The 288358-nt window shown below is 35.7% G+C and overlaps 1 protein-coding gene across 2 annotated transcripts; it reads left to right on the top strand.

Moving 5' to 3' along the window:
* Window positions 1-45819: 45819 nt before the first annotated feature.
* LOC149556961 (putative ATP-dependent DNA helicase CHR12) lies at window positions 45820-281156 on the top strand. 2 transcript variants are annotated; one of them, XM_089831603.1, is made up of 14 exons: window positions 45820-46224; window positions 55355-55409; window positions 100180-100244; window positions 104709-104865; window positions 166072-166136; window positions 177458-177652; window positions 177780-177929; window positions 178157-178519; window positions 187025-187284; window positions 221719-221937; window positions 265533-265740; window positions 265919-266072; window positions 279565-280167; window positions 280257-281156. In XM_089831603.1, exons 1-14 carry the CDS (start codon window positions 45955-45957, stop codon window positions 281051-281053), a joined length of 3561 nt encoding a protein of 1186 aa, XP_089687729.1. In that variant the 5' UTR covers window positions 45820-45954; the 3' UTR covers window positions 281054-281156. The 2 variants fall into 2 exon arrangements, with proteins under 2 accessions (XP_089687729.1, XP_089687730.1); XM_089831604.1 differs by lacking the exon at window positions 221719-221937 and having other exon boundaries at window positions 45829-46224.
* The last annotated feature ends 7202 nt before the right edge of the window (window positions 281157-288358 follow it).

The raw sequence follows: 288358 nt of genomic DNA, 5'->3' as shown, positions 1-288358 counted from the left end.
CTCTCCACATTGTGTGCATTGGTAAGTCATTTTCTAGGAAATAATCCCATGGACAATATCCATTGCCATGTGGGATAATGCATTGTCCATTGAGATAAATTTAGAGGCCATAATTGGAAGATTGACTGCATTCGAGTGAGACAACTATGATAATTATGTTCCAGCTGCCAAGAACATTGAATCAGCATTTGAAGCTAAGCTTTCACTCAAGGAAAAAGGAAAAAAGATAAAGGATCCTCATCCAGATAGTGATGAAGAATTAGAACAAAGTTCAGACAGTGATCTTGAGGTGGTTGAAGCTCTGCTAGCAAGGAAATATTCAAGAAGCAAAGGGAAATACAAAGGTAAGGTTCCTCTAATCTAATTTTCTTGTGAAGAAATTGGACATATTGTTGCTAGGTGCCCAAATAAGAAGAACAAGGATGAGAAGAAAGGTCACAAGTGCAATGGCAAGAAAGACTTCAAATCATTCAAGGATAAAGGAAAGAAAACATGTTTCATGGCTAAAGATTCCAATGATTCTGATGATGAAGAAGAAGATGAAATTGTTTACATTGTTGTAAAGGATGAATCTAATAATGATGAAGAAATGACACTCATTTCTTATGTAAGAAAAAATGATACATGGACTATAGATAGTGGTTGTTCTCATCACATGACTGGTGATAAAACTAAGTTTGAACATTTTGAAGACTATGATGGTGGCAGTGTGAGATTTGGTAATAATGAACATTGTTGCATAAAAGGAAAAGGAAGAATCTCACTAACCAAAGAACTTGTATGTGATAATGCATATTGGGTAGAAGTACTAAAACACAATCTGTTGACTGTGGCGTAGCTACTTAATAATGGATTCAAAGTGGAATTCATGCATGGAAAAGCAAGACTGTTGGATGGCAAAGGAAAGTTGATTGGATCAGGCACTCAAACAAAAGGTAATTTGTTTTATCTTGAACTTAGTGAATGTTCATATTTTATTACTCAAGTTGAAAAAAGTTGGTTATGACATAGAAGGTTGTGTCATGTGAACTTTGATAACTTGGTAAAAGTAAGTAAATTTAGGAAAGTAAGAGGCATTCTTAACATAAAGAAACCTGAGGTTGGTCTATGCAAGAATTGTTAGATTGGCAAGATGGGAAAGACTAGCTTTAAAAGCAAGAACTATCAGTCTGAAGAAATTTTAGAAATTGTGCATACTGATTTGTGTGGACCTATTAGCATTGAAAGATATACTAATGAAAAGTTCTTCATTCTTTTTGTTGATGATTACTCAAGAATGATGATTGTCATGTACCTAAGAGAGAAATCAGAAGCATTTGAAAAGTTCAATGGTATTTGGCCAGAGTAGAGAAGGAAATAGGTAAAAGACTAAAATGTTTGAAGTTAGATAGAGGTGGTGAATTCATTTCACATGAGTTTAATAACTTTTGCATTGAAAGGGGAATCAAAAGATAGGTATCAGCACCTAAAACTCTTGAACAAAATGGAATAGCTGAAAGAAGGAACAAATCTATCATGGACTATGCAAGAACCTTAATGATTGAAAAGAGCATTGCTATCAAATACTAGAAGGAAGCTATCAGCACTATAGTTCATACCTTGAACCGAGTACAGTTGAAGAAGGACTCGTGCAAAACCCCCTATGAGTTATGGTATGGCTACAAACCCAATGTAAGTTACCTAAAAGTATTTGGAAGCAAATGTTACATTTTGAAAGAATCTGGAAAAGGTAAATTTGATGTGAAGGGTGATGAAGGAATATTTTTGGGATATTCTTGCAAAAGTAAAGCATATGGATGTTTGAATTTGTCTACTCACAAAGTCATAGAAAGTGCACATGTAAAAGTTGATGAGTTTGCAGAAAGAACTGAAGAAGAAAGCAAAAGAGAACCTGAAGACTATAGGAGATTCATTTTAATTGAACTTGATACAGTGCCAAGCACATCTATCAATTAGAAATCTTCTACTCCAAAGTCTTCTGTAACTGAGTTGCAGGAAGTTCAAACCGAGCTAATGCCTACCGAGTTGCAAGGACCCGAGCTACAAACAAAAGCTACCAAATTAACAACTACCAAGCTTGAGCAACCAAAACCAAAAGTTGAAGGAAAAGATTGAACATCTCAAATCCAAGCCTGAATCTACTAAATCTAAAACTAATGATGATGACTATTGAAAGTTAAAGATAGAATACAAGATCTTGAAGCACAAATTGAAGATTAAAAGTCTAAATTTGACTTTGAGAATTGATCCTAGCAAAGTTGGGCTTGATTTAAAGACTAAAAATGCAGATATGAGAGCAAGTCTAGCAAAGAAGACATCTGAATTTGAAACATTGAAAGAAGATCATGAAGAACTTCATAAATGCAATACTATTATAAAAGGTGAATTAACTCAATGTAAGCAACAACTTGAGAAGCTTTATTCTAGTAGAGAAAAGCTTGATGATTCGATGTCAATGCAGAGACCTACTTATGATAAGATTGGTCTTGGTTATCTATTTAACATATCTAAAACCTGAGAGTAGATCAGATCTAAAAGAAAAGGGTAAATCTGATGATAAAATTGAATCTATTCAATCTTCTGATAAACTTAAAGAAGTTGGACAAGACAAGGAAGTTGAAATTTTGGATGAACCAAAGCAAGTGGAATAACCAAGTATGAAATTAGAGGTAAGTGTTTTTCATGTAATGAAATAGGTCATATGAAAAGAGATTGTACAAATAAGCCATTTAATCATGTTAAGGATTTTTATTGTCTTAATTGTCATGGTATGGGTTATAAAGCAATTGATTGTAGGAAACCTAAATATGATAATGATAGAAAAAATAGTAGAATGTCTAGAAATACTAACTCTATAGATAAAAGAAGATCTAATGAAAGAACATTGAGAGAAGGAAGACCTTATGAAGATAGAAGATAGATCATGTGTTATAAGTGTAGCAACTTTGGACACATAGCTCAGAATTGTCATGCACCTAATGATTAGAAGAATCCTAGAAGTAGAACACCAATATGTCAGTTATGCAACTACTTCAGACATATAGCAAAGTATTACAAAATGGATAGAAACTTTAGAGATAGAAGGAATGATAGACAAAACTTTAGAAACAAAAGGAATGATGGAAGAAACGTTAGAAATGACAAAAGGAACCCTAAAAGGAACTCTAGATCTAACAAAGACAATGAGGAACAAAGGGATGTAGTCAGTGAACTTTGAGAATAACTCAATAAGGCATTTGTAAAATGATTAGACATCTCAAAGGATAAGCTAGATGACTGTGACATAGGAAGATCAAAGTTAGTTATCGAGTTTGATTCAAAAAAGTTGAATTAAGTTTGTTCACGACATCAAAATTTGAAAACTTCATTCAAAGATTGAATTAGAGGTTGCAAAGCTAGGAAAAGGTGTATTGAGATAAGTTTAGATGATATCTAAGATCACTTGGAATTTAGAACTTATCTAAACAAGTTATAAAGGAATTAAGAGTTACTAGTATTATAGAGAAAGTTAATTCTATAGCAGAAGATGAAAACTATGCTTTTACAGAGAATTTCATGAAGCAAAGTCTTGTGGAGCTTTATCATGATGAAAAGAGGCTATGGAAAACCTCGGGTGGCATCTAAAGATCAAGTAGACAATCTTGAGTAGATATTTGATTTCAGATTGTAATTGACATCTTTTTCATGTTTACAAAATACTCAATTATCGAAAGCTCAAGTTGATGGAATAGATGGAGTACAAACTTGATTTTCACTTCATTGTGAATACATTTGAAGTAGAAAGCACTCAGAATCATAGCTTCAATCCAACTTTCATTGTCTAGTGCATATTTGACATTTCTAGGTTCAAAATGCATGTCAGGGTAGTGGGCTCTTCTTGCATACATGTATTTGATCTACCAACTCCAAACAGGGTTGAAACAACTCCTAACAGGGTTGAGGCTTCTAATAAGGCCTAGTCCTCTAACAAGGACTCAAGACACTATATGTACTTCATAAACTCCTAAGAGGGTCAATATCCTTAACAAGATCCTTTTGTTTAGTGAATCATCTTGTGGGTATCATCCCTACCAAGGCTTTCCCTTGGCCAAGATTTCCCTAGTTAAAAAATAATGGTTTTATGATTTCTCTATGTGCATGGTTATATTTGATGTTTAACATTGTTTGTTTACTTTCATTTTCAAGTTATAAAGTAATTAACAATATTCAATTGTGGGAAAAATTTTGTACAATACTGATTTAGGGCGCCCTCCCTGCCCCACTCAGTATTATCTATCTCTAACAATTGGTATTAGAGCCTAGTTACTCTGAAGAAGTTTAATAGCTTGAGTAATATCCCTATGAATATGGAACAATTAAAGAAAAAGCTTGAAGAAGCTCTTGAAGAAATTGACCTTCTTACAGAAGAAAGAGATATCCTGAAAGATAGGTATGAAGATGCAAAAGTCAACAATTGCAAACTGAAAAACAAGACTGATAATTTGAAATATGGAAAGGAATCAACTATGTCAACTAGTGACAATAATGAAGTAGGAAATCTCAATGAAATCTTTAAACATGAATTGAAAATTGTTGAACTTAAGTTGAGTCTTAAGAAAGATGGTAGTAATAGTGAACCTTATCTAAAAACTAAGAATGCAAACCTTAGATACCAGTTGAGTCAAGTAACATATGAGTTAGATACTCTCAAGATTGAGCATGCAAAACTAGAATAGTACAATATCATTGTAAAAAAAGAACTGACACAAGCTGAACAATAGTTAGAGAAACTTTATTCTAGTAGTGAGAATATTGATGAACAAATATTTCACCAAAGACCTTCTTATGACAAGACAAGACTTGGATATCTTATTAGAGAGAAATCAACCAAGAAAGTTAAAATCAGAAGAGAACCAGATCCAGTTATTGAATGCCCTAAAGAATCTTATTGGAGTAAGATAGAATCAAGCACAACTAGTGAAGTATCGAATGAAATTGAATTTGTTGATTTGTCAAGAAAACATAATGAACCTAAGAAAAAAGAGCAAGTTGATAAACCTAAGCAAGATGAACCACCCAAGGAGGTAAGACATGAGTCCAAAGGTAGATGTTTCATATGCAACAAAGTTAGTCATGTGAAAAGAGATTGCACTAGTAAGTATTTTAAACCTATTACTAATTTCTATTGTTATAATTATCATGTTTATGGACAAAAATCAATAGATTGTAAGAAACCTAAGTTTGATGGTAATATTGCAAATAGTTGAATATTTGGGAAAACTAACCATGTAGGTAACAAAAGAGTGAGATCACAAATCAGATCCAATGATGGAGAGAGATCTAATGGAGAAAAGAACCAGTTTGTGTGTTACAAGTGTAACAAATCTAGACACATTGCAAGAAATTGTAGAGAACTTGAAAGTTAGAATGGAACCAATTAGAGAAGAAATGCACTTGTATGTCAGTTATGTAATAACTTCAGACACACAGTGAAATATTGTAGAATGGACATAAGAAACTTTAATAGGAATCCTAACTACAGAAGGAACAACAACAAAAATGATAGAAGGAATGGAAATGGCAGTGATAATAGTCAGAAGGAAACAATTGAGGAACACGTTGACGAATTCAAAGAATCATTTATGAAAGCTAAGGATCCAGAAAGCTCTTATATAGTTTAGGAGGAACAATATTTCGATGCACTTGACAAGACATTAAAGTAAGCAATTATTTGTGACTCATCCTACCTAAATTAAGCATTTTCAGAAAAGACAAAGCATCGGTTGGTTAGAACTTATGTTAGAGAGCAAGTTAGAACTTTTGCAGTTAATAGGAGGTAAATGACATAGAAAGGAAGCTATGGTCAAGTGTGCAAGCTTAGATATGATCATAGTAAGCAAGAATTTAGAAAACAAGTTTACTGGTAAACATAAACAGTATTTGAATTTGTGGTAGATACGTGATGGCCTAATATTTCACTTACTTAAAATTTTGTGAAATCTTGTGAAAATTAGGAAGAAATTTTTTCTCATTTGCTTAGGTTTCTGAAAACTTTTCATTCCTAGGGCAATTGTCTTGTCTTTTATTTCATTGGAATTCATTCAAAATTGAATTGCTAATTATTAAATAGGGATATATGAAAAATCTAACTTATACATTTATATCCTTAAGTTTTTGAATCCATTGCCACGTTATATTTCATGCCCCTATTATTCTTTAAGTTGTTGTGTTGCGAAAGTCTTTCAATCGAAACATCACTCTGTTATGCTTACTTACCTTTTTGAAGGGTGTGGAGGTGCAAAATGATTTATCATCAATTCAGTGTGGCTTTGTAGTTGTTAGTGTTAACTATCAAGTTAAGGGTGTGAAAGAGTGATATAACAGAGATTGCATCATCACAGGTCAATTCAAGTCACGATGATGCGAAAGAAAGGCAACAGTTAGTTTCAAATAGTAATTGCAGTATCATTGGGCTAAAAGACTTGTCAGAGTTTATAGTTGCAAGGATGTGAAAGAGAAATTCAAGTCACAATGGTGCGAAAGAAAGGTAACAGTTAGTTTCAAATAGTAATCGCAATATCATTGGGCTAAAAGACTTGTCAGAGTTTATAGTTGCAAGGATGTGAAAGACAATGTTGGTTATATTTTAAGCTTATCACATGCTCACAAGTGGTTAAGAGAAAACTTAGTTTAAAGTGGCAAGGTTGTGAAATCTTATAATTGCGCCTTCGCAAGGTTAAGAAAAGAGTTAAGTATTACAACTACAATGTTGTGATGACATGAAAAGGTTAATATTAAGAAAATGTCACATTGTCATAGGTTAGTAAGCATTGAATGGATTTCAAGTCGCGATGTTGCGATAAAAGGAAATAGTTAGAAACTCGTATGGTCATCACAAGATTGCAAGAGGCTAAACAGTTAAGAAAGTTTCAAGTTGCGAAGGCACGAAAATGTGACATGTGGCAAGGAGGCCATAATCGTGTCTTATGCCTAAGTGTGAAAGTACAAAATAGTTTTGGAGAAAGTCTCTAAAATGATGACACCTATCCATGTGGGCCCCTCTTTGGTTTCCAAGCAATATAAAATAATGCATGGTCATAGCTATTAGATCTTAGAAGATCGATGCTCATTGTATTCTCTCTTTATAAAGATGCATGAAGATTAGCTAAAGTGAGAAAGAGATGTATCAACACGTGTATCAGTGGGCCTAAAGTTAAAGATAGTAGAAGTCAAGTTCATGACTCTCGCATGGTTTCAAAAATAGTTAGAATGTTAAGTTGCAATATTGCAAAATGAAATAACAATTAGCCAAAAATGCTCAGAGCAACATTGCACAATTGAAGCAAACATTATGTCTGATGTATGTGAAGGAGTGATAAGATTAAGATCAGAAGCATCGTAGCATCGCAAGTGACAAAAATGACAAGTCTGAAGCCATGGCGAAGATGTGAAATAGTGAAAAAGAGCTCATCACCAGATTGCAGTGGTCAGAGAGATAAAGTGTTAGATAGTTGTGAAGCAATGAACAAAGGGAATCGCAATGTCATAGACTAGACTTAGCAGTTAAAGAAAAGAGGAGCAAAGTTGTGAAATGCTAGAAATAACTATTTTCGCATGGTCACATACGGAGACAAGGAAAGAAAGGAAATCATGGCGAAGCAGCGACAAACAGGTCATCACATCATCACAACTTTTGGTTTTAATGCATAAAACAGTTTTTAACGGCCATGTATGAGCTGGAAAAAAGAGTATGAGCTAGAAGTAAGAAATATGAAAAAGTGTAGATTTTGCTAGTTTTTTGAAGATTGATAGGTTTTAAAGTGTGTTGATTTAATTACCATTAATGTCACAATCCTGTTGTAGAGATAGATAAATTCTGAAAGATAGAGATTTTCATTATCAATTGCATAATTGTTTGAGCTTTTAGAGCAGATTTGAGTTACAGAGTGATTTTCAATGATTATCTAGCATATATCATTCATAATTGATTGAATTGCTTGAATAAATGGCTAAGAAAGAGGGTGAATTGATTGCACAAGTACAGATTGAAGAATCTACATCACAAACCAAAATCCCTAGTTTGTTTATTGAAGAATGGATGCATATTCTACCTAGTTCTATGAATGCACAATCTGCAAATGATCGTGCCTTCAAAGATCCATATGCATTTTGTAGAGATGCAGAGGTTCTAGATAGGAATGAATATGAATTATTCTAGTTATTTTACAAGAACAAAACAAAGAAAGTTCCAGTTTTCAACCCTTGGGTTAGAAATTTAAGCAAACTAATTATGGCAAAAGTGTTTGTGGATGTGGACCGAGTAAAGGCATTAATCAAATGAATCTAGTCAACAAATCATTCCATCAAAGAGATAGGAGCATTTTCCTAGCTCTGGTGAAGGAGACATTCATAGAAGCATTTGATCTAGGAGGCCCAATGTCATTGCCTATTGCCATAGACAACTTAAATGAAAATTTCAAAAGCTAGAAGAGCTTTTATATGGGTAGGGCAATGACAAGATACATCCCTATGTCCATAAAAGAAAAGGGAGAGATTTTGAAAAAGAAGGAAGTAGACAAAATTATGCCTCTTGAATTCTTTCAGATGTATTTCCAGAATACTGTCTTTGGCCTCAACAAAGTCTTAGGTTCAGATGGAACCATGAATGCCCTAGGAGGACACTATGTCATGGCATTGAATATTCAAGACCCCAACACCAATTTTGGGTATGATTATGTGACATACATCATTGAAAAGATCCATGAGGAGATCATTGTTGCACAACAAGGACAACTGGAAAATTTTAGGTTCCCTCACTACTCTTTGATCATGCATTTGATCATGTTCATTAAAAATGTCGATTCCTTTGATTAGAGCTTCTTTAAATGCATAGAGGAATGGGGAGAAAGGATACCAGTGCAAAGATGAACAAGGGTATGGAAAAGGGTCTACCCATATTCCAATGTTATTTCCTTTTATAATGATTTTTTGCATCCTATTTTAAAAATGATAGGACTGGTTAATGAAAGAATTCCTAGAAGTGTTAGAAAGGTTGTTAAACCTAAAATGTGTTTTGATGCTGGTAAACAATTAACACATGATTGGAGAAGTGTTTTTCTATTTGAGGAGTATATTGTTATCAGAATATATGGATGCCCACAAACACCTCACATTCTACCCAAGTATGTCCCAAAGACACTAGGGTTTGTAGAAGTCTTTTGGAAACTGATCTCATTAAACAAAGAATATCTAGGTAAACTTGTCAAGAAAGGGACATTATTGTGTAGATGTACTAAGGTAGGAGATTTTGAGATAGGCAAGAATACTATTGAGGAGATTGGTGCCTATTTGAGAGGGTAAAAATTGCCAACTTGACCAACATGAACATATGACCCCTGCAATGTAGTCAGGCATGCCCAAAAGAACATGAGGGGATATAATTTACCTCCAAAAAACCTATGTGTGAAGAGGATTTCATTGCTGATAGGTTAAATGAAGATATATATAGGGAGAGAATGATCAAAGATAGAGATGTTCTTAGGTTTGAGTAGGAGATGAAAAAAGTAAATCCATCCTTTAAGGGATTCTATCTTGAAGAAAACTATTGTTTAAGGTTGGACATGTGTGTGCAGAATTTTGATGAAATATCAGCAAAAGTGCTTGAAGATATAAGGAAGAAAGTTGATCCTAACTATTATGATGAAGATATTGTAGTTGAAGTCAGTGATGATGAAGAGAATCAACTTGAAAGATCGGAGTGGGTAGAATAGAGGAATAAGAAACAAAAGATGGTGGAGATTCCACAACAGGCTTAGAAAAAGGCCTTGCAGATCTTGCCTAGGAGTAGCTAGTATTTTGATGATGTTAGAAGGAGATATCTAATAGTTTAGGCCTCTGAGGATGAGCATAGAGCTAAGAAATTGCAGCTACAAGCCCAAATGATTGATGATAGGATCATAGAAGCAAATGAGATTATGAATGATGATAATTTCATCAAAACATAAGAGTTTAAAAGCTTCATCTTCAAATTGAAATAAAATGAGATGACTCTACAAATGAAGCCAGGTGATTCTAATGAGGTGGTTGTTGAGTTAGTGCAAAAGCTGCAAGAATATGATCTTGCTAGTAAAACCCTCACTATAGAGTAGGCCAGCGATCTGGTAGGAAGAAGTGGGATGATTTTCTTCCCAAGATGGGATATTAGTTCCTCTTTTCTACTAGACCAAATGAGGAGACAAGACAAGTCTATCTTATTTTAAGATGAAAATCATCTTGGAGAACTGAGAGGTTTAGGATACAATATTGATGCTCAAACAATGGCTATATGGAGTCTAGCTCTAGAGCATCAAAAGCCTACCCTTATAGAAATTAAAGAGTCCCCTAGGGGGGAAAGTAAAATTTTGGAATGTGCACTCCATCTCTACCAACTAGATATATGGAATGCAAACTTTAGTGGCACTATTGGGTAAGAACAAAATGGATGTTCTTGAAGCATAGTTGGAGGGAGCCTATGAGTGGTACATTAAAACCAGGAGGCACTATGAGGAAGAAATGAAGAATACTTATGTCTTGGAATAGAACACCCTCAGATTGGAAAATGAGGTAGCAACATTAAGAAATATTGTCAGAATAGCTACAGAGGTTAAAGACCAAGGCATCCAAACAAAGGGTCAAGCATCAGAGATAGAAGGCACATCAAGTCAAGCCATGTAAGTTGATGAAGAGGATTTAGAATAAGGCAAGGAGATTAAAATTAGAAAACTCAAGAACTTATTGATTCACAAAATAAATGCATTAAAACTAGCCTCCCAGAATGTACACAATAATTATCTTGTGTTGCAAGGAGTAAAGTATAGGTGTTAAAAGGCAGTTGCTCTATTATCTCCTCTTTTTAGCACATGGGGCCCTTATACCTAGCTTTTGATAGCCTTGTACCTTTACTAGCATAGAAGAAAGATCTACCTAAGGTAATTGCTATAAATACTAGAAAAATGATCAATAAGGTAAAGGATCTGAATGGTTTCTTTGTTGGTAAGTTGTAGCTAATTCAAAATAAGATGAAAGAAATTGCCACAAGAACACCTAGTTTTGTGCCCACAATTTTGGAAAATGATGGAAGATTTAAGGACTATGTGGAATGGTCAACATCTTTTGATAAAATTCTAAATCATCCTAGAGTCCTAGCATACTATAGCGATGAGGCAGGTGCAATAGTGGTGTATGATTTGATTGACATACTCTACAAATTAGAATCATAAATGTCAAAAATAATTGTAGAGGTTAACGCAATAACAGATGCCAAATGGAAAAAATGCCTTGAGGACTTAGATACATTTAGGGATGCCACTTGGTCTAATATAGAAATAGATATTGTTATTTGGGAAGTGATAGCATTCTTAAAGGCCCTACCATCCAGGGAGAGTGATTAGGCAGTTCAAGGATAAATTAGAGGCAGAAAAGACAAAAAGCTAAAGAAAAGGCAAGGAAAACGACGAGAGCTTGAAAACAATTAACATTATGTTAAAGACACCTGCTGAAAGTGCCACCTACCAGTTTTGTAACTACATCCTAAATTTTGATCAAAGTACAAAGAATGTTTGTAAAGTAATAATATAAAATATCTTTGTATTCATTTTCCAATATAATTTTGACATGCGTCCTCTCATCTAAAGCTTGTTGCAATCCTTCCTATAATAGGATTTCCAAGATGTGGAGTGAGGGTCCTAAGTCTGTACAATTTTAGTGTTTATGTTATGTTGCAGTCGATCCACTAGTTTTGTGTCAATTTTATGTGATGTATTCAATTTTGCAATCTAGGAATACAAAATGAATCTTGAATGACATTTTGTGATGTCTTGAGTTATTCTTGAGTTTATACCAATATTGTATTGTTTTCAAGGAAGGTTCTACAATATTTGTGTCTATAAATTTTGTCTCCATTTCCATGTATCTGTAATTTTGGGATTGGAATGAACAAAGTTCTTTCATTTTAATGCAACTTGGATGGGTTGTATATATTTTCATTGATTGCTTTTAATTCAAGGAGTTAAGTAAATGCTTTCTTTGAACTGATAGGGTTTTTAGGTTCATGGGAGGGATATCATAAGAATGAAATTCAGGGTTAACCGCTGATAAATTCAATTGTAAGGCAATTAAATAGGTCAAGTTTTTCTGGGTAGACTCTATATGGAAATGGATTAGGCATTGATCATCAGCTTAGATGTAAATTGAAGAGTTCATATGGTTGCACAAAGCACAATTTAAAATCAAATCAATATTTACTTTTATGTAACAAAGATTCAAATTGTTGGTTGTTACTTATTTGTGATAGAATTTCTTTGAATTATAGTTAGATGTTGTAATCAAGGAGTCATTACAAATATAAGAAGAATTATTGACCATTATCTACTATAAGGGATAGATTTGAAGAGAAGAGTGTGAATGAATGAAGTGTGAAGAAGAATATCAGATATCTAGTCATTTTCATCCCAAATGTGCACCCGCCTTGGCCTTGCAAAGCCTAAAGTGTAGAGAGTCCTTTGTGATTTTGTTGAAGTTGGTCTATATCAAAAGAAAATTTAGTTGAATATAGGAAATAGCTAACCCTTAGACTAAGTCTTGTCTTCTACATCCTAGAATTGTGTTCTAGACCAACTTGTTAGTTTTAAGACACCAACAATATACATTTAATGCATAGTGTGATTTGAAATGATTTAAGGATCATGAAAAATATTGCAAGTACCATTTATTCATGTGAAGTTTCTTGAGCAAATTGAAGAGTGACTTGACAGTGAATTCAAGTGCGAAAAGAAGTTCTTGAAGCGCAAAGTTGCAGGAGCCCTAAACACGATTCTTAACGTATTTTACGAAGTTTGAATTCTTTAAGTACATTCAGTTATAGTTAAAATGGCTACTTAGACCATTTATGAAAGGATGAGATATGTATTCAAGAAACACCTATTTGTTTCACTTATGGATGACTCATTGGGAACATTTTTGCAAGTTCCACAAAATGTGCTTCATGTTGAAGACATCATAAGCTATATACATTGTAAAATTGAGAGCATGGGTGATTAAAATATACACAAGGACTTAGGGACCATGTGTAACAATGACCTATCTTTGAAGTCCAAGTATGTGCACCTAAGCGGGTTGAATTTAGTAAATTATGTTTTTAATATGGATTTTGACAACAATGGTTGGACCCGAATCATTCTAAGTAGGGTACATGATGAAATGTTTTGGCTAAGTGATGCACAAGTTGAAATTGATAATGACCTAATTCACAAGATCATAGGATTGAGTAATGAGGGATGCAATCTTGTAAATGAGAAGAATGTAAGGAAGATGGTTAAGACAAACCTAAATACAAGATTTGATGGAAGGAACGTGAAGGTAGACTCAATTCAGGACAAAGGAGTAAAATTGTTGAGTAAGATATTAGGGTACAAGTTTAACCATGGTTCGAGGGTTAACTAAATACCAACCAAATTCTTACATGCTACATATGTAATGGCAGTTCAAGGAAGAAAAGTAAATCTATGTGAAATTATAATATTATAATTGTTAGATAACATTGCCAAATTGAAGAAGACAAAGAACGCAGTATTTAGATTTAAGTCCTTATTGACTCATTTATTTTTCTATGCTACAAAGAAGTTCCCAATAATGGAAAATTGGGATAGCAATGAGTGTGAAATGAAATTGGTGACTCAATGTTGCAAATTAAAGCTAGAGAATGTCATAGATGATGACATTAATAAAATTATGAAGAATTTCAAGACTAAACTGAAACAGAGGTACAAAATATCTCCCTCCATGGTAGAGAAATATAAGGATGAAATATGCTTCATGGTGGAAACATATAACACCTGTATGGAAGTTGTGGAACCAAGGTTAAAATTCATAGAACCCACGGGATATGAGATGAGCACAAAACTTATTGAAGGCTATGTGCATATCATGCTTCAATTTGAGAAAGACATTAAGTGCTCTAGATGGGGAACCTATGACAACAAGATGAGAATAGTTCATTTTGAACTACACAACAAAGAGAGTAAGAATAAAGTGGAGAAATTAATTGATTCCATCCTTAAGAAATTAGGTATGACTCATGAAGGATTCAATGAGGTAAAGGGAATTGCATTAGAGATCAACGCAAGTGGACAATCAGAGGTGATAATAGCAACACCTATTGTTGTTGCAAGACATTTAGAAGGAGTAACCATTGCACAACCATGTGCACAAGCCCCTATTGTGCCATATACAAAAGTTACACAAGTGCAATTAGTAAGGACACAAAGTGATCATCCTAGGAGGAAACTAGAGGTGAAAACACCTATTATGCAGAAGAAATCAAAGAAACTGGTTAAGGTAAAATAAGAACTTGTACCATCATCCAAGAAAAAAGTCAAGCAGATCACAGTGGACTAGGTAAGAGAAGAAAGACAATGCAAGTCACCGATTCTAAAGAATCTAAGGATGAAGCTAAAGATAGACTAGTGGAGCAAGCAACATAGGAAGGAAGAACACCAGCTAGAAAGAAAGCATGGAAGCCAAAGGTAGAAAACTTTAACATGCAAATTATCAATGATAACAATTTTGTACAGTTGAACAAGTATTATAGTTTGTACAATAATATGGATAGAAGGCAGTTAGAGAATGCCATAGTAAGGAACATGATACTATGGAATAAGATGTTTGATAGTATACAAAGTAAGATTCTAGAAGATCTACTTAATAGGTTGTTAAATAGAAAGAAAAGAGTGTTGGAAGAAGACAACAAATTGAGAATAAAAATGATCAACAAGTTGTGTGAAACTAACTCCAAGGAGGACTCAGATAGAATTTTAAAGGGTATTGAGCCCTTGCAGAGGAACAAAAGAAGAGAAATTATTGTGATGGGAGGAAACTAGGAGGATGTTAGGAAGGAAACGGAGGAGGAAATTGTAAAATTCATGACCACAATGCCAAAGGTGAGTGTGCAGTCCAAACTTGTGAACCCAATCTATGTGGAAGCAAGCACACCTTCTAGTAATGAAGAAGTAGTAGAGGAGATACAATAGACACCCTTACCACTGCACATTGTTATGGGTATTGAATCCATGCAAGTGGACAATACTCAAAATAATTATGGATGTAAAGGAGAATCCTTTTGTAGCATTTGGCAAATCCATTGTTGGCAATATCATAGCATATACTAGCTCTGATGATGATGAAGAAAAGGAAAAGAAGAAAGAGGCTAAGGAAAAGAGAAAGGAAGAGGTCAAGAGGGAAGAAGAAGAAAAGATGATGGAGGAGAAGAAAAAGCTAGAAGAAGAAGAAGAAAAGAAAAGAAAGTAAGAGGAAGAAGCAAGGAAGAAGCAAGAGGAAGAAGTAAGGAAGAAGAAAGAAGAAGAGGAGAGAAAGAAGGAAGAGGTAAAGAAGAAGAAAGAGGAAGATGAAAGGAAGAAGAAAGAAGATGAAGAGAAAAGGAATAAAATAGAAGAATCAATTGATAAATTGGAAGAAGAAAAGAAGAAGGCCGAGGAAGAAAAGAAGATTATAGTTACATCTACTCCAGTTGTAACTCTTATAGTAGCAACAATAATAGTAGCAATGACATCAATCAATGACACCAAGACTCTTCCAAAGTACCCCAAGAGGATGTTGAGAATTGACCTCAATCAAATAATGCAACAACAAGATGTGCCTAAGGGGACTTGTGCTCTACGGATACCACACATACCTCCTTTGGAGGAAAATTAACAAAGTGCACCCTTGCTCCTAACTCTACCAACTATTATGACATCAAGTGTTATGGAGCCCCCTATGAGTACACCATGTGAAACATCAATTACAAAATCCCCTATTGACACACAAAGGAAGAGTCTTATCGACACTTCACCCATTCCCCAAAGGAATGTGTTCCATTTCCAAATTGATATGATGTCCCAAGGTGAAACATATAATACCCAAATGTATCAAAATGAAGACCCTAACATGATGTTCACCTCCAAAAGGACATAACCAACTTCTAAGATGACAACAACCTCAAGTAGGGCAAGGACCCAACATTGCTAATTTAAAACTGAATCAAAATCCACCTAATGTGTACACAACATATCAACATCAACATGCACAACAACAATAACCTCAATGGTGCAAGGACTTAATGTCCCTAACGCACAAACTAATCTAAATCCACTTGACTTACACACAATATACCAACAACAATCCCAACAACAACAAGTCATTATTGCTAAACAACAAGAGAAACTAAAACATCAATTGGAATACCAAAGTTGCCTAGAGCAACAAACTACCTATCAACAATAGTTGTTGTAACTACAACATGTCTCCCAACAAAATCAACAGAGACCTCCACAACAACAATCACATACATGGCCTCACATTCAACCAATAGAGATATCTCAACAACAACCCCAACAAATGGCACGACAACAACCACAACAAGTCATGCAACAACAACCCATGGTACATCAATCAAAATCAATACCACAACAAGGACCTTTCTATCTCTGAGGTGCCAACGTACCTCCACCACTTAGCGATACATCACCCAAGTCTTTAGATACAAAAATCTCAGAACCGAGTAGACATAGTTCTCACCATAGAAAAGGATCTACTCGTAGACATAAAAGACTCAAAGAATGGCTTAATGCTTAACACCCTAATGAGGATTTACTACAATAGTTCAAATAATTAGCCAAATAAGTTGAGGCATTGGGCGTATAGAAGCAACAATTCCTATACACAGAAAGGGATTTTTGTCCTAATCCCTTTGACAAAAATCCATATATACTTCCATTCCCAAAACCTTTTGAGGCACCAAGATTTGAAAAGTATCGAGGAAAAGGCAACCTGATTGATCGCATCAAGGAATTATATGTCTCTTGTACCAAACTCAATGACAAGCCCACATATCTCTTGAGACTATTTCCTTCTTCTCTTAGTGGGCCCACACTTGAATGGTACTCCAAACTACCTAGTAATATCAAATCTTGGTCAGAACTAGTAGACAAATTCATCTCTCACTTTGCTTTCAACATAAGAAACGAGGTGACACTGTATGATCTATGCTCAACAAAACAAAAGACAGGAGAACCATTCGTAACATTCCTATTGCGTTGGAGAAACCTTGTCCATCAATGCTCACTGAATATTCCTGAAGAACAAGAAGTTAATCTATGCATTGAAAACCTAGCCCTTGATTTAATGTACGAACTCAAGATCAAAAATCTGAGCACCATTTCTAAGTTAACAAAAAAAGGAAAAAGCATTGAAGATTCCCTCATTCACAAAGGTATCCTCAAAAGAAACAAGGAAAACACCAATACAAACTCGTCTAATGACAAGGCAACATTTTTCTCCAAGAACAAAAATGTAACCAATGATGTTATTGTGGATGTATGAATAGTTAGCATGACACAACTCCAAATGACTCTAAAAGGTCCAAACCCTACAAACACACAAACTCCTAACCAAACACCACCTCAACAATAAATTACTGAGGCCTTAACACAAGACAGACTGCAAAAACACCCCAGAAACAAAGATAGAAAATTTACACACTTGGGGATACCACTTGAGACCTCACTTCAACAATTACTTAGCAATAACTTCTTTTAGTTACCTTTGATCAAAGATGAACCATTAAAGCCACTTGGTGGGATGACAAAAAATTCTATGATTACCACTGCACCAAAGGATACAATACCACATCATGTTTTCAACTAAAACATGAAATACAAGACCTTAACAGTGATGGTGTGATCATAGTCGATCCGTCGCTACTAGCTTCCAATTTTGATCATAGTATTTTTAAAGATCCTTTGGGTAATCATAACAAATGGAAGGCTTCTAGTTCAAACTCAAGGTCCCAAGCCAATGTAAATTACACACACACTAGATATGACTACATCATTAACTATTTTAATGAGTCTGACTTTTGTAACATGTCAATCATGATAATAATCTCCACAAGTGTTCTAAAAATTCTTAGGATACTCCCCCAAAGGAATGTCATCATCATTCATGCTAACATACCCTTGTGGTATATTAAACCCTGGTTACTGGAGCTAAGAGACCTTTTGAGGAATTTTATCATCCACTTTATGAATGGAGTGCCTAAACTAAACACCATGTCTTAGTAGCCAATTCCTTTCTATCCACTGGATTAGGGGGTCTCCCATGCCCATAAAGACATCCCATAATCTCATGGTCCTTAGTAGAGGCAACAATCCCTTAGAAAGTGATGTCGCTTGTGAAGAGGATCTTGGTAGCCCTAAGAAGTGAGTGCAATGTAAGGGGGAGCTTGTGGTGCCAAGATTCTAGGTTGTTCACTCTAAATAAGCATGGATAAACTTTGGTTCAAGTGGGAATCCAATGGATAAAGTTGTAAAATCCTAGGTTGTGATGTGTCTTTTAAGTTAAGAACAAATTTTCTTGTTTATTTTGTCTTGTATGTTTATAACATTAATTAAGATAATTTCCAAATTTATAAATTCTCACTAAGTATATTTGAGCCTTTGAAATTTTCAAACATAAACATTTTGAAAACATTGAAAACCCTTTTTTCAAAATCTTGAGAACATTGCAAACATGAAAACTTGTAGCATTAGGATTTATTGGCATGAATTAGAGTTCATCTTTATATAACACACTCTTGCATTATCCATCTTTTAATCCTCACACTTGCATCTTTTAGCCTTTATTTTTCATTCCTTAGTCCTTATAGAATATTCTTTAGGCTTCATATTGTGTCCCTTATTCCTCACCTTGCATATCCTACTCTTCATCTTGCAACCCTTAGTCTTCATCTTGCATCCCCTAACTTGCATTGGTTGCATATCCTAGCCCTCATTTTGCATACCCTAGTCCTCATTTTTCATGTCCTAGCCCTCATTTTTTAGCTTTACATGACCTACATAGTCCTCATTTTGATCATAACATCATCCTCAATCAACCCACTTTCCGGTATAGTAATCTAAAAATCGTTAATCCTTAGATCCCCAAGTTTCCATCTTTTTTACAATTGTACCCATCTAGGCTGCAACAACACCATTGGAGTGGTTGACATCGTATGGGTGCACTTGGTGTTGTTTGTGCCCACTTGTTTGCCATAATAGTGCATTTTGACCTCTAGATTGCATTTTTAGACCCTGGACTTTCTCGTATATGTTTACATAAATCCTCATTTTGATCATGTCCTAACCAACAATTTGCATACTCGCCTCACATAGCCCTCATTTTGATCCCCTTAATTCACCTCATTTTGAACCTAGAACCCTTTGAACTTAGTTACAAATCATAATGAAGTATGAGTCTTTGTGTATCTCCTTATATGAATGGATAAAGGATCTTGACCTTGGTCTTTTTGTTGACTTTTTTATCATTTTTCTTGGGTCAAATTTTATCTATGTCTTGATATATTTGACCTATTCCTTTTTATCAACTTGATCTTTCTAATTTTGTTCTCTTTTGGTCAAGATCCAATGTCTATCCTCATAAGGTTAAACTATTAGATCTATATTTTCTAAAGATTTTCTCCTAAGTCCAAACCTTGCATACACTTGTCATAACCTTAGCACATCCTTAGTCTCCCTAAATGACATTTTTCTTTAACCCTAGTTTTCACTCATCTAGCTTGAATATCCCCTAGTATGCATATCATCCCAAAATCCTAGTTTGCACATCATTTTAAAACCCTAGTTTGCATTTCACAACCCTAGTTTGCACATCATTTCAAAACCCTAGTTGCATAGTCATTTTACCTTGTATAGTCCAAAGAATTTCCTCTAAGTGTGAAAATCCTCCTAAGTAAAACAAACATTTCCAACAATCAACTTGCCCAAGTCCTTAATCATTTGTCAAACCAAACACTTTGCATAACCTCACACTCATATCTTGCATTTCTAAGATGTCTTTATCAACCCTAGCATACTGCTTTGGATAGTCCAATCTTAGTTGCATACATCAACCCTTAGTCTCATTTTCACAATCCAAAGTCCAAGGTGTAGATGCTCAAAAATGGTTCACATCTACTGTTTAGTCAATTTTTCATACTAACTCATCACATTTTCTCATTTCACTAATTCTGATATTTTGACCAACTTGATTATCATTTGATTATATTTCAACAATATCCTCCATCATTTGTATTCCCTTCCAAATCAATTGTAGATCATTTTGGAATCGGTTCCCATTGTATACAATCATCCCAAAGCAACCCAGAATCATTCCAAATCAACCTGGAATCATCCCAAAGTAACCCAGAATCATCCCAAGTCAACCCATAATCATCCCAAATCAGCCCTAATCAACCCAAAACATGTCAAATATCTCAAATTAATCATCATTTGTCAAAACCTAGGCATTGTCATGTCTCTCAATGCCTTGGAAACCTATCAAATCTTATCAAACCTATCAAATCTGACCTTAGTATTGTCATGTCCTTGAACACTAGGTCAAATCTATCATTCTTATCATCCGATCATTGACATTATCAAGTCCCTCAGATCATGGCATTACCCAATCAATTTAATAACATTGACAATGTCCATCGATGTTATAAGATCAACCTTATTAATCTATTTCAATCTTGTGTCACTTACAAGGTTCATTAAATATCATGTGTTCTTAATCCATGTCATGTATCCTTGGCATGTTATTAATCCTAACTAGTCATTCAATTTGATCATGGCTTTGATCTACACAAAAAGCCTCTTCTAGCAATTTCATTAGTGGAGGTGGCCTACATGAAGAACATGTCTATGAGAGTACATCTGTCTATATTGAGAAAGAAAAAGAAGAACAAAAACCCACTTTGATATCTCCTAACAAGTATGGACCCAGGTTTTCTATCATGCATAAACAAGGCTATGATGGATGTAGTGGTCTTGGATCTCAGAAAACAAGGAATTATTGAACATATCATTACAAAAGGATGATCTCCTAGTTTGAGGCTTGGATTTGAATCATTACGAATAGGTCCTCTTAGTACTAAGGCACCCTTGTGTAAATGTCTTGAATGTTTTGAATGATGAAAAGACATCTGAGGATACCCAACCTAAAACCAATAATATTGATAGTCCTTATGCACTTGACCATATCTTTGTTGACCTTAATAGCCTACCCATGGAGAATAAATGTCTTACTATAATTCCACCCATCTCTCAAACCAATCATACTCCTTGGATCGATACATTATAGGATCCAAGTCCTCTAGCTTCTAAGCATGAACCTGATAATATCACTAAATCTAATACCTATATATACTTTCAACCAAAGCCCATTCAACACTGATGATGGCATCCCCTCAAGTTATCCTGAACTATTGGGTTGGGACCAATGTGGACCACCGATCTTTGATCAATTTGACAAAGATGATGCTCTTATAGATATCTTGGAACTCTATGAAGGTAGTATAATTGATGGTTATAAAGAAGAATTTCCTCCTAAATTGATTACATTGGCATATTTTGGGGAGTCAACTCCATCTTCCAGTTAAAAAATAGGAAACAAAGGAAAAAATAACAAGAATAGGTCTCTTGGTGAAAATTGAAAGGCACCATTAGACAGTCAAAAAGAAAAATTTAAGCATCTCCCAAAGATACAAAATGAAAAATATGATGCCATGAATATAAGTGTTTCAGTGTTCAACATGCCATGAAGTATTTTTGATCTCTCTTGATCAACATTCATGTGGAGAGTTGTTGGTCTCAATCCTCCCAGTTCTTCCTTATATCAAGTTGCTAACACCTAAATCTGACCCCTTGACTTATCCAAGAATGAACATCGAGCCTTTATCTTCTAAGCCACTAGATATTTCATCGTCAGTGACACCCTTTACAAGAGATCCTTTGACCAAACTCTTGTTAGATGCCTTGACTCACAAGAAGCTATAACTTCCTTACACAAGGTTCACGAAGGTATATGTGGAGGTCATTTCAATGGTTTCAGCCTAGCAAAAAAACTAGTAAGAGTTGGATATTATTGGCCCGCCATGGAACATGATGCTTATAATTTTGTCAAAATATGTCATAAGTGCCAAATACATAGTAATATGATCATGGACAAGAATATTTGTTGGCTCATGTTGTTTAGTGAGTGATTTATTTTTTCTTTGTTTTTCTTCGATTATGTTCCTGTGCCACTCGATGATATAAATTGATCTATGAGAGTGGTCAGGATGATTCATGGCCATCTTTTATTTTTTGTCTATTAAAATGTACCTTTAAGAGTTTGGGGAATGTATATATGCCTTAGGATGGATAAGATCATTTTCCATTCTTGTTTACGCAAATGGTTTGCATATGCGGTCTAGCCCATTATGCCATGGTGTGATGCATCATGTTTGCCATATCAAAATAAAGCTCCTTTTACATATAGCGCACTTTATGAAAGCAAAATTCCTCACCTCATAATTAACTAGTCATCCTCTCATCTCTTTCATCTTTGCATGTACATCTTGTTCTCCATCACCATGTTCTTGTAATCTGATACACCAAAGTCATCTTCATCTTGCATTCCTACATTCCTACATAATCATTCAATATTTATCAACCTTCTCTAGCTTTCTAGCAAGTTTGACCTTGATTTGACCAAGTTTGACCTATGTTTGACCAATTTTTACCATATTTGACTATACTTGACTAGTTTGACCTATGTTTTGAACTCTTTCTATGGTTTTGAGCATATAGACCAAATTCTAGGTCATTCCCAGTTCATTTGCACTCTTTCTAACCCTTTGCATTGTTCCCTGTCAACTTTCTACCAAGTCTAACCTAGGTTTGACCAAGTTTGACCTTTTTTTGATGAAATTTGACAAGATTTGACCATATTTTGCTAGCTTGACCTATGTTTTGACCTCTTTCTATGGTTTTGGGCATGCACATAGTTTCAAGCCATTATGAGTCCAGTTGGAGTGATTTTGGCCCTCGAAGCCTTCTAGGATGCATTCTACACTGTCAGAGCATAGTTGGGCTTCCTAGGTGCACCCTCTATGCACTTGGGTGCATTTTGGGCATAGTTGGATGCCCAAAACTACTATTAGGGCCCTAATTGACCTCTATTTTGCACTTCAGACCCCATAACTTTTGCATTTGAGCTCTGATTTGCGATCTGTTAGTTGCATTAGATTCATCTTCTTGTTGTCAAAAAATTGACCTATAATTTTCATTTTTAGTCAATTTATTGAGGTATCACCCATGAAACTACTCCCGAAGCCTCCATTGACCCTTGTTTTGCACTCCAAACCCCATAACTGTTGCATTTGAGCTCCAATTTGTGATCTATCAATTGCTATGGCTTATTCTTCTTATTGTTGACAAATTGACCTATCAGTTTCCTTTTTTTCTTAATTTATTAAGGGGGAACCCATATATACCACCCCTACTAGGGCATACTTTTATGGCTTTTTCATCAATGTTCTTTGACACAATTCTCTGAATCACATTGTATTAAAGAGGGGCAAAATGTAGATGCTCAAAAATGGTTCGTGTCTAATGTTTAATCACTTTTTCATACTAACTCATCCCATTTTCTCATTTCACTAATTCTGATATTTTGGCCAACTTGATTATCATTTGATTATATTTCAACAATATCCTTCATCATTCGTATCCCCTTTCAAATCAATTGCAAATTGTTCCATAATCGATTCCCATTGTATCCAATCATCCCAAAGCAACCCAACATCATCCCAAATCAACCCAAAATCATCCCAAGTCAACTCTCAACATGTTAGATATCTCAAATCAATCATCATCTGTCAAACTCTAGGCATTTTCATGTCACTCAGTGCCTTGGAAACCTATCAAATCTTATCAAACACATCAAATCTGACCTTAGTACTGTCATGTCCCTCAGCTCTAGGTCAAATATATCATTCTTATCATTTGATCATTGACATTGTCAAGTCCCTTAGTGATTGATCATGGCATTGCCCAATCAATTTAATAACATTGACAATGTTCATTGATGTTATTAAGATCAAACTTATCAATCAATTTTAATCTTGTGGCACTTACAAGGTCCGTTAAATGTCACATGTTGTTAATCCATGTCATGTTTCCCTGGAATGTTATCAATCCTAACTAGTTATTCAATTAGATCATGGCTTTGATCTACCCATCATTCTCCTAGTCAATCTACATAATTATCACATTTCATCATGGGATAATCTTGTATTTATTTGATGAAATTGGCCAAACATTTACTAATTTATCCTACAGGATTAGACAACTCATAATCTTATCCTATGTCAGTCTAATCAGTTTCATCCCACATTACTAATTATTCTTCCTAACTAACATTCTCAATTAATTAATATTTATTAATTAGTTGATTCATCCTTTGAAACCATGGAAATTCTCAATTTCCTAAGCCCTATTTTCCATCTCAAATTTCCATTTTACTAATTTCCATTTGTGTGGATATATGAATTGTTAATTCAAATATTCCACCTATTCTTGACACATGGACATGACGTGTCATAGATATTATCCCTACACTTGGCTAAAATATATCATATTTTGATATATTTTATTCCTTACACATGTCTATAATAAGCCTCCATCGTCATAGATTCTTGGCTACAAGTGGCTTTCAGGTGTCATATGTACATCATAGATTCTCCTCCACTTTTAGCCATGTTGACTTTCACGCATCATAGAGTCCTACAAGTGCCTTTGAGGTGTTGTATGCACATCATAGAGTCTCCTCCACTTTTAGCCATGTTGAATTTCATGTGTCATAGAATCTCATATTTGGCATATTATGTCATGGTTGTCCTAGATATTCTAAGGGATATCATGCCAAGTTACATATTCCAAGTAACAAGTGTCCATCCTCTCATTCATCTCTCTCCTCCTGCATGTTGGCTATAAATTGAGCCATCTTGCTTTCATTTTCAATCTCTTAGAACCCATTAGGCTTGAAACTACACTTCTAGTACTCTCAATAGCATCATCATAGCATTAGTCTTTGCTTTCAATTGTATAGGCACTACAAGCAATTGGAGCTACATCAAATGGAGAAGAAAGAAGGACAAGGGAGCTACAATTGAAGAGCGAGTTTGATTTGTTTTATTTGCTTTATGCTTCAATTGGTTTTCATGGTAGATTAGAAGGGTTTTAGTGTATGTTTATTGAGTTTTTATGGTTTCTCATAGTATGCTAGGTTCTAACCCATTTTCTAGTCCTACACAAGTTCCAAAATAATCGATTCCTTGCATAACTTAGGATCATCTTCATATCCCTTAGTCAAAGCCCAAAACATCACTTGCATTTGCACTTGTACATCATCCCCTTAGGCCATTTTCACCTTTCATACTGTAACCTTGGGTCCTTTTCTACTTCTATAGCTTGCATAACATACATAAACCTTAAGAATCCAAAATAATATCCTATCTTGTATACACACCCTTCAAGTCTACCAAGCTTCAACATGTTTTACCAAGTTTCCACTTGTTTTACTAACTTGCACACCCTAGGTGTGCATTTGGTATTATAGATGCACACTTGGTAACTAGGGAGTCCATTTTAGGTTCCAGAGTCCCAAATTGCATTTTCACAACATGCATTGCATTGCTAAACCCTAAAAAATACATCGTGCATACATACTTTGTATTTCTGTCACCCAAAAACCTTATCTACCAATTGTGCCCTTCTCAATTCCAAGTTGTACACCCCAGGGTCACATTTGGTGTTGTTTGGAAATAATTGGTTTTGTAGGTGTTCACTTTGTTGACAAAAAGTCCATTTCAGGTCTGCATACTTAGGTATCATGCAAGCTCTCACAAGGACACAATAAACTAAAAGACCAGAAGACTTATATCAACCATTGTTTTCTCAAGAACAAAAACAATTAAGAACTTGTCCAAGATAATGAAAAGCCAAGAAACCTCAACAAATTTTTGACCCAAGTCAAACCAAATTTTCACAATCATTACAAGTGGATGCACTAAGCATGTATCCTCCAAGAAGTGACCCTCTAGACACAAGAAAATAAACCCTTAATGACATGTCCAACATGAAATTCCCTCTTAACACATCACCTACACATGGAATTGTGCATGGAGTCTTGATTTTGTACCTATACCACCTAGATGTGGGAGTGTACCTACAACACCTGAAGACGAACTTACCCATTCATCTAAATTTGGTAAACCTAACACAAGAAACTTTTATCGTTCAAACATACAACAAGGTACCTTTCACTTAAGTGATGATTTTGACATGGACTATGGTATTACCAATGAACAAATGGCTAAAGAATTTGAAAATAAAACCTTTTGAAAGAACTTCAAACTCTTGGCAACCCAAGAAATAGTGAAGTTTAACACCAACTTGGAAGGACCCAAGTCTAAGATTCAAGACAACCCTACATTTAAGAACATACAACCTATGATCAACCTAGACTTAGATAAGGGGAAGAAACCTTTGGAATTCTCAACTACAAAGGTAACACATAAGAGACCTCACCAAGAGTCAAGTATTGAGATTCTCCAAGGTACCTTTGTACATATCAACATCAGTCCCCTATTTGATGCACCTCCATCACTTAATATCAACAAGACTTTTTAAAAGTACCCTAAAAGGACATTAAGGATTGATCTTAACCAAATGATACAACAACAAGAAATACCTAAGGATAATTCCACCATAGGGATGACAAACATACCTCCTTTGGAATAAAATCATCAAAGTTCCCCCTTGTTTTTATTCTTCCAACTACAACAACATCAACTAATATGGGGCCTCCAATGAATTCATTATGTGAAACATAAACTATTGTTGCAAGTGCACCTATTGAACCAGAACTAAAGAGTCTCGTTGACATCTTACCAATCCCATAAACAAATGAAGCCTATTTTAAAGTAAACATCATATCCCAAGGTGAAGCATTAGACCCTCAAAAATATCATGTCAAGGATCCTAAATCAATTCTCACATCTAAGGGACATAGTAAACATCCAAAGCAACAACAACATCTAGTGGTACACAAATCCAACATTCCTAACACACAACATAATCAAATTCCACTTAACGTACATGTGATGTATCAACAATAATTCCAACAACAACAAGCAATCTTTGTGAAGAAACAAGAGAAATTAAGACAATAGATGGAATATCAACAACAATTGGAACAAAATATCGTATACCAACAATAATTGTTATAACAATAGCGTGTGCCACAACAAGCTAAACAAATACCTCTGTAACAACAATCTGACATGGCTATATGATCAACAAATAGAGGTACCTCAACAACAATCACAACCAATGGCACATCAATTACAATAAGAATATTTCCATCTTCGAGGTGCCAACATACCTTCATATCCTAGTTATACATCTCTAGAGTCTTTAGATAAAGATATGTCTGAACCAAGTAGACATAGTTCTCACCGTAGTAAAAGATCTACTCAAAGACACAAAAGACTCAAAAAAAGAACTAATGATCAACAACTTAATGATGATTTGATACACCAATGTAGACAATTGGCTAAGAAATTTGAGGCATTACAATTCCAAAAGAATAAATTTCTATACAAGGAACGAGATTTACATCATAATCCCTTCGAAAAGAATCTATTTATGCCTTTATTTCCAAGACATTATGAGGCACCAAGATTTGAGAAATACTGAGGAAAAGGTAACCCACATGACCATATAAGAGATTTTTGTGCCTCTTTTACTAAGCTTAGTGATTAACCAACATATCTTATTAGATTATTCCCTCATTATCTCGATGGACCAACACTTCAATGGTATTCTAAATTACTTGGCAATATAAAATCATGGACTAAACTAGCAGAAAAGTTCATATCTCAATTTTCTTTTAACATAATAAATGAGATGACATTATCCTATTTGTGCTCAACAAAGTAAAATCCAAGAGAACCCTTCATGAAATTCTTGTTATGTTGGAGAAGCCTTGTTAGTCAATGCTAATTGGATATTCTAGAAGAACAAGTCAACCTATGCATTGAGAACCTAGTACCTGATCTGATGTATAAACTTAAGATCAAGAGTCCTAGCACTATTGCCAAATTAATTAAAAAGGGAGCTAGCATTAAAGATTCCCTCATTTCTAAAGGAATACTAAAAAAAAACAAAGACAATACTAACACAAACTCATCTATTAACAAGGCGAAGTTCTTCTCCAAAAACAAGAATGTAAAAAATGATGGTATTGTTGATGTCCGAACAATCAACATGACATAGCCTAAGATGAACCTTAAAGGTGTAAATCCTACAAGTTTGAAAACTTCTAACCAAGCGCCAACTCAACTCCATATAGTTGATAACTCAATAGAGGAGAGACCTTAAAGATGTCCTAGAAATAATGACAAAAAATTTACACCATTAGGGTACCACTTGAGACTGCACTTCAACAGTTTCTCAAAAATAACTTCTTATAGTTACCCCAAGTTAAGGATGAACTAGTAAACAAACACCCTTGGTGGGATGATAAATAGTTCTTTGACTCCCATCATAAAAAGGGACACAAGACCACTTTATGTTTCCATCTTAAACATGATATCCAAGATATAATCGACGATAGAGTGGTTAACATAGACCCTCCACTTTCTTCCTCCAACTCTGATCATACCATTTTCAAGGATCCTTTGGGAAACCACGATAAAGGGAAAGCCTCCAGCTCAAATTCAAACTTGTAGGCTAATGTCAATTACACTCACACTGGGTATGATTGCACCATCAATTGCTTTAATGAATCTAACTCACACATTTACATTTACCTTAAACAGTGAAGATCCTCATTCAACTATCACCATACCTTACACCAGAATTGCCTTATCTAGCATCCCCACTAGATCTACATCTCCTAGTATACCTTTTTCTCCAATAAGACCTATAACTTATTCCAATTAAAACCTTGTTGATTAGCTTGAAAAGACTTTCGCATAAATATCCATCTTGGATTTTCTATGCTCATCTCCCCAACATCAGAAGATCCTTGACCAAGCCCTGAAAGAGTCGGTAGTACCTAATAACATTGATGTTGCCCAATTCGAGGCCATGGTTGGTAAGTTATCTACATCACAACATGTCAAATTGTTGCCTCAAGACATCCCTAGAGATGGACCTAATCATAATGATCCCCTCCATCTTGAGGTATTCATTCATAAAGCTAAGGTCAAATGTGTCTTGATATATGGTGGAGTAGGACTAAACATATGTACCCTAAAAATTTGTCAAAAGTCTTAGTTACACCAAAGTGGATGTGGATCCTTCCCATAGAATCTTGATAAAATCCTTTGATAATGGTGAACATTTCTCCAAGGGTTTCATTGTATTACCTATTAGAGTTGGTCTCGCAACTAAGAATGCATTGTTTCAATTCCTAGATATTGAAATGAACTGCAATATGATACTAGGATATCATTGGATTCATGCCATGAAAGTAGTACCTTCTACATATCACCAGTGTCTAAAGTTGTCCTATAATGGTGTAGAGGTAATCCAGATCCTTTTTGATTTTTTGCTAGCCTAAGAGGAACCACTACATACCAAGTCCCAGTAATCAATGAAGTGAAACCACTTGATTTCTTTAAATATGTTGATCCTGCTAAGCTCACAAATGCATTCAAAGGAAAGCCCAAGATTGAATACCTAGGTTGTGGTGAGTGTTCTATGTCACTATCTTTTCACATTGGGAAATTACCCATTTCTCCCAAGTCATATTGATGCAGGAGCATCCTAGGTTGCATTGCTATCATGCATGTTTGCCAAGTTCCTTGGTTATTATCGAGTTGCAATGCCTTGCATTGTTGGGTTCTCTTTGGTTGTCAAGTTCACAATTGTTGATGAGGTTTTTTTGGTTGCCAATTTCACAGTTGTTTCTGAGTTCTCTTTGGTTTCCAAGTTCACAGTGTTGTCGAGTTCTCTTTGGTTACTGAGTTCATAGTTGTTGCTGAGTTCTCTTTGGTTGTCGAGTTCATAGTTGATGCAAAATTCTTTGTGGTTACAAAGTTCTCTTTGGTTTCTAAGTCCTCTATAGATTGTAAAGTTCATATATGTACCAAACTTGCCATGTGTCAGTATTGTTTTGGCTCTTCTTAAAGAGTTGTCTGTGTCTGGTTCCAATTTTGGCCGACCATGCTTATTTAATTTCATGATGTGTGTTTGTTGAGAGCCGACTTGTGGCTTGATTTGCATTTAATGTAAGGGTTTATTTATTTGGTATTTGTAATAGGTCAATGTGTGGTCGTGCAAGTATTTAAAGGGGTCTTGGATAGAGTCTTAGGGTAGAAAGGATAGATTAGGAAGATCAGAAGTAAAGTTGGGAATGCAAAATTTATCATTAAAGATTGAAGTCTAAAATGTAATGTTGGTCATAACCCAAAAGGCCTTACATTTGGGCATGTATACTGATGATTTGATGACTCTATAAAGGCATTTTGGCTCTTCTATCTCCTTTTGTTTTTGTTCTTTGTTTTGTTTACTCTCACAGGTGGATTTGATAGCTAGGTGTGCCTTTGGCCCTTGTTATCCAAGTCCTCCCTGTATTAGGTGGTATTGTAGCTTGAGGTTCATCGTTGTGGAGATTGGATTGTGTAGAACGCTAAGTGAATTTGGTTGTAGGTTTGTGGATTTTACCTATAACTTGTAGAGGGTTACTATCTTGCAAGAACTTGATTGTAAAGATGGTTCGAGGTAGGAGAAATGTTGACAATGATGTATTGGATACATTGAGACAAATTGTAGCCATATTAGATGTTGTGGAGACAACCGAGAGGAGAGGAGCACACCTTGATGATGTGAGTGATGATGAAGCAACAACACCAAACCCTAATCTAGAACCTGAAGAAGATCAAGATAAGGCAAGATTGTTGAGAATATTATTTAGGGAAAATTCAAAACCTATTGTAGAAGGTGTTCCTTACGATGGAAAATTGGATACAAATGTTGTGTTGGATTGGATCTCTGAAATGGAGAAGTACTTTTTAGTATGAAAATACTCCTGATAATAGGAAGGCGAAAATTGTAGTTACTAGATTGAAGGGCCATGCTTCTCTGTAGTGGAAGCATTTCCAAATTAATAGAAAAAGGAGAGGAAAGGAGAAGATTAAGACTTGGCCAAAAATGGTGAAAAAGGTAAAGAACAATTCCTTCCTACTGATTACCAAACTATCTCATTACGAAAGATGCAAAATTTGAGACAAAGAGACATGACTATGTGTTGGCTCCTGAATTAATAGCTTTTCAACAACCCAATGATAGGAACAAATACATATAGGGGTAGCTAACATACCTGTTCAACATACTCCTTCTTCTTTAGGATCATCAAAACCTAGGCAAGTGAACCTTAGATTCATTCATATGGTACTAGTTCCAAAACATATTTCTGAATCTGGATAAAGCAAATAAAACCCTTATTTCTCCTATACTTATGCAATGACAAAGGCATACAATAGCAAGTTACAAAACCTATGAAATCCAAAAGCCAAGTGAGGGCATCCTTTCAACTCTTCAACATAAAAGTGAAATGGATAATTGATTTAAGTTTGATATCAACAAAACCCAAATATGCAACAACAAGAACATGTTGATCCAGTAACTGATCAATGCCTTATCTATTGGGCAATTCCAAAAATCACAAACATACATCCATGATATTAGTCACATATCCCATACATCAAGATATCAAATCTATCCAATCATTTTGTGAATCAGGCATCAATGTTCATAAAAACCCTCATACTCATCAAATATCCTTCTCATGAACCTACAACCCTGTCACGATAAGTAAGAAATTACTTGGCTCTTTTTTCCAATAGAAAAACCTAACAAGACATACAACTTTAAGGGCTACGAACGAGTTTAAGTTCTTTATTCCTTAACCACAAAACATTGCAGATAACTAAGATAGGAGACGAGAATCAAAATAAAACTAAAAAGTTTGATGTTTCTTGTATCCATTTCTTTGAAACAATGCACTTAAGATGCATGTAAATAACCCATGAAACAACTAAATAGATTAGAACCATCTACATAACTTCATTATATGTTGTTCGTATACAAAGAGAAAATTTTGTGCATGAGTAGTGGGATCACAGCTAGAGCTTTGTTCAATAGTCTGGACAAACAACTAACCACCAACCCTAGAGAAAGAATGAAGAAAGATATAGGAGAAAAAATAAATCTTGGATCTAATCTGGAAGTGGCACTTTCCACTTGGATCTCCTTCTATTGTTTCTACAAAGCTTCTCTCTTCTCTCTACAACTAAAATCTGAATGGAATCTCACCATTGAGCTTCAACAAACGCAAAAATATCTTCTCCAAGTGATGAGAAACCCCTATATTAATGAAAATATTAGATATGCATCTAAAATGCTGATAAATCCTTTACTAAACTAATTTTAAGGTAAAACGACATCACCAACTACATCTCCACTAAATTTGGCACACACCTAATTCATCATTTCACCAAAAAACAAGTCTGAACCACCATACTAGAATGTAGTTGATAAATAAGCACCCTAGACAAAACCTTGATTATCTCACACATATTCCTTCCTATGCAAAAATAAATGGCAAATCTAGAAAGTTCATTCTAAGAGCTTTCATTAGTATATGATAGACATATACTAGCTTAATAGAAATTCCCAGGATAGCTGTTTGAAACTCCATGTTCATGAGTTATTCTCAACTATGCATTTGTTTCCAAAAATTAACTTTGGATAAAGTTAAAACTTTATAATATAATCCCTTTTAATTTAAATGGTCTTGCACGTTCAAACCTAGAAAATAAATAATTTTTTTCTAAACTTTAGAATTTTCCCTCCAAATTTGTAACCAAGTCAACCCAAGTTTGATTAAGCTTTGACACACATCGCCACCTAGGCACCATGTAGCACACTCTAGTTTGTCCATAAACTGCCACATGTCACCTAACCTAATGCCATGTGGTAGCCTCCCATTAGGTCTCTCATACATAGTCCTCACCACATCATCATCTTACTGGGCACCTCGCCACATCACTGCCACATGGCATCACCTGATTCATCCATTGTCCACTCACAAGCCTTTGTCACAGTGCCACATGCCACCATATGATTTTTCATTGCATTGTCACTTTGGTTAACTAGTGAGCAACTCTATTTTGTGGCAATGTGACGATCGTTGATTTTGTGCCACATGGCACAATCTAGTGTATCTATCTGCTTGGTGCCACATCAACTCCCCTTCCACATGTCAACATGTCACTTTCTCACTTTGGTTATTTTACCTACATCTTTATTTCATGATAGTGCAAGAACCATTGATCTCGTCATGTGTCACAATCATGTGCATTGATCCTACTTGTCACCATGTCATCAGCACCTCAATTTCCATGCCATGTGTCGATCACCTATTCATCCAGCTGGCTACCACTTGTCGATTGTTAATTTTTATTTCTATCCACATCATCTACTATGTCATCTCCTACGTCATTGGTCAAAATTATGTCCTTATCTAGCTCGAGGTAGCTTCGGGTGGGCCCCTCATGTGAGGTCTAACGTCTCTAAAGGTGATGACTTTTAGACAACTATGCTCTGTGCCTTCCAATATAAAATACTTGAAAAGGTCCCAACAGACTTGAGTGGTCCTACCAGAACAAGAGGATTCTATGGAGAAAGGTACTTTATGATTTTTGTTGATGATTTCACTAGAATGATGTGTGTAACACTTCTTAAAGAAAACTCTAAAGCATTTGAAAAGTTCAAGTTGTTCAAGAATAGAGTTGAAAATGTTTTGTGAAGAAAATGGTATTAAGAGACAACTATCAACACCTAAGACATCTAAGCGAAATGAGATCGTTGAAAAAAGAAATAGGTATGTAACTAAAGCAACAAGAGTAATGATGTTTGAGAGTGATGTATCCAAGACATTTTGGAGAGAAGCAATCAACACAGTAGTATACACCATGAGAAGAGTAAAAATTAGAAAGGTACAAACAAGACTCTCAATGGATTATGGTTTGGACATGCACCATCAGTAAAATATTTAAGAATTTTTGGAAGTAAGTCTTAAATAAAGAGAGATGATGATGTTGGTGAATTTGATGCAAGAAGAAATAAAGGCATGTTCATGGGTTATTCATTGAAAATAAAACATTGTAGATGTTTTAATCATAGTACTAAGACAATTATTGATTGTGTGAATGTGAAAGTGGATGAAAAGTTTGGAGTACTAAACCTCTTAGAGAGAATATTAAAGTTTTCTTTGAGACTAACAATGGATTTCATCATCATGATCAAATTATTGAACAAAGAGAAGACCAAATATTAGAACCAAGAGAAGAAGTGAGAGTTGAAATAGTAACTCCTACACTGAACAAGAATTTGACAAAGAATCACCATGGTGATCAGATTATTGGAAGTAAAGACAAAGGAGTGATGACAAGAAAAAAAGTACTTGAGAAATTATGTTTTATTTCTCAAGTTGAACCTAATAACACAGATGAGGCATGCAAGGATGATAATTAGATTCATCCAATGAAGGAAGAACTAGATCGAATTGTAAAGAATGAGACATGGGGATTGATTCCTAGACCTGAAGACTATAATGTTCTAGGAACTAAATCTTAAAATATATAGTCTTCCAATATAATTGGTTAGGGGGGGGAGGGGTGAATCTGTTATCCAACTATTATCACAAATATCAACCTTAAACAAACTTAATCATACAAGCAATATAATAAGAAACCACAACAAGATACGCATGCACAATAACACTAGATATGTTAATTAGGGAAACCCTTTATCAAAGGGAAAACCCTAGTGGGGATGGTACCCACAAGATGATGTACTAATATAAATATTTATTTTTAGAGGATGGACCCTTTTAGGAGTCTATAACAACATTCAGTAGATATTAATCCTTGTTAGGAGACCTTGGATCCCTGTTAGGAGATTCCAACCTTGATAGGAGTTGTGCCAACCTTGTTGGGAGTTATGGAAGACAACTGGACCCACTGCCCAAAAAACTTCAAGTGAAAGATCAATGAACCCACTGTCCAAATGATCTCTATATTACTCCTTGCAGAATAATAGAAATGAATTGTACTTCCTTCCTCTTTCTCTATCCTATCAACCAGACTTTTGCTCCTTCTGATATTATAATCAGATCACAAAACTCACATCCAATAATCCCTTGCATCACATACTCACATTCAGTAAACACACTACTCCTTTTCACACTTCATACTTCATACAATGATGACAACACATTACAAACAAGGAAAACATATTTCCTTTATACCATATCTTCAAAATAATTCCTTGAGTCAACCTTGAGGGTTTCCAAATTAATTATAATAAGATAATTTATTTATTTATAATTACAATAGCACTGTTGGATCACAATCTATACAACTTCTCACATGTGTGACACTAGGGCTTGCACATCCATTGACATCACCATTTGATTGTCCTTTGTCACTAGCTAATTGTGCATCTTCTTATTACACCTCAGATGAAAGATATAATACAAAGATCAGAGATTGTTTTCCAAGCACCTTGTCTCTGTGCTGCTCTTAGTAAATCAAGCATATCTTTCACACATCTTTGACTTAGACTTTGTGCATTGAACCTTAACATTAGGACATGATATAGAACATGTCCTTAGCCATGCATTACTAGAAAATCAAAACATTATCCGTACAACTAAGATTTCAATCTATTACTCTTGCAATCTTTACAGACTTATTACTATGTTGACATCAATGACAAACACAATCATGAATGCAACATGTCAATACTCTCCAATACTTAGGATACTTCTCAAAAGTAGTATCATCAACATTCATACTAACAATCTCCCCCTTTGGTACTGATGACAACATAGATGAAAAATATCTAACCTCCACCAATCAGATCTAAAATCCTCTAGAACACTGCTCTGTTATTATTCTTCTTTAGGATCGACAACAGTTGTCCATAGTAAACAACTCACTATACATTAGAATTCCTTATGATGCATATCTCCCCCATAGAGATGTTCCTCCTTCTTTACATGAATCTTTCTAAATCTCCCTAATAAAATAGAGATTTCCATGCACTCTCCCCATACATACTTAGGAGATTTTTTTCGTGCATATTCACCCCCATTAACATTAATGACAAATGCTTTATTATGTCAATTTACTATTTCAAGTCTTCAACTAGCTCAAGTATCCAAAGACACTATTCAAGACCAAATTTTGAGTCCTTAATTACTTAGCTCAACATGGATACTCCCCCATATAGGAAGCATTAGCATTCAGTCGAGTCTAACAATAGTGCTCTATACCACTGGACTGATGCAATCTCTGCATCATCTACTCAAAAGTAGGCAAAGACATAACCCCAAGCATACCTCTCAAGTACTCAAATGTATCTTTAGGTAAGGACTTCATAAAGATATATGTAATATGATCTTTAGTACTCACATATTCCAATCTAATCTCCTTTTTTGTCACGTTCTCTCTCAAGACATGATACTTAATAGATATATGCTTAGTCATAGAATGCAACTCAAGATTCTTAGACATACACATTGTACTTGTGTTATCACAGTATATGATAATAGGTTTTGCAAACTCAATTCTGATATCCTTCAACATCTGTTTCATCCACATCACTTGATTACAATTGTTTGATGTTATAACATACTCTGCCTTAGCTGTACTTTGTGAAATACAATCTTGTTTCTTGCTCATCCAAGAAACCAATCTTCCTCCAAGAAAAAATGTTCCACCACTAGTTCTTTTTTTGTCTTCCATACTGTCTACCCAATCCGCATCAGTATATGCACATGGAGTGAAATCACTTGATCTATCACCACATTCCATAGTCACATGTTCCTTTCAAATATCTAAATATCCTCTTTACTATTGCATAATGATACTCCTTAGGATTAGCTTGAAATCTAGCTAGAATCCCAATTGTATTTGCTATATTTGGTCTGGTGTGAGTAAGATATTGCTAACCTCTAATCATGGATTTGTACTTCTGCTCAACTATAGGTGTCTCATCCTTACTAGATAACTTGTGACTAGATATCATAGGTGTACCAACAAGATTACAAGTTTTGAATCCAAATCTTTTCAACAAGTCTTTTAAGTACTTACCTTGCAAAATGAAAATACCATCATTGTTTTGCACAATCTGCAATCCTAGGAAAAACTTCATTTCTCCTATCATGCTCATTTCATTCTTCATCTCTTTAGCAAACTTATCACTTGCTTCATCATTTCCTTCAAATATGGTGTCATCAACAAATATTACTATTATCAGCAAACCATTCTCAATTTATTTCAAATATAAGTTACTATATGTCGTACCTTTAGCAAATCCAAGTTTTGCCAAATAGTTGTCCAACCTTGCATACCAGGTTATGGGTGCTTGCTTCATACCATATAGATATTTCTTTAGTCTACATACTATATCTTTTTCTCCTGGTAGAGGAAAATCTTTAGGCTACTCAATATATACCTCTTCTTCAAGTTCTCCATTCAAGAAGACTGATTTAACATCCGTCTGATATACTTTGAACTTCTTTATAAGCCAAGAACATTCTTATTGCTTCCATTTCGACTACAAGGGCATATGTCTCCTCATAGTCTATGCCTTCTTGTTGTGAGTAACCTTTGCATACAAGTTCGGCCTTATTTCTCACAACTTCACCTTGCTCATTCATCTTGCTTCTGAATACCCATTTGGTTCCTATCACATTCTTGTCTTTAGGTCTAGGAATTAACTCCCATGTTTCATTATTCACAATCTAATCTAATTATTCCTTTATTTCGTGAATCCAATGATCATGTTTACATGCTTCATTTTCACTTTTAGGTTCAACTTGAGAAATCAAATATCTCCTCATTAACTTTGTTTCTTTTCATCGCACCTTTGTCTTTGCTTTCAATTTTCTACTCTGGAGGGTGATTCTTTGTTAGATTCTTGTTTGGGGTAGGAGTTGACACCTCAACCCTTAACTTATCTCTAGGTTCAGAACTCTGCTCTCCTCTTCACTCAATAATTTGCACATCACTCTACATATCATTGTTAGTCTCAAAGAAAATTTTTGCATTTTATCTAACAATTCCATAATTATCTTATTCTTCATCTAAATAGCCAAGAAATGTACCTTCATCACTTCTTGGATCAAACTTACCAACAACATTATCCATCTTAATTTAACACTTGCTTCCAAATATTCTAGAATACTTAACTGATGGTGAATGACCAAACCATAGTTCATAAGGTGTCTTGCTTATACCTTTTCTAATTTGTACTCTATTCATATTGTACACTGTAGTATTGACTTCTTCTCTCCAAAATATCTTGGATAGACCATTCTCATACAACATCACCCTTGCTGCCTTTGCTAGTGATATGTTTCTTCTTTCTACAATCCCATTCTATTTAGGTGTCCTAGGTGAAGATAAATGTGTTTTGATTCCATTATCTTCACAAAACATGTTAAAATCTCTAGAGGTAAATTCTCCTCCTCTATCTGATCTCAAACATTTTATCTTAACACCAAATTCATTCTCAACTCTCTTCTTAAATAGCTTAAACTTCTCAAAAGATTTAGACTTCTCTTTAAGAAATGCTACCCACATCATTCTAGTGAAATCATCAACAAAATCATGAAATGCCTTTCACCATAGAATCCTCTTATTTTGAAGGGATCGCTTAGATTTGTGTGAACAATCTCCAGCTTCTTTGTGGTTGTGAACTTCTTGTTGGGAAAAGATACCTTCTTTTGCTTAGCCAAAATACATTCTTTGCAAACCACATTAGTAGGCTTTATTATTTTAGACAAATCTTTGACTGCAAACGTGCTACTAAATTTTATAATATTATCAAAGTTTATATGATAAAATATCCTATGCCATAACCAACTGTTATTTACTTTAGCAACCAAACAAGTCATTTAAGTGGGATTCAACTGAAATACATTACCTCTGGAGCTAGTTCCAGTTCCAATCATCTTACCGTCCTTATCCTTGATAGTAAAAGTCTTTTCTATGAATTACAATTGATACCCTTTGTCCACCAACTATCCAACACTAAACAAATTTTTCTTTAATCCATCAACAAAACAAACATCATTAGTTTTAGTTCTTCCATCTAAAGTAATAGATCCAATCCCTGTAATATGGCATGCTTCATTTTTACCAACTCTAACAATACCTCCACCATAGTTTCTAAATTTAAAAAACTTATTCATATCACCAGTCATGTGATGTGAACAACCACTGTTTATTATCCAAGTAAATTTCTTTTCAACTTGGGAAACTATAGCCTTTTCTTCTCTAATTTCTTTATCGAGATTATCTTCCTTAATAGCTACAAATCCTAGCTCATCATCACTTTCACTCTGAACTTTTTCATTAGAGTCCTATTCTTCATTAGTATACAAACAATTCCCAGGTCTCATAGGATTGAACTTTCCTTTATACTTTTTCTCTCTTTTAGGACATTTAGATTCATAATGACCAAACTCATTACATGTTCAACATTTAAAGACATTCTTACCATCTTTCTCTCTTCTCACAAGAAGTGTTATACCTTCTTCAATCTTCTTGTATTCATTAGATCTAGTTTTGTTGCTACTATAAAAATTTCCATGTGTACTTGTGCTTCTAGACAGACTTGGTCAAACATTCAAGGCACTAAAAGTTCTCTACTCTTGTTAGTTCTCCTAATTGTCTCAGTCCTACTTTTGTTGCTTCCAATCTTCTAGGCAATGTTTCCCTGGTAAACTCCGTAGTACAAGGTATAAGTAATTGAATCATCTAAGCTACTTGTCTAAAAGGAGGTGTCAAGGTTTTCAAGATCTTCCATACAACCTCATCTTCTTCATTTTCCCACCATATGTCTTGATTCCTACAATAATCTCTAATATCTTACCAGCACAACTTCTTACAGATTCATCTTCCATCATGTTAGCATCTTGAAATGCACATATCCAATTCTACAATCTTACTCTTTTCATATTTTTATCTCCTTCAACAATAGATTCTAATGCTTTCCAAATTTTATGAGATGTTTCAAGTGACTTTACCTGACTATATTCATTCTCTAGAAGAGCTTATAGTAAAGATTCTCTAGCTCTCATATTATACATGAATAGATCTCTCTCTGTTTCACTACATTCTTTAATCTTCTCTTCTTCAATAATTGTATTTTCACTCTTTGCCAAGAGCCAGTAAACCGAACCTATACATAGTAGACGAGTCTTCATATTCTCCTTCCAATTGCCATAGTTGGGCCCATCAAATCTAGGACTATCCTTTATGAAAAAGATTCACCATGGATCTCCCAAAGTTGTTAAGCTTATCCTTCAAGGACTTGATGCTCCAATACCAATTGATAGAATATATAGTCGACCAACATAACTAAGAGGGGAGGGGGGTGAATTAGTTATCCAACAATTATCACAAATATCGACCTTAAAAAAACTTAACCATATGAGCAATATAATAAAAAACCACAACAAGATACTCGTGTACAATAACACCAGATATGTTAACCAAGGAAACCCTCGATTAGAGGGAAAACCCCAGTGAGGATGGTACCCACAAGATGATTTACTAATATAAATATTCCTTGTTAGAGGATTGACCCTATTAGGAGTCTATAACAACATTCAATACATACTAGTCCCTATTAGGAGATTCCAACTCTGTTAGGAGTTGTGCTAACCCTATTAGGAGTTGCAGAAGATAGTTGGATCCACTACCCAAACAACTTCAAGAGAAAGATCAATGAACACACTGTCCAAATGATCTCTGTATTATTCCTTGTAGAATAATAGAATGAATTGTACTCCCCTTCTCTTTCTTTTTCCTATCAACCAGACTTCTACTCCTTTTGATCTTGTAACTAGATCATAAAATTCACATCCAATAATCCCTTGGATCACTTACTCACATTCAATAAACACTTTGCTCCTTTTTGTACTTCATATAACAATCACAACACATTACAAACAAGGAAAACATCTTTCCTTTATACCATATCTTCAAGATAATTCCTTGAGTCGGCCTTGAGGCTTTCCCAATTAATTATAATAAGATAATTAATTAATTTACAATTACAATATAATTGTTGGCTCGCAATCTATACAACTTCTCACACGTGTGAAACTAGGGCTTGCACATATGCTAACATCACCATCCGACTATCCTTTATCACTATCTGACCATGCATCTTCTTATTACATCTCATATGGAAGATATATTTCAAACACTAGAAACTACTTTCCAAGCACTCTGTCTTTGTACTGCTCTCAGTAAATCAAGCATAGCTTTCGTACATCTTTGACTTAGACTCTACACATTAAACATTAACATTAGGACACAATATAGAACATGTCCTTAGCCACACATCACCAGATAATTAAATATTATCCATACAACTAAGATTTCAGTCTATTACTTTGGCAATCTTCACAAACTTACTGCTATTTTGACATCAATGACAAACGTAGTCATGAATGCAACATGTCAATACTCTCTAATGTTTAGGATACACCCCCAAAGTAGCATCATTAGCATTCATGCTAACACTAAATGGGTATTTAGAAATAAGATGAATGAACAAGGTGAAGTTGTGAGGAATAAAGAAAGATTGGTATGTAAAGGATATTCACAACAAGAAGGTATGGATTATGAAAATACATTTTCCCATGTTGCCAGAATGGAAGTAGTAAGAATATTCTTGGCTTATGCAACAAGTAAGAAGTTTTAAGTGTATCAGATGGATGTAAAGTCAAAAATTTTGAATGGTGAACTTGAAGAAGAAGTCTACATCAAGAATCTTGAAGGATTTCCTTTAACAGAGGAAAAGGACATGGTATGTAGATTGAAGAAAGTTGTATGGTATAAAAAAAAGCACCTGGAGCTTGATATGCTAGATTGGAAAAATATTTGGCAAAATTGGGATTTGCTAAAGGTGTGACAGATAGTAACTTATGTTTGAGAAAAATCGAGAATGGATTATTGATCATTGTATTATTTGTTGATGACATAATATTTGGAGGTAATGATGAAGTAGGTGATAAATTTGTTGATGAAATGAAGAAAGAGTTCGAGATGAGTATGACTGGTGAGATGAAATTTTGCTTGGGTTTACAGATTGTGCAAAATAGTGATGGTATTTTCCTATCACAAGAAAAGTACTTGAAAGACTTCTTGAAAAGATTTGGCTTAGAAAATCATAAGCCTACTGGTACACCTATGATAACTGGTCACAAGTTATCTAGCAAAGATGAGACACCTACAATGGAGAAGAAGAAGTACAAATCTATGATTGGAAGTTTGCAATATTTCACTCACACCAGATAAGATATAGAAAATGCAGTTGGGATAGTAGAAAGATTTCAAGCTAATCCTAAGGAATCTCATTATGCAACAATAAAGATGATATTCATATTTGTAAAGGGTACACTTGATTTTGGACTATAGTATGATAGATCAAGTGATTTCACTTTGTGTGCTTATACTGACATAGATTGGGCACACAATATGGATGACAGAAAGAGCACTAGTGGTGGAGCATTTTTCCTTGGAGGAAGATTGGTTTCTTAGCTAAACAAGAAACAAGACTGTATTTCACAGAGTATAGCAGAAGCAGAGTGTGTAGCAACAATAAATATTTGTAATCAGATCATGCAGGCGAAGTAGATGTTGAAGGACATTGGGATAGAATTTTCAGAACCTGTTATCATACATTGTGATAACACAAGTACAATGAGTATGTCTAAGAATCCCATGTTGCATTCTAAGACTAAGCATATATCTATTATCATGTTTTGAGAGAGAAAGTTGCAAAGAAAGAGATTAGACTAGAGTATGTAAGTACTAAAGAGAAGATTGCATGTATCTTTACAAAGCCTTTGCCTAAAGATACATTTGAGTACTTGCAAGGTATGCTTAAGGTTATGCTCTTACCTACTTCTTAGTAGATGATGTAAAGAGTGCTCAATCTAGTAGTACAAAGTGCTATTTTTATGTAGACTAAATGCTGGTGCTTCTTGTAAGGGTTAGTAACTGAGATGAGAAGTCATCAAGGAATTTTGGTATTTAGTTTAGAATAGTGTCTTTAGACAGTTGAAATTATTGAATACTTGGAGTAGATTATTGACATAATGAAGCCTTTGGCGTTCATACCAATGGGGGAGAAGTGTCTCCTATGTACGGGGGAGAAGTGTCTTCTATTTACAAGGGAGAAGTGTTATAATGGATAAAAATGATTAACGTCAATAAGGAGAAATATTGAATGGGATAGAAGTGTGAAAATTGATGTCCATCCATAAAAGAATGAGAGTTGTTCCTGAGAGTCAGAGTGTAAACAACTGATGTCAATCCTAAGAAAGAGGAAGCACAAACATAACAATATTCCAATAGATTTTGGATTTGATTGATGAAGAGGATTTGAAAAGAAGAGAACAACATCAACAACAAGAGAGTTTGATTTGGTATAATTGGATCTTAGATGTTTTTCGTCTATTTTTTGATTAATGCCAAAAGGGGAGATTGCTAGCATAACACTGATGATATTCCTTTGGGGGAGTATCCTAAACATTTCTCGAACACATGGAGAGATTGTTAGCATGATTGACATGTTGCATTCATGACTATGTTGGTCATTGATGTGAACGAATTATTATTTTTGTGAAGACTGGGAGAGTAACAAATTGAGAATGAGGTCGTACATATTATATATTGATGATCATGTCAAGCTCAATTAAGGATGCATTCTACACTGTATCCTAATGACATGGATAAGTGCACATACAAATAGTCAAAGATATGAAGAAGATATGTTTGATTTATAGAAAATAGTAAGCATACAAAGTACCAAATAAGTGGTTTATGATGATTGATTTGTATATCTTTATTAAGATAGAATCACGATGAGTGTAGTTAGAGAGTGACAATAGACATCCTAATGATGATGTCAATGAGTGCATAAGGTATGGGGTTGCATATGTGGAAATTTGTAAAGATTATGATCCGACAATAATTTGTAATTACAAAAAGATGCAAATTTTTGTAATATCTTAATGAGGTCCTATTATAATTAATTGAGAAAGCCTCAAGGGCGACTCAAGGAATTATTTTAAGGATACGATATAAAGGAAGGCTATTTTCCTTGTGAAGAAGTTTATGTCATGTCTAAGAAGTGAAGTAAATCTCAAAGTGTCTTAGGAAAATGAAGAAATAAAAACTAGTTAAGTTGGTAAACAAGGGACATTTCCATTACGTGACTAGATTGATCACTTTGGTCACTTGACCTTCATTTTTTTAATAAATGGGGAGGGTTCATAAAGGGATTTAGACATCATAATGCATCACACATCCTCAACAAGAGTACATGTCTATCAACTCGAGTGCCCATGATAGATTTTTTGTGTTAAATCTCGTGTTAACTTAATTTGGGAGTGATTTTTGATGTTCAAAATGTGTTAAACTTGAAGAGTTTTTGTCTTAAATCTGTTGATTCTTCCTCTGCGACTCGTTTGCAATACTCTCTAGTTAAACTTCATAGTAGTTGCCTAGCTAAAAGATGAAAGAGTACCTCTATGATTTTCTATTCATGGTTTAAATCAAATTCTCTAAAAAACAATTCTACAAGTAGTAGCTTTAGAATGAAAGGTAGGTGGGCCAAGGTTATTTAGACCATTACGCAGATGACAAATTGAAGTAGCTTGATTGAAATGGTTCAATGTAAATAAAATGAGATAAATAAGAACCCTATCTATTGAATTTCAATAAAAATCCATTTTTTTTGGAAATAAACCCTCTTTATGCTAGGGTTTTTGAAAATACCATAGAGAATCCAAATGAAAATAAAAAATAAAAAACATAAGTTTTGTCATTGTTTCAAAATTCAGAAATCCAACTTTCCTAAAAACCTAGAAATCGTTTCACCCCTGGAAGCTACAAAATAGAATCCAAATTTGTTCAGAGGTGACAAAATTGTTGCCAATAACAGGGTATTGACTTATATACCACTAACATGGTAAAACCTTCTGCATGTTGGGGTAAGATAGAGTTCTAGTTTCTAACATAATGAGGATGAGCTATTGTCAATTTTCTTGAAATGTTAATCTTGGGGAAAAAAATGAAATAAAATAAACATATGGAGAATGAGAAGTAAACAGAATAACATTTAACTCCTTAAACTTGGTATTATTACAGAAATGGAAACCAAGAAAAATATTTTAATCACACAATATTGTGAGCTAGAAAACACAAATCAAAGTGGAAAGCTCAACAATTACAAAATGAAATTGTAAATATACACAACAAATGCAGTTCTACACTTCTATGCCCTCCTCAATCAATAGAGTTAAAAGATTGAAGAAATTAATTGATCACTGATCTTTTATAATTTTTTTCACTAACAAAATGCAACAGATTAAGGACGCATGGCAAATTTGAAGGAATGCCCAATTTGGCAACAACACAATGCAACCGCCAAGGCATTAAATTAAACGCGTGTCCTCCTTCATTAAGCCATTTTACTTATAATAAATGTCTAATAAATGTCCAAACAAAGATGAAGGAATATTATTTGATTTTTAAAATTTTTTTATAAGAAAACCACTAGCAAAAATTGCCACAACCAATCAAAATATAATATTAAAATATTTTTTAAAACTATTTTTATAATAATTTTGACAAACATTTAACATTCATTATTGTTAATTTTTTAATAGCATAAACTCAGCAAAAACTATACTCTCCTTCTTAATAATAATAATAATAAAAGAAAGAAAGAAATAAATTATATATATATATATATATGAAAAAGGGTCTTTAAGAAGCGTGTTTATTTTTGTGGGCGCGCGAGAGCGAAATTTATCGCCGTTACAAGAATGAGTTTACACGGTAGAATTGAAGAAAGATAAAGCTGAAGTTTGTGTGCGAAGACGGTTTTGAGGCATTTGCAACACAAAATGGTGCTGGAGGAAGGACATCGTCATCATCCGACGGAAATGTCTTCTCCATCTCATATCGAGTACGATGATGAAGAAGAAGCGGATGAAGGTTTCGAACAGGTTGAAAAAATTAAAACGCTGCTGTCGGCCTTGAGTCTTGTTTCCAGGAATGTGCCTCTTCCTCACCATTTACTTCACCATGTCACTTGTATTTTTCACCATTACCCCTCTAGCCGTCGCCAACAGCAGTCTCATCTTGATGATGACGACGAATTTCTTCATAAAAAGGTGAGCTATCGAGGATTTTTCCATTTCTTTTCATTTTTTAATATTTAGTGCCACGGCTTCAGCAATTAGCTTTCTGTAGTAAAAGGCTTCAAGTAGACATCGGGCATTCTGTTTGTTGTATGCAGACCGCTTAAGCTCTTCCGCAGTAGAATGTGGAGGAGAACTGGGCTTTTATCTTATGACAATATAACTTGGTAGTTTGTAAAATCACTTGGCCCGGTTTCGCTTCTCTATATAATATTGTTAACTCAGCCACATCAAATCCCTTTTTTAAATTGACACCGGTTAAATGTTTTTAGTGGAGGAATAGGAAGAGATGGCCCTAATTTTGACAACAATCCAAATCACTGGGGGACAACCCTCAGTCCTGTACATTTTCTATTCAATCCTATCATAGGCAATTTAAAAATTGAAATTTGAACGGTATTATGCTGTAGGAAAGCCAAGAGAACCGCTATAAGCCATCTTCTAAGGCTATTGTGGGCTATTTTCTATGCCCACTAATCGGGGCCATTATTCCTTAGTGATGGGGAGCTAAACTTCTGACATTTCGATAAACCATACTTATACCAATTTCTGAAATTATTCAATATATCACGAATAAGTGAAGAAGGGTGAAATAGAACCCTAGCATATAATCCTCTGGGCTATTGGAGGTCAATCTTCAAAAACTTTTATTAGTCTAATGTCCAATTTGATTGGGTTAGTTCACATGAAATGATGGGAAGCCAGGCTTTGAAGGTGACTGGTTTTTAATCAGCGGGGACCGTATTGAGTTGGGGTTTTTCAGAACTCTTTAAAATAGAGCTTTGGTTTCTTTTTCAGGTAGCAGAAACATTGTGGAAATGAAGTCTGTGCGAAAATAACAATATCAATACTTGTCCTGAGCGGTTGCTATTTTCTTCCAAATTGAAGGCAGCTCTTGTAAAATATGATTTGATGCTCAATTTCAGTCTATTATTTCTGGGTGCATGAGCCTGCTGGATTTTTGAGTAGTCCTTGTTTGCAGAAATTGCTCCACGTTTAAGATGGCAATAGATTGGATAAGATGGAAAGCCAGTTCCTACCAATTGGCTTGCTGAGTCATCTGTCAACCTTTAGTTTTTTTGTCTGCAATCAGCACCTTAATCAATTTATATACTAATGTCCGTTACCCTAGAATAAAACACAACAAAAGGGCTTAGCAAAAGAGTAAGATCAAAGATGAAAGATGTCTTCCAAAATCATACAATTTAAAGAAGAAAGAATATGAAGTTTGACAAAACGGCAGAGAATTGTAATGGCTAATTTAGGTGATAATTGGATCATGTAAACCAGAATTTGGAAAGAAGAATGATGCAGAGGAAGGTGGACCCTTAACCCAAACTCATTAGGAACACTCCATTTTAGTATTTGTTTTGTAACAACACTCTTAAAAACTTCTTTATCAAGAGGGTCATCCTCTAGATCCAACCAAACAACCTTACACTTCCCAAGACCTACTAATGGTCAGACACTTCTATGTCCACTATACCCGCCTCTGATCAACTTTCCAATGTAATGTGACTGTCTGCAACTTTGCCCTTTAACCATTAGAACCTAACTTGGATCATCATTGCCTTGGATTCCCCTATCCTCACCATTTAAGGAGAACCTTCACTCAACACATTAAATGATTAAGACACCAAACACCAACTTGTTCACAAAGCAATATGACAACTCTATACTGTCCTATGACCGTTACCACTATTTGTTATGACAGTCACCTATCAACCCCCATCAATGTATCCCATCCATCATATGCACTGAGACATTTGCCAATCCCTCCTTTTGGACTCTTATTAGGCCCTGTCCACACTCTTTGACACGATTGGTTCATCCACCTAACACATGTATCAAACAAATACAACTTGCCGTATCACTGTTCAGTGATGACAGTCCCAACTAACTCTGCAAAATCCACTTACCTAGCCCTGTCCTTCGGGCTCCTAACTTCCTCAAGAACACATACACCTTAAAGGCACTCTTCTCCTTATTCTCCACATACTTGGAGACAATCTTCATTCACCAAATTTGTGGACAAGCCTTTGCCAAAACTCTGTGACAGTTTTCCCTAACTGTGAAAGTTTAAACAGACCTATCTTCCCTCCAACTTACGTGCAAGTCCCTGCATGATCTTCCGGCAGTATATTAGACAGGTTATATACATCCTCTCCATCATTTCTGCAAATGTGGAGCCTTATTACACATGCAAAATTGAAGGAATCACATTTTGAATAGTCACTATTACCCTAGTTAAGGATTTGTCGGTTTTGATTCAAAACAAAATATCTTAGAGGATTCTTGATCAAATCAAGTGCTTCAAAGTCCAGGATATGGATGATTCAATACACTAACTTGCTAACACAATGAATCTCTAAGAAAGAAGCATCAAAGTCAAAAATACGAGTTACAAACTACTGTGAAAACTGACAGAGCATAGAAGCATGCAAGGAAAATGCCAAATTTTATTGATTACATTGATCACTTTACGCCTTGTGTTGGGCTTCCCAGCCTCTTAAACGCCTTTGCCATTGGTTATTGCCAAAAAACCGACTGTCATTACCCTTAAGCTGCTGACAGGTTACTTAACTGAGGCATATTATGTTGTCAAGTTGACAACCAAGTCGTCAACTCAACAACTATGACTCTTTCATCCCCTTACATCATGGAAATGGTCTTATGACGACCTTACAAACATGTTTAGCACTAAAAACCCCTTATGCTACCTAATAGCCCTCTATTTAGCCCTCGAGGCCATTCTTGCTCATATTGGCAAAATTGTTTACATGGCATGTTTATTGTCCGTATTACATGTGATATCCCTTATTATATCATCAAATGACCTAATAGGCCTTGTTCATCCCTTCAAACCCCTTAAGATTGTTACAAGATTCAAGAAGAGTTGGCAGATTAACGGATTTCCGGATGATTCATTGATTAACAGAGGAACAAATGTGTTCCTTATAAAGAATTACAAGGATGTTGTTTCTAAAAGAAACAACGTAGACTGAAGACGGAATTAGAAACAAAACTAGAGACAGGATAGGAAACATTCCTATCTGGACTGAAGAAAAAAGAGACGGGATAGGAAACATTCCTATCTAGACTTAAAGATGGACTACAGACAAGTAGTTGACTATTATAGAAAGTATAAGATATTATCTTAATACCCTCCCTTAATGGTCAACGTACGGATGTTTGAACATTCTGTGATAATTGAGACCCTCCTTGGATCTATAGAATGCTGAAACCAAGAAGCTTTGCCAGAAGAGTGCTATGACTCAAAATAAGTTGCATTTACAAAACTTCGTTTTTGTGGAAAAAACGGTAAACCCAGAATCTCACACAACCTTGCATATTACAGACAACTTGAAATGATTTTTGAGGAGAAAATCAACAAACCCAAAAAAATAGAAACAGATTTAGAAGGCGAAAAATGTAGCTTCGCCTTGATCAGGAAGCTCGACAACTTGTGCTGTTGTTTCATGTAGCTCCTTCAAATATGTCCAGATTTTTGCAGCTGACTTGCCGGAAGGAATCTGCGGTAGCTGATCATCGATAACAGAGAGCTTGAGAAGCATAATAGCCTCTCGATTGCGATCATCAAACTTGTCCTGTTCTGCTTGGTTGGAGGTCGGAGGAGACTTTGTGCCTAGAACAAGTTCATCCAAACGACGATATTCGAAGATGGCGATGATGCGCTGCTTCCAGGTTCCATAATTGCGACCATTGAATTTGGAATTATGTTCGAGCAGAATATTTGTCAGAGATGCCATGGCACGTTTTTCAATGAAAAACTGTGAAAAACTGTGAAGGCACATTCTTCGAAGCAAAAATACGAAAGACCCAGAAGAATCAGAGAATGACCCAGAAGAGAGCTTGAAAAATCTAGAAGGAATCTGCTGTCATTTTTTGGATCCGTTGGCTCGAAAATCGAGGCACAAAAATTGAGACACCCAGAAAAAAGGATGGCAACCCAGTTGAGCTCTCGAAAAACCCACCAAGAATCTGCAAACAAAATATTTTTTCGACCCCAAAAATTAGGGTTTTGAACAAAATATCAGGCGGCGGCTATGGAGGTCAATAGTTGTAGACAAAATGGCAGATTTGAGAAAAAACATTGCAGAACCAGACCAAGAACTAGTCGGATTTAGGGCTACAGCTGTTGGGTGGAGGTCACAGCAAGATTGAGGCGGAAATAGGAAGCTTTGGCAGATGTTTGCGGCTCCAAACGTGAAGGAGAATTCCTGATGCAAATTTGATGAAAATCGTAGGTTGTAGACTCGATTTCCTTTGCAAATCATGTGGAAAACGCAAGCAAAACTCAGTATTCAGCAGAGTAATCACCGGTTTTTAGCAGTAAAAAAAATGCAGCTTTAGACACCCAAACGAAATCGCATTTTTCAGATGGGCAGAAAAAACAACCTCCAAAAAACTTCCAGAATTTTGATTTTTCAGTCTCTTGAAACCCTAGTCAAGAACAGGCAGCAATGAACTTCAAAAAAAAAGAGAGATAGTTTCGAAAATTTTAGAGCAAATAATTTCCAAAGAAATTATAAAATTCTCGAAAAAAATTGAAGTATTGGCTCTGATACCATGTTACAAGATTCAAGAAGAGTTGGCAGATTAACGGATTTCCGGATGATTCATTGATTAACAGAGGAACAAATGTGTTCCTTATAAAGAATTACAAGGATGTTGTTTCTAAAAGAAACAACGTAGACTGAAGACGGAATTAGAAACAAAACTAGAGATAGGATAGGAAACATTCCTATCTGGACTGAAGAAAAAAGAGACGGGATAGGAAACATTCCTATCTAGACTTAAAGACGGACTACAGACAAGTAGTTGACTATTATAGAAAGTATAAGATATTATCTTAATAAAGACTACAAACCATTACCCTTGTTACATGGTGACCCTACTGGGTCTCTTTGCCTCACATTGGCAACTTTGCATGCATTGACTTGACTCAAATTAAAACTTATTGGCACTAATGATCATGATTAAAATGGTTTAAGACCTTTTAGGTCCTTGTAGTCTTCAAATGCTTTAGGTCATCCAAGTGACCCCTCTAGTGTACCTTCCAAGTCCTGATGCTCCTGCACGAAAGAAACTGGACTATTATCCTATTCTACTTCGAGCCTGAATATCCTAAGGAGATATGGTGTTTAGGAGCCTGGGACAGTAAAGGACATGTTGAAAATTTGGATGAAGAGTTTGTGATTGGGAAGGTCCACACTCATAGAAGTGCTTTTCTATTTTTAATGCAACGTAAAATGTTATATTATTGTGTAAAATGGTATCCTATTGAATAATGAATGTCCTTCATAATTTTTCCTCTACATGAAAAATGACTGGGACAATCTAAAAATTGCTTGAGTCATTGAATTTTTTCTATCATGTATAAACCCATCCAGTTTTTCAATATAGCCCTCTACCTGACATATCTTTTGCATACCATTCCTTATCCAACAGTCCAATAAAAAATATTTGTGTTTGTCTAATACTTTAAGTTTAAGTTGCCGATTCACAAGCAGGTTCGGAAACGGATGTGGGATTTGGATGCGTGATGTGGGATTTTTTTCAGGATGTGGATGCAGGAGGAAGTGTGTATATATGTATTTAAAAATAAAATAAAATAAAATAATATGTTATATATATGCAAAGAAATATAAGAAATATACAAAAAATAAATCATTTGATAGTTTGATACTTTACCATTGGTCAAGATTTAAGATATTTCATATGTGATATTTCAACGTAAAACGGTAAACTTCATAGACATAAATATCTAAATTGAAACTCAGAAATAAGTTTAAGAGACAATTAGTTATAACAAATTGCTCATGTCCAAGATTCCGACAAAATCAAAACTTACTTCATGATTGAAGACTCAATCAATTAATCAGATTTCAAAACATAAGGACTTGAAAGAAAATCCACATTCTGATCATCTCCTCCAAATGTTGCAACTTCAAGATCATTTGAACCATGTACGGTTCCACTTGTGCTAGATGCACTATTTCATGGTATCATCATCATCATTTGGAGTGTAGTAAGATCATAAAGTGTTGCTTCCAAATTTACTCACCCAAACTTGCACACTTAGGGGTTACATTTCAAAGCTTGGCTGCCCCTTCCTTGTATTGATCATTCTTATGTGGCAAAAGATGCAAGTTGGTGTGGATTTAGACCAAGTCCTCAGCTTTCTTGGAGCCCAACCAGTTGTGCTTCATTGAATGGATTTAAGAGTATGCACTCCAATTCCTTTCAGTAGTAGAAGAACTAGCAACCTAGATAGTTCTCACAAAACATACAAATGAAAAGCAAATTAAAGATTGTAAAACACTAAATTCTAGAATGCAAGGGGTAAACATAAAACAAAAAAATAAATAAAAAACTTACTTGTGATAGGATCTTGATTGCAAGAGATTGTAGATTCTTGAAAGGTTGACCATACATGTACCACCATATGATAACTCCCATTTTATTTTGGTCATTTATTGCATATGAAGAATGCTCGAGTCCCAAAGCAAATAGCCCAAATTCTAGCCTCACTTTTTCTTGCATTTCCTCATCTTGGGAGTGTCTTGTAAAAGCTTTATAGCACCCATTAGCAACCTTTTTATGCACATATGGTGCAACTCTATTTGGCATAGGAAGTACTTCCTCGCTAGAGTACCTCAATGATAAGGTATATGTAAGGAGTTGCAATGGTGTAGTCATCTTCTCCCAATGATGACGGATGATTTTTCCGCCTTATTGTATAAGGCTTCACATGTTCCAGGGTCACTCTCATGTTTTTGTATGGACAATTTTGCCTTTTTAACCATGGTGCCCATGCCATCATACAAATACCCCAAGCAAGGTGTATCTGAATCCAATACAAATGCCACACGAGCCCAAAGCCTTGACCTTTTGGTCTCTTTCTAAATTTGAAGCCTTCCTTATGCCTACTAAGTAGAAATGACCATTTGGCTGAATGCATTTTGTAATTTGACAAGTCGTCTCATAATAATAATATGAGATGCAAAGCAGGTCTCAACAACCTAAGAAAGTTAGCAATATGTCAATAAATATTAAACAAAGACAAAGTTATAAACAATTTGATAATTGAATATGAACATAAAATTTATTCAAATTAAATAAACCCATGAAATTCACTAATTACAATTTACCTTCAGCAACTCCAATTTGGAGTATGATCTAAAATAGATTGTGACATGTGGTGGTTCATCACAAACATTTTTATCTCCTCCCCTCTTGTACGGTGGATGGAATCCAAAAAATATTGTCATACTGAACTTCAATCAAAGCACCTGCACCCTTGCAATTTTTCACTTTGTTTGTAACCACCTAAACCACTTGTACCACATTCTCACTACCCACCATCTCGATGGCCTCAATGATAATTCTAGAAATGAATGAAAAATCCTTCACTTCTTGTTCACAATTAATCTCCTTCAAAAACATTGCCCCTTAAGACCATTAATCAATGGCCAGTTTTTTGTATCTTTCCAACCATGAGATGCAATAGTTACACCCAAACTTTTCCAATATTTTTTAATTGGTTGAAGTTCTTTCGCTATGTGTGTCCTCTCCTATTGCAATAGAGTTGTACACACCTTTTCATACCCTGGACTTGTGTAATCAGCTGGTGCTTCTTTGATGGCTGCCACCATTTTCTTCCAATATGGTGATCTCACCAAGTTGAAATGAAGACCATTGGCATAAAGCCATCATGCAATGGTTTTATCAGCACGGTCTCTTGTCTCTGTTTTAAATGCGGTGTGCAATGGGCTTCTTTTTGTGGGCTGTAATTTCCACTTCTTCCTCTTCCTCTCCCGGTATAGGGACCTGCAAGAATGAATGTTGGGAGGACATATTTGGTTCCTTGTGTGCTTGCATCTTGGTCTTTGCGAATGAAGGTTGATGATAACTTTTGTTTGATTTTTTAACCAATGCATCAACAACTTTTTGTTGTTTTACAAAGGAAGCTATTTCTGCATTAGTCATCCCATGCCCAGTTTGTCTTTTCACATTACAAATCCTTTGCCAGCAGGGCCCATAAAATGAAGCTTGTCTTGAGAATATGAGCCATTGAAAGGTTTTCCTTGCCCTCCTTACCCTCCCATTGAACTTTGACTATCGGTGTAGGCCATTCCTGCACAATACAATCTAATTTCTTGCTATAATAAGAAATTAAATAAATTTAAATTAGGAAAACAACTATGAACATCAACTATACAAGTGCAAAAAAATGAAAAAAAAGTACTAAAATATATAGCTAAACTTGTTTGTTTATTTCTTTTATAAAATAAAAAATTGAAAAAAACTTGAAATTTTTTTTCACAAACTTGAAAAAATTCATCAAAATCTCAAAATAGCTCATCAAAATACTCAAGAATGAGATCAAATGCTTATCTTAAATGCTTAAAACTCCTTTGAGGAAGCTATCTCTTGCCCTTTGATCTATTCTCTTCAAAAATAATCAACTTGCCTTCAAAATGCCAAAATAGAGACCAAATGAGAAGAGAGAGTGTAGCTGCAAACAAAAAGAGTTGTGAATGCTTGAATGGCCTTTTCAGGGTCGTTTTTGGGTTTGAGAGCAAAAAAATAAGTTAAAAAAATCATAATAGAGCACGTCTTTTAAAATTTTTAAAGTGAAAGTGCTATTTAAATTTCTTTTTTCTGGTCTTCATGCTCGTGGAAGCTCCTAGATGCTTCTGGAAGCCATCCATAGGCCCTGGATGCGATCAGAACCAACATCAGGCTTCCGACTGCTTACAAGAGCCTTTGAAATGGCTTCCACAAGGCTTTTGGAAGCATCCCACCTCCAGTTGCCTCCACTTCATCATTCAGACCATCCAGGCCCGCACAAGTACCTCGGCTTTAAGTTTAAGTATGCTTGTATTTTTATAAACACGGTTTCATTAATTTTTTATGATCTTATGAATTTGTGCAACATAGTACTCAGAGGAGATTAATCCATTGTATTTTGCTCAAGAAATATAACTACCTGTCATAAGCAGTGTAATCTTAATGCAGTGTCATATTTGTTTCCTACATATTTCTGCTAACTGGTCTTATATTGTTTGTAATGCAGAACTGTTACACTTATAATATTCGGGCAAATGGAACTTCACATGCTGTGTTACCAAGTACATAATCTAGACTTTTTTTATAACTACAATTTTAAAAACTTTGGCTCTTAATATATTGTTCTGTTAGACCTGGCTGCAATATGGTTATAAATTATATATTGAATATTCCTATTAGGGAATCTTGTAGGACATCTCTTATAAAACCTGCACCAGTGAAACCATTCCTTTTTTTTTATACGTACAATTTTAAAATCTTTGGATTTTAATATCATCATTCTTTTAGATCTGACTGCAATATGGTTATAAATTATATATTGAAAGTTTCTATCAGGGAACCTTGTAAGACATCTCTTACAAAACCTGTACCAGTGAAGCAATTCTTTCTTTCCCAATGCAGCTGGAGAATAATACTGATACTGAAGCTATTTGTTCTGGTTACTAGTGCTTGGACATTAGTGTTGATATTATTTAACTCAGTGACATCCAGTTCGGCTTAGGCTTTAGTAAATGTATATATTGTAGATTATTTATCTCCGGGCTTGTAATGAAGTTTTTGTTCTGTTATCACAACTTTGTACTGTAACCTGTATGTTGTTAGTTGTTTAAATTTTACTGAATCATTGGGTTTAGCTGTTCTTTAATGGATTCCCTTCTCTTGCCTGGCTTCTTCTACAGAATCAACTTGCACACCTTAAATGAAGATATATCCTGTTTATAATTGTGTGCCATGTTTATAAACGTGATTTTCTAACTACGTTCTGTAATTTTCTTAGCCTTTTGAATGCTATATCTGGATTTTTTGTGACCTTTTCACACCATCACCCCATTGCAAATGGGGACCCCATCTTTTTGCTTGGCAATAGGGTAGGTGTCTTAGTGAGCTTTAGTTTAGTGGCAATTTTGGAGTCCAATGCAATGAGATGAGTTTGAACAACTTTAGGTGCAAAGTTGTGTCCACCTGAGAGTCAAGGCATTTTAGAAGAGTGTATTTGTGAGTGAGAAATCCAACACTTAGACAAAGCTGAGTTGGAGATGATGGAGGGAAAATCTATCTAAGTTTGAGATCTAGTCATTGAGAGAGAAGGAAGTATAGTGGGAATGAAGAGTTGAAATGAAGATGAAAATGGAGACAACTGTTTGGTGTGAAATCAACACGAGAATGCAAGAAAAGATGCAACCATAAGGCAAAAGTTTGAGCATGCAAGACATGGAGTTTTGAAGTCTTTTGAAGAATTAATGAGAAAGAATAACATGAAAGGAGGGGTGAATTTTTAAAGTTGTATAAGGAAAGCATATATTTTGGAAAGCCAAGACATGAGACAACTTGGAGAGGTTAGAATCTGATCCCCCCAAGTACGGCTAAGAAGATGGTTCAATGGTGAGGCCAAATGAATATGTAAGCCCAAGTTCAAGTTCAAGCTATGAAAATGGAATTCAAAAAACAAGTTGCAAAAAGAGGATGACCAAGTTTACAAGTGAAGAAAATAATCATCAGCTTGAATTTTCTTTGAAAATCCAAGTGTTTTTAGAAAGTTCCAAACTTCCAACATCATGAAGCCCCTTAAATTACTTCTAAAGATTGAGACCAAGGAATCGAGATTTCAAATATAACCAATTTTAAGTCATTTCAATGAGAAGATTTCTAGGAGACAAGGAGAATTCACGAAGATGAAGTAATTTGGGAATATATGCCATGAAAATTTATTGAAGGTTTGATAATGTTGAGTATTGAGAGATATATCTTTATTTCCAAGGAATTAATCAAGTTTATAAGATAAGCATGTTAAGGTGATGTCCACTCATTTGTAACCAATTAGAGGGCCCTAGTTGTACATCTAAGAACATCCAATCAAATCATTCCAAGTGTACTTGTGGAAATCTCTTATCTGACGACTAATGCCCATTAAAGATACAAAAATTAATCAGTATAAAAAGCTTCCAATTAATCAGATAGGGGTCATTATCATTAATCGGATATAAAAATTTTATTGGAAGAAATCTTGAGGGCTAGTTTAATTTGATGTAATAAAAATTTGAACTTCAACAAATTTTGTTTTATAATGTTAAAGATTTTCTTCAAATTCTGTAATAATTATTTTCCGCACTAAATTTAGAATGTCTCTCAGTGCAAATGTATTTGGTTTGCACTTGGTTTGCTGGTTTGACCCTGATTCGTCCTAGGTTCGGCTCAAACAAACTAGACTACTCGACTTCGAACCTTGGGCAAACATAGGCGAAATAGACTAGAACCAATTACCAGTTCGAACCCAACCTCGGGCCGACTTTAAAATAGGTGAACTGGGTAGCTAAGTTGGGCTTCTTTGCACTAGACAACTTGCCTTCAATGTGTATTAACCTTAGGAAAGAGATAAATAATTCTTATCCATCATTCGTTTATATTTTACAAATCAAACTTTAAAATAGTATAATATTATAATATTCTAATATTAGATTTTTAGAATTAATATTCTAATATTAGAATATTATAATACAATGTTTATAATATTATATTATTATAAATTATAATGCAATATTTAAACTTTATATCGTGGTAAAATATAATATAATATTTATTATTTATTTTTTACATTATGTTGAAATAGTTAGTAATATAATTTTACCATTACTAGTTATTTTATATTAAATTATTTTGATCTTTATTATTTCATAGTTATATTTATATTTATTTTACGATATTATATTTATATTAGTTAAGAACTCGTACTTTTAAAGAAATTGTATTTTTTAATTGTTCAATAAAAGTACCGTTTTGCCAATTCTTTCGCTAAGTCCAAGTTTTTCAATTTTTTTGTGTTGGCCAAGTTATTGCCAAGTTCGAGTTTTTCAATTATGGATTCAACTATAGACTCTTTGCTTTTCCCTGCTAAAAAGGTACAGATTGTGGTGGAGTGACTGTGACTGTAATCTCTAGTGATTGTGTTTTTTATTATTCCCAGAAATCCCAGCCCAAGCCAAACTTGATAAATCCTATGCAACCATTGAGGTATCTACAACGAGCGTATACCTTTACTTTTGATCACTGGCTTTTCTATATATAAATTAGTGATTGGACCTATTGAGGAATATTGATTGGATTTCTAACAATATGTTTTAACTATTGGCATGTTTGTTCATGATCCTCTGTACTCTCTTCTTGTCTTATTTTATTGTATATTTATATCCAATGGTTTCCTTCATTTTATATACAATAATTGTTGATTGATTGTTGATTGGGACCAATCTTCACTATTCTAACATTACATTGGGCCTAGCTACCATCTTTTTGTCCAACACCACAACTTACTGCTTGTTATCTCTAGTAATCATCCCACCCTTGCTCTAAGGATTGCCTCACATTTGTTGCCATCCTATTGTTTGAATGCTAGCCACCATTGTCCTTGGAATTTATCTTTGAGTATAATGAGCAAGCCCACAACTACCATGACCAAGGCAATGACTACCATGACCTTTCGTACCATTCTCTTTGGGAATCGACAACCCTTTTTGAACAACAAGGAGCTTCTTGCCTCACGTTAATGCTCCAAATCTTATCCTTTGTGATCACTTGAGTTTAATTCCAAGCAAATGTGAGGTTGGTTCTATTGGCATTCCAAGAATAGAGACAGGGTGACCAACTTTATTAATTACGAAGATGTCTATCCTTAAATTAGGGTTGAAAAAGCTAACAAACAGGAGAAATTACTAACTCACATGCTTTTGAGGCTTGCCAAGCTTCACAGGGTGTTCCTAGAGATCCTTTCATGATGAAACAAACAAAACAAAATAAAACAAATTAACATACAAAGACTACTTTGTATTTATTATAATATTCTCTATTTTCTTTCATGATGAAACAAATAAAAAAGATTAAAACAAATCAACATACAAAGAAGACTTCGTATTTATTAGAATATTCTCTAATTTTGGTTTGCTATTATTAGCATATCTTAATTGCTCTATTAATGGTCATCTACATTGTCACTATCTTCATTCTCGTTGTTTTTAGTGCTTTAGTCTTGCAATCTTTATTTAGGTCTCCTCAGTTTAATACATTAGATTACATTGAATATTTGACAATGGTCTCAAAGTAGTAGGCCATTTGTGTATCCCTCACTGAAGAACCCAATTTCATGTAAAAAATATTGAGGCTTTAAGTTTATCACTATTTTTGCAGTTAGCTACAAACTTTAGCAAGGGTTTACTATGAAACTTAGATTGTGTGTTTTCGAATTGAAAATTGCGGTTTTTTTTTGGAGTTTTTCAGCTCTATTTTCTAAGATGTTCGGTTGCAGTCTTTTAAAAACTGCAATTGTAACCTTTTATGAGGTTTAAAAATCCCTGAGTTTCACTGAAAATTCACATTTATTCGGCCAATTTTCATCCATGCTTTTTTTTTTCCTGCAATTTTCGTGTCTATTGCTGTTAGTGGGTTCTGCACATTTTTGCTTGAGCATTTCTTAAACCCTCCATGGTTTGATTTTTCTCTACCATGTTTATTACATTTTTTTAGAAGAGGGGTAAATGCTTTGACTTGGAGCTATGAACCAATGAGGCCACAAATGGGGGACCTCATCCTCAAAGAGATTTGAACCTTGATTGCTAGAACAATAACACAACTTAACCATCACAACATGTAACCATGTTTTTACATTAGTAGAGACATGGATTTGAGTTTTTTTGAATTGTTAGTAGGAGCAAATTTTGTTTAAATAAATAACCCACAATTTTTCCTACACTTTCAAATTGTGATTTCCAAATTTCTCCTTTGTTCACATTTAGGGTTTTTCTATAACTCATGGGTTTTCATATTTTTCTCCAAAACAAATTATCTTGTTATAATTTTTGTCCTTTAAGAATATTATTTTTGGGTTTTGCAATTTTTTTTTGTTGGATTTATAATTTTGTACCATTAAAAAAAATTATTTTAAGGGTTTTTTATCCTTTAAAGATTATTGTGGGGTTTTTCAAATTTTCCCATAAAATAATTAGGGTGTTAATAATATTTTTCTCCTTAGAAAAAATAATGTAGAGGGTCTATACTTCTTTTCCTCAAAAATTGAGGGTTTGCTCCTCTATGACCTGGTCTTGATTTTTGCACTTTGGGAGGGCTCTCTTCTTTTTTGAAAGGTTTTACCATTTGTGCCCTTAAAAACAATAATTGATATGCTAATCTGTATCTTGGATTTTGTGCCAACTATCTGTTTAGATTTTCAATTTTATTCGAAAAATTGTTTATGCGTTATGTATTTTGCAGAGTTGCTTGTGACTACTTTAGGTTTTCTACCATTTTTGTTTGAAAAACTGATGCTTTGAAAACTTCAGTTCTAGGGTTTTATTGGTTTTTTTCCACAAAAGTTGTGGCTTCTTGTAGCCTTTTTTGAGTTGTAGTGCTCATCTGCAAAAAGTTTTTTGGCAAATCATGCTATCTTGCAATTAGTTTAGGGGCATCGTGCTCATCTGTAGAAGATTTGGAGGGTTTGCGTATTGTTCCTCAAAATCACTGGTGTTGTTCTCAGTGTCTCTAGCTATAGGGAGGACTACTCTATTATCGAACATCAGGTTGGACATTTGTCATGATTTCTTGTCAAAAGTTTTGCAGACTTTGGGAGTGTTAGTGACAAACTATTCTCAATTGTAGTCAGTGGCATGCTCCTGTCTCTTGTTGCAAAGCATTCTAAAGAAGGGGCACCCTTCTCTTCTCTTTCTAGGACGAGTTTTGACTACTTTTGGTCATTGACATTTTGAATGTCTAGGGAGGGTCTCAACAACAATAGAATGTTTTAGAATATTCACTATTTTTAGTTTGCTTTTTCAGTCTACTATTCTTAGCATTTTTTGGTTGCTCTATTAATGGTTATCTTATTTTAAGTAGTTATTTTTAGTTTTGTTATTTTTAACAGTTCAGTTTTGTAATCTTTATTTAAGGAGCCTTACTCTCCTTAGCTTCATATATTGGATAACATTGAATATTTGAATAATATTTAGCTTTGGTAGTTGTTCTTAATGGAGTATTGCTTGTACATACCAACAATGAATGTCTTACCTTTGGTAGTTGGGTTCAATGATGGACCTTAAGATAAAACTTGTTTACAAATCCCCATAGATATATTCATTGCTAGTTGCTTACAACATCATCAACCTAGTCTATGTCACAAAATAGTCCTCTAATGGTTAAATTTGTCCTATGGTCACAATAATTCCATCAAAGATCTACAACAATGGATTGTGCATGATTACAAAAGAAAAAACCTACAAACATTTATTACAAATGTATTACAAAGGTTTAAATAAATTTTCTTGATTTTTAATTAGTCAGTGGTTAGTTTTCATCCATTAGACTAGTGCCTATTGTTGCAACATGGTAAAATCCTACTAAAATCCTAGGGTCAGAGTAAAACCCTGACTATTTGATGAGTCTAATGTGCTTGGCTCTATCTTGTAGAGCTTAAAATCTTTATTGAATGATCTAAAACTATTTCAAGTGTTGGAAATCTAATAGGGAAAGTAAGATTTTGAGAGGGGGGGGATTGAATTAGGATCTATCAAAACTTTAATACTTAAAACATGAATCATATTTGATGTCATCATATAAACCCTTATCTCAATATTACCATAAATCACTTCAACCATTTACTGTGATAAATTATCAGATAGTATCTAATTGCATGAATGAAAACTCGTAAACACATAACACATTAACACATCGATTTGGTTACGAAGAAACCCTCCAAGGTGAAGGTAAAACTGTGATGGGGATGACACCCACAAAATTTTCACTACTGCAGCAATAAAGTTGTGCATGTTAAGGCTTCAAAGTTTTGATCACTTCTGGTGATCTACCCTGTGAGGGGTTTGCCCTGTTAAAAGCTTACAGAACTGCTAGGTTCTACTTTGATTAAAGGATTTTTCGTCACAGCTAAGTGACTACTCTATTAGGAGATTTACAAAAGCCTATTAAAGCTACTCTGTTAAGAGATTTAAACCCTGAAACACCTGTTAAAATGTTTAGTACTTGATCCTTTGGTTAGCACTCCAATGCTTGATAATAGATCTCCTCTATGCAATGTATTATCACCTTACTGTGATTGATCTTTTGTATCTCACTCAATAATGTTCACTTTACTGCTCGATTGCTTTTGTCCATATCACTCTGATTCACCTCCGAACCTTCCCATGCAATCAAACACTCTATCACATCTACTCCATAAACACTTACACACACGAACTAGGTCATAAGACCTCCTTAAATAGCTATTTAGGTGAACCTTCTAGATCCCAATCAACAATCTAGAATGACTCCTTTTTCCACTTAGTCCTTCCATTTTCCTGATTGGTTAATTTCCTTGCATAGGGATTAATGATCCTTCCACAAACGCGTAATTAACTCCTAGAATCTCTCCTCGATTCTCTAAACATACTTCCAACTCGACAAAAATGGTTTACATTAGATTTTGTGCCATTATAAACAATTATACAAAACTCTCTTACTTGTCTTCTATATTGTCCTAGTGCCCAACCTTAACTAAATTCATTTGTTGTCGCTTGGCTTATACTGAGCTTAGCCTTTTCTGGATTGCTCGGCATATACTTCTCTTACTCGACTTCTTCATTACTTGGCTTGAACTGTTTTGCTCCGCAATAACGATGAGTACTCAACATATATTGTTGTTCGGTCTTAGCTAAATAAGTACACCACTTCATTCATATGTTCGGCCTATTAAGATGGCGCAGTCACAATGATAACCGACCAACTTTGCCTAGAAAATGACTAAGTGTTTGACACTTGACACTAATAGACAACTTGTCTTACGGATTCAACATCAAGTGCTCTACATACTAACCTTGAAATATCTTTTCTTTGCCATATATTTGTAAACAGGAAGATACAATTTATAACACCTTTTGGGTATAAACTAACATGATCTTTTTTGAAGTTTGGGATGCCTTAAAACCCTAAGAACTCTTAAATAAAAGTTTAGACCAACTACAACAAAGGAAAAGAAGGAATCCATTGTATTGATTTCATGAGAAATTGAATAGAGCCATGGAAAATGTGAAACAAATCCAAAATTAATTACATACATAAACACAAATTGAAGATTTGCAATTTGATCTGGGTGGGTGAGCTTGCTTGAAAAAATGAACAAAGATTGACTCATAACAAGAGAAACATATGCCCATAAGTGGCTCCACAACAAAGGCACATTGTTTTGAGAAAAGATAATAAGGTTGTTCGACACTCGTATAGAACACTCATGTTGTTGACGTCATGGAGTCCGGAACATGTGCACCAAATTGCTCTCATAGGACTCGAAAATACTTTGTAGTTGTTGCCAAATAGAGCCTCTAGTGTTTTTCCTTCATATCGATCAATTATAAATTCATTCCTCTTGTTAATTCAATTAGAAATGGTCTTGTGAAATGGTGTGATTGCCTGGGCTTTGCAATTTTCAATTGTTGTGATAAATGAAGGCATGGTTGCTACATTGGTTTCTCCTTTGTATTTAGAAATGGTTTTTGTGAACCCTTGTATTTGATTAGCTAGTTTTCACTAAGATAATACTGTAATGTTTCTAATGGTCATCTTTAGTGAGTTTAGTTTTGTCACTTATTTTGTCCTGCATTTTATCACCACAAAATGTAGGTAACAGTACAAAAATTTTCAACTTAGTTTCACATTTCTCTGAGATTAGTTCATTATTTAATTGGTTAACATTGATCAATCAATCAACCCCAATTGGTATAATGAATCCTTTTACTGAAGACTTTCGTCAAGTCCTTTTCGTTTTTCATATTAATAAGCCTAGGCTTGATTTTTGAAGCCTTCAATGTCCTTTTATGTGTTTTTGAGTGTGTGTTTGTTTGCTTTTGGTCTTTTGGTTTTTGGTTTTGTTCAACCCTATGCTTTCAGTTTTCTCTTTGATTCGGTATATCTTAGAGCGTAATTGGACTTGGCAGTCAAAGGATATGACTATTTAAGTGCCCAAAAGGTGGACTCTCCAAATGCAATTGCATAATTAAAATATCATGTTATATTTTAATGTTGACATTCATTTCTTGCACTTCTTGAGTTTCTTTTTAATTTTTCAACTTAACTGACTTTATTAACTATATAGTTTGATTGTATTTCTCCTTCTTTCTTCCCTTTTCTTCTCCTTTCTCCTATGTAGAATTGGGGTAAAACCCAATTGATTCTCTTTAGAGCTCCTATTATTATGGCATAAATCTCAAGGTAGGATGTAACCACCTAGGTTCTCCCTTTCTTTCATCTAATCACTTAGAATCTCTTATTCGCACTGAAATAACTATATCTTGGATTATTAGCTACTCGCGGAAGTAGTAACAATGGTGCTAGGGTTTCTGGCAATGGTGTGGTGGTAACTAGTTCTGGTGGTGTGATTAGGACTGGTGTAATGGCTTCTGAATTTGGCAAGGGCGTTGGTGTTGGTGCTAGGGTTTTTGGAAATGGTGCATTGGGCGTTGGATTTGGTACTGTGGCTTCTGTATTTGGCAAGGGCACTGGTGATGGTGCTAGTGTTTTTGGAAATGGTGCAGTGGTAGTTGGTTTTGGTGCGATTAGGACTAGTGTGATGGCTTCTGAATCTGGCAAGGACGTTGGTTGCAACGTAGTAACAATGGTGCTAGGGTCTTTGGCAATGGTGCGGTGGTAGCTGGTTCTAGTGGTGTGATCAGGATTGGTGTGATGGCTTCTGAATTTGCAAGGGTGCTAGTTGCGGAAGTAGTAATAATGGTGCTAGGGTTTTTGGAAATGGTGCGATGGTAACTGGTTCTGGTGGTGTGATCAGGACTGGTGTGATGGCTTTTGAATTTGGCAAGGGCATTGGTGCTGGTGCTAGGGTTTTTGGAAATGGTGCATTGGGTGTTGGCTCTAGTACTGCGGCTTCTGTATCTGGCAAGGGCGCTGGTGCTGGTGCTAGGGTTTCTGGTAATGGTGCTGGGCTTGCGATTCTAGTTTTGGTGTAGTGTTTGTTGATTTTGGTTTAGAATCTAGCAAGGGTGCTTGTGTTGGTGCTAGGGTTTCTGGCATTGGTGTGTCGGTTGCTGGTTCTAGTCGTGTGATCAAGACTAGTGTGATGGCTTCAAAATTTGGGAAGGGTGCTGTTGTTGGTGCCAAGGTTCCTGGTAATGGTGTGTTGGGCGCTGGCTTTGGTTTTGTGGCTTCTGAATTTGGCAAGGGTGCTGGTGTTGGTGCTAAGGTTTATGGTAATGATGCTGTGGCTACCAGTGCAACAAATATTAAGAAAGGGTTTTCATATGCCTAGTCCTTGTGTAAGGGTGGTGGTTTGGGAAATGCCACTAAACCTTTTTTCTCTCTTCCAATTCCCATTTGCAAGCCAATATCACTTAATCTGGGGGATGAGTCGATTGTAGAGATTGAGGAACGTACTAGGGATCCCTCCAAGGATTCTATTATTTGTCACTTTATGGGTTTTTGGCTCACTCTCTCGGATCTCCATGCATGGATTTTGAAGCATTGGGATCCATATATTACAGCTATTGTTGAGATCTTCCCTTTGGTCAAAGGTTTCTTCATTGTTTCTTTCGTCAATTCTAAGGATAGGAAGGCCATTCTCTGTGATCAGGTCTTTTCTTGGGAGAACCGCTTTCCTTTAATGGTTAAATCATGGCATCCAGATTTTATGAGTCTTTCCTCAAAAACCCCAACTTGGGTAAGGTTTCCTAATCTTCCTCTTCATTTTTAGGTGAATTCTGTTTTTATGGAAATTGGCAAGGCTTTAGGGGATTTCCGTTTGGTTGACTCCCAATCTTTTGAGCATTTCCATTCCACTTATGCTAGGATTCTGGTGGATATTGATGTTTCAAAGGGTCTCCCAACTGAGATTATTTTAAGTTATTTAAAGGGTTCTTGGACTCAATCACTAGATTATGAGGGCCTCCCGTTTAGGTGTAAAAAATGTTTCAATACTGGACATTTGGCTACTAAGTGCCAGAGTGGAAAATCTAGAAATAAACAACCCTGGTCTTGGTGGAAGGGTGCATTGGAGCAACATTATTCAATAGTCAAAATATCTACTCTGGTGGATAAGGTTTTTGGATCTGTAGAGTTGGGGGCTCCATCCTCTACATTGGAAGTTATTCCTTTTGGTCCTTCTCAGATGGTGAATGCTTCTGATTCCAAGATGGATGTCAAGTTTCTTATGTGGTTGGTCCTTTGTCTGCTGGTAGTCTTGGATCCTTTCAAAAGGAGAATGAAACTGTTGTTCCCGGTCAAGGTGTTAAATTTGGTGTTCTTGGTGCAGACTTTGGTCGAGGTAAATCTAGTGTTTTTGGTGTTGAGACCGCTAATTTTGGACAAGGTAAGATGTATTGTGCTACGATTATTGGATTTGGTCATTGTATATCTGCTGGCATTGGTAATGTTTCTTCTTCTAGTTTTGGCATTGACATTTTTGGCTCTGGTGCTTGTACTTTTTCTGCTATTGGAATTGATAATTAGACTGCTGGTATTAGCTCGAGTCTGATGGCAGAAGTGATGACAGCTGGTCCTTCTCAAAAGCTAGACGAGTTTCCCTCTATTTTGGATTCTCAAGTTTGGTAGTCTAAGGCTATGTTGGTGGAGGAGGGGTGGATGCCTGTTACTAGGAAAGGATCTAAAAAGGGCCTTCCTCAATTTGATATGAGTTTACGCTCCCACAAAAAGGGAGTGAAAGGGAATTTGTAATCTTAGTGCTAGTTGGCTGGTTAGGAGTTCCTGTGGGTTCCTTTTCTAGATTTGTTTGTTGGTGCTGCTAGACATATAATGCTTTTCTGTTGCAGCTTGTTTTTGGTTTTTAGATTTTACTTGGGGTAACTGGTCCTTGTATAACCTTTGTTTGGATCCTTTTGGGATGTTTGGGCTTTCTTTGAATATCTTTTGTGTCTATGATGTAAAGGGGTTTAGGGTCCCCTCAAAACTTGTTTTTACTTTAATCTAAAATTATGTAGTTTGATTTATTTTTGAGTTACTTTATGTTTTATTTCAAAACATCTAAGTTAAATATTGCTTTTTGAATAATATTTGCACACAATATATTAACTATATAGTGTAAATGTTATTTTTGATCCATTTAAGTGATATTTTCTAAAAAATCAATTAAATAGGTTCTTAATTATCACTCCTTGAAAAAGTTGTGCAAAATCAACTTTCAACCTATTTACATGTAATTGCCTTGAGAGAATGCAATTTGCACTAGAAAGGCAATTCTAAAAACATTTTAAACAAGTAAAAGCCAAGTTTTTAAAACATGTAATATACCTCCAAGATTGAAATTTGCATGAAAATGGTCTTTTACATGCTAAGTGTCACATATAAATGCATTTAGAGTCCACAATTTTGCCTTCTAAGGCCAAAATTGCCAAATGCATATTACATACTGCATGTTTTTAAAATATGTAATGGAGGATGGAGAGTGTGATTTGCATTGTTTGTCCATATTGCATGTTTTTAAAATATGTAATGGAGGATGGAGAGTGCGATTTGCATTGTTTATCCATATTGCAAGTTTTAAAATATGTAATGAAGCCTGGAGAGTGCGATTTGCATTGGATAACCAAAAGACATGCATTTTAAAACATGCAAAGGGCCTCCAAGAGTGCGATTTGCACTTCTTTTATTTACATGCAAATGAGTTCATGCATTTGGTCTCCAAGAGTGTGTCTTCTAACTCCCCAAATGCATTGATTTTAAGCATTAAAGGCTCCAAGAGAGTGCGATTTGGCATTTCAACACATGTAAATGGTATTGGAGACCACGATTTTACATTCCCAAGCCAAAACTGGCTCAAATACATGCATTTTTAGGGAACACTTTTGGTAAAGACGCCTAGAAAATTGAGGTTTTCATCCACGTTTATGTATTTTGGAGCCACGTTTTTGCATTTGGATCCATGTTTTAGCATTTAGGGAAGATGTTTTTGCATTCACAAGAATAAAATGACCAATATATATGCATTTTTATGGCACGTTTTTGCTACAAACGCCCAGAAAATGGCATTTCCAGCCCATGCATTTGGATCTAGAGGGCACATTTTTGAGTTTTAATGCATACTAATGCATTTTTAATTCATGTTTTTTACCTTTTTATGCAAAAACTGTTAATTTCTAGGATAGCTGCAGATGTACTAACAATTGCCTTTTTATTGATTGTGTTCCAAATGCAAATGAAGGCTTATAAATATGAGAGGAGGAGACATGTCTCATGAAGAGACATGTCTCTACGGTTAAACAACACTAGTTAACATATTAATATAATAGTAATATAGTTAACCATATATGTAACTCATCTTAAGCATATATGTAATATTAATATGTTAAACGTATATGTAATATATTGTTAATGTTATAATTTTGTCGGATAAATTATATTATATATATGAGATATATAATATATGACAAATACTATATATGGTATAATTAACTTATATTAAGAGTGATATATATATATATATATATATATATATATATATATATATATATATATATATATATATATATATATATATATAACAATTATAATATTTTGAGGGTATATTACTTGTGTTATAACTATAACTAATGTAAGTTAATATGTTAAAGAGATATATCTCTTCAAGAGACATGCCTCTTTATCTCACATATATATTCATTCATGTAGTAACTTGAAAAACACATAAAATTTCACAAGTGTTATTACGAGTTAGAATCCTATTTCACTAACATGGTATCAGAACACATTCGATCTTAAGGATTTTTTTCTTTTGATATATATATGGTGAATAGAAGAATACTTTGATGGTGATTCTATATTGAATACAGTCTCACAACATACCGAAAATACGAAAGTGTTGTTACGTTCACAATGGTCCTCAGAAAAACAATATGGTATTATAACAAGTTCTTTACTAGCCCTGTGAGGTTTCAGTATAAGTCTAATAGTCAAAATTGAAGAATAGTTAATGGACAGGGACATAAATATCCAGCATGAAATGGGTAGATAACTGTGAGAGCACAGTAATTAAATATATCGCATAAAATATATCTTGGATGGGTCATATTGAAGAGATTAGAGGCAACGAACATAGCACCATATATAGATTAGTTTATGGAAAGATAAGAAAGGAAAAATGTATCAAACATAATGAGATATCCCTTCTTGCAGTGAACAACATTTGCTACAATTAACATCGATCCGAATGGGGAGAAAAATGGACAGGAGAGCAGTCAACAGTTGATAGTTTAACTCTATTGGAAAACTCTTAGTTGCAGATACGTGGAATTGAATAGAGGAAAAGAAAAGAAAATACATCCCACCGAATATGATTCAGTTATCAAAGCATATTAGTTACTCAAATACCACTCAAGAGAAGTTATTAGTGTCGGTAAAGAAAGAGAGTCTCTTTGGCAATCAGTAGTCCTCCAACAATTCCGGTAAGAAGCTCAATGCTTATTCAGAAATGCAACCTGTTAGCATAAGATTGTTTAGAAGCCGGTTATGGAATACTAGCGTCAAAATATATTGCTGACAAAACACATATGATGCGAAGGAGATGATATTATATTGGACATTGGTATCATGGCATTTTAATAAGACTATACTTACCCTGTGCATAGGCCATATTTGGAGGCATTTAAGTTTGACCTTTGGAAAATTGTAATTACATCTTTACAGTACGTAGCTTTATAAAATATTGTGAAAGGATTTAGTCTGTCTTAGAACTAGATGCCGCTATCGTGGAAATGAATTTTTGCAATTCAAAGTAGGTGGTATATATTATTGCCACTTGAGTTTGAATATAAAACTGCGTAAGGAAGAAATTACTTACCAACGAGATAGTAACATGAAAGAGTTGCGTGATACGTGATCGAGTTGCGTTGAGAATGGAAATGATGATCTTCATCATGTTGGGAAGTCATGGAAGAAAAACATTTCTACAACGATCACAGGGTGGAAATAAACAAATCGATGAGAGCCTTCCTTCTTTTATCTTTCTTTCTTACAGAGAAGGGGAAGGGGATGGGTTTGATCTTGTAAAAAGTTATAACATTTGCAATTTGCAGAAAATGGTGTCGGGATTCTTCAACTGCATCTGTGAAAACAAGAAAAAAAGAAGAAGAAAAAGTTCCCGTCATGAAAAAAAAAAAGCTGGTCAGGGATTACATAGATTATAGTTTGGAGACATCAAAATTCTACTGCAAGCCGAGCGAGTCTCTGGGAATGGAGAAGGTCAGGCAACAGGTATTAAAGAACGAGTTACACAATGAGATGATGCAGAGAGAGGTCAAGGAAAAGTGCGCGGAATTTACAACGGGTGAGGATGTATTCAGGAACTTTAACCTGCGGGTGAAGCCCCTCGTCGAAACTCACGAAAAGAAATGGGTGATACTTGATGCGAAAATCAAGGGATTGGATAGAAAGCGCAGGCCCAACTTCATAGAAAATCTCTTCGTTCCGCTTGTGTCGCTGACAGCGAATACGTATGATAAGTTTTCAGGTTACTCGGCTGCAGGAGCTGTAGAACTTGTTCTTATAGTGGGTTTTGCTTTTGCTTCACATTCTTTCTTCTCAAGAAGAGTGGACAAGAACCGAGTGATGCTTCCTCTTACTGCTACACAAGAACTATATTATCTTCTGATGACTTACACTTGACATTTGCTGATCATGAATGAGTACATGGTAAACTGTTATCAGCTGATACCTTGAAACAAAAGCAAAATGAGGAAAATGCAGGTAACTTGATAGCAGCTGATGCCCAGGAACAAAAGCAAAATGAGGAAAACTAATGGGTACACAGGATACAGACTTTAGCGAATCTATTTTAGTTCAAGAAACTAGTGCAAGTGGGCTTAAGGAAAAAGATGAAGCTGTTGGTTTGTCTGACATAGAAAGTATTGATTCCAATTCAACAAGAACTTCTATGTTTGAACCCCTATCTTCAAAATTTGAACATCCCTTTCCATCTCCTGGCATACCTGCTCCATCTCGTTCAGCCCTGCATGTTGCTTCTGGTAGAGTGGTGGTTCCTCCAGCTGTTGACCATTTACAAGGACAAGCTTTTGCAGCTCTTCAAGCTCTAAAGGGATGATTCCTTGTAAAGAAGAAAAAGAAGAACATAAAGGAGCCTATCATATTTAATGTGAAAATAAGAATAAAATTGTTCGATGGCATAAGAGTGAGAATTTTACATTGTGGGGGAAATATAATAAACAATGTTTCATTCCCACTTGAACCATCCTTAGTGAGGAGCTGATTCAAAAGAGGATCTAAGAAGATATTTTCATATATGGGCCTTCATGTATCAAGGATGCGTAGATATGTATTCATTATCCTCCAGTATTACACTTATCTACTCATTGTAGTCTCTCTCTTGTTTGTACTTCTATATGTGCTATTGAGAGTCATTTGCCTTAATCTTTTCCTTTGTTTTTGAGTATGCCCTTGCAGGAAAGAAGATTGGAACATTAGGCATGATACCAAATATTGTGCAAACTCAATCTTATGATATTAGCTTCAAAGAAGTTGTGATTTAGGATTCATTAATCATCTGACGATCAGGTTGGAAAATTTGAGTCTCTTGAAGTGAATATCCTTGATGATTGACATTATGAGAGGGAGTCTGACTGTTCACTAGAGGCAACCTTGGAGAAAGAGAGGGAGCAGAAAATAAAATGCTTCAATCAAACTTTTGATGATCTTGGTTCAGAAGGAGTAGACCTTGTTGATGGATTCTCCACTAGTCAGAAACTATAAATAGCTATAGGACTATGATTCATGGGATAAAGTCTCATGTTTGTAGGCTGGAAGACCTTATGCTATCAGGATACCTATTGAACTAGGAAAGCATTACATGACTTGCTACCAAGAGGTTAGAAGGATGATAACAGATTCAGAGGAAGTTTGACACTTCATCGGAAAGAACCTTTTGCTAAGAGGTCAGAAAAGGTGATATCAAACTAAGAGAGAGAAACCTTATTCTCTGACATGTATTATGGTGAATGTTGTGACAACACCACATGACAGTATTCATGGAGACTTCATGGGAACTTTTGATGTCTTACATGTATGAGCCTGTCCCCTGTGTACATCATGAAGAAGTGACAACTTCTAAATGATTATCACTTGTATTAGGAGAAGTTGTTGTAAAGTGACATCCTTACAATAACTTGTATCATGATTCATTTTTTGTGAAAGTGTTTCATGTAAGGGCTTTATCTTGTAAATCAACAACTAGGCGGTTGATATCATTAATTTGATTATCTACAAGTTGTTTGTATAGATATATTTTCGGTACTTGGTGTATATCATGCCTTGATATTTTGATAGGCCATTACCACATTGAGTACTTGGTGGATATCATTTAGTTGATGTTCTGATAGGCCATTACTCGGAGTATTTGGTGAATATCATTTGATTGATATTCTGATAGGCCAATGCTCATGTTACCAAATATAATATCAAATAATAATTGGTGAATATCATATGTTGATATTTTGATAGGTCAATACTTACATGATATCATATTCTAGAAATCTTCTGATCAAAGATTTCTTATATGTATTATTTTTGAAATATTACCTATGATGTAATATCTATGTGTTTTATCCTTCTTCATTAAGAGGGAGTGTTAATGTTATAATTCTGTCGGATAAATTATATTATATATATGAGATATATAATATATGACAAATACTATATATAGTATAATTAACTTATATTAAGAGTGATATATATATATATATATATATATATATATATATATATATATATATATATATATATATATATATATATATATATATATATATATATATATATATATATATATATATATATATAACAATTATAATATTTTGAGGGTATATTACTTGTGTTATAACTATAACTAATGTAAGTTAATATGTTAAAGAGACATGTCTCATGCCTCTTTATCTCACATATATATTCATTCATGTAGTAACTTGAAAAACACATAAAATTCCACAAGTGTTATTACAAGTTAGAATCCTATTTCACTAACATATATTATTATATGATAATATATATATATATATATATATATTACACACACACATATATATACGATATTTATCTTAAAGATTATTTATCATCAATATGTATCTCATGTCAAAATCAATTTGATAGAAGCTACAACCTTAACACTTCCTCTTAGCTAGGGAGAATTTATAGAACACATTATATTCTCAATAATATGAAGAGATATCATTTCAATATGATATTCAATTCACTATGAGGCTAAATTTCTCACCTTTCATAACACACAATTGAAGCAATTTCCATAACTTTAAAACACCACCTTAAGTGTGGTTTGTAGTAATAACTGTCATAGTGTCCGGCAAGATTCGGCCCAAAGAACCATAACAAGTTGGTTATCATGGTGTCCGGCAAAATCCGGCCCAAAGAACCATGATAATAGGTCTACTATTTATAAGATCCCCACCTTACAATGGTTACCTTCTGTCTATTTGTTATTATGACTTCCAGCACTCTGGGACAACAACTTATGAAGTTTGTCATGATAACAGGTCTACCATTTATAAGATTGTCACCTTATAATGGTTACCTTCTGTTTATATATGTCAGTGAAAGATCGTCACCTTTCATTACATATCATATGTGAAATAGTAACCACCATGATAGTAACCACCATGAACCAAGTCAAAGGGTGATGCAAAGGCTTTCACCTCAATTCTCTATCATAGAGAAGAATGCATTACAAGGAATTTCACTTAGAACTTTTGCTCATAGAGAAGCTATCATTCACAAAGGATTGCACCTCAGAAATTCTCCCTCTGAACAATGATCCTAGGAAGTCAGGTCCAGTAGTTACTCCCTTAAAGGCTCTCTTCCCCCAAGGATTCTTGTCAAAGTCGCTCTGAATCTGAGATCAATTTCTTGATTTTCTAGTGATAAGTCATCACTTCCTCATGATATACATAAAAGTAGGCCCATCAAAGTCATGTAGTCACACACATGTATTTGTAGACTCCCTTTGAGTATCAATCTTCTAAGCGCCCGCGTTGCCTTAGAAGAAGTGTCATACTCCCTCTTAATGTAGAAGGATCTCATAATCTCAATCATCAAAGATGTTTGCTCTAAGAGCCTCACTTTATCCATCTTGATCATTAGGGTCTTTTGGAGCTACTATTTTAGATTGAGCCTGCACAATATTTGGTAGCATATGTAAAGCACCAACCTTCTTTTTCTTGTAAGATCATCCTAAAACATAAAGGAAAAGATCAAGGCAAATAACCCTTATAGTATGTATAAAATTACAAATAAGATAGATAAATGTAACCGATAAGAATACTTTTCTGCACACGAAGATCCAAAAATTGTCTTCTTAGATTATTTGAGAATGGAATACATCCCCTCTAAAGAAGGTTTAAGTGGGAATGAAACATTGACTATTATTCCCTCCCACAATTTAAAATTCCCACTCATTCTTATATTGCTGAACAATTTTGCATCAGATTAAATATGTATTCCCTTTGGCATCATCTCTCGCGTTGATTTTGCAAAATCTAAGATCTACCCCTTTTGCAAGTAAAAAGCTGATCCAAATATCGTATCTAAATCAATCCATATTCGTGTTCTTACGTTATGTGTTGCCCAATGATTCCTTCCCAACCAAGATACTCTTCAATTTGCGTAGTGGAAGGGTGGTGGGCCCATAACCATCAACATCCTTTTTCCATCCGCAACCAACTGCGCTAGTGGGATTATCTATTCAAGATGATTTTAAGACAATGCTTGATCCACTTATCCAATCTGATTTTGTTGCCTGTGCTGTTCAAAATGAGCTGAAGACCTTGATGAGCTAGTTAGATAGTGGAAACATTGAATATTATTATTCCCCCTTTAATTTCCACTCATTTCATTTTATGGAGTCGAAAAATTTCTACCAATTTGCTTTAGGAGTAAGCTTGTAATCTATTTGTGATCTGCATGTGTATCAATCCTATTGAAGTAAGCTTGTAATCTATTTGTGATCTCAATGTATATCCATCCTATTGAAGTAAGCTTGTAATCTATTTGTGATCTCAATGTATATCCATCCTATTGACAAAATGTTGTTCAACTGAATCACATATTTCCTATCTCAACTACCCTGAGATGACCCCTCTCCTTAGTAAGTTTTCTTTCAAAAGGTGGGCCCACAGTGCCTAGCACTTTTTGTATTAATTGAAATAAAGTTTTCACTCTTGATCTGTTTAAGGTGGTAGTTAATATGAATATCTTATTTTGATAGTAAATGTACATTCTTATTCATTGAACTTACATTCCCATTTCATACTTCCTTCCTTATCACTAAACTTATGCTATCAACACTAGATAATCCATCTCAACATTGTTTACTCCCTCTTAATCAATAAGACCAAGTTCACTGAAGGTTAACTAAATAACATCCTTAGTCTTCTCCCTCTCTTTCAAGGTTGCCTCTAATAACATGTCAGACTCTCTTTAAATCTCAATCTCCCTCTGCTTGCAATAACATTCTCAAAGGAAAACATCAAGGCATATAGCTCTTATAGTATATATTGAAATACAAATAAGAGAGAGACTAATATAATTCTCAAAATAAGCACTTTCCAATAAAATATAGATAAAATTTAGATATAATCTATACTTTGAAGATATATACATATATTACATTCAAATAGATTATTAAAATCACATTTTCAATAATAATTATGAATTTTCGGTTGATTACACTAATTATCCAAAAATAAAGAAAATATAAAAATAAAATAAAAATGGGTAACCATAATGAGAAATGATCTTATTAATTATTAATCATTGATGACATTAAATTAATCCCTGTCTCAAGAGTGTGTGTGTGTTTATAGAAACAAGAATTTTAAATATATATCATACCTTGTTTACCTTACCAATCTCATTGCCTGATATTCTAATCACTCCATAATAAGTGGCTAAATTCAGAATTGATTTCATAATGATATATATTCACGTATATAAACATTTAACATCACATATAGTGCAACATAAATAGAGTTTATATCTATATTCATTATCTCATTAGCATAAAGAAAATTTAGGTGAAATTTTATTATCTCATCTTATTGGTAGGGACCGATGTCACATCGCCGCTCCTTTCATGTTAGTTGATGGCTTCATTGTCCAATCTAGTCATCAAATCTTTATATTTCAAAAGAATGTCTCCCTTTATGACTAGTGCACTTCTATATTGAGTTGGTTGGTGGCGGGTGTGGATGTCGGCTGGATGTCGGCTCATTGATGTTCGTTTTAATTTATTTACTTGTCTGCCTCCTATGTAAGACGTCGAATTTGTAAGGAACACCTTGATTGTGGGTCAAACCAATGGGGTTGCCTTCTTAATTTAACAATCCTTTTGCTCGCTAATTGGTTGCATAATATTGTTTTACTCTGATAATGGGTTGAGCCAACTCAAATGCCGTCCTCTGTTTTTATCTCCTCATGTATATTCATTCCTCTCAGAAATAATGTATTTCCTTGCTTTTTAGTATGCTTTGTTGTTGTTTCCTCCTCTGAAGTCGGGATAGGTCCGTAAGTATCGATTTTAACATGTGAACCCCTAGTCTTCTAGTAGCGTGGCTTTTGAAAATCTTATCATGGCATTCCTTCTGCACTCCCTTTCAATTATTCAGTAACCCTTGACATGCACTATTCTCATTCAATCTGGCTATAGCTTCTTTCCTCCAATTTAGCGGATGTGCGAACTGTTTGTAATTTCCGATGAGAGAATGATTGACCCTTGCACGACGCTGACATGGGCTGCCCATCTTATCGTGAGGCTCATCCTATACTGGGAAGTCTTGCTATGGGGTTATGTATCCTTCCTTATGTGGTCCCGTAGCCATTGGTTCCTTATGTTCTCCTCCTAGTAACTGATGCTGTGTTCCGATTTGGACAAGCAGGTAACAATATTCATGGGTGGGTGACCGCTATGTCTCTGCAGTCAAAGTATGACCTTCATAATTCAATCGTCTTCCACATAGGTTTGCTAATGAAGATGGATTGAGTCAGTAGAAAGTTGCAAGTTTTAATATCCCCATTCACTTCCAACGCTATTCACTATTCAGTGCCTCGCTAATTCTTTGGTGCTTAATGCCTCACTAATTCTTCATTATTCACCAAAATGGCCATTGTGATTGATCTAAGATTTCAAGAAACCAATTTGGAAGCAACGACCACCAAATAAGGGTAGCAACCCTGAGTCGGCAAAGTCAAGGAAAGAAAGATTCATCGATATTTTAAATTCTACGGATATTATAGCACATATGTCATTAGAGTGGGGTTTGACATACCCTAACGTTGCTTCGAAAGTCCCTATTTTGCATATTGTGCTTCCAAATAATCTTCTTGAATTGGTCACCTTGAGGGCATATTTTTACACAAAAATGTCCCAAATACACGAGTTTTCAAAAACGTTTTGCATTTGGAGGTGTAGAGAATCACAATTTTGCATCTACATGTAAAAATACTTCATGCATTGACCAAGGAAGATTGCATTTGCCAGCATTGAAACAGTCAAAGAGTTGTTTGGAAATTCGAATTTGGAGGAAAGGCATTCATTCAAACCTATCAATCTCCCACATTTGGCTCTTTGAGCTCCAAGTAAGTCGAAGTTTTCAAACCTGTGCTATTTTGTTGCATATTTTGGCTTATCATTGTGCAGTTGTTAAAAGACATGCCATGTATTTTGCAAATTTCCTTTAAATAATATGAAAACTTCTATTTTCAAATGCTTGGAATTTCCCCGAATTCCAATTTCAAAATTACATATAGTAGAGAACTTGATAGTTGTCATGTTTGAGTCAATAACCAAAGGTATGTTTTTCGTTTTGTGCATAGTTTTTCTTGTCGTTTGCTTGCTTGTTTGAAAGAAAGTTGAGGATTCTTTTCCAAGATTGCAAGAGCATTTTACACCTTTTCACATTCCACCTTTTCATGCAAGTGCATCACATCTTTTCATATTTCACCAACATATGTCAAAGCATATTACATTCATACACATTTACATGTAATTACATCCTCCAAACCCACTTACATGTTGTTCCATCCTCCATATGCATTTACATGTAATTCCATCCTTCAAACCTAATTACATGTTTTCATCAAGTAACAATTACATCTCTAGAGAACCCAAATTTGGTAAAATTTCACACTTTTAAAACACCAAAGTTGCCATTTGCACACATCCCTATGCACCTAGCTTGCATTCTTGGTCATCCCAACAAAAACCCATCATTACCCACATGCAGTCCGTCTTTTTAAGTCTGAATTTGGCCCTTTTCATTCAAATACATATGCTTTTTGGTTCATTTCCAGCCATCACATGTGTTCCATGAGTATCTCATCAATACTCCGAACACCTTGTTCATTCATAAACCTGTCATCCACACCCAAAATTACAAAGCTTTCATGGACTCAATCCCATTGAAACTTTCATGTTGCAGCAAGTCAAGATATACCAGAATTTCTACAAAGAATGAAGACATCCAATAAACAAGGTGTGCTTTGAATCAAAAGAAGCAATAATTCATTTGGTCTCAATTTTCCCACTGGTTGTCCAAAAACCCGAGTTCATGTGGTAATGCATGAAACACTTATCTTAAAAAAAAGAGAGTTAAAGGTGCCGATGGAATTTTTTTTCGAGTTAACATTCGAACACCATCGAGAAGGTTTTCAAAGTGTCAGACTCTAGAATCTGTCGATCTATAAAGGAGAATTCACAACTTGAACGAGAAAAAGCTTGATCACATCAAATTTTCAAATGACAATGAGCAATTCATCAAAGAAAGTCAGAAGTTATCGAAAGACGCAACACCATTATTATCAAGGTGAATGCAGTTGCACGAAATATAGGAACTCCCAATCTTGTGATCATTTCGGATTGCATCATCAAGTATAAGGCCTTTGCCGACAATCTACAGGATTGTTTTGTTCAGAATCAACGGCCTCAACATTTTCTTCAAGTGTTTTCCATGTTTGTAGTATGAGAAGACGAATTGCATGTAATTTGATTGCATGTTCTGATGACATGTAATCCAATAATTCTTCTCACCTAGTTTGACTGTGTCAAAGTGGTCGAGTTGCTCCCACTCTTTCCTCCTCTTTTTTCTCACTTGTTTTTTCTTTATAAGGAGTGTCCCTCTCATTGTAAAAATCATCTTTTGTTGTATGCAAGAAAGCTTCACCTGTGCAAGCATAACTTTGATTGTGTAGTACCAATTTGGGAGAAAAGTGAATAAAAGAAGCAATTGGATTCGAAGCTTTGACTGGAAGCAATTGTGATAGAGAAAATTAGAAGCTTTGAGTGTAATTTGTGCCTATTGTCTTTGATTCATGTTATTATTGTTTGTTCAATAATAGAGCATAGTGAGTTAAGAAGCAATTTGAGCCGAAGCTTTCACTGGGAGCGATTGTGTAGCTTGTATTATCATCTCAAATTCACAAAAATAGTTAGAATTCCCTACTTTTGGAAGTCTTTGTGCCCTAACGGTAGATGTTATTCTTATAAAATAGATTAAACAACACATAGAGCCAAACTGGTTTGTTTTCAACTAGCCTTTGAGTTAGTGTTGGTTTATTGGTATCACCGTTTCCAGCTATTAGATAGAAATGTAGTTAGAGATTTCATCTTGCCCATTACTCGCTTGTGGGTAAGTTGATTCTTTTCTGAAAGTTAAGAGGAAAGAATATTGGTAACACCCTTTCAAAATCTCTCAAATTCTTGCTTACCTTGAGTTGGTCCAAGGAATGGTGAGGGGGAGACTTCCCTTAAAGGTAGGAGAGACTTTGTCTCATACGCTATAGTTTGTCTACCTATTTTGTGACTAGATATTAACAAAATTGTCGGTTGCAAAAAATCCACCCAACAAATTGTTTTTCATAATTTGTTTTAAGTGAATAGTTGTTTCTATTATAAACATCATCTTGTACTTTTCTATTTGAGCAGACTTCGTTTCCATTGTTTTATATTGAACTATCAAGTTTTATAACATGATATCAAAGTAGAGAATCAAGAATCCTAGAGGACTACTCCGTATGTAGGTTGTATGTACTTGTATGTTGCTTGCACATGTTGTTTTCCATGCAAAGTGTTTTCTTGTTTTTAGCTCGTGATGAAGTTTGGCCATTTTCTAGGGTATTATTCCACGCAAAGTTTGGTGTTTTTCCGCATGAAGATTTCTGTGTCGGGTTGTTATGTTTGTAGTAGTTGCAACTTGTTTTTTTGTAGTGCGAGGATTTTGCATGATTTTGTCCTAAAAGAAATCATGGTGATGGGCTTTTCTAATTTTTGTCCACAAAAAATAAGTTTTGATTTTTCTAATATTACTCCATAAGAATTTAGTGATGGATTTTATAATTTCTTTTGTTCCTTAAAAATAGAATTTTTGTTAGGTTTTATAAATTTTTCCTCAAATAATTATTGTGGGTCTTGTACATTTTTTCCTAAAAAGTGAAGTTTTCTATGCTATTTGTGTCTCGGACTTTTGCTAGCTACTCGTTGAGATTCTTTTTTTGCAGAAGGGTTTTCTCCTTTTCCACAAAAAAATCACAACTGATGTTTCAATGTTCTTGGTTTCGATTGATTTTTCTCCTCAAAAAGTGCGTTTGTCGTTAAAAATTGTGTTTTTTTTTTTTTGAATTTTCTTCTTAGAAACCGTTTCTAGGTAATCAATTTTTTATGATTTAAAATCATGTGTGGTGTTTTCGGTCTAGGAGGGTTTTGTTGATTTTGTCCACAAAATTGTGGTTTCTTGCAGTTAGTTTGTCAGTCTAGTGTTCATTCGAAAAATGAGTTTGACATTTTTTCCTTAAAATTGTGGTTTCAGTTTCAAAAGTTGTTTTTGATGTCTCCAACTCTAGGGAGAGACAATTTTGTTTCCCAAGATCAGGTTGGAGGGTTTGTGTTTAATTTGGTCATATTTAGAGGTTATGCAAAATGAGGGAGGGTCTCAACAATAGACTTATTTTACAGAGCTTTCTTTTATGCATTTGTGACCAAAAGACATGCAGATTATGTCTTTTGTAGGGTAGTTAGAATAATGACCATTAAGGAAGGGTATTAAGATAATATGGTAATGATCTATGTAATTCCCTTCTTTGGGGACATTAGAAATATTAAGAAGGAACACATTTATAATATTAAATTTGACTATATAAGCTGGAGGTTTATTATTAAAGGTCAAATTAATATTCTTTGTGGTCACAAGAGGACGAGGAGAGATAAGACAAAACCCAAAAAGGAAGTCGAAGGGTCATCGTTGCGAAAATAAAAGGATAAGAGGCTCCTTCCTTTTGCATGCTTGATTTATTATTCAGTTCAGTTTCCTCTTTTGTGAGTGTCTCAGAAAGCTTCAACTTTCAGCTAGTTGGAGGACGTAGCCCCTCATGCTAGCAGGCAGTGGATGCAAACCCATTGTCTCGGGGAACATCACTTCAAGTGTTTCATTCGCGCTTACAGGTTCTTATCCTATCATTCCAATCCAGCTGTTCAATCTGTATTTAGGATTGGTTTCTGTGTACTTGTTATTGTATTGTTGTTGTATAATACAATAATGTTTTAGTTGCTGGTTGTTATATTGCTGTTGCATAAGGCAATATCATTGTTTAAGGAATTAAGAGTTTGTTGGTAAATCTCATCAGTTTGTAATTCATGGTTATATGTTTGACATATTGAATGTTATTTTTGAAATAACGAAGTTATCTTGTGGAGAAGTCTTTGGTTTTATTGTTGTCTCGTATTGCATGCTCTTATAATTACATTTGAATATTATATTCATAAAGAGGTTGGATATATGCTGGTTTGTCTTCTACTGTTTTCGATTAGATTCGTGATACATCTGCAATATTCAGTTTTAAATATACTGAAAAAGGGAAAAACGAGATAATATCCGGAAAGGGATATTACAGTGGTATCAGAGCTATGTATCCTGCCAGCCGGCGGGGTTTACATTGTAGAGTCTTGATAATTTCAACTCCGAGAGTATTGAAGTTATGTGGTTTTAAGAATCAATAAATTTCACATAGGAGTTATAATTAGCTGCGGTCCTGGGAACTCTATTGGAAAATAAAGAAATTTATGAAGTTCATATTTTCTGGGAATTGAGGATTCGTGTTCAATCTTGGCATTTTGAATCAGTCCTTTGTTGGTGAATTGTACATCCTATGTCAGCTATATCCAGTAGCTGAGATTGCTTTAAATAGAGGTGAATTGAATGAAGGAAGGACTCGCGTTTTGTTGAGTGATTGCAGGTTGTGGCATGTCTTTAGAAGCCAATGCAATTCCTTTGGCAGGTTGTGTGAGACCCATTTGAGTCTGTCATTGACTGGGGAGACACAACATATACCCAAAACCTTACATTACAAAGTGCGTCAGGGATATTTGGCGATATAAGCCATCAACATTACTTCTCAGCAGCAAACGTTATTTGTTCATTCTTACAGCTGATTGCATAGAGATCTACAGACAGCTTCAGTTGCATATATCTTCCAGTGCAGGTGCATAAACTCCTGTGTGAGGGAAGCGAAGATCAGACGTATACAAGGTAACAACAGATTAATGACAAGTTGTTACAGAATGTGTGACAACTGCAGTTGAAGAATGTTGGGAGTTACATAATCAGATGGGTCTCAGACGACATGGAATAATTGTGGTGTGTGGCAGATACCAGGCGTAATATAGCAGTCAGTGGATACCATGTGTGATGTAGTAGTTCACGTCCATCAAACTCAAGTCTTTTGGTAACTGCATCGAAGGGGAATCCTAACTGTGAGGTGAGCAATCTTGAGAAGCTGATAAGCCCATGTTAATTCTTAACACATCTCGAGTGTCATGGGATTTTGAGGTAAGTCATTGACCGTCTGGATTAGTAGAGAAACTTTCGATGCTATCAGACCAGGAATTGCAAATGAAGGAGTTTAATCTCTCACAGCAACCATAACCGACTGTACCTTCTAGTATCGGAAGAAGAAACTAATAGCTACAACCTGTACGAACCTGCAAAGGAAAGGCAGCAACGATGAAGATATGTGGGTGGAGACCGTAGAACTTATTATGGGAGGATAACCGACAAGGGATTAGCTCTAGCGAAATGTTTCCAGCGACATGAATTAGAAGACTCGCATCTCAGCCTCAATAACAGAACGTAACTAGTTGCTAGCAGTTGAATATTTGGCCAAGGTTGTGATTGAAAATCGGTGCCGGGAAAACTACTAAAGCTGTATTTTGGAAAATAGTTGAAGTCTATCATAACGTGCATGCTAGATGCGTTATTCAATAATGGAAGGAAACATAATGTCTGAATTTAGTGCTTGGCAATTTATTTAAAGAGGCATGCAGTGGGAATGAGGTATTCGGTAATTTAAAACCTTGGCGTTACTTATTGACAGTGGGAGCAAGTAATGAGGCAGAGAATATTCACAGGCTGTTTCTGGAGGATATTGCTGGAAGTAATAATTTCTGCAATTCACTGCCACTAATGTTTATTTGAGGAGCATGGGTTTGGACTATCTTATTCAAACTCATAAGCAATTTAAGAAAACAATAGAAAGATGTGCGATTATGAATAAAGGGGAGTACTTGTGTTCAAACTAAGAAGGGAAAGAACAAAAAGTGATTGACTGTTCAACAACAGTTGGGAGGTATCAGCAGTATAGGAGGAAATTATTCAGTTGTAAATTGGGGAAGATTTAAAACATCAGGGGTCGGGTTGAAAGATAGGTGACAAAGTGGCAAACTTCAGATTTGGATAGGTGGATGTCAGGGATCACAACGACCTTATATTTTTTCTTTTACAAAGGGATTGTAGACTGTGGAATGGCACGTCAACATTTCCAGATCAAAATGCAAGGGAACTTGTAGTAAACAAGGCACACAGTAGTTAGTGGGTAATAGTACAATTGCTATAGGTTCCAGTATAATATCAGCTTCAGCATAGTACTTGTTGCTGCTAGATCTCCAATTGAATTATCTGCAAACATTACCTTGAATTTTTTAGGTTAAAACAAATATACCCCTCAACACAACGCAGATCTGGTGTATCATTGGTCACCTCTCCATTATAGTCTACAATGGGAGTTAACATGGGTTGAAGTTTGATTTGTTGTTTGACAAAATATTGTAGGAAGAAGATTGAAGGCCCAGAAGAACAGGGGTATTGGAATGGTTCTTTGGACACTAGAAGAACATAAGCAAAACTCCAAGTTCAGATTGTCAGGGGAAATTTGCAATAGCTTAAACTCTCAGATTCAGTCCTAAACCAAGCTGAGAGTTGTATTCTTCCATGATGCTGAGTGTTGAATAAATGCATGAGGACTGCTTGACTTTATGACTGAATATTGAATCCTTGTGAAGTTCAACAAAAAGTTGAAAATTGGGTAGAAGTATTGCAGTGTTTTGTGATTTGAGAAGAGTTCATAATCTCAATGAGTTGGGGTTCACTTATGTAATCTAGGAGGCATGCCTTAAAAGTCTCAAGGGAGACTAGGAGTGTGTATCTAATTAAAGTTTTGATGAAGAATCTGATTTTGAAGAGACACTGTTCATGAGAAAGTTGATTTGAAGATTTAGATTGAAGAAGCAAAGAAAGTGGAAGAAGAACTTAGAAATCAGCTTAAGCTCGAGATTTTGAAAGAGCATCCATTTTGACAATTTGGCAAATAAAGGATTTTGGGGTAAAATCTTAAAAGATACTATGAAACTACAAGAATAGTTAGCCTAGAGGTCTAAAACTGACATGAGAGTAGAAATTTTTGACATTTATAGAGAGTACAAAAAATTCCCTAACCGAATTCAGAATGATCTATCATTGAGTGATTATATGGATTTTTATCTTGAGCAACAAAATAGGACCGATATAGCAAAAAGAAGGTATTTGGAGTTGGTCTAGGATCTCTTTGCAAACGAACAACAAACAGGGGTGTACGAAGAATTTTCGATAGACCAAAATTATTATTTGGATGGTCTTGAAATAGAAGAGAAGACAACTACCAGTGATTTGCAGCCTTCTCACAATCACGTAGAAGAGGTTACCCGAGGTGTAGGTTTGTTCGTTGGTGACTTGGAAGTGAGCTTGATCAAGCAGAAAAATGAAGTAGATTTCACACAAGGTAATAATAGTTTGGAACCTTGGCATCATAAAACATATAGTCATGATACTCAGAACATGAATTTAGAGGAACAATCTAAGATGACACTGCAAGACAATGAACAGTTTCAGCTGGGAGATAATGAAATACATGCCTTATAGAATCAACTGAAGGTTAGTAAAGACATGGTGGTGGCATCCTTGGTGCAGTATGATAGCACCCACGAGTTGATTGAGGAGCTCTACAGGAAGGTCCCAAGGGAAGGGGAAGATGACTGGCATATGATTGATTTAAACAAGGTCAAAACAGCCCTCAAGTCTACGAAATCAGGTTACTTATATTTGCTGTCCGACAAGGATTACATTCTCAAGGTTGCTGAGATTTATGCAGCACAGACAAATAGGTGAAAGGATGAGATTGAGGATCTCAGCAGGACACTTAAGTATGTTTAGGAGGCTCTAAGTGAAGCTCAATTTTCTCTACAGGGAGCAGAAAATCAAATCAAGCTTGTGGAACACTCTCAGGAACATGAGAATAGAATGAGGCAAGAGTTCTTCCAAGAAGTCATTAACGAACTTGAGAGCATTCAGCAGATGTATGACTTGGATAATTGCCCCAAATGGTTAATTAGCAAGACTTTAGAACAATTTCAGCTTGTTGACAACCCTTTGTTTGAAATTGTTGTTGACTGGATGTCTGACAATCCTCTTTTTGTGTTAAATGAGGGGTCATCTCTTGTTTGCCATGAAGAGGAAGAGCTTGATTTCAGACTTTGAGATCCTGGCTCAGATTCTAGCAGTGAATCTAGTTCTCAACATGGGAATGATGAACCTACTTTTGTTGCTTATCAATTTATCGGCCCCAACATATATTTTGATTTCACCCCAATTTGGAGCTGGGTGAATTTTCTTCATCAGCCTCTGAACAATTTTTGGTGGAGTATTTATGTGAGGTTTGTGGGTAGTTTCTCAGCATTCTTCATATTCATAACTCCTATGCACTGGGAGATCCTCCAACTTTATGCGGACAATATGAATTCTGATCTCCATGGGATGATGGTTTCAACTTTTGAGCAGTTCATCTCTTACATCATCCACTTAGGCTAGGTCTTCACATTCTTCTGGATTATACATGGACCTTGGATATATTTCTATCTCATCATAGTAGCGATGGAGCATAATAGAGTTTGGGATTTAGGAGTTGGCAAATGGTATCTTTGGTTGGACGAGGATTTTATTGTGGTCTTATTTAGTTTGAGGTTGATTATGGTGATGATTAGTGTTGATCAAGTTACAAGAGCAACATTCCTTCGAAGAGTAATATGGGATCTAGGAATTCGGTTGACAGGTGTTTTGTAGAGTGGTACAGTGCTTCACAGTTTGGCCAGGTTTGTTGTCAGTTTGAGCTACTGGATTAACTATAGATTCATATGGGATCCTAGTGCATATTGCTTGAGGGCAAGCAATCTCAAGGAGAGGAGATTTGCAATGTCCCTTCTTTGGGGACATTAGAAATATTAAGAAGGAACAAATTTATAATATTAAATTTGACTATGTAAGTCGGAGGTTTATTATTAAAAGTCAAATTAATATTCTTTGTGGTCACAAGAGGATGAGGAGAGATAAGATGAAACCCAGAAAGGAAGTCGAAGGGTCATCGTTGTGAGAATAAAAGGAGAAGAGGCTCCTTCCTTTTGCATGCTTGATTTATTATTCAGTTCAGTTTCCTCTCTTGTGAGAGTCTCAGAAAGCTTTAGCTTTCAACTAGTTGGAGGATGTAGCCCCTCGTGCTAGCAAACAGTGGACGCAGACCCATTGTCTCGGGGAACATCACTTCGGGTGTTTCATTCGTGCTTACAGGTTCTTATCCTATCATTTCAATCCGACTATTCAATCTGTATTTAGGATTGGTTTCTGTGTACTAGTTATTGTATTGTTGTTGTATAATACAATAATGTTTTAGTTGCTGGTTGTTATATTGCTGTTGTATAAGGCAATATTGTTGTTTAAGGAATTAAGAGTTTAACGTTTTAGTTGCTGGTTGTTATATTGCTGTTGTATAAGGCAGTATCGTTGTTTAAGGAATTAAGAGTTTGCTGGTTCATCTCATCAGTTTGTAATTCATGGTTATATGTTCGACATCTTGAATGTTATTTTGGAAATAACGAATTGTTATTTTGTGGAGAAGTCTTTGGTTTTATTGTTGTCTCGTATTGCATGTTCTTGTAATTACATCTGAATATTATATTCATAAAGAGGCTGGATATATGCTGGCTGGTCTTCTACTGTTTTTGATTAGATTCATGATACATCTGCAATATTCAGTTTTAACTATACTGAAAAAGGGAAAAATGAGATAATATCCGGAAAGGGATATTACAATCTAACGGTCATCTTTAGTGAGTTCATCTTAATCAGGTAGTTTCTATTTTTGTATTCAATGAACGATTGTTTTGTTTAGAAACATCATTTTGTACTTTTCTATTTAAGGAGACTTCGTTTCCATAGTTTAATATCAAACTATCAAGTTCAATAACAGTTCTAGGGCCACATTGGCTCATTGATGACATACAATGCTGCTTTCTTTTGTATTACTTGAAACTGTGTGCAAATCTACACTCAAATGAGGAAACAATATTTTTTAGGTGAGAAAAACTTGTCTACTAATTGCTGCATCAAATTTGTTGATAAGTGGCATTTTCGTTGTGTAAGGGGGTAGGTAAGATTGTAGAGGAAAAATGTAGGAGATTTAAATCATTGAGGGTAAGAAGAAGTACCTCAAACTATGCTAGTTGTGAAGTTGGAGTTTCAAGGAATTGGAGTTTATTGAGACTTTTGTTGATGGAGGGAAATCTGAACAATAGTCTTGATGGGATAAAAAGATTGTTAGAATCTTGAGATTGGATTTGGGAGATTTTGAAGTGAAGTCCGCATCTCAAAACTCAATAGAAAGTGTAAGGACATTTGTTGAACAATGCCATTTCAAAGAAGCACCAAAATTAATATTGAGGCAAAGGGATGGGCAAAAGTCTGACTTTGAAAAAGTTTATGTAGTAATTGGCGATGCAGGGAGCCATGGAAGTTTGGCATTGTAACAACCCCTTTTTCCAGGTCTTAGCTAACAACTAGCATATCATGGGAGACAATTACTATTTCATATTCATGAGCATGAGAAGGCAGTTATAACAATTATTTTCCATGTTCATATGGAAACAGATCAATGTTCATAACTGAATAATTGAATTAACTTAGCTATCAATTGAAAGAGCATTTAACCAACAAATGCAATATAAGTATACATTGCTGCCATCGTAAGTAACCATTACCTAATGGAAAGAGAGATCATTTTCTGCTAATAAACATATATGTTACTTTTCAAATGAAGACTTTTACAACCTCCTTATATTTCAAATGAAAGTGAACCAAAGGCTATAACCATAGTTGGAAAACTCGCCAAATCCAAAAACTCGCCGAGCCCCCCAAAAGTTTAATCGGGAAAAACTTGGCCATTTAAAAAAAAACTCGGGAAAGCTCGGGAACCTAAAAAAACCGCTAAAATTTAATACAAAATACATTTTTTTGCAAATTTCAATGAGAAGATGCATCTAATGAGTTCATTATAGAGAACACAAAAGAAAGAAGCAGGAGTTTAGATATATATAAATGCATAGTGGGTACAAAATCACATTCTCATGCTGAATGCTGATGGCGGGAAGCATAATAGTAAATAATTTGTGTCAAACTAGAAGTAAAAACATCATTACAATCACATTTTCCTCTTCTTAGCTCTACTAGCATATCGTAACTCTCTATCTTACATAATATATATAGGCTTTTTGTCTTTTGTTTTTAACAAAATTTAAAAAAAAAAAGAAAAAAAAGAGAGTTTTTCTGAAAAACTTGCCGATTTTTTGCAAAAACTCGGCGATTTTTTCTTGCGATTAAATTTGGGAAAAACTTCTCAAAAACTCGGCGATTAGTAGAAACTCGCCGATTATTTGGCGATTATGCCAACTATGGCTATAACAACGTAACTTGGAAGAAATAATCGATCAAAGGATATTAACTATCTATCATATCTTCAACTTGAAATTTCAACTTCATAAAAGTAAAATACCTGTAACTAGAAGATATTTGAATGCAAATCATATCTTTCCTTGTGCAAACCTTGGCATTTGGTGGAGAGAAGAAGCATCGTTAGGTGCTTAACCTTTCAACTGCGGACCCTTAAGTAACCCCACACAATCTCTTCTGAGAAAGACCCTCCCTACCCCGGAATAGACATAGGACACCCTGTCTAGCCACTGAGCATCCTGATATTAGTGTATCAACCCACCGCTCGACTAGACAACAAGATCTAAACAATTGGACTACCATTCGCTGACTCAATTTAATGCTCCTTCATTTACTTGCTTATTTGTTAGTGATTGTTCTTTCTCTTAGCATGTAAGGATATACCCATGGTTCAATGAATATCAATGCACGCCCTTCATCTTGTCCATGGTGGTCTTCTTGAATGAATGTTTGGGGTGATTGCATAACATTATATATTCATAGCTAACGCATACTGCCCGACCTGGGCATATGGCTTCACAAAAGATTCATAATATTGGACTTTCATAAGATTACTGAAACATTATAGATTCACAGTCAATGCATTATAACCTGAGCTTATGACTTAGTAAAAGATTCATAATACATTGTAAATTATTTATCGGTTCTTCTTGAGAGTGTTGTCCCTTGATCTCAAAGACATATGAAGGGATGTCCCCGTATAAGTTGGCATTGGAATGGAATTCTTTATGAAACGCAATTCTGATATAAAATCAATTTAATACTTAAGATATGAAATTAGCATTTTGTTATGAAAACAATATTCGATTATGGTTTCCATGACATAGGATCAGTACTTTGCTATGAATTAGCAGTATGATATGATATTAATATTCGATTATGGAATCAAAGATTAAATATATCTCACTCATTTGGGCCGTCACTTGATCTTCAAGACTTATAATAATGCACAACCATTATGAAAAATAAAGACACGTCTTTTAGACGAATGATTTCCTTTCTCTCTTTCAAATTCAAAGATTGCATAACAATTATTCAAATGGAAGAACAATTAAAAAGATTGCATAACCTAGCAATGGATTTCGCCTCTTGGCTAGCAATTGGTTTCTTTGCACTAGCAAACTTGAACACATTCTCAACAATGGATGCTCACAACACTTGCAATCAATATAGATACTATGGTACAATTGATAGAATTCATAGAGCTGTTGTGGCTAAAAATGGTTGCAAAATATAGATCTATCGTATTTAGAAATGATGGCGAAATACAAGGCTATCGTGGTTGAGTAAAGATAGCAATTCAGAGCTTTGAATGCTTGGAAAACCCTCTTTCCTCTTGGGTGCCTAAAGTCTCCTTAATATAAGTTGCTTCATCGACAACTTAAGAAAGAACAAGAGGAAGGTGGCGGTGAAAGAGTTACAAGAAAATCAAGAACCATCAATACATGTGGCACACATCCAAAATTAAGGTGGTAATCAAATTTCATAAAGGGTCGATAACAATAATTAGCAAGGTGGTCGCTCAAGTTGAAATAAATAAGACTTTGGCCAAGGATGAAATAAATAATAATATTGTCTTAATATATAAGATCATGGTATATATATATATATATATATATATATATATATATATATATATATATATATATATATACATACATGTACATGTGTAAATCCCAACCATATATTTCTACGTATATGTCAAATATCAAGTATGTGTATACATTCTTTAATATATATTTGGTTTATGTATATGTATATAGATATTTAGGTATCATGGTGTCGATATGTTAGGACATGCTTAAAACACTAGGAGGCTCCAACCAAATAACACAATTATAAAGGTACCAACTTGTTCAACTATGCTTAGTGATTTCCTTTTATATATTATATAAATTAACTGGTTAACTCATGGTAGTCCCTTGGTATAATACCCTTGCTTGCCTAGTTGTTTTCCCTTAGGCATGGTGGTCAAGACTCATACTTGTTAGTTCAATGGTAGGTGGTGCCCCTCGTGCCCACTTTCTTCTTTGGCAATGCTTCCCCCCCTTCGCTACGTTACTGGAAGAGAAGTAAAAAATTATTATAGCATATAATCATATTAGCCATCCATTTTCCAATTCATATATCGTCATATCGATTTGACCAATATTCCATTTTCCATAAAATCATACCGGATAACAAACACTTCATTTTTTTTCACATGAAGCCATAACGAATAACTAATTTAACTAATTACTGAACTTCGCATGAAGCCTCAACAACTATAAAGGAACTTTTAAAAATTGAGCCAAAAATTGGGATGTAACATATTGTCCACCTTGTGTTTCATCGTCCTTGATGAACTTTGCAATTTTAAATGCTAGAAGAGTATTTAAAATACAAGATATATAAATCATCTCATTTCAATTGGAATCAAAATTTAAGCCATGATCAAAATCAAGGTCTATCATTCCCTTATCTTAATGCTTCCAGAAAATCAAAAGCAAAACACACATACTTGTGTTTACTTCATCATACCCATGCTTACTTCAGCATCACCTTGAATTGATCATGTTTGAGGATATTCATATTCCTTGTCACACTTATGTAGACACTTACAACATTTATAGTTCAATTCTCATACCAGTAATTCATGTAAGAGAATTTTTTCAATATTCAATAATCAAGAGTAAGATAATCATTCAAAAATTTGCAATTCCTCAACTAACATGCTTAGGTCATAACTTGATTATAGAAGTTAAATCATTCATACATACCATCTGGTATATGGTACTCATTAAATGAGTAGATCATCTTTGTAAGCACATAGATCACCTGAGAAATTTAGTGGATCCATGTTTCCGTTTATGTATTTTGGGCCTTCATGCCCATCTTTTCACAATAATTTTTCATTAGAATAATCATTACATGATAGAAATGTATTTCATCTCTGAATAATAGAAGTTCCACAAGTTCTTCATCTTAATATGATTAGGCATCAACATTTCATTAATGTAATACAAGTGTACTCAATATAAACATAAGCATTCCAACACACCATGGTAACTTATTACCATACGAAATCAATACAATATGTGTATCATTCATCTATAACAATCCACCATGAAGCATAACCATAATACACCACAAAAGATTATAATACATCCAATCAAAATCATTGAGGCCATAATAGACATGACACCACACTATCAGCATCCTAGGCTCCTAAGCCATTGGACTATACGTCTACATGCAAATCCTGAGATGGGAGTGTGGCCCAGAGGCTTGTATGATCTATCCACAATATGCTCCAATTGTGGCTTAGAGCTTGGATCCGATCTATCCACAAAACTTACATTTCCTTGGGATTCTACCTATAGAAATTCCAACCATAGTGTGGTTCCCCTTACTTATCCACAATAAAGTTCATAATAATATACTTTGATAAAACGGGTTTTCATGAAATGTCTCATTTCATAAAAAGGTTCATAGAGATGTATTTTCACAAATTCCATCTTCCCACGGGGGTCCATAAAATGCTTCATAGCATCAACTTATATCATATATCTCGTTTATTTCATACATTGCATTTCCAATCTATGCACCTATGTGCATGCTAATTTAGTTTGATCATTTTGTAATAATTGGGACATGATGCAAGTTACATTAATCAAGTTCCATATTGAAAAACACTACCTTTTTAGCTGAAATTTCTTAACTCAGCTCATCTTTGAATCATAAATTGATCATAAGTATCTGAAATAAGCTAGTCATCTGTGCCATCTAACATAGGGTTCTCAAGTACATAGATCATCTAGGCATGCTTGCCAATCACCTATAAAGATTAGGGAATCCACTTTTCCCATTCATGTGACCTAGGCTCTTAGGCCCATCTTGTCACCACACTGTTTTCAAAGGAAAACTTAAGTCAAACAAAAGTTACGTCTATCATAAATAAGCATTGATGGTTTTAGTTATGCAAGTGTGCTTACTCCATGTAGGAGCACAAAATGTGATGTATGGCCTTATGTTGTAAAATATTTAGTTATGCAAAATAAATATTGTGTCTCATTCAACATTACACTTAAGCAGCTTCCCTGAAATAGTGTTGGGCCCAATGTTCAGTGTCAAACCCAAAGCTTTGATACTATATGTAACAACGCCTTTTTCGGGTCTTAGCTAACAACTACCATATCATGGGGGAGACAATTGCTATTTCATATTCATGAGCATGAGAAGGCAGTTATAACAGTTATTTTCCATGTTCATATGAAAGAGATCAACGTTTATAACTGAATAATTGAATCACCTTAGCTATCAATTGAAAGAGCATTTAAACAACAAATGCAATATAAATATACATTGCTACCATCATGACTAACCATTACCTAATGGAAAGAGAGATCATTTTTTGCTAATACAGATATGTACTCTTCAAATGACGATAGTTTTACAACCTTCTTACATATTCAAATGAAAGAGAACCAATGGCTATAAGAAAATAGCTTGAAAGAAATAACCGATTAAACGATATTAACCATCTATCATATCTTCAAATTGAAATTTCAAATTCATAAAAATAAAATAACTCTTACTAGAAGATATTTGAATGCAGATCATATCTTGCCTTGTGCAAGCCTTGACATCTGGTGGAGAGGAGAAGCATTGTCAAGTGCTTAACCTTTCAACGGGTGACCCTTAATAATCCCACACAATCTCTACTAAGAAAGGCCCTCCCTACCTAGGAATAGATACCCTGTCCAGCTGTTGAGCATCCTGCTATTAGAGTATCAACCCACTGCTCGAGTAGACAACAAGATCTAAAGTTTAAACAATTCGACTACCATGAGCTGACTCAGTTTAAAGCTCCTTTTATTACTTGCTTATTTGTTATGGATTGTTCTTTCTCTTATCATTCATGGATATACCTGTGGTTCAGTGAATATCAATACACACCCTCCATCTCGACATAGGTTCAACATTGAACATCGAATGCCTAAAGTCTCCTCAATATAAGTTGCTTCATGCACAGTTTGAGAAAGAACAAGAGTTACATGAAAACCAAGAACCATCGATACATGTCGCACACATCCAAAATTAAAGAGGTCACCGAATGTTATAAAGGGCCAATAACAATAATTAGCAAGGCGGCCGCTCAAATTGAAATAAATAAGACTTTGGCCAAGGATGAAAGAAATAATAATAGTCTTAATATATAACATCATGGTATCTATAAATACCTATATATCTATGTTTATATATACATGTACATTCGTCAACCCCAATCATATATTTCTTATGTATATGTTAGATATCAAGTATGCATATACGTTCTTATATATATTTGGTTTATGTATATATACATATACACATATGTACATGTATAGATATTTAGGTATCTTGGTGTCGATATGTTAGGACATGCTTAAAACACCAGGAGGCTCCAACCAAATAACACAATTATAAAGGTACCAACTTGTTCAACTATGCTTAGTGATTTACTTTATCGTTAAATGATGTATATATATATATTATAAAAATTAACTGAGAAGCTCATGGTAGTCCTTGGTGTGTGTGTGTGTGTGTGTGTGTGTGTGTGTGTATATATAAATTGGTAAGTTCATGGTAGTCCTTGGTATACCCTTGCTTGCCTAGCCATTTTCCCTTAGCCATAGTGCTCAAGACTCATACCTGTTAGCTCAATGGTAGGTGGTGTCCCCTGTACCCAATTCCTTATCTAGCAATGCTTCCCCCCTTTGTCACGTCACTGCAAGAGAAGTCAAAATTATCATAGCATATAGTTATATTAGCCATCCATTTCCCAATTCATATATTGTCATACCGATTTCATCAATTTTCCATTTTCCATGAAATCATAACGAATAACCAACACTTCATTTTTTTTCACATGAAAGCATAACGAATAACTAATTTAACCAATTACTCAACTTCGCATGAAGCCTGAACGGTTATAAAGGAACTATTTAAAATTGGGCCAGAAATTGGGATGTAACAGGCACATAACAATAAGCTTCAGTGTTTAGAGAGGACTTTTGGGGATTATAAGTTGGTGATGCTATGGAAACAATGATAGGGGAAGTACAAGTCCAGAAGTTTGGCGCTGCAAAGGATTTGGATTTTGTAGCTCAAATGGATGGTTTGCAAGTAAAGGGACAGTTGACAACCTGACAACCACACTTAGATAAATATTACATGTTCAAGGATTGGATTTTCTAGTTCGAGTGAAAAGATATGCCTGGGAGGATGAAATTCAAGAACCTGGCAAGGACAAATTGGAATGCAGAAGTGGATTGAAAGTTTGAAGCTTTGACAACTTACAGAACTTAAGGAAATGATCTGACTTTACACCACACTTGGAATTTGTGGGCTTTTGCAGACTTTGATACACACAAGGGACCACTCAAATAAGACTTTACAAAATTCTGATAAAGGGAAAACTGAGCAATATTTTCATAGCTCAGTATATAAGGTAGGTTTACATAGTCAGTGCAATGCTTGGGCAAACATAGCAAGATCTGCAAATTTGAGACCTGCACAACTAGATTCTAATGTGGCCTCTTGTTGGTGACACAGGCCTCTTGCAGCTACAATGAGATTCCAAATTATCTCTGGGAGGCAAAGCAAGGAGAGACCAAAACGTGGGTAGATCAACCATACTTCATCTTGATTAACAATTGTTAAGTCTGCAAAAACAACACCAAAAAAGTCTTCACCATGAGCCACAAACAGTTATGGCTGCACATAGACAAAATGCAATGATTTATATGGAGAAAAACCGTTGCAAGTAAAACTAGCCCATTGCATCACGAATGAGCAGTTTCACAAGACACCAAGTGAAATCATATTACTTTTATCAATTGCATCTGAACATACCACCCTCCATATTTTCATCCATTCTGAGCCTTTGAACAGCAGCCCATTGCATTAATCAACAAAACTTATAGGGTTGCTCAGCTGGTCCTTGCTGATTCCCCTTTCCACCAAAGTAATACTTCATGTTCACCATTCAAAATAGACCATCTCTGTTACTGGAACATCATTTTAATGATAGAGGTGGATGATATGCATCTCTCAGAACATCTTGAACAAGATATGCATGGGAGGCATTAAGCTGGCTAGCGTGTTAACTTTTCCTTGACGAATTGGCTCAAATGAGTTCTCACCAATTGCCTCTTCAGAATGAGTCCATCTTGAGCACCTCCATTTGTCATTATTTAATGATATGTTGATAAGTGTCATAGGGTGCTCATAACCATCTTCAATGTTTTGGAACATAACAACAACAGTAGCATTACCTCATGCAGGCACTAGTTTCTCCTTTAGCTGCTTGTTATTGACATTTGTATTTACTGAGCCACTGCAATTCATTCTTACCATTGCACACCTCCCACTCTAAGCATTCTTTCTGTCATTCTCAATATCATTAGTACCTATCTGCATATTTTTATAGCAAGACTAATGTCTATAGCTGATTTGTCATCGGAAGGTCTAGTTACAATGACGAGGTTGTTAAACTGCAAACCAGATTGACAAATCCTTGGAAAGTCACATCGTCTTGGACCCTGCTTCGTTTCATAATCTTCAAGGTCACACAAATTCTGATTATTAGTTTAAACAGCTTCATCGATTTGAGCTGAGGAACAATTCAATTTTTTCTCACCTGAGCAAACTTGCACATCAGAGACACCATCATCATCAATAAAATTATAAAACTAAGGAAAAAGAATCATCAATAAAATTATAAAACTAAGGAAAAAGATTTCAGGGAGCACATTATGCATAAAATCATTTTTGAATGTGGAATTCAGGAAGCTTTTATTTGCAGCTATGTAGTTCTTTTATATGAAGACTAAGTTAACATCTTTTACCCTCTTTTCATAGAATAGTTGATAGAGGTGTACCTTTGTAAGTCTACTATTTTTTATGACATCAACCTGAAAATCCACAAGCCGATCCCCTTATTTGAAGCAATACTTGAAGCCTAAGTTGCCGGCTTGGATTCCGTTTCGGATGCAGGTTCGACATTTGGGTTTGAAATTCACTCAATTTTTTTTTGGGCTGGGTTCGGGTTCGTTTTGGGTTCGTCCGTACAAGTTTTTAAAAATTATATATATGTTAAAATATGTTGCAGCAAATAAGTTCATACATCACTATGCAAATATTAAAGCAACTTGGCAAAATACACCACCACATATATTAACGATTTAGTTTGAGCGGCATGACAAAATGTCAAAATACACCACCATATCAATGTTTCAATTCAAAAAAAGTAATGTCAACATTATTAATCAGTCATATGTGATCAAATATCATCAAAAATCATCAAAGAAGTCATCATCATTAGAAAGTACCTGATTAGAAGCACAATCAGTAGTCTCGACTCTCAACTGCCGCTTCAGGATCAGCTTCAACATCATTATGTATCTCATGATCACTGTCCTCAATTTCATGTGCATCAAAGTGGGCTTCCAACTCCGTAAACTCTAGTTCAACATCCCAATTTTTTGCCTCCCCTTTTTTGTAGGTATTCTCTTTGTGAGTTGTGAGCCTCAAGTTTGAATGCACAAAGACCAAGCTATCTGCCTTCTTGGACTTTAGTTGGTTCCGTTTTATTGAGTGGATGAAGGAGTATCTGCTACAATTCTTCTCAGATGATGATGAACTAGCAACCTATCAAGATTTTCAAATTTAATATTATAGAGTGAAGAGTTTTGAATATTTATCAACACGAAATTAGAAATTAGAATCTTAAGTCTTTAAGATTAAAGAACTTACTGTGATAAAATTTTGATGGCAATGGGTTGCAAGTGCTGATACATTTGTCTATGGAAGTACTGCCATTCATGAGCATCAATGTTGTTCTTGTCTTCAAGAGCTTTGAGACCACAATCATTGGTGCTCATGGAACTTATAAGTCCAGACCTCACTACAGGTCATAGTTGCTGGCTAAAAAGTGGGGGTTTCTAATGCCAGAACCACTTGCAGCCATTTCTTGAAAGTTGAATCTACAAATAAACAAAATAAATCATTTTATTTGTCACGACCCTAAAGAAATAATTTTATTTTGTAAAAAACGCAAAATAAAGCTAAAGAAATCATTTTATTTTGAAAAAAATGCCAAAAAACAACTTTCAGTCATACACAGCAGGTCAAAAAGCATCTGCAATCATATTCTTTTGTTACAAATTAATACATATACTCTAAATGCTCATATATCTTGCTGAAATAGACTAAGCATACAATAATAAATTAAACATTAGTCTATAAAAATTACAATCAATAAAAAAACTGTTACAATCAATTAATTTTTTTAAAAACAAATAAAAAACAAACCAAAATACTTTAGCTGCTTTGAATGCCCCACGTTTTTGAGTTGTTTCCTTGTTGACTGCATTTTTGATGCCCTCGTGCTGGAGATATTTGTTTACTGATTGTGTTTTTGTAGCCAAAACTTGTCTTTTTCTTGCCTGTAGCCTGCATCATTTCCTGCCCGCGTATGCCTGTATGTGTTTGTTTCCTGCCTGTAGCCTTTGTTTTGTCCTGCCCGTGTATGCTTGTCATTTTCCAAATTTCCTGCAATGCTTGTTTTCCCGCAAATGCTAATCTCGGGTATTAAAAAGTTAAGAACGAAACAAGCAAAACATAATATTTGGTGACAGTGACTTTAGTCTTTAGGTTTAGCAAACCAAAGACAAACACAATCCATGTCACTACAAATTCCTTCAAACAAGACAAATCCCCGCCAGTTTTGGGTGTTAAAAGTCGCATCAAATTTGGTCAAACAAGACAAATTTGCCCAAACATAGACAAATTTGTCTCCCACTCACCCGACAATTTTAACATTCGGTCAAATTCGTTGGATATTTGACCAGGGTCCCACCCAACATTTTTCCAGTGAATAAGACGGGGAAAAAGTGAATTTGGGTTGAATTCAAACTGAATTCGAATTAGTAGAGAATTGACTTTTGAATTCATTGCCAGACCAGCGTATATGGTAACTTAGCTTGAAGCAAATGGAATAAGAATTGGCTATGAATCTGCTCTCTTTCGTAAGGAGATTCTGTGGCTTCCACAAGTGTCTCACCTTTCATCATATCATTAATAACTATGAGGCAGTACCCCTCCACTTCAATCATTGAGTGTTTCAGGAAACTGGGCAATCAGAGACACTCCATTAAGTCTTAGGCATCTTCTTTGTTATTGTATTGATACCTTATTGTATATGACTTGTGGAAGCGACAATGAAGTTTCTTCCAAAAAGTGGATAATTGACTTCCCATATATTCTTCAAAGGGAGAGGTTATTTCGTACTTGGTCACCCAATGTTCTTTCTCTTACTCCTTTAACAGGGGAAATATTTATTAATATTTTATGAGTAGGATTTTTGACTTGTTTCATTTTTGATGAATTTGACTGATTACTTTATATTTCTACCAAAAGTTTAAGAATGATATGATAAATATTCAAGTTTCAAATATAAATGTATTTTGGATTGTTTGTTGTTACAAGATTAGGGGCATTGAAGAATGAGAATATGTTTTGTACTTTTATGATGTAACATGTGACAACTATTTACGTTGCACCTTTAGTGGGCATTGATTTGCTTTTGCGATTATCTTCATCCCATTTTCAGATGGAAATGCCAATGGTGCAAAGGCTGCAGCAAGAGAAGGTTCCCATGAAACAAGTTTTCCAGAGGTAATCATTTTTCCTGTCACATGGTTGTGGTGTCAGAACAATTTAATTCTGGTTGCAGCTCTAATAATTGGGATTGTACTGCCCTTTTTCGTTTAGGTCTATTTATGCAATTAAGCTTTTTAAAATATTAGGCTTTTTTCTTTTTGTGCATATTTCTCTTCTTTTGCTAATAAATAATCAGATATTAAGTGACTAATTGTAGAACACAAACAAAAACAATATTTCACAGAAGCTAGTAGCAAGAAACCTTAAAATGTCGTTCATGTTTACACTATATTTCTCAGGCAGGCTTAATATTGGTCTTTGTAAATTTCTCAGGATCTTCAGAACACTCTACAGAACAATTCTGATGGCAAAAATGACTGGAATACAATTTTGTAAATTATAGATAAGTCCCAATTAAAATCTAGAATGTTTAGGAACACTGGAGAATACAGACAGAATTAATATTGTAAAATATGAATTAGAGATTAAATGCTTGGATAACCGTCTTGCCTGCTGAATTGAGTGCATCATTGCTAACACCTCTTAAATAGATTATACAGGGCTTGCTGGAAATAACCCCTACCAAGTTAGATTGACCAAACTTCCAATATGATTAGTTTCAGCTGACAGACATTCTAGATTATAACTCCATCATAAGATCTTACAATGGATGTTGGAATTCACTGGGACTATTCGTTTAATAGTTTCACTGCAACTAAAATAGAATACTAGATGCAAACTTGCCAATATATTATGGAATTTTGTTGATGGTTTGGATGGAAACCATCTTTTGTGTGGATTCATCCAGAATTCACCATTGTGCTTCATTATCAGATTGCTGGAGGTTTCAAGTGGAGATCTCTCTGGAGGTTTCAAGGTGGATGCCATGTTTTGTAAGGGTTTTATGTGTTGGTTGGTATCTGTCATCATTCAAATTTGTATTTCAGACCTGGCAAAGTTTATAATAGACTTCAAAATTGAGAGAGATGTGCTTTGCTTGGTGCAGCCATTGATGAGCAATGCTATCTAGGTCTATGACTTCTCCCTGCTGCTCCCCACATGGCTCTTTGTGAACAATGCTTCTTTTTCCACCATTTGTCTTCTCTTCTTCTTGCCTCGCTTGTGTTTGCAAGCATTTTTCGAGCATTCTTCCACCACTTCTTGTCCAGCTCGTGTTGGTTGCGTTCACTGCCTGCATTTTTTGGTTCCATTCCTTCCTCACCTCTGGCTCTGATGTTATTTATTTAGGGCCGCGTTTTTGTCGAGCTCTGGTGTTTTTTTCCGGTTGTTGATCTCTGGTTTCTCGTACAACCTTTCTGTCTGTGTTGGGTCATTCCTTACATGACTGCTTGCCTGTCACGATCTTCTTGGTCACTTCCTGTTGTTGCTTTCCCCCTTAGATTGACACGGGTATGTCTAGTTTTTGTGGACGAACCCTACCATGCCTTCTTACTCCACATCTTTTATAATGGGAATTCATATACAACTTAAGTGCTGCTTAATGATTGAGATATATTCTCCTTAGTCAAACCCTTGATTTATTTACAAACAATGTTTGCACTGTGCTCTTATATATACATTATTACATAGTCATATGTTGGCATTTGTGTTCATGTGATGAATGTACGATTCAAGTCACCCAAGTTACAGATCATATAATTCAAGAAACAATTTATCTGGTAAATCCTAACCTCAATTTGTATTAATTGTGATTTAGGGCAATTTCTAAGGCAACTCAGGAAGGGGACATCACACCCCTACCCATTTGCGGAAATCGTACATCATATTCTTTACAGATCTCGTTAAGTTTGACAGTGTATTTTTATTCAATGTAGTGAAGTGGGAGGCTTTACATATTTATTTACAAAGCTGCTCCCTTATTAATTGTTGAACCTGTTTTTCTCCCACACTTCTCTCTTTCTTTTCTTTTCTTTTTTCTATATTGAGCTAATTCCATAAAATTATTTGGTGAGATCTACAATGCTAGGAGGAACTTTAGAGGATCAAAGAAATCTCTCCTACCAATATCTTGGAGCAAAGTTCTTCTTTGTGAACAGCTTAAATGCCATATATACACTAGGATATTTTTGATAAGAAAATTTTGGTTGCTAAATGAAATGTATTTTATATTAGTGATTGTCGAACACTATTAGTTTTATTATGTTGTTTTCAGCCTTGACAGAAAGTAAATAATGTTATTGTTACATATGAAATGGTAAAAGTGGTAAATTTATTAATGATATTCATGTAATTCTCAAATCAGGTCCAATGTTACGTAGTATGGTATTATAAAGTTTATGATGAATGCCTTATATAGAAATAAGTGAAGTTTTCCAATATTTTTGTCCTGTTTTAAATGTCAACCTAGTACTGCCGACTGCTCACTGCCTCTTGTCCTCCCCATCCTGGAAACGCCATAGAATATAGAGTATTACCTTCTGCTTAGTACCATAAATTTTGTTGTTTATGCTTAGAAATTAATGTCTCTAAGTTGTCTTTAATGAACAGTCATTTGATTGTAATACAGTAATCTTGTATGCTTGATTACCCTTTTGCATGCTCTTACTCTTTTATCTTCATAATTGTACACATTTAATATGAAGGTAGGTGTAGCTGGATTGAATCCACAAACATTTCTTAAGAATCTTATCTTCTGAAGCTTTCCAAGAGTTGGGACTGAAGATGGGCTACAAATAAGAGTAATCAGGCAGCTAGAGGTAGACACATCAAAACATGGGTATGGGTTTTCTCTCAAATGACAAAGTTACATGTTTTAGTACACTAAAAACAAATATCCTTGCTATTATCCTTTTTGATTTAGCGAGATAATTGAAATTACAAAGAACAAATAAATCTTTTTTTAGTCACTTATAGGAAAGTGATAGTTAGGGAAGGAGGATTGTCACCTCTTTGCCCACCCTGGTCCCATGCACTGCATCTTCACGGGCCATCCTCTGTCCACTTCTGTTTGTCTTGCACCTCACTGATATGTTTCCATCTGGATCAGTTATGCGTTTCTCTCCTATTGCCTAATGTTCTACCTGCCTCTCTCTTCATGCTTCACTCTACTTCTGTGGCAACTTATCTGCTAAACAGGCCTTGAGCTGCAGTTGCACATTACCATGACACCTATTTGTATCATTTGTGAGAGTAATGGAAGGGAATCTTACATTTTGCCTTTCTGCCAGAAGTGCTATGCCATAGTCTGTGTATTGACGGTAAGGGTAGTTTTCTGCTTTCCATGTCTCAGATGGCAATATTTTTATTGCCTATGCCACACCATTCAGTACTGACGCTTTCTATGAGACAGGCAATGTGAACAGGTACTGATAGCCTTTTTATTTACCATCATCTTTTAGAAACTTTTCAGGCTTCAGCCCCACTTTGGATTAATGCACAGGTAATTCTTCATAATTAGATATTAGTCTTTCAATAATCAGGCAATAAAATAACAAATTCACTATTGGTGTAACACAATGCACAAATTAGAAATATGAATACGAACTTGGTTTATAAATTTTTCAACCTACCTAGTTTAGGATTCAATGAGCAACTGTTGGTTGATCTAAGCTATCCTATAATTGCTTCAATAAAATCATAATCTGATTCAGAAAATAAAGATATCTAGTGATATGTTCTCAAAATGCACAGACTACTGCATGAGGAACACATTAAAATAATTTTTTTTGAAAGAAAACTTATGGAAGAAAATAATAAAAAAGTTTGATACATATCAAGTCTCTCCAAACATTTAAATATTTGTGCTGTTACAAGCTGTCATAACAGTTAAAGCGTGAGGTTATCTGAAGGGTTGTTTGATTAGTTCAAAACGGCAGCCTCAGTGTGCAAATTGTCTGCAATGATCATTTTTAGGTGTTCAACCCATAGAATGATCAGGGAGAGAGTATAATGGTACAGAAAGAAGAAATATCATGAGGAGATTTTTGGTTAATGGTGTATTTATCAAGAAGCTGTATCACATTTGACCATACCAGCCATTGGCTGCCATTGCTACTACAATTTATCTTGACTGTTTGCTGTTGTCTATTGGGCCTAGGTTTTTCAGGATTTCCACAGAATACAATTACTGATTTAACTAATCTGACTTTAGTTGACAACTGATGCTTCCTAGGTGCAGGAACAGTTGGGCAAATGCTGTTATTTTTTTTGACATGGACATTGGTGCTATTGTGTTCTACGGTTATGGTTTGTTTTGTAATGTAAGGATGCTAGATATTGCTTGTAATTATTATTGCTTTTATTATTGGTTTGTTTTGTAAGCAAGTGTACATATGTTGTGCAGAATATTTCCATAAGACAAGCACACAATTTTGTAAAAATTTCCAATTTTTTGGATCTCAAGTAAATGTGCAGCTTGGAAAATGTATGAATCCAATATTTTCTAGCTGCAGGCTTAATAATATTGCTTTGCTCTATATCATTGATTTTTTATTGGGTTCAAATTCTCTGTCTCTACAGATTGGAATTGAAGCATCCACTTCAGGGGATTTGTTTAGAAATTTTGAGGATGCAATAGCAAATCAGCGAATGAATTTTATGTCAGGAGTGGCACTGAGGAAAGCAAAAGAAGACCGAATGAAAAGTTATTTGAGACATCGTCTGACTGAACTTCAAGGTCAGTACAGACTTCATTGTGATGCTAAAAAAGCTTTTGAGCTTCTTTGAATCCAATTCTGTTGTGCTTGTGACCGTTTTTGACATATGCTACAAGAGGGATTTGAATTTCACGTTAACAGTTTTGCTAGTTATGTTGAAATAACTTTTACCTTTATTGTAAGCTACCTTTAATTCTACACTTACTTCCTAGTCCTACAATTGTTATTACTGCAATCTTATATTGTTGTTTTGAAAGCGCACAGAGTTTTCATGACTAAACTTATGGCAGTAGGAAGATAGTAGGAACCTTTCAGTATGTTTTTGGATGAAAAAATGTATAACATAGATGAAAACATGGAACCAATTGTCTTATGGAGCATCTCAATTAGAAAAATATATCTCTGATGAGAGCATCTCACACGGATGAAAAAATCTCATAGATATGTCTAATCAGTTCATTTTGCTCATGCCCAATTTCTTGAACGTAACAGTAAGAGCTAAAACTGTGAGCCATCAAATAAAATAATCCACGAGCACACAGACATAAACCTGCTTTAACGACACAATAGCTGCTTATGCTTCAGTAACTGCATATCCACTTATCTACAATATCATCGGCAATTTAATAATGTTTTTCATCACTTTCTGAATCAATAAACTGAGCTAGCCACATGTAGAATATGCATAAGTTACAAGAATATGCATAAGTGATCAGCTAACTCAGAATGTATGATCAATTGAACCAGAATATCCATAAATGACCATCAGTGGAAGTCCATAAAATTTGTTTAATGTTAAATGCACCCATGTAATCATTAAGACAAAAGTGCATACCTTGAAAAATGAATCGACCAACATTTTTAATCAGGAAAACATCAATCAGTGAATATGATAAAGAACAAAAACATACATATTATAGGTTCTAATCTACAAGAAGGAAATGAAATATACACCATACACAAGGATTAACCATCAAAGAGCTAAGCACCATAGTCCTTGAGAAGATCAAGAGACTATATATATATATGTTGGTATATGTGTAGCTATACATATATACTATGTGACAAGGTTCGAGTTCGAGTTCGAGCTCGACAACAATATAGTTCGAATGAAATTTGACAAAAAGAATAAATCTTGAAAAAATTCATTATTAAATTCATCTTATCTAATTTTATTTATAGAATATATATCATAGTTCAAAATCTCCTTCTGCCACTTATTGGCAAGGCAAAAAAAAGTGTTTTTAACTTTTATCAGAGATATATCAGTAACTTCTCAGGAAAATATCAGGAATTTAAAAAAATTACATAACTTAAATTTAAAATGCATTTTTTTACAAAATTCAATAAGGAGATGCATCTAATGAGTCAGTAAATGAGTAAACAAACCAAACAAGCTGATCTAGATATTATATAAATGTAATATGTAGCAAAATCTCATCCTCATGTGGAATGTTGATGGTGCAGCTATAGTCAGAGACTCTTAACTCTAAAGAAAACTAAAAATAGCAAATTGTCATTGCAAAAAGATAAACAAATACAATCAAGTACAATATAAAAGTAATCTAGACCGTCCTCTTCCCCTTCCTAGTAGCTCTAGTAAAAACTGTGGCTGCAGTTGTAGTTTTGTCTCAATATCCATCCTAGATGTAGCTAGTGCTGGTGCTAGCAATAACTCTTCATCACCTATATCCTCACTCTTAGTGTCCTAAGTGTCCTCACTCTCACTGGCCTTTGTCCGAATGTCATCCAGTCTTGATGCAAAACCACCCTCTTTCAAATCGGAATTTTCTTGAAAAATCTCTTCAAATCCACTTGCAATCAATCTACAAGGCTTCCAATGACTATTTCTCTTCACCAAACCCTTCTGCTCTCCTCTAAAGGCTGAAAATTTAAAATGGGCCACTAAATGGTATTTCGTTGGGCTGCCCATGGGATTTCTTCAACTTCTCGAGAGAAGTATGCCACTTCTCTGCAATATATTGCCAACTTCTTGTCCGAGATTTTGGTGCGAAAACCTTGTATTATCTTGCCATTCCAAACTTCTCGTGTGAAACTGATATATCGGCCACTTATCGACGTGATTTTGAACTTTGATATATATAATAATAAATTAAAATTATTAAAAATAAAATAAAATAATATTAAATATAAATACTTAAATAAATTATAATAAATTTAAAATAATAGAAAATAAAAAATTTAATTTAAATATTTGACTTTTAGATTTTATATATTAATAATAAATTAAATATTTTAGAATATATTAATTTTTAATATATCAAATGCAAATATTTTTCAAATTATTAAAATAAAACAATGAAATAAAATGATCTAAGCTTTTCATATAATGTTTAACATTTGTAATAAAAATTCACTGTAAATACATTAATTTAAACTCTATTGCTATAATTTCAAAATGCATATCCAAAATTTCTAATTTAATAGAAATATAAAGAAGTAAAACTGTCAAAACAAAATATTCAGCATCAAGACCACGATGTCAGGCAAAGGCATCACAGGGGAATCCACGAGGTAAGACTATTGCTTTGGGGAAAAATATATTGTCCGTGGACTTTTTCAATTGCAACCTCCCAATTAGTAACCGACAAACAAATATCATGGTTTGATACGCAACAATTAAAAAAACTTTTTGAAAACTCTTTATAAAGCATTTTAATCCGTACAAATTTGTGGACGCACGTCTCGAAGAGGGGGATGCACTTGGAACTTGTGGACTCTGTTCCCCCATATCTAGAGGTGCCACCAAATAACAGGAACTCTGTTGAGGATGGGGGGATGTCCCGACATTGACTATTTACTGATTCGACTATTTATGTTCAATGTTTGATGTTCCAATTCAAGGCAATGTTCAAGTATTTTTACTCTTTTACATCTTATATCTTATATCACAATACATCCTTTCATAACTAGCATTTTAACTACCATATGTATAGTATATACAACCCCTCTTGTTCCCTGCAACCGTCCCACTGCCATCCCCATACTGTCCCCAAATTAAGGCCTCTTTGTTTCCTCGTCTTGTAAACTTGTCTCCCTGTTCCACCGTCCCCCCTTCCCCCAGGGCGGTGTAACTATGATACATACATATACATACATACATACATATATATACATATACATATTTATATATATGAGTTTGCCTTGGATTACTGAGTTTTGTTTGCACTTTCAGTCTTTGACCAGCGTGAGGGAATTTGTTTTGATTTCGTATGTATTCTGATTTTTGTGTTTTGTTGATTTTCAATTTTTCTGGATTTTTGACAAATATAATGCAAGAAATGAACTACTACAGGATGAAGCAAATCTGAGACATATGACTGCAATTCTAAAACATAATTCCAGAATCAACACTTAATTGCAGAAAGTTGAAACTGAAACATCAAATGTTTGGAATCATTCCTGGCCAAGAATGTAGTTTTATTTATTTTGGAACCAAATGTTGCTGAATAGATCAATAAACAACTATGTTACCCGGGGATGCGTTTCCACCCCTAAACCCGAAGTTTCGGAAACGGGGACGGTTTCGGGGACGGGGGGACAGCAGGGGACGTTTCCCAGACGTCCCCACCTAGAGAAGAAAATAGGAAACGCGTCCCCGAAACTTCGGAAACGGTCAACGAGTTTCCGAAACACTTTGATTGTTTTGGGGACTGTTTTTCCGTTTCCTAACATCCCGGGGACTGCATAAAAAGTTTCCTATTAAAAATTTATTAAACTCAATAAAACCATTAAAAAAATGATTTTCCAAATTTTCAGTAATTTGCGGGCCCAGACTTGTGGAAGTCAGTTTTTTTATAAAATATATTATAAAATGAATGATTAGGGGCAGCTATCATAGTGTGTGTTTTCATTTTGAGGCTTGGGATGATAGTGATAGTGACTTTGATATGGATGATTAAGGGCAGCTGCCATAGTATCTTTGTTTTCATTTTGACTTTGATGTTTTTGACTTTGGAGTATTTTGTCTTGACATTATATGATCATTGATAGTTGATACATTGATGGAATGATTATATATCAATATGATCATTGATAGACTATAGTTGATTCTTTAAAAGTTTAAAACATTAAAGTTTGAGTCTTTATCTTTTCAATGTTTCCATTTTATTGAGAGTTGATGTTTTTCATTCTCTTATTTGATTCATTTCATTATGTACTAATGATATTTTAAGTACTTAGATGATGATTGAAAATGATGATTCAATTAATGCTGATTGCTATGCTCTATGATCATTGATGAATCATTATTTGATGAATGGAATTGATAATTTTAAACTATGTTGCTGTGATGAATATATTTGAAAAAAATAAAAATAAAAATAAAATTATATATATATATATATATATATATATATATAGCTGTCCCCTGTTCTGGCAAAAAAAAACTATCCCGGAAACCCGGTTCCCCGTCCCCCCGTCCCCTCGTCTCGGAAACTTGGGGTAACATAGATAAACAATGCTTCTACAGCTAACAGTAGGTGATGCCACTTCTGTGCAACTCTCCTTAGTGCTGATGGTATTTGATGGGTTGCATCACCTCCCAAGCTGAACAGATTAGGACTGATTTGCTGCTGATATGGAATCCGGACTGGGATAGTCTGCAATCTGAATTGTTCTAATATTTAGACCAGGAGAGCAAAGGAAGTGACTGCTCAAATGCCAAATAAAAGAGGAGAGTGGACCTAGCAGTGTGAACGTTGGCAATAGTAATTTAAAGGAATCACAGAAAACTCACAAGATAAATCTGATCATGTATTAAACTTCTTCATGCGTTAAATCAAATGTGTGCTCATAACCAAAATACTTGCAACTACACACAATGAAATTAGGAAGTGCAACAATATGTATATATCTGCAGTATAACCAAATGTGAGTCAACGCTATAAAGGAAACTGGACTCTGTCCGTGAGGGGAGTTTGCTGCCTGCGTGGCTCCTTTCTGATGCCTGTGTTCCATCTGCCCTTCCACCAACAGCTGACCCGACCTTCCGGTATGGGCGTGTGGTTTCTGTATACCGTTGCCAAGGCCTATAACTGCACTCTGCGATCAGGTGCCACCCAACCTACGGTTCAGTTACACTGCCGTAGATGACAGTGAGTTAATACCTCCGCAGATGCTATCCCGTGCCTCTCTCAACCAATCTGCATGTTCATGTTGAAGGAGGAGAGCTGTTTTAAGTCGCTGGAGATTATGATCCAAAACGGATTGATATAGCAGATATGTATGCTCCCAAAAGCCTCTGTACTGACCCTGCGATTTCTGCTATCAACTCTGTACTGATACAGCAGTGGTTACGGTCTCCCTTGACATCTTAGTGGATTCAGACTGAAAGCCAACTGATCCTTGGTGTCTAAATGTATTGTGGGAACAAATAGCGTGATTACCTTCCAGTATAATCAAGACTTCCAAATGCTAGAAATGTTAGCAGACTTACTTCGAAAATGGAACCGACAGCCTGATTTCTCTTGCCTGATTCTGAGTGTAACTTTCAATGAGATGCTGGGGCTACATCCACCCTGTCAAACATCTCGAGGGGTTTCGTCCTCAAGAGTAACCAATCACATTTAAGCAGCCTTTTCGTTTGTAAAATAATATATTTCATGGTGTGAATCCCAATGCAGCTCCTTGCTTTTATAACCTCGATATAAGGAGAAATACAAACAATTAGGCAATGTGGGATAAAAGCCAATTTCGTCTTTTAGTCACTTAAGTTACTTTTGTCATAAAGTGACTTAACTACACGAAGCTCCACACTTAAATATGTCCTCAACAAAACCAAATAGAATCCTATGACTGGCTGGTATCCTCAAAATAAATGCCGTTAGCCTATCCGGATGGAAAGATAGACCAACAAGGCGCCATAAGGCCTAGCGCAGAGAAGGGGACATTACAATTGTGGGCCTTGTGACTGCTGAAACTGAGTCGATCTGCTACCAATCTCTCTATATTATCTCTCAACAGCCCTGTCAAAGAACAAATGCATGCAGATTGGACCAACAGGCTGGATGATTTGTCCTAACCTGAAATACCACAAGGGTTTTCATTCTTGATGACCTCAAATGCTGTAATCTCTGATAATTCAGACTCCAACCAGCTGAATGGATAATTGATACCAAACCAGAATACCTCAAAATGACATCACTTTACCTCTTTTATTTGCCTTCTCTCCTAAGCTATTTTCTGCCCGATTTCTTCTAGTTGCATACGGCATTCACTGGAGTAATTTCTCCATTAGTGGCATGAGTTCACGGCGAAAATTAAAGCCTTCTCTATAGTTTTTGGAATCCAAAATTCAACCCCTCCTCCAAGAAAGTCCATTCATGGGATTTTTACTAAGTATTTGCACTCTCCGTATTAAGATAATTTGGCTTTATTTTAAAATCAAAAGGCTTTATATCAACCACCACACCAAAGCTTTATGAGATATATTTTTTATTGTTTTTGGATAATGAAGTAATAGTGGTTAATGGTCCCTTTGTTAATAAAGTGAAATAATTATTCACTTGCCATGATTAGTTAGCAATCATTAATCCTCTCTTTTATGAGGATGAAACCCCTCCTGCCACATAGCACACACAACGACCATCCAACATGGCTATGATAACATGAACTAGCAACAAACACAATATCAACTGAGTAGTCACAACAATGCCAATCCAAAAAGAACACCCCATAACCTGTCTTCACCCACAAGACAAACTTCTCAATGACCCCATACCGCCGAAATGCCGGGGTACCTAGTGCCATCTTACAGAAAAATAGATAATGTTGGCAAGGGTAACCGCTTGCCTGATTGGAGCCAAGAAACATGAAGTCACCCACTAGCAATGCTATCGCTAACCTGTCCAGGAAAACATGTGATATAACCAAGGATGAACCAGGGATATCCTCAACACCTGCAATAGGGAGCCCTTGTGTTGCTGGCCCACCAAGGGTGTTGTCAAGGAAATCATTAGAATGATAATCAACCTCATTGGTAACACCTGCAATTGTACACATCTTGCCCCGTTTCTAAATACATGCCTTAGTTCCTTGAGCACTACCATGAACTCAAGGTGCATCCTTTTGAAATCCTGTACGTATCTCCCCAAGGTCTGCAACCATTGTATGTCCAAGATTTTATTGGTCTCACCAAGTTCTACAACACCAAATGCATCTGTCAATGTATAGTCACCCATCTGTATATTGAGCTGCAGAACTCTCCTATTGCAATGAAAAGTGAATCCACTTGCCACTTTCACACTCAATATTGGGAAACCCTTTGCCTGCAACCCTCATCTGGCAACCAATCCCTTGTCTACAAAGTTATGTGTAGCTCTGCTATCAGCTAAAAAGGTTCACATGCTGTTCCTTGTGTTGGTTCTTAAAACCATAGATCAGAATCCTATCAGCCATGGCAACTCAATGCTGGGATTCCAACTAGTTATGGCCAACTTGACAGGACTGATCAATCTGATTGGTCCTCTGCGCTTCTGGCTTTGCAGGGCCAAGGTGTGTACGCCTATTCCCTAAACCAATTTCTTAGGCCCTAGGAATTTTACAGCAGATTTGTCTAATCTCAATTGCAACAAAGATACCCTTAAAATGGCAAGAATATGAAAGGCCTTTATTTTCCACCACTTCAAATGAATATGTGAAGATGCTGAAAGAATGCTTACTTCAAAATTTTTAATGATTACTTTAATATATAGATGCTTTAGATAAAATTGCTATAGATATCAATGCTCAAAATTAAAATGCTTATGTGTAGTTTATGAGAGAAGTGAATTTATATTGAAGAAATGCGGATGTAAGTTAATAGTTTCAACTGCAAATCATGTGGCAATCTCTTAATAACTTTAGAGATCAGTGCTTTGTTAATTTGGGCCACACAGTCTATTATTTTGCAGATTTTTAGATACATCTTTGTACGACAATATATTTGTTTCTATATCATCAATTGCTCTGGATTTTAAATGCAAAAGTTTAATTCATATATGCAACTCAATGTTCATCTAAATGGATTGAAACTTCTTTGAAAGGAAGACCATTCAGATAAGGGTGAGAAAATATTACATATCTCTCTCAGGATCCTTGGTTGTCAAACAATGAGTGCTGAGAAATAATCTTACTGTGCAAAATAAAATGGAAACAATTCACCAGTTTCTTGTGATGACTACAGAGGATCGATTCTGCCAGCAAATAATCTTCTTGCGTCTACTGAACAATGGCACAATGCTCTTCTATTCAAGAGAAAATATACTTGATGTACTGCAGAACATTAACTCTTTCCCACAGTTCCAATTACAAAAAAAATGTAACAGTAATGCCTTTTTTTAATATCACATGTTTGTTTTTTGGTACCTTTATTTATATACTTATGAAAAATTGCAATGCAACCAACGTGTCCCTTCATAAAATAACTAATTTTGTGCCAGATTTACAAATATTAATTTATTAGTGTATAGTCTTTGGTGTGGATGAAAATTTCGAAGCCATGCTCCGTAAATCCTGTGCTCTAGGCGCTTCCTCTTTGCTCCCGAGCTTCACTTGGCAGCCTCCTAACCTTTGCACCAGGAGAGATGACGACGGTGAATTTATGAAGGACTATGAATTTGAAAGACAATCTCCCCGACTCAGCAATATTCCATTTTCGATATCTAGATGTGCTCAGATATACCTTTCTATTACAATAATAGAGAAAGTCGTCTATTATTAGTTAATGGTTATCTTGTAAATATCTTAAGCTTTAGTTTGCTTTCATTTTTTGTTTTCTCTAGAATAGAATGTTTCTATTCTCTTCATTCATTCTTTTGTATAAATTGACCTCTCGGTCTCTGTTAATAACAAGCAAGTATTTACCAATTACCTCGTAATATGGTATCAAAGCAAAGTTTTTTTTTTGAAAATAATAATTTCTTTTCAGAAATTATCAGTAGCTATTTTTGAAATTAAGTATCCGTGATATTTTGCTTCAAACTAGGTTTTTCCATTCGGAGAAATCTGACTGTAAATCGAGAGTTTTTGAGACCAGCAAAGGGTGTTTTTTCTGCAAATCACGACTTGCAAATCTTGTTTGACATCTTGTGAAAATTGCGATTTCCTCCAACTTGCGACCTGCAAAACGCATCTGAGTTCTTGCTGAAAAATCGCGATTTCTCTGCTGGCGTCTGGTGTACAGCAATCCCACGATTTTTCTGCCCATGTTGCAGATGCTGGAACTCATCGTTTGGTGAAAATTGTGGCTTCCATGGTCGGTCTATATTTGCAAATCTTAGCCCGCGTTTTTGACTCATGTTTTTTGGCGCTGATTGAAGCTTGAACGGAGTTCGATTTACCAAACCTCCTCATTCTCTCTGCTGTCAAAGCCCTAACGCCTATATTCTGATCAAAATCCGCCATTTTTTTGACCTGCAAAACACCATCTTTGCTGTTTTTGACCTCCATGGCCGAAGACTGATATTTTGCTCGAAAACCTAATTTTTGGGGTTGAATTCTTTTTTTGTTTGCAGATTCTTGGTGGGTTTTTTGAGAGCTCAACTGGGTTGTCGTCCGTTTTTTCTAGGTGTCTCGATTTTCGTGCCTCAATTTTTGAGCCAGCGGATCTAGAAAAGGATAGCAGATTCCGTTTGGGTTTTTCGAGCTCTCTTTTGGGTCATTCTCTAATTGTCCTGAGTCTTCATTATTTTTGCCTCGAAGAACGTGCCTTCACAGATTTTTGCAGTTTTTCATTGAAAAACGTGCCATGGCATCTTTGACAAATATTTTGCTTGAGCATATTTCCAAATTCAATGGCCGCAATTATGGAACTTGGAAGCAGTGCATCATTGCAATCTTTGAATATCAAAACACCGATCAACTTGTTTTGGGTGTTACACAGCGTCCGACTTCTTCGGGTCCTGATCAAGATACATGGGATTCGAATAATCGAGAGGCAGTGGTTCTTCTCAAATTATCTGTGGCTGATGATTAGCTTTCTCAGATTCTGAAATCTGGACACATCTGAAAGGTCTTCATGAGACTTCCGACAAGAGTAGGGCCTTCTTTCTGAAAAACACTCTGTTTTCTATTGTCATGGATGAGCGCACCACGCTCTAGGAACACCTGAATTGGATTAAGGAAATCCATGATTAGCTACTTGCCATTGGTCGCAAGATGGAGGAAGAGGATGTTGTGGTAATCACTCTTCGGAGTTTACCAAAATCCTATGAGCATTTTATCGAGATTCTCAACATCACATCTACTGGTGTTGATCTGAAGTTCACTAATCTTTGCACCTTGCTGCTTCAACAAGATCGGTGGAAACAATAGTTTGATAGTAGCTCCAGTTCCACCTCCACTGAACAAGCCTTTGTTGCAAAATCCTTTCAAAAGGATAAGGGCAAGTTTCAACAACCATCTTAGCAGAAGTCTTTGCTCCAGCATTCGATGGTTCCAGAAAGAAGAACATTCAATGCAACTACTACCACAAGTATGGTCATATGAAGGTTGAATGTCAGAAACGCTTAGCTGCCCAGTCTAAGCAATCAGGTTTGCAACCCAAAGCGAACAGTGCAGAGCACACTGACTAGGCAGAATTTGCCTTTTACGCCTTTATGGCTAAAAGATCTGCAGATCATGTGAAGTCATCTGCCTGGTACATTGATTTAGGTGCCTCTCGACATTTCACTCATCGCAGAGACTGGTTTACTGACTACCAGCCTTATTCAGATTCTGTTATTTTTGGTGGTGGAAAAGAGTACATGGTTGTCGGTAAAGGCAACATTCAAATTTAGTCTATTGGGAGGAATCTCAGATTCCTTGATGTGTACTACGTTCCAGGGATGGAACTAAATCTACTCTCAGTCAGTCAGTTGTTGCGACATTCTCCACACTTGGCAGTCACCTTCAGTTCACATCAGTGCACCATCACTGATCGGGCGACTAAGTCTATTGTTGCGATGGGTCTTGAGGATCATGGTCCTTTCAGACTTACTGATTCTGGTGATTCTCAGGACTTAGCTATGGCTGCTCGGCGATCTTCTGTTAGCACACTTTGGCATCAGCGATATGGGCACTTAAATGTGCATTATCTCTCATAGCTTGCTTGGGATGAGCTTGTTCTTGGTTTGCCAGAGATTCAGACTCAACACCTTGGAGTTTGTGATGCATGTCAAGCTGGGAAGCAACATTGCACACCTTTCCCTAGTGGCGAATCTTGGCGAGCTTCTCAGGTACTTCAGCTTGTTCATGCCGATATCTGCGGCCCTATGGCCACTCCTTCTGTTCTTGGGTCCAGGTATTTTCTGTTGTTTGTAGATGATTTCAGTAGAAAAATGTGGGTGTATTTCCTTAAAAAGAAATCAGATGCATTTACTGTATTTTAGAAGTTTAAACCCTTAGTTGAAAAAGAGTTTGGGAAATCTATTATTACTCTTAGATCAGACATTGGGGGGGAATTTTGTTCTAATGTTTTCTCTAGCTTCTTGGATACACATGGCATCCAACACCAGTTCACCACACCCCACACGCCACAACAAAGTAGTGTAGTTGAACGTCGAAACAAGACAATCATTGAGATGGCTCGTTCCATGCTCAAATACAGACATGTTCTGAAGCAGTTTTGGGCAGAAGCAGTCAATACTGCAGTTTATCTGTTGAACCAGTCACCCACAGTGGTGGTCAAAGGTAAAACTCCGGAAGAGGCCTGGTCAGGTCGCAAGCCCAGAATCAGTCACCTGAAGGTTTTTGGCACTGTTGCTTTTGTTTCGATCTCTGATGTTTCGCCCACCAAGTTGGATGCCAAGAGTCAGAAACTGATGCTTGCTGGATATAGCAGTCTTCACAAAGCCTACCGCTTGAGTGGTGTTGAGACATCTTGTCTCATATACAACCATGATGTAGTCTTTGATGAGTACCGAGGACCATTCATGCCCGTTTCTCTTGTTCTTGATCTAGCAGACCAACTTATGCAGGCTCATGATTTGGGTGTTCGGCTTCCATTGGGTTGACCTGATGGGAGGGCTCCAATAGCTCCTGCCGCTCCAGTTATTCCGGTGATACCTGTACAGACACCTCCGGCTTCTCTTGCAGGATCACCTTGCTTTGTCAATGCTTCACTTGAGTTTGATCCAACTTCTGATGAGGATCCTACTGATCAAGCATCTCCTAGTACTATTGTTGGTCCTTCTCCTATCCAGCCTAAGTGGTGGGCTAATACACTTGCTGATCTTCATGATGATGAGCTCATTGATGAGAGAATTGCTCAGAAAAAAGAGCAAGACTACAAATTCTGTTAACTTTGCTTGTACGGCCAACATTCACAATGTGTTTGAACCTTGAACATATTCCGAGGCTAAAGGAATTCCAGAGTGGGAACAGGCCATGATATCTGAACACCAGAGCCTGCTGAAGAACAACACTTGGGTCCTTTCTCATCTTCCACCAGGGAAGAAACCCATTGGTTGCAAATGGGTCTGCAAAATCAAATACAAATTAGATGGTACTTTGGATAAGTACAAAGGTCGTTTAGTGGCAAAGGGCTTTTCTCAGCGTCAGGGCATTGATTATGAGGAGACCTTTGCTCCTACTGCAAAGATGAGCACCATCAGATTAGTCCTAGCCATGGCAGCTTAGTTTGGCTGGAAGGTCCATCAGATGGACGTAAAGAGTGCTTTCCTGAATGGTGATCTCCATGAAGAGGTCTACATGACGGAGCCTCTTGGTTTCAAGGTTGTTAGTAAAGACTATTAGGTTCTCAGATTGGTAAAAGCTCTCTATGGCTTGAAGCAGGCCCCTTGGGCATGGTACATCAAGATTGATAAGTACCTCAGTGATCAAGGCGTCAAGAGGAGTTATTCAGACTCAAATCTGTACATCAAGACTACTGATAGTGTCATCCTTCTTTTGGTTATCTATGTGGATGATCTGATCGTCATTGGCAGTTCGACATCTTTGATTCAGGGAATCAAACAGAACTTATGCTAGTCTTTTGATATGACTGACCTTGGGCTCATGCATTATTGCTTAGGGTTGAAGTTTGGCAACAGTCTTTTGGTATATTCATCTCTCAGTCCAAATATGTCAGGGCTTTGTTAGACAAATTCCGAATGCAAGATTGCAAACCTGCATCTACACCTATGCAAAAAGGTCTCAAGTTATCCACAAAGTCTAATTCTCCTTCCGTTGATGATACTACATACAGGAAACTAGTAGGCAACCTCATCTACCTCTCTGGTACTAGGCCTGATATCAGCTTTGCAGTGAGCTATATTTCACGCTTTATGATAGCTTCTAAGGCTGATAATTGGATGGTAGCAAAGCGTGTGCTTCGTTATGTGAATGGCACTTCAGATTATGGACTTCTGTACTCTCAGAGTTCTAATCCTCAACTCAGTGGGTTCACAGATTCAGATTGGGCAGGCTCTGTTGATGATAAAAAGTCGACATTTATATATCTATTCAGTTTGGGCTCCGGTGCAGTCACATGGACCAGCAAGAAGCAGCAGGCAATTTCTCTCTCTTCTACAGAGGGATTGTTAAGGCAGGATGTGAAGTTGTTTGGCTGGATATGTAGATGTCACCAGCAGGACCGACTACTCTATTTGTTGATAACGAAGACGTTATCAAGTTAGCACAGAATCCAGTCTTCCATGAACGAACCAAGCATGTGGATGTTCATTGTCATTACATACGACAGCTGGTTGAAGACAGGACTATAGATCTGCAGTATGTTCCTACCTTAAATCAGACTGCAGACATTCTCACCAAGCCTCTTGGTCCTGATAAGTTTGTCAAATTTAGAGGACAGCTTGGTGTGCTAGATAGATTAACCATTAAGGGAGGGTATTACAATAATAGATAAAGTCGTCTATTATTAGTTAATGGTTATCTTGTAAATATCTTAAGCTTTAGTTTGCTTTCGTTTTTTGCTTTCTCTAGAATAGAATGTTTCTATTCTCTTCATTCATTCTTTTGTATAAATTGACCTCTCGGTCTCTGTTAATAACAAACAAGTATTTACCAATTACCTCGTAATACTTTCGGCTTCAGAAGAGGCTGTGGTAGTTCAAGGAAATGGACCATGATTCTAATCTTCACACCATCCCAATGTTAATGTGTTCATTGACATTCACCTTTGAAATTGATCTTTTGATGGATAGAGATATCTTAGACAGGGTGGTTACAACTTCAGTTTTAATTGATGAATGTTTTCATAATCCGCTCCATGATGCACAGGCCCTTCCTTTCTCATGTATATTCTTTAAACCGCAACAAATACAGGCCCTCATTAGATGTTATTTGCAGAGTAAGACTTGAATTAATGCTGTAAACTCCTTGTGGTTTCCTCTGAATGAAAAATGGACTATCATGAACCCCTGAATCCAATTCTGATTATTTTTAATATATGATACCCAAATCTAATATCGTTGATGGCATTTCTGACCTCTGATTTGAAATTTATGTTATCTGTGTACAGAAAAATATGGTGAGGCTGTATAAGTTGTATTCCTGAGTAGATGGATGCTGCTTCTGATATTGAGAATATGACCATCATCAAATATTTCTAATCATTTGTTGCAGTATTTATTCATAATTTCATATAAATAAATCAAAACTAGAACATGGTGTGGCGTGGAGTGCCACGTCAAGGCTATCGGCAATGGCATTGTATTTATGTCATTCACTATTATCTCTCCCTCTGTTTGTGAAATTGCACATACAGTTTTCTTATACGATAAATATGTCATTTTTGTATGAAATTTATTGACCTTTTGCTTGACTTGCCATTCCATGTCTATGCTGGATTAATACTCTGCCATGTATCACTGCGAAGTTTAGATTTCTTTTGCACATTCTGTCCAGCCTGATTAATACCCATCATGTCTTATGAAGGCTGGTGTATGTATGTATGATATTTGTATCATTTCTGCTACAAGCCCAGACTCAAACATATTGCTGAGAACTTTACACATATTGCTGAGAACTTTATTTGCTATGTTAACTTCATTTAAATTGTTAAAATGTTCTGCAACAAATTTTCCACTGTCTTTGAAAAATACAGTGTGATTATCAGGCAGGTGCTCATCTACTCAATTATCATGTATTTCTATACTAGATGCAAGATCTCCCTCTAAATTGCTCGTCCAATTTATCCTCACTAACTGTATCATTATCCTCTAGGTCAGACACTTTACTGTCAGGAACTCTGTTAATGAATAGCGTCGGTTAGATCTCCTGAGACTGCAAATTATATATACATGAGTGTATGTTTAGCGTCAGAAGAAGCAAAACATGATTTACTTGGTATACTGAAATTGCTGCTGATTCCGTAAATCACAGAGATATAAGCATACATATATGTATATATATTAATATACGTATACACATACATATGCCTACATCCTTGTAATGCTTCATGGATTATCAGCAGTACTGAGATCATATTTATTGATTAATCGGCAGACTTCATAATGATCGGGCTCCTTATTATCGGGAGGCAATTTCATTATCGTGCCTTGTTATTGTTATCGGGCACGTATATAAAGTTTGTTTATTATTGTTATAAACTAACATGCCTCTGAAGAGGCATGTCTCTACATGGCCCCTGGGCCACATAGAGACATGACTCTTCGGAGTCATGTCCTTTACCCTCATATATATGAGAGCATGCTGCCACAGGGAAAGGATCAATACACATGGCATTCAAGTACCTGCAGTCAGCAACAATATTGTATAAACATTACTTTCTGTTATCATCATTATTTTCATTTGTAATACAGCACGTCAGTGTTACAGTTACTGCTGAAGGAGAAAGATAAGCAAATATATTACTGAGATCGCTGCCATAGAAAAACAAATATATTCTGCATTGTTCAAGTAAGATATTCTCTGCATGCATTTATTTGTAATTGTTTTATCTATCAGAGATCCACAATAATTAACATGGTATCAGAGCTTTACTGATAGGAAAACTTTTACAAAGTATTCATTCTAATCTAAATTTCAAAAGTTATAGAAAGAGGTTTTAAAATCAAAGCATTAAAATGGTGAATCACATAAGAATAGAAGATAGGCTAGACGGAACATCAAACTTCTCATCTTGGAAAATCAGATTATTAATAGTGCTAAGAGAAATGGAATTAGAAAAATACATTGAATCAAATTTACCCACGTGTGAAAATGAATCCGAGAAAGTAACATGGAAAAGACATAATAATAAAGCAATGAAGATCATTATAGACTCAGTAGAGGATCATATGCTTCCATCTATAGCTAATCTTCAAACTACATTTGAAATCAATAATGCAAGTAGATTATTAACTTTGAAACAAGATCTGCTTTATATAAAGATGAAAAGTGGAGAATCCATAACCTCATATTTCTTAAGAATTGCTGAATTAAAAGATCAACTTGCAACTATGAAAAACCAAGTGGATGATAAGGAACTGAGCATGATTGCTCTTAGAGGTCTTCCTCTGTCATGGGAAACCTTCATTCGAAGTTTAAGTTCACGACCCGAAATTCCAAAATTTGATCAACTAAAGAATGAATGCACTCAAGAGGAGTCTAGGCTAGCTTTCAAAGGTTTAAGTTCAAATCAAGAGGGAGACATCCAAGCACTATACATCAAATCAAATAAGAAAAGAAAGTTTAAGAATAACAAGAAGGATTTCAACAAAAATCACAAATCTCACAAGCAACGTGACTGGTCCAAAGTTAGATGTTTTAAATGTGATAAGCTTGGTCACTCTTATTATGTATGTCTAGAAAAGTAGAAAATTCAAGCAGCTTTAGCAGAAGTTAAAGAAGAAAATGTTGAGAAAATGGATAAAGAAAATTATGCATTCTTCGTAGCTCTCTCAAGCGAATTAAACACTAATCACAATACTTGGATCATAGATAGTGGAGCTTCTCGTCACATCACCGAATTTAAGGATAAGTTTGAAACCTCCTCAAAACATGAATCAGAAGAAGTAACATTGGAGATAATTCCTCTCACCCTATTAAAGTAATTGATTCTTGTTCTATACAACTGAATTCTAGAATCACACTTCAACTCAAGAATGTCCTATATGTACCAGGGATCTAAAGAAATCTTGTCTCCATCTCCGGACTTGCTGATCAAGGGTACAAAATTGCATTTCAAGATGATAGAGTTCTATCTTGGCCTAAGAACTCAACTATTAAGAAAGCCATCTCCATTGGAGTCAGAGATGGAAGTCTTTACAAGCTTTGTAATAACCAAAATCCTAATTTAAACTTAACCCTTAGTAATGATAAGTCAAACTTCTCTGAAATTTGGCATAGGAGACTAGGTCATCTTAACTTTCGAGCCTTATCATCTATAGGGAAAGTTGTTAAAGGTCTATCTAATCTAAAAGCAGATCATTCAAGTATTTGTAAAGGGTGTGCATTAGGTAAAAAACACTAAACATTCCTTTCCCAAAAGTGATCATAAATCTAAATCCATTCTTGAATTGATTCATACAAATCTTTGTGGTCCTATGTCAGTCCCCTCTCTTAATGGATGTCTTTTCTATATAATTTTCATTGATGATTACTCTAGGAGAACCTGAATCTATTTTCTGAAACAAAAGGAGTCATCTGAGGTCTTATCCAAGTTTAAAGAATTTAAAGCCTTAGTTGAAAATCAATCAGGTCAAAAGATCAAAACCCTAAGGTTTGATAATGGAGGTGAATACACATCTGATATCTTTAAAAAATTCTATATTTCAATTGGGATTAAGAGAGAGTTTTTTGTACCTTATAATCCTCAATAGAATGGAATAGCTAAAAGGAAAAATAGATTTATTGTTGAATCAGCCAGAGCCATGTTACATGATCAAAATTTTCATTACTCATTTTGGGCTGAAGCATCCAATACTGTTGTCTACATTCAAAATCGATGCCCTCACTCCATATTAGAAAATAACGACCCAGAAGAAGAATTTACAGGCATTAAACCGGATTTAAGCCACTTGAGAATATTCGGATGTCCAATCTGTATTCACATACCAAAAGAGAAAAGAACCAAATTGGAGCCTTTCGGGAAAAAGGGAATATTCATTGGATATAGTGAAACTATAAAAAGATACACGATCTACATTCCTGGGCAAAGGACAATTGAAATTAGCAGAGATGTAATATTTGAAGAAGACACAACCTTTAAAATTTCTAGTAATAGTGATGAATTTATTTCTGAAAAAGATCAACCTACGAAAATTGAGAGGGAGGATGATTTCGACTTCTCTTCCATGTCCAATCATATAGAACCTGAAAACATCAACAATAACAATAAGAAGATACCTCTTTGGGCTAGAAAAATGTTAGAAGAAAATCAAGTTGAACCAGATGAAGTAATTCAAGAAAGCAAAAAGACTAGAAATCAATCTTGTTATGTTGCATTACTATCTGAACTCATAAAATCTGAACCTATTAATGTTGAAGAAGCACTTTCACATCAATCATGGAAGGAAGCAATGATTGAGGAATATAACTCTATAATGAAAAATGATGTATGAGATGTTGTACCAAGACTTAAGAACAAATCAATTGTCTCTTCCAAATGGTTGTTCAAGATTAAACATGCTTCAGATGGTAGTATTGAAAAATACAAGGCAAGATTTGTAGCTTGACGTTTCTCTTAGAAAGAAGGTATTGATTATGAAGAAACTTTTGCCCCTGTTTCCAGGTACACTTCAGTTAGAACAATCCTAGCAATTGTAGCATCCAAAGGATGGAAAGTACATCAGATCGATGTCAAAACAACATTTCTCAATGGTAAGATTGAAGAAGAAGTTTACATTGAACAACTAGAAGGGTTCAATACTTATGACAACAAGACTCATGTTTGTAAATTAAAGAAAGCGTTTTATGGACTCAAACAGGCTCCTAGAGCCTGGTATGAAAGAATAGATAATCACCTGTTGAAATTAGGATATGCCAAAAATGAAACTGACCCAAATCTATACTTCAAAACTGAAGGTGATGATATGATTATTCTTGTATTATATGTTGATGATTTGCTAATTACAGGTGAGGAACATCTCATAAAGAAATGTAAGCAAGAACTCACTGCAGAATTTGAAATGGACTTAGGGTTACTTCACTACTTTCTGGGATTAGAAGTTTGGCAACAAGACAACTGTATTATACTAAACCAGAGAAAATATACAATTTATATCTTAACCAAATTTGGAATGATGGAATATAAACCGGCTGCCCCCCCTATGCAAATAAATCTACACAAACTAAAAAATGATATGAACAAATCTGAGGTTGCAGAGCCTACTAACTACAGACAAATTATTGGATCCTTGATGTATTTGGTCAATACTCGTCCAGATATATGCTATGCAACTCACACCTTGAGTCAGTTTATGTGTGCTCCTAAGAAGATACATTTACATGCAGCTAAATACATATTGAGATATCTGAAGGGTACTATTGGAATGAGAATCAAATATGACAAAGTCAACATTGAACTACTTGTATATTCAGATTCAGATTGGGTTGGAAGCTCTGTTGAGCAAAAGAGTACTGTAGGATATTGTTTTAGTCTTGGATCTAGTATGATTTCTTGGTCTAGTCAGAAACAAACTTCAGAAGCATTGAGTTCCACCAAAGCTGAGTACATTGCGTCTTCTTTGGGTGCTAGAGAAGCAGTATGACTACGAAAGTTGCTATCAGATCTCTTTGTAAAATAACTAACCTTAAAATCCTTGATCAATTGCTTATGTAAACGGAATGCTAATTTCGTCAAACAGTTGGCTGGCCACCTGGAGTAGTCTTAAAATCCTTTGTACTGATATTTGACAAGAGAGTTTTCAGAGGGCTATGAAGAAATGCACCCAAACGTGATGTGGAAACAGTATGGACGCAAGATCATAAAGTAAACAACTAGAGGTGTCTCAAATCTATTCTGAAATTTAGTCTCAGAACTTCCAAATCTCCACAATGTATAACAGTATTTTCCAAACTTTGCATAAAGAGTAAAGATCCAATGCATTCAATATTTTAGAATTGAATGAGCAATATTAATCTGTTCAAATACAGTGCACAGGCTAGATTTAAAGCGAACACAACATTACAGACCTCTTATCAATATGGGTGTGCTGGTGATGACCTTGCTGTATGGAAGTCGACATGTGAAAAAAACCGCCATGAAATGTTGTGAGCCACGTTCCAGTTTAGTCTTTTTCAATCTTATTCCCTGCCACCCTCATCAACAAGAAGCTTGCAAACCCGCAATGATCTCCTTCACGTTTTCAATGGAGATAAAGCGTGAAGAGAGGGTCATGCATAAACTCCCACTACTGGCGTTAAAACTCCACGCAAAAGATTATCCCAACCAACTCGGCACTTCAACGGTAGTGGTACAGTTATAATAACAACTCGACAAACACCATGGATACCACCGTCGCTGCTAACGGCTTTCAATATTATTCAGCACTGCTTGGTTTCGGCTCACGTAAGATTTCTCCTCAACCTGCGAAGAAAGGCCTTCGAAAATACAGTGTACAGGAGACTATCAATGCAAACTCAAACGAAAGTTCAACCCTTCTGTTCAATGCCCAAAAAAAACTCCAACCATCTCACACGCGAGAGTTTACTGCGTGAAACAACTGCAACGCCTGGGAAGAAAATACCTATCTATTTTGCCGACTGATGCCCACTTTCACCATCTAAAGATCCGAAAGAGCTTGGGGTAATGTCCAACTCTTTGAAACTTCCAAACTAGAGGGTTTTTGTCCTCTAAGTCCCAGTCCAGTCACATTCAAGCAACCAGTAATTTATCAGAAAATTAAATTTCGTTCCATGCCAATCCCAATGCAATCTCCTGTATTTATAACTTCAGAATGAGGGAAAAGTACCACGTGCAAGGAATGTGGGATTAAAAGTCATTTTCGTCCTGTAGTCACTTAAAGCTATTTATAAAGTAAATAACTTTAACATTAAAGTGACTTAACTCTGCACCTTTAATAAAGTCCTGTAATATATATATATTAAATTAAATTCCCCTTTTGTGACTAGATGGCATCTTGTCTGGAGACGATATTAATCTATCCGGATGTGGAGATAGATTAATTCTGTCGCTCAGGACTAAAATTGAGAAGGGGACATGACACTCTTCAAAAGACATTTGAAGCCCACATCAAAGTTGTATTAAGCTTTCTTCTAACCTAGTATTTCACAACCGCTCCAAACATATTGAAATTCCATTTCATTACATCAGAGATATGGTGAATAGAGGAGTTATTCAATTGGAATACATATGTACACATGAACAAACTGCTGATATCCTTACCAAGCCTCTTGCTAAAATGAAATTGAAATACTTTAGAGAAAAACTTGGTATGATTAATTGTAATGATAAATTTTTGAAATAAAATGTTTATTTCATTTGAGTTTATGCCTCTATTGGTTAGTAGTATTTGATATGTAATGAAAGGTGAAAGGTGACGATCTTTCATGGACATATTCATTTGAAGAAAATTATTTACAAGGTGACGATCTTGTAAATAATAAACCTATTATGAGCATCTCTAGACATGCTTAAGTGCAAGTAGAGATTATATGGGCATCTCTAGACATTGCTTAAGTGCAAGTAGAGATTATATGTGCATCTCTAGACATTACTTAAGTGCAAGTAGAGATTACGAGTGTATCACGGATATCTCTAGACATTGCTTAAGTGCAAGTAGAGATCATTTACTATTCATAATGCGTTGATTATATGATGATTCTGACTTAATTAATGTTTTACTTCTCCCTAGCTAAAGAGGGAGTGTTAATGTTTAGCATCAGAAGAAGCAAAACATGAATTACTTGATATACTGAAATTACTGCTGATTCCATAAATCACAGAGATACAAGCATACATACATATATATATATATATATATATACATATACACATACATATGCCTACATCCTTGTAATGCTTCATGGATTATCAGCAGTACTGAGATCATATTTATTGATTAATTGGCAGACTTCATAATGATCGGTCTTCTTATTATCGGGAGACAATTTCATTATCGTGCCTTGTTATTGTTATCGGGCACGTATATAAAGTTTGTTTATTATTGTTATAAACTAACATGCCTCCGAAGAGTCATGTCCTTCACCCTCATATATATGAGAGCATGTTGCCACAGGGAAAGGATCAATACACATGACATTCAAGTACCTGCAGTCAACAACAATATTGTATAAACATTACTTCCTGTTATCATCATTATTTCATTTGTTATATATCACGTCAGTGTTACAGTTACTGCTGAAGGAGAAAGATAAGAAAATATATTACTGAGATCGCTGCCATAGAAAAGCAAATATATTCTACATTGTCCAAGTAAGATATTCTCTGCAAGCATTTATTTGTAATTGTTTTATCTATCAAAGGTCCACAATAATTAACATTACGTACACTCACATATATATATTATAATTAGATACTGACCAAGCACAACTGAAATGAAATATGATGCATTTATATATTCAATATCCATCTAATGATATTGCAGTTCGATAAGCTATGTTTCTAAATTTGAATATATAAAACAGTCACAATTAGTTATATTAACTAACTAATCAGATCTTGCATGAGATCGGATTAGTTCATACTAACTAAATCAACAAACAAATCGTGACTCTTGTATTGAAAGATCATGACCGATCTTGAAGGGCATTTGTTGAAGACAATATGTGCATCATTTATTGTGGTATTGACATCGAACTCATTAAATGATCAATACCTACAGCAGATCGATAACAAATATCGTCACTTATTCTCAACAAATTGATATCTAATTTATATTCACATTTGCAGGTGACAATTCAGTGTGTTCTTACAGGTTGAGATTCAGAATTAGCGATTGACATTATTACAGATCGGATTCATACTTTCAGTAGTATCATTGCAGATCGAGTCTAAGACTTGAAGTCTTTATTACCAGCAGATCGTGCTTTTACATACAGTGCAAATTACATATATTGCAGAGATTAAAGATTGGTCAAATCAAATAAAAGAACATACAGTCCGATATAAGTTTAATTCATTTACATGGTATTAGATCTACGGTTATAACAAACCTAAAGTTAAACTTGAGAATTTAGATTGCATACCTTTAATTTATCAAATTCATCTTTCAAAATGACAAGTGCAATAAGACTTGAGGATCGTCTTGAGGGAGCCAATAACTTCACAGCATGGAAGGTACGAATCATGATGGTATTAGATGAAAACAAAGTAGACTTATTTGTTAAAAATAAAAGTACTGAGCCCGAGAATAAGCTAGAAAAATCTCTATGGATTGAAAACAATAATAAAGCTATGAAATTAATGGTGGATTCCGTAAGGAATCACGTTGTGCCTATTCTAGCAAAACAAACAACTGTATACCTCATGCTCAAATCCTTAGAAAACACATATGAGGTAAATAATACCGGAAGAAATCTTGCACTCAAAACAAAACTGAATCACATAAGCATGAACAATGGTGAATCCGTAAATGCCTACTTTATGAGAATTATAGAATTAGGGGATCAATTATCTAATTTTTGGTATGGAATGGACAGTAAGGAATTATCTCTAACAGCACTAAGTGTTCTCCCAAGTTCCATTCAAACAAGGCATCAGTGCAAGATCAAAACTTTCAAAACTAGACCGACTAAGATCTGACTGTCTACAAGAAGAACCTAGGCTGTTACCAAAAGGAGTCAAACAAAAATCCTTAGATGAAGACATACAAGTTCTTAATATAAATATGAAGAAGAAAGGAAAGAAGAAGAACTCCAAAAGAAAGAAGAATTTTCTTGGGAAAGGAAAAATATAGAAAAGATGCTTTACAAGTCCAATGTTTTAGATGTGACCAATATGGGCACTATGTTGTAAACTATCTTGATGGAACAAAGAAACAAGCATCTTATGCCCACACTGGAAAAGTAAACTCACAAGAAGAATTTGAGAAGTTTTTATTTTATTCAGCACTATTAAATCAAGTGTCAAACAAATCAAGCACTTGGGTAATTGATAGTGGATCATCTAGACATATTACATGATTTCAAGAAAATATGGAAACTATGGTAGAAGAAATTGATGAAGAAGTGACCATTGGAGATGATTCTGCACAGCCTGTAAAAGGTGCAGGGACTTGTACCATCAAACTAGAATCAGGTATCGAAATTCAACTAAAGGATGTACTATACGTACTTGAAATCAAAAGAAACTTAATATCTATATCGGCTCTTGATGCTAATGGATACAGAATCACATTCATGAATGGGAGAGTTTTGGCGAGGCATAAATATAGAATATTCATTGCTAGACAAAGGCAAATAGAACTTAGTCGAGATGTAATATTTGAGTAAGATATTGCCTTTATAAGGGCAAAGAATTATGATGAGTTAGAAAATCAAAATCCTATCATAAACAAGGATATATGTTGTACTACTGAAATTCAGTGAGAACCAGTGTAACCTAGGTGCACGCATCCGAGTCAAAAACCTGAAGCACCCGATGCGGGTGCGTCATGCACTTGAGTACCCCTGTTGGCCAAAATTGCGCCATTGCACCTCGGCCACACCGGTCAAGCACCGAGTGGTTTGCGGGTGCGTCACGGGTGCTTGGGTGCAAGGGTGCTCCCAGGGTGGTTGCAGAGTGCTTCCAGGGTGCTGCCGGCTGAATGGCCCAAATAGTTTTAAAAAAATTATTTTTTTCATTTCTATTTTAATTTGTTTTTATGCATGCCTAGAGAGCACTTTGGATGATTCTATTCTCATTATTGACATTTTGTCATTTTGTTGATTGTACTCACTTTGATATGGCTAGGATACATTATTTCATTTCACTGTTTCATGCTACTCAGCTCATTGTCATCATGAGCATCTTTATGATATATCATTTATGATATTCATATTTGAACAATGAATTTTGAATCTTGCATCTCGAACTTAGTTAATTTGTTAAATGGTCATTGGTAATGGTTATGAAGTTTCAAGTTTCAAGTTTGAACTTATGTTTTGTGAATTGCATTTCAATTTTCTCTATTCAACTATATTTGGTATGTATATAACATATTGAAGTATCATTTCATAATTAGCATTTTCAGTCATATATATTATATATTATGCAACCACCTCCCCCTCCTTCCCTCCCCCCCCCTCCGCACCTCGCCGTCGCACTCTCGCTGTCCCTCGGCCGTCCCCAAAATTGAGGCCATTTTTCTCTCGCACCCGAAACTCGTCTCGATGTCCCCCCCGCATCGTCGCGCCCTTGCGTCGGGGTAACACTGTTGAACACATCTTGAAGATGCCTCATTTGAAAGTCCACCTGAAATTGAGATTCAGAACGAGTGTCGTGATGAAAATAAAAATTTCAACAAAAGAAAACAACCACTTTGGGCTAGGAAAATTGTGAAGGAAGTTGAAAACTTTGCAGCACCTAATGGTACATTTAGAGAAAGCAAAAGACCCCACAATCTAACATATAATGCATTAATGAGTGGAATTCTTGACTTTGAACCAGCCAATGTTGATGAAGCCCTCAAACAACAAGCCTGGAAAGATGGTATGACATAAGAATACCACTCCATTTTAAAGAATGATGTTTGGGATATAGTTCCTAGACCAAAGGGAAAATCAATTGTTTCCTTCAAATGGTTGTTCAAAATTAAACATGCTGCGGATGGTAGCATAGAAAAACACAAGGCATGTTTTGTTGCTAGAGGATTCTCTCAAAAGGAAGGCATTGACTACAAGGAAACTTTTGCACCTATAGCTCGATAGACCTCTGTTCGAGCTGTGTTAGCCATTACAGCAGCCAAAGGTTGGAAGGTTCACCAAATGGATGTCAAGATTGCATTTCTAAATGGACCAATAGAAGTAGTCTATCTAGAACAACCTGGAGGATTTATAGTTCATAATACAGAATCTAATGTATGCAAATTAAAGAAGGCTCTATATGGACTTAAACAGGCTCTTTGAGCTTGGTGTGAAAGAATTGACAAATACCTCATGAGATTAAAATTGTCAAAAAATGTTGCTGATCCAAATCTCTATTTTAAATGTATTAATGTTGATATGCTAATTTTAATTCATTATGTTGATGACCTATTGCTCATAGGAGAAGATCATCTTATTGCTCAATGTAAAAGAGATTTGACTTCAGAATTTGAAATGAAAGATTTGGCTATTCTACACTATTTTCTAGGATTGGAATTATGGCAAAAACTTGATGGTATCTTTCTAAATCAAGGGAAATACACTGTTGATATACTTAAGAGATTTGGAATGTTAAACTGTAGACCTATGCTCACTCCCATGGAGATAAACTTGCACAAATTAATAGAATCTACAACAAAATCCAAATTTGTAGATCCTACACTCTATAGACAGATTATTAGGTCACTTATGTATTTGGTTAACACTAGACTTGACATATGCTATGCAGTGAATGCTTTAAGTCAATTCATGTGTGAGCCTCGTGAAATTCATCTTGTTCCTGCTAAACATATTTTGAGATACCTACAGGTTACTATTGGGTATGGCCTTAAATACAACAAGATTGATCTTGATCTATGTTGATTCACAGATCTAGATTGGGCTAGCAATGTGGCAGATCGGAAGAGCACATTTGGGTATTGTTTCAATCTAGGATCCGCTATGATCTTGCAGACAAGCAAAAATAATCCTTCATTGCACAAAGATCTATTGAAGCATAATATATTGCAGCTGCTATGGGAGCCAGAGAAGCTATATGGCTTAGGAAGTTGTTCTTGGGACTATTTGGAAAACCTCTAAAGTCTACTACTATTCTATGTGATAATCAAAGTTGTATCAAGCTGTCAGAAAATCCAGTGTTCCATGATTGATCCAAGCATATTGAAATTCCTTTTCACTATGTCAGAGCTATTGGAGATAGGGAAGCCATTCTTCAGTTAGAGTAAATTAACACTAGTGATCAAATTGCAAACATTCTCACCAAGCCTCTTTCCTGAGTTAAAGTGGAGCACTTCAGAAAGAAACTTGGTATGATTGAAATGTAATTGAGACTAAGTCTCTAAATTTATTTCATTTGTAAAATTTTTATATTAAAGATGTTTAATGTGTAAACTCTTTTTGTCATGTGTGACTCTATGACTTATGGGCCCTCTTCCTGTGTACATTACATTAAGGTGACAATCATTCTGATGATGTACACTTGTATTAAACATTGTGAGGTGATGACTTTACAGTGTTTCCTATCGTGATGGATATCATGTGACATGATATCTTTATGTAGATCATGATAGTATTATCTCTAGAACATTTCGATGGATATCATGAAATGTGATACCTTTATGTATCATCATGTTCTTTATGAGATAGTTATGGTGAGATGCCATGATGAGTTATGTTAGACATCATGTGACGTGATGTCAGTGCACATACCATAATTAGGGTATATGAATGCCATGAGACGTGATACATCTAAAATTCATTCATCTTAGTTATCTTCCCTAGCTAAGAGGGAGTGTTAATGAATAGCGCCGGTCAGATCTCCTGAGACTGCATATTATATATATATATATATATATATATATATATATATATATATGTTTTACATACACTCACATATATATATATTATAATCAGATACCGACCAAACACAACTGAAATGGAATATGATGCATTTATATATATAATATCAATCTAATGATATTGCAATTCGATCAGCTATGCCTATAAATTTGAATATATACAACAGTCACAATTAGTTAGTACTAACTAACTAAATCAATAAACAAATTGTGACTCTTGTATTGAAAGATCATGACCGATCTTGAGAGGCATCTATTGAAGACAATATATATGTGCATCATTTATTGTGGTATTGACATCGAACTCAATAAATGATCAATACCTACAGCAGATCGATATATAATATCATCACTTATTCTCAACAAATTGTTATCCAATTTATATTCACATTTGCAGGTGACAATTCAGTGTGTTCTGACAGGTCAAGATTCAGGATTAGAGATTGACATTATTACAGATTGGATTCATACTTTCAGTAGTATCATTGCAGATCGAGACTAAGACTTGAAGTCTATATTACCAGCAGATCGTGCTTCTACATACAGTGCAAATATCATTAGAGATTGGTCAAATCAAATAAAAGAACATACAGTCTGATATAAGTTTAATTCATTTACAAACTCCATCTCCTGAATATGCAACTCCTTAGGTAGGGACATTTTCATACTTATTTGAAATAGCCCAGTCAACAGCAATTTGTCTCTTGGGAACTTAGATTCCATTATGATTATGAATTGCCTTTTCAGCATCTTTTGCAAGTGTAAATAACAAAAACAAAACCTTTAGATGGTCTGCAATTCGAAACTTGAGGGATGGTAATAATCCACAAAAATCTGCTGTTTGAGAAAAGCTTCGTTGATTCAACTTTATTAGCCTCAAAAGGCAGATATAAACCTCCACTTGTTTGTCTTTGAACCCTTACCACCAAGTTGATGTGCCCAAATTATTGCCCCTTCAATATGTTCTTGATACAATCTGGCTACAGCTTGACATGCTGACTTGACAGAAACATATAGTAAAGCAATAGCCCCTATTTTGCAACCGTCGGTCAATATATCAGGGCTGCATGTGGATTGCAGAATTCCTGGTATAATTATCTATAGGATGGAAACATAGAATAAGTCAAACATGGTAGATGCTGAGTTTAAAGAGACATCGTAATTTTATGAAAAATAATGATTTGTGTAAATTATTTATTATGAAAATATGATCGAATGGTGTGGAAAACCACAAATCAAAATCTTGCTCAAATATAAATATGCAAATAAAAATAAAATATTTGTTGTAGGATAAAAGGATTAGAGATAGTGCACAAATGGAGACCCTAAGTTGCACTTAGGGCACCATCACCTTGATCACACTTGGAAGGTGGAAGGGGTGAATCCTTGGAACAGCTCCATCACCTTGATATATGTGTTGCAGGTGCGACATCGACAACTTCAAGCTCTACCTACTATGTATCTTGCTCACCCTCAACCCCACTATCCTTGACATCTGTATTCATAACCTTCTCATCATCTACATCTGATTGAACCTAAATCAGTTGTTCCATGCTTTTGTTGAGGCTCCTGTGTCTCGACCCCTAGGGTTCCTTACGAGTAATACACAACTTTCTCTTGAACTCATCTCTGGACTGCTGATCTAACTTGGGAGGTGGACGTGGCTGTATGCCAAAAATGTAACACACTTCTATAAACCCTTCAATCTAAGGGATCCCATTGATTTGGAACCTTGAAGGGCAGCTTATAGCTTCCCATCTATGACGTGTAAGGAACAAATAAGCAAAAGTAGTAATGGTGGCTCTCAAATGAACCTTAAATGGAGACTCTTGCAAGGTGCACCATAGAATGGAAGATTCAAAGATAAGAGCAAAAATGCTAGTATCCAAGAACTTCAAGTGACAATGCAAATGCAAACTAGAATGGGAGTGCAAAACTAAGCTAAGATGCAATGCAAAAAAGTAAAGCTAATCCAACAAGATCAAAATTACAATCCTCCTAATTAAGCTAGATTTTCTAAGCTAAATGCCATTGAGTACTAAGCTAGCATGCAAGTAAGCTAGGATGATAATGCAAATAAGAGTGCAAAGTGCTCAAGTGAAAGTGCAGTAGGATAACAATAGCATGAACTCCCAAGATGAAGAGAGAGCCTCATTTTAAAGAGCAATAGACAATTAGAGATTAAGAGGCAAAATCTACGGTGGAGAATGATCCTCATGTTGACTTTGGTGCACAAGATTCTCAAGAGGCAAAATCAGTGGATGTGTTTAATAGGCAAAAGAGGTGTGGAAAGAAGTAGATAGATTCCTCTCACTTTGGAAAGTGTGCATTCAATGTGTAGACAAAAAGTCTTTTTCTTTTATTTTTAAATAAGGGAATTCAAGTGCACACATAGGAATAAATGGGGGTTTTATTTAATTAAAAGGGAGCATGTTCTTTCATTTAAATAAAGACTTAGGATAAGGTGGTCAAACCATAGGTTATAATCAATTAATCAATAGATTATGCAAGACTGATTAAGCATAATGTGGTATAGCAATATAGATTAAAAATGTTGAAAAGGGGGCTTATAGTTTATTAGACCATTTTTGGGTGATTATGGTGGTGTACTCTTGGCCAGTATAGAAGGCCTTTATGATGACTTCATACTCCTAGCAGGTTTCTTATCTGGCTGACAAGAAGATGGGGGTGGTGATATGTCAAGGTGGAGGGTGGTGTCAATAGCCTCATTAAGGATCGTAGGTCAAAATGCATGAATTAACCCCATAAGTCTCTCCTGGAGTTCCTCAATAAAAAGCATAACAACTCATTTTTGCGACATCTCCAAAACCTTAACCGCCACTCTCTAAACACATTAGTATAAGCTTTTATGTGTCCTATCTGTCTAATCAGTGCTAACTTTGTGTAGTAGAGCTCTACATCCTTCCTATCAACCTTGTTGACGAGTCATTTAGTGAAGTCTACATAAACCATGATACCACCAATCATAGGCGTCACCCTCTAGGTGTAGTATTGCAAATTGGATTGCCTCTCTATCTAGCATGGGCTTAAGAGATAGGAAGGTGTCTAATTTGTGCAACCATGCACATGTATTAATACTCCCACTAGAATCAAACTGGCTCAATGCGAGCTTGCTAATAGCTCTATAAAGATCTTTGTTCTAATGTGGTCTAGATCCTCTGCCACCTTTGAATTTCACGCTATCTATGCATTGGACACAATACTGAGGCAATGGGAAAGCTTCTCTAAACTCCGGGGGAAGAGCCCTCCACTCTTTTGTAGCGGCCAGTTTCAAGTCCAACTCATAAGACTGCTACTATGCCCTTGCACCAGAAGGAAAAACATCTCATAAGATATGTGCCTCAAGATGGATCAGTTTGCAACTCACTATCTTCTAAAAGCTGAGCCAAATCTGAAAATATAATGGTAGACTGAACGGAGCAGCCACTATCAATGGGGTTATGCATAAAAATAAAATCACCGTATAGTAAAGAGGCCGCTGCTATATCATAAGGACTTGGTTGCACAACTATAGGTGAGCTGTAGGAACTGTCATCTCCTGGTTCACTATGTATACCATCAACCAAATCACTATCTCCATTAATGAAAAAATCATCGTCAAGTGAAATCTCTGAATTATTTTCACTTAGTTCATCTCTATCCTTATTGTCTTCTTCAACATAATGATCCTCATATAGATAAGGTGAAGTGTAGACATTTTACTCTCCTTCATTCTCACCAAGAATGTTCCGTTAACTTGTGCTGGACTAAGCCAATCATAGAAGGCTGTAAGGCCTAATTCAATAGCCTCGACCCAGACTGATCCACTTTGGATACTTATGCATCCAACTCTTCCAAATTCAAAATAATACTGTCCAAGTATTTTATAGAACCCAATTGCAATCCAATTATACAGAGCCCATTTCCAACTACCTTTTCTTTGTGCAGGTCTCTGAGCTGTTTACCATTAAAAGTTTCATTAAATTTTTCGGAGAAGGTTTTGTTTTTCAGTTTTTCCATTGCTTTTCTTTGGGTTTTTTGAGAAGATCTTTGCGAATTTCACAAATTTGATCCACAACCCCATTGTAGATGCTTAATTTGTTTTTGTCATTCCCTCTTTTCGTTGGCCTAGTTAAATAACCAGAATGTTGGATTAAAATGCTATTTGTATTTTGTCTGGTTACAATAGCATTACCCAATGTTTTGCAGAAGAATGAAAGAAAGCCTACTTATTGACATACAACTTGCTCGATAAAGCGTTTCCTTAGTTAATAATGTGAGGTAAATTTGAAATATTAGTTCTTCACTAAACACATTACAAGTCAACTCTACCATGAACCAACATCTATAGTTGTTGATGCCTTAGTTCGAACATGACTGCCAAATTCCTGTCCTCAGGTGTACCAACATCAATTTGTGAATTTACTGGAAGCGTTTTTGCCTTATGGTGGTGCAACATTATGTTGCTGACAAGAAATGACTACTCCATGCAAAATATTTGGAAATTGTTTTATTGATGCCATTCTTTGAATCTTGGAAGAATTAATTCTGGGTGATTGTGATTTAGCAAGACCATAGTCTAGTGGTTTAAATATGAGAACAAAAATATTTGAGATGTTATACCTCTAGCTTTTCTTGGAAATGTGTGCTTATTCCAGACATCCTATACAGAGGTGGAGATAGTCTACAGTTTTTCTCTACACATGATGTTGGTACCGTAAAAAAACTGTGGGAGCACACTGCCAGATTTTTACTTGCAAGAATAGAGTTTTGTGTTAATTTTATATCATGCAACTCTGATAATATACTGATCTGAACTTCCAGATTAAATAGATCAGTTTATGCATGAAATTCCTTAGGTAAAACAGGCCTTTATAATTGTTATTTCCTTTGATTATAATCAGCGTCTCTTTGAGGCAGTATTGTTAATGACTAAATTAATAGACTAAGTTAGTTTAGTTACTAACCAATAGTCCTCATTGAATAGCCGCCAATTTCTTGAAATGAAATTAAGGCCGACCTAGAGAGGGACATGTCCTTTCAAGGATATGCCCCTTGGTTGTTGTATTTATGTAAGGTGTAAATGTGGATAAAGGACACACAGAAAATACAAGTCTGCTCTTTTAGCATCTACAGCCTTATATGATTTGCAGCAGGTATAAAACATTTGCAGAATAACTATTATACTCCAAATAACAGTTCATATACAGGTCTGATATCCAAGACCATTTTCAGCAAGTCAAGAAAGACATTATATCAGTTTGGTTGTTCAAAATTTGCAGAAACTTTACATGGCATCAGACTTTTGGTAGTCGAACGTAGGGTCTGCAAATTTATAATCAGATTTAAATACCTAGCAAACTCCTTCTACCTTCAATGGCTAGCACAATCAGACCCGAAGATAGGTTTGATGGAAAAGAACACTTCATTGTTTGGAAATTTAGAATTATGATGATTCTTGAAGACAATGATGTAATATAGTTTGTTGATAAGGAATCTAAGCAACCTTATGTTGATCCTCATAAAACTATCTGGAGTTAAGGAAATAGGAAAGCCATGCAAATCATATTAGATGGAGTTAAAGATGAAATAGTACCTTTGGTAATGAAACATCAGACAACATTTAATATGATGAGTGCATTAGTAAATGCATATGAGGTTAACAATGCAACTAAAACCCTTGCACTAAAAAGGTAACTGAATCATATACAGATAAAGAAGGGAGAATCTATGAATTTATACTTTGTAAGGGTGGCTAGTCTAAGAGATGAATTTGCAAGTATAGGGGCCATAATTGAAGACATAGCTAACACTTATGGCTATAGATGGGTTACCGGATTCACGGGAAACATTCTCACAAGGAGTAAGTGCTAGAGACAATCTTCCAGATTTCAATAGACTTAAAGGAGATTGTCTTCAAGAAGAATCTAGTAAACTTAAGAAAGGAGGAAACTTCAAAACTGAAGATCAAGAACTTCATGTTCTCAACACAAATTCCTATAAAGGTAAGAAGAAACACTTCAAGAAGAAGAAGGATAATCAAAGAAATGGCAAACCTAAGAGAGATTTATCCAAAATAAAATGCTTCAAATGTGAAATTTTTTGGACACTATAGATCTAATTGCCTTGAGAATACAAAGCAACAAGTAAACTGTACAAACATTACTAGGAAAGAAGAAAACTATGATCTTGAGAAACCTGTATTGTATTCTGCACTATCTAATGAAGTATTAAACAAAACATGGGTAATTGATAGTGGATCATCCCAACACATTACAAAATACAAAGAAGTACTAGACTCAGTATTAGAAGAAGTTAATGATGAAGTTACCATAGGTGATAATTCCACTCATTTAGTCAAAGGAATTGGGAACTGCACCTTGAAACTGAAGTCGGGTATTTCTCTCCATCTCAAAAGAGTACTCTATGTATCAGGAATAAAGAGGAATTTAATCTCTGTTACAACACTTGAAGATGATGGACATAATGTTGCATTCATGGATGGTAAAGTAATGACCTGGTCTAAAAACTCTTCATTTAAGAAATCAAAGTTGATTGGTCAAAGAAAGGGATACTTGTACGAATTAAACATAGAGCCTATTCAAGTCTTAATTCATGAAGCTGCTGATATAAATGAAATGTGGCATAGAAGGTTAGAACATCTAAACTTCAAGCCTTATTAGCTACGGAGAAGATGGTTATTGGTTTACCTAAGTTGAATAAAGATCATTCAAGCATATGCAAAGGATGCGCTCTGGGTAAGAACACCAAAAATCCATTTCATGATAGCACTAGAAAAACTAACATTGTTTTGGAATTAGTGCACTCAGATTTATGTGGACTTATGTCTGTTTCTTCTCTTGGAGGATTCTGGTATTATATACTTTTTATAGAGGATTTCTCAAGGAAAACATGGATTTACTTCTTAAAATGTAAAGAATCAGAAGAAATCCTTAAGAGATTTAAATAATTCAAAACCTTAATTGAAAACTTATTAGGACACAAAATTAAAACTCTTAGGACTGATAATGGAGGGGAATATACTTCAGATTTGTTTAAAGATTTTTGTAAAGAAGCAAGAATTAAGAGGAAGTATATTGTTTCTTATAACCTACAACAAAATGGGGTAGCAGAAAGGAAAAATAGAACAATTATAGAAGCAGCAAGAGCTATGATATTTGATCAAAATTTAGAAAATTATCTTTGGGCAGAAGCCTCTTGTACTACTATCTATATTCAAAATAGTAGTCCTCACTCCCACCTTAGAGATAAAACTCCTGAAGAAGTCTTTTTTAAGGTTAAACCAAATATAAGCCATCTTAAGATATTTAAGTGTCCAGTATACATGTTCCAAAAGAAAAGAGAACTAAGTTAGAACCCTCTAGGAGGAAAGATATTTTTGTCGAGTATAGTTAAACATCTAAGGTAGATAGAGTTTTCATACTTGGTCAGAAAAACATTAAACTTAGTAGGGATGTAATATTTGAAGAAGATTTAGCATTCAAAAGAGCCCTTAGCTCTGAAGATCCTACACATATACCTAGTTTTGAAGAAAATCATGAATTTTAGTTTCAGAGGAAGAACATTGAAGAAATTGAAGATGAAATTCAAAATCGTAGTCCTGAGGAAACTCAAAATCCTAAGAAAATACCACTTCGGGCTATTAAGACTATAGAGTAAGCACAAGACTTCGCTACACCATCTGGAATCTTTAGAGAAAGCAAAAGACCCAAAAGATTTTCTTGTTGTGCAACAAACATGAGTGATTTATCTAAATCAGAACCAACCAATGTTTTAGATGCTATTAAACATACAACTTGAAAGGATGCTATGACGGAAGAATATCAATCCATTATTAAGAATGATGTTTGAGAAATTGTTCCAAGGCCTGAAGGAAAATATATTGTTTCTTCTAAGTGGATATTTAAAATCAAGCATGCTGCTGACGAAAATATAAAGCCACATTCGTAGCCAGAGGATTCTTTCAGAAGGAGGGAATTGATTATGAAGAAACCTTTGCTCTAGTTCCCATATACACCTCTGTAAGAGCAGTCCTAGCTATCGCAGCATTGAAGGGATGGAAAGTACATCAGATGGATGTGAAAACAACATTTCTGAATGAAAAGATTACATAAGAGGTATATTTGGAACAACTTGAAGGATTTAAAACTCATAACCCTAAAGTCTTTGTTTGTAGGCTCAAGAAAGCTCTCTATGGGCTTAAACATGCTCCAAGGGCATGGTATGAAATAATTGATATTATCTCTCCAGTTTAGGATTCTCCAAGAATGAAGCTGATCCAAATCTCTATTATAAAAAGGATAAAGATGATATGATAATTTTGATACTATATGTTGATGATTTACTAATAAACGGTGATGATCATCTTATAGATCAGTGTAAGAAAGATCTAATCAAAGAATTTGAAATGAAAGATTTAGGACTCCATCACTTCCTAGGATTGGAAGTATGGCAAAACTCTGACAGCATCATACTTAATCAAGAAAAGTATACATTAGACATCTTGAAGAGATTTGGAATGTGGAATTGCAGTCCTATGTCATCTCCTATGGAGACCAATCTACACAAACTTAAGGAAGCAATAGCAGAATCACCCTCTATAGATTCTACTCTTTACAGACAGATGATTGGGTCTCTTTTGTACTTGGTAAATACAAGACCTAATATTTGCTATGTTGTTAATGCTTTAAGTCAGTTTATGTGTGAGCCAAAGGAGATTCACCTAGTTGCAGTCAAACACATCACTGAGATACTTACAAGGCACTCTTAACCTTGGGCTCAAGTATGAGAAAATTGACTTGGACCTACATGGGTACATAGGCTCAGATTGGGCTGGAAGTGTTACTGATGGGAAAAACACATCATGATGTTGTTTAAGTTTAGGCTCGGCGATGATATCTTGGATATGTAGAAAGTAGGCATCAGTAGCACAGAGTTCCATAGAAGCTAAATACATTGCAGCAACAATGGCCTCTTTGGAAGCAATTTGGCTTAGAAAGTTAATTGTAGGATTATTTGGTCAACCCATGAATCTTACTATTATTCACTGTGATAATTAGAGTTCTATCAAGATTTCTGTGAATCCAATTTTTCATGACAAATCCAAGCATATTGAAATTTCTTACCATTATGTAAGAGATATGGTAGACAGGAATACTGTAAAGTTAGAATACATTTGCACTGCAGATATTTTTATCAAACCTTTCTCTCGAGTGAAGATATATCACTTTAGAAAAAGAATTGGTATGGTTGAATTATAATACATTTGTATTCTTTAATTATTAATGAAATAATTTTGAGTTAAAAATTATTGTTGTCAGGCTATTGACTATTATGGGCTTCACCATTTGTATTCATTATCTAAGAGTTGACAATCTCTGAGATAACAAACACTTGTATAAAAAACATTATGAGAGATGACGATCTCTGAGATAATGTATTGAATAGTAGAGAACTACTGTCAGATCTGGATGAGTTCAAGATCACATTGTGATATAGACATTTCTATGCCTATGAATCACAACTTGGATAAAGGAAGAGTTTAATTATTCTCCAGACTTTATCCTGTGAACTGGTAGATCTTAACTTAGGATCATATTGTGATATAGGTTTGTCAATACGTATGAGGCTCAACTTGGATAAAGGGAGAATTTAATCACTCTCCGGGTTTTATCTTGTATATTGCATTTCATAGTATAAGTGATAAGTCTTATCACAGGTATAGTAATATGACATAGTATCACGTGTTCAATGATAGCACATGCTTAGAAGATTCAGATAGATATAGAGTATCAATCTATGCTTATTCATCTTAATTGACTACTCCATGCAAAATATTTGAAAATTGTTTTATCGATGCCATTCTTTGAATTTTGGAAGAATTAATTTTGGGTGATCGTGATTTAGCAAGACCATAGTCTAGTGGTTTAAATATGAGAACGACAATATTTGAGATGTTATACCTCTAGCTTTTCTTGAAAATGTGTGGTCATTCCAGACTTCCTATACAGAGGCAGAGATAGTCTACAATTTTTTCTCTACACATGATGTTGGTACCATAAAAAAAACTGTGGGAGCACACTGCCAGATTTTTACTTGCAAGAATAGAGTTTTTTGTTAATTTTATATCATGTAACTCTGATAATATACTGATCTAAAATTCCAGATCGAAGAGATCAGTTTACGCATGAAATTCCTTAGGTAAAACAGGCCTTTATAATTGTTATTTCCATTGAATATAATCGGTGTCTCTTTGAGGCAGTATTGTTAATGATTAACTTAATAAACTAAGTTAGTTTAGTTACTAAACAATAGTCATCATTGAATAGCCCCCAATTTCTTGAAATGAAATTAAGGCCGACCTAGAGAGGGACATGTGATGTCCTTTCAAGGACATGCCCCTTGGTTGTTGTATTTATGTAAGGTGTAAATTTGAATAAAGGATACACAGAAAATAGAAGTCTGCTCCTTAAGCATCTACAGCCTTGTATGATTTGCAGCAGGTATAAAACATTTGCAGAATAATTATTATACTCCAATACCACTTCATATACAGGTCTGATATATTCAAGATCATTTTCAGCAAGTCAAGAAAGACATTATATGAGTTTGGTTGTTCAAAATTTGCAGAAACTTTACATTTTGCACGCACAATCTCTGTGATATAGATTCATGAAAATCTTCAACCATTTTTCACCTGACAAAGTATTGAAATTCAGAAAAGCCTTGAGAACTTTCCGTTGCTCCTTTGAGACCAAACTTTACACTGATACAATTTGGTGACCACTAAGTTTGCAAACTTTCACAACTTAAATATGATTTTGGGAAAGACTGTAGAATCTACACATGAAGTGTAAAACTACAAAATAGTCATAGCTAACACCATAATCGCCTATGCGTTCCCAACTAATAAGCACGACATGCACCTCTAGGTTGTTTCATAGTTCTGTCTCTCAACGTGAACTCCAATTTCTTCACGATGATTACATAATGTACAAGACAACACCTTTATGCTACATAATTAGCTCCTGCAAATAAAGGCTGTGCTTGATATGATTAATGACGACAACTCTACAACCTAATGCTCTCCATGAGAGTTTTGTTACTCCCCATCGTGGTTAGTCTAATTAAAAACATGAGATTTAGTATGTTTATTTACTTTTTTTTTCTTGTGTTCGCAGTAAGGAGCTCACTGGTCTAGTGCTAAATAAACAAGAACTAACATCTATTTTAATGCATTACTCAAGCTTCCATCCATGTGTTGACACCACTAGCCGTCAGAGAGTTTGGTTTATTGTAACGTCTTTTGGAACATGAAAACATTGTAATGTGATTCTTGCCAAGTCCTTTGTACAAAATCTCCCTTCATATATTCTTTGTTGTTCATAACTACCAACTAGATATCTTTTTGTCTATGTTTAACTACAAAGCTTCTAGTTGCTTTAACTACGTTATTCTTCTTCTGTAAGAATTTCCTCTCTTGTAAGAGGCTAGATGCTCCAAATTCTCCTGTTGACTGCCTTACCACCCTAATACATTTACTCCATTAAAGTGCAAGGAAATATCATAGGCTTCACTACAAAGATTACGCCAAAGATTAAATACTCTCTTTGAAACATAATAGTATTAATTGTGATTACTAGACTTTCTGCACCAAAAATATAAGCCCATGATGTTGTAAGAAACAATCTCATAGTGTTTAAAGTCGAATGATGTCTAGGATGCTACTTTCAATCATGAGAATTGGGTTGAAGAAGAGGCCAATGAAGATTTGTGAAACAGTGGGAAGTTGACTTTCCTCAATCAAGCTTACTTGAAAGATGACACTTCTCTTCAAGTTGATTCTTGGCTCTACAATGAGATTATTATCCTCAAGAAAAAGATGGAGGAGCATCAGAGTAACCTGGATGAAGAGAGAGCAAGAAGAATTCAGCTAGAGAGTTAGGTGGGCAATGCCCTTGAGAAGCTAAAGGGTTATGAAATTGAGCTGCGTCAACTGGTAAAGGATAGTGGTCAAAGGATGGATATGGTTACGTCGAGTTTGTGTGCTACTGCTGCGAGCATTGGTAAAAGGAGCAACCAGGAACTTATTTCCCTTGTTGTAGTTTAGCTGAGTGGTGGCCCTAGTAAGAGAACTAGACAAAGTACAAAGAAAGTTGCTGAAGCTACTCTTGGGTTGGCAGTGGAGGATATCCTTCAAGGGACTGTGACTGCTGGTAAGGAGATAGCTAAAGAGATTAAAGAGCTAGCTTAAATGCTGGTTCTGGTTGTTGGTCCTGGTCCTTTGTGTGTCTGTTTCCTTTTTCCAGCATTTGTTTATCTGTTAAACTATTTTTAGGTTCTAGGTCCTTGTAAAACCTGGGGGACTTTTATCCTTATGCCTATTTTTTGATGCTGTAAGGGGTTTCAGGTTCCCCTCAAAACCTGCTTTTACCGTAATATAAAAACAATCACAGAGTGTAATAAAACAATTATATTCTCAACTTCAAAAGAATTTCACCAATGATTTATCACTAGAAAAATTGGGCTTCTCAATAAATCATTTTTGCCCCATAGGTTGACACTTTGCAAAGAAGAAGATTTGAACAACGCTTTTGGATTTCCTGTGATGCTTTAGAACAGAGCGATTAAATAGAAGAGATATTGTGAATGAGGTTGCTTGATAAAACCAAGAGGCCCGAAATAATCACGTACAACTGGTATCTTAAAGTTCTTAGTATATATAAACTTTGGTCTCCTTCGTTTTGTTTGTGTTCAACATGCTCCTATGAAATACAGTCTTTGCCAACCTTTACAATTATTGGATCTTGGCTCACTTTAGTTTAAGACTCCAGTTTTTGAGCTTAGGCCCACCACAACTAACATGACTCTTCTTATATAGGAAACTAGGTAACCGTGTTTACGCATAATATTATGTTTGCACCTTGAAATCTGTTTTCATAGCCCAACAATATACAATAGATTGCGCAATGACAGTCAAAATAATCCTTTCAATAGTATTTTTGAATCGAACTGGCTTCTAACAATTTAATGTTCTGATGAAACCTAGGACTATACCCGACAGGGTAGTAGGTTCGATGCTCTAATATCACTATAATATCCCGATTGGATATTCTTCAAAATTTATCTCAAATACAAATTTCAAAATACAACCAGCAATTATGCTTATATGAATATCTTCAAAAAATGTTATTGCATTATCCATCAACAATACAATAACCAAATATCTAAAATCCAATCTTAAATACAATTACACAGTCATATTGGAAAACTAAGAAAGAACTTGTAAGCTCAGTGTGAACTCTCTGTCTTGAAATTTTAGTGATGAAACGGCTTGCGTCCAATCCACCAAAAATGGCCTGAAGTTTTTTGTCCTTAAGTCTGAATAGAAAGCTATAAGCTCTCCCAATGTTTCTCCAAGAGAAACTTAAAATTCCAAACCAGAATAATAAACCAAGCATAATCAAATGAATGAAGCTCCCCTTCTTTTAATTCTCAAAGTTGTGACCCTTTAATTCGCATCTCCTGTCTTTTTGTCTTATTCCTCCTTTGTCACTTTTAGCCCCTTTTACAATATTAAATTGACCTTTTATAAAATTACATTATGCTATCATAAATCATTTTTAATATTACATGAGTATGTCTATAAATTTCCTAATGTTCCAAAAAGGGGGCACTATGTCTATAAATTTCCTAATGTTCCAAAAAGGGGGCACTACAGTAATGATGGCTGCTACAACTCTTCTATAGATTTGTCTCTGAGTTCTTATGACATGGCAGCAGTTTACATATTGGTTGGTTATTTTTTCTTCAGTCATACTTCAGTTTTTAGTGGCTGCCCTGCTTGGTCTTCGATTGTATTTTTCAAATTTGGCTTGGTTTACAAGAGTTTTTAAGTTGTATGGGCCCTTGCAGAGACATGACTGTGTGTTAGGTAGTGAACATGAGATGAATTTCCTCCTATACATTGGAACAGTGGCACCTTCAGCACCATTCTCGATGGTAGCAAATCTTATAGTAGCGAGATTCCGTGGGTAAATGGGTGGATCTTCATGCATATTGGAGGTGTTTTTGGCATCTGTTGTGTGGATTGCTTATTCAGATGGCTGTTATAGGAAGATGGTAGAATGATAAACATCTATTTCCACTCCTAAGATCGGATGGACTACTTATTCCGATGGCTGATACCAAAAGTAGGACCCTTGATGGCATGTAGCCCACATAGGCTGTCCACAATCTGTTGTAATACCTTCTTCAATTTGTCATCATTGTAAGGTATAACATGAGCTGTTATTCCGATGATCTTACTAAGGCGAGAGGCAACTGTTAGCTCACATCTTCACTCAGATGCTCCAATATCCCGCATTATACTAAAGCAACCATTGAGGGTTGTCAAGCCCAGTTCAACAACCTCCAAATAGATTGGCTCACTTTGGATAAATATGAATCCAATTCTTCCAACCTTGAGAGAACACCATCCATAATTTTCGTAGACTCTAATTGCATTTCAATGATATCCAACCCATTTCCTATTTCTTCTTTTTTCTTTAAGTCCGACAGCTAATTACGATTGAAGGAATCATTAAATTCCCTTGAGAAAACACTGCCTTTCAGATTTTCTGTTGTTTTAATTTTTGTTTGCTTCCACCAAATTATAAGATGCTACCCACTTACACTGTATCAACTGCACTAAGCTACCCGAATCTTATTATCTTCTTGCACGTACAAGGCAGTTAAGCAACACAATTTGAGAACATTATTTTTATGAATTTTTTTCTTTGTCACCTATAACTTAGGAAGTTAATGGATACAAAGCATATTCTTTCGTAATTCCTAGAAGCAAATTCATCTTAAAATTGAATAATGCAGGAAATAGTTAGGAAGTTAATGGGTACATTAGCCAACAAGTTTCCAATGATATATTTACGATACTTTCAGTTCTGGTATACCTAATACACAAACAACTCTAACACAACAAGGAAAACAAGCACCTGCCTTTGCGAGCTTCCAGTGGTTTTGTTGAACTACCAACATTCTTCCCTTCTTATGCTCAACACAACGATTCTAGAGTCGTTTCCTCCTGGAAGCACTCTAGTGATCTTCAATGGCTCTTCTTCCACCGTGGCTGAGAAATGTTCAACTTATGTTGCATTTGCCAAATGATTGAGATGGGATGACATTCTCACCTTCTAGTGCATCGAATTGACACTACTTCACTTCCATCAATCCCGTGAGTGGTTGAACTATTCTTTTTGTGTTGAACAAGACTGTACAACAATCAGCTTCAATTCTTTGCATCTTCCAGTTATAGTGGTGTCTGCATTATTCATTCCTTGTTATCATGATGACTTCCGATTTAGTGTGTATTCCCTTAACAACACTATTTCATTATTTAATTGACTTTGTAATGTCCCTTGCTAGGACATTAAATTATTTAATATAGATTTCCCAATTCAGAATTTTACCGACCAAATATCTCATTTTTTCCTTCTATATTTCTCCATTTTTCTCCATGATGATTTCTCAAAGTTTTTTAATTTTATATATATACTTTTTCATTCTGAAAGTCATGTGTTTATAATAATAATTATATTATATTGATAATATAATTATATTAATATTAATATTATTGCTTATATGCACAATATATTTACTTCATACATTTTAGATTATTAATCTAAATGTTTTGTTCTATAATTTTAATTCTCATATTAATATTAATAAATTATGCAATGATTATAGTAAATTATCAGTATAACACTATTAATATTTTATTTATTTATTATTTATCTATATATGAATTTTACAGATATCACAATCCTCCCCTCTCAGATTTTGCTTGTCCTCAAGCAAATATCATTTATACAACTTTTTTTGGTTAAAGTTATAGAACCATCATAGAAAGCATATAATTGGATGCAAGAAGATTTTAGTATACATCATAATGCATGAAAACACAAAGCATATACAAAGCAGACACATTTTTGCATGAAAACACGAAGTAGAAACAATGTAGACATATAAATTTATAATGCATGCATTCTTGATTAATGCCTTAGTATTTGAAATAAACTATTGTTGAGGAATAAATTGCAAAATTTTATTCCTTTAATAGAATCCTGCAACCACAAGTGATCATTAATATATGTATGTATGTATAAGTTTCAAGCAAATATGACTCGAGATAATTTATTCCAAGCCAATCCCATGCTTTCACACAAGGTGGCTTACTTATGGGGATGCTTGTTTTGTTTTGCACTTATTATCATTCTCTAGTTGAGAAGAACGCTTAGGATGTAAACAGACTGCTTAGGCACCAAACTCTATGGTCTTCCTTCAAGGTTTCTATGGATCCAAGCCCTTAATCCCATCTTGGAATAACCTCAAGGCAACTTGATCCCATCTTGGTCAATCCTCAAGGCATCGTACAGGGACGCTGATCCTTACCCATGTCGGAATAACTGATTGGTTGGACTAGCCTGAATACACCTTTGCTTTCTTTCCGAGGCTACCTTTATATGTAAGTAATAAACTATATGTGAAAAGATCATGATACTGAATTAAGAAGCATATTGGGATGTAGTAGGGTGTTTCTACCAAGCATCAACAACCTTCCTCAAGGTTTCTGTGGATCCCATCTTGGAGTAACCTCAAGACAACTTGATCCCATCTTGGTTAATCCTCAAGGCATCTTACAGGGACGCTGATCGTTACCCATCTCAGAATGACCTATCAGTTGGAAGAAACAGACCTACACTATATCTTGTTCTTCTAACTCAGCATTATAATGAGTATGATGTTATGCACCAAATTAATATTAATGACAGAGGGCGTGTGGGACACTTACCTCAATATTTCAAGTCAAATAAATGATTTAGAGCATCTGTTATGTATGCTTACGTTTTGATGTTCGTCTGGTTATACCAGATGAGAATAGTTATTGGTATGAATGTTTCCTTAAACCTGTTAACTGCAATCTTATTGATCTGCACCACAGGGAGTTCCTCTTGATTGCTGGGGATTCTACCTACCGAGTAGAATAGTATATGTCGTTCCTTGTTTATGCCTTTTCTCTGCTTATGTTCTGATGCTCATCTGGTTATACCATATGAGAATAGTCATTGGTACGAATATTTCCTTAAACGGAACCTGTTAACTGCAGTCTTATCGATCTGCACCACAGGGAGTTCCTCTTGATTGTTGGGTTCTACCTACTGAGTAGAATAGTATCTTTCGTTCCTTGTTTATGCCTTTTCTCTTCTTTTTCTGTTCGATCTTCTGCAGTGCTCCTATTGGAGCAATCTTATCTTTTAGCGTTGTTGATGATCATCAGCAATACCATTCAGCCCTGTAGTGAAAGAGATTTAACTGCGTATTATGTTTGTTGATGACTCCATTCTTTTCCTTATGTTGCTGCTGACTTAGGTGTTTATAATAATGCTGATTTTACACAACCATAAGCTGTCAGGCTGATAAGAAGTTTGGGTACATGGCAATCATGCAGAAGTGAATAGTATATATCTGCCCCTGAAGTGAGCTTGAGTTCCACATTTAACCCATCAATGGCTGCAGCTGTTACAATTTCCTCCGCAAGACTTATTGTTGGCACACAATTTCCTTTTCACTTTACAATCAATATTGTATATACATTCAATTTTAATATAGGAGACTCTTCAATTTTGTGTGCAAAGGAATTGTATATGGATGATGAAAACTGCACATTTATACAGCACAATTATTTAGATGACAGAGGGCATAGTCAACAGGTGTAAACCTGAGTATTCGCTGTGAAAATTCCTCCAAATTACTGCCAGGTGACTACTAGAGGAACTTGCTTCATACATAATGCTACTAAACTCGTGAAAGTATTCCCAAAACCTTAATCAACGCACCTTCAATCCGCTATAAAATCATTCATTAGAGGATGATAAAATCGTCCTAAGGTCTGCCCGCCAATAGAAATGCTCCTTACTTGAAATGTTTTGCCCAGAACTGTAGTTGGGCTGAAAATTTTATCTGAGAATTTAATACAATATCACAGAGCTTGTTTCCGAAATTTGATAATCAGATAGCACAGAAGATTCATCATTAAAATCTAACATGAAATATGGTCACGGTAATCAGCCAGGCATAAATTTTAGTTTGCACCAATACAAAACCAATGGCCACCAACAAAAAAAATAGCTTGGAGCAGTTTAAAGTTTGGTCCCACAAAAACTATGAATAGAGAATTCCAATAGTCGGGCCAAAATATTATATCTCCTTGGTGAAATTAGAACAGTCGTTAAGCACCAAGAAGAACTCGTGCTGAAAGAGGATCGTAGGCAACAATGGAAAGTGAATTTCCAAAACCCCGAACATCCATTATTAGCATTGATTCAAGAAAATCTTGCTTGGTGTGACTGATTCAAAGAATTAAACCTGAACGACTCCAGAATGTTACTTCTGCTGAAACAAAAACTACCTCCCATAAGTTTTTGCAAATATTCTGGGCCAAAACTATTTATTAATAGACCAAATATTTCTTCCCATGGGTTCAAACCAATAATAAAATTCCTTCCTGTAATAATATTAATCTCAAATATCCAATAAAACAGCATCCAATCCATCTACAATAAAACATGAGCCCACAACTTCAATAAAACAGCATCCAATCCATCTACAATAAAACATGAGCCCACAACTTCTAAAAAATAGTGAAATCTCGAACTTCAATAAAAATATCAATCTGTACTTCTGTTACTTAGTATTTTTCCTGAAATAACTTCACAGGATGGCAGGATTGTTTTTAAGCTCTGATACCATTTGTAATGTCCCTTGCTAGGACATTAAATTATTTAATATAGATTTGCCAATTCAGACTTTTACCAACCAAATATCTCATTTTTTCCTTCTGTATTTCTCCATTTTTCTCCACGATGATTTCTCAAAGTTTTTTTTATTCTCTATATATACTTTTTCATTCTAAGAGTCATGCATTTACAATAATAATTATATTGTATTGATAATATAATTTTATTAATATTAATATTACTACTTATAAGCACAATATATTTATTTTATACATTTTAGATTATTAATCTAAATGTTATAATCTATATATATATATATATATATATATATATATATATATATATATATACATATATATATATATATATATATATATTTGATCGATAAACGGCCAAGGCCTTGGATCATATATTAAAGAAAGGGATAAAAGATACATAGAATTTTTCCGTTCAAACGGACACTGGTAGGAAAGAACGGAGAAGAAAACTTTCAGTCTTGCCCGGGACGCTTGTCCTATCTTATTACATTACCCTAGGGGCATACCACGGTTCTCAAAGTTACATAAGTTAACAAATTACATAAGTTACATATGGGCATTCCCATGGAAATTTGACTCAGTATAACTTCCTTCCAACTAAATGTAAATAATCCGAAATAAGATACCTATCAAGGAATTCTTTCTTCAAGACATAAAATTGTTAGTAGCCTAAAGAATATTTTCCAAATTCCAATCTGCTCTTTCATTCAGAATCCAATAATAAATATGCCTAATAAGGCCAAAACAATAAATAATCTGACTACTAATAACATCTAATATGGACCATAAACCGTTATAAACCTAAAATAAAACCTATACCAAACAAGGCTAGGGAAAAAACAAAAGAGCACATAATATATTAAAAAAACAGAGATAATAAACTATCTGAAAAAAGAAACAGAGAGTCAGCAAATTCTAAAAAGCCTATCCCATAGATCCAGATAATTAATCTAAATTATGATTCATTACCAGGGACTCATAGCTGTAGATGCTGAATTACCCGACCGATAAAAGGATTCCAATAAGTAAACCTGAGAGAAATCTAACTACAAATCCCTTGATTTTTGTGAAAATAGGATAGAACATTGAAAGACCCGGAAAAACAATTCAGACCGAGAAAGAAGCCCAAGAATTTATAATAATAAGATTAAAATTGTAAAACATCCGAATGACTATGAACTTTAGGTATGTATGGGGAAAACAACTAACTCTAGACAGAGGAGGCGTAGACATATAGGAGAAATTCAGAAACAAACCCTCAGATTTTGGTTAATCAATTAACCCCATTTGCAATTTTAAAGAGGAAACAATACCAACATTTGGCAAAATAGTCTCCAACGAAACTAAATAAGTCACAGAAATCTAAAATCGTAACCTAAATCAAACAAGGCATATCTAAATGTCTATCCCATAGATCAGTTAATGCAATCTAAATTGCGAATCGTAATCAAGAAATTATGGATACTACATGCTGAATTTCCGACAGATACAAAGAATTCATTATCCAAACCTAAAAGAGATCTGTGAAATAAGGATTAAACATTTAAGGACCCGGATTATCTATACAGACCGAGAAAGAAGCTCAAGAATTCATAATATTAAGACAAAATTGCAAACCAGCCGAATGACTATGTGCTTAATTTCCGATATGAATGAGGAAACCAGATAAATCTTGACAGAATAAGCTTAGATCTTCTGGAAAAAGTAAAAACACACCCTCAGATTTTTGTTTAATCAATTCAACCCAATCCCATGATTAATTTAAAGGAAACGATACCATCATATGACGAAATAGTCGCCAACAATGCCAAATTTTATTCGACGACCACAAAATTCTAAAATCGCTACCTTAATAAAACAAAAGCATGGCACAAATACTGAATCCATCATAACACCGACCACTTGGAAATATGTTCTATTACCCAATATAACCTTACAAAAATATATAGTCAGAGATATACAAAGCTATACTATGTAAAACTGTAACCAGTATCGACGCAACATTCTGTATAATACTGATGAGGAACCCAAAAAATTACTAGAAGACTTTTAATGCTAGTTCAGTCTAACTGAGTACATAACTGCCTTCTATAGCTAGATATCAAAAACTTAAAACCATATACTATTGTTTCCATGAGACCATAATCACCTCTGGAACAGAGTCTGGATCATCCATGACTACGTTTGGCGGGAGTACGTAATCAACTCTGAGTTTGCTCGATTTTTCAGCATTAAGAATGCAGAATTCCATGTCATTGAGATCATTAAAGACTACACCCAGACTCACATAGGATTTAAAAATGTTGATATATCTGACCACCCAGTCCAGATTGTCTTCTGCCCTAATCCCACGCCAACAGGAGGAAATTAACACTTGCTTCCATTTGAGGCCAAGCCCTAAAAAAGGCCAAATTTTCCCTAACCATAAGGCATTGTCGACGCGGGGCAGTCTTCAACTCTTCCACACCCAGAGGAAGACCCATATATTTTTCAGGGTAAGGGATTCTGCCCTTTTCATCAATGCTATGAACCGCCTTCTCTAACCCTCGCCTCCAAACAGGATTAAAAATATCTTCACAAAGCCTAACAATCTCTTCTTTTCCAGACTTTGCCCTTACCATCACTCCAATGAAAGTCCCAATTATTGAGCTGTTGGTTTTCCAGGTCGCCCTATAATCAAAGATATCTTCCCCTAACACCCTATTAACAACAAAACGCGACATATCATCTACATTTCTCAGAAGACGGTTCCATCTTTCTGGCGTTACCTTTCCGAGAAAGGCCATTGTTCTGTTTTCTGTCATATGATAGACACTCACATTGGTTTCCATCTTAGCAACAAGCTAACACTCAGGAGTAGTAGAAGTCTGCCTCTCTAACTCTATGTGTTCTGCTTAAAAATTCATTCCCATAAAGCAGAAAAAGCCATCATTACCGATCTATCCTACGTACCCTTTATACAAATTTAGAATCTATGTTAGGTAGTGACCTCATCTACTTGAGTTAAATATTGAGTATTAGATCACATTTCCAAAGCCTTTATCACATGAGCCAAGTGGCAAATCCGGGACTCGCGCTCCCCTATTCCAAATCAAATTTACTAATGATAGCTTTCTTGACCCTTAATAAGTAATGATATCTCATGACACGATCTACAACTGGGGGCCAGCTGGAAAACACGCAAAGCAAGATGGAAGTGAATGGAAATCTAGGCCGAGGACAATTGCTAGGAGTTAATATCTCTTAATCATTGTAGCTATGTCAGACGTATTGCTTACAGGGAAAAGTCCCTATATAAATAATCTCAGCGACAGTAAATCAAGAAGATACCTAAGGAGAACTAAAATAAAGGAAGACAGAATAATACCTCGAAATTAACAATGTGAACGTGATCAAAATTAGAGAAAAGGATATTTCTCAGGAGATAACAATAAAGCTATCAACAATAAATATTTGATAATACTAAAACCTCCATAATAACAGACAGTACGGATACAATTGCGAAAATATCAAAAATAGCTAAATAATACTATAATATAGTCTCTTTCATCCTATTAATTGAATATAGAGTTTTAAAGTATATTATTACGGAACATTAATAGGAATTAGTACAAGTATATATCTAATAATCTATAAATCATCTATATATGTTATGATTATATTAGCATATGAATATATATATGCTTTTATATAAGAGTATGCATATTAATATAAAAGGAATAATTGTGAATATTATCTAATTCTTCAAAGGAGGAGAAGACTCTGAGTTATATATCAGGAGCGATTCTCCATCAGCACCCCTATTGGCGAGTCTGTCAGCCATAGTATTACCTTCTCGGTAAGTGTGGTTAATTAATACTTCTTCAAATTTTTCCATTAAAATCAACACTTCTTGGAGTTTAGAGTTTAGGATCGAATTAGGAGTCTTTTTAACCCTAATGCCATTAAGAACAACTTGAGAGTCGCCTTTGATGATGATTTTAGATAGACCTAGATTATGGCATAATTTTAGACCTTTCTCCAGTGCTTCAAATTCTACCATATTGTTAGAAACCGGAGGGAGAGGAGAGGCTAGCTTTGCAATCCACTGCCTCTCTTCATTATTGATGATACAACCTACACCAGCTATACTGGGGTTCCCTCTTGCTGCACCATCGAAGTTCAGTTTATGCCATCCTGGGGGTGGAGGAACCCATTTACAATTAGCCCTTGCCACTTTATTACTGACTGCATATACCATGGGGGGGTTGATCAGATTAGCCCATTGTTTCTTCACTCTACCATCCCAAAAAGAGAAAGAGCCTTCTTCATGGGAGGATTTCCTTAGATAGGCATTCATAACTTCTATTATAGCCACTTCCAATTTTAACAAAAAACTGACTAAGTTCCACTCTTTATTTTTGAAATTCCGATGATTTCTTTCTTTCCAAAGTTCCCATACCACTAGGGATGGACAAATATTCCAAAGTTTGCTGTACACCCCTCGAACCAAATGTGTGGGCCAGGAATTGAGGAACCCCTTAAGTGTATTCTGAAAGGGGGTTGACCACTTAAGTTGGGATTTAATCCATTCCCAGCAATTTTGAGCAAAAGGGCAATTGAGGAAGAGGTGGTCTACATCTTCATTGCTTTGTTTACACATAACACACCAGTTGGGGCCCATAATACCGAATCTAGATAGTCTATCCGCCATCAGCGCTCTGTTCTGAAGGACGATCCATAAAAAGAAACTCGCCTTAGGTAGACAGGCTGCATCCCAACACAATTTTAAAGGGATTTCTACATAATTCCACTTTTGCGAATGAATAATAGATTGATACCCAAGCTTCACATTGTAGATTCCATCGTTTGATCCAACTCAGATAAGACTATCCGACCTTTCAGATTGTTTAATTTTCCTATTCGATATGATCTTATTATAAGCAGTGATTAAATCTGGCGCCAGTTTTAATCAATCGATGGATCGCCAACTCCAACGCAGTTCCCGATCCGACATCTCTTTAACTTTATAATCTTTGATCCTGCAGCCCCATTCTGATTTCAACTTAGTTATAAGGTTCTCTAAATTGGGGGAGGAATAGATGGGAGGAAGTCCATCCCATGAGTCTTCCCAGAACAGAGCTTTGTTCCTGACCTCGACATCCCAAGAAAGAAATTTACTAATAATACCTCGGCAATTTGACATGAAATTCCAACATTCCAACCCTTTTGGAAGCCTCTCCATCCTGAACAATGATTCCGGATCCGATGGATCAAGGTATTTATAATATAGAATTTTGGCCCATTTGTGTTCATTTTCTTGGTATAATCTCCACACAAGTTTAGCTCCCAAAGCCTCGTTCTGCCATTGTGGCTTCTTTATTCCTAAACCCCCACATTCCTTGGGTTTGCATAAGTTATCCCATTTAATAAGAGCAAGTTTCTTGTCATGTTCCTTATCCTTCCATAAGAAATTTCTAAGTTTGGTCTCAAATTTCTTGGACATCCAGTTAGTGAGGGGAAGACATGCCATGGGAAAAATTGGAGTAGCTGAAAGGACTGCTCAGATCTTGGTAATCTTTCCAGCCTTAGAGAGCCAGTTATTTTTCCAACTCTCAATCCTCTTATCCACCTTTTCGATCGTGTCCATCTAAATTTTGGTGAACCTCGATTTCTTTTCTAGGGCGATGCCTAGATATTTGCAGGGGAACTTTCCTTTTTTGTATCCCATAATTCCATATATCCTATTTTCCATTTCAAGAGATGTGTTTAAGAAGAAAAAATCCAATTTTTCTTTATTAACCTTCTGACTTGAGGTATCCATATAATGCTGAATTATGCTTTTAAACCCCTTGGCCTCTTGAATGGAACTTTTACAAGATAGAATCGTATCATCTGCATACTGTTGATGTGTAATATTAGGAAAATTCTTGGTGACAGTAATACCAGAGATCTTTCTTTCTTGATAAGCGCAGGAGACTGCTCTCCCAAAGGCTTCAGCCATTAGAATAAAGAGGGAGGGGGATAGCGGGTCTCCCTGCCTAATACCCTTGGATATTTCAAAAAAACCCTCAAGCGTCCCATTTATGAGAACATAAATCTTCGAAGTAGAAATGAACTTAAATATTAGATTTATCCATTGATGAGAAAAACCAAATGCTTCTAAAACTTTACAGAGAAAACGCCAATCAACCATATCGTAGGCCTTCTGTATGTCTAACTTCATAAACATACATGCTTCTTTATCTATGGTAGCAGAGTGAATGACTTCCTGAATTATGAGTATGCCATCCAAAATCGATCTTCCTGAAACAAAACCTGTCTGCTCTTCTGAGATCAATTTTGGCATAATTACCTTGAGTCTATTAGCTACGACTTTTGAAAATATTTTGTAAATGGTGTTGCATAGAGCAATAGGGTGGAAGTCTCCGGGATGTTCCGGACAATCCTTTTTAGGGATAAGTGTAAAGAAAGAATAGTTGATTTCGGCTAACAGAGATCCACCATTCCTTGAGGCTTCAATTGCTTTCCATAAGTCTTCCCCAAGTATATCCCAACATTTTTGAAAAAAGAACGCTTGAAACCCATCAGGGCTTGGGGATTTATCTGGGCTCATATTAAAGACTACTGATCTAACCTCTTCCAAAGATATTGGTCTATTTAGATTTTTATTGTCATCTGCAGAGACCAGTGTTGGGATAAATTTGAGCATTCGGGATTGTGCCTCCCTATTAGACCCATCATAATTATTTAGTAGATTATTAAAATGAGAAACTATCGTTTCTGCTATTTCTGGTGGGCTTTCTGTATATGTACCCTGCGGCGACAAGATGCTGGTAATTCTCTTGAAAGCTCGGTTCTGGATTGTGGAATTGTGAAAAAACTTAGTATTCCTATCTCCCTCATCCAGCCATTTCTCTCTGGATTTTTGTCTCTAGTAGATTTCTTCTTTGGCTAAAATATCTTCCTGTTTCATGAGGAGTTCTTTTTCTAAAGTATATTTCTCATAATTCATACCAAATTTTATGATTTCCTGATTCAGGTTTTCCAATTTTTCTTCAACTTCTATTTTTTCTTTGAAAATATTGTTGAAGTGTTCTCTATTCCACCTCAAAATATTTTCTTTCAGCAATTTGAGTTTGGAGACGAAAATAAACATTTTTGACCCAACGAAATTTGGTTGAGTCCACCATGTTTTAATCAGTTCAAGAAATCTCAGATCTTGGAACCACATCTTTTTACACTTAAATGGATTTCTAGGAGGTTTAGATGGTTCAGAGATCTCCAAACAAATAGGGAAATGATATGATCCTGCAAAGGGCAGAATGGAGGATTGAAAATCCTTATTATTGGAAAAAAGATTACCTCCCATGAAGAATCTATCTAATTTCTCCGCAATATAATCATTATCCTTTCTTCTATTATTCCAAGTGAATATGCCATTACTTGATGGAATTTCTAGTAAACTAAGCTTGTCTATCCATAATTTGAATTCTATAGACGAAAGCGGCAGATGTTGAATACCTCCTATTTTCTCATCTAAGCTTAGAATCGTGTCAAAATGTCCTCCTAATATGATCGGATTTTCTTTGTGTTCAATAATGACCGAGCTTAATTCATCCCAAACAGTTTTTTTCCCTATAATGCTGTTAGGACCATACACATTTATAAGAATGAATTTTATATCTGATTTTATACCCTGTACATTCACACACAACTAGTTTTTATTATTTGTTAGATAAGTTAAATTTACTTTCCTAGGGTTCCAAATAATTCCTAAGCCTCCTGAGGCACCTATTGCCTCAATCAAGATTGAATCCCATAGCCCCAACATCTTACTAAGTTTAGCGCCTTCACCTTTATTAAGTTTGGTTTCTTGAATTAATATTATATCTGATTTAGAATTTTTAAAATATTGTTTAAATAACCTTTTTTTGCTAGGGGCATTAAGACCCCTAGCATTCCAAGATGTTATTCTCATTTTGCCTTAGGAAGGCTCTTCCCCTTCCTCATGATAAGCAGCTCATCAATTTTCCCCTGTTCTCTGGCTAGACCTTCATTTTCACGTTCAATGATCTCCTACCTCTTTTTCCTTTTGTCTTGCCATAATTTGGAGAAATTAAACCTTCTTGATTCGTTTGTATACCAAGCTCTTGCTGAAATATATCCAGTACTTGATCTGCTGTTGCAGATCCATTCTCTAATCTTACAAACTCCTCCATTTCCAATTCCTTGCAGATTTGATGCCGGAGACTGTCCTCCTCAATTTTTTTATTTTCTATTTCTATCAATTCTTCAATATTTGTCCTGTTACTTTCCTGATAACCTTTTGGTGTATTTCCACTTTGTTTATCCTTTTTCCTTACACTGTCCTCCATCTGGATCCCTATGATATCCCTTTGGAGATCCTCAGCTGTATAATCTTTTCCTCCCAAATTGGTTATTATTTTCTGTACCAACTCCTCTTTTTGAGAGTTAGTACTCTTATCTAGGTTCTCAAAGTCAAAGACCTGAATGAGCTCCTCTGTTAACTGTTCCAAACTGTTATCTTCAATCTCTAACAGATTTGTATCTTGTGTAAATTCTAGATCCTTATTTAAAAAATTCTGAAGGACTTTTACAATTGGGACTTCTGGGCTTTTGCCATCAGTCCAAATTTGTGCCTCTATGGGCTGAAAGGCGAGAGAGGATGCCCATCCGGAGTTTGCCAAAATTTTGAAGCTCCTCTAGTTCCATCAAATATCGGAATGGTTAATTGTACTTCAGGGAGAATATCCGTATTCAAATGTTGAGGTTCCTGTAGTTCTGATCTTGAAACTGCTATTTCCAATCTATCCTTGGGTGAAGAAAAAAGCATGTTATTTTCTGCTTCCTCTATGTCTTGATGATTCACTGAATCTGTAGTTCTGTTTTGTAACTCTCCTTGTCAGGCCTTTTCCTTATTCTCTCCAAGCTCCTTCTAATACCTGTATGCCGAGGACCCCTTTAGAGTTTTTGTTTCCCAATGACTCTCTACTTTTTCATCTATCATAAAACTGCTTCCTTTATGCTCTGCAGGAACCTCATGTGTTTTTGTATCTTGTTTTGGATCTTGATTTATGACTGTTGTTGGCAATGTAACATTCCTTTTAGGGTCATCTTTGTCTCTGTTAAAAAACCGTTTTGATGAGGGACTAGATTTGCAATTCTCATTGACATGTTTCACTGCAATTTTTTTCTTTTTTTTTCTATTCTGTCTTTTAGAACGACTATCATCCAATCCCAGGTCTGTGTCGTTTTGAGGAACAGAAATTATGACTGATTTAAGTCTTCTTTTATTAGGTAAAACCTTGTCTGATGCTTCATCAACTGTTCTTTCTTTATGATTGACCTGACTATGGATTCCTGTTGGAGAGATCTGATCTTCCTGTCTTTTACTCTTCATTGCCTTCAACCAAGAAAATTGACTGCTGATATCCGAGGTAAGGGGTAGAATCTTGGGCATGATTTTATGAAATTCATCAAATCTTAAAATATCAACTATTCTCTTTTTATAAGTTTGATACTTGATATCATAAGAAGCTTTATTGGTTATAAATTTTTGGTTAAATTCCAGAGGGTTATTGATCTTCAAATTGATTAACACCTTGACATTGTTACAGCAGTAGAAAGAAGCATCAATACCTCTGACCTCTCCTACCTCCGACCCTATGGCTTTAATAATATCTTCATGACAAAGCTCCGGAGGTAGGGATGGCAGAACAAACCAGGAAGGCAACTTGCAATCTAAATTTTCTATTCTAAAATTGTGAGACCAATCTATGAATTTAACACAGTGACCATTAAAGAAACATTCAGACCATAATAAAAATTCTTTTTTGATGGACACATCTAAACATAGTAAAAAAAGTACATTGTCTGAGAAAGTGAATATACTTACCTGGGTCTCGCAGGACTCCTCCAACCAATCAAGTAACAAAGGGAAATCATCCTGTGGCCCGTTCCAAATAGCAAAGATACCTCTTTTTATGCATTTGTCCCATGAAGGTTCGATAGCTTCGTTTGAAATTCTGATTGGTTCATCTTTCGCATAGCGCGGAGATGACCTAAGAGATGAACTAGGGTTCACAGAGTGATGTGGATTATGGATTCTCCAATGGGCCGGGATGTATGAACTTGGGGAAACAGAAAAGGGTGATAAACTTCCTTTCAGTGGTAAAACCGATTGATATGTATCCGGAACCCTAGCCTTGCATTTTTCCGTGTGAGCATATTTTGTTAAATTGAAAATTCGGATTTGATTATCCAGTTGATCTATCGTAAAAATTTGGAATTTCGGATTTTGGTGTACCTCAGAACAGATTTGAGAGTTCTGCGGAGGGGGATTTTGAACATACAACTCACGATCTTTATTTCCCTTGCTACATCGCTGGCTGCGAGGTTCCTCTGCATCACAAAAAATGTCAAATCTGTTTGTTGTATTAACTGAGTATCTCTTGTCAAATGCGCTTTGTGGTTTCTTCTGCTGCCACATCGGCCTGAGGCTGCTTGTCTCTATATGTTTTTGCAGGGTTTTTCTTCGAGATTTTGCAGGTCGGAAAAGGTTTGATTTTTTCGCAAGTGCAGAGCAGAGCGCCATATTTTTTAGGAGTTTGAAACAATTTATAATCTATAATTTTGATTCTCATATTAATATAAATATATTATGCAATGATTATAGTAAATTATCACTCTAACACTATTAATATTTTATTTATTTATTGTTTATCTATATATGAATTTTACGGATATCATAGACTTTGACTATCTCAAATAGTTTCAACTCCAAATTTCTGAGAATATTGCATTGACCAACTAGTTATCCTGACTGTGGGGCTTCTTTTATAATATTATATACACAGTCTTCCCAGACCCTTCCATTTTACTTCATGATACTGGATTTATATTTTAGCTTAGTACCATGGATTCCCAATTTCCAAGCAAGTCATTTGTTTTGCTACAGCATTAAGTCTTCAAGATGTATCATTGTATCCTCTATATAAAGTAAGACTCTCTTCGGCCATAGAACTCTCCCTAAAAATAATCTATCCTGGAGTTATCTTGGCACAATATGACATTTGTAATAACCGGTTCTTTCACATTCACTCTGCTAAATGAGAAACGATAGGATTTCTTGATTGATTCTGCATATGGTTTTGAATCAGGACTCTTCGAGTACATTCAGGTATATCTATGATTTCACCAAAAATGTGCTGTGTTATTTCAATCTGAAACTTGCTTCATTAACACTGAAATATAGAAACATACAATTCCCCTGCTATCAATGGACAAATACCCGAGTAACCTGCTAAAAGAATCTCTCCAGAAACTACCCACATGTTGGTCCAGATTGCTATGCATCCTGGCAGTTGTCTTTGTTTGATTCAGGCACAATGGCTACAGATTGCTCATGTTTATGTAAACTGGTTATGTGTAAACTAGTGAATCTCATACATCTTTAGTCGGCCATCATTCGCACTGATGTTCATAGGCATTTTAATTGCAACAACACCATCCCGGACCTGCAAGCCTCGTCGCCTTGGCCTCTCTCCACTCGCCCGTTACTCTTACATATAGAACCTTGTAATAGACAGTTCAGACACAAAATATTAGGGCAAAGATATTAATCTTAACCTTCGATATATGCAAGAGCAAAGATATTAATCTTAACCTTCAATATATGCAACGGCATTAGTACTTGCAAAGCTCAGAAATTAACATTATAGTACATGAAGATGGCAAATAAAAGAATCAGGACCTACTGACTGAACTTCAACAATATGTTTTGTGTTTCCAAAGTCTCTGCTAAAAAAATTAACAAATTCAGTACTAATTGATTAAATACCTGCCGTATATTTAAAGACTCGCACTCCCTGACTATATGCTGCCCATTAATATTCCCATTAGAGAATAGAATTATAAGGTTCCTCTTGTGATTTTTTATCATTAGTTAGCCTTAGTATATTGCCCAAATAACACTCAGGCCCCACTCAACAAATCTCGTCAAACTTCAAAAGAAATGTATATTTCATCTTCAGCCAAATGATGAAGTTGGACAATATTCATTGCTAATATTGAAAAAAGCAGAGTGCACGATACAAACATCAGCAGCAATATAATTCTTTCTAAAATAAATAAACTTTATTCTTCAATATATGCCATTCTATTGTTTGAAGAACATGTTCACATATTAAATCTATTGAAATTAAGGGGTCCCGTTAACTTCAAACAACAAGTTTCCACCAAATAATAAACAACCATGAGAAGTTTCCCCTGAAGTTTCACAACGATTTCAAGAAATATTTCACCTTTCCAAACTCTTGTTTGGTACGTGTGATGCCGTTTAATGGGAGTCAGCCCAGCAATATATTTCTCAACTTAAGCAAATTAACACTCAAAGATTATTTCACTAATCCTGCATAAAACTCATGACACTTAAGTGCCCATAACATACCACTGTAGGAATAAATATTGTTCACTTCGAATATTTCTTTAATCCTTGATTTTGTTTTTCCTTTCCCCACAAAAATATTATCAATAAAGCCAATATCGTTTTAGTACTGTTGCTCATAAAATCTTACATGAACAATCTTTGATAAATCCTTCTTTAAATTTGTGTCTGCTAATGCTTTTCCAAAAATGTCTCTGTTAAAACTTCATAGGCTGGCAGGAAAACCAGCTTTGATACCACTGTAATATCCCCAACCAGATATTACTCCAAAATTTCTCAAAGGTATCACATAAATTTTAAATAATAATTGCATGAAATAGTTTTGCAATTATCAAACAATAAAACCAGTAATTTTTTTAGATAAATATTCAAACTTAACAGCCTTAGGAATGTTATTGCATTATAATAACCAGCAAGACAATAACATATCCCAATCTTAAAAACAACAGTACAGTCAGATTGGAAAACTAGAAAGGAATCTGAAATGCAATTGTGAACTCCATCACAAATCTACCACTGAAAGATGAATTGGGTTTCCGTCCAATCCATGAACAAGCTTGAAGGTTTCTGTGCTCAGGTTCTAAAAATGAGAAATAAAAGCTTCCCAAGTTTCTCCAAGAGAAAACTGAATCCAAGTATGCTGAAAAGAAACAAGTCTTCTTTTAATGCCCAAGCAGTGACTCTTCAGCCTCTTCCTTCCCGTCTTTCGTCCTCTTCCTCTTTACTCACCTTTCCCCCTTTTAATATTAAAAGGCCTTTCTAATAGTTTGCATTCAGTGTCCAATTATGTCACTTTTAATATTTTTATTAATTTGGCTTACAATTTCCTAATGACCCAAAAACAGGACATTACACATCAAGTATTTGGAGCGGCAACCAATGTGGGGAACTATGCTTCTAGGCCTGGTTCACTATCCTTTGAGCTTCAAAACAATTGTATTCTGATTCAAATGTGTAGAAACAGAACCATGGTTAAATCTGAAGGTTAGATACTAAAACAAATATGCATGGGGGAGCAAGTTAATGAATAATAGTGCTTAAACAGATGTAATTAATAGTGTAAAAGAAATAAGACTGGCTTTAAGAAGTCTTCAGTGACATGAGTCGAGTGTTACAGCATGCTGCTCCAGTTTGTCCTAACAATAGGCAATGATTGTATTTTTTTAAGTCACTTTAAACATGTTCGTTTACCATAAACTTGCTAAAGGTTTTAATCATGTAAGATCTTTAGTAAAAGAAAAGATTTGGAAATCAATTTTGACAAGACCGTAATCAACATTGTATGTATAAGCCATCCTTATGTTACCTTATCATTTTGTCTTTGTATTATATGTTCTGTTTAAGTTTTCTATAAGGTTTGTTTTCTTGCATCTCCCTGTCTGCCTTTAGTGTATTCTTGGATGACTAGGGGAAGTAGCACTTGCTTAAGCCATATTAGATTATTTCAAGCGAAGTGAGGACTTGACTATTGACCTTGCCGATTGATTTTTAAAGAATTCCTTTATAAAAGAATCTTGAGTTAGATTATTTCAGGTGATTTGAGGATTTGACTGTTAACCTTTTCAGTTTGACTTTGAAGGCAATCCTTTATACAAAACTATTGAGTTTGATGTTATCAAGTGCATTTCATGCAATATTTTGAGGCCGACCTGAATTGATAACGCCTCTTAAATAGCTTTGGTGACAGCTTATCCTTCCCTCTCCCAGTTCTGGTCTGATAGCCAGGTCTTCAACACCAGTTGTAGGACATTTTCTAAGGAGATCAAGAATGTTAGAAACTAAGAGTATCTGTTGTGTGCTGTTAGCTTGTAGGGCGGTTCCATCCTGTTCTCGGAATAGGAGTCTCACTTTGTTTTAGTTCATCGATATTGTATTCTTATAGCTGTTGCCACTACTTTTCAATTTCTTAGGGTATTTTGATTCAACCGCTTTTTTTTTCAAGTTGATCTAATGTGATTCTGTGTATGATACTATGATAGGAATATGTGGGCAATAGTTTTCTTTTATCCTGTCTATGAAACATCAAAACTATCATATGTATGTATTTAGTTTGTTTGTTCTGTTTACAGGAACTTCGTAATGTATCTTTTTTGTCATGTACGTCTGAGTTTCTGTACACGTCAGTAAATTTTATCATGTAAAGACAATTCCTAGATTTACATCTGTAGTCGAAGTTTTAACTTACAGGACAGTCTATGGGAGGAAATGAGTAATCAGTTTGTAAATCAATAGAACAAATTGTTTGAATCTTCTACTTCCATGCTCATTTTTGTTTCAAAATGATGTACCATAGCTACTATATTTATGTATACTTTTGTTATATTTTGTCGTGATTTGGTTTGTGTGTTTCCAAATACAGAATTGCCATTAAAGATGGGAGACAACTTGCAAATGAAGTGTTTGCTTGAACTATATGGTATTAAGGTATGCTCATATAAATGTAAGGGTCTTGTAAATTGATCATTGCTGTGCAGTAAAACTATGTATCCACGGGCACACACTGGTTTATCAATACATAAATTTCACTATTATCTAGCATAATTCTTTGCATCTGTAATATAGGAAAAATTACTTCTTTAGAGTCTCCTCTACACAGGAGTTAGAGCTAAATATATATAAAGTCATGTAGTTTTCCATTAACTAGTTCATCCAGTTTCTAACCATGATAGGATCTTGAATGGCTTAACTTAGCATCTTGATCAGAATTTTTGAGGAGAAGATAAGGCACGCCAGACATTTTAATTGACAGTTGAGAAATGTTAGAGGATGAAATGTCCTAAAACACACACAATGTATCCTTGACACGTATAGTTGATTAAAAGTATGCATGTTTCCATCAAGGTAGATATGATTTTTTGATGGATAATTTTAAAATTTGTATGCCATCTAAGTCTTCATTGTGAACAGTAATTATTTATAATTGTACTCACAGGACTGGAAACTACAAGTGAATTATGGCAAATCAACCAGTACGCACTCTCTTATCTTAAATGAAAAATAAAGTAAAAACATTTTTTATGGATACAGCAGGAGGCAAAGTGAGTAGTAATAGAACAAATTGAGTATCAGAGGTGCCTAAGAAAACAGACTGTAACATGATTTCTGGGAAATTTGAAAACATAGGATTACACTCCAACTTAAAAGTGAATACATGGATTACATTTCAACTGAAAATATGTATAACCTGTGTTCAGAATAAACAATGTTTTTATGTAATTAAGCATCTGAATTATATTTTGGTTAGTAAGTTCTTGTTCTTGGAATTGTATTGCTCTTAGACAATTATGGATTGAATGTCTTATGGCGAACAGAGTTTTACTATTACTATTTTAAATGTTTATTCCCGTCTAGAAACTTTGTGTTGTAAAACATATAGACATGTCATGATTAATTTGGAGCATGCAAACATACAAAAATAGGAGCAACTGAATCTTTATCATGTAAGAGCCCTACTACCATGCTTATGAGGGGTGAACCAATATGCTGGATATGCTCTCACTATACCTTATGTTTCTCCTGCGCTTCTCCTTAGTCCTAACTAACTTCACCCTGATAACATTTATCAAGGGGCCTTCACTTGGGTGGTTGATGGCAGTTTAACCATTTGTTTGTTTTATATAACTTCTTGGTTGTGCATTGATGTTTTGTGGGAATGATGGATTGAGTGAACTGCCATTAATTGATTTTTCGTTGCCACGACTCCTGCACTTTGTCCACTCTGATCCTGTGAGTCATGTATGTGAATTTGATCATCCAACAGTGGTATCACAGCCGGTTTACAGAGAAAAATGAGAAGTTGAAGATGCTGGTTTGAATTATTATCTTGAATTATGAGATTTTTTGGTTGCTATGTTTCGAGTGGTGAGTGAGGCTTGAGACTAGCCAACTGATTGACGTTGGATAAAATCCTGACAACATATGGTAATTGATGGTAAATGTAGAGAACTGCTATACAGTTGTTTTGAATTGGCAATATATGAAAGGGAAAATGCTACACAAAATTTGTATTCTGTACAGAAGAGGGATGCCGATGTGTTTCACTGCTCTGCACAGTTGTTGAGATCCCTCCACACCTTTTATCAAAGTGTATACTTTTGTTATTGAAAAAACTATAAATAAAGTGGCTGCAGCTGTTGTTGGTAGAGTCATTGTTGTGTGTACAGATGATTTTAAATTTGACATGAGTGAATATCAAGGCAACTAACAGTCTATGATGCATGTGTACTTCCTTTGACTAACAAAGTCTGCCATACCATTCTGCTATTATTTATTTTATACACTATCAGAGGGTTTTTTTTCCACTACCCATCTAGCTGCATGACCAAACCTCATTGTAATGCCCCCATTTGTTGCCAGCATCAGAATTTCAGGGATTAGCCTAATATTGGATCCTCGTACGCTAATGGGGATGGTTAGAGGCTGTTTTGAGGATTGATTCATCTCCAACATCCACGGATTTATGGATCTGGCCTTCGTTCGATATCATTTGGACTCCCTTTGCCATACTATGTATAGTAAGTCAGGAGTAATAGAGATGGAACCTTTCTATTTTTAGAAAGTGTATTTGGGCACATGGGGAATTATGAGTAGAGATTCCTATTTCAGACGGCATGGCAATCAGACAAGTGTTTCAAGAGATATTAAAGTTCAATTGACTTAAGTGATTTATTTAAATATCTTAATGTTATTATAAAGTTATAAAGTAACTTATAATAATAAAGTCACTTTAATATTATAAAGTGCAAATATAAAATTACTTTATGACAAAAGTAACTTAAGTGACTAAAAGACGAAATTGACTTTTTATCCCACATTGCCTAGTTGTTTGTGTCTTCCCTCATATTGAGGTTATAAAAGCGTGGAGCTACATTGGGATCAAGACCAGGAAAATATGATATTGATCAAATACAAATGGTTGCTTAAATGTGACTGGTTATCTTAAGGATGAAACCCCTTAAGAGACTGGATGTAGCCGCAGTCTCTCATTGGAGTTTGTATCAGAGGGAAGAAGGAAATACAGATTAGCAGCTGATTCTAGCAGACCCACGTTGAATAAGAATCAGTATGCATGGACAGGTACGTATGGATTCTTTGACATACTAGCAGATGATCACATTTACCCAGGATTCAGTATTTTGTGAAGGTGTGCTTGTATGTGGCAGCAGTAGTATTTAGCTCCTCATTTACAGAGAGAACTGGTAACTCTTGGAGAGGACTGTGGGCATTGAGACAGTTAACTGTGGATGGCTCTTTTATGCAATTCTGAACACTGATTGCTAAGCTACATGTTTGGGCATCATTCTCTGCAATTCAAGTGCCTGTGTTGGCTGCTAATTGGCATTCATTATTAGTGCTGGTGAGCATTGAAATTCTCTGTGTTGGTTGTGAGTAGTAATTGCAACTGGGCCGCTCATACACCTGCAATTTGGCCCCTTGTTTCAACTGAAATTGGTGTCTCTGTTCAAGTGGTTGTTTGCTAGAAGTTAAGGCCCAAAATTCTGTAAATCATGGGCAATCATATCCCTGTTGACGGCAGTCTGCTAGGGCCTGTGATCAGTTCTGTAAATTGCCAGCTAACTGGGCATAGCAGCTTGTTGAACGTATGAGTCTGCTGCAAGGAATCCCATACCAGGTTTTCTATTTAGTGTTGTATTTTGCTTAGACATTTTGTTCTGTCGTCTGCTGCAAATTGTTCATATGCTAGTGGTTAACAGATGCATGTGTTATAGCTGCTTCAATAATGCTGCACTAGTAACTTGAGAAAGAATTTAAATATATACTATGAGGGAATGTTGTTGGTGCCAAAAGTAGTTGATTAGACTGGAATAATTGTTTATATACTGTTATTGATTTGGCAGCGATAAGTTTAATGATAATCAAATCTTTATCAATATTTGAATATACACTATCAAGTTGAAGGGGTTGCGTAGTAGAAGATTTCTAAAAATCCACATTATTTGCATTGTCATTTAAAGAGCCAATTGGGTTTACCACAGAGATTCCTTGCAAAATGTTTGACGAAATATCTAACAATTGAATTGTGAAGAAATTTGCTGTTTGATAAAGTTATAACTGGCTAGGGGTTATTACAGTCGTCCTGCATTTTCATTTTTTCTTTGATATTTTACTCTTACTGAAATCAGTCATCTTCCAATTGCTTTCCAGTAAAATGCAAATTGCAGTTGGTGAGGTGGTATCTCTTCTTTTTTTGTCTTGACAATTTTGTCAGTGTTTAGTTTTAACTTTGAGGGCAGTACAAAAGGGAACAGTGTTTCAGGCGAACCTTTGTAGTTTCGACTTAATATTATATACCTTTATGTCAAGACTAGTGGCTCCCAAGAAGATTATCTCTCAAGTGCATGCACATTCCACTTAACACCAATTGTATCTCGGTAATGCTCACAAGAGGGAAGCATAAGGAATTCTTGGGAGATTAATATGCCAATACTTCTTTGACTCGAGCATTCTTAACCATTGTGTTTCCTCTGTTAATTCCTTGTAACTTTGACAAGATAAGTGTTCTGAGTTTCAGATCAGTCTGATCTAGATGCATGAGTTCTTAAGTATTGGTCACTAGAACATATCGTCCCCTCTAGATAGATTGGCATCTTCCTTGTGGCTTTTATAAGCCTTCTTATTTACTAATGTGGTTAGTTAGTTACTAAGCATTAGTAACTCTTGGAATGGGCACCAATCTTGAGGAAACAATTATGTTGTTAAATAGGCCAACCTAGAGAGGGACATGTCCATTCAATGAACATGCCCCTTGAGTTAGGTATAAGGGAGGGCTAGATTGCAGATTAGAAGACACACTGAAATCTATGCGTTTGCTCTTCTAGCAATCTGCCCAAATAGAATCATATATAGGAATGTAAACATTTACAAAAGATCCATGAACTTAACATGGTATCAAAGCTTGGTTGCAAATGTATACATAAGAAAGTTAGAATCAAGGATTGGCAAGCGTGTGGACGATCAGAACGAAAAAAGACTTTGTAAGAATTTTGAAGGTTGGATTCATTTACACTTTTCTAGTTAGAATAAGTTTGTTTTGCTTAGTATTTATCCTGCAACTCGCAGCAGCTTCTAGGTTGCATATCAGAGACGACATACATGAATGGAGGGAGAAAAAGGACAGAGTAATAAATTGATAACCTAGATCATCTCAAAGGACAAAATCATTGAGAAAGGGTAAATGGACATATCAAACATTTGAGTAATGTTCACCGTGAATGAGGATTGACCTGATAATGGTTCACAATTCAAGATCTTAATTAGATATTGGAACAATTCCAGCCTCATGGAAATGACATCCCATTGACGCCACAAAAGGGGCCCCACCACCAAGATTAAGAGGATGATTGAAGATAAGTGGTAATGCGAATGATTAATTGACATACCGAGTTGATCGATGAATTCCATTATGTGATCAGTAGTATATGGAATTGTTTGTCAGTTCCTGGAAATTGCTTACATGTTCTTTCAGAAGGGGAGATGGCAACAAGTTAGAAAGTTTTCTTGGTACCCGTCAATGCTCCGAATTAGAGAGAGTCAAATTTTTAAAATCATAGGATATGGAGACATTTGGAGAATTTACAATGAGTAAGCCGAATGCCGCTCTACTGAAAGGAAACTCCCATTTAGAATAAGTTTGATCCACTATAAAAGGGAACTTTGGAATAAGAACAAATGATTCTATCATCTTAGACAAACTTGATTATTTTGTTTGAGAGGGAGTTCATCAATGAAGATAACTCGTGGATAGAATCACTGATGAGATGCACATGGATAAAGATTACATCATGAGTCTACATATCACTTTCATCAAGGCATTTCTGATCTTCCCTCAAGTCCAAGAGGGAGTGTTAATAATTGTGGACTTAGAAAAGATGCATTCTATATAACTTCATGACTATTCAGATTATTAGTATTGGTTCTCTTAGAAAAGGAGGGAATAAAGTGACATCATGCTGTGACACTAAGATCATGGATGTTAGCATGGTATGCCTTACTGACAAAGGAGAAGCTAAATGATCTGCAATGGTCAATCTTGACTCAGAGGGAGTAGACCATGCTTTATTGATTTTTGAGTAATAAAGAATTTGTAGTAGAAAATCATAAGTATCATCTTATAAGAAGGTTATATGTCAGAGAGTACCTAAAAGATCAAATTGACTCCCCAGGATCTAGGTTATACAAACTCAGACTAATTTGTACCATGTCAAGATGGTGTATACTCATAAAGTACGAAAGCTTTCATCAAGGTTATGATGGAAAGATAAGTATCTATTGTACTTGAGCTCTTCATTTACCTTATGTCTATAATATCTTTCATTTGTATTTTTTATAAGAAGAGTATATGCCTTGATTTTGTTTTTTGAAGAATGTTCTTGTAGGAAAGAATTTTGGATTCAGAGGGAGTCTGACATCTCATCAAAGCAACCTTGAATAAGGAGCTCGGAAGATTTGATATCCGGTAGGACTCTGGAAAATCTAAAGTAAGGAAACATCTGATGGGTCTACCTTTATAAACATCATGGTTTTGAAGCGTTTCTCAGCAAATAGTCTTGCAGCATCAGTTTGCAATAATAGAAAACAATCTTCCAGCACGAATTTGCTATGATAGCAAATGATCTTATGGTGTTCTAAATCAGTAGAGGACTACTGGCAAATCTTGAATAGATTCAAGATTGTGTTGTGAAAGAGACATTTCAATGTCTATGAATCACAACTTGGATAAAGAGAGAATTTAATTATTCTCTAGACTTTATCCTTAAGTACTGAAAATTATAAAGTAGGTATTCTTATCAAACCTCTCCGAGAGTGATCATCTCAGGAAAGATCCAGTTATGGTTGAATTGTTTTGCATTCTTATGATAATTTATATTATTGTTAGGATATTGACTATTATGAGGCTTCACCATTTGTGTTTGTTATTTAAGAGGTGATGATCTTTGAAATTATGAACACTTGTATAAAGACATTATAAGAGCTGACGATCTCTAAGATAATGTTCTAATCAGTAGAGAACTATTGGTAGATTTCAATGAATTGAAGATCATGTTGTGATGGAGGCATTTCTATGTCTATGAATCACAACTTGGATAAAGGAAGAATTTAATTATTGTCCAGATTTTATCCAGTGTACTGGCAGATCTTAATTTAGGATCATGTTGTGTGCCTATGAGTCACAACTTGGATAAAAGAAGAATTTAATTATTCTCCGGATTTTATCCTGTGTAAGGCATTCTATTAATGGATTGGTGGTAGAGTTTAGATCTTGGATGAAACCAAGATCATGTTGTGACAATGACATTTCTAAAACTCCAGATGTCACAACTTGGGTAAAGAGAGAATTTAATTATTCTCTAGTCTTTATCTTGAGTATTGCATTCTATGCAATACTGTTATCACAAGTTTAGGTAATACTTCATATACAAGCCTTGTCAAACATCCTGTGTTACAAGCCTAGGTGATTTGACGGTTTGTATTACGAACGATGCTTAGTGATTTGATCACAAGCTCCAGTGAGAGCTTATATTACAAGATTTGTAATATGATCTGTTTTCAGGTATCATTTGTATAATGATACATCATGCTTGAAATTCAGAAAGGTATAGAGTGTATATCTATGCTTAGTCATCTCTATTGATGTTGCTAGATCTGTTTCTACCACTTATCAAGTTAAGAGGGAGTGTTAATTCCTTGTAACTTTGACAAGATAAGTGTTCTGATTTTTAGATCGGTCTGATCTAGATGCATGGGTTCCCTTAAGTATTGGTCACTAGAACATATTGTCCCCTCTAGATAGATTGGCATCTTCTTTGTGGCTTTTATAAGCCTTCTTATTTACTAATGTGGTTAGTTAGTTACTAACCATTAGTAACTCTTGGAATGGGCACCAATCTTGAGGAAACAATTATGTTGTTAAATAGGCCAAGCTAGAGAGGGACATGTCCATTCAATGGACATGTCCATTCAATGAACATGCCCCTTGAGTTAGGTATAAGGGAGGGCTAGATTGTAGATTAGAAGACACACCGAAATCTATAAGTCTGCTCTTCTAGCAATCTGTTCAAATAGAATCATATATAGGAATGTAAACATTTGCAGAAGATCCATGAACTTAACATCCCCCAAGATCAAACCCACTTAGTTTGCTAAACCATTTGCAAAACCTCTGGCAATATTTGATTATCAATTAGCTGGTGTTTCTTGTAAGCAATTATAATGAGGATTTAACTATGTAGTTTGGAGTCGATCTCATTGATTTGTTTTTCATGGGTAGTGGTGAACAAGAAACAATTTCTTATCAGCACAAATGATCCTCTCTGCAGTATTTTTAGTAGGTGTTTTTAATGATTAAATAACTTTTTGCTTGGCTTTTTGCCTTGGGTATGGCATAAGATTGGTACCAAATATTGTCACATAAGGGAGACTTTTAAGACTTTGAGAATGAAGTGACTAACTCTAAGTGCAATCAGAATACCTTTCTACTGGCTAAAGTATAGACTAGCAAGTTGATGTACACATGATTTGAAAAGGAATAACTATTCCAGCAGAAGGCAACACATGATTCAAAGAAATAAATAGCTAAGTTTTATGCAAAGTTACAGCCTAGATGAACAAATAACTCCAATAAAGTGTGATGTTATTATCCATTTCAGTTTAATTAATTAAATAACAAATACAGTAAATGAGAACAGAAGAAAAGTAGATTGAACAATAATTTAAGCACCACAAACGTGTCATCAATTATCATCTAAATTGCTGGTTCAGGCTCAAAGATCCAGTTTGCCAGTACGGCAGAATTTTGAAATGGGGTTTGGGTTTGTTAGCACAAAAATCTCTATACACACAAAATAACAACAAAAAACAAAATTGATTAGATCTATTGTTCTTTACAGCTTTGTGGTATGGGGGCCTTTTCTTTTGGATTCTGATTGGGCTCCTACTGATTGGGTTCGAGTTCTTCGACAGATAATTAGATGCAGGCAATCCATTCCTCATTATATTATCCTTATTGAGTTCAGGGTTCACTCTTTTAAGCTTGGTGCCATAATTGACCTTGCTTGGTTCTTGTATCGCTTGTGCGATGTCACTAACTCTAGTGAGGGGTGTCACAAATACTACTACGTCACTTATTGTTCTTCATATCTTATTGTGACATTTTCTCGTTTGGGGCGGGGGCTTTGACCCTCCTAGGTTCCTTTGGGATTGAAATGGATCGTCTTCCTTCTTTTTAGTACTCTCTTGATGCTCCTCATTATCTTCTTCTGTCTAGATAGGAGTTGAAAATGCATACCAAGACCGACATTTATAGGTGGTTCATTCACACTATCTAGGTTAACCCCCATGGGGGTCTTTACCCGAAGATGGCGTTCTATGTTGAGCACTACTTAAAGTTGGAGGACAAACTCATTAATTGTCCCTCTTATTTCAGCACTGGGTGCATGCCCTCCAGATCCCTCTTGGTTCCTTCAAAGTGGGCTTGCATTGTCTTTGCATTGAGACTGACCATCGTCTGCCTAGGGAGCACAATATTTGCTAGTTATGCAATATGGACAAGGTTGAAATTAAGGAGCTTTTCTTTTTCTGACATCTTATATGTTATGAGATTAGAGGTAGATTCTATTGCCTTTTCAGGGATTTTTAATCCCTCTCCATACTTTTCAGACTCACTGATTAGAGGTGCCTTGCTCTTTACAATTAGGAGGCTACTAGACTTTGGGACCACTCACTGCAATATCAGCATCAACATCGTTGTTATAGTCATGCCGCTAAACAAATCTGTCAGCTTAGCACCTTCTTTGCGGAGGTTGACTTTGGGTGTGGTTCTAAGCATTAGCTAGACCCTTCTAGCGATTCTTGAGCGATGGAGCTCCGAATGAGGTCTATTCTTTAGATGTCCCTTTAGTCTTGCGGCCATATTTGATCTGGTTTGGTTCCTTCATCGTCTGCGTGGTTTTGTGGATTCAATTGGTGAGCGTGATAGATACTCCTACTTGGCGTATTGCTCTCTTTTGTTGCTACTGTGAGTTTTTATACTTGTTCTCGAGCTCGTTGCTGGTATGCACAGGCTTCTTCTCTATTGAGATCGATTGGGATTGTTATGGACCACATCCCTCCTTACCAGTTCTTGTTGAATGCCCCTGCTCATCTCCGCCCCTCATGGCAGGAGTTGAATGAGCGTGTCAGACTAGATATTTACAGACAATACTTTATCTCTACCTGGACTAACCCCCATAGTGGCTTACGTCTGAGGATGACCTTCTATGTAGAGCACTTTTTGGAGATTTGTGATGGAATTATTGTTCGTCCTAGTTACCTATCTCGGCAGTGGTCTAATGCCTTGTGTATCTCCCTAGGGCCCTTTAGAGTTGGTTCTCATTGTCTTTGGGCTCAGACCGACCGTCATATTGATAGTGGAGAGCGGATTTGTAATGTACTTTAAATGAGGTTGAGACAGAGACTCACTTTCTTTTTCGTTGCCCTATCTATTATGAGATCAGAGGGAGATTTTATTGTTTGTTTCAAGATTGTTTTTCACTTTCAGATTTCTTCAGTTTCTGTGACCAGCGGTGTCTTGCACTCTATTTTCAGGAGGGCACTCTGCTTTGTGGTAGTACTGTACAGTCGTTGCTTCCTCACTGACATACATCTACTCAGTTCATTACTACCTTTTTCACACCCTTATCTCTTTTATGTGGTGTAAAAAGGACTAGTTCTACTAGTTCTTTTGGGCATTCCAAGTCTGTTAGACCCCGTACTGGCTTCTTGCCCCAGCGACACTCCTCCATGAGCTCACAGAGACATATCAAAGCTTCTATCCATCCGTAGTCGTATCCTTCTGTGATTGATTTCTTTTTGCCAAGAAAGGACTCCCAGTCCTTGTCTTGGCCTCTCTCTTTGTATCTTTTCTTCTGCTTATTTTTGTTGTATGCTTTTCTCGGACACTGTTTGGTGCTCCTGCTATTGTTAGCTTTGTTGTTGTAATCCTCCAATCCCATAGACCTTTTGGTGGTCTTGGACATTAATATTATTATCTTATCTTATCTCATCTTGGGAAGAGTAGGTAGTTCTCTTTGGGTTATCCTTCTGTTCTATGTTTCTTTTCAGAGACACAATTTATGTAGTGGGGGTTTGGGGTATGGGTTCTCCCTGTTGGAGTCCCCCCTTCACCCCCTCTCTTGTTCTCTCTCTTGTTCCGTCTTTTGTTGTTGTTTGTTTGTTTCTGCTATTCTTTTCTGAATGCCATTTGGTGCTGCTGCTTTGGGCTGGTCCCTTGGATTGTTCTCAGCAGTCCCGTGGACCCGCTTTGTGGTCTTTGGTTGGACAGCAATAGATTTATCTTATCTTATCTTTATCTGCTGGTACAAGAAGATTCCAGTCTCCTCACATTGGAATTCAAGGGCAACAATTCGATTGATAACCCGACAAATGCAAAAGTAGCGAAGCACAAAGAAGATGACCTAGTAATACAGAGCTAAATTTGCCTACTAATTAATTGTAGTTAGGTTGTGAATGTAGCAGTCAAACCAAAGTATGGAACCATACTTAACCAAGAAGTAATTTGTATTGCTTATCATGCCAAATGAGTTCTGAAGGTTTGTTTCACTGTGTTTTATTTATATTAGAGTAATATTGCATTAATCTACCCCTTCCATGTTCTGACTACTGGTATTACAATAAAGGTATCTAATGTTTATTATATTTGTCTTTTGGCCAACTTAATTTTAAAACAGTTGGCAGATTTACAGAAAAAGGTACGCTCCGACGTTAGTGCTGAGTATCATTTACGTGAAGAATGTGCCAATCCTGAGAAACAGCTTTTTGACTGGGGGCACATGCGCCTACGCCGAACACTTCCTCTTTTTGGCATGGGAGATGCACCAACAACTGAAGCTGATGAACGGCTGCGCAGGAGAAGAGATGCAGAGGTTTCTTTTTGTATTTTCTAAACTAATGCTCTGACAATCATTTAGCTCTATTTGATTTTACTGTGCAGCTAAAGTGTATAGCCAAATCTTCTTGCTTGTAAAACTATCTTGTTTTGTGTTTCATCAGAGGCAAACAAGGCTAGAGGAGGAAGAAAGAAATCGTGTTGAGACAAAAAAGAGAAAATTCTTTAATGAACTACTAAATGCAGCTCGTGAATTTCAGTTGCAAGGACAAGCCACTTTAAAACGAAGGAAACAACGCAATGATGGAATCCAGGTTCTTATCACTACCTCTACAATTATTTTTATTCTAATTGCGTAGATATGGCACATGGTGTTATTTTCAATTTAATGTTTCACAGTTATGAACTTATTACTACAGATAGGAATTTTATCACACCATCAGCATTCAAGAAGTTCTTCTCTATGAAAGAAAAAATAATGGGTCTTCCTTGATTTAAAAGTTTAAACACATTTTATTCTAACGTGATATATGTATTTTAGGCATGGCATGCCAGACAGAGGCAACGGGCTACTCGTGCAGAAAAGCTGAGGATTCAAGCACTGAAAGCTGATGACCAAGAAGCTTACATGCGAATGGTGGAGGAGAGCAAGAATGAGCGGCTGACAACTTTGCTTGCAAAAACCAATGAACTTCTTGTTGGGCTTGGTGCTGCTGTACAAAGACAAAAGGATGCAGAGCATGCTGATAATGGCAAGATAATAAAACAAGGGATCATTGAACATATTGAAGAGGAAGATGAGGAAGCACTTGCTGATATTGATGGGGATCATTTGTCAACAAAACCTGATCTGCTAGAAGGGCAGCGACAGTATAATTCTGTTATACATTCCATTCAGGAAAAGGTATGCTACAATCATATTTTATATCTTAATTCTCCTCTTATGCTGTTGTTGAAATGTAAGCAAGAATTTTTAATGAATGTAAAGATTCTAGAGATTTCTTGTATATCATGTTTGTAACTGACACATTCTCAAATTGTAGAGATTTTAGTCATTTCTTTCTGATTTCTTGTTTATCTTTACTTGGAACAGAGTGTTTAGTGTCAAGGATGGTTTCCTAGCTCACAATTTTTGTAAAAAGAATTGGTGGTTTCTGAGTTTTGATTTATTTGAATCGAAGGGACTGTAAACAACAGAATAGGGTAGCCAGGGAGCAGATACGAGAGCATTATCATAGAAAAATGTCAATTGTAATGTGAACATTATTTATTAAGATAGTAGGTGTTTTATTCTTAGAAGAGTTTCAAGAGTAAACCATTGTGTCACCTTTTGGGGTTATATTATTTTCCTTGTGTTATGTTTTAGATATTTTTGGTACAGTTTCTCTTATAACCTTTATCAGCATGTCCCAGAAATGTCACACCCAAGGCCCAGAAGTGGATTCATTTTTCCCCCTTGGCCACATGTGTTCCTTGCCATGCATATGGAGTGGGTTATCTAGTGTTGAGACCTATCACATTTTCCCTCCATCTAGTGAGCGTTACCATGTCTCACCTGATTGAGGTTCCTCTTTTCGTGATAGGAATTGTGAGGGTTCTTCACAACAGGGTGTCTCAAAAGTGTACCCATGGTATTCCTTAGGCACTGTATGGAGTGGTGTGCTTAGAAAGTGATCTCATGTAGTGGTGTGCTTTGAGAGTAACGTCATGGAGTGGTGTGCTTAGAAAGTGACCTCATCACGGCTTCCTCTATTTGGGAATCCTTACTTCCCCATCATGGCTGAATACAACGGTTAGAGATGAAGACACATATCTTATGTAAATCATTTATTCTGTATGTCCACAAATCATAGTTAATGAATCAGCAATGATATGATATGATATGATAGATTTTAATGACGTCCACGAGACTAAAGTAGTCTATGGGACCCATGCAATCACCCTCCCGAGTTAGGAGCAGAACTAGTCAGTTGTAAAGTTTTGGATAACTTGTCTCTCCTTCTCTGAAGTTTGGTAATCAAATCCGCTGCTCTCTTCACTTGATCTTCCTCAAATAAATAGTTGAAGTCCTTGTTCTGCAATATTTTTGTATAACCAGATCTGATGTCATTGTAAGCCAGGCAGTCTTTGACAAAGTGCTGCTTTGTCTCAACTATTCCCATATTACAAAATAAACATGTTCTGTCTGCCCACTCTTCCTTTGGAACTTGCCACCTACCAGTTTCACATCGCAGCTGATGTGAACTAGTTCTAAGTTGTGCCATCAACATTTTTGCTTTCCAATTAATAGGTGCTCTTATATAGGCCTTTTCATCATGACTATAAGTGGGATTAAATTCTTTAATGTAATAGGATTTTTTCCGCCCTATGCGTCTTGTCCACAAAATATTGTGAAATTTTTCATTGACAAACTTTTTTATTTCTGTAATGTTATCCGGGCAAGTTGGGATGTTGATATCCCATTTTCGCATCCATTTGTCATTTTGCTTCATCCATGTGCTTTTCCGCCTCACAAGTTTTTCCTCTATGATCAACTTGGGCCAACGATGTGTTTCCAGACCTTGGGTTTTCTTTAAGTAGCTTATCATTTGGACCAAAGCAACGGCTTCTAATGGATAGGAACCCACCTCCGCCAAAAGGATCTCATACGGAACTGTGGTCTTGACTTTAAGATTGCATGTGATGAAGTGTTTTTGAATTCTTTCTACTTGCTGCCATTTTTGTTCGGACATACTACCTCCCCACACTTCACATCTGTATAAAATAACCGGAGTGACCAGCAAACCAAAAAGAGTTTTCATGGTCGTCCAATCCCATAATTCTGCGTTCCTGCACTTGTTTTGTAAAGAGTATAACGCCTTCCAGCCCCCTTGGATCCTTTTTGATCTGCAAGTATCCCAATTGAGTTTGTTATGAAAATCGATGCCTAAGTATTTGTACTCTTCCACAATCTCAAGTGGGCTATTTTCCAATAGAAACTCGTCTTGTATGCCCCTATTCTTCTTCAGCGAGAAAATCATAATTTTGGTTTTACTAGTGTTAACTTGCATTCCTACTTCATGACAAAAATTTTCGAGTGCTGTCAAGTGCTCTTTCAAACCTTTAGCTGTTCTAGCAAGAATTATGAGATCATCCGCATATAAGAGCAATCTTATCACAAAGTGGGCTAGCTGCACCCCCTCACCATTGGTCTTGTTTATCCACTCTTCTAACTTGTCAATATAGAGCCCGAATAATGTTGGAGATAGCGGACACCCTTGCTTAACCCCGATGTTGCTGTCAAAATTTTCTGATAGCCCTTCTATCGTTCTGATTTTAGCTTTGACCTGCTCATATAATCTGTAAACTGCTGACCTAAGCTCTTTAGGAACTTCCAACTCTTCCATTCTATCCCATAATTTATTACGTGGCACTGTGTCAAATGCTTTTTTAAAGTCCATGAAACAACAAAAAGCCTCGTTCCCCGGAGAGTCCCAAACTTTCTTAATCAAGTATCTAAGAGTGATGCCATGATCTATAGTAGAGTGCTTCGGTCTAAAGCCTGCTTGCCCTATTGCACGTTTGCCTTCTGTTTCAGCCCAGTTGCTGATTTTTTGTTCTACCAAGCTGCCAAATAACTTGCCAAAAAGTGGATTGATCATGATGGTTCGGTAATTAGAAGGATTATTTATATCTCCACTTTTGTGGAGTGGGATCACCACACTTGTTGTCCATTTTACAGGGAAACCTTCTCTATTGACACTGTTGAAAATTTTAGTGATGTGTGGTGTGAGGGTTTCAACACCCCATTTTAAATATTCAGCTTGAAGCCCATCTATATCTTGCGCTTTACTGGCAGCTAACCTCCTTATGCCTTGGATAATATCCTTTTCGCTGAATAACTCCCCTGTAGTCTCTGTTTCCATGGTTCTACGTTCTCCTAGATCACACTTGTAGAGAGTCTTGGCATATTCCAGCCATTTGGTTCCTGTTATGTTGTTCTCTATCTGAGTTTTTCTCTGCTGAAGTTCTTTCCAAAACTTTCTGGGGTTGTTTTTACCAAGATTAATCAACTCGATTCTTCTCTTATTTACATACTCTCCTTTCTTCTTTTTAATCAGCTGATCATACTCCTTTCAACTTTCTTTATTTATGTTCTTTTTCCAATTTCTTTTTGCTGTTTTGCATTCTTCATCAAACCACGGATTAGTCGGAAAAGTGTTCTTGGTTTCTCTTGTGGCCCTAGATCTTTTACACTCCTCCAATGCTTTAATGATAGTAAGAACAAGATTATCCTTGTCCATGAAATGTTGTTTATCAGACTCGGGATGGTTTCCCGGAACTCTAGACAGCCGCAAAAGGGAGTTTTGGAAAGTAGCATGGTTTTCTTATGTCATTAAAACTTTGCCAATCCTCTTCCTCTTCCTCTTTTGTAAAGGTTTTGGGACAATATGTTGATCTTTAAAGTGAGTGGCCACCCTTATCAAAATGGGGTTATGATAAGATTTTAGCTCCATGGGGTAGTCCTCTATCTCAAAGTTAATTATCTTTGCGACATATTCTTGCGAGCATATTACATAGTCAACAACACTTTGTCCATTGTATCTTTTGCATGTGATTCCACCTGATTTAGGCCACTTTTCCAAACCATTACATATGACCATTTTATATAGGCAGCATAAACTTAGTAATTCAGCACCAAAATGATTAATCTTTCCCATGCTATCCTGCGAAGATCTTTCCCATTTTTGTGTCCCTTCTTCTTCAAGCCAAACTGGGTTTCTGCTTTCACTGTAGCTCTCCTTAAGATTGAGAGTTTGGTTGTTTGCTGTTCTAGCATTGAAATCCCCTATTATCATTATTTCCCCTAGAAAGCTAAAGGCTGCTATGTCTTTTTTGAGTGTAGCAAATGGGTCTTCTCTATCCAATCTATGCTTTTTATACATTTTTGAGCCTTTTGGGGCGAAGTAACAGATAGCCACCCTCATAGTAATCTGATTATCTGTTATTTTAATCCAAATATACTACTTGTTTACATTTTTTTTCTCTAAGTTTACAAATCTGCTCCAAGTTTCTTTTATTAGAACGGTGATGCCTCGATGCCCCTTACCATTATCTATCTTCTCATTCCATAGTGATACCTTCTTATACCCTTCAAAATCTGGAACCCTACATCCATCATGCTCATGTGTCTCGGTAAGCATAATGATGTCATTATCTTTAGCTATCGGCCCTAACCCAGGTCCTCTTCTCCAAGGATAACCTCTACAGTTCCAACTAACTATAGTTAAATGTTCCTGGGTGGGCCCGAGTTCCTATTTATTGTTTGTGATTTTGTCGCTAATTTGGGCTTTGCCATTTTGTAGCCACGCCCACTTGCCGTTTTCTCTCGCTGTTTTCATTTTTTCCCATTCCTTCCTCCTTTCTTCTTGCTGAGTTACGGTGAGGTCATCATCAAGATATATGTGTGTGCCTCTAAGAAACTTCCTCTTGCTGAAAATGCTGTTTTTATCTCCTGTATTCCTCATTGTCACTCTAACATGTCTGTCTTTGCCTCCTCTAATCCATTTTTCGATTCTTTGTGCTTGTATGGTTGTTCCATGTCAGTCTAATTGGTCTTTAAAGAAGTCTTTAACTAAATCTGTTGTTTTCTCCTGTTCTCCATAGTCTCGTAGTCCTTTGATGATAATATTTGCTGCTTTCTCATTTCTTTCTTTTTCCTCTCTAATCTGTCTCCGAACTTGCTTTTCTATGTTGTCAGTAGGAGTGTTTGCTGGTCCCTTTACTATGTTAGCCCATGATCTAACTTCTTCAATTTGTTCTCTGAGTTGATTCTCTTTTATTTCCATATTGGCCATGGCATCTTGTATATTTTTCATTTGCGGAGTTTCATCTCTTTCCGTAGCCTCTCCTTCTCCCGTAGTAGTACTTGCTGCTGTCCTCTTTTCTCCTACTTCTTTCTTTAACAATATTAATTCATACTCTCCTTTTTCCATATTAAATTGCAATTTTTGAATTTGTTCTCTAAGTGACTTGACCTCCGTTGTCAATTTCCAGTTATCCTCAGTAACTCTTTTCATTGTGATACTTTCTATATGGCTCCTCTCTTCAAGCGCCCACACCCTCTCCTTCATAGCTACCAAATCGTTTACAAAATGTCTGGATACCACGTCATAGGTGTCCTTGTGGGGCTGTAATTATTTGGCAGCCCATCTTCCACTGTGTCTATCACCTGAGAATTATTTGTCTTCTCTTTACCGTTAATATCTTTGATATTATCAAACTGCTTAATTGTTTCAGAAATTTCAGTCAGCCTCAGATTTATTTCTGCCTCCCTTGAGCCGTCTGAGGTATGTGGAATTGGTTTCGGAAGTAAAGCTGCTAACTTCCCTCTTTTTGCATTTTTCAACTTTTGTATCTTTCTTCGCCTAATTATTCTTTTATATTCCTTGGCATTCACATAGGTGTAGTTTCCTCCTGTGGGTGGTCCACTGGCTTGTGAGAAGCTCAAAGTGTTTGTGGGTAAATTACCATTTGTCCCTCCAAGATTGAATGAACTTGTGTGTTCGGCTGAGGGTCTTGGAAGAATGAGGAAACTCCCTTGATTCCACTTGATGATGCTGTTGTGCATTAAACTATACCCGTATGTCAGGACCAAGCCATTGTTACCAGAGATGTCATTGTGTTTCGTAGTTTCTCCCAGATTAGTTTGTTGTTTTTCTGTTACAGGTGCCTTGACTATCAGATTCTCTGCCACCCTGTTGCTGACAGATCCTGTGTTTTGCAAGGTGGACCCACCTAGTTCTAGCTATGTCTCTATTATCTTTGGTTGATCAATCAATGATACTTGTACAAGTATCTTCTCTGCAGGTGTTTTTGTGATTTCCTCATTTGTTCCTTCCATGAGGACACCCTGATGCCTTGATATATATTCTTTATGTTGTTTTACCATTGTAAATTTACCAAAGCCAGGAGCAATAATAAAGGAAGCCCAAACAGGTGTACACTGAAACGTAAGAGGTAAGAATAAGGGAAAAGGCGTACCTGGGATCTACCTCTGGAAGCCTGCAAATATGGACCCACTAGTAATAACAAAGCCTTTAGCACTGGATGGCTGGGCCCACTGGTTGCCATGACTGCCGACCAAACCAAATCTGCCCCTGCACCGATTGCCGCTGTTGTCGGCCCTACCTTGAGAGAAGAAACCTTTGATATCTGCACTACCTATGTAATGTGATCCTGCCTATTGATATCTACACTACCTGTGTAATGTGTAACTCTCTATTCAGTTATTGAGACGCCTCTCTTTCATCTTTTATCTCTATCCCCCGTTTCAAATTTGTCTAATATGGTTGATCATACAGAGCGTGATATGGTCGAGCATACGTCCACAAGTACTTAACCGAAGCTTCTCATCATATCATATCATTTGGGTGCGGTAATCCTTGTGCGATCCCTCCTCCTATAGAATCGTAGCTGAATACCCACACGAATGTCTACCTAGCTGAATGGTAAGTAGGGAGTGTTAGCTTCATATGAAAGATGTGGAGAGCTGTAGCAAAGAGATGTTGATAAACTTTTGATCTACTATGTTATGGTACATAAATATAAAAAACCATGCATTGTATTGTCAAGTAATATAAGCAGCCATATGCAAGTGTTAACTCTATGCACATAATTTGGTAATGAGCAGTCAGATGGTTTTCTGTATGCCATGTACACATGTATAGAGATTTTCATACTAAAGATTACAGATTATAAGCAGCAGTGATGATTGTGTGAGTGCTGATTTGATGTATTAGTGAGTGATGATAGATAAATGATCCTTGAATACTTGGAATGATTTCTCTTATAAACATTGTTGGTGGACGGGTCACCACCTTTCATTAGAATTGAATCACCATTTTCCGTTGTGTCCATTTGACAATAGTACATCATTCCCAAAATTTATCTCTCTTGGACGCCCCTCTAAAATGAAACCCTCTCCTCTTTATATCTTTCAATATGAGGAAGAGTCACATCTCTTGACTATGTCTGCCCCTTACAATGGTCTCACCATTTTGCAATTACCACCCTTCATTTTGGCTGCCACTTTGCAATTTACTTCCTCCTCCTCTTCCCCTTCCTTTTTCTTCCTCTATGAATGCTTCACTAATTCCTATGCTTCCCTTTATGCAGATCAGAACTATCTTGTCTCTCAGAAGATAACTTACTATGATTACCTTTATGTGATACCTTATTCCATGCCCTTCAACAAATCATTCTCTCTCCTATTCATATCTTTGTGATGGGAGAGTGACAACCTTTTAAGAGAGTCACAACCTTTCATGACTATGACCTTTTTAAAGAGTCACGACCCTCTGCCTTTTGCAGGAGTCACTTCCTTATTCGTCCTTCGAACTATGTCTTGTTTTTATATTTGTTCAATTCTTCATAAACTTTGCTTCCTGATTCTCATCAACATATTCTTTGATGTCTGCAGATTTTCCTCCTCTATATCTGCATGTACTCTTCATGCACTTCTGCTATAAGTTCTTACAATTATGCCTCCAACCTTTCTTTGACGATCTTCCATTTTTATCTTCTCTTTTGCAGATCTGCAAATGTCTGTCTGATATAATTTTCTGCTCTCCCTTACATGCACTATACAACTTCTTAATAGATCTTCCCAAAAGTTGTGTCCTCCATTTCTTAATACTTCTTATTTGCTGCTTTTACTTCTAGTTCAGGATTTTTCCTGAATTCTGCTCCAATTATAACTCAATTATTTCATATTTCATTTTTGAATTTTCTTTTCCCCAACTTTGTCCCCATTCAAATGAAATCTCATGTTGAGGGAGTCACAACTCTTCACTACACGCTCCTTGACTTTTCATTAAACTTAATTAGCTTGTAATTATATTTTATTAATTTTTATATTTATTAATTTTCTTATTATTAATTATTTTTAATTCCTATTTTAGAATGGGAACATTACATATATAGAAAGTTTCTACAAGAACAATACTATTTGACAGAATCTGGAAGCTTTGACTTGGGCTCAGAGGGCTCAAGGGTTTGAGGACTTGCTTAGTACTCAGAGAATGCTCAACGTTTCAATTGAGAAAAAAAAATCTTTATCATCTCAGATCTCTTTTTGTTCCTAGGTTTATATTTACTTATAATTCTTTGTCATTTTATTGCAGTTGCACCTTTTAAGTGCTTGATTTGATTGGACTATGATGCTGCAAATAGCATCCTACCATTATTTGTTGATACTGTTTGTGATTGATATCTCTGAAGTCAATTGAGATGGTTGCTGACTATGAGAATTCATGCATTTATCAACAGTACTTGTGTTCATGGATGTGGCCTTTAGCAAGCAATTGTAATAAAATATGGCTGAGTTTCATTTCTTACAGTAATTCTCCTATGTAAAAAATGCTTGCAGGTCACAGAGCAACCTGCAATGCTTGTAGGTGGAGAACTTCGTCCTTACCAAGTAGAGGGTCTTCAATGGATGCTTTCTTTATTCAACAATAATTTGAATGGAATTCTGGCTGATGAAATGGGTCTAGGAAAGACAATCCAGACAATAGCACTGATTGCCTACTTGATAGAGAATAAGGGAGTGACAGGGCCACATATGATCATTGCACCGAAGGCCGTGTTGCCAAATTGGGCCCATGAATTTTCAACCTGGGCTCCAAGGTAGTTCTGTTCAGTTTGAAACCTTTTTAAAGTGGGATTGGAATGTTTTATTTAAGAAACAAAGTGGGGCTCTAGAGGCGATGCGAATAAAATGCCTTGTCTTTAGGCAGACAATTGTTACCTGTTTATTCTAACACCCCTTAAAAATATGAACGTTATATTGCTCATTGCATTTAAAAGACAGCTGTTAGAATAATTTCTGTAGTTGCTAATGTGTGCTTTTTGGATAATGATTTTGTTTGAATGTCATAAAATGAAATATGTATTTTAGACAGTTTCTTCTAATATCCCTTCAAATTTGAAGGTGATATTGCTCATTGGATTTAAATGGCAGATGTTAGAATATTTTCTGTAGTTTTAATGTGTGCCTTGTAGATAATGATTTGTTTCGTATTTTTTAATTGAAATATGTATTTTTGCTAGCTGATAGTTGCAGCATCATAATTTCACAGCATTACACTTGAAATTGTCCCTCAAGCAGCTGGAGCAGCCTAACACAATTTTTGGCTAACATTGATATACAAGGTTCTTTGATTTTTGTTAACTTCCAGCCACCGTGACTTCAAGTTACCTTAAAATGACATATGCCATAAGTTGTTAGTGTTTTAATTTGCACCTTTCAGTGCGACACAAAACAGAATAGCTGTGTGGTAAAACTGCTCTGTAAATCAAAAGGTGAAGCTCATTGTAAACAAAAACTAACCTAAAACCCCATCCTGAACAATATATGCTTGCAATTTACAATATGTACAATGCTTTTTTGGAGTGGAATACAAAGTAACTTAAAACTGAAACCTATGTTTTTTGTTATCAAGCGAGGGCACAAGGCAATTCAGTTCTTCTGTTCAAGGTGATAGGTTTTTCTGTCTTTTGATTGAAGTAACCTCTATACCAACCACCCCTCTGTGTCTGGCTAAAGGTAGAAACTGAGTAGCACAAATATATGTAAGGTGAAGATTCTTTTAAATTCGAAATAGTCAAATTAGAAGAGGGGAATGGAATGCAGATCTATATGTGAGCTAAACCTGATAATTGCATTTGAAGTTATGACAATCAATTTAGCAGCTGCTGCAATACAAAGTGTCAAGCTTCAAATGATTGTTAAGTCATACTCAACACATAGAAGTGCAATAAGATATACAAAAAAATATTTCATTTACAATTCAAGTAGCAAAACACACATACAACGTTCTATTGAAAGATATTGGTTTGTAATGCAAGTGCCAAAAACAGTTACTAATAAGTTTATGCAGAAATATTGCCTGAAATGTAATTAAAAAGTAACATTCCTGCACTAGGAGTAGATTGCTTGCATGCAAAGCAAGATTATTACATTCACAAATACAAGTCCAGCTCAGGCAATATGCAAAACTATAGCCCTTTAAGAAGTTCATCTAAAATAGCTGGTCTGTAATTAGACACAATTTGATGTCCCCTTCTTAGAATAGAAATTAATAATTAATTAAAAAAAAAATAAAAAATAAAAATAAAAATAAATAATATAATACAAGACAATAAAAAATCTCAAATTTTTGAAGTCCATAAAGAGATAAAATTGCAATGGAATCGATAATGTATATCAGTCATGCTAAATATCATTGAATTGACTATGCAAACAAATATCATGAAATTAACAACCAAGGTGACTACCAAAGGAAATATATTCAAGTGTCTGAATGAATCATAATCCATTCATACAGCAATATTAAACACAAATCTAAATAATGAGCAGAAAGCGTTATTGCCCTAGGGATTGTGAACAGAACCACCCTTGTGTAACGATGATGAATTTTAGACTTGAATTTAATATTAACGGTAGACAAACATCTAGTTTGCATATAAATGGAGGTGTCAGATTCCATTATCACATAGCAATGATTAATACAACCAACATCTGCATCGATGATTCATCTCCGGGAATCCTTTAGACTCTTCACTCGGGTTTTAGTAATATTATCAAGCTCCATTATATTGTTACTGAAATATCCCAAACGGATATTGAACCGATTTCTTTCTCAAGTTAACATTCAGATCATAAATGTATGAAGTTGCATTATAAATAAACCAGTAATATGAACCATAGGAAATATCCTCCAATAGATATTTATCCGATTTCTTCTTGAATATAATATTCAGAGCTCAAACATATAAAACTTCGTTACAAACCAGCAGTATAAAAACTAGTAAACTTTCATAAAATCCCTTAAAACATGTTATTGCATTATACAACAGCAATACAATAAACACCATTGAAAATCCAATCCTAAACACAGTTTTATAGTCAGATTGGAACACTAAGAGAAGAACTTGTAAGCACACACGAGACACTTGATGTGACACCTTTACAGACAATGGGTTTGCGTCCACTGACTACCGGCATGAGGGGCTACGTCCTCACACTGGTTGAAAACTGAAGCTTTTTGAATAATTCTTGCAAGAGAGAACTGAAATCTGAATCATAAATCAAGCATATCAAATGAAAGTCTCTCCTTTTCATCCCCAAAGCCATGACTCTTTGACTCCCTTCCTGGCCTTTCGTCTTATCTCTCCTTGTCATTTTTGGTCCACTTCATAATATTAAATTGACCTTTTATAATTTGAATCCACGCCCTCAAAGTCAATTTTAATATTATATGATGTCCTTAAATGTTCTAATGTCCCAAAACGGGACATTACAAATCCTCCCTCCTTAAGATGGCTTGTCCTCAAGCAATTAGTTTTAGGATCCCATATAGATTTGCAGGTAGCTCTATAGCCCAAACTGAAAACAAATCTTGCCACATTGCGAAGCAAGGCGTCAAACTGCAACCCATCCATTAATTAGATCCCTGAATCCCATGTTAATCTATGAAATATCGCTGCATTTGTAGGTTGTACCACTCTGATTATCATCACATCCAATCTTAAACTGAGTAGAATTACAACAAAATCCTCAACAAGCCATAGATACATATAGTCAATACTTGTATCCCAAACCTTGTTGTCATAACCAGCTGATATGGTGAGGTAGAAATGTATCAATGAGCTATGTATAACCTAGTAGATATTGAGGACCCGACCTAAATAGATGATATAAGAAACAAGCTGCTCAAAAGCTGAAAATAACACCATGGGTGCATCAAATACCATACTGTCATCATCAATATGGAAAACCTCTAGGTACATAGGTACTATTAATAAGAATGAAGTTGAAAACCCATTCCTTCTGGTTGAAACATAATTCTCACCAACTCTCCACCAAGATCTATCTAATGGTTGATGTAGAAAATCCATCCAACTACTGTGTGGGTTGAAATCGGGAACCACATTTGGATTGATCAAATGACAAGCGACAGTAGTCAATTCACTACTCCCATCCTATGACTAGGTTTCACCGCTAGGAACTATAATTGGATCCAAAATCCTCAAGTATGGATCATCCTGTTCATGACAATCAAAAGGAGTGCCCTTGTTTATCTGAAAAAGAGGATTATTGGAAATCCAATCAGCATACACTTCAAACATGGGGTTGTCTATAAGCTGAATGTGATCTTAAAATTTGATACTTGGTCTTTTAGGACAGCTGTCCAAGTCATAAGTCTATTGAATGCTATCAAGTTCTTCAATTACTTCTTGGAAAAACTCTTGCCTCTCTTTACCCTCATATTTCTGAAAATGATTTGTAATCCTAACTTGATCTTCTTCTTCTTGAAGAGAAACCTTAGTATCATCCAATGCCTCATGAGCATACTTAAGCTCCCTGTTGAGCTCCATAATCTCATTCCTTTCTTTATTCAACTGATCAACATATATTCCAGCAACCTTAAGAATATAATCCTTGTGGGAAAGCAAATACAAATAATCTGATTTCATAGTTTCAAGAGCTGTTTTGACTACCTGCAAATCAGCAACAAGCCAATCTCCTTCCAGTTCCCTTTGAGCCTTCTTGTAGAGATCCTCAACCATTTTGTGAGTGCTGTCATAACGTACCAAAGATGCCACAACCATGTCTTAACTAACCTTCAGCTGGTACTTTAAGGTATGCATTTCATTGTTGTCATGTTGAAGCGGTTCATCGTCTTGCAATGTCATCTTGGATTGTTCCTCAGAATTCATGTCATGGGCATAAGAGTTATATGGTTCATCACACATCTCAAAATCATAGGCCTTTTTTCCCCTGTTCTCTTGATTTGTATACAAGGACCAAAGTGTTGCTATGTTATCATTTGTATATAAAGGCTCATCATATAAGGACCCCAACTTGCTATTACCTCATGTGCAACCGACTTCATCAACCTGCTTGTCAAAGCTAACCTCTAAATCACCAACGTAGAAACTTGCACCCTGTGTAATATCTTCTACATGATCACGAGAAGGCTTTAAATTAATGGTAGTTGATTCCTCTTCTTTTTCAAGACCCTCTATTAGATGATTTTGGTTTGCTGGAAATTCTTCATACACATTTTTGCACTGGTCTTCTATAAGGAGATCCTGAACCAATTCCAAATGCTTCCTTTTTTCCATATTAGTCTTATTTTGTTGCTCTAGATGAAAATCCATGTAATCACTGAACGATAAGTCATTTTGAACTCGGTTTAGGAATTTTTTTATACTCTCTATAAATATCAAGTATTTTTGCTCTTATATCAGGTTCAAAATTTTGGGCTAACTATTGTTGTTGCTTTATAATATTTTCATGATTTTATCCTAGCCTCGTATTTTCTCAAATGATCAAGATGGATGCTCCTTCAAAATGTGGAAAACTGATGTGCAGAGATCTTTAACAATGCTGCTGCAGAATTTTGGAGAATGCTTTATCAAAGGAATGTCTTGAGTGTTCGAGTTAAGTTACTCCGATTAACATTGAATGGAATTCTCTACTACTCTGCAACTCCTCGCTCTTAGTAGACGTGACCTAGATGTGAGCACCTATTGTATGATAGAACTCCAGTCAAGACGGTGACGTTGAATGAGTCCCTTGTATGTTTGTTGTTTATCAACAAGAAATTATGACTTGCCATCCCTCTCTAGCACTTTGTCAATATTTTCCACCATTACATTACAAATGGGATCCTCGCTTGTCCTTCCTCAATAATGCCAAGTATTCAAGACCTATTCATGGGCTCCCACAGTAGCATTATGTGTGCTTCCATACGGCATGGTGTTCTTAACGATGCTAGCTATTTCTGGTAGCTTCAAGCATGTTGGTTGGTGATGACTTCATAAGACTATCGATGACTTGTTCTCCCAAATTTGCTCGACTTCCTTGGCCCAACCAATCCTATACTTGCTATTCCATTCGTCTCCATGTTTGCTATTTGGAGTGCTTGCATTGATTCTACGACACTCAGTTACTAATTGTTCCGCCACATTCACCCAATCGCAGTCTTGAAGAACCCACACCACAGTACTAATGCCCCCACAACTCTTCTTCCTTCCTAACAGAGAGGCCGTGAAAGTATACAGTTCAACTCCCAGTTATTGATTATTGCCTGAAATGACCGATCGTTTATTCACCTAAGAAGAAAATGCATTCACGACAATTTGAGATGAAAACCTATATTGTAGGAACTATCACATTTACTCTTTCACAATGCTCCACTCGTACAACCTTTCGAACAGCTCCAAGCACAATTATAGCATCCGAGCATCCATTCATAGATGTATAACTCAAGGGAGATAATATGTATATCACTGAATCATGGCAGTTCAACACTTGCAGTCCTTCTCTTCCCGCGAGCCTGATGGATACTGTCCATGCCCACCTGTTTGTAGTTCCTGCTATTACCCAACAACAATTACTGTCATATTCTAATTTCTTGGATATTCTGGAGATGTCTCTCAGTCCTGGAAATTAGCACAGTTGGTGAATACCACTTCTGTGTTGTCATGAACTTCTGATTCTCTTCATTAAACTTTCACAAATTAAATAATATTCCAAAGTCTTGGAGAACAATATTTGTAAAATATATTGGGGCAATTTAATATAAAATCTTGTGCGCTAACGTCTTTTGGACCCGTAGTTTGTTTTCTAACTTTATTCGCTCAAAAATATTTTTCAAATTATGTTAAAGTCTGCGGTTAATAATTATAGAGACTGTGCGTAGCTTAAATACGAATTCCACAATACGAGCTTCCATTGGAAAGTGCCTGCAATATGGTGTCCAGGTATATAAGGTCAGAGAAAAATGCCTCTTAACAGTTTCCACTTGTAATGAAATTTCTTCTATATTGCCTCCACCTGTGTCTTCTTTCCTCTAAGGCTCGATTAACATTTTAAGCACCACTCTTTGAATTCTTCTACGCATATTCTTCCTTGCTAATTTATTTGGCGAGACTTCGTTCCAAAAAAATGATGGCTCTATGTATTCTCATGAAGGAGGAACTCACGTTTTTATTTTCCTGATGATGATTCCCATTAATTATCGAATGAAGATGAAGCGTCTTTGTCTTCTCCTCGTCTGTTACAAATTCTACTAACTCCTGTTTGTAGCGTTTTCAAGTTGGGGAATTTTAACTCCCCTTGTCTACACCAGAAATGACTCCTTTGTTATATTCCTTCCCTCACAACACTGACATTGCTTCCTTGAATCTGCACAACTCGTGTAATGTCTTTAACCAAGAACTATCTTGTCAAAATCTAACTGTAATATTAGCAATGGCAAATGCTTTGTAACTCTCACCCTGGGCTTCTCACGATAACGCTGCATCTTGCTCAAACTTGTTCGTGGTTTCCCTTTGATATTCAGGGGCATGCACCTCAGTCGACGGCTTGTGAGACTATTTGTTTGCTTGACCAATTTTGCATGTTTTCAGCTTATGCCAACAACATCGACGACCCAACCTGGATATATAGACGACAACAAGCATTATTATTTGTCATTCCAACTCCCTTTGTTGTTCCAACTCCCTCTATGATTCTGATACCGATGAGCATCTACACTTACATTTACGGTTAGCACATAAGTTTGGATGGGTATTCTACTGCCATCACCCAATTGGCATGTTTGAATCAACATTAATTCTTAGGCTTCCATATGATGACCATGGTGAACTCTTGCATGTTCCATATGCATGACAATGGTTGTCATTTTAAATTCCCATCTCTATGATTCACGCACAATTGTTTTCTTAGCGGCCAATGCCGATGGAGGTCTCAGGGTGCATGTGAATCGTGACAAACAACTCGGTTTCTTTTTCCCAGCTGTCCTTGACACAAAGAAATATTTGTAATACTGAAATGTCTTACTAAATGAAGGTGTTAGGACAATTCAACTCACATTTAAAAATACTATGCGCTAGACTGAGAATCTCAACATTTCAAAGCTCCTTATATATTTTCAAATAATACCATGTGACCATTAAATTGTGCAACTCGAATGAGTCAAGACAATTGTTCTAAAATGGATGCAAATATATTTGTACCATAATTTTCTGAATATGAATACCAAATCGATATAGTTATCAACAACCAATACAGAGATAATTTTGAACTTCTATGAATTTGTCTTTGATAAAAGATCCTGATATAAACTTTTTCTGAAAACTTGTTTCTGAATAAACCCCATAGGATGGCAGGATTTTTAGCTCTGATACAACTAAAATATCCCAAACGGATATTGACTTGATTCCTTTCTCAAGTTAACATTCAGATCATAAATGTATGAAGTTGCATTATAAATAAACCAGTAATATAAATTGTAGGAAATATCCTCCAATAGATATTTATCCGGTTTCTTCTTGAATATAATATTCAGAGCTCAAACATATGAAATTTCGTTACAAACCAGCAGTATAAAAACCAATAAATTCTCATAAAATCCCTTAAAACATGTTATAGCATTATACAACAACAATACAATAACCAACATTCAAAATCCAATCTTAAACACAATTTTATAGTCAGATTGGAACACTAAGAGAAGACCCTGTAAGCACACGTGAGACACCTGATGTGACGCCTCTACAAACAATGGGTTTGTGTCCACTGCCTACCGGCACGAGGGGCTATGTCCTCACATTGGTTGAAAGCTGAAGCTTTCTGAATAACTCTTGCAAGAGAGAACTGAAATCAAAATCATAAATCAAGCATATCAAATGAAAGTGTCTCTCTCCTTTTTATCCCCAAAGACGTGACTCTTCAACTCCCTTCCTGGCCTTTTGTCTTATCTCTCCTTGTAATTTTTGGCCCACTTTAAAATATTAAATTGACCTTTTATAATTTGAAGCCATGCTCTCAAAGTCAATTTTAATATTATATGAAGATGTCCAATATTCTAATGTCTGAAAAGGGGACATTGTAGTTACTGTAATTACTATCTAGTGCGAATCATCAAGGATCAATACAAGTCATCATTAGCGATCCATTTTGTTGAACATTGGAGAGTGCAAGCCCAGACTTGATCATTCAAGTTGGAACTTCTCAATGTTTGAATTCGAAGCAGTAACTCAAGGGATCATAAGAGGAGACTTATCGGATAGTTAAGAACAAAGAATACAACATTTAAGAATAGTTTGTAAGTGATACGAATAAACAACTATTATGAATGGAGATGTTTATTGATAGAAATGAGATATCTCCTTTAGAACACAACCAATCCTCTCAATTGCAAAATATTTAAGGCATCAAATAGGAAACTTGGAAGGACATAGGAGCTTTAGAATATAAATCAAACAGGACACTTATCAATACATGGTGGGTTGTGGGAATTGACAGAAATGGTTGGAACCCATATTAAGAGTGTTTAGACTATATTTCTATTAATTGAGTTGGTATGAATACATATGGCTATAATTAATAAAATATATAGTGAAATTTATATGGTAAATATATATTTAATTTTAGTAATCAGAATGACATGTCTTATATATCTGAGTCATATATGAAGGGCATATGACTGGATTTTAAGAAGGAAATATAGATTACATAATAATATGTTGGAGACTCTTCATAAGGAAGAGATGAATAAGGAATATAAATGATTACTCAGAGATATGCATAAAAGCATATTCAATCTTATTATTATTTCTGTTGAGAAGAAAGGGGCTATAATATTTCCAAGGAGGGGCTAGTCTAAATCCAATCAATAGTATTTTTCCCAAAGAGGGTAGTGGTCAGCATCCCAAAAGCCTTCAGCGCAAGTTCCAAGATAGGATACAGCTTGGATTTGTAAACATCAAGGGAGCCTAGTGTAATTGGTCTCTAGGCTTTCTTGGTTACATACCTAATCCTTCATTCATTCAGTTGAAGTAGTAGTAAGGTTGGCATGGATGTTAATAATATATACCAATAACTTAATCTAATATAATGGCCGTAGCCAATAGGCCACTAATAACCACTAATACTAAACTGTGAAATTTCATCAAACACTTGACATGCAAACTAAATACACTGCTGAAAGTAAAATGCTGAATAAAGGAAATTGTTGTGCAACAAATCTACTCAAATAGCTGATGTAAAATAGTGCCAATATATTTATTCAATGATAACCAAATGCTTTTACATATGATATGCGATTTTCAACTCAAAGCATTACAATATGGCACATTACAAACAAACCCTCATTGGCTTAATACAACCGAGAATTTCTTGCAACTACAAACTGAAATGAAAGAACTTGGATTGAGCAAATGCTGGAGATTGAATGCTGAAGACGAAATGATGAAAATGCAATTCCAGCCTGCTCTCAAACTTGCTGATTGTACAGCCTGCAGGTACAACCGTACATGACGGACTGGTACAACACCTGACAAAAATAAATGCTGGGCTAAAAAGTGCCGAAAATGCTATGGAAAAATTCGCCAGGCTCCAAGGAAAATTCTCACAGAAAATAAAAATCAAACTCCCAGCCAACAGTGAGATATGAGCAAAACTGTATGTCTAGGCTGAAAATCGAACCCTTCTGGAAATGTCCAAATAAGCCCAACTTGAAGTAGCTGAATACCACTTCCAAAGTGCAACCCTTCAAAGGATATTTCACCTCCTCAGTTATGCAAATCCTTAGGAGACTCCGTTCCTAATGATCAAATGACAATCTGCAAACCAAGATGGCGCCACAAATGCTTAAAAAGAAAAGTAGTGTAAACTCAAGTTATAGGATGTCCAAATGAGAGGCCAAGCACCCTATTTATTCACTTTTCTAAGAAGCTACTAAGAACTTCTAGAAGTATCCATAAAATATTCTTATGAAATCCCTTTGTAATGCACTCTAATAAAAAGTAACTTTATAAAATAAAAAGTGCAACTCAACTCAAAATTATAATATTTTGGTCCCGCATAACACATAAAAAAAATAAAAATGATAAATCCCATCTTTCCAAGAGCAAAATAGACCATCCAATCCCCAAATAATCATCAGAATGACTCTCTCACCCAAATCATCTGCCTACGAGAGTCCATGATAGGCAAATTCACTGAAAAATAACATGTCACTAAAAGGGGGACATGACATCTAATAAGATGAATGAATAATTTTCAGAACTTTGGATGTCTTAGACTAAATCATTATATCCTTATCCATTTAGCTTTAGGATATAGATGTTAAATTTGGGTTAAAACAGGCATAACCTAGTAAGGGACATTATGTGCAAAAAATGGATTTCTCAGCATGTGTGTATTTCCTTAAAAAAAGTAGTGAGCGAAAAGTAGTGCAAGCTAAAAATAGCTTAGCTAAAAGTAGACAGTTTGAATAGTTGGTGCTGGGGGATGACATTTTCATGGAAGTTTTTGATGAAGCTCTGAAACCCACATTCAGATGCTTTGGTTCTTATAAACCACTCATAGATCCGTGTTGTTTTGCTCTCTACACCAAACCTTAACATGATGCAACCTTTGTTGTTTATCTGCAAATTCTACAAATCAGTTGTTATACTGATGATTTCCACTTCTGAATTTTACTGATGATATCTGAAATCCAGGCAACTTGATATGGTGGAAAGGATGGATCGCCAATCAAAACCTTCGGCCCTTTCTTTGTGCAAACAAAATCCTTGCCGTAAGATTGAAAATTGCTCAAATATAATTCAAATTATTGCTGATATCAGGCGTCCTTTGATGGGATTGATGAGAAATTCGAGCCAAATACACTTTTAAACTTGCTGCTATAATCTGGTGTTAAATCCCCTCTAGCATAGCCATAAGTATTTAAATAAAATACTAGCCTAATTTCTGTCCCTCATAGGCCATATATTTATGTATAAAGGGACAAGGTAATATCTTAGATTAGTGGAATTAGCTAAAGTGCCGAGTGAATTTATTTAATTCACTTAAAGTCTTGAGGTAGGGTCGAGTGGAATTTTGAAAATTCTAATAGTAAGCTCTCTTGTAATGTCCCCTAGTAAGTCATCTATGAATAATTCCATTATATTTAATTAGTCAAGAATTACCTACTTATGAAGTAGGGAATTTAAACTATTTCATCAATAGTGCTGAATTAGAAGAGTGTTGCAACATAGAAGATTGTCTGAATCCAACATCAATGAACCTTCTCATGGTTTCTATGGATCCATGCCCACGATCCCATCTCGGAATGACCTCAAGGCAACTTGATCCCATCTTGGTCAATCCTCAAGGCAACAATAGGGGCGCTGATCCTACCCATCCCAGAATGACCTATCAATTGGATTTAAACAGGTCTCACTATACCTTATTCTTCTAATTCAGTATTCCAATAATTATGATACTCCAATTTAATATCAGAGGGTGTGGGACACTTACCTCAATAATTCCAAGACAGATTACTGATTTAAAGCATTTATTACGTCTGTTTATGCACTCATGTTGTCCTGGCTATAGCCAGTGAGAGGAATATTGGTATGAATAGTTATTTAATTGTTGATGGCCACTCACAGAACCAACTTGTCTGAATCTGCAGATTAGCTCTGAGCACTTATTGTCTGTGCTTTCTCTTTCTTCTTACTGTTTTATTTTCTTCCCAATATAGAAATTTATGTATATATCAGTCTCTGACTGATATTATTCTCTGTCAGCCCTGTCGGCTGCTATAATTCTCAAATCCTTGTTTGTTAACTGAGGCAAGGTTCGATATTGCTTATTCTTCTTTGATGCCCCCCCCATATCAACGCTGCATTCTGTTTATTTATTACCTTCTAAAGGAGTGATTCTGGGGGGGGGGGGGTGGTGGTGGTTGCTGTGTCACTTCGTGAATGCCTTATATACCTTGCTTGGTGTCATTTTGTCCAACGTAGCATTTTAGATTGAAATCGCTGTGTTCAACATGGCCATTCTTGCTATGTTAGAAAGGTTTGCTGCTTGGCTTGTTCGCAGGGTCTAACTTCAGACGTATTGGGTTGTTTGTTTAATATTAATATAGTTCAATCATTGTTATCGGGTGGCTGTGATATTTTGCATAATGTCCATATGTAGTAGTCTTCCTTTAAAGGATATCTGCAGACATACTTCTTATATCGGGTAAGTGTATGTGCTCAGCTATAATAAGTGTTATGTTTCTTAGCTGAGCCATTAGAATGGTCTTAGGTAATACTTATCAATAGTGCCATTGGCTTGACTTTTGATTAAATATAAATTATTTTACTAATATTTATTTAAATAAATTGTTATTAAATACTTTTGTTTTAATATTATGTATTATAAATTTTATATCAAGATGGAGACGTCACATCTCCCTCGCCTTAGATGCCAACTCAATATTTTTCTCTTTTAGGCATCGAATTGGAGTTCTGAAGTTTATGCTATCCTTTTAATTGTTTTGTTATCTCCCCTTGCAACCTGGTTTAGGACGAAGCCTGTGGAGCTTCTGCACTGGACACAAACGCAGATCAGAATACTTGTTCATAGTTTACATATTCTACCGTTTCATATTCAGAAGGAAGGAAAGACAACTAGCCATGTACAATAACGCTTTTAGGCTCATACATCGAGATTCAGAGGAGGAGGAAGCAACGAAGTCAGTTGTTTATCATCAACTAAAGGCAGTGACACAATCTAGAAGGGTAGCTTTCATATATAGAAAGCAGAAAAAAGCAGCCCAAAACTGTGGGTTACCAGCGTTAGATTACTCTAATTGTCTGCTGTTAAGGCCACTGTAGCTTTTGTGTTAAGGGCAGGTATCTCTTGTATGAGTTTACATATAGAAAAATTGTGTATTCGATTCTCAATAATGTCTTTTAAGTAAAATGATTTCCTTAAAGATTCTATCTGTTTGTTTGTTATATGAAATTTGGTAAATACAATCATGGCAAATTAGTAATTCCATTCGAACCTCAGAAGAAAGGATATTTCAGTAGTGTAAAAGCACAGTGATCCTGCCAATCTGTGAGGGTATCAATTGCATATCATCTTTTTCAGTTGCATGTCAAAGAATTGCATGTAATCGTTTTCTGCTACATGTCAGAAATTATGATTTTTTACTCCTATTCTAATGAATGTTAGTAAATGTGGTTCTATGCATTGAATAATGTTTGAACCACACAGGTACAACACAAGAAGTCGGTCTGGACAACAGGAAGGTATTGGAAGCAACCCAGTTGAAACATAGATAGGAGAAACAAGAGCAGAGAGCCCCCCAAGGGATATGACTATTCAATTCAATGACTTTCTGACCTCCAAGGGATATGAATAATCAACTCAATGACTTTTTGACAACTTCTGTCCAACAACAGCAACAAATGCTGCAACAGTTCCATGATAGAATGATTTCGGCTAGGGGACAACTAAGTGAGCGTACACTATCAAGGTGGTCTAGTAGCCAACACATCAGAAGTGAGGCTGGACATGGTAATCTAGACAGCAATTTCTAACGTTTGAAGGATAACAGATGCAATGTCTGATTGACCATTATGTCCCACCTTTTACTTTGTCAGATCAAAAGAGAACCGATTTCAGAGGTAGAGAAAAAAGAGACACATCACAGATGATATCATGTTGGATCAAGATGAATACATGCAACTTCCAGCTGATGTAAGACAACTGATGAACTTAAATCAGTTCATGAACCAGTGTAAGAGCAAGGCTAGAAACTGTCTGGAAAGGCCAGACATGAGACCTTTAGGACAAGTTAGGTAGGGCACTCAACCTACAGAGTATAAGGATGCTATGAACAAAATTTCTATGCTGACCTTTAATGGAACCGAAGGAATATTAGCAAGGTTCTGGGCTCATAAAGTAGACACTTATTTGGCACTTAAGCCCATGGAAGAGAAGGCAATACTGTTTGCTACCATGCACCTGGAAGGGGCAGCATATGATTGGTGGCATCATGGATTAGTTTCCTAGGATCCCGCAATGATACACTCATACGAAGAATTGTTTAAGAGACTGGTCAATAGTGTTGACCGAAAATACAAAGAAGTTTACTACAGGGAATTGGCCCAACTTAAGCAGATAGGAATTGTGGAGACTTACATAAATGAGTTTCAATTTTGTTTTTTTTGGTGATGGTTTCTGATTTGCCACCTGATGGAGCCAAAATTTTGCAAAACAGCATAGCATCCATTGGTGCAAAAATGTTGGAAATCAAAATACATTGCAGTAGTACCATCTGGAATGGAGGATGAATCAAAGTTAATAATTGTAGAATCAGAAAATAATTTCACCAGAACTGGCCTCATATAGAGAATTCTGAGATTCCATAGCTTTTCAGGCCAATCACAGTTTAATCTTATAGAATACTAATCAAGGTTTGCTGATGGAAAGAATAGTCCCAGATCTGTAGGGGCAAATCATATATGTTGACAATCATACTGTTAAGAAAACATACAGATAGTGCAGCCAATAGGCAAATCCAAGGAGAGATTGTTTTGTCTATCGCTGATGATGGCATTTATAGGCCTAAGACTAGGGAGGCTATATGTGCTTATGAGGAACTTCTCAGTACTATACAACAACAGCCAGGTGATCAACCACGGGATTTCTTGAGAGGTGCTGCTAATGAAGTGTTGGCTGTTCTAAAAAATGATTGGATTAAGAACCTTGATATGAAGAAGGAGACTGAGAAAATTCCCAATTCTTCGTTATCTCAGCATGTTGCACAATATGTTTCTATTAGCAAGCCCATTACTGATTATTAGGATGCTGGTAAAACATGGACAGTTGTGGCAATAGTTGTTGGACAAACAGATTGATTTCATCTGTAGAGAATTAAGTAAAAGGCACAAGTTGGAGGAAGAATCAAATTTGCCATTATCAAAGCACAAGTTCAAAACAAAGCCAATCAATTCTGAGAGTGAATGTCCTTCGCTTGATGCTTCTAGTTTGTGAAATGATTCCTCCAAATGTTTAGATTTTGTTACACTACCTGAAAGCTGATTGTGCTGTGTCATAAGTTACCTTCTTTTGAATGAGAGCACTGTATTGGTATCAAATGCAGGAAAATTGAACTTTAATGCAGATCTTGGTATGTCTGAATGCATCGGATACAGCAATGTTAACAGAGATGGAAGTGTTATGTTCCCAAGTTCTGTCAATGGTGCAGAATCTAGTTCATTACTACAGTCCAGTTTGGACCCTGCAGATGGAAGAACAGGATCATTTCCAACAGGATATTCCCACATTTCTGAATCATCCAAAGATATAGCCGTTGTACAACCTTTGTTGGATTAGTGGTTACCGAGGATTCAATGTATTCAGATAGACAGATTGTAGGCAACAAAATTAGTGCTGACATCAATGAGCCATTGCCATCCTACGTTCTTTCTTCTGGATGTGTAACCCGTAAGGAAGAAGAGCAGAAACTTAAAGGTTCAAGAGCCCTAACAATTGATCAAGACTTCGAACAGTATTTTTCTAAGAGTATGTTTGAATATGGAAATCAGAGTGCACAGCGGAAGCTCTGGTGCCCAGATCGCATAGGAAGGAGTTATTATTTGTAGTTGGTATCTCACGATTTGTGTGTTTGATTGCAGGTAAGGGATATGTGTCGGGAGTCAAATTAAACGTGATGAGAAGACACTTGAGTTCGAAAACATATGCTTGAGAGGAGGGCACAAATTTTTTTCTGATGCCGATTGAAAATACATGCTCGAAGTCATGACCACGGTGGCTTTAAGATTAGGAATCCATGCTTAATCTGAGTATTGCGATCTGGGTAAAAAAGTTGTTCAAAGGAATGAGAAAATTTGCGTCCAAAGAAAAATGCTCATGGGAAAAGTTATAAAATATTCATCTTCTTCAAAGGTTTGTGTGCTGTGCGGAAGGAAAGGGCTGAACGTCCAAGCTTCTACGGGTTTCTCCATGTCAAGGAAATAATTCGCCTCAGAAAGAAGAAATTATTTCCTCCCACTATAGTCTTGGCCAGAATCTCACCACAATTTTGTGCATCGGGAATTAAACTATACAAAACAACTGATTAATCTTCTTAAGTGCCCGATAAGATACAAGGCTAAGAATTATTAAACCACCGGGATTATATTAAGATTTTATATTGGTGGTTACTTGTCATGAACGAGTGTGATGTTTTATGAACACCTTTTAAAACTTATAAATATGACATGTAAAATCAATGGAGAGGGACAATTTCAATACTCATTCTTATATTTTTAAATTTTTTTACCTATCATATACTCTATGACGTATTATATTTTCAATTGGCGGAGAAATAAATTTTTGAACTAAGCCTGTAGATTTGAGTTATTGGGTGGATTTTGTGCGAGCCGGATATGTTCGCAATAGATGGATCATCTGTAAGGAATGTCTTTATTGTGATTTTATTTCCGACATTATTATTTATTTTAAATTTTGGAATTTTAAATTATTAAATAAGTTGTGTCCTTTATAAATGTTTTTTATTATTTTCTATAAATATTTTAATATTCGGATATCTAGACTGGGTCGTTATTGCATTTTAAATTAGGTAAACATAAATATTGTGAAATATTTAATTATTTCCGTATTTATTTCTAATTTGTCTCTGCAGGAGTTAAAGTGCATTTTAGACTAGTTTAAATTGTGTTTATATAATTGATCCGTCGCGTCTGAATTATTAAAATTGTTTATAGTTTAAATATATTAAACTTTATAAAGTTGTACGTCTCAACTTATAATATTGACTCTGATTGCCCATTTGATTAAGCACTAGTCTTTTACTCCTGATTCATAATCCATATGCTGGCAACTGTTTCATTTCTTTCCATTGAAGAATTAATATATTCATTTGTTGCAATCATCTGTAATAATCACTTTTATTTAAAAGACATTCATACAATTATTTACTTTTATTCTCCTAAATCGCAAGTTTAAAGCTTTCGATAATTCTTGCCATTTTGGAAGCTTTCATTACATTCACAATCTAATTTATCTGCTATAAGCATCTTGGATTTTAGGTTGTTGTCCAGGATTAGGTACACCCGCCTCGGTTTTGCAAAGCCGGAAGTGCAGGGGGTTTGGATCGCATTGATTGATCTTGTCAAGTTGGCCTTAACTGGTTGGATATCCCAGCATCGAGCAGCCAAGGCTCGTAGGATTCCAATCTGCGGTTTTGGGAACCAACACCACCCAAAAAAAAATCACGATGCTTCTTGTAGAAGGATTGAGTGATAGACTGAAGGGATTGGCCAATGCTTATAGGCCAAATACACTTGATGATGCCATTAGGTTAGCTCTTGATCTTCAAGTCACAGCCTATTCTCACCACACAAGAACTTCAAGAATAAAAAATCAGATGATGAAATAGTTGTGAAGGCTCCTAATCAACCCAAGGTCAGGCTGCCTAAGTTAGAAAAAGAGTAAAAACATGAGTTAAGGAAAATGAATTTTTGTTTTCATTGCAAAATACCTAGGGAACCAAGATGTAGATGTCTTTGTAGGGTAAGGCATATCTTATTTAGGTAATTTTGATGTGGACAATGATGAGGATAGTGAGCATGATGGCAAGGTGCAAGGTACCCTTGTGTCCCTATTTGGTGGTTCTAGAAATAGACTTTTTGCACTTAAAAGGGATTGTCAAACGACAAGGGGTTATGTGTATGGTGGATGATGATGCTATACATAACTTTATTGATGAGGACTTTGTGGTCGAAGAAGGACAGTAAAGGACCTGTAATGTCCCCACTAGCGCAGCCATAAGTATTTAAATAAAATATTAGCCTAATTTTATTCCTCATAGGCACAAGGAAAATACCAAGGATGGGCATAGAATTGGGTGACTATAAATTTGATGCTGACTGCTATGTATTGTTATTGGTGGAACCAAAGTAGTTTTAGAGTACCATGGTTGAAGTCCCTTGGAAGACACATTTAGGATTTCAACAACACAGAGCTTGAGTTTTCTCGGAGGTAACAAATTGTGTTGAAGGCTACCAATAATGATAACGCAAAGGTTGTGGTAGGTGGTAGCTGAGTGAATGCAAGTGCACCTTGATGTTGAAAATAGCATTGGAAGTGTGATGTCCCCCTAAGATATTATTTCCAGATTCTTGCTGCAGGAATTTAAATGAATAATTTGCATGCGATCAATTTCCAATTACCAATCACATTATACTGAATATTGTGTTGAAGGCTACCCAAAATTAAACCAAAGTTTGTGACAGCAAGTGTTTGCAAGCTCACCTTGATGATTAAAATACCACTGGGAGTGTAATATCCCCCTAAGGTATTATTTCCAGATTGTTACCGCAGGAATTTAAACCAATAATATGCATGCAATTAATTTCTAATTAACCAATGCATTATAAAATATTCAACTAAATTAGAGATTCTGAAATAAGATATGAATATTGCATTTAAATCTTAGTAGAACAAGAAAATATCCAGTTGTATTCACGTGAAGTCAGATTGTTTGACCAGATAAATTAATTTGAAGTACAAGTAAGACACCTAAGTGATATCTCCAACATTCAATGTGTTAACAATATTACCTATTTTCAGATTCCATACTCAAGATTAATATATGTAAACCTTTTAACAACATCCTGTAAAAGCATTGATTGGATGGATTGATGCAGATAAGAAGTGATAGTAATCTGAATATAAAAAGGAATTCTATAAAGGGTTAATTCTAACTAAATAAAGACTGATTTCGTAATGAACCCTGAAAAGAAATGGTTGTTCATTGCACCATACTTCTGATCCCTTTGTGACACGTTTATTCACAACCCCAAGTTTTCTAGCACAGTTTGTTCCCTCGCCATCCCCTTTTGCCCTCCACCCTTGACCTCCTCTCCCTCACCTCTTTATGACATTCATACCTCCACTCTTTATGACATTCCTAGTTAGCCCTCACTTGACCTCACCCCTCCTCCCCACTGCCACTTATACACTACCTCTATTATTTACAAAGTTGTTAGATCTATGAGATGCAAAGAGCGGTGGACGAGGAAGGGTTCCACAGTTGGGTTTCATCCTTCCCATTCGCTTTAATAGGGTGGTGTGCACTGACTTTCTTGATTCATGGTTGAGGTACACAATCTATCCGATCCATAAGATCAGGTTGGCTTCTGACCCTATCAACTACAGGACCATCGTGATTGGACATACCTTTGCCAAACTATATGCCACAGTGTTGAACACTATCTTATCCAGAGAGCTTGAGAGGAGACTTTGTCGGGCTAGGGCCCAAGCTGGTTTTTGGGTTAACTACCTTACCATGGACCATATCTTGACATTGTAGGCTATTATTGAGGAGAATCAACACCACTTGACGAAAGTCTACTGTTGTTTTGTGGACTTTCGTAAGGCCTTTGATTCTATCCCTCGGGTGGCCCTTTTTTAGAGGCTTAGAGACATTGGGATTTCAGAGAATGTACCCACAACTATATGAGGTTATATGAGACTATGGCAAGCATTTAGGACTCGCGAGGGTTTCTTCGATCCTATCAGAGCACCAGAGGGGTAAAGCAGGTATGCCCTATCTCTTGTTTAGCATCTATATTGATGAGCTTGAGGCCTTTCTCAAAGATTCCTCGCTTCCCGACAATGCTTATTACTTGCACTAGGTTATGATCTCTATTCTCCTCTTCACTGAAGATGTAATTCTTATGGCCTCCTCTCTTGAGAGTTCTTATGGCCTCCTCTCCTAAGGCTCTGCAGAGGCTTTTTGATGTGTCAACATCATTTATGACAACTTGTTGTGAACTTGGGTAAGACTCAGATCATGGCCTTCAATTGCTTGAAGATCTCACATCTCCATTTCTACTTTTAGGGCTAGGAGGTTGAGATTGTGTTCTCTTACCCTTATATCAGGGTTAAGTTTCTTGGATCCCAGTTCAGTTTGAGATGCACCATTCGGCCCAGGGTTAGCAGAGGGATGGGCTTCCTTGCCATGTTAGAGAGACACTGCTTCAGGAATCACTTTGTAAATACAACGGCTAAGTTTTCTCTCCTAGACTCCTTAGACCGACATTGCTTAATGGTTTTGTGGTGTGGGGTCCCTCTCTCTTGGACTCAGATTGGGCCTCGATTGCGTGGGTTCAAACTCTTTTCATTTGACGTATCATCAAATGCCATTGGTCCACCCCGCATAGTGTTAGTCTTGCAGAGTTCGGAGCTCATCCTTTCAAGCTTGGAGCCATCTTTGATTTGATCTGGTTTCTTCACCGTCTCTGTGGTTTTGTCGACTTTGCGAATGGTCGCCACACTACTCCTATGTGGCCTATTGCTCCTGAGTTGCTGTCACTGATTTTGACCTTGCCACCAGGACGTGTTGCTAAGTTAAATAATTTTGTCTCATGCATTAGATTGCACTTGTAAGGCTATTCGAACCATTTTGTAGTCTTTCAGCCAATTTAGTCCTGTATTGGTGAAAACTGGCCAATAGTTTTAGAAATGATGTAAAGGGTCAAGAATGGTGAAAATTAATGTTTTTATATCATATTGAACATGTTTGCAAGGATTTGGGTCAATATAAGGTCATTTGGGTGTAAAATTCCAAAGTTGCAAAAGGTTGCTTGACAACTTTTGTGACTTTAAAAGTTCTCATTTGTTTTCCAAGTGCCGAACTAATTCGAAAGTTGGTTGCAATCAGGTGCAAGTGAGTCTAGATGTTATAAAATCCCTCTTTGGGTTCAAGGTAAGGAGGAGAAGAGTTTGTATGAAAGTTTCTCAATAAAATATCGTGTTTCAATGCCATTTTTTCCTGCCTTTTTGGTGATCAATAATATGGTTCTCATACAAGGTTATTTGTTTTGCTTTCAAACCTGCTGGAACATCAAATAGGATGAGTTGACTTCCATTTGGACTAGGTTTGAAGATTGGCCACGGAGTATAGGAGATCCAATCATTTCTTTCCAAACATTTCGAAAACCCTCAAATCCAAGGGTTTACATGATTATTGGCTAATAGCTTCACTTTGCAGTATTGGAATATCCTCAAACTCCGGATTCTATACTTATTTTGGAGTACCTTTCTAATAATCTTATTGGAATATGATTGTAATAAATTGATTGGAATATGATTGTAATGAATCCTAATAATCTTCCTGAAACTATTGGGCAAGGGTTAATTTTGTTTTTCTATGTCTGACTGCACAAACTACTGTCCAAACTGTGATAATGGTGACAGTCACAGTCCATAAAATTTGTTCATAGATTCAAGTTGTTTAAATGCCTTGCATTCCTTTTAAAGACCTGTGATGGTTGTCATTAATATTCTCTCCTACTCCTTGGCTAAAGATCCAATATTGTATCAAAGGTTGATTGCTCAAATCACTGTTTGAAACTGTCAAGACATTGACAGCCATAATTCAGCGCTTTCATTCATTAACTGCAAGTTGTTTCTCAGTTGTAATTATCCCTACAGTCTTTAAAAGTTGTCCTAAATCAAAGGTTGTTCGTGGAGGAAACTTTGTCAAAAGGTGTATTTGCTAACGTTTGGTTTTGCATGAACTTATAGAACTGTTATCACATAAATTAGTAAATCTTATTTCCCTCAATTCCTTGTAGTTCCCTATCATTTGTAAACCCTGAAATACCTTTGTTTGAATGCAACTTCAATGTATTATGGTGATTAATTGGTATCCGCTGAAAGGTCTGCATGTCTGATTGCATCAGTAACTCTGATTGGTTAAGGGCGTTGTTACAAAACTAAAGCCTAATGGAGGGAGTTGCATTTCAAATCTGTTTCAAGCACGAATTTCTTCATTCTTTAGTCCCCATTTTGAAGAGGGTGGTCCTGATGTAACTCTAAAATTTGGCAAATTTTAGATTCCCAAGCACCATGGTAAAGAGAAAATATTTAAATTCTACCCACTGCTTATATTCAAACAATATGAATTAAAAAAATAAAAGATCATAGCCAGCAGAATGCGTAAAGGAGTTTGAGTGAATTAACACAAACAGAGATAAAGGACCCCAAAGCTTTAGTAATCCCAACATGTTCACTATTAATGGGAATTCACTATCTAATATCTCAAAGTGTGGTTCTGTCGAAAGTTTCTCTCCAATGAATGGAATGTGATATGATAGTTCTTTTCATACCTACTTCCAGTTCACATACACCTGCAATATTGTTTTCGGAATATATACTGCTACTGGAGGGTGTCCTGCTGTTGCATTTGGGTTAAAATATCACTGTGTTGAATGAAATTGGACACTGTCTTTATTAAGATGTGCTTCTGGTTTAGTCCAGCGTGACTGCTATGAGTACTATGAATCACCAATGTTACCATGACCCATGAGTTGCTATTGGGTTGTTGAATTTACAGAGCACCTGCCTTCATAATGTTTCCAAGAAGTCATACCCTGCATGGCTAATCATCCCCATAATATTCTTCTGCATTTTACTATGTCTTCCACTTGTGTTTTATGATATAGTATCGCACAATCCCTCGAATTATGAATAGGCATCATTTCAGAAGTATACTTCCGGCAAAATATTAAATGCACCATAGCAAACTGACTTCTGAATACAACACACACCGTGGAGTTTTCCAGACATGATGATGTGTATGCATGGCATTTAAAGGATGCTATGCCAGAAAATGATGGATGGTGTCAATCATGCTTTGTGAGATGCACACAGATGAAGAATTAGAAGCCATTCATGCACATCTGAAGATGACTCCATATCATAAAGGGTTTCACAAAATGATGGATGATGTTGAATGAGTCTTGCTAAATCACACCTGCTGAAGCCATGAATTTGAAGGAATGGACCAAAGCCGGAAGTCATACCTCACGTCAATTAGAGCGGAAGAGACAAGTGCTTTCAAAGCCGGAAAACTATAAACACAGATTGAACACCTGGAGATGACGGAATGATATTTGCCGGAAAACACAAAAATAATAAAGGTTCAATTCATTACTAATACAAGAGCATATATGACGTGGCTATAATATGCAGGCATATATTAAATCGCAGATAGATAAGACTGTTGAATAACAACATAAAGGTCTCTTAAAATTAATAATATTTGCTGGCAAAATATTATATTACTTGATGAATTTATCCTGAGACGGTGTCATGGAATTACCAAGCCTTTTCACGGGAGCCTGTTGATTTTAATTTAATTAAAATTGTTTACAAGTCATATTATGGGAGGGTGTTAAATTACATTTATTATGTGCAAATTATTTTAATATGTTACAGTGAAGAGGTGCAATTACTAGGGAAATAGAACTTAAAAAAAAAAAAGAATTGGATATTCAAAAACATTCAGATTCATATTCGCAAAGAAGAAGTATTTTATATTACTTGTACGAAAGAATAAGGGCTATAATATGGCTTTGTAATATGAATTCAATTATTTTATTTTTATAATAAAATAAAATGTCTTTTGTTTATTTTTAAATGGCATGGAGATTTAAACTGCAGATGAATCGTCCTTTGTAATTATTATTCGGAATTCTATATACAATTTAAATGTCAGATGAGTGGACATGGTCATTTAGCATTTTAAATTCGATTATCACAGATATTGTGAAATATTAAATTGTTTCCGTATCTGTGTCCAGTTTGTCTCCCCTACCAGAGGATTTAAAATTCAATCTGAACTAATTTAAGATTGCGTAATATTAGGTCTTTCACATCTTGATTATTAATTTTTTGACAATATAAGTGCGTGGAACATTATAAAGATGTATGTGAAAATTAACAAAGGTTGACTATATTGCCGAGATGAGCAGAGGCACTGGTCTTTCTATTATTGGAGTCATGAAATTTGTATATTCCTTCTACAAGCATCAAATCCATTATTAAAGCTTATACAAAGCATTCGATTCAAGCACTCAACATTCAGTTTCATTTTAATCCAGTTCTAGGACCTAGCCAGCCAGACAACTCCAAAGCTTAAATTCGCTTTCGTAAAGCTCTGAACCAAGTAATCAGGTTTGAGGAGGTCTACCTGCTTAGGTGTAGCGGAGCCTGAAGTGCACGGGAATCAAGGTGATTCTTGTTCGTTGGCCAGAATTGATTGCGGAATCCTATCGGAGAAGTGGCATTCTCTTGGATTTCCAATTTGCGGTTTTGGGAACCAACAGGTCATTTGCTCAATCCTTGTTCTTGATTGTGTGTTGACCATTACATTATCAAAGGAGTCATGGTGCTTGTAAGGTTAGGAAGTTGGGTTTGTTGATGTGAGCATTAAGGCTCTGCATCATATTGGTATCAGAGAAAGTAGGTCCTTGAAGAAGGAAGATGAAGGTTGAGATAAGAGTGCCTCAGACGCTAAGGACAAGATGTGTCCTAAGAATGTTGGTACTGCTAGAGAGCTGCAGGAGTTGAAGGAGAAGAATGCTAGGTTGTAGACTAGTCATACAATGTTGTGTTAGCAAGGCTCGAAGCCTTGGAATCAAAATAGAGAAGGAATGCTGATATAGGAGATGGAAGTGATGAGGATGAAGAAGAAGAGTTCTCAGAGGCAAAAGATGAAGAGTTAGACCTTTAAGAGAAGATAACAACCAAACTTGTCAAGGAAGTTCAAAGTGACCACTACACTAGGTAAGGTTTGATCTACCTATGAATGTTGGACTTCTAAATGATGGGGAATTGCTAGATTGGATTGGAGTCATGAATGCTTACTTTGAAAATGAAGATGTACATGATGATCAAAAGGTCAATGCAGTAAAAACCAAACCAAAGGGGCATGCACTTGTGTGGTGGGACCATGAACAAGTTGAGGGAGAAAGAAGTGGAAAGCAAAGATAACATTTTAGATAGGATGGTGGGAAAATAAAAGGTCAACATTGCTAGAGATCTGCAGATGCATATCTGCAATCACCACACTTCATATGCACTCTTCAGAAGCTTTGCAAAGGAGTTCTTCAAACGAATTGAGACTAGATATGCATCCTATTTCATTCTTGTGGAGGGAATGCTTGAGTTGTGGAAGCCACTGCAACTCATGGTTACGATGAATGAGTGGAGTAATTGGGATGGTTCCAGGACAAAATAGGGAAGGAGAGTGATGGAGATAGTTAAGATTGATGTATTTTGGAGTGATGCAACATACGTAGTCTCTATCACCAGTCTAATTTTTGGGTCAATAGATATGGGGCCAGGGATGCACCTACCCTCGGAGAGGAGTATGAGTGCATTGATTCTATGATTGGCTATATGATGGCAGTTGTGCAAGAGAGGGACCCCACTTCAACTTTCTACAATGACCACATTTGGCCTATTATTCAACGCAAATGGGATAGCCTTAAGACAACCTTACACGACTGCTTTTGCATTGAATCCAAATTGGTACATGCCTAGGCTTGGTAGAGTTACACCTATTCAGGATGACAAGGAGATTCATATAATCTGACTCGTTGTAATCATCTTTATGTCTTATACATCTTTTCATAACTAGCATCTTCTATTTGCCAATGATTCGATTTTTTAATTTTTTTTCAGATGGAGGAAGAGTTGTTTAGGTGCATTGATAGGATGTATGCCCTGAGACTGTTGGGAAGGCTTACATTGAGACAACCAAATTTTCTTCTTCTAGGTGTTATAGGGTTGCGCCAAAGGTAGACAAAAACTATGGCAGAAGAGGATCCTATTTTATGGTGAACTTGTCATGGACCAAAGTCAACAACTACGATACTAGCCATTTATTTGTTGTCTCGGGTTTTTGGTTCGTCAACTTCTAAGAGGAACTAGTCTACATATAGCTTCATCTAGTCTCGGAAGAGGAACAACCTTACCTCTCAAAGAGCAAACAAGCTAGTGGCTATACATAGTGTCTTACGTACCATTGGCCGTAGGACACATGTTAACAAGAAAAGTTGAGTAGCACTATGGGATGTAGGGTCAAAGGAGCCATCGTAGATTGATGAGGATGAGGATGCTTCGAATGTGATGGAGCTTTAATTTTAGTCTGCATATTTTGTTCTAAAGAATGAACGAAGATGGAAAGTTGTTGTTGATTGATGCTCTGAGATAGGACTTGGATAGAGCAATGAAGAAGATGCTTCCTACGAATGTTTACTAGAATCAGGTTCCTTAATAAGCAACAAATTTCTCTACAAAGATTATTATGAATGCTTGCCATATTAAGCTAGTGAGCTGAAGCATTTCTAGTCATGAACATTGTATTTGTGCCACTATATGCTTACCTTATCATTAGAAAGCAAGTTTATTTAAAGGAATGTTTCACGAGTATATACTCTATTGGAGCTTTTTAAAAATTCTACCATTTGATAAGGTTCTGTGATCTTTAATATTGGCAAAACAGTGTAAACAATATTGGAATTTACCATTGGTGCCATTTTATATTTCCTTGTCCAATAGTTGAAGAAAGGCTAATAAATATAGGCAGACAGATAGTCCTGTAGTGATACAAATCCTCTAATGACATTTTAATTTTTGAGTAATTTTCCCTTGATGTGGACACAATGTTTCCTGTGTTATGATATTGAGTTTTAAACTCAGAGAATAGAAGGAAGAAATAATTATTAAGACATTTGCACTGTTGAGATATTATTGATATTACCAATGATAGGCAATGTTGTTCACACACAAGGAAACGAGTAATATATCCACTTTCAGTAGTGAGTCCAGAAGCTGAACAAAGATTAGCATGTGGTGGAAGAAACACTCCTTCAAAACTCTACTCTACACATATTTCTACTTTGCACCAGTAAGACAAGAAGTTGCGATCACAAGAATTGATTAGATCTCCATGACATTCACCCGTAGATACATAGTTTCTAGTTTCGCTGGCAAGATATATATATATATATATATATATATATATATATATATATATATATATATATATATATATATAAAAGTTTGCATACAGGCAATGTGCAAAGGAACTAAAATGATGGCTTGTAATTTGTAGCAATCATCGACAACATCTACAAAGAGCTTGGCAGTGGATCCTAACTTCAATTGGCAACACCCCTTTAACTATGAATGGACAAATACAACATTCATGTGTGTGTTGGACTCATGGCATAACTTATTGATTACTTGGGTCGTAAGAAGTGTGTGGTTGATATGATACACCTCCTTTGCCTACAATATCCACATAGCCTACTATTTGGAATATTTAGCAAACTTGTTGATGACTTCAATCCTCGTTTGTGTAAAAGAACATGCAACAATAGGCGGAATTGTGGTCACTATTGCCGAAGTTCCTGCCACCATGGAAATCATCCAAAATGCACCGAACCTATATAGTTCGTACTTAGTGTTTTGTGGAAATGAAATAACAAAAAGTGATCAGAAGACCACCGTGGGTTGGAGGCAAAGGATAGAAAGGAAGCGTAGATTGTCTCAAGTACTCTAACATAAATTCATCGAGCATTACATCAGATTATCATGCTTTCCCTCCGTTACTCTTGCAATAATCATGGTTTCTTTCATTTTATATAAGATTTAAACTCGTAAGAATTTGTTCATAAGACCAAGGAAGGAAGTCTAAAATAAAATCTTCAAAAGAATGGTCTGGGCACGAGAGGAGTGTCTTTGCAGATGAATGACAAATTAGAAGGAAATAGGGCTGGAAATCATTATTGGCACAAACAAAAAAAATTGTTTTTGGGTGGTATTAGTAAAGACTACAAAGTGTATGATTATGAAATTTTGAAATGGTGTGACTTAATAGTCTACAAAGGCCCAATCATTAAAAGGGAATGATCTATTTAAGTTGGCTAATTTAAGAATAGGTTAGAACGATAAAAAAGACTCCTTATTGTGTTGCAAGGAGAAAATACAATTATTGTTATGAAGTGATATAACTCATGTGAAGGGTCATGTTTATTTATTGAATTAAGATGATCCTATGAAGACAATATATATATATATATATATATATATATATATATATATATATATATATATATATATGTATGTATGTATGTATGTATGTATGTATGTATGTATAGGGAAAAGGAGAGAATAAGGCACATTGGAAAAGAGAAGAGTATGTTTGCAAAAGGATATTCAAATCTTGTTAGGCGATATAAGGAGTAGAAGACATCACTTTTTAATGTATATATATATATATATATATATATATATATATATATATATATATATATATATTCTAATGATAAATAAAAAGCCTTTTTTTTTATTGTTTATCTAAAATGCAAAGAGATCAAAATTACGATTTGGATTTGTCCTTCATGATCAATAAGAGGATTATTGAATTATTTTGCCAAAGCTTTTGCAATAGGTATTTTCCGAATTTTGTGTTCAACAAATAGGGATGTTGTGAACTATACATATTTTTCATCATCTCTGGCTAATCGGACTTCCCACTTAACAAGTTAAATTCCTTTTGGCTAACATAGAATTGCATATCGAATTTATCTCTTGTAGAGCACAAGAGTAATTGATGATATGAAATAAATATTGTCTCATAAAGTTGGATGTAATAATCCTTGTTGTAGTCGACTTTGTTGCCTGGATGAGCAGAGGCACTGGTTCTTTAAAATCATTGAAATATAGTTATTGGATTTATAATTAAAGTCATAAATCTGTATACTTCCTTCTTGCAAGCGTCAAATCAAAATATTGAAAACCTTACACGAACATTCAATCATTTTAAGTATTCATTTAACTTCATTTTGATTGAGTTTGAGGATTTTGCCAACCAAAGAACTCACAAGTCTAAATTCTCTATAGAAAATCTTTGAACTAGGTGATCATGTTTGGAGTGAAGGTTTACTCGTCTAGATGTAGCAAAGTCTGAAGTGCAGGGGAATAAATGGGTGACCTCCCGAGAAGTCTCGGTGCTTCACCTCTGTGAGCGTCACCTAGATCCAATGAGTGCTAAGTATTCCATTTATTCTCATGAGAGATGGATTCGTGTGAATCACTACTCATGAGATATGGGTCATTGAGTTTGACTCAAAAACTACATAGTTTAGTCCTAGTAGCAATATCACACTTCATTATTATTTGTGAAAATCTAACTTTCGAAATCATATAATTATTTCCAAAGTATTCATAATGTCCTCATCTAGACTCCGAACTGAATTTTAGTTGATGCCAATAGGCCACAAATGATGCTTGACTACTATGAGATAATTGACAATCTCCTAAAATTTAGCAACCCCTTCTAAAAACTAGTTACTCCAACTAAATTCTTCAAGCTGATCCCTAGGCTCTCTTGAAGCATCTTGGTCAACTCCCAGTCAATCTCTAAAAGTAGGGATTCCTCGTAAAATTTAGAAGACTATCCACAACTGGCCAAATTGGCTCACAAAGCCTTTTGTCGGTCTTCTCATGAAATGAGGCACCTCCTCTAAAATAGAAGACCCTTTTAAAATTAGGAGACTATCTCTGACCCTTGACAATGTTAGATGAACTTCCGAAATGCGATCAAAATATGGCTTGTGTGAATCTGCAACCCATGGGGGGGATCCCTATGCAATGCACGGGCCTATAGGAACTCAAATAAATGACCATTCTTGCTAGAAACATTGGTACTAAGGAAGGCACAAAAATTGTGACACTGTAGTTTGTCCTCCCCAAAGATTGGTTGTCCTCAAGCAATGCCAGTACAACCTCTAGTTAGCAGGATGATTGAAATTGAAATCAAGAATGATCCAAGGTCCCAAATCATGCCCTAGAAGAAACCAGTGCACAGCTGCTGCACCACTTTGATCATAACTGAAATATCATCACGCTAAATCAACATGTCCCCTTATCAAGAATCCTTCTCCTCAGCTTGAAAAAACCATCCATTAAAAGAGACCAACAAAGGGATGCGAGGAACTTTCACATGCTAATAAGTCGATATATAAAGTCTCCCAATACCATTTTTATAAGCTTGACCAACAAAATATGGCATACTAGAGGTGTCATTGTACCACTGCAAACCAAATGAGTCCATCTCATGCCCAATGTCAAATTGGTAGAATTGTGTGATTGTCTCTAACTCCTAACGACATTAGGTAAACTCCAGAAATGTAGTCTGAAGATGCCTTGTGTGAATCTACAACCCTTGGGTGAGCTACTTATGCATTACACTTGGTTACAGTAACTCAAATATTTGGCCAATCCCGCTAGAAGCACTAGCACTAAGGAAAGCCCAAAAATGGGGACATTACAGAAGTCATTGCAGTAGTCAAGGTAGCAGATTTATTGCATAGTGTTTACAAACTTAGGAATGCTGTAATACTATAATTGAGAGGGAATAGATGATGCTTGCTATCACCTATTTATCATTTGCAAGAGAGAATATCATCGACCCAATAGTAGAACAAATTTATTATTACAATATTAAAGGGTTGATCCCATTCTTACAATGAATCTAGCTTGAAGACTACTAGTACACATGGAGATTAGTGGAAAAGACATGAAAAATATTATAATTGATAGTGGGTGTGGCATGAATGTACTTCCAACATATGCCTCTTGAATCTTTAGCCTACTTGGCTATTTGACCTCCAACTTTCTTTTGGGTAATGGTAGACCAACATGGAATAGAGTTTCTTAGAGTTCTCATCAACACAAAAAGTAATATTGGAATTTAATAGTTTTATTAAATATTGTTGTCATCTCATCATGTAAGAAAAATAACAGTCTCTAATAAAAATACATAATTGCCTTGAGAACTTTGGTAATGAATGAGACATTTACTTCCTTGTATTTATCCATTTTGGACATTAGAGAAGGGTCCCCAAAGAAGAATGGTTAAGGCCACATGGACTTGAACGTTGATGGAATCTTGGAACAACGTCATTGTTTTGAAGATGAAAAAAATGCCTTTAGTAGTTTGCTCCGTCAAAAAATAGATGGCAATGGAGAATTTTAATATCAGGACAATTTAATTGGAATAGTGTACAACAATGAAGATGAATTAGTATAAGATGACAAGAAGTAAAGGAAGGAACCATTTAAAATTCAATATATTATAGAGAGTACTTCATTCTATTTAGAAAATTTTGATAGTATGAATGTGAAGAACAACAATTTGTAGTGGTAGAGATATATCAAGTTCCTTCCACATTGTAGGATGCATTGATGAGGTATGGTGTAGCATTATCCCTATGGTAACCTACCATTGATTACTAGGAAAGTTGGGACAATATGATTGGAGTGCAATTCTTGATGTGTACAAGAAGAGTTTTACCATTAGGAAGAATAGGAGGAAGTTTGAGTTACTTCCTATGAAGGATTAAATAGTGTCTATTTAGAAGGGCAAGATGCTGTCAACCAAGGAGTTTGTCTGGTATGAATTTGAATTTCGGCACACATATATAGAATGTGTAGCTATAGATAGAGGCCCGTGTAAGAACTAATCTTTGTAAAAATGATACGCATTCAAGAGGCAACACTTGTGCATCTTAGGAAGGACAATGAAGTAAAGTCTAGCTAGAGTTACAAAGAGGTTGACTTAGGAGATACTTTAATACAAACAAGACACAAACCGTGTTGGAGAGGCATCAATAGTCTAGTTTGCACAAATATATATGTAGACTCATGGAGAGGTATAGGATATACCAATTGAAAGGCAATAGTGCAAACACTAGGTTGTACAAATCATTGCCCATGCAAGATAGACCATGGGAAAAACCATCTGGTGGATTTTGTACTTACATTCCCTTGCACTCATAGTGGCAACAAGTCTAGCTTTGTAGTGGTGGGCATATTGTCTAAATTGTGTATTTCGTTCATTGTCAAGAGTTGAATGATGCATCCGTGATAGCATATATGGTATTTGGAGAGAGCTCAGTTGCATGGGTGGTTATATTCTATCACTTTGAATCACATAACGTAGTCTCTTAGCTATGTTTTGTGTACATTTTGGAGGAATTTTGGCACATAACTCAATTGAAGCTCTACATATCATCCATAGACAGATGGAGCATCCATGATAGCAGATATGGTATTTGGAGAGAGCTCAATTGCATGGGTGGTTATATTCTATCACTTTGAATCACATAACCTTGTCTCTTAGCTATGTTTTGTGTACATTTTGGAGGAATTTTGGCACATAACTCAATTGAAGCTCTACATATCATCCATAGACAGATGGAAATATAGAGTTAGTCAATAGGAGCCACATTATCTACTCAAATATTTGATAGGAGATAAGTCGACATCCCAAGATTCTAGGTTGGCACAATCAAAGATAGCGCAAAACAATTCAATATATAATTTTTTAGGGAAGAGATGATTTCATTAGTGCATGGGCCATGCTTGTGACACACCATAGATCATTGTGCATCAGATGGAGCTTCATGCGCAAGTCAAGAAGTAACTAAAGAGCAACACATTTTACAAAGTGCATACAATGAGGGTCAAATGGAGAACCCTTACGTAGAGGTTAAGATAGTCAAGGCACATCTAAGGAAGGAGAAGTTTCCTAGAGGAATGTATAGCGAGCAAAAACCCAATAAGATTGGTTCGTGCAACATTTTGGAAATTTGTTTAGAGAACACTTGTTAAATGTAGCTCATAGAAGAGTTAGATAACACACCAATGTTCAACATGTTTTATTTGTATTTGCACTGTGTGCTTAAAGGTTAAGACATGTAATTTGTGGAAGTTTTTGATTGGAGAAAGGAGATGCTAGAAAAGAAGCAAGAGTAAATCACACAAATTCTGGATATGCACATAGGCAAGATGATCCAATGGAGCAAGTACAAATAATATCTTGTTTGCTAGAAGGGCAAAGACCTTGATGATGACTCTTAGATCAAAACTAAAGTAAGCCGATTTGAATGGCTGAATTGGTTCTTTTAGTCCATATTGTGATTACTTCGCTCATAATGTTTTTACCAAGGGCATTTGATGCATAGGCGTCCTTGGGTCAGCACAAACTTGCGTCACCCAAAATAGATGTTTACTTCTTGCACATGAATTTATCTTGTGTGCACCTTGTGTTATGGTAGTTGATAATGTGTTGCTGAATTGATTCTTTTTAGTCTGTACTGTGATTACTTCGCTCACTATGTTTGTAATTTTTACCAAACTCATTTGATGCATGGGCATCCTTGGGTTAGTACTCTCTTGCATCACACAAAATTAGATGTTTAGCTTCTTTCATGTGAGCTTAATTTGTGCGCACCTTGTATTGTGGTAGTTGGTAAGGTGTTGGCTGAATTGTATGTGCCATTTAGTGCTCAGCAACTTTTGGTGTTTTGCATGTTTTGTTGCTTGTGGTGCACCGCTTGCACACTTCATAGTGATTAGCTAATGGCATATGTTGAAGGGTCTGTCATTCTATAAGAATGTTTCTATTATATGGCGCTAATGTATTTGGTGTGTGTGTGTGTGTGTGTTTGTGTGCACGTGTGAATTACCATGTTTGATGTTTACACAATGAAGATAAATACTTGTTTCAGGGCTTTAAGACTGGAAGGACATAATTATTGGTTGTTAATAAGTCGAGATTACTAGTTATATTTGTTTTCTAAGAATCAGATTGTACGGCTATGAAGTTCTCTGTAAACAACTGCTATGGACTACGATTATAGCAGGAATCGTATGACCTTTTCTCCGTAGCATTTATACTTCAAAACATAGTGTTGAGATTCAACTTTGTGAAAGAAACTATTTTTTGATTCAGATTCAGAGTTAAATTTCATGCAAGGTGGAAAAAATAGCGAAAACATGGAAATTATAATCACATTTTATTTTATAATTCTTTTTCTAAATTATTTTTTAGAATATTTCGTTGATTTTGTAAGACTTTCAGTCTTCACTATCTGAGAATCAAGATTAAGGTGTCTTGGTTGTCAGAGTTACTAAGTCTACAGTTCAAGGCTGCAGAGTCATCAAGCTTGACTTGAACTTGGATTTAAGTTTCCTCTCCAACTCTCAAAACTCTGCTTTAAAGTTCATCCTGTTTATGCTGATCTTTGAAAATACGGTGTCTTAAAATTATTTGCAATTTACCTGTCATTGAAAAAGATGATTTTTTTACTAATTCAGAAATAATTGGAAATTTAGCATAACATCTGCATTAGTCATAAGCACATGATGGCTTTATGTTATGTTTATCTGAAAATTTTATGCATAATAAAACAGTTTGAATTATTATCATTGTATGCTGCTTCTCTTCATCCATTTGCCTGGTTTTATACTCTTTAATTTGTCAGATAGGTTAAGTTATGAGTGTTTCATTTCTGAATTTAATGATTGGTGTGCAGCATTACTATAGTCCTGTATGATGGCCGCTTGGATGAACGCAAGGCTTTGAGGGAAGAGTATGCAGGGGATGGAAAATTCAATGTGCTGATTACCCATTATGATCTCATCATGCGTGATAAATCTTTTTTAAAAAGAATACACTGGCACTACATGATTGTGGATGAAGGGCACCGCCTTAAGAACCATGAGTGTGCTCTTGCACGGACTCTAGTCACAGGGTTTGTGAAGATTAGTTTCTTTAACTCTGTCTATATTTTTCTGTGTGGCTTTCGATTAGTTCATTCAACTGCAAATTTAGGCTACCAAAAAGTAATGTTTGTATATATCTGACATGAGTTATATATCTTGCAAGTAGTTTTTTTAAGGAAATTGATTCTAAAATTTGTAAAATGTAAGCACACACTTTCACCTATTAAAAATCATCATATAAAAGATGGGTAGTGAGGTATCTGGTATGGAAGAAGAGTGAGAAACAACAATGTGTTATAAAAAGACGTCAATCAGTTGTAACAAAGACCCCATGGCAAGTGCAGATGTTGCCATTGGCATCCTTTTAAATATCGCCTGCCTAAAGAGAATGACCATAGATGGTTTTAAGCAGAGGTAGGACATATGATTTTCCAATTTTCAAATCACAATAGCAGATCTCTAAATTGATTTGGTCAATGAAGAGTATCTGAAAATCATCTTGTTTCATGACTTTCCATAACTACAGATTTCACCACGAATATACTTTTATTGCACACCTGCCTAAGGAGAAGAACCTGTATCATTTTCAAGCAGAGGCAAGAATTCCTCTTCTTCAACTACAAAATCCTTAGTTTATTCCAGATTCTTTCTTCAACCACAAAGTCGTTAGTTCAAACCCTGTATCCCTGTATCATGTGATGCCAGATTATTTTTTCATCTATAAACTCCTTAGCTCAATGCAGAAGCATAACTGTTCACAATAATCTATGTGTAGATTTTGGCTGTGGGCTCCTGTACAAATTTTTAAAGTAATCAATTCTGAGAAAAATGCTATAGAAAGTTGGGAAATAACAAGTGTCACAAAGGCTTTTGACCACTTTCAGTTGAATACAAGGAAACCAAGGGATGTTGTCACTGCCTCCTTTAAAGTGCCTCCATGCTAGAGATGTTCTAGTGACTTGGACACATTGGATGGCCCCTCCATGGTTGCCTAAGGTCCTGGAAAGTTTTGGAATGGCTGGTCGTTTTGGTGATGGTCAGGGACATACCCTTCCTATCCTGGGGAGTACTACAATCAAATTTTTAAGGGATGGCAGTCAAACTTTAATTTAATTAGAAAAAAGGAAAAGAAAAACGACCCTCACCTTTTCAGAAAGATCCTGGAAACTCTGGGGATGGTCAGGGGGATTACTTTATGATTCCAGTTGTGGAGAAGAATGCAGTCAAAACTTCACAGAAAAATGCAAAATAAGAGGAAAATAAAAGCTCAATTGAATATTCTGAAATGGATTTATGATCCCTTTCAAGCATCTATGCAGTGTACTATAACACAATTTGAACTCTTTATTGAAGAACAGGACAATGAAATGTTGACTGCCTTTGTTAGAGCTATGTTCATACGGTACCATTTGCCTTAATTGTTATCGCTGTCATTGCTATAATACTACTGTGAATATGATTTCATCATAGCTGAAAGTTAATACAAAAATAATTTTTGCATTACAATAGAACGTTCATAGGCCCAGTTATAATGTGCACTTTGTATTGCATACCCAAGTTTTGAGCGAGTTCATCTACAACTACAATTTTGGTGTGGATAAAGTACAGTAATACCATGACTGTCACCTTTGTAAACATTAAGAATTAAATTGAACTCTAAAATTTAAAAGTGATTCAGAGAGAGAAATTAGTCTAAGTTACCGATTTGGATGCGGACTCGGTAATGGATGCGGGAAGCGGATGCCGGAGGCGGGAATTTTTTTTTTGAGGGATGCGGATGCGTATGGATGCCTCTGTGTGTGTGTGTGTGTATATTGCTAGACATTATATATATAAGTGTCTATTTGCTGTCCCTCACAAAACACCCGACATTGCTTACATAGGGCAATATATAAATGTCTATCTGCTGGGAGTTCATTGAGTGCTAACTGCTGTATATGGCTTATCTACCACAGAGGAAGCTGTCTATGTTAGGGACTGCTACAGCAGTTCCATATAAGCCTGAAATACTCCATTAAGGGTGTTGTACAAGATCATTGAGGTCCGCACCAGGCCTGTAGCTGAGTTCTGGGCAGTGACTGAGACTGTGACAGAGTTCTGGGTAATGATTTGGTCAGTAAACAGAAGTTAGCACTCAATAAACACACCCTGCCAGCATCCAACACACTTCCAAACGCATCCCGCATCCGTCCGCATCCGCTTCCGCATCTGGGGCTACAGGGCACGAATCGGTATCCTAGAAATTAGTCATTAATGTCCACTGATAATTAAAACTAAGTTTACAGGAATAGAGATCACAGCAGTTTACAATAGGAAGTTCTTCGAATTAAGATTCCTAGAGCCAAGACAATAAAGTACAGACCAACTTAGTAAAATTCTTTATCTCAAATTTGAAATATATTTTGTCTTTTCTAAACATTTTCTACATTATGTCATTCTTGTGAACATAGGATGCATCCCAAGCCTTTAAACCCGTCCCCATCCCCTGAGGTGTTTTTGGGATGTCCCTTAGCCAGCCCTACAATCCGGAAAATGGAGGAAACATCCAAGAATGCGTCCCTAAGATCAGGGACACCAGTCCTTTAATTGTGAGCTATTCCTCAAGCATCCTGGGGATGGCCAGACATCTCTTGGTGAAAAACAATTTTTGTAATGCTTAAAAAAATATCATTCGTAATATTAAAAATAGACTGTTAAATATATCATGACAGCAGCAATAAAACATATCATGACAGCAGTGTAACAGCAATTAAATTAATCATGATAGCAGTGACAGCAACAATTGTAGGATAATAGCAATACACATGCTTTTCAGTTTCATACTTAACGGACTGTAGTGTAACATCAATAAATATATCATTATTTGGATTCATATGTAATGATATATGTTGTATAATAGTTGACACTAACAGTGATATTTTGGATTTCTGATTCCATTGCTGAAACTTAAGAATTCTTTATGTGGCAATAGAGCAGCTGCAAAAGAGATTAGAGGTGCATTTTCCATGGTATTGTGGGATAAGTACACAAACAATCTTTTTTTGGAATATGATTGGCATACAGGCTTTTCCAGACATCATCTACCAGCATTTTAACATTTTGATGTTATAATCTTCTTCTTCTGCTGCTGCCTCTCTCTCTCTCTCTCTCTCTCTCTCTCTCTCTCTCCCGTCTCCCCGCTCCCCAAAAAGCAGCCCCGTGATGGCCCAATCCTATCCAAACAGGCAAACAGTCTTGAGGAATCTCCTTGTATTATCTTTATGGATATTGTGATTAAGTAATAGTAAGTAAACCTATGATACATGATAATAGTTACAGGGCAATCTTCCAGGAAGGTATGTGCAGTGATCTTTTGTCAAGATGGTGAGTTCCCTTCATATAGACCCTTCATATAGACTGGTAATTAATCTTTACTGCAAATAACTCATGATAAGGTGGAGACTTTTTTAATGATAGTGATTTGGTCAAAAGACAAAAGCCAGCAATTTGTATTACCAATAAAGACAGCAATAAGCAATACCATTCATAGTTAGTATAAATGAAACACTAGAAGCAATTGGAGTTGGACAATGAAACAGTGTGTTTTTTTTACAGAGAGCAAGCACGACAAACAATGATTATGTAAGACAAGTCAATCAAACAATAACCTGATACTAAGGTGAGAAACTTATATTAAGGTGATGCTTTATATTAAAACGGTACATTTCAAATTGAATGATTTGTTAACAAGTGTGATGGGATCAGTTAATAGCCTTATCGATACAGCAGAAAGTAGATTGTATTAAACATACACATTAAAATAATGCAAAAGGGGTGATATCAAGTTGGAATCGTTTTGTATGCAGTGATTACTTTATGTTTCATTATTGATAAAGAATGAGAAGATTAGTAAGGTAATAATCAACGGCTGTGATCCATAATGGAGATGTATTTCTCTTGGAAAGAATGCATCCCCTGAAAATAGTTATAAATTGAAGAATGTGGAACTAGAAGAAAGAAGATATTTGAGGATTATATTGTTGTAAAGTGAAGGGCTCAGTCGAGCAGAATAATTTATTGAGATGGAAGCATATATTTCAAATACATAAATCAGGGAAGGCTTCATAATAGGACTGCATGATTGAAAGTTTGATCAGATAAAACATTAAAGTTTCAAGGCTTATAATAAACAGACTTATACAAGGTTATGCACAGTTTTAGGGTCATAAATTCGGAACACCAGTAATTCCCATAGGCAAATATATATCCAAGTTTTAATCTGAGCTCTCTTTTGTCCTGATGATGGTTCATAGAGTGTGACCCAAAACATTGACTGAACAAGCTCGACTCATTCAAGATCCAGAAGCATATGATAAATCATTATGTATTGTGGAAGCCTGCTAGCACTTATATCCAAGTTTATGTAGGGTTTGAAGTGCATTATTTTGGGAGCACCAATCAGGTTTTGATAAGGATCAACATCATCTACTTACGTATACAAATCTGACTCTATATCAGAAGCTCAGGAATGTTGTTATCATTCATAGTTATGTATTTATTTATTATTTCTTTTGATTGTTCAATTGTTATATATAGTGCAATTTAGTAGATATATCCATTGTTCCAAAAAGGGGACATTAGAAGTGGTGTCAGAGCTGAATTTCCTGCTGGGCTGGGGTGACTTTGGGAAATGTAATGTTGAATCCTAGCGATAGAAAATATATAATTATGTAATGTTCGATTTCTCTAATTCTGAGATACTATTCATTTCTTCACAATTCAAATGAAATGTATACACAATTTCTGATGATAAGGTAATTATTTGAATGATGATTAGTTCCGAATGCATACGCTGATATAAAATATGATGGCATAGCAATCAAGATAATAAATATATGCTTTTTTTGATTTACAGGTGATTATATTCATGACTAAGAGCATTCTTGGTACTTGATACTGCTCGATGTGTCTAATATACTATTAAGAATGTGCATATATGTAGGCCGCCTCTGATAAGATAAATTATTTAATGTCCAACAAGAAACCAACAAGGGACCAAAGCACTGGAAAGAGTACAACAAGGCAAACGCTAGTAGAGGGAGCACCAAATGGTGTTTGAGGAAAGAACAAGCAAGAAAAATAACAAGACAAGAAAAAACTAAATACTCATAGACGAGAAGTCGTCCAAAACCTAAGGATATGATCCAGGGCGAGGGTGCACCCCAAACTGTTGTCTCTCAGAGCTGCTAGAGATAGGGTGATGCGGCCGAGTGTGTTTTCTGCAAGGCCTCACAGATTTGGTGTGACCCAAGGGAGGGTTGAGAGACCGCTTCGTCCCTAGAGCAGGAGGCACAAGCGTGAAGGAGGCGATGAGCTGGTGTAGTCTGTCCCAAAGGGAACATAAGTTGTAGAGTGTGATCACAAAGCCTCAAGGCCTCCTCGAGGCAAAGCGCAAGACACCATTGGTTAGTGTATCTCAAACATGAAGAAAGAGACTTGCATTCGCCGAACAAGCAGTAGAACTTCCCCCAAACCTCATAGTAGATGCGGCAACGTAAAAGAAAGTGGGTCTTAGTTTCCTTCTCCCCAAGGGGGCAAAGGAGACAAATCCTGTTGTCTCTATTGATCTTGTGGTCAATTTGTATATGTAGCCGATCAGAGCCTACCCTAAAAGATCCCAAGGAGATTCAAAGGGCCTGAGTTCAACGAAGAATAGGGTACCAAGGGTGCACAATGACCCCAAATTGGATATCCATGTAGTTCTTAGTGTAGAAAGCCATCATGGGGGAGAGCCCCTAAGAGGGTTACTCCAAGTTGTGATAATATAGTGTCTGTAGGTGTCAAGCTTGACATGTTCATTCAACTTCTACTAAAGGGGAAGGAGGTGAGTAGGGGAATCTAGAGAGAATTGAAAGGGGAGAAGGCGATCCATCGTAGTCTCTATTGAACCAAGAAGGGTAGAGGCTTGTGCAAACCAACAACGAGCTCTTCTATTATGATTAGAGACCATGACTGCCTCAAAAGAGCAATAGGCTAGGTAAGAGTATTTGTGACGACCTATATCAGAGTCCCAAAAACTTTGAAGTCGGCGGAGAAATCAAACTAAATCAAGGATGGTTCCCAACTTGGAAGGATGACCCCAAACTCGACCAAAATGATATTGTGGGGGCATGACATTTGATAATGTGGCAGAGAAAAAGGCTTATACTCTCTCGACCGAAGCCCAATTGGACCAAGAGAGAGGCCCCCTACACAATAGATCAATAGAGGATGGTTGGCTTGACCGAAGAGTGCAAGAGGGACATCTTGATAGGGGTAACCTAGAAGTGATGATTGAAACACTATCTCTCAGGAATAGCTAGGGAACCGAGCCCCTTACTAACTCGGGGCTGCTTGGTAGATTTCAAAGTGAAATAGGGTCCGGTGAACTTAACCCACACGAGCGAAAAGAAGGCGAAGGGAGTTGATGTGGAGCCGAGCCTTGAGGTGAGGCTAGTGTCGTGATTGGCAAGGGGAATGTTAGTTTGTGGTGACTAATCTGGGAAGTATTGTACAGTCTCCAAAATTCCTCCATAGGGTTCGGGCTGGGCGGGGGTTTGGGGGCGGCAACCCCCAATACAGCCTTGGGCAATAGCCCACGATCGTCAGGGGTTTAGGCACATGGCTCGTGATTATTTTTGGGGAGGGGCTATTTTATCAACTATTTTTCTGTAGGCCGACATGTGATTATTCTAACCCTAAATTTGTAAGCGGCAAAAATTGTGTATAAAATGGCTTAGGGTTAGGGATTTCATAATGGGTGATGCGATAATAGCTTCTTGCGGCAGTATTGAGTTGTAAGGGATTACAGATTGTAATAAGACTATAATCACTAGATAGTAAAAATATATTGGACTCGCTGTTTGGTGGATGTAGCCCAAGGATTGGGCGAACTATGTTAAATCTTTGTGTCTAATGTTCTCTTCTGTACGATTTATTATTTTCTGATATTGGATATATTTGCATGTAATTGTTATTTCTGTCTTTTTAAATACTAATAAGTGGTATCCGAGCTAGGTTGTTTTCAGCTATCCTCTACAGGAAAGTCTCATGGTTGAGTGGGAGCAATGCCAAACAAGGGTAAGCTGAAGGTTGAAAAGTTTAATGGGCAAAACTTTCAGTTATGAAAAATGCAAAAGGAGGACTATCTTTATTAAAAGGATCTATGGTGGCCATTGCAAGGAAAATCGAAGAAATCGACCGCTTTGACAGATGAGGACTGAGATATTTTGGATAGGAAGCCACTTGGAAGTATTCTTTTATGCCTGGCACAATTGGTGACATTTAAAATTACAAAAGCAAAGGCAATTGAAGAGTTGATGCAAACCTTAGCAAAGCTGTATGAAAAGCCCTTCACTTCAAATAAGGTATTCCTCATGAAGTGTTTATTTTATTATGAAGATGGCAAAAGGTTGATTTGTTGTAGATTATTTAAATGGGTTTAATATAGTTACTAGTCAATTATCTTTTGTAAATGTTAAATTTTGATGAAGAAGTTAGGGCTCTCTTGATTTTGTATTCTTTTCCTAAAAGCTGGAATGGCTTTGTAATGGCTGTGATTAATTCTCTTTCTGGATCTAATACCCTAAAATTTGATGATGTGATTGGTGTTATTCTATAATGTTCTCTTTTTGGAACATTAGAAATATTGAAGTCTTATTTTATGCAATATTAAATTGACTTTGAGACTTAGGCTCAAAATATTAAAAAGGTCGATTTAATGTTATGTAAAGGACAAAGGGGTAAGGAGGAACAGGACGAAATGCTTTAGGGAAGTTGAAGAGCCACAAGGGAAGAAGACAAAAACCAGATAGGAGCTGAAGAGTCTTGGTTTGCGCCTTAAAAGGATAAAGAGGTTCATTGTTGGGTATGCTTGATTTTATTATTCAGTTTAGTTTCCTCTCTTGTGAGAGTCTCTGAAAGCTTCAGCTTTCAACTAGTTGGAGGACGTAGCCCCTCGTGCTAGCAGACAATGGACGCGAACCCATTGTCCTGGGAAACATCACTTCAGGTGTTTCATTCGCGCCTACAGGTTCTTATCCTATCATTCCAATCCCACTGTTAAATCTGTATTTAGGATTGGTTTGTGTGTATTGGTTATTGTGTTGCTATTGTATAATACAATAACGTTTTAGTTGCTGGTTGTTATATTGTTGTTGTATAAGGCAATACCATTGTTTAAGGAACTATAAGAGTTTGCTGGTTTCATCTCGTCAGTTTGTAACTCATGGTTATATGTTTGACACCTTGAATGTTATTCTGGAAATAAGGAATTGTTAACTTGTGGAGAACCCTTGGTTTTATTTTTGTCTCGTATTGCATGTTCTTGTAATTGAATCCGAGTATTATATTTCTAAAAGAGACTGGATAAGTGCCAGTTGGTTTTTTCTACTATTTTTGGTTGTGCTGGAAACTATCTGCCAAGTTTTATTTTTGATTATATTGCTCAAAGAGAAACCAATAAATATCCTGTATTGGGATGTTACAGTGGTATCAGAGTTGGTTTTCTATCCAGCTTGTGATATTGCATGAGTAACATAACTTAAGGTATTTGCAGCTCTGGAAATTCTTATTTTGTAAAAACAATGAAATAACTATTTTGCTATATCATTGAGGACGAAGCGGGTTTCTGCAAATTAGTAACTTTTAAAAGAAAGTGTGTAGTGATTGAAATATTATTATTGGTTGAAGGCAAAGCATATCTTAAAATACCGGATTGAAAGAAATATTTAATTTAAATCAGCGGAACCTGATCGGTAAGGAGATATATTTTTTTGGTGTTTTGGAAAGGATTTGTGGCACTCTTATAAAGCCAAATTTGCTTGAAGTACTATAGAATTTTTAATTAAGCACTTCATTGTTTCTAGGCAATCATATTAGAGTTCAAGATTATATTATTTCTGCTACACATTTTGTAAGGCAATAGTTTTATTTTATCTAAAGCCTTGTGGTGAAGAATACATTGGAGAGAGGATTTGCTCACTTCTATTCCGGTTGAATTAAATTGACCCGTTTAAAAACTTGGAGCTCCTATCATTAATACTGGTAATCGTTGGATACTGGCATGGCTTATTGTGACGAACAATTGCTTTAAAAATACATTTGTGCAGGATGATAGTGGAAATCATTTGGGAAAATATTATCAAAATGATACAATATTCATATTTGGCAACTTGAGGTTGATTAAAATTTGGGTGCAGTAAATAATATTGATACACAAAGACCTTGTAATAAGGCGGGGGAATTATAGTTCTGACGGCATCAGGAGGAAAGAAAATATTTTATCGGGGTATCAATAGTGAAGCCAAACACATGAGATATTGAACATATATTGACAAAATAGTGGTGTATTGGTTACCTAATAATTTATAAATTGACTGGGCCTTGGACACCAGGTTAGTCGATAAATATTTCTTAGGGAGGCACTATATTCACAGACAGCTGAATTGAAATATCTTTTCATTATCCTGAATCATGTTTGAAGTGCATGCGGCATGAAGAAGTTTGCATCATAGGTTAGGAGCTGTCATGGGAGCCTGAAACAATTCCTACGATTGGGTATTCTAATAGCTTGAATGGTTCCAAGTCGGGCCATTACTGATTGAACAGAAAAATAACTGTGCAAACAGTTATACCAGATTTGCCGTCACAAATTCAAGCTCAACCATTTCTTTAATTGCGATCCAATCTGAGCGGCTGCTATAGTGGGTTCCAAGAGTAGGCGACAATATTATGAGCTGATTTGAAATGATTGTTCTTAGCTTAATGAAATCTTGGTGCAACTATTCTTGGGAGAACCGTTTCATAATTTTGGGCAACGTGGCAACATCCTCAAATGTTATTTTTGCAAACTACATAATGCAAATTACTGTTTCATCATTTTTGGGCAATGTGGCATGAAACGGTTTATTATTTGTGCTTAAGAGCGTCCACTTAAAATTCCAATTTGTTGTTACTTCAGATACTTTAATAATCTCTATCAGAGTACACTAGTGGTGCTCAAATTGGTAACTGAACCTTGGAGGAAAGAAGACACAGGTGGAGGAATTGTTAAATGACATCTTTCTCTAACCTTGTATATGCGGACACCATATCACGGGCATTATGGTAAAGGGAGGCTTTTTTTAATCCATGGAGCAAGACCGTGCTTCTCGATTCTTTTCTGTTATACAGAGAACCAACAAAATAGAGTCTTCTCGGGGTCATGTTGTAAAACGAGCTTACAAGATTCTTTTGTACTATGCTGAGTATCTTTGAAAGATGGTAGTGAGAAAAAGAGACTAGTCTGATTACGAATAAGGTCTGAATTCTGTAGCGTCTGGAAGAAATCTTATTTGCAGAAGTTTTTCCAAGTGTAGTAGAGTCTATTCATCTTCTCTCCCACTGTTCGACTTTTTGTGAAGAGGTTAATTCAAAAATTGCTAAGACTAAATTTAATTGGTGAATATGAACTCCTCGATTCTTGTTCCAATGGAGTTATTTTAACAAACTTGTGGCAAACGTCTTCAAAGTTGCGAACATAAAGTGACGAGAATTGGGAAGAGACAGTTGAATGCTAAAGGACCTAAGAGACGAGGAGACAACCATTTTTTGTTACAGATTATTGAGGACAAATAGACGAATGGTTACAGGTACTAGAAGGAGGAACATGACTTGAAGTTGCTACGAGTTGTAATAAAGTATGGTTTGATTATAGTTTTACACTTAGCTTTATTGGACAACAAATCATCACATAAATCTTACTTTATGTTTCATCAAATATTGTGAAGGCACGGTTATGGAAGATGGCCAGCCATATTAGAGGATGTTGAATATGAATTGAAACAGGTCATCCAAATGGAATTACAACTTCCAATGATAACAGGTGCTCAGAGGTGCTCGCCAACCAAATATGTCGAGCATTTTGTGCTATGGATGTCAATGATCCTTGTTCAAAATTGGATATCTATAGTCGTGTGCTAGAGTCTCAAGTGAATAATTTTTTTTGCAAAGCACCATTGTAATGCCAATCACAAAGAAACAATGGAAGCAACATTTGGCTTAGGGCAAAGGCAGTTTCTTGAAGCTGTCATCATGCACGGTGATGCAATTGTGATTACCAAAAATCACGAAAGACAACATAGCTTATAAAGCTACACATTATTCTCATTTGATCTTGTTGTCTGTGTTGATTTTTTGAGGATGCTTTATGTAACCTGTAAAATGAAATTGGTGTGCTGCATTCAAGCTTGTGTTAGATAGAAATTTCAAGGTTGGGGATTAAAGGTTTATCGAGCTAGGACCGTCCCTATTTGAGCACATAATTGCGGGTGTTATTATACTATACTAAGAGAAAAGCTTCTATCAAATGACCAGGATCTAAACAACAACCAATTAGTATCAAGCACTGTTGAAAGTATTGGTTTTGAAAGTCTTCAGCAAACAAAGAGAGGGAAGTTTCTAATGTACGGTTTGGTTGTTTGAGAATATATTTGAAGCTGAAAATACTATGGGCACTATTATAGCTGTAAGCTCAAATAATTTAAGAAATACTATAGCAGACCGAAATAACCCTTTCGGGATAAAATTGTAACAGGATACCGTGAAGCCACATGAGCAGTTAGCCCAGATTTTCAAATCAGATATAATAATTGAAATACTCAACATTTACAAAGATTATCAAAGACTCCCTAACCGAATTCAGAATGATCTATCATTCAGTGATTATATGGATTTTTATCTTGAGCAACAAAATATGACTGATATGGCAAAGAGAGTATCTGGAGTTGGTCTAGGATCTCTTTGCAAAAGAACAACACTCAGGGGTGTACGAAGAATTTTCGATAAACCAGAGTTATCATTTGGATGGTATTGAAATAAAAGATCAGACAACTTCCAGTGATTTGTAGCCTTCTCGCGATCACATAGAAGATGTTGCAAAAGGTATAGGTTTCTTCATGGGTGACTTGGAGGTGAGCTTCGTCAAGCAAATTAATGAAATAGAGTGCACACAAGGTAATAACGGTTTGGGACCTTGGCATCATGAACCCTATATTCATGATACTCAGAATGTGAATTTAGAGGAACAACGAAGGATGACACTGCAAGACAATGAAAAGTTTCAGCAGGGAGATAATGAAATACATGCCTTACAGAATCAATTGAAGGTTAGTGAAGACATGGTTGTGGCATCCTTGGTGTAGTATGACAGTATCCAAGAGTTGGTTGAGGAGCTCTAGAGGAAGGTCGCAAAGGAAGGGGAAGGTGACTGACATGTGGCTGATTTACAGAAGGTCAAAACAACCCTCGAGACTATGAAATCAGATTACTTATATCTGCTGTTGGACAGGGATTATATTCTTAAGGTTGCTGAGATTTATGCAGCACAGTCAAATAGGGAAAAGGATGAGATTGAGGATGTCAGTAGGACACTTAAGAATGTTCGGGAGGCACTTAGTGAAACTCAATTATCACAGGGAGCAGACAATCAAATCAAGCTCATGGAACACTCTCGGGAACATGAGAATAGAATGAGGCAGGAGTTCTTCCAAGAAGTCATTGACGAATTTTAGAGCATTCAACAGATGTATTACTTGGATAGCTGCCCCAAACAGTTAAGTAGCAAAAACTTCAAAACACTTTCAGCTTGTTGACAACCCTTTGTTTGAAGTTGTTGTTGATTGGATGTCCGACAATCCTCTTTTTGTGTTAAATGAAGGATCATCTCTTGTTTGCCATGAAGAGGAAGAGTTTGAGTTCAGACTTTGGGATCCTGGCTTAGATTCTAGCAGTGAACCTGGATCTTAGTAGGGGAATGATGAATCAACTTCTGTTGCTTATCATTTGATCAGTCCCAACATATTTTTTGATTTCATTTCATTCAAGAGTTGGGTGAATTTTCTTCATCAGCCTCTGAACAATTCTCGGTGGAGTATTTTTTTGAGGTTAGTGGATAGATTTTTAGCATCTTTCATACTCATGGCACTTATGCATTTGAGGATTCTCCAAGCTTATGCCGACAGTATGAACTTTGATGTCTATGTTATGATAGTTTCAACTTTTGAGCAATTCATTTCTTACATCATCCACTTAGGTCAGGTCTTCACATTCTACTGGATTATACATGGACCTTAGATATATTTCCATCTCATCATAGTAGCGAGGCAGCATAATAGAGTTTGGGATCCAGGTGTTGGCAGATTGTAAGTATGGTTGGATGAGGATTTTATTGTGGTCATGATGTTGATCAGTGTTGATCAGTTTACAGGTGCAAGTGTTGAGTTTTTTCAGAGAGTTATATGGGATCGAGGGATCTGGTTGAGAGATTTATTGCAGAAAGACGGTTGGCTTCGCAGTATGGCCAAAATTGTTTTCAATTTGGATTACAGGGCTGCCTGCAGACTTGTATGGGATCCTGGTACTAATTGCTTGAGGACAAGCAATTTTAAGGAGGGGAGACTTGTAATGTTCCCTTTTTGGAACATTTCAAATATTGAAGTTTTATTTTATGCAATATTAAATCAACTTTGAGACTTAGGCTCAAAATATTAAAAAGGTCGATTTAATGATATATTAAGGACAAAGGGGTAAGGAGGAATAGGACAAAATGCCATAGGCAAGTTGAAGAGACACAGGGGAATAAGATGAAAACCAGAGAGGAGCCAAAGAGTCTTGGTTTGCGTTTTAAAAGGGGAAAGAGGTTCATTGTTGGGTATGCTTGATTTTATTATTCAATTCAGTTTCCTCTCTTCTGAGAGTCTCCAAAAGCTTCAGCTTTCAGCTAGTTGTAGGACGTAGCCCCTTGTGCTAGCAGACAGTGGACGCGAACCCATTGTCCCGGGAAACATCATTTCAGGTGTTTCATTCGTGCCTATAGGTTCTTATCCTATCATTTCAATCCGACTGTTAAATCTGTATTTAGAACTGGTTTATGTGTACTGGTTATTGTATTGTTGTTGTATAATACAATAACGTTTTAGTTGCTGGTTGTTATATTGCTGCTGTATAAGGCAATAACATTGTTTAAGGAACTATAAGAGTTTGCTGGTTTCATCTCATCAGTTTGTAACTCATGGTTATATGTTTGACATCTTGAATGTTATTTTGGAAATAACAAATTGTTATCTTGTGGAGAACCGTTGGTTTTATTTTTGTCTCCTATTGCATGTTCTTGTAATTGAATCCAAGTATAATACTTCTAAAAGAGATTGGATAAGTGCCGGTTGGTTTTTTCTACTATTTTCGGTTGTGCTGGAAACTATTTGCCAAGTTTTATTTCTGATTATATTGCTCAAAGAGAAACCAACAAATATCTTATATCGGGATATTACATATTCTGAGCGAGGAAACTCCTAGTAAAAGATCAAGTGGATCTCATCAGGAAGTCTTTTGAACACACAAAGTAGAGGTAGAACAAATGAGAGAGGAAACAATTATAGAAATTGTAGGAAATCAAGAGGAAAATCGAAGGGGAAAATGTCTTAATCAAGAGGACCAAGACATTACTAGTACTATGGGAAATTAGGGCATAAGAAGAAAGATTGCTAGACTTGAAAGAACAATGAAGGAGACAAACAAGAAGAGAACAAGGAGGCAAATGTGGTAAGTAATAAATCCAAAGAGGATGCTTTGCTTATTTCTTTAGAAAGTATTGATGATTTATGGGTTTTAGATTTAGGGGCTTCATTTGATGTTACTCCCCATAAAGGTTGTTTTCTTGATTATGTCGAAGTGGATTCTGGGCTTGTTTATTTGGGGGATAATGAACTGTGTCAGATTGTTGGAAAGGGCAAAATTAAGATTAAGTTTTAGAATGAGAATCATTGACTACTACAAGAGGTAAGACATGTTCCAAGGCTGAGTAGAAATTTAATTTCAGCAAGGCAAATGGGTGATGAGGGTTGCACAGTTACTTCTAATGATAAAAATTGGGTGGTTTCAAAAGGTTGCCTTGTAGTAGCAAAATGTGTGAAAGTAGGCCCCTTATATCTTTGTACAGGTCATATTGTTCCATCTACTTTAATTGTTTCAGAGAAAAATGAACATTTAGGAACAATTGCTGTAGTGGAGTAGGGAGAACAAACAAATGCTATAGATTCTGATACAACACTACAACCCAAGCACATAAGTGAGAATGGTTTGAAATTACTTAAATCAAAGAAAGTTTTATTAGGTCTGAAAAGTGTCAATATGGATTTCTGTGAAAGTTGTGTTTATGGAAAATAAAAGCGAGTTAGTTTGGTGAAGAGTGGGAAGGGAAAGATAATTGAGAAATTAGAGCTTGTGCATATGGATGTATGAGAACCAGCTCAGGTATCTTCCCTTGGTGGCTCTCATTGTTATGTAGCATTTATTGATGACGCAACTAGAAAAGCATCGGTTTATTTCTTTAGACAGAAATTTGATGTATTATAACTTTTAAAAAATGGAAATGCTTGGTTGAAAATGAGACTAGCAAAATATTAAAATGTCTCAGATTTGATAATGGTGGCGAGTATTGCAGCAGTGAATTTGAAGAATATTGTTTCGCCAATGGTATTCGTAGGCAGAAAACTGTTCCAAGGACTCCACAAGAAAATGGAGTGGCTAAATGCATGACTATGACAATAATGGAGCATGCAAGGAGTATGAGGTTGCATGTTGGGTTACCCTTAAACATGTGTGTGGAGGTTGTCAATACTGGTATTTATTTGATCAATAGAGGTCCCTCTACTCCTTTGGGCTGTGGTATTCTAGAGGAAGCATGGACTGGTAAGAAGGTGAGTTATTCTTTTCTCAAAACCTTTGGTTGTGAAGCATTTGCACATATAGATTTTTAAAATTGAACTAAGTTGAAAGCTAAAATCTAAGAAATGTATATTTGTTGGATATGCGATTGACGAATTTGGTTATGTGCCTTTGGAATTTTGAAAATCTTAAAATTGTAAGAAGCATAAATGTCATACTCAATGAGAAAGTGTTGTACACAGATTTGTTGCAGCAACATGAGAAGAAAGAAAATTATTATGTAGTGCTTGATGATACTCAAAAGGATGATGTTTCAATAGTCCCTCATGCTCCACAACAACCGCAACAACAAATACCACTCAAACTAGCGAATGTTAGATAGTCAACAAGGTTAAGTAGTTCTTCAGAAAGATATTCTCCCTCTTTGTATTCTATTTTATTAACAAATGTTGGTGAACTTGAATGTTATGATCAAGTTGTGCAGGTTGATACAAAGCTTCAGTGGAAGTGTGCAATGATAGATGAAATGGATTCCTTGCTGAAAAAATCAAACTTGGGATTTATGTAAGTTACTTGTAGGTAAAGGGGCTTTACAAAATAAATGGGTTTATAGGTTGAAGAAGAAGATGGAGGTGAGAAAAGATTTAAAGCCATGTTAGTTGTAAAAGGATTTGCAGAGAAAAAGGGCTTTAATTTTGATGAAATATTTTTGCCTGTTGTTAAAATGACTTCTATTCACATTGATTTAAGTATTGTGGCTACTGAAGATTTGCATTTGGAGCAGCTCGATGTTAAAACAACTTGATTTGAATAAAAAGATATATATGATACAAATACAGGGATTTGAAGTCAAAGGTAAGGAGAATTTAGTGTGTAGATTGAAGAAAAGTATAAATGGCTTGGAGTAAGCACCTCGACAATGGTATCTTAAATTTGACAATTTTATCATTATGCATGAGCATGGATACACTAGGTGTCATTCAGATCATTGTGTTTATTTTAAAAGGTTGGATGATGACAACTACATTATTTTATGTTTATATGTTGATGATATGTTTATGGTTGTGTCTAACATGGATCACATTAAGGGGTAAAACAACTGTTAAGATATTCATTTTCTATGAAGGATTTGGGGGCAGCAAAACAAATCCTTGGTATGAAATTTATAGAGATAGAAAAAATAAGAAATTGACTCTATCTCAGGTTGATTATATTGAGGTGTTGCAACGTTTCTCTATGGAGAATGCAAAAGCTGTTAGCACACCTTTTCTTGGTCATTGACAAAGGAGATTTGTCCAAAGACACAAGAAGAGGAGGATAAGATGTCCAAGGTACCTTATGCTTCAACTGTAGGGAGCTTAATATATGCCATGGTATGTTCTAGGCAAGATATTGCATATGCAGTGGGAGTTGTTAGCAGGTGTATGCATCATCCTAGGATTGAGCATTGGAATGTTGTCAAATGGATTCTCAGATATTTGAGAGGAACATCCAATAAATGTTTACATATTGCGGGCTCTACTACTAATTTACAAGGCTATGTTGATTCAGATTTGGCAGGGGATCTTGATACTAGGCGAAGTATTGCAGGTTATGTATTTATTGTTGGTGGGAAAACAATGAGCTACATTTCTCGGTTACAGAAGGTGAATGCTATATCCACTACAAAGGTAGCGTATGTTGCTGCTACAGAGGCAACCGAGGAGATGATATGGATTCAATTCATCATGGAAGAATTAGGACATCCACAAAGGCAAAACACATATAGTTGCAGTACAAAGGTAGCGTATGTTGCTGCTACAGAGGCAACCGAGGAGATGATATGGATTCAATTCATCATGGAAGAATTAGGACATCCACAAAGGCAAAACACATATAGTTGCAGTACCATTTCATTCAGTTAGTTTGGATGATAGACAATTAAAGCTAGACAAGATACATGCAGATGATAATCCAATATATATGCTTACAAAGGTAATTACAAGGGAGAAGCTAAACTTCTCTTCAACTTTAGTTTGTCTTCTAGACTGAATAGAATAAAGAAACATTTGAGTCCAGGGTGGTTCAATCCAGTAGGAGCCTCATGGATTAGTGGTATTACTTCATGATCAATCTCCAAGTGGGAGGTTGTTGTCTAGTGTGGAGTTTGATCAGTCCCCAAGTGGGAGATTGTTAGTTTGTGGTGATTGATCAGGGAAGTACTGTACACTCTCCATAATTCCTCGTCGGGGTTCAGGGTCAGGCAAGGCTCCAAGCAGGGGTTTGGGGGTGACATCCCTTAATACAGCTTCCCACCCAATTTTTGTTTTCTTGAGGCTATTTTATCAACTATTTTTCCGCGGACCGACATGTAATTATTCCAACCTTAATTTTGTAAGCCACAAAAATCTTTTATAAAATGGCTTAGGGTTAGGGATTTCATAATGGGTGATGTTGTAATAGCCCTATCTATTATTGAGATAATCACGTAATCAACTAAAGAATAAAATGATTATCTATAATAAATTATGTGATAAATAGATACAATTAATTCATATATAAGTAAAATGACTATATAAACTTTAAACATTGATTAAATAAATATTACAAACAAATATTAATTAAAAAACTAAATAAATAATACCCATGTTATAAATGAGTAATACAAATGATAATAAAAAACCTTAAGCAAATAAGGCTTAAATAAAATAGCCGTATTAGCATCTGCAAAGGGACATGCATATATGTGACGACACCTAAAAGAATGAGGTGTAAAATAAGCCCAAACAATAAGTGAAGGAGGCATGAAACATGATTGAATAAGCAAGACATTTATAAAATTCCGAAGAACAATATATCTCCAAAATCAATATTGGGAACATGGAATCTACGATGGAAAAGAGATAGGTTTTGAAATGCCCATATTAAAATGGGCATTTACGTTGATTTGACCGTCCAAGGCTCTCACTTGGATTATACCATGTTTGTGGTGTAAATAGCATGTCACACTTATATTCCTTCAACCAAAATAACATCACGTACATTTACATAGTAATATCAACCATTAAGGGTTTGAAGGGAAATGAACAAACCATACAAAGCTTAGCCATCACAAATAATTTACAACTCCCAACACAGAGTAGTACAGTCGACAATGGACAAAAAAAGAATAGTCTCCTATAGAACTCGGTCAAATATTGATCAAAGAAAAATATATATAAATTATATTTAAAAAGAGGGTCCCACCACATCCATTAACGACAAACTAGATATCTCTCGAAACAAAGGAAGACAAATGAATAAGGGTTACATATGTTTGGATCAACGGGGAAAAACTCTAGAAGATGGAATGGTAAACAACTAGCCTCGCTACTAGTAAGGACACACTCTAATGTGGACCCGACACTTGGCACCCCCTGTCACATGATGTGAGGACACAAGGTAAATGAGGTAAGACGTTTGTCATTTAATTACTAGAAAGTTATTCTAATGTATGATTGTACAATGTAGATATAAGTACTAATTGTTATAAAGATATTATGTTATCTATATATATAACAATGATATATATAAGTTTATACTCATTTATTCAACTTATTTATAGATATAGGAATAAATGTGCATATATAGAACATTAGGAAATTTCCAAAGCATAATATGTAAATGATCATTTGCACTTAATATGTGTATTTTCTATTTTATATATTTAGGTATATATGATTTTTATTTATAGAATAGAGTGAATATATTTGTCTATGATAATCAATATATATCCTTATGTGAGGAACATTGGACCTTATATTATATTGTGTCAATCTGTTGGGCTGACACCATGGAGATTAAGGAAATTTTTGACATGGGGTATGTGAGGTGTTAAGGTCTCCATCTGACCACCATGATTACGATTAATAGATAGTGTCCATGTGCCAGAATATTATGATGATGCCAACACATGCATATGTGATTGGACGTGAATAGAGGATGTCCTACCCAAGAAGAATCTTAAGGGTTGCACTTTAGGGAAGACAACAAAATAACTAAGGGTTAAGAAACTTGATCTGGAGATGCCCTTTAGGTTGAGGTTTAAGATAGAGGGTATAATGTTGTACTTAATTTTAGTCTTTCTTAAATTCTAACATTAATTTGCGGGCATTACTTGTCCCAAACAGTAGTATCCGAGCTATGATCTTGCCAACCTGTAGGGTGTTTAAAATTATAAACATTTCAATCAAAAGATCAAACTATTGAATACAAGTGATTTATCGTCAAGATGGGAGAAGCAGAGTAAATCCGCTTGAGATAGGTAGACCCCAAGATGGGTAAGGACATGGGTTTTGATGCCTTGAGGAAAGATTCCAAGATGGGTGAGGACATGGTTTCGAATGCCCTAAGGAAAGAGTCTAAGATGCGTAAAAACATGATTCCAAAATTCTTGAGGAAAGAGTCCAAGATGGGAATGAACATGCGGTCCTAATGCCTTGAGGGAGCATACTCATAGATAGGTATCTAGAGCCCTACAACATTAAGATGTTCATCCTCTTAATGAGTAATCTATGAAACAAAAAGGACTTGAGCTCAATATGCTAACCTATTCAATTTATTTCATTAAACAAATCATCAAGGAAAATCTATCGAAACTATAAAGACCGATCATACTATATCTTTCGATCCATCACTTAGTCATGCTTGATCATGAAGTCATAAATCAAATTATGCTTTGGGCAATCCACCAACATAAACATTATGAAATCCATTTAATGAGCCACACTATGTCATTTTATATGATACAATAACTAAATCCTATAACCCCTCTAAATTGAATCATTCATCTCATTTGATATATACACTTATCAATTTACCTTTCAACTCGGATATATATTGTTGAAATCAAACATGGAAATTGAAAGGGAGTTAACAAGAATTTAAGGATTGGTCAACGGTCTAACATATCAAATAGAAATTGTAATTGCTCGAGGACAAACAATTTTTGGAGGGTAGGATTGTAATATCCCTCTAATAATGAAAAATTTCCCAATTTGAAATAATCATTGATAAAATATCTAAATGATTGTAATAAAATATTTGCAATAAAATGATTATTTAATAATTGTATTAAATTATTACTAAATGATTTAATAAAATCAATGTTACGGGACTTAGACTTGCCTCTAACTCGGAAAGTCAAAATTGGGCCTAGACTCAGACTTGGTGAGGACTCAAAAAATTGAAAAACTCGTGAAATTCAAAGAATTTTAAGGGTTTTAAGATTTTTTCATGCATCTTTTAGTCAATTAACATCAAATAAATAATAGTTGAGATAAATAGAAGCTACTTAATACACACAATTTTGCATAGATCACATAATTGTAAAAGTGAATTTTTGAAGGAAAAAACTGAATAACACAATATAAAGTAAAAACACAGTGTCACTGCAGTGTCAAATGTCAAATGTCTATAATATTCATGGATTACGAAATCCATGGTATCCAAAATTCAAAACATATATCAAAATATCAACTAGAGTATAGAAGACTAAGGCTCATAGTAGCCCATGTCGTACGAGTATGCCTAAAGTAAGTCATGGAAGACTGTTGAGCCATCCTCTCTCCTGTTGTTTGAGGCTGAACCTTAGGGGCATCCTCATCCTCATTCTCATCCTCATCCTCATAATCCTCATCATCAGACTCAGAGCCATTACTCCTAGCCTTAGGGTCCTGCACCTTGTCTCCTTGCACTCTAGCCTCCTTGACTGCCATCGCTATTGCCTTAGCCTCTCGATCCACTTGATCAACCCACACCATGTCTTCATCACTGAAGAGAGGATCAGCAATCTCTATGTTCTACTCTGCATGTGGATCAATAGTCTCTAATACAATCGGTGATGTATTGGTGCCCAGGATCTGTCTATGGAAAAGGTGAAGGTTGTAGTGAACAAAGACAAGATCATTTAATTTTTGTAGTGCCAACCTATTTCGCTTCTTCAAGTGTATATGTTCGAATAGACTCCAATTATGTTCACATTCTGATGCATTACATGGCTGGCTCAATATGCAAATTGCAATCCTTTGTAAATTTGGCACCTTAGTGCCAAACATCTCCCACCATGCATTTGAAACAAGAAAATTTTAAATCAATTTAATAACTTTGACTTTACCAAATTAAAATGGTAATAGAATTAGAAATTAGGATGTAGAATCATAGATTTTTAACAGGCATCAATTCTGTCCTATTTTTCTTGCACAATTCCGTGCAAATAAGTCCCCTTGAGCTTTCTTAAACAACTCAATTTCATGGATTACAGTTGTTCCAACTCTTGAATCAGGTGACATTCTCTCTACCACATCATAGAGGCCACTCCACACCTAATCACCAGCCTTGAAATGTGGGCTAAATTGGTATGCTGGATTAAGGAAGTAGGCCGCTGGATGTATAGACATGTGAAGTAGATTGTAGCCCATTGAGGGTTTCTCTTCATCAACAATTCGTAGGAGATTAACAAGCGGCTTTATGAACTGCATTCATTTTGAAAGTTGAAAGAGAAACAATCAACTTTAAGTTTTAAAAAAAAAAATGAACAATAACTTATAACATAATTTCAGAAACAAATTTTTTGAAATGAGGACAAAAAGGAAAATTACCTTCACAATCTCAACTATTGATGTCCAAAAGGAAGCCTCATAAAAAATGTGATCAGTTGTATTAGTCCCTGCAGTGGTCTTTGCATATGATGATGCGATCCACTCCTCACTTATAAACATGCGTCTCAAACCTCCCTTTTAATTAAGGAAGAATTGCGATGTGAGAAAATTGGTTGCAAATCTAGTGACCCTGGACAAGACAACTCCTTTTGTTTTGTGTATTTTCTCATGAGGTTGAGGACCCATGTGTGATTATATATGAATTTGGATACACTATTTCCTTACTCTATAATTGTTTTTGTCCAAGGGAGTTTACTAAGATCCTCTAACATGAGGTCAGTGCAGTGAGCAGCATAAGGGTTTCAAAATAAGTCAGCGTGTCTCTCAATAAGAAGCTTTCTTGCAGCAACATAATTTGCTATATCATTTGTAACTATTTGCACCATATTCTCGTCACTCACGTCCTTTATCACTTCATCCATTATCTCACAAAGATATTCAACATTCTTTGTTTTCCTGAGGCATCAATTGATTTCAAAAAAACCATGGCACTTGAAGAAAAAGAAACAAATTAGTATAATGATCAATGATCAATCATAAATTCATAATTTATAAACTTAATCACTTAATCAAGATTCTAAATTTTTAAGTACAATTTCTACTTCTAAATTTCTAATATCTACAATTTATTGATGAGGAGACGAGAAAGTTGAGGAGTGTTCTACTCCTATTAGTCCAACCATCAGTCATGATGGTGCAACCCTTCGTCGTTCACCTCTCATGCTGCTCCTTAATTGCACCTTCTACATCAGCCACCCTTTGGGTTAAAATAGAGCCCTCCTAGCATGTCAACACTAGGGGCTTTGAACCTCAGACTAGAAACAATAACAACATTGATTGCAATTTGCCAGTAAGGAGACCTAAAACAAATTAAATGAAATTTAAACAAATTAGTATATTATATTATTACTATTAAATTTGAAAACAAATTAAAATAAACAAAATAAGCATATTATTGTCTCTGGAAACTTGAAAGCAAGAGAAGGAAGACATAAATTAAATAAATAAGTACCTTGCCGCATTGAATGAAATGTTGTTGTAGATGAAGAAGTCTCAAAGTGCCAATTTTGCATTATCATGCTTCTCCTTATTCCAACCCATGCTCTCAAGCGATGGTTGTGCACTTGGAGTTGTGCATGGAACGAGGATGGAATCAAGTGTCGATCTTTTGTTATGAATGCGAGGCCCAATGGTCACACTCGTAGAAGCAGTAGCAGTAGTAGGTGGAGCAGGGGATAATGGAGAGCGAAAACTAGAAGATCCCTCTTGAGCTCGTTGTGGCATTTCTTCTTGTTGCTTCTTTTTCAATTCCTTTTTCTCCATTTTTTCCTCTAGAAGAACTTGCATGTCTCGCATAACATCTTGGAGAACTTCTTTGCATATTTTATCATCACGTCTAGGTATATGTGCTAGGTGATACTAAAATCTATTTTTGCCTCCCACGTTATATGTTACACCACAATGCCAACCTGTAACAACTCTCTTTTTGTTGCCTGGGATGGCATGTTTCCAAGCTCTATCCCTTGCTATTACAGTTGGGTCTGCATCAGGGTTACATGCAGCCCTAGTTCCACTTCCACAAGGCTCACCTTGAGGCATGATGTCAATGTGGGTGCTGCTGCAATATGAATATATTATAAATAGAAAAAAATTAGCATCAAATCAGATTTTTAAACTTTAGGGCCTTCTTAGTTCTTACTTATCAAGTTTGATTGAGAAAAAATAGAATAAAGCTAAATAGTAGATACTATAAGTAGAGACCAAAACAAATATAAATATAGTGGAAAGTAAAAAATATGAATGTAAAACAACTTAGAAAACAACACCAAGAAATGCAACTTGTTGCTTACCTCTTCAAATTTGCACAAACAATGGAAATGCAAGTATGTTTGTAGAATTCTCCTCCAAATGCTTCCTTAAGCTCCTCTCAATGCTTAAATACAAGTTACAAAGTTGGACAAACCATCAGAAATTGATATGGGAGAGCCAACTAGTTTGCTAATTTCTCTCTCAAAACCCCAATACTCTTCTCTAACTCTTTCCTCTCCATCGCAAGAATTAGCAAAGGGTGGAATAATCCTTTTAGGTCAAATGGATGTTATACAAAACAAAAGAAAACAACCTATTTTTTATTTTAATTTATTTTTTCTAATTTTTGTTTCAGCCACCAGCGAGAGTCCTGAGCTCAGGAAATGTGGACTCTAGCTCGGACTCGCAAAGTCCCATAACTATGAATAAAATAATACTTATGAGTTAATCTCCAATAGAAATATATATTAGTAAATAACTAAGTTGCTAAGGAACACATAATAATAAACCTCTAATGAACTAAAATATAATCATTATATTTATATATCACAAAAAAGATGTATAATAATACACTCCTAAATTGTGCCAACTCCAAACTAACACCTAATCAATCCTCAGTAGCTAAACTAGCGACACGACTTATGGGCTCATCGGACATGAAATGTGCTATAAGTATGAATGATAGACAAGGATAAAAGGGATTGAAAAAAAGGTCTATGCATATCTACCTTCACTGTAAAAGAAAGGTCCATGTGGACCCATTGAATTGGGACTAAAGAGATATTATAAAGATTGCAGAATTGGTCATTAACTGCCAGCAAAGTCAAAGGATGAAAAAAATATTATTTTGCATGTATTGATCCAACAGGAAAAAAGCAGAAGTAAACTGACCAAAAAAATATATAAGGTAAAACAAGGAAACAATTAATGACAAACTATTTAAATGGAGACCCCCACTATTGGCACGTTCGATCGTCTTATGGCATAATTAAAGATGCCATCTAAACTATAAGGAAATACCCCTAGGTGTTACACACACAATAACCGATCACCCAATATAGTAAGGTAGTTGTCATGCTGATACTGTGTTAATTTAATATTGATGTTTATTTGACATCACATATTTAAGCTATAGAGGATCCTTACAATTACAATCACATATGTATGAATGAGTAAACACTAAATTATAAATAGATCAATATAGAGTCAAATATTGATCTTAATAACTCTTACAATAACTATTACATTAATTTGTTGAAATACAAATTGATCTTTACATATTCTTGCATTACTAAGAATAAGACTTGATCTTTTGATTTATTAATTAAAATATAATTATTTCTAATATCATAATTATTTGCTCGGAAAGATACAATGTTACCAAGGAGGGGCTTGTATAAATCCAATTTGAGGGATCTTATCCCAATAGAGGGTAAGGGTCAACATCATGTTCGTGAAATGGGCTTGGACCTATAAGCTTTGAGGGAGTCCATAGATAGTATCTAGGCAACTTGGATAACACTTGTATCTTTCGATCATAAAGTTAAATTAAATACATAATTTGATAACCAAAATGACTATTTTGAATATTAGAACTGATTTAAAGACATATCATAATGGACCCAAAATAAAACATTATAGTGGTATTTAAGTAGTGATCTTGCCATCCTGTAGGGTGAATATGATTATAAGCATTTCAATCGATAAAAGATCAAACTATTGAATATAGGTGAATCAATATAGAGTCAAATATTGATCTTAATAACTCTTACAATAACTATTACATTAATTTGTTGAAATACAAATTGATCTTTACATATTCTTGCATTACTAAGAATAAGACTTGATCTTTTGATTTATTAATTAAAATATAATTATTTCTAATATCATAATTATTTTCTCGGAAAGATACAATGTTACCAAGGAGGGGCTTGTATAAATCCAATCTGATGGATCTTATCCCAATAGAGGGTAAGGGTCAACATCATGTTTGTGAAATGGGCTTGGACCTATAAGCTTTGAGGGAGTCCATAGATAGTATCTAGGCAACTTGGATAACACTTGTATCTTTTGATCATAAAGTTAAATTAAATACATAATTTGATAACCAAAATGACTATTTTGAATATTAGAACTGATTTAAAGACATATCATAATGGACCCAAAATAAAACATTATAGTGGTATTTAAGCAGTGATCTTGCCATCCTGTAGGGTGAATATGATTATAAGCATTTCAATTGATAAAAATCAAACTATTGAATATAGGTGATCATAGACATGATTACATAATGATGAATATAAGTTCATGGATAAAGTAATTAATTGAGGCAGATTAAATCCTTACGAGTTAGATTCCAAGATGGTAAGGACATGGGTTCCATTGCCTCGAGGAAACATTCCAAGATGGGTGAGGACATGGTTACCAATTCCCTGAGGAAAGAGTCCAAGATGGGTAAGAACATGTACTTCTAATACCTTGCCGGAGCCTACTCGTAGATGAGTATCTAGCACCTTGCGGCAATGAAATTTTCATCCTCTAAGAGGTCATGAAGAAAAAAAAATGATGAAACCCAATATGGTAATTACTAAATCTTAATGATCCTCAAGGAAACTATTAAATGAGTTATCAACTACGACAAAAAGTCATTGAAATTATAAAGATCAATTATATCATATCTTTCAATTTTCAATCATCAATCTGTTGGCATTATATTGTATTTGTCATTAGTGACAACACTTACTCAATTATGAATGTTTACTGAATTCATCACTCAGTCTACAGTGTATACCGAGCATTCAGTGGTTACCTTGTAGATTCATCACTTAAGTAGTTCATACCGAGCATTTCTGAAGCTACCGAGTGAGTGCGCAGTCAAGCAGTTCATACCGAGCATTCATGAAGCTACCGAGTGGGTGTGCAACCCTGCAGTATCTACCGAGCATACAATGTTCACCAAGCTTCATAGTGTTTACCGAGTGATGGAAGCTCAGTGTTTACTGAGTAATGAAAGTGTAGTGTTTACCGAGTGAAAGCAAGGTAAACGAAGGATTCAGTTTTTACCGAGTGATACTATATCTACCGAGTCTCCAATGGTTACCGAGTTCCAAGCTATGTTGCATGATTAGTATGGACCGAGCCTTCGCTTCTACCGAGTGCATGACGATGCCGAGTAATGCAGTGGACGCTGAGTATCAGAAGGTTACCAAGTCAGCTTGAAGAACCCGAGTTTTCTACTGTTTGGCTGACTCAGTAATATTTTGTTCACTTGTGTTTTGGCCGACCTTGAAATTGTAATTATTGGAATGGTATATATGTAAAGTATTATATCATTTACAATAGATGTATGAGAGTATCAAGAGAGACATGTAATGTTTTGAGAAATGTAAATGCGAATCAGCAGAAGAGCAGAATATTCAACAAGGTCTACAAGGAGCAGTAAAGATTCATCACTCACAAGAGGTGATCTATCTTTCAAGGATCTAACCAGCAATCGAGTTTGTAAGTAGATCCATTGTTTCATTCTAACAGATGAATCAGTTTTGTAAATCCTTTAATAGGGTAGACTTAACAGTCTTTGTATAAATCTCTTAACAGAGTGCATACTTCAGTGTATGTTTGTAAAATCCTCTAACAAGGTGGACCTAGCAGTCCTTTGTGCTCCTAACAGGGCAGATCACCAGAAGTGGTCAATGTAAGCCTTAACAGTCCAACCTCATACTGCAGTAACGAAGTTTTGTGGGTATCATCCCCACCCCAGTTTTACTTTCTATTTGGAAGGTTTCTAGGTTACCAAATCACTGTGTACATGTGTTATGGATGTTTGATTTCTCATATATGCAGTAGATTAAATGAATGAAATGGGAATAGTATATATGGTTAAAGTGCTGAATTGTTTAAAGTTTTTGAGTTACTGATTCACCCCTCCCCTCTCAATAACCTATCATACCTTAAATATTTCCAACACAATCTTCCATTCACCATTCTAATCAAAATGAATCACTCATAGCATGTAATCAATATTATCCTCAATTTTAGTCTTGGAACTTGAACAAGAGCCATGGATTAGTTGTGATATTGTCAATCAAATGAAATCGTAATTGCTTGAGGACAAGCAACTTGGGAGGGTAGGATTGTAATATTCCCCTCTAGCATTGAGATAATTATGTAATCAACTAAAGAATAAAATGATTAGCTATAATAAATTATGTAATGAATAAATACAAATAGTTCATATATAAGTTAAATGATTATATAAATTCTAAACATTGATTAAATAAATTTTACAAACAAATATTAATTAAAAAATAAATAAATAATACCCTTGTTATAAATGAGTATTACTAATAATAATAAACCATAAGCAAATAAGGCTAAAATAAAATAGCCGTATTAGCATCTGCAAAGGGACACATATATGTCATGACCCTTAAAAGAGCAAGGTGTAAAATAAGCCCAAACAATAAGTCAAGGAGGCATGAATGAATGAATGAAAGATTTTAATAACGTCCATAAGGCTAGAGTAGCCTATGGGACCCACACAAGAAACCTCCCTAGGAGAGAGAGTCAAATCTAGCTATAGGCTTTTGGTTAACTTGTCTCGTTGTTGCTAAATTTTGATAATCAAAGCCGTTGTTCTCCTCACTTGATCCTCCTCAAATAAGTAGTTCAGGTCTCTGTTATTTAATAGCTTTGCATACTCTGATCTGATGTCGCTATATGCTGGACATTCCTTGACAAAGTGGTGCTCTGTCTCTACCACTCCCATATTACGTGGTAAACAAATTTTTTTGGTCCACTCTTCTTTTGGAACCTACCATCTACCCGTTTCACACCTCAGCTGGTGTGAACTAGTTTTGATTTATGCTATCAATTTTTTTACTCTCCAATTAATAGGTGTCCTTATATAGGCCTTTCCCATCATGACTAGAAGTGGGATTAAATTCTTTAGTGTAGTATGATTTGGTTCGTCCCTTGTGCTTAGTCCAGATGATATTTTGAAATTTTTTCATGACATATTTCTTTATTTCTTTATTACTATCCAAACAAGTATGGATGTTAACATCCCATTTTCCATTTTGCTTCATCCACATGCCTTTTCGCCTAACAAGTTTCTCATCTATGACTAGCTTGGGCCAATGATGTTTTTCCAAACCTTGAGTTTCTTCAAATAACTTAGCAACCAAACCAATGCGAGGGCTTCAATTGGAAAAGAACCCACCTTGGCCAATGAGATCTCACAGGGCACCTTAGATTTGACTTTTAGATTGCAAGTAATAAAGTGTTTTTGAATTCTTTCTACTTGTCGACATTTCTGTTCGGACATATTGCTGCCCCAAACTTCACACCCATACAAAATCACCGGCATGACCAGCAGACCAAAAAGAGTTTTCATTGTTGCCCAATCCCATAATTTTGTGTTACTACACTTGTTTTGCAGAGAATATAATGCCTTCCAGCCTCCTTGAATCCTTTTTGATCTGCATGTATCCCAATTGAGTTTGTTTTGAAAATCTATACTCAAGTATTTGTACTCTTTCACAATCTAAAGTGGATTACCTTTAAACAGGAGCACTTTCAATATATCCCTATTATTTTTCGGCGAGAAGATCATAATTTTGGATTTCCTAGTGTTCACTTGCATTACCACATCTTGGCAAAAACTTTCTAGTTCTTTCAAACCCTTAGTCGTCTTAGCAAGTATGATGAGATTGTCTGCTTATAGGAGCACTCTTGTCACAAAGTGAGCTAGCTGCACCCCCTCACTGTTGGTCTTGTCTATCCATTCTTCTAACTTGTCAATGTAAAGCCCAAATAAGGTTGGAGATAGTGGACACCCTTGTTTAACCATGATATTGCTACCAAAATTTTTGGATAGCCCTTCTGTTGTTCTAACTTTAGCTTTAACTTGCTCATATAATCTGTGAACACCAGTCCTAAGTTCCTTCGAGACCTCTAACTCTTCCATTCTATCCGAAAGTTTGTCACGTGGCATTGTGTCGAATGCTTTTTTAAAGTCCACAAAGCAGCAAAAAGCTTTGGCCCCTTGGGTGTCCCAAATTTCCTCTACCAAATATCTGAGAGTGATCCTGTGATCTATAGTAGAGTGTCTCGGTCTAAAGCCTGCTTGTACCTTTTCTCTTTTATCTTGTGTTTCAGCCCATTTGCTGATTTTCCGTTCTACCATGCTGCCAAATAACTTTCCGAAGAGGGGGTTGATCATGATAGTTCAATAATTAGAAGGGTTGTTTATGTCTCCGCTTTAGTGTAGTGGAATCACTACACTAGTTGTCCAATTTATAGGGAAGCCTTCTCTATTAACATTGTTGAAAATCTCGGTGATGTGCGGTGCTAGGGTTTCTACACTTCACGTTAAATATTCAGCCTGTAGTCCATCTATGTCTTGGGCTTTACCAACAACTAACTTCCTTATGCCTTGTACGATATCCTCCATGTGGAATATATCACTTGTAGTCTCGTTTACCAAGGTTCTATGTTTTCCCAAGTCACGCTCGTAGAGAGTCTTGGCATACACCAACCATTTGGTCTTTGTGATGTTGTTCTCTATCCCTGTCTTTCTTTGCTAAAGTTCTTTCCAAAACTTTCTCGGGCTGTTTTTTCCAAGATTAATCAGCTCGATCCTTCTCAGTCTCACATAATTCTCTTTCTTCTTTTTAACCAGCTGATCATACTCTTTTCTGCTTTCATTGTTCATGTTCCTTTTCCATGTTTTTGCCATTTTGCACTCATCATCAAACCACGGGTTGGCCGGGAAAGTATTCTTGTCTTCTCTCTTAATTTTTGACCTTTTACACTCCTCCAGGGCTTTACTGATAGTATAGACCAAATTATCTTCATCCATGGATTGTTGCTTAGGAGACTTGTGATAGTTTCCCTGAACACTAGACAGCCATATAAGAGAGTCACGGAAAATATTATGATTTTCTTTTGTTATTAAAACTCTTCCGGTCGGGAGTGTCTTTCTCTTTTGCAAGGGTTTTGTGACATTGTGCTGGTCTTTAATGTGAGTGGCCACTTTCATCGAGATGGATTTATGGTTAGACCTTAGCTCAATAGGGCAGTCCTCTATCTCGAAGTTAACTATCTTTGAGACATAGTCTTGAGAACATATGACATAGTCAACAACACTTTGTCTGTTGTGTCTTTTGCATGTAATACCACCCGATTTAGGCCATTTTTCCATGCCATTACATATGACCATGTTGTATAAGCAACATAAACCTAGTAATTTAGCCCCAAAATGATTGATCTTTCCTTTGTTGTCTTGCAATGTTCTTACCCAATTTTGTGTCTCCTCTTCCTCAAGCCAAACCGGATCTTTGCTTTCCTTGTAACTTTCTTTGAGGTTGGGAGTTTGGTTGTTCGGTGTTCTAGCGTTGAAATCACCTATTAACATTATTTCCCCTAAGGAGCTGAAAGCTTCAATATCTTTTTTGAGTGCAATGAATGGGTATTCTCTATCCATTCTAAGTTTCTTATACATTTTTAATCCTTTAGGGGCGAAGTGGCAGGCAACCATCATGGTAGAAATCTGATTCTTTGTTATTTTTATACATATGTACTGCTTGTTTACATCTTATTTTTCCAAGTTTATATATCTTCTCCAAGTTTCTTTAATTAAAATGGTGATGCCTCCATGTACCTTGCCATGTCCGTTGCCATTTTTTGCCCTCTTGTTCCACAGTGATACCTTCTTATATCCCTCAAAATTTGGAACCCTACATCCATCATGCTCATGCGTCTCGATAAGCAAAATAATGCCATTATCTTTAGCTACCGGCTCTAACTCAGGTCCTCTTCTCCAAGGATAACCTTTGCAATTCTAGATGACTATAGTTAAATGTTCCTAGGTGGGCATGAAACATGATTGAATAAGCAAGACACAAATATAAAATACCGAAGAATACTATATCTCCAAAATCAATATTAGCTAATGGTAACATGGAATCTACGATGGAAAGTAGATTTTTTATGAAATGCCCATATTTAAATGGGGATTTTTGTAGATTTGACTGTCCAATTCTTTGATGTGGATTATACCACGTTGGTGGTGTAAGTAGCCTGCCACCCATATAATCCCTCAACCAAAATAGCATGCATGTACATTTACATAGCATTGTCAACCATTAAGGGTTTGAAGGGTAATGAACGAAGAATACAAAAGTCAGTCATACAAATAATTTACAACTCCTAACACAGACCCGTAGATTTGAACATGGAGAAAAAAGAATAGTCTCCTGCAGAACTCGGTGAAATATTGATCAAAGAATTAAGATATACAAATTATATTATAAAAGAGGGTCCCACCCTATCCATCAATGACAAACTAGATATCTTCCGAATTAAAGGAAGACAAATGAATAAGGGTGACAGATGTTTGGATCAACGGGTAAACACTCTAGCAAGATGGCATGGTAATTAACTAGCCTTGCTATCGGTTAGGACACACTCTAATGTGGAGCCGAAACTTGGCATCCCCAATCACACGATGTGGGGACACAACATAAATGAGGTAAGATGCTTGTCATTTAATTACTATAAGGGTATTCTAATGTATGATTGTAGATATAACTACTAATTGTTATAAAGATATTATGTTATCTATACATATATAACAATGATATAAGTTAATACTCATTTATTCAGCTTATTTATAGATATAGGAATAAATGTGCATATATAGAACATTAGGAAATTTCCAAAGTATAATATTTAAATGATCATTTGTACTTAATATGATGTTATTTTCTATTTTGTATATTTAGGTGTATATGATTTTTATTTATAGAACAAAGTGGATATATTTGATTATGATAATCAACATAGATCCTTATGTGAGGAACATTGGACCTTAGATAATATTGGACCATGGAGATTGAGGAAATTTCTGACTTGGGGTATGTGAGGTGTTAAGGTCTCCATCTAACCACCATGATTAGGATTAATAGATAGTCTCCATGTGCTAAAATATTATGATGATGTCAACATATGCATTTGCGATTGTTCGTGGATAGAGGATGTCCCGCCCAAGAAGAATCTTAAGGGTTGCACTTCTGGGAAGACAAGAAAATAACAAAGGGTTAGGAAACCCTTAGGGTTGGGGTTTAAGATAGAGGGTATATGGTGTAATTAAATTTATTCTTGGTTAAGTTCTAACATTATTTTGTAGGCATTACCTGTCCCAAACTAACCCTAAGGGTGCAGACATTGCATATGTGATAATAGCTTCTTGCAGTGGTATTGAGTTGTAAGGGATTACAGATTGTTATCAGGTTATAATCACTAGATAATAAAAATATATTGGACTCGCTGTTTGGTGGATGTAGCTAGGGATTGGACCACATTAAATCTTTGTGTCGTGTGTTCTCTTCTATGCAATTTATTATTTTTTTATATTGGATATATTTGCATGTAAGTGTTATTTAAGTCTATTTAAATCCTAACAAGAGAGGTGAGAGCTGGTGAAGTAGCTGATGGAGGGGATGGAGGAAGCACCACATATAGCATAGTCAACAACAGATGTGTTGTTGTAACAAGGCCGACAAGTAAAAAGTCCTGAAATTGGAAAGTAGGAAAGCCTATTCAGGATCACCAAGTCCGAGGACTTGTATAACTGTAGTAGATGATGGCCGTACATAGTGAGGGGTCCTTGAATATCTTTAGAAAAGCGTTGCAATTGCATGGTTTCCAAGTGCAATTTGGCTGTAATAACTGAATCAAATCCATGGTCGTGGAGGGGGGTCTGAAAGTCTCTAGTCTGTGTATTAAAGTTTGCCAAAATGATGATGTCACTTGTGGTCATGAATGTGGTAGAACTACTAGAGTGAACCATAGTAATGGTGCTGAAGAGACAATCTTTGACCAAATAAGCAACCGCTTAGACCGTTTGATGTCAACATAACTCTTGACCTTCTTTCTGAAAACAGACAACCACTAATAACTAGAGATGCTCGGAAGAGGATGAATGAGGCTTCGTAACAAGGAGAATGTCAAATAAACCAAGAGCATTTTGAAAAAGACCCGAGAAGGACCATAAGGTGCCATTGTCGTTCCAACAATTGACATGCAGGAAGCCACTGTGAGACACCGCCATGTCCAACTGTTGCCCTGAGCATCATTTGGCCTTGGTGGCCATCCTCAATTCCCACCTAGGTGGAGGAGGAGCCCTAATAACAACCCTGAGGTTCCTGATAACTGCCCACTTCCCATTGTGCCTAGGCTCTGTAACAAGTCCCCGAGAGTTTTTCAACTCTGTCACCTTTGATTTACTGAGATATAGATCTTAATGGAAAGAGGAAAAAACTTTCTATTTTCCCTAAGAACTTGTATGTAGTTCGCAAGTGAGTGAAACCTAAGAAAGAGGGTGTCATTGTGACTAAATCATGCCTTTATTAGTGTTGAGAAATGAGTGGCCCATAGAGAGTGTTGGAGGAGAGGAGAGGAAGGCCTCGAACTTGTAGATTAAGTTCACGGGCCCGTCTACCTCACCAACCAACTTAGCCGAGACAAGCTCCTCGATACTTGCGAAAGGGGGTCCGATGTTAGTGTTGTTGCAAACTGTAATGTCCCTAGTTGTTGCTAGCATCAGAATTTTAGGGATTAGCCTAATATTGGAACCTCGTAGGCTATGAGGATGGTTAGAGGGTCTTCTAAGGATTGATTCATCTCCAACATTCAACGATTTATGGATTTGGCCTTCGTTCGATATCATTTGGACTCCACTTGCCATACTATGTATAGTAAGTCAGGATGAATAGAGATGAACCATTTCTATTTTTATAAAGTGTATTTGGTCACATGGGGAATGATGAAGAGAGATTCCTATTTCAAATGGTATGGCAATCAAACAAGTATTCCAAGAGATATTAAAGTTCAAGTGACTTAAGTGATTTATTTAAATCTTTTAATGTTCTTATAAAGTTATAAGGTAACTTAAGTGACTAAAAGATGAAATTGGCTTTTAATCCCACATTGCCTAGTTGTTTGCATCTTCCCTCATATCGAGGTTATAAAAGCATGGAGCTACATTGAGATTGACACCATGAAATGTTATGTTATTCAAAATCCTAATAGGTATCTTTAATGTGACTTGGCTATTTCTTGAGGATGAATCCCCTTGAGGAAAAGAGTGAGATTGGATGCAATCCCAATGACACACTCTTTTTATGACTAAGGTTTGGATTGGTATATTGGACATGTGAAATAAATTGGAGTTTCAACAATAGGAGGAAGGAAATAGATAGCTGAAGATATCTGACTGTACTAGCAACATACAGGTTAGTAGCAATAGACGTAAGTTGGTAAGCAAGCAAGGGGATGGTCATTACAAAGCTATGGACAAGAGGTGAGAGTTAGCATTGGTGTAGCTTTCCATTCTCATGAGTTCCTGTTATAGTCAACTCCTCTTAGCAGTTTTTAGCAGTAGGGTTAACATAGGAGTTGGAAGTAGTGGTCGACACCTCAAACTATCCCACAATATACACACCACACGGGTCCCTTCATGACAGAGATAACAGGTCGTAGACGGTAACAGGAGCAGAATATGAGATTGACAGTGATTGCGAGTAATCTTTAGGAGGGTCTAACGGTAATCTCCAATGGCACAACATGGTTAAACTCTCTTGTCAACTGTCAGCATTCTACAGTTGGAAATGGGGTCTATAGAAAATCAACGTGCATCTCCTAGTAGTTACGAAGGACGAGTCTGCCAATGATAATAGGGTGGACGGGACGAGAGCATCATTAAGGACAAGCCACAGATAGCCAGATCATTCACGCACGAAATCCAAGTTCATATAGTATTGATTTACTTTGGTCATACTACAGATTGCTCTTCCTGTACGTTTCATAGGTGTTGTGAGTAGTGGAATGTTGCTGGTGTTATGCACACAACCAAATTTAATGCAGGAAGGAACTAATAAACATGTTCAGAATTGTCTTGTGAGTTTTCTGTGATATCTTAAGTGTTGATTGCAAATTGTGATTCTGACTGGTTTAATATTGTCACTAGTGCATTGTATTTTGGTTATATCCATTGATTTCCACCATACTAGATGTTAAATATTAAAATGAATCTTTGACTTACCATTTGAAGTAACAAGATACATATTATAGAATGATTCTGTGTATTGCTGTACTGGATTGGTATATTTCAGTTATATCCAAACTTTAATACTTGGGTTACATGTCAACTGTTTGACAAAATTCTACTAGTCGCAGTTTGATAAATTTGACCAGAGCAAGCAAGGATTATTACAGTGGTATCAAAGCTGGTCTTCTTGCTAGTCTGTGGATTTATAACAGAGGCAAATTTTATGAGGATTTATTGGAAATAGTTTAAGTTGAGAGATGGAGATTGTTGAGTGAATTTGTAAGGAGTTGAAGATTTATTAATTTTCTAAAGCTATTTGGCTTGAGTGATATCATATATCTCTTTTTGTTCGATTACAATCATCCTTAAGTATCGGGTAGACTACTGATGTCGTGTTTTTATATATCTACTTCGAGGAGCTTGAAATATGATAGAAACTGAAACTATCTTTTGCCGCAAAGGAGATGCATGTGTCATGAACGGTCTAAACAGGTTTGACAGGGTAAGGAGTGTTTATGCAAGCATAAGTTTGTTTGTGAATGCAGTAGTGCTATGAAATGGAGCATTGTTCAGTAGTAGGTACAGGAAAGAGGATGTGAAACACGTACAAGACACTCGAATGGTTTGTAATGAGAATGAACAAGAACGAGGAGTGAGGGAAACTTTGAGGGCTATTAGAGATGGGTAGAACAATATAGCCACTGCGCTTCAGTAGCTTATTGGTGCTATACAACAGTTAGCTCCGCCTCAAAGGGCAGCCCCGACTCATCACAGTGGAGGTGGTAGTGTGGCAAGATCACCACGAGCTGTTGGGGCCCCCACACAGAATACTGACAAGCCTTTGATGCTCGTTTTAATGCAAAGGAAGAGGCAACAACACCTGCGACACAAAACTTACTACCAGATAACGTTATGGCAATGTACGATGAATGGGATTTATTCCCTGATTCGGTTAAGCAAAATTTGTCCTTTGTTCAATACTTAGATCAAAAAAAGGAGAGCTTGTTAGATCCAGAGATAGTTGAGAGGACAATGAGATATATGGTTTTTGCCTTTAGAAGGTTGACATTGAGATTGTAGGGAAGGAAGCTTGAGTTTTTCTCGACAGGTGTCTATGATGTAGATGTGTATTTAGTACAACACCTGCTAGTCCTATCTGCAATGTTGATGATGGACCCATTTTATAGAGATCAGTAGATGTGTCAGTACCCTTGGTGGATAGTGGCACTAAGCTTCAACACGTTGAGGCCCCTAGAGTTGTTGTAGTTAGTGTAGGGAGAGTTGATGCAGTTGTTACTTTTGATAGTTCGGGCTCTCTTGAGGAGGGAATTATTATTGGAGATTTGTATGGGAGTTGTCATAGTGTTGCTCTAGTGTAGGAGGTAGTTGCTTCCTCAGGTGGGACTAATGCATGTATGGAGTCATTGAGCTGTGATGTCGGTGATTTGGGTGTTACAGCTGTGTCAGTAGTTGTGGGTCTAGCGTTGTTGATTCACAACTTGGCATAGAGTCATGTGTGTAGAGTCTGGTGACGACAATTGAGGCTCTATTAGATGATGGGGATGCAGACAGTATGGACACCTCTAGTGATTTGTTGGATGATGCTATGAGTTGCACCAGGTATGATACCCCTTGTCAAATATTGGGTGATGACTCTGATGAGGTTTTGGATGAGTCCCAAGATCGATGTTTACAGGATCTTACTATTGAGGTGGAAGCTGAGACATGTGGGGAGATTGAGATTGTGAGGGCTTCTATTTCTTCGGATGCAGAGTTGTGCAAGGATGATGCCATATGTATGAGTGATCTTGTGGTGGACAGTTCTGATTTAGTTTCCTATCAGAATGCAGTTAGTGAGACAAAGAGCTTGCATAGTAGTCAGGGGTTACAAAGGTATCATGTGACTTATCACATGAAGTTGAGTGATAGTGACATTTCTTCATCTCTTGATCATTATGATGCTATTTGGCATATGTTAGCTACATCTGGATGGGGTGCCCTTGTGTTAGATGAGCACGGTGATAGTAGTCTTTCCGTAGTAGAGGTTCATGTGCTTCGAGAGGCTGTTAGGATCTTGAAGCATAGTTACTCTTAGTTAGTTGATGACAAAGATTACCTTCTAGAGTTTGGTAGCACCTACTATGAGATGTTGTTAGGGAAAGAGGAGGAGGTGGTTGAGCTCACCCGAGAGCTTGAGGTGATGGTTGACTCTCTTTAGTATACTCAGTTAGCTCTTCAGGCGTCAAAGTCATAGTTGGGTGAGGTTACTGTGGAGTTATAACGGGTATAGTCAACACCAACCCTAGACCCTGTTTAGTTATATATTGTGGTTGGTGGTGAGTTTGCTTCTACGATTGAGGATGAGGGATCTGATGATGTGGCGAACACATTCATCTAGGATATGAGTATAGTATATATAGAGGAGGTGAGAGCATCAGTTGAGACAAGCTCTGATGGTGATTTGCTTCCTTCTACTAGAAGTGAATCTATTTCTTCTTTTCATATAGCTGGCAGCATTGGACAGTTGGCATTGTCACATTTTCAAAGAGATTAGTTGTGGATTGCGAGGGAGTAGATTAATGCTTCCACATATAATTTCTATTGTATTGCGTCATTCATGGAGTGTTTGCTTGAGAGCTCGGATTTGTGGGAGGTTTCATACAACATATCTGGGGGTGCTCTCATTCGGGGCTCTTGTGCTATTCAACGATTGGTGAGGAAGATTGTGGAGACCTTGGCCATAATGCTTCCCGACAAGGATTTTGTGGTTGGGCTTGCTGAGGGGGTTGCCCAGGATCATGCCCGACCAATAGTTTAGAGTTAGAGATTGAAGTCATCTTTTGATTTCCAGTTTGATGATGATGAGCCCTTGACAGAAATTGGGAGTTTTTATCGGCATTACATTATGAGGAGTGCTCATCATTTTCTTTTGATCCATAGGTAGAGGACTTGGATTTTAGCATTATGGATGGTGACCGAAGGTTTGGGATTCATTACACCCGCAAAGGATGTACTTCTCCGCCAATGGAGGGAGATTCTGAGATACAAGGTATTTGATGGCAATGTAGCAATAGTGGGAGTAGGAGCATGCAAGGATACTATCATATCAACAGCCATTTCTGTGTCGATTGAGCCATGCAAGTAGTTGTATATGTGTGCTTTGATGATAGTACACTTGTTATTGTTGATGAGGTGAGCAATGTAGTGATAGAGTCATGCTATACTATTGATCAACAAAGTGTTGATGTTCATTTCATGAATAGTCCTACATTTGACATGGATGCTAGACGCAATAAGGAATAGGAGCAATGTCAAAAGTTAGTGTGTTGATAATGATAGACCTGGAGCAATGTTGACAATGAACGCAACACAAAGATCCACCACGGGCGAACAAATGAGAGACTCAAGCAGCAATGGAAGATAGAGAGAACAGGAAAAACGCCATTGAAACGCAGAAGCAACAACACCACAACAACGAAGACATGAAGCAAAATAGTTGGCGACGAAGAAGATGAGAACACAAGAAGAGTAGGAAAACTTGCACCGAAGCAATGACGTCCAGACAACCAGCCAAGACTAGTACAAACAAACACGGTTGCTGTGGGTGGATGGCCAATGGTAACAACGTCAACTCAAACAGACGTCAGGGGATCAAAGATGGGAGCATAGTCAGGAGCTGATATAATTTTATATGTTTTCTTTGGATATTGTGGCAAGCTATATCTAATATGAGAATATTAATATGTTTAGTGATGATGCCTTTTCTAGTTGATCTTTATATGCTTGCACTAAAAGATTTCCCAAAGGCAATGTTCTCCAATATAGAGTGATCCTTCTAGGATATGAAATAAAGTAAGTTCTTATAACACGTCTTCATCAAATGATGCGATCTCTTAATTAACACATGTGTGATATGAGAGGAAGGGACATGTATGAAGAGGCGCTTCTCTATTTTGAATGGTTACCATTATAATGTAATTGGTTATTAACCAATTACCATACTAATCATGTCATGTGTTTACTTATGTTGTATAAAGATAATTGTAGGTATAATGCAATAATAATATGATGTGATTACATACAAGGAGTTTATGAAGAATGCGGTGGTGATGCAATAATGATATTATTTGTAGTATGTTTGATATTATGTTTGTCAACATGGGTCAATTAGTTTGACTCAAAACTACATAGTTGAATCCTACTAGCAATATCATATTTTGATTTGTTGTGGAAAGTATGTCCCACATAATCTCACCACTAGTGGCTCCCTTGGTATATGATAAGTTTACTGGTATGCATGATTGTAAAGTTATTATGTTTCAAATTAATATAAGCTAGTTGGTAACCATAATTATTAATTCCCCTTTTTTCTAGCCCATTCCAACATCTTTGGAAGATACATGTTCCTTGGAGAGTTCTTACATATTTGGAAAGGAATTCTAATGGTGCCAATGATCCAAGAGATCAAGATTGGTTTCAACATTGATGGGGATTGTAAAGTTATTATGTTTCAAATTAATATAAGCTAGTTGGTAACCATAATTATTAATTCCCCTTTTTTCTAGCCCATTCCAACATCTTTGGAAGATACATGTTCCTTGGAGAGTTCTTACATATTTGGAAAGGAATTCTAATGGTGCCAATGATCCAAGAGATCAAGATTGGTTTCAACATTGTTGGGGGCATTCCACTCTTCTTGGAGAAGATGCTATTTTTGGAAAGCAACAATTTTCATAAAGGTTGATATTTTGAGAATGTAAGGCTGTCACTGTTATCAAAATTCATATTTGTAGTATTTTAGTATTTTGTACAACCTGGTGGTTATGTCGAAATATGATTATTTTAATTATGAAGTGACTCACAAGGTTCAAATGTAAATTAAAATAAAATGCCAATCAATTGATTAAGTGTAAATTAAAATAATAGGCCAATTTAAATGATGTTGTCTCTTAATTAATACATGTGTGATATGAGAGGAAGAGGTGTGTATGAAGAGATGCTCTCCAATCTGAATTGTTACCATAATAAGGGAGTTGCATACTAACCAATTACCATACTAATCATGCCATGCGTTTACTTATGCTGTATAAAAAATAATTGCAGGTATAATGCAATAATAATATGATACGTTTACATGCAAGGAGTTCATGAAGAATGCGGGGGTGACGCGATAATGATATGATTTGCAATATGTCTGATATTTTGTTTGTTGACATTGGTCAAAGAGGTTGACTCAAAACTACATAGTTGAATCCTGATAGCAATATCATAATTTCATCTCTTGTGGAAAATATGTCCTACTAATCAGTCATTTGACAGCTATTCAAGTAACAACCTCACCACCAATAACTCCCTTGGTATAGGATAAGTGGTATGCATGATTGTAAATTTATCATGTTTCAAATTAATATAAGCTAGTTTGGTAGCTATAATTTATAATTTCCCTTGTTTGTGGCCCATTCAACATCATTGGAAACTCCAACTTCCTCTGTGATTTCTTACATATTTGGAAAGGAATTCTAATAGTGCGAATGATCTCAAGAGATCAAGATTGGCATCGATATTGTTGGGAACTTGGGGGCATTCCACACTTGTTGCAGAAGAGTACTATTTGTGGAAAGCACAAATTTTCATAAAGATTGACATCCTGAGAATGTAAAATTATGTCACTGTTTTCAAAATTCACCTTTGGAGTATTTGAGTATTTTCTGCAACCTGGTGGTTGTGTCAAAATATAATTATTATAATTCTGAAGCAACTCATATAGCTCAAAAGTAAATTAAAATAAAAGGTCAATCACTTTATTAAGGGTAAATAAAAATAATAGGTCAATATATATATATATATATATATATATATATATATATATATGCAATTATTTGAGGAAGAGGCGTGTATGAAGAGACACTTCACCAATTTGAGTGGTTACCATAATATGGCAGCTGGTTATTAACCGATTACCATACTAATCATGCCATGTGTTTACTTATGTTGTATAAAGATAATTGCAGGTATAATGTGATAATAATATGACACGATTAAGAATTAATTTTTAATAGACAGCATAAAGCTATACACGCTACTGCTCTTACGAATTTCAGGGCACACATAATTACTATAGTTGTATCTGCATCTTCACAATTGTTTATACTTAGACCAGCATTATCTACAGTCATATAAAACTTCTGTTTTAGGTGGAACAGAGCATAAACCTATACGCACTCGTGCTGCTAAGTATTTCAGAGCACAATTAATTACTAGAGATGTTCCTGCATAGTCAGGAGCTTTTGTGCTCAAATCAACATTATCTACAGTGAAATAAAGCTTCATCTTGAGGTCAGAAAATAGGGTTTTAGTATTGTATATGTTTCTGATTTTATATCAGCATACATCACTATTTTAGGATAAGAAATTTTATACCAGCAAAGGTTGTGTTTAGTCAATAATTTGTGAAATTGTTAATGTATGATAAATGTTTGTCTAAATGCCTTTTTTTAACAAAAAATAGTGCAGATGTTCCACATTGCAAGCCTAAAAAATATTGAATGGTTTTCATGTTACACCAATGATTCGACGAATGCAATTGAGCTAATATTTTGGAAATTGTTAAGTTTGTTTAAAATTTCTTGGTAGGGACATTGCAATGGCAGTTTCAAAGTTTTTGGATTTTTGGGGTTTTATTTTTTCTCCTTTTTCTAGCAGCTTATAGTCAAACAAAAGATCTTGCTAACTAAATTGTGAAGTTTGAGTAGTTTGTTTGATCCAAATGATAGGAACATATTTTAGAAAATACAAATGCTGGACAGTGGAATTGATATTCATTGTCTGTTTTCATGATGGTTATTTAAGTAATGGATTTCACCGTATTTTGGCCAAGAAATTAAAAAGCTGGGTATTTTTCACAGCACACCTAAAAATTGTTGTTATATTTGGCTGCCTGGCTGTGTATGTTTGTAACATTGTTGCTGTTATATGACCTGTAAGTCTGGCAAATGATTTCTGTGCTTTGGTTTAGGAGTGCAAGAAATGCTGATGTTAATGCAATGCCTTAACATTGAACCCGGGGACAGCTGTGAGAACCTCTGCATGGCAACTTTGCCCCTTATCATGAATTCAACTCTAGATTTTTAAAGAAATTAATCAGCTCTGACATGAACTAGATTGTACCTCCATAACTTGATAGAATTCTTTATGTTAATCTTGTATAATAAGCCATCAATTTTGATTAAAACTTATTAAGTTTGTAGAAGAGACAAAAATTTAGAAGCTTTGCAACAAACAATTTGTCTAACTAATTGTGTAGGTATCGTATTCGACGGAGGCTTCTGTTGACTGGTACTCCTATACAGAACAGTCTTCAGGAACTGTGGGCTCTGCTCAACTTCTTGTTACCTAGCATTTTTAACTCAGTCCAAAATTTCGAGGACTGGTTCAATGCCCCATTTGCAGACCGTTGTGATATTTCTCTGACAGAAGAAGAGCAACTTCTTGTTATAAATCGTCTACATCATGTAAGTAGCATTTCCACAATAAATGTACGGCAATAGGCTGTTATTAAAATATAATTTGCCAATATAGAAAGAAAGCTTCTCTGCAATTTTGTGGCGTATAGCTCATCAACGCTATGCTGCATGATGTTTTTCGATTCATGGAAAAAGGTATGCCTAAACTCTGACTTTGTGGGCCCAGGTTATCCGGCCATTCCTATTGAGAAGGAAAAAAAATGAGGTGGAGAAGTTTCTACCTGGTAAAACCCAAGTCATTTTAAAATGTGACTTGTCAGCCTGGCAGAAAGCTTACTATCAGCAGGTCACAGAGATTGGGAGGGTTGGATTGGATTCTGGTGAGTGATATGACACAAAAACAATTTTAATCATTTAATATTTATATGGAACGGCGATTTTGCTTTATTTTTTTAATTTTACTGAAATTTAAGTGTTTGTTGGGATTCTCTCATTGAAGTTGGATCAACAGCCAAAGTGGTTCATAGGCCTTTCTTATGAGTTATGTTCAATATCATTCTTACAGAAATGCATGGCTTTGCAAGGGTGTATGATCGCAACAGTACCAATGACAAAAATTCTCCTACAACATTATTTTTCTGTGATGACCCTGGAAATACTTATGAAAATATATGTCTTTGTTCAATGTTTAGATGCTGATAAATGGTAAGCCTTCAGTTTAGGGTGATAATACTATCTTATTTCATGTGCTAGTTGCAAAGTAGTCAGTTTTCTATGGCTTCTCAGACTGTGTGGTATTATGCTCTGGGGTCCCTGTTCATGGTCTGTAATCATCTCCTATGCGGTGAATTACTTATAGGAGTTGGGTTGTGGATTTTATGTGATGCTCAGTGTTGGGTTCTGATTTTGCTTGGTGCATCCTAATGCATGCTCAATCATATACTGAAAGTGTTTTTGTATGCAGTCAGTAATTTTTCAAATATATATTTAAGGGTCAAAAACCATGAATGGTATTGTATGGCGACCTTGAGATTCTAGTCTAAGTACCAACCAAGCGAAACTCAGATAAAGTTTGAGGGCAAACATTATAAAATTGAGGACAAACATCAGCAGAAGAAGACTATACAATGGCCATAGTTATGTGGTCTAAAGCACAAACTTAAGCGGTGGTATATTGGAGGTGGACAAGCTCGAGATATTAATGTGACAATCTAGTAAAAGTCACATAAAATTGAGGGAAAACATGGCCAGAGGAAGATTTTACTGTGGCCATACGTACAATAGTTAATTTTTTTTTTGCATTTGGCAGCTTTACTTTTTCTATATCTTATTTTTGACCGTTCTTTGCAATACAAAGCATCCCAACATGACCAATAAAAACCTTACACTTTATTGCAAAATGGCTTTATGATTGCAGAAATAAGCAAAGTGCATGAATAGGGAAGGAAAAACCATCATTTTATGTTAACCCTTTATGTAGATGGTTAATCAATTTTGAGAAATTTGAAAATCCCCAATGACATTTGCAATGCATTTAACAAAATGATTGCAGAAAAAACAAGATCAATGAATGAGAAGGAAAATCATCATTTAATTGTAACCCTTATGTAGACAGATAATCTTTTTAGAAAAATTTGAAAACCCCCATTGACACTCTAAAATTAGTTAACATTTTCAAACAAAATAGAATGATTGATGGACACAGTTACTATGAAGTTGCAGAGCAGAGCAAGAATGGTTAAGGAGCTAAGTTGCAGACCGGAATGGTAGGAGAAGAGTTACATGGCAAAAATAGTAAAAAAGGCTGCGAAAACATTGTTTTTAGGGCTCTGACATGAACCAACATTCCCCCCACAGCTGCCAATTACATGACACGGGTAAGTTCAATGAGGAACGTTTAATTTTGTGTCCCTTCATTCCTAATGCCTTTAGTTTTATTATGATTTCAAATATAAAGTTTGTCACTTTATTTTATGTACATCATTAATTCGAAAATGGGATTTTTAAATTTATAATTAGGTATAAAATGAACCACTAGTGTGGTTCCTAGTGTCTAGTATTGGGTGATACCTTTTCTTGGCCACTTTTTGATCTTCTACAAAGTGGATTGTTATTGGTGAGAAGCTGAAACTTTGGCTTTAAGCAATTAAGTTGCATATGAGAGCAACCAAAAGAAATCAGAGAAGCATTATCTAAGGGATCGTCATCTCTCATAATGTCTTTTATACAAGTGCTCATTATCTTAGACGTCTTCACCTCTTAAATAATGAATACAAATGGTGGAGCCCATAACAATCAATAGCCTGAAAAAATACAATTATTTATTAATAATTTAAAGAGTAAAAATGGACTACAACCCAACCATACCAAGTCTCCTCCTGAAGTGTTCTATCTTCACTCTAGATAGAGGTTTGGTGAGTATGTTTGTTGTCTGATCTGTAGTGCAAATGTATTCTAATTTTACAGAATTCCTGTCTACCATATCATAATGGTAAGGAATTTCAATATGCTTGGACCTGTCATGAAAAACTGGATTCACTAAAAGCTTGATGGAACTCTGATTATCACAATGAATAATCGTAGGATTCATGGCTTGCCCAAATAATCCCACAAGTAACTTCCTTAGCCAGATTACTTCTCGAGAGGCCATCGCTGCTGCAATGTATTTGGCTTCTATGGAGCTCAAAGCTACTAAAGACTACATTTTGCATATCCAAGATATCATCGCTGATCCTAAATTGAAACAACATCCTGAAGTACTTTTTCTGTCTTTTAACACTTTCACCCCAATCTGAGTTAGTGAATCCATGCAAATCTAGATCAACTTTATCATATTTGAGTCCAAAATTAAGAGTGCCTTGTAAGTATCACATAATGTGTTTAACTACAACTAGGTGAATCTCCTTTTGCTCACATATAAATTGGCTTAAGGCATTAACAACATAGCAAATATCCGGTCTTGTATTTACTAAGTACATAAGGGACCCAATCATTTGTTTGTAGAGAGTAGAATCTATGGAAGTTGATTCTGTTGCTGCTTCCTTAAGTTTATGTAGATTAGTCTCCATTGGAGAAGACATAGGCTTGCAATTTCACATTCCAAGTCTATTCAAAATGTCTGATGTATACTTCCCTTGATTAAGTATGATATTTTCAGAATTCTGCCGTACTTCCAATCCTAGGAAGTAATGGAGTCCCAATTCTTTCATCTCAAATTCTCTAGTTAGATCTTTCTTGCATTGATCTATAAGATGATCATCACCTGTTATTAGTAAATCATCAACATACACTATCAGAATTACCATATCATCTTATCTCTTTTATAATATAAATTGGATTGGCTTCATTCTTGTAGAATCCTAAGCCGGTGAGATACTTATCAATTTTTTCATACTAGGCCCTGGGAGCCTGTTTAAGCCCATAGAGAGCTTTCTTGAGCCTGCAAACAAAAATGTTAGGATCATGAGTTTCAAATCCTTCAGGTTGCTCCAGATATACTTCTTCTGTAATCTTTCCATTTAGAAATGTTGTTTTTACATCTATCTGATGTATTTTCCATCCCTTCGATGCTGCAATTGCTAAGATTGCTCTTACAGAGGTATATCTGGCAACAGGAGCAAAGGTTTCTTCATAATCAATCCCTTCCTTTTGAGAAAATCCTTTGGCTACAAATCTAGCTTTATACTTTTCAATGTTACCGTCAACAATATGCTTTATTTTAAATATCCATTTGGAAGAAAAAACGGATTTTCCTTTAGGTCTTGGAACAATTTTCCAAACATCATTCTTCATAATAGATTGATATTCTTCTGTCATAGCTTCTTTCCAAGCTGTATGTTTAATAGCATCAGAAGGATTGGTTGGTTCTGTTTTGGATAAATCTCTCATGTTTGTTGTATAACTAGAGAACCTTTTAGGTCTTTTGCTTTCTATGACTGTTCCAGAAGGTGCAGCAAAGTTGTGTGCTTCTACTATTGTTTTAATGACCCAAAGTGGTCTTTTCTTTGAATTTTGAGTTTCTTCAAGACTTAGATTTTGAATTTCATCTTCAATTTCTTCTAAGTTCTCCCTCTGGGACCCAAATTCACTATTTCTTTCAGAACTAGGTAAAGGAGAAGGTTCTTTAGAACTTAGGGCTCTTTTGAATGCTAGATCTTCTTCAAAAATTACATCCCTACTAAGTTCAATACTTTTCTGTCTAGGTATGAAAATCCTATATGTCTTAGATGTTTTGCTATTTCCTACAAAAATACCTTTCCTCCCAGAGGGTTCTAACTTGGTTCTCTTTTCTTTTGGAACATGGATATATACAGGGCACCCAAAAATCCTAAGATGGCTTATATTAGGTTTGACCTTAGTAAATACCTCTTCAAGAGTTTTATCTCTAAGGTAAGAATGCGAGCTTCTGTTTTGAATATAAATAGCAGTACAAGAGGCTTCTACCCAAAGGTAATATTCTAAATTTTGATCAAAAATCATAGCTCTAGTAGCTTCTATAATTGTTCTATTCTTTCTTTTTGCTACCCTGTTTTATTCTGGATTATAAGGAACAATGTACTCCCTCTTAATCCCTGATTCTTTACAAAACCTTTTAAACAAGTCTGAGGTATATTCCCCTCCGTTATCAATTCTAAGGGTTTTAATTTTGTGTCCTCAAAGGTTTTCAGTTAATGTTTTAAATTCTTTAAATCTCTTTAGAATTTCTTTTGATTCTTTGCATTTTAAGAAGTAAATCCATGTTTTCCTAGATAAGTCATCTATGAACAAAATATAATAGCAAAATCCTCCAAGAGAAGGAACAGACAAAGGTCCACATAAATCTGAATGAATTAATTCCAAAGCATTATTTGTTTTCCTAGTGCTATCATGAAATGGACTTCTGGTGTTCTTACCCAGAGCGCACCCTTTGCATATGCTTGAGTGGTCTTTTTTTAGTTTAGGTAATCCAGTAACCATCTTCTCCATAGTTGATAAGGTTTTGAAATTTAGATGCCCTAATCTCTTGTGCCATATTTCATTTATGTTTGCGGCTTCATGAACTAAGGCTTGAATAAGTTGACTAGATTCTATATTCAATTCATACAAATATCCTTTTCTCTGACCAATGAACTTCGCTTTCTTGATTGAGGAGTTCTTTGCCCAAGTTAATACTTTGCTATCCACGAATGCAACATTATGCCCATCATCTTCAAGCGCTGTAATTGAGATTAGATTTCTTCTAATTCTTGGTATGTAGAATACACCTTTGAGAAGAAGAGTATTCCGTAATTTTAGTTTCAAGGTGCAATTTCCAATTCCTTCAATGGAATGTGCGAATTATCACCAGTGGTAACTTCACCGTTAACCTTTTTTGATAAAGAGTATGGTGTTTTTATATATCTCGTTATATGTCTAGAAGATCCACTATCAATTACCCATGCTTTACGTGAAATTTCATGTGATGGTGAGGAGTACAATACACAATTCTCAGGATCATAGGTACCTTGTTTCCTAGTAACATTTGTACAGTTTGCTACTTGTTTAGAATTTTCAGGACAATTAGATCTGCAGTGTCAAATTTTTCACATTTGAAACACTTTATTTTAAATAGATCTTTCTTGGGTTTCCCATTCTTTTGATTTCCCTTTTTCTTCTTGCCCTTATAGGAGTTTGTATTAAGAACATGAAGTTCTTCATCTTCTGTTTTCAATTTCCCTCCTTTCTTTAGTTTTTTGGATTCTTCTTGAAGACAATCGTTCTTAAGTCTATTGAAGTCAGGAAGATTATCTTTGACACTTATTCCTTGTGCAAAAATCTCCCATGAATCTAGTAATCCATCTATAGCCATTAGTGTTAATTCTGTGTTATTAATAATGGTTCTTATACTTGACAGTTCATCTCTAATGCCAGTAACCCTTAGGAAGTAAGAATTCATTGGTTCTCCTTTCTTTATCTAAATGTGATTTAGTTGCCTTTTTAGTGTGAGAACCCTAGTTGCATTGTTGACCTCATATACATTTTGTAATGCTTTTATCATATCAAATGCAGTTCACTGTTTTGTAAGCATGGGTATGATATCATTTTTTACTCCATCTAAAATGAATTAAATGAGTTTTCTATTTCCTCAGCTCCAGATAGATTTATGAGGTTCAACTGGAGGTTGTTTGGATGCTCCATCAACAAATTGTTTTACATCATTCTCTTCAAGAATCATCATGATTCTGAATTTCCAGGCGTCAAAGTGTTCTTTCCCATCAAACCTGTCCTCGGGTCTAATTGTGTATGCCATTGAAGATAGGAGATAGTTGCTAGATATTTATGAAGTCTGATAATTGAATTTTGCAGAGCCTAGGTTCGACTACCAGAGCTTTGATACCATGCAAAGTTTTTGCAAAATATCCTTGGACTGAATATAGACTGGAATCTGCCTTCTTTATCTTCTTATAGTTTGTTGAGAATAACTTCAGATGATAGCCTTTAATTGAATTAGAGATATAACTCAGAATTCTGTCTTTTATTTCTGCAATTTGAATGAGGGCAGTAATGACTAATGAGCAGACTTGTATTTGATCTTGTGTGCACTTAGACTTCATCCCTACCCTCTATTAGTATAGGAGCCAAGGAAGGACACGTCTCTTCAACAAATCACTTGCCTAACCTCTAGAAGTCGGCGACTTTCTAAGGGTAATTAATATCAATTACAAACACAAACAAATGTTGTTAGATTAATAGTAAAACAACCTCTCTAAGAATAGACGCCAATCTTGAAGAAGGAATAATGCATAGACTTGTTCCTCTACTTATCAAGTTACAGATTTAACAACTGCTCTCCAGTAATATGATTGCTGTTGTCCATTAACCAATTTCTTACATCTGGTTCTCCTCTATTTAGTGCTTGACTTTTGTCTTTGTCTGCTAATGGGTTTCAGTCTTTACTATTTTTCTTTCTATCTCATATTAACGAATATAGATGAGGTAAATATCTCATCATATATAGCATTCTCATGTATATGTATATTCAGCTCTATAGACCCGAACTCTTTATAATTTCACCAATTTCAATCATCTATATTAACATCTTTGACTTCAGTGAGATGATTTCCAGTACTCTCCTACATTATCTCTCAAATGGAGGTCCAAATCTTGCAAAAATTTAGAGCTTCATCAGAGTCCTCATCATTGGCTGATTGGACAATATTGTCTGAAGTGTTATCAGCATGCAATTCAAGAGCACTAGTATAGGTAGCCCCACAAGAAACTTCTACCTCCATACTACCTATCAATAAACTCGTACCATATTTAACATCTTTCACATGATCATGAGATGGCTGCAAATTGTTGCTAGTCGGTTACACTTCTTTTTCAAGTCCATCTGTAACCTGTATAGTACATTTCATTTCATTACTTTCCAAAACATATTTGAAACTGTGATCACCAGTAGGCTGATTATTGTCTGCCAATCCCACCTCAATGAGTCAGGATATGAATCCCACACATGTACAACTGCAAAGATTTGTTTTCAATCACCGAATTTCCAATTTGATCTCAGAGGAATTTTGACAGGTAGATTTTCTGTTACACAGTTTATAGTTTCAGATGTTTGCGTTTTGGTTGCATCAGATAAATACGTTCTTGTGTTGTATTTTAAACCAATCAATCCTATTACCATGCAAGAAAAACAGATATAAAGAAGGATAACACTCGATTTTAAAAATCTGACCTTGTTAACACAAGAATTCCTGTGGTTTGCTGTAAGGAAATGATGCAGACTGCTTGAAAGACCAATCTGCATTAACCAAAAGCAATCTGCAAGTATAGGTGGTAGTGCTGAACTTTTCTTGGGTTCCTAACTTTGTAAGAACTTATAACTCTCTGTTATGCTATTGTAGCTTCCCGTGCAAGAAGAATCAATTGAAAGTTGACCCAATAACCCATATTTGAGTAAATATGTGCTGTTTTTATTCCAAGAAAAACAAGTTTCCAAATTTTTAACACAAGCTTTTTCCGAGTTCAATTAGCACAGAGACTTTTGAACAAACAACTGAAGAAAAGAAAGGCTTTTCTTTCAAAATTCCCAGCTTCTGCCAATGTTTCCAAGATTCGTATGCTTCTAATGTCTCATAGTAGGTATGAAGACCACTGTGATAATTCTTACTGGCACATTTGTACTGGTTTGTAGAAGAAACAAGCAACTTAATCTTCAGAATATTATAGGCCAAAACTACTCTTATAATCACACTGTATCTCTTCCTTCACGACAAGGAGTAGACTATCAGTACTCCAGTAGCATACCCTTGGATAGTTTCATGCCCAACACTTCACAATTTGCAGGTCCAAATAGCATTCATGGTAAATGTTTGAATGATGTTGCAACTAATAATGTTGGCTTCTCTCTCATATTTAAGGAACCAAATATGTATTAAGTTTCTTTTAATCGCAACCTTTATAAAACCAGTATCACATTACCCACATACCGTACTCCTTGGTAAATTTCAATTTCTTTCAATTAACCACGACAACAGTAAAAGGCAAAAAATATTTAAACTGTGTTGAATATTGACGGCCCTTATCAAATATTATTCACCAATGCTTTCTAATGTTTTCTCACGACATTTCTTGTGCAAAATACTCCATTCCTATGGATAACTTCAGGAATTCAAGAATGGGTCGAACCCACAGGAAATAAAATATAGATGCTCAATTTGAATATCATATTATGCACCCACTCAATAATTTTTCCCCTACGTAAATATTATATAGTCAGGGCATTGTAAATATTGCTGCAATGCATTTTAAATGCTTAGCTTGAATATCAATTGAGATGGGGAAGAGATTTTTTCAGGGGAAATAATTCTCCGTGTTAAATAAATTGGGTCCACAAATTAAGAGGCTCCAAAACTATAGTCTTTTCAAACATTTCCCCATATTCAAACACTGTATTTCATCCATATAAAATAAGGTCTGATGAAATATTTTGTGGTCACACAATAGTTCCTGAAATAAGGAAACCACGTGATCACCAAAATTGAATGGTTCTTCTAAAACATTAAAAGTTTGGCAAATACATTCATTGTTTTAAACATTGATTATAATATGCGGTGCCCAACATTCAAGTCACAGTAGCTCCGTTGTTATTGCTGTCCCAATATCTCATACAATGCACCCAATATTCATTCAAATATAATCCTCAAAACTATACTTCTGCAGATGATTTATGATTTACCAAATAATAATATTAATATTTTAGGGGACACTTTTGATGGAAGAAATAAACTACACTGCAAATTCTTCAATCTATAACCAACAACATACATTTTCAATGCCAACTTTAGTAAAGTTGTTAAATTTCCCCATCTGAATAAATTTTCTATATCTTTGTTCCTAATGAAACCTCTGAGGATGGCAAGTTCGATGCTTTGATACCACTGTAATGTCCCTAACTAGATATTTGCACCAAATCTCATAACATCTCATTAATTCTTAAACCAATAAATTCATGCTATGATTTTCAGATTTCACTAGCAAAACCCCATTAAGTAAAAGAAGTCTCAAAGATTATTGCAATAAATCTCCAACAGAAAAACATTTTCAAAAATAATGTTTCATTGAAGCTCTTCAGCAACATGAGCAAGAAATCCAAACGTAGATACGGTAACTATAATAAGATTGCATAACAAAAAAGTTGAATATAAAATACAATGTCAAACACTTACACGATGTTTCCAACCAACAATGGGTTTTTGTCCACTGTCCAAGCTTGAGGGTTTCCATCTTCTCACTTGATGGAAGTTGAAGCTTTCGAAAATATCTCTTCAAGAGAGAGTAAAATCCAAATCATAAAACTAGGTATGCTGACATGAGCTCCTCCTTTTAAACATAACGTGGTGACCTTTCGCATTCCCCCTTTTGTCTCTTAATTTCCTTTTAAAAATAATACTTTTTCCCACTAAGGAAAATAAAGTGACATTAATAATATGAACTTAAGTTATAATTACTTTATTAATAAGCCAATGAAATCTTTAGGCATTAAAAATCTCTGACTATCTGGATTTGGATATACATGCATGATAGCTCGTCAGAAAGGTCTCGACAAGGCGCTCCTAGTCCAACCTTGAAATGCGAAGAATACTGTCTAATGCATTCAAATAAATAGTAAGTGTTCAAAAATCCCATTGAAATAACCCTGATTAGCCTGCGATTGAAAAATTGTTCTGATCTTACAAAAAATCTGGTTTGCACATGGGACCAAGGCAAAACAAGCTAATGGCACAACAAAACTCACTGGCCTAGAAAAGGGGACATGACAACCCCATTGTTTAAATGTGAGCCACTTACATTGTGTTGCACAAGAAAGTCAATAGCATCCTTCAAATCCTCATCTAGCACAATAGATAATTTAGAACAATAGTATTCTAGTGACTCCTGGCAAGATACCAAATATTGAATAGTAATTGTTTGATCCATGGAGAACATGTAAAACAAAGTAACATTTGTGAACACAATAAATTTTTGTGCCAAGAAAAGGATGTAATCTTAAAAGCATATATATAATTAGTTCAACATTTCTCTTTAGTTCAAATGTGTCTTATCTTAACATGTGTCATACATGCATGGATTACACCTTATGCATAATTATGTACGGTTCTTTCATATTCAATGTAGAATAACACCTTTCTTCTTTCTGCTTTCCTTATGAGGCCTGCATCTGATTTTTTCAACATTTTTCTTTGGAGGCACATGTTATTGACAAATCAGATGCTTTTGAAGGAGCTTGTAGAGTGCATTCCATTGGTAATGATGCGTTCGTGAATGATAGGCTAAGGCTTTTCGGAAATAATGTTTTAAATATAATACAAGTATGTGGTGTATTTGTCTGTCTTTGTGATCTCTGCAACCACATTTAGGCGCTCAACCATACATTGAGAGGCTTGGTGACCACATTAGGGTGGCATAAGGCACCCTAAGAGGCAGCGATCACCCCTGGGCAGCCAACCAAACATTTAAGGCAGCAACTACACCACTCAAGCTAATTTAGATATTAAGTTTATATAACATCTTAGATGTCTGCAACAGAGTTCCAGGAAGGAAGTCCAAGAGCCACCATTTGTCGCCTTTAGATGTCTCTTTGTGAATTTGATTTTAGGTCTCTCCACAATGAGAAACCAATGCTTCCAACACTTGAGCTCAATGCCATTGACTTATATGTTTATATCTATATTCATTTTATATCGCTTTGTATGGATGTAATCAAAACATACCTAACCACAATTTTCCTTTTCTATATTGATGCACTCAATCAGAACTTGAACTAGTTATGTGGGCTAAATGTCATTGGCTATTAGCAAGCATTTTATTTCTTAATGTAATTTTTTTCTTTTGAGAGCAATGCAGTCTTTTAAATCACTTTATTATTTGAAAATTTTATATTTTTTTTTTCTATTTTTGCCTTTTCATTTTTTTGTTGTTCCAGCTGTATGCTGGAACATATGCAAGTTGAGAGATTCACACTTGCCATGACTTGGACTAGAAACTTAGTCCATGGATATGAATCATCATATCATAGCTACCCCTCTTTTGAGACCTCTCCCCTCTTTAGCACAAACATTAAAAACTGCATAGCTAAAAAGACGTGGCTATCCTCAGACAAAATGTACCTTTGATCAAAATTCAAAAACTCGAAAACATAATGGATTTTTCTGAAATTTTCAGCATTAGTTCTTCATGATCTGTATGTTTTGTAATAAAAAACAACTATGTTGCCGGTTCGGATTTTGGTATGGATGCAGGGTTGAGATTCGGGTTCGAAATTCATCCAATTTTTTTGGGGTTGGCTTCGGATTCGTTCTAGGGTCTTCCATACAAAGTTCAAACACTTGTTTTTTTAATTTAAATGTGTATGTGCATGTATATATATGCAACAACAAATAAGTTCATACATCACTTTGCTAATAGTAAAGCATCATAGCAAAATACACCACCATATCTATGTTCTAGTTCAATATGATATTAATTGCATCATTTAGCCATACATACAACATCATACACTTGCTTGGTCACATGTATGGAACATATTTCCATATCAAGGGGACAGTTTGAGAACAAAAGGAATTGTCAAAAGATTACTGCAGTTATCTGAATTTTTATTTTATATTGGTTAGAGGATTTCTAACCAAGCTAAATCAAAAGTGGAGATTCAAATCTAAAGTCCTAGATTCAAAGATGTCATATCTTTTTTAAGAAATTCCTATATAATTGTCAATTTGGACGTCACCTATTGTCAATTTGGATTTCCTCTAAAAAGAAGATTTCATTTTCATTCACAAATGCATAAATGACATATAAACCATATTTTTTGGTCTTTTAGTGGTCACTTTAGGGTTGGGATGGTTGAATAGACCAAATTAGGAAAAAAAACCTATGTTACCCAGGGACGCATTTCCAGCAAAAATTGACCCCCTCCCCACATCCCACCATCCCGGAAACTCGGAAACTTCCGGAAACCTTTCCCTTGGCTGTCCCATAAAATTAATGTTTCAGTTTTTATAATTTGTTTGATTTCCACTCTCATGTGAACTTTAAAGTTAAATTATTTAACACAAACATTATATATTAAGGTTCTATAATTTATATAAGCATGCGTTATCCATGTTTTTATATGAATATTTTAAATTTTCCTGTATATTTTAAATTTTCCCTACCTTTTATATAGCTGTTCCCACTGCCGTCCCCTGCTATCCCCTGCTCCGAGAAAAAAAAATCCGTCCCAGAAACCCGTTTCCTCATCCCCACGTTCCCCCGTCTCGGAAACCTGGGGTAACATAGAAAAAAACACACTTAAAAAAGGTCTAAAAAAACAGTTTTGAGACCAAGTTCCACCCAGGTTCGGCCACTGAGCAGCAAATTCTTCAAAATTCGCTGCAAATTCTGCCTGGGTTCCTCTGACAGAATTTGCTTCAAATTCATAGCTCTGCAAGAGAATTTGTGGAGAATTAGACAAGGACCAGACTTGTACAGAATTGAACCATACTTTGAGGGTTGCTGGAGAGAATCTGGTCAGAAAACAACAAAAAATATGAAACAAATCCAGTATTTTCAATATTTCGGAGATCTGAAAAAAATAGAAGTTTGACTTTTGGTGCATTCTGTCTGGAGGATAGTCAGCACCTAGCTAAAATAGTTCATCTGGAAACAAAATGTTTTCTATTTTTGTTGGATGCCTATATATTCAATGCCCCTGGCTGTTGTTTCTTCCTGAACAAAAAGGCTTGAGTTGGAGAATTTGCATGCTTCTATTCTGAGTTGACAAGCAAAACAGTTCACCTTTCTGTCTAGAGGATTTAGATCAGAAAAAATCCAGTGTTGAATTTTCTGTTGAAATTTTTGTATCAGATTGGATCTGTTGAGGAAAATCATCAGTTAAATGTGTCTCAGTTTATCTCCATTGTAAACTCACTGGGTTCAGTTTGGATTAATTTATACTTGTGTTTATGTTGCCTCGATGTAAACTGGATGATCATTTTGAAATATCAATGCTTTTACTTGTTGATATGCACTATGTTGTATCAGATTGGGTCTGTTGAGGAAAATCATCAGTTAAATGTGTCTCAGTTTATCTCTGTTGTAAACTCACTGGGTTCAGTTTGGATTAATTTATACTTGTGTTTATGTTGCCTCGATGTAAACTGGATGATCATTTTGAAATATCAATGCTTTTACTTGTTGATACGCACTATGTTCTTGGAACATTCATTTTGTTGTCAACTTAATTGTAACTGTCAATTTTTATTTCCCTAATGAAACTCATTATATATTGTTGTCAATTGGTTTCTGCGGTGTTATAGTTGAAAATTACTCCCAAACAGGTTACTAATTCTTTCAAATTCTTTAATACAGGTACTGGTAAATCAAAAAGTTTATTGAACTTATCTATGCAATTGAGGAAGTGTTGCAATCATCCATATCTGTTTGTTGGGGAATACAATATGTATCGGAAAGAAGAGATAGTCCGAGCATCAGGCAAATTTGAATTGCTTGATCGATTGCTACCTAAGCTGCAAAGGGCAGGGCATAGAGTGCTACTTTTTTCGCAAATGACACGCCTTATGGATATCCTAGAAATTTACTTGTCGCTCCATGGATTCATGTTTCTGAGACTTGATGGAACAACCAAAACGGACGAGCGAGGTTCCTTGCTCCGGAAATTCAATGCTCCTGATTCACCATACTTCATGTTTCTTTTAAGCACACGAGCTGGTGGGCTTGGACTCAATCTGCAAACTGCTGATACTGTGATACTATTTGATAGTGATTGGAATCCTCAAATGGATCAGCAGGCAGAGGATAGGGCTCATCGAATTGGCCAAAAGAAGGAAGTTCGTGTTTTTGTCTTGGTGAGTGTCGGTTCTGTTGAAGAGGAAATTCTTGAACGTGCAAAACAAAAAATGGGCATCGATGCTAAGGTTATCCAAGCTGGCCTTTTCAATAACACCTCCACACGTAAGTAAAACCCACAGGATGACATTTTTACTTGATGAATTCTGTAATTCTTACTTTCTCACCTAATTTTGTGTCTTTCAACACTGCAGAGGAAGAGAGAAGAGCAATGCTTAGGGAAATCATGCGAAGAGGAACTAACTCATTGGGAGTAGATGTACCAAGTGAAAGAGAAATAAACCGCCTTGCTTCTCGCAATGAAGATGAATTCTGGCTATTTGAGAAAATGGATGAGGAGAGACGACAGAAAGAGGGTTACAGGTCAAGGTTAATGGAAGAGCATGAAGTTCCAGAATGGGCATTTTGTGTCACTAACACTGAGAAGAGTGTTCACAATTTAGATGGTACGGACCAGGTTTCAGCTAAACGGCGCAGAAAGGAGGTTATCTACACTGATATATTGAGTGAAACACAGTGGATGAAAGCTGTTGAAGGTGGGGCAGACATGACTCAAATGGCTAAATCACAGCTGGCAAAGAGAATAAAGAAAAAACAACAGCTGCTGGATACAGATCTACTTAATGCTCGTATTGACAATGAAAGTGAGGGAATTAATGGAGTTGAGGGAGCCATTTTGGAAGCTGAGCATTCCAGGAAAAGCAACAATAGCCATCGGCCACTTGAATTTGAGGAAAATAATATGGACTTCTTGAAAAGAGTACCAAAGAAATTAAAGTCTGTTAAATCAAAAATATCCAGCGTGCACAGCAACAAAGCTGTTTCTTATGAAGATAAAGTAGAATATGCAGAGTGCCAAACTGGACATAATGTCCCTATGTATCAAGAAGATCATATTACTTGGAAAACATTGAAAAGGAAAAGATCAAGCCATGTCCACCATAACACAGACACTCGCCGGCATGTGTCCTTAAACAGGGAAAGTGGATAGTTTTAGATAATATTGTAGATGTATATTTTGCATGGTGCAAACAATATATTGATATGGAATTATGCAATACACAAATAAAGCTGTTTGCTATTTTACATTATAATTGGCAAGCTTGAAGTAAAAATTATACAATCATGTCCAACCGTAGGTTTTGATTTGAAAAGTAATCATTGTATCCTTTATATGTTTACCATTTTGTCAATAAATTATTCTTTAAATACATGATGAATGTATGTAAAATATAATATTTTTTGATGTATGATGTATTTCTTAGTGCCAAAGTCATATTTTTCAATGCTTCAAATAAATAATTATAAAAAAAAAAAAGACTGTTCAAATATTATCTAATAATATTAATAAATTATATATATTATTATTCATGTTATTGTATTTAAGAAAATAATAGATCATGTATCATTATTATTATTAAGAATACTGTTATAATCTAATATTGATTAAAACTTTCTATACTATATATGAATTAAATAAACATCTATGATAATTAAAATAAATCATTGTTATTAACATAATAATATTTAATATTATGAAGTAGTCACTTAAGAAATACAAATAAAAAAGAAGGATTTGAAGTATTATAAGGCCACCCATCACCAAGAGGGAAGAAGATAAAAATGGAAGTAGTGTTTTGTAGGGAAAGATGGATTAAATTTTAAGGATATACTGGTGTTAAACCGAATAAATCTATATTCTCCAGAGAAGTAAAGAATGAGACTTTAAGTGCTAAATGCATTATGACCTGGATGCTCAATGAGAAGCGTTAATCTAACATATATTTGTAATAATATCTACTAATTTAATTCTTTAATTACCGTTTAACACAACCAAATGGATAGGAGTGCACATGGAAAAGAATAATTCAATCACGTCCCATGAGGGAGTCCTAGGTTGATTTAAGAGGATTAAAGAATGAAATATTTCTTATTTTTAAATATAATGTGTTGATAATTAGTGAGAACTAAACACTCTAAACACTCTAAATCGACTTTCTCTAAATATGAACCAAATCTTAAGAAAAAATATTACAGGATTAATCAAAACAGAGACCCTATTAAGAATCGTTGCACATTTCAACTATCACTGTTCCATTCATTTAAAGACATGCTATTCTTTCTTATAATTTTTGAAGCTTATTTAATATCATTAAAACAATAAAGATTGTTCTTAATCTAATCTTGGGTGATTCTGTACAGGCTATTTTGAGATTGTATATTATTACAGAAGTAAAGAAGTGAAGCTTTTGAATTATCAGAATTCTTCTAGTAAAGAATATTTCAATATTTTGATCTTTAGATGATCTACGCAGGGCTTCACCGTCTCGTCCACGCAAGACCTATTAGAGTGCATAAAGGCTCTTGACCATTGGGCCTACAAGCACTGGATCTTAAGCTATACTGCAAAATCATTTGATTAAATCTATTAAATTATGAGTATCCTAAAACAACAAAACATAGAATTCAACTTGTTTTGTCTGTTTTGCAGGAAGACATCGTAAAACATGAACTGATGATACCGTAGACGTCAAATGAAGATAAAATAAAGAAAAGAAAAGAAATCTGAATATTTGTTTTCACATGCAAGCTCACTTTACATGCCAGCTGGTATATATACAGGTTGCAACTGATGATGTCGATGGCTTATATTGCTGCTATCGATCAGCTGTCCTGGAAAGCAGTAATAAATCATAAAACAAAGGTAAAATATATCCCTGATGGGAAAGTTGAAGGAAGATTGGTCTATGCTTTTACACAAAGCTCAGTTATTTCTGAAATCATGATTGGTCGCAAGCCCTTGAGCCATACACAATAAATTATTTAATGCTTTAAAATTTGTGAATGAAATCTTAAACTTCATTTAAAATTATTTAAATTGTACTCACAGGACTGAAACCACTAATATATTATGGCTAGTCAACCAGTGTGCAAGCACTATTATTCATAGAGATAGAGCAGGAATCAAAGGGGAAACTACTGGTATAAATTTAAGAAAATCGGATGTATAAGCATAGATTGCAATTCTTTACTTTCTTTAATGGACTAGTTTCACAAATTTAACTCAAATTTTTATAGAAATAGAGGTTCATTGGAAAGCATTAGGGAAAACTAATTTTATATATTACAATAAATAAATCATCGTTAGGGATCCACATGATCGCCCCCCAATGTAGGAGCGGAACTAATATCGCCGTAGAGTTTTGGTTAACTTCTCTCTCCTTCACTGAAGTTTGATAATGAAAGCCGTTGTTCTCTTCACTTGATCCTCCTCAAATAAGTAGTTCAAGTTCCTATTTTGTAATATCTCTGTACAACCAGATCTGATATCATTGTATGCTAGGCAATCTTTGATAAAGTGTTGCTTCGTCTCTACCGCTCCCATATTACAAAATAGACGTGTTCTGTTTGCCCACTCTTCCTTTGGAACTTGCCATCTACTAGTTTCACATCGTAGCCAGTCTGAACTAGTTTTGAGTTGCGCTATCAACATTTTTGCTCTCCAATTAATAGGTGCTCTTATATAGTCATTTCCCTCATGAATAGGAGTGGGATTAAATTCTTGTCCATAAAATATTGCGAAAATTTTCCATGACAAACTTCTTTATTTCTTTAATACTATCTGGGCACGGATGTTGATATCACATACTAATGTTTAGTTAGCATGTTGTATATGTGCTTTGAACTTGTAATGTCCCCTTTCTAGCATTCATAGCATGATGTTGTCGTTAGCCTATTTACCCACAGTCCCGTAGGCTAACTAGGACATTAAAGGGGCTTAGAGGCCATTTGGCCTAGACAGTTTCAGTTGCAGGTCTTTCTGAGGGGTTCTGGGGCAACTTTGGGCATACTTACTATTTATAGTAAGTCATCTTGGACATGGCCGAACATTCAGTCACAGTGGTATGTCGATGGTAATTGTTTAAAATCGACAGGAAAACTTATTTATCATTGATAAGATTTGTTATGCATTGATAAAGCCATTTTATAAAGTTAAATTTAAATATTTAACTTTATTAATGCATATACTATAGTTTGTGGGAAATATTTAAATTAAAAGAGTTCCCTTTATTTTTCTAACACATTGGAGACATAAGGTACATAAAGGGAGTTATGTTTTATCCCACATTGAGAAAACGAAGGATTGAGCTCTTGTGAGAACACTATAAAAGAAATGGAAGAGCTTTTTTTTTTGTATGCTTGGATGAAGATTAATGTTATGTTGCTGGATATCTGATTATCGGGCTTGGAGGATGGAATCCCTCTTTGCTAGCATTCTCTTCGCTGTTGGAAGACACAGTCAAGAGGATCAAGGGTGTTTTCACTTTAGGAAACACACTGGGTTTCATTTGGGGCGTTCGCATAAAGAAGTTTACAAGGGTTTGAGGTGCAGATCTGAAGTTAGTTATTGCTATAGTGCCGCATGAACAGTATTTTGCTACAGTCGGCATGAACAATATTTTGCTACAGTACGGCGTGAACAGTGTTGGTATCAAGTTTACTTGTTTTTCCGGCTGATTAGAAGTTTGGAGGGCTGCCGACTACATCTGCAAAATACTACGGCAACTAATTCCAGGTTTCTTCTGTCAACTTTTGATACTTTGCATAATAATTGTTGAATACAAGTCTGAATAGTTGTTGCAGCCTTTAAGGCAGCTGTAAGTGCACATCTACATTTAAAAATCACCCTTTTATCAGCAGATTGAAATAGTTTCCAGATTTTTCATATACTATTGAATGTGTGCCAAGTGTTTGTGAAAATGTTATGATGTGTATTGTGCATTTTAATGTCACTTCATAGTTGTTCGTAAATCTACTCATTGGAAAGCAATTTATTGAGGAAATCAGCTTTATGAGTTTGCATACAAAGTGTTTGACAATATTCCTTAAGTTAAATTTCTACAAGTCAAAGTTCAAATCAGGGGAGGATATTACAGTGGTATCAGAGCTATAAGTCCTGCCATCCTGTGGAGGTCTCATAAGAAATTTGGAACTAGCGGATAGAGGGGAAAGTGTTTGATGAAATGTCAAAACACTAAAATCAGAGCATTTATGTTTGAGCATGCGACAGGGGCCTTATAATTTCCGCAATACCAGAGCAAGACAAAGTAGGAGTTCAGACCTGCAAAGCAAACAGTCTAGTTCATCTGTACAGGGGGGTATAGAATCCAGTCATACAGACACAGCGGAGGTATTCTTTGATCAAGACAGCAATATGGGTGACCGAGATGACAGGAATACAAGATTAGGTGGAGGCGGGAATGCCGGTCCAGAGCCTGGAGAGGAAAGATTCTTACAGTTATTAGAGACCTTGGTACAGGGTCAGCGAGTAGCAAAACAAAGGGCACAAGAACAGAATCAGAGATTGGATCTTATGATGTAGATGATGGCTCGTCAAATGGGGTTGAATGCTAACATGGGTGGAGGAAATAATCAGAATGGTAACAATCAAAATGGAAATGATCAGGATGGGACACATAATGGAGATGAACAAGTTGGGAACAATTTCGGTCATGCACCCCAGCAAGCTAGGACAGTGAGTTCAAGGCCCATGATTCCTACATTTCCTCCTAGAGCTCCAGAGCAGCTCGTACCAGAGCCCCAGATTACTGATATACAGGACCAGTTGAGGAGAGATTGGGAAGCCAGAGGGCCAGATTTTACGGCTACAATTACCTTTAGGGAGTATATGGATGTGCGGATGAAACATATGCCACGTGGACATGATAGGAACCAGAGCTATGAGCTACGGAAGAAAGTAGGGAGACTTGAGTTACCATATTATGATGACTCAGGAAAGTCTATAGCAAGAGCTTGGGTTCAAAAGCTTGACACATACTTTCAATTGAACCCTATGCTCGAGGAAGAAGCTATTAAGTACACAGCAATTCATCTGAATGGGTTAGCACACGAGTGGTGGCATCATGGTATGGTCACTATGGGACATGCACATATTACCTCATATGTGGAGTTTACAGAGAGGCTGATTGAACGTTTTGATAGGAAGGATCCAGAACTCCATTTCAAGGAGTTAGCTCAGCTTAAACAGTGGGGATTATTGGAAACATACATTTCAGAGTTTCAGAAACTTGCAGTGTTAGTAACAGATGTATCTGAACGAAGGATACTAGTTCTATTTATGAATGGGTTAGCTGATCCATTGAGAGGGTGGATTAAAGCTCTCAACCCTCCCACTTTGCAAGAAGCCATTAAGAAAGCTCGTGACATGGATTCCTCTTCATCTTCAAAAAATAAATTTCAGGCAAAGAGTTTCCCTTCAAGGAAAGATAAGGATAGGAAACCTTTTCATAAAGAGGTTTAGCCAGCTAAGGAGGAAAGTAAGAGGTTGGACAATGAGACACTTAATGATCTCAGGAAGAAGAGGCTTTGTTTTCATTGCAGGGAGCCTTGGGATTTGTCACATAAGTGTCCATTGAAAGCAAAAGCTAAGCAGATGGAGTACTTTTCAGCCGAAGAGTCAGTAGATGGAGATTCAGAGCAGTCATTCGAATCAGATGGAGATGATGATAGTTCTTCACAGGAGGAAGCACGCGGTGATAGCACGATAGCTCAGTTGTCAAGTATACAGGAGGCCATCACTTTCAGAGTTAGGGGAACCTTGGATGGACAGAGAGTTGTGGCACTCATTGATACAGAGGCGACACATAACTTCATTGATGAGAAGTTTGTGACACGCAGAGGGCTACATACAGAGGAGCATAGGGGATTTAAGGTGATGGTTGCCGATGGCTTCAAAATTGAATGTACCAAGAAAATCTCCAACTTGCAGCTTCGTTTGGGAGATTATGACATGACAGGAGATTTCTTTGTGGTCAACATTGGTGATCAGGATATGGTGCTTGGGATGATCTGGATGAAGTCTCTGGTAGAGTTTACATTTAACCTTGAGAAAATGGAAATGAGGTTTGAGGCAAATGGTAAGAAGATAGTGCTCAGAGGTTTGTCAGATGGGAGACTTCGAGTGGTGTCACTCAAGCGGATGCAGAGTTTCTTTAGACATGATCAGGTGCAGTGGGCAGCAGAGTTTAGAGTAATGCCTGAGATGACAGAGCAACATAAACAAGAGTATCCACCTGATGTACAAAAAATAATAACCAAACATACTAAGGTGTTTGGTGAGATACCTCCAGGGAGACCCCCGGATAGGGGAATCGAGCATGTTATTGAATTAGAGGAAGGGGCTAAGCCAGTTATCATCACACCTTACTGCCATCCGAAGAGATGTAAGGATGAAATAGAAAATGCAATTAAGGAGTTGATTGACATGGGGCACATACGGCCAAGCAAAAGTCCTTTCACTTCTTCAGTAGTATTGGTGAAGAAGAAGGATGGTACAATGAGGATGTGCATTGATTATAGGGAGCTAAACAAGAAGACAATCAAGAACCGATACCCTATCCCGCACATCGATGAGCTTATTGATGAATTGCATGGTGCATGCTACTTCTCCAAGATTGATTTGAGATCCAGCTACCATCAGATACGGGTTAGAGAGGTGGATGTGGAGAAGACAGCTTTTAGATGCCACTATGGACATTTTGAGTTCTTAGTCATGCCCTTTGGGTTGACAAATGCCCCTACCACTTTCCAGTCCTGTATGAATAGAGTGTTCAGAGATCAGTTGAGGAAGTTTGTGTTGATATTTTTTGATGATATACTGATATACAGCCGTACTTGGGAGGAACATTTGAAGCATATTGATACAGTGCTTAGTATTCTAGAGAGGGAGTCATTATATGCCAAGATGAGTAAATGTGAGTTTGGGATGACAGAGTTGCTCTATCTAGGGCATATTATTAGTGCAGGAAGTGTTCGGGTTGACCCAGACAAGATCAAGGCCATTCTGGATTGGCCACCACCGAGGAACACTTCACAACTCAAGGGATTTCTCGGGCTTTGTGGGTTCTACCGCAGATTTGTGAAGGGATTTTCACAGATAGCAGCACCACTTACAGATTTGACACGGAAAGATAGTTTCAAGTGGTCAGAGAGGGCTCAGGATTGTTTTGACAGGTTTAAGGAGCTAATGAGTACATGTCCTGTTTTAGCCATTCCAGATTTCACCAGGCCCTTTGAGCTGCAGTGTGATGTCTCGGGAGAGGGCATAGGAGTTGTTCTCATGCAAGACAAACATTCCATCGCATATGAGAGTAGAAAATTACGAGGTGTGGAGAGAACCTACAACATCTACGACAAAGAGATGCTAGCAATCATGCATGCGCTAGCTAAGTTCAGGAAGTACTTAGTGGGAAGCCGGTTCACAGTAAAAACAGAT

This window comes from Cupressus sempervirens, chromosome 5, assembly GCF_028749045.1.
Source record: "Cupressus sempervirens isolate cs-2001-9-10 chromosome 5, ASM2874904v1, whole genome shotgun sequence".
Lineage (NCBI taxonomy): Eukaryota > Viridiplantae > Streptophyta > Pinopsida > Cupressales > Cupressaceae > Cupressus > Cupressus sempervirens.
Note: the sequence above shows the minus strand (reverse complement) of the source record. Positions and strands in the feature narration are given on the sequence as shown.

Excerpts from the sequence above, each read along its gene's own strand:
- LOC149556961 (XM_089831603.1), top strand. The coding sequence starts at position 45,955 with ATGGTGCTGGAGGAAGGACATCGTCATCATCCGACGGAAATGTCTTCT. Across the intron at positions 100,245-104,708 it reads ATGAAACAAGTTTTCCAGAG|ATTGGAATTGAAGCATCCAC; the intron begins GTAATCATTTTT and ends CTGTCTCTACAG. Across the intron at positions 280,168-280,256 it reads TTTCAATAACACCTCCACAC|AGGAAGAGAGAAGAGCAATG; the intron begins GTAAGTAAAACC and ends TCAACACTGCAG.